At 41.9% G+C, this 252,016-nt stretch overlaps 2 protein-coding genes across 5 annotated transcripts in view; one reads left to right on the forward strand and one right to left on the reverse strand.

Annotated features, from left to right (window-relative positions):
* rwdd1 (RWD domain containing 1) overlaps positions 1–2,494 on the reverse strand; it is a 14,363-nt gene extending 11,869 nt beyond the window's left edge. The window contains exons 1-3 of the mRNA XM_047357416.1: positions 2,273–2,494; positions 1,776–1,841; positions 1,479–1,609 (exon numbers count right to left, since the gene is read on the reverse strand). Of these exons, the coding sequence (XP_047213372.1) occupies positions 1,479–1,609; positions 1,776–1,841; positions 2,273–2,345 (270 nt within the window). The 5' untranslated portion in view covers positions 2,346–2,494. The remainder of the gene's footprint in view (positions 1–1,478; positions 1,610–1,775; positions 1,842–2,272) is intronic.
* A 55,007-nt stretch (positions 2,495–57,501) lies between these two features.
* Positions 57,502–229,492, forward strand: adcy3a (adenylate cyclase 3a). 4 transcript variants are annotated; one of them, XM_047360985.1, is made up of 21 exons: positions 57,502–57,943; positions 58,175–59,266; positions 62,518–62,667; positions 70,352–70,482; positions 71,842–71,953; positions 87,256–87,383; positions 101,217–101,375; positions 105,724–105,889; positions 106,143–106,262; positions 106,753–106,895; positions 109,793–109,954; positions 110,093–110,180; positions 119,676–119,792; positions 120,031–120,308; positions 121,180–121,261; positions 122,023–122,181; positions 140,077–140,223; positions 140,760–140,873; positions 144,258–144,384; positions 174,153–174,277; positions 228,729–229,492. In XM_047360985.1, exons 2-21 carry the CDS (start codon positions 58,592–58,594, stop codon positions 228,906–228,908), a joined length of 3,363 nt encoding a protein of 1,120 aa, XP_047216941.1. In that variant the 5' UTR covers positions 57,502–57,943; positions 58,175–58,591; the 3' UTR covers positions 228,909–229,492. The 4 variants fall into 4 exon arrangements, with proteins under 4 accessions (XP_047216941.1, XP_047216939.1, XP_047216942.1 ...); XM_047360983.1 differs by having other exon boundaries at positions 57,502–57,832; XM_047360986.1 differs by having other exon boundaries at positions 57,502–57,832; positions 71,893–71,953.
* Positions 229,493–252,016: the final 22,524 nt, after the last annotated feature.

The following is a 252,016-nucleotide window of genomic DNA, read 5'->3' on the forward strand; positions in this document are numbered from 1 at the left end:
TCTGCCTTCCTCCCTCCCTTCACAAGCAAACCTTCTTGCCACACCTCACATTGATGTGCCATCCTGGATGAGCTGCACTACCTGAGCCACTTGTGTGGGTTGTAGAGTCCGTCTCATGCTACCACAAGTGTGAAAGCACCACCAACATTCAAAAGTGACCAAAACATCAGCCAGAAAGCATAGGTACTGAGAAGTGGTCTATGGTCCTCACTTGCAGCACGACTCCTTTATTGAGTGTCTTGCTAATCACCAAAGATTTCCCCCTGTTGTCTATTCCAGTTGTACAACAGCATGTGACATTGATTGTCAATCAGCGTTGCTTCCTAAGTGGACAGTTTGATTTCACAGAAGTTTGATTTACTTGGAGTTATATTGTGTTGTTTAAGTGTTCCTTTTATTTTTTTGAGCAGTGTATTATAAATACAGGCAGAATTGACATAGCAACGTGGCCCCACAGTACGAAAAAGTAACATGTTGTCATTTGTAGTGACATAAACAAAAGCAACTTTGACTTCTGCTCAGTCTAAAGCTGTTATCAGACTCAGAGTAACAGAAGATAGCCAAAGACGGCTGCGGGTAGCAAGACAAAGCACTCTGGATGGGGACAGGAGAGAGAAGGGAGCCCTGGAGCGGTATCAAACTGAATGATACAAGGTAGAGGACGCACGAGGGTAAGCTATCGCTGCCTAATGCTAGCTTGCTATAGTGATCATACAGACAAGCCCAGTGTACAACGGTTTAATAGTTGAAAGTATCTGTTATTATAATGTGTATGCTGTGACTAGTGATGCCCCCCTCTACCCAATCAGTGACCAACAGTCTTCTGACGTCGCTTTTTCAGCGCCACTCAGAATGGTTGGAAGCGCAAGCAAACAGGTACTAAAAACAGTAACGGTTTCACCATCCCATTACTAATGGAAAAGCCTAAAAAGTAAAGTAGAGCCGTGCCAAACCTAAGGGGCATAAGAATCAGATGTACGCATGTACCCTGTGCAGCATCTACTGAATTCAGCCTTAACACATGTCTAGCTGGTTGTTCTGTTTCTCATGTCCCCGATGTCCTTGCCTCTCTTCTCACATCCTGAGATTCGGCCATTGTTGACAAACCAAATCAATACATTAAAATGGCGCCTAAAAATACACCCAATGAGTCACATGACCACCGATCTCTGTCTCTATATCTATAGATTGAAGCCTCTGCACAACATCAAAAATAGTTCTACAGGCATTGGCGTTTGGGTGAATATATATAACACTGATAAAAAGCTCAGGAACTCACAGGGCAGACAAAAGAGCTGCAGGGATACTGATAAAAGTCCACATTGGGACTGCAGGTGCGCTCTCTCAAGAGTCACAGAAGAACAATCTATCTGGTTAATAAAGTGAAACACCCAACACTCCCCCCACAAAAAAGGTCACAAATAAAGAGCAAAGCAAAATGACTAAAATAAATACTATTCTCATTTGATTTAACAGACCTGCTGGTTCAACAGGGTGAGAATGTCTTCCATGTCGCCATCTTCCAGATTTTCTTGGGAGTAGATTTCCCACAGTGGGGGCTCATCAGGGTATTTTGCTACATATGTAAACTTTAAAGTTGCTTCTACAGCTGTAATGAGAAAAAAAAGTATGTATTTTACAGAACCTGTCCTTCTGTAACATCAGACCATAATATAACACAAACAAATCATTGTTATCACTATAGGCATAAAAGAAAGTTTCAAAAAGAAGGAATGTCTTGGAATGATGCATTTAATAAATGAATATGTTCTCACTGTCCCCATTTTCAGCTGCGTCTGACATAACAGTGATGGTGAAACTGGTGGGGTCTTCTGACAGCACTGCAAGCCGACATGAATAAGAAAATCATTATTACCATGATCAATACTGCAGTATTGTCTAAATCTTATAAGATGACTGACACTGATCGGTGCAGTAGCCTTTATAAACTGCTTTAAACTGTTTTCCTGGTTTTCATGCTTTTACGTTGAACAACGCTCGATATACTATGAGCAACGTTTACGCACCCAAACCCTTGTAAGTCTATATACATTCCCGAATCTAAAATGAAGCTAACGGACATTACCAAATGCCACAGCACTGTCTCATTAGCTGTCATTGACAATAAGTCATAACTATTGGCAATTAAAAGAAAAACCAAATCTCGTCCTTTAAACAGTTCCAATCCAATCAACATATACCACTAGTTAGATAAATACCGCTCACTACAATGCTAGCTAGAAGCTATTTACTATTTTTAATCAACTCAAACCTGTAAAGGAGTCGGGATAGATTGATTCTATGGCTTCAAGTTCATTCCTTTGCTCCTCGACGTAATCTGTCATTTTTAATATCAGGTGGTTATCTGGAGTTTGATAAAATCATTCCAACACTTAAACTGCTGGCAAGCTAGTGTCCGGCGTGTTCTATCGGTCCCATTCACTCAAAGCAACAATCGATGATGTCGGGGATTGGAATTTCTGTCTTACTCAGACTTCTTCTTTTTGGGATTTTTTTTGGGGGTGGCATCTAACGTTAAGATGCATTATCGCCATCTACTGTGCTGGAGTGTGGACCAGAGTATCTATTTATATTCTTATATATAATCACATTTCCTTTAAATATCCAATAACTGCTTTATTTATCTTTTCAGGTTTAACCAATATTTTGCTCATCCTTAATGTCTCCATGTCTTGAGCTTTGCTAATATCTGGGGTCGTTCAACCATCTAAAATTATAGCATTTGCTTTTCTACTCTGTTCCCAGCTATATTTCTCCTGCTCCGATAAATTATCCGAACTATGGGTCTTGCAGCTGTTTTTGCCATTATTTCTACCTTCTCCCAGTTTGTTACATTGGTTTCTTGTTCATAATTTTAAAGTTAGGTATGTCCTCTCCCGTATAGTCCCTCTCATTTTCTTGATCATTTTCTTTACAGTGGCTATAGGAGTTGTTCTGCCTGTTGTGTAATCAAACTTGCTCCACTTTTTTTTCTTTCCCTTCTTAATAATTTGCCTGACTTCTGGCTGAGCCCTTTTAAACTCAATAAAAAAATTTAAATTATGTGTTCTTTTCAGTATTCTGGAAGCTTGATTTCCTTCCCTCATTGCTTCACTATACTCTTGTGTCCACCATGGTACCTCTCTTTTTCCCTCTTACCGTTACTAACATTCTGTAATGCAATCTGCTGTAATTCAAACTTTTTAACAAATTTTAACAATAAACTAAATCTCACTGCACTGTTTGATATTTAGAAATTATTGGAATGTATGTACAGGACTTGGAATCTGTATGACTGGACTGAATTCACCTTTTAAAGTGCTTTGAGAAGACATATGTTGTGAAATGGCTCTATATAAATAAAACTGAATTGAACTAAATTACATGGATTGCTAGTTTTGCTGCCTTCAATATAACATCCTTAATTTTTTCCTCTAAATCTTCTATATCCAAATTTAAATGAACTTCCTCGTTGTGCCTTTTACTCACATATTTACACATATCCACTTAGCGTTGCCAAATATCCATCTTTGCTACCTTTCCTCCACCTTATGCAAAGTTCAAAATGCAGGCTTTTGTGGATAGAATGGATATGTGTTTACGGCTATCTGTTTAACAGGCTACTAAATCCATTTCAGATTTAATTTTCAGATGTAATAATTATTTTTAAAGCTGTATTGACAAAATTGTACAACATAAGTCAGAGTCCCGATAACTAACCAAATTAGACTTTTCAATTCAATTCAGTTTTATTTATATAGCGCTAATTCACAACACATGTTGTCTCAAGGCACTTCACAACAGTCAGGTACATACGTTCCAATTAATCCTAGCCATTGAACAGTGCAGTCAAAGTTAGTTATTTATTGAAATTGGATAAAAAGTTTTTCTGTCTAAGGAAACCCAGCAGATTGCATCCAGCCAGTGACTTGCAGCATTCACTCCTCCCGGATGAGCATGTAGAGACAGTGGACAGTCACTGGCGTTGACTTTGCAGCAATCCCTCATACTGAACATGCATGTAGCGACAGCAGAGAGGAAAAACTCCCTTTTAACGGGAAGAAACCTCCAGCAAAACCAGGCTCAGTGTGAGCCTGGCCATCTGCCACGACCGACTGGGGGTTAGAGAGAACAGAGCAGAGACACAAAGGGACCAAAGAAGCACTGATCTAGGAGTACTTTCTATGGGAAGGAAAAGTAAATGTTAATGGATTTAGCTCCTTTAGTCATTTCACCTAGAAAGAAAGAACAGATAAACTCTGAGCCAGTTTTCAAGGTTAGTGTCTGAAAGAGAGGACATAGTTAATTACAGTTAAGCTCAGTCAATCGCCATGTCTAGGAGAGAGAAAGGGTTAAACACTAAAAGACTGGGCCATGTGGACCATCGGTAGAGGGTGAGCATTAAGTTGTTGCCAGCAGAAGCTCGGACGATTCCTCTCTCCAGAAATTTCATGGTAAAGTGTACTTTTTGTAGTGAAGCCTGTCAAATGCTGTTTTGATGTGAATGTTACAAAGTGTAAATTGAACTCTGATAGCCATATTTATCTCTGATCAACAGAGGGGAAATATTTATATTCATAACCAAAAGGAAAGAAAGATAGAACCCTACAACAACATCAACGAAGCTACAGGAACATCTGGCAAGTACTGGATTTGAACACATCCTTCTCGGTGGTGTTGTGCTTTTGTGTGTGCGTGCAGAACAGAGGGGAGGAAAATGAGTCTGAGTTGATCCATCAGCCTCCAGGCTCTGCTAACAGGCTCCATCCATCAACATCTAGGCTCTGCTACCAGTTTCGAGCCATCAGCCACCGCACCCTGCTAACAGGCTCCAACCATCAGCCTCCAGGCTCTGCTACCAGGCTCAGCCTTCAAGCCTAGCCATCAGGACAAGCTAGATGGCTTCACTGTTAGCCACCAAGTCAATCAATAAACTATTAGACCTGCAGTCAGGTTCGGACTAGGAATCATCATTATACACAATGCAACCAAAGAAAAATGTTGTAAATGAGGATGACCTGGAAGATATAAAGAAGTCAATTAACTTCTTGTCTGAAGAAGTGACCAACATCTCAAAAAAAACAAAAATCATTTTGGACTTATTGGGAGAGACAAAAGACCGTAAAAGCCAAATTGAGGAAAAGGATAACAGGATTACTGTTTTGGAAAGCTGAGTTTGTGATTTGGAACAATATTTCAGACTAAATGATGTGATAATTAGCGGATTGGAAACTAATCATCGATCATTTGCAAATGTTACTGCTGCAGATAACCGGGAACCTCTGGAACATGAAGTACTGTCATTAGAACAACAGGTTATGGCCATTTTTGAAAACAAGGGTATTCAGTTAGAGAGCAAATGGATTGAGGCTCGTCACTTTCTCCCAAGAAAAAACAAAAACGAAAAACCTGCAATTATTATTCTCTTTATTAATGGAAAACAAAGAAATAACAACTCAAACAGGGCAGAAAGTTGAAAGGAACCAACGTTTATGTAAATGAACATCTAATAAAGAAAAGTGCAGATATTGGAAGACAGGCAAGATTATTGAGAAAGCAGAAAACAAATATAGACAACCTGAACATCTGACTGCCCAAGGCATTCCCAGGTCAGCCGAGAGACATAGTCCTTCCAGTGTGTCCTTGGCTGTGTCCTGGGCCTCCTCCCGGTGGGACATGCCTGGAACACCACGCGAGGAAGGCATCCAGGAGGCATCCGGTATAGATGCCCGAGCCATTCCAACTGGCTCCTCTCGATGTGGAGGAGCAACGGCTCTACTCCGAGCCCCTCCTGGATGGCCAAGCTCCTCACCCTATCTCTAAGGGAGTGCCCGGCCACTCTACGGAGGAAGCTCATTTCAGCCGCTTGTATCCGGGATCTTGTTCTTTTGGTCATGATAGGTGAGGGTAGAAACGTAGACCGACCGGTAAATTGAGAGCTTTGCTTTTCCGCTGAGCTCTCTCTTCACCACAACGGACCAGCACAGTGCCCCCATTACTGCGGCAGCCACACCGATCCATCTGTCGATCTCCTGCTTCTTCCCTCACTTGTGAACAAGACCACACTGCTCCTCCTGAAGCCAAGGTTTCACTATCGGCCGGACTCTCCACTCCAATACCCTGGCGTAGGCCTTACCAGAGAGGCTGAGGAAAGTTATCCCCTATAGTTGGAACACACCCTCCGGTCAACCTTCTTATGAAGGGGGACCACCACCCCAGTCTGCCAGTCCAGGGGCACTGTCCCTGACCGCCACGCAATGTTGAAGAGCCGTGTCAACCATGACAGCTCCACCACATCCAGAGACTTGAGGTACTCAGGGTGGATCTCATCCACCCCCGAAGCCCTGCCACCGCAGAGCTTTTTAACCACCTCGGTGACTTCAGCCAGGGTGATGAAAGAGTCTAACCCCGAGCCCCCCGAGCCCCCCGAGCTTCTGCTTCCACCAGGGAATGCGTGATGGCAGGATTGAAGAGATCCTCAAAGTACTCCTTCCACTGCCCGATAATGTCCCAGTTGAGGTCAGCAGCTTCCCATCCCCACTGTAAACAGTGCTGGCGAAGCACTGCTTCTCCCTCTTGAGGCGACAGACAGTTTGCCAGAAATGCTTCAAGACCAACCGGTAGTCCTTCTCCATGGCCTCAACGAACTCCTCCCAGGCCCGAGTTTTTGCCTCCGCCACAGCCTGGGCCGCGGCACGCTTGGCCTCACGGTACTCGACAGCCGCCACAGGAGTTCCACAAGCCAACCACAGCCGATAGGACTCCTTCTTCAGCTTGACAACGTCCGTTACTGCCGGTGTCCACCACCGGGTTTGGGGATTGCCGCAACAGGCACAGCAGACATTACGGCTGCAGCTACAGACAACAGCATCAACAATAGATGCGGAAAACATGGTTCACTTGGACTCTTTGTCTCCAACATCTCCTGGAATCTGGTCAAAGCTCTCCCGGAGGTGGGAGTTGAATACATCTCTGGCCAAGGGCTCTGCCAGATGTGCCTGGCAGACCTTCAGTATGCGCTTGGGCCTGCCAAGTCTGTCCAGCTTTCTCCTCTTCCAGCAGATCCAACTCACCACCAGGTGGTGATCAGCAGACAGTTCAGCCCCTCTCTTCACCTGAGTGTCTGACGACACAACAACAAAGTCGATCATTGGCCTCCTGCCTAGGTTGTCCTGGTGCCAAGTGCACTGACGAACACCCTTATGCTTGAACATGGTGTTCATTATGGACAATCCGTGACTAGCACAGAAGTCCAATAATGAAACACCACTCGGATTCAGATCGGGGAGGCCATTCTTCCTGATCACGCCTCTCCAGGTGTCACTGTCGTTTCCCACGTGGGCGTTGAAGACCCCCAGCAGAATAATGGAGTCCCCAGGAGGGGCACTATCCACTATCCCCTGTCAGGGACGCCGAGAAGTCCAGGTACTCCGCACTACTGCTCGGCCTGTAGGCTGGAACGACAGTCAGAGACCTGTCCCCAACCCGAAGGCGCAGGGATGCGACTTTCTCATCCACTGGGGTAAACCCCAAAACAAAACGGCTGAGCTGGGGGGCAACAAGCAAACGCACCCCAGCCTGCCGCCTCTCCACGTGGGCAACTCCAGAGTAGTAGAGAGTCCCTCTCTCCAGACACCTCCTCCAGCTCCTCTTTATGCATAGCATAAGTGGAACCCATGCTATGCATAAAGACTGACAACAGCGGCACGAGGTTGTATGCAGCCCAGGCTAATAGAGGCAGTGATGAGGAGGAGGACAGCCTGAGCAATGCGGTGGCTGCCCAAATGCAACCATCATTCTGGGGACGGCGGCAACAAAGAAGGTTGGAGTGCTACCGGTGTGGAGAACTGGGTCATCTGGCCCGTGACTGCCCAGTGACAGCCCCACCTAAACAAGACTTGCCACCCTCTTTATACTGATTGGGGGTGGTAATGAAGGGGACCTACCACCACCAGAAGACACCCCTGTTACAAGAAATGCATTGCGGTTGGGCCAATTGGGTGGACCGCATGGACTATACATGAACATTATACTTGATGGTGTTCCCTTTTTGGCTTAATAGACACTGGGGCCACGGTCTCCTTGGTTCGACCAGGCACACCGCCTGACACAAAAACACCAAGCCTCCAAGGGTGGGCTCTAACCAAGTGATACGTCACCACTGCTACTGGTGAGCGCTTTAGGATGAAAGGTTGGTGAGAGCAACCAACATTTGTTCGCGCTGGCAGACATTCAAGACCCCTGCATCATTGGATTGGACTTGTTGACGACATGGGGGGACGTAATAGATGTTACGGCAGCCGCACTCCTATTGGGTCACAAAACCATTCAAATCTACCCCCAACATCAGGAAGGGGTGCGACAAGCCAGTACACCAACACTTACAGATTATGACAGGGACCTGCCAAAACCACCTGATGACTGCATGGGGGTGGGGAGGACACCTGTAGGGCTGCCGTCTAAGGAGACCAGAAAAGCTGTACATGAGCTGTGCCTGCGGAGCTGTGAAGGACTGAGCCAGGGGCAGAGTGAACAGTTACGAGACCTGCTGGAGGCCTACGTTGACATTCCTTCACCCACGGAAGTGCCACCTGTTTCGTAGAGAGACCACCTTTCTGGGCCATGTCATCAGTGCGGCTGAAGTGTCTACAGACCTAAACAAGGTCAGCACAGTGAGGGATTCGCCAGAGCCACGGAATGCCAGTGAGGTGCGCAGCTTCTTGGGGCTAGCCTCTTACGGGAAGAGGTTTGTGAGGGACTTTGCCACCATTGCTGGTCCTTTACATCGACTAACCCAGAAGAGCCAAAGATTTCACTGGGATGAGGACTGTGCCACTGACTTTTCTGCACTCAGGACAGCACTAGTTAAGGTCCCAGTATTGCAGTACCCTGACCCAAACCAGCTCTTTGTTGCTGACACTGATGCCAGTGATAGAGGCATCGGGGAGGTCCTCTCTCAGGGAGGGAAGGATGGAGAATGGGTTGTTACTCTCAGCTGACTTGAAAGGAACTATTGTGTCACTTGGCGAGAGTTGTTGGCTGTGGTTCACTGGGTGCGACACTTTCGCCACTACCTCTATGGGACGAAGTTCCTCCTCCGCACAGATGACGCATCCCTGACCTGGATGCTGAACTTCAAAGAGCCTGAGGGCCAACTAGCTCAGTGGTTGGAGGTGCTACAAGACTACGATTTCCAGATTGTCCACCAGGCTGGCAATCTCCATGGTAATTCTGATGCCGTGTCCCACCGGCTGCGCACAATAAGAGCTGACTGTCAGCAGTGCCAATGGGTGGGAGATTGCAGCCCAGTGGATCTCCGGGCAGTGGCCATACAAGCTGTCAGCAGCAACCCACTGCATCCTAAATGCTCTCAGGTGGGGGGAGAAACTATAGACAGTGTGGAGGCTATGGGGCCTGAGCAGTTGGTTATTCCCTGAGTCTAGCTTTTCCCTATGTCCTCTGGTTTAGTTCTTCCTAGAGTTTATTTCTATTTTCTAGCTTCTAGGTTTATTACCCTCAGGTTTGTTTTCATTTGTAGGTTATACAATACAATACAATACAATACAAAGACCATGTCTAGTTCAGTTTCTCCCATGCCTCAGTCTCACATTAGTTACCATAACAACCTATTTCCTCAGGTCCCTTCACCTGGCCTGCGCACCTGTTACCACTTCCATCTGATTGCCTGCCTTCCTCCCTCATTGGTCCATACTCCAACTCCCTCTGTTTATTAACTGGTTTGTTTGCTACATTCCTCGCTGGTTCCTTATGTTTCTCACCTGTTGTCTTGCTGATGTCTCCTGGCTCCTTCTTGACGTTTGACAATTTTTGTTAGTCCTTCGATTATAATTATTAAATTGCGGTGACTGTGGCTCAGTAGGAAGAGTAGTTGCCTTGCAATCAGAAGGTTGTGGGTTCAATTCCAGCTTCCTCCTGCCATATGTAACCTCAAGTTGCCAACCGATCTGTGTATTGGTGTATGAATGTGTGAGTGTTAGTGAGTGCGATTGGGTGAATGTGGCTCTAGTGTAAAGCGCTTTGAGTGGTCTGTATGACTGGAAAAGCGCTATATAAGTTCAGTCCATTTACCATTTAAAGAAGAGAGACGGTTAAATTGCACCATGTGGCTCCCAAGTGCTTGCTTGCATTTTGGTCCAAACCAGTCTCGAACCTAGACATGCATGTCTGAACATGCAGGACTGAAACTACGGTTTCCGGTCTGCAGAGACATACAGGTCCTTCTCAAAATATTAGCATATTGTGATAAAGTTCATTATTTTCCATAATGTCATGATGAAAATTTAACATTCATATATTTTAGATTTATTGCACACTAACTGAAATATTTCAGGTCTTTTATTGTCTTAATACGGATGATTTTGGCATACAGCTCATGAAAACCCCAAATTCCTATCTCACAAAATTAGCATATCATTAAAAGGGTCTCTAAACGAGCTATGAACCTAATCATCTGAATCAACGAGTTAACTCTAAACACCTGCAAAAGATTCCTGAGGCCTTTAAAACTCCCAGCCTGGTTCATCACTCAAAACCCCAATCATGGGTAAGACTGCCGACCTGACTGCTGTCCAGAAGGCCACTATTGACACCCTCAAGCAAGATGGTAAGACACAGAAAGAAATTTCTGAACAAATAGGCTGTTCCCAGAGTGCTGTATCAAGGCACCTCAGTGGGAAGTCTGTGGGAAGGAAAAAGTGTGGCAGAAAACGCTGCACAACGAGAAGAGGTGACCGGACCCTGAAGAAGATTGTGGAGAAGGGCCGATTCCAGACCTTGGGGGACCTGCGGAAACAGTGGACTGAGTCTGGAGTAGAAACATCCAGAGCCACCGTGCACAGGCGTGTGCAGGAAATGGGCTACAGGTGCCACATTCCCCAGGTCAAGCCACTTTTGAACCAGAAACAGCGGCAGAAGCGCCTGACCTGGGCTACAGAGAAGCAGCACTGGACTGTTGCTCAGTGGTCCAAAGTACTTTTTTTGGATGAAAGCAAATTCTGCATGTCATTCGGAAATCAAGGTGCCAGAGTCTGGAGGAAGACTGGGGAGAAGGAAATGCTGCTGGTGTTGGTCCACTGTGTTTTATCAAGGGCAGGGTCAATGCAGCTAGCTATCAGGAGATTTTGGAGCACTTCATGCTTCCATCTGCTGAAAAGCTTTATGGAGATGAAGATTTCATTTTTCAGCACGACCTGGCACCTTCTCACAGTGCCAAAACCACTGGTAAATGGTTTACTGACCATGGTATCACTGTGCCCAATTGGCCTGCCAACTCTCCTGACCTGAATCCCATAGAGAATCTGTGGGATATTGTGAAGAGAACGTTGAGAGACTCAAGACCCAACACTGGATGAGCTAAAGGCCGCTATCGAAGCATCCTGGGCCTCCATAAGACCTCAGCAGTGCCACAGGCTGATTGCCTCCATGCCACGCCGCATTGAAGCAGTCATTTCTGGAAAAGGATTCCCGACCAAGTATTGAGTGCATAACTGTACATGATTATTTGAAGGTTGACGTTTTTTATATTAAAAACACTTTTCTTTTATTGGTCGGATGAAATATGCTAATTTTGTGAGATAGGAATTTTGGGTTTTCATGAGCTGTATGCCAAAGTCATCCGTATTAAGACAATAAATGACCTGAAATATTTCAGTTAGTGTGCAATGAATCTAAAATATATGAATGTTAAATTTTCATCATGACATTATGGAAAATAATTAATTTTATCACAATATGCTAATATTTTACAGAGGAAGACCGGCTACAAAGGGGCTGGTGACCCATAGGGCTCAGCATCTCAAACTGGTGGAGAAAACAACTGACCTGTGCCCAATTTAGCATGGCTTTTTGTAACGTGTGGACAGGACTGAGCTTAATCCTGGTAGCAGGGCTCTTTCTCTGTTTAAGGCAGGATCCACAGGATGCAACATTACATGAGAAGAGATGGACAAGATGGACACTGGACCCAAAAAGCAGATGACTATGATGCCATGTTGTAAATGAATATATCTCCAATGCCTGAGTGTATTCATACTTGTACTTCATAAAATGACCTTATGGCAGAAAATTGAAAGAAGTTGCTGTTTAAGTGAAATGAGAAAAAGTGCAATGATTATATGAACAAGGCTTGTTTTAATTATTTTTTATTTTTTAATTACATTTTGTTTTCTTTGTTTTATTATATTGTTTCACACTGCCATGATTGGTGGTTGCCTAGGGCGGAGGAACCGTGTGAGAGTTTCCCACAATATAATCTGCTTTCCGTCCTGTGGGTTTGTGTTCACACAGAGTGTTTTCTTTTAGTTGTATTTACTCATGACTTATTCGTGATAAAACAGGGGGGACTGTTAGGGTTTTAAAACTTTTGTATTGTTTATCACTCATGTCTGCTCTAAGTGCTTTTCCCTCCTTACATGTTACAGGAAGGGAGATGGGGACAAGAATGAGTTATGCTTTTATGCTTTTATTCTTTCATGCTTTTATTAGCAGCATCTGGGGGCTATTCACCAGGTCCCCAATTCCCACTTCGTCTGTTTGTTTATAATCAAGACAAATGAACCCTAACCTTTCTGACCCCACACACACCCACCCACACACACACCCACCCTGAATGTTGTTTGAACTGTGTGTGACCAAGCATGTATAAATAAAGAGAAAGGGGTGCTAATACTTCGTAGTTTGTATTGCACAGCTACCCTTGCCGCAAGTAAAACTGACTCTGTGTCGTTCCTTACCTCTGAGTTGATTAAATAATACCTAACACCCATATAAACTCATGGTCCTGCCTGAAGCGCATTGGGTGGACACGTCGAGATTGGCACACAAATACACATTATACCCCAAACAGGCAGTCGGATTCTTCCCACACTTCATGACATCACACAGGTCAAACCGAAAAGTGGTAGTTGCTCCTAACGTATAATTTAACTCTAATCCCCCATAACGCTTAAGGCATACGTCCTTGGATGGAATTACCCTAGACCTTTTGGACACCTTCCCGGAGTGGTTTTCAGAACATGTCTGGAATGGAAGTTCACAAAAATACCATAAGATAAACGTAACAATGAATACTGACAGTAACACTCCACCTATGATGAAACTCCTAGAGAGTCTAGTTCCCTTACTTTGGGCACTCATTTTTTTTTTTTTACTTATGAAACTTAAAACATAAACATATACAGTTAAATCATAACCTGAAAAAAAATACAAAAAATCAAAATGTAATATAAAATATAAAATGTTCGCCGAACAGTGTCTTCTGGAGTGGGAGAGAAACTCTACCACTCCTAGTGAGAGGGAAACTCAATCACTTCTGCCTCTTCTTCCGTCTGCAGCTCTCAGGGCAGACTGACCCTGGGCTAATTTCTCTCACCCGGGGATTATTCTGCCCCTTCCTGGGTGAGAGAAGTGAGATTATCTTCTCCTGTGTTTTTGCTCAGATCTTCCTGGACCTGAGAAAGGGATCGTTGAGGTGGTTCTGCTATTGCACACTGGCTCCAGTGATACCAAGTAGCGCCTTTGCCCTTCAGCCTGACTGCATGGGTCGTCCTCTCTGTGACCTGAAATGGACTGGTTCTGACCACTTTCTTTTGATGACTTTCAGGAGGACCCACTCGGCTTCCGATGTGGTGGTCCCAACCCTGGTCTCTTGTTCTGCTGGGATCTGTTTGGAGAAAGCTGTAACAAGACTGTGGAGAGATCTGTAATAATCACGATGAGACAGATTGTTCACACTCAGTGAGAAACGGTAACCTTGTTTGTGGGCCTGGAAATGGCCTCCCTGTTTGCAGCTCATGTGGAGTTAAACCATGTTTCTGATTTATAGAACTCCGTACAGACATCAGAGCTAATGGCAAGGCAGTAACCCAATTCATTTTGGACTGTGCACAGATCTTAGCCAATTTGGTTTTAAGGGTTTGATTCATTCTTTCAACCTTCCCCTGTGACTGTGGATGGTACACAGTGCCAAATGAGTGTTTCAGTCCCAGAAATTGTTCCACTTCCTTGAGTTCCTCATTTTTGAAATGTGTTCCGTTGTCAGACCTTATTTTAGCTGGAAAACCGTGTCTAGGGATATAATGATTTATCAAACACTTCACCACAGATTTGCAGATATGCTGTCTTCCTTTTTTGTAGGCCACGCCACCGGCCATCCAGTAAATGCATTCACACACACCAACAGATATTTGAACCCATTTACTCTTGCAGTCATGTCTGTATAATCAATTATAACCTCTTTTCCTGCTATTGGGTCTACTGGGAACTTTCCAGGTGCTGGCTTCAAGGTTGGTTTAACATTGAACTGCCTGCGCATCTCACATGAATTAATCCAATGCACTGCCATTGGTTTCAAAAAAGGGTGCCACCAGTGTTCAAGATTTTTCAACATTTGCATTGTTCCCACATGTCCTACTCCGTGTGCTTCTTCTAGGGCTACTTTGGTAAGACCTGGTGGCAAAACGGGACGTCCGTCTGGGCTTCTCCAGAGACCATTCTGACCCTGTGAGCCTCCTCGGGCCTTCCAAACTGATTTTTCCTCAGGAGAGGCCCCCTTTTGTAGTTTCAGTACTTCTTCCAGGGTGGGTTCTGGTGTCCACCCTGCTTCTGAACACAGCATTATGTGCCTGGGCTGATATCCTGCACACTGTTTAGCAGCCTGGTAGGCTGCCTGATTTCCTTGTGCTACTCTGGTGTTACTGCTGTCATGTCCTCTGCATTTAATGACGGCTACTTCTTGAGGGAGCAACAAAGCTTCAGCCAACTTTCTCATTTCCTGTACATGTTTAATGGGTTTCTGTCCTGCAGTCCTGAAGATCTGTTCTGATTTTTTCATTAAACTCCACTTTTTCTGCACAGACGTGGTGTACCGGTAGTTATTCTATCTGCCATGTTTATTCTTTCATGTGTGTATGTGATGTTTGGGGCCTCCAGCACCTTACTCAGCCTCTGTTGTCTCAGTGGTGAGAGTGTGAAAGCCTGAGAGTTCACAAAGGCCACCACACCATGTGATGTCAATATGTTAAGAGGATGTCCCATCACTACATGAGCTGTTTTTTGGATTATTTTAGCCATCCCTGCTGCATGTCGGGTGCACTCATGATGTCTTTGTTCCATGTTGTCCAGCATTACACTTATGTACATGAGGACTGTCCTAACCCCCCCTTTTTTCTGGAACAGCACACCATTTGCTGTGTGTGCTGTTACAGAAACATCCAGCTGAAATGGCAACGTGTAATCTGGGTGTGCCAAATGTGCAGCTTGCGAGTGGCTGTTTTTTAAGTTAATGAACGCTTCTTCAGCTTCTCTGGTCCATTCAAGCGGGGCAGTGAGGTTTCTCATGCCCTGTTTTTTGACAAGATCTCTAAGAGGTGCAGTGAGGTCGGTGTAGCCGGGCACAAAAGATCTGCTATACCCTGTGAGCCCTAGGAAAGACAACATGTCCTTAACCAGGAGTGGTTTTGGGTGGGACAAAACTGCAGATTGGTGAGCTGGGGACATCCCCGTGCCAGGTTGGGCAACAACTCTGCCCAGAAAGTCAACCTGGCGTCTGCAGATCTGGAGTTTGGCTTTGCTAACCTTTTAGCCTTGTTTAGCCAAATGTGACAGGACAATTGGTGTTGCCTCTAAGCATTCATCCACAGTGGGTGTCGCGAGGAGAATGTCATCCACGTACTGAATCTGAGTGGTGTTTGGTGGTAATAGGCAATCCGGGAGACAGTCTATTAGAACCTGATTGAAGATTCCTGGAGAAAGTGCGAATCCCTGCTACAAACGAGTGTATCTACAGGTCCTTCTCAAAATATTAGCATATTGTGATAAAGTTCATTATTTTCCATAATGTAATGATGAAAATTTAACATTCATATATTTTAGATTCATTGCACACTAACTGAAATATTTCAGGTCTTTTATTGTCTTAATACGGATGATTTTGGCATACAGCTCATGAAAACCCAAAATTCCTATCTCACAAAATTAGTATTTCATCCGACCAATAAAAGAAAAGTGTTTTTAATACAAAAAACGTCAACCTTCAAATAATCATGTACAGTTATGCACTCAATACTTGGTCGAGAATCCTTTTGCAGAAATGACTGCTTCAATGTGGCGTGGCATGGAGGCAATCAGCCTGTGGCACTGCTGAGGTCTTATGGAGGCCCAGGATGCTTCGATAGCGGCCTTTAGCTCATCCAGAGTGTTGGGTCTTGAGTCTCTCAACGTTCTCTTCACAAAATCCCACAGATTCTCTATGGGGTTCAGGTCAGGAGAGTTGGCAGGCCAATTGAGCACAGTGATACCATGGTCAGTAAACCATTTACCAGTGGTTTTGGCACTGTGAGCAGGTGCCAGGTCGTGCTGAAAAATGAAATCTTCATCTCCATAAAGCTTTTCAGCAGATGGAAGCATGAAGTGCTCCAAAATCCCCTGATAGCTAGCTGCATTGACCCTGCCCTTGATAAAACACAGTGGACCAACACCAGCAGCTGACACGGCACCCCAGACCATCACTGACTGTGGGTACTTGACACTGGACTTCTGGCATTTTGGCATTTCCTTCTCCCCAGTCTTCTTCCAGACTCTGGCACCTTGATTTCCGAATGACATGCAGAATTTGCGAGAAAAGTACTTTGGACCACTGAGCAACAGTCCAGTGCTGCTTCTCTGTACCCCAGGTCAGGCGCTTCTGCCGCTGTTTCTGGTTCAAATGTGGCTTGACCTGGGGAATGCGGCACCTGTATCCCATTTCCTGCACACGCCTGTGCACGGTGGCTCTGGATGTTTCTACTCCAGACTCAGTCCACTGCTTCCGCAGGTCCCCCAAGGTCTGGAATTGGCCCTTCTCCACAATCGTCCTCAGGGTCCGGTCACCTCTTCTCGTTGTGCAGCGTTTTCTGCCACACTTTTTCCTTCCCACAGACTTCCCACTGAGGTGCCTTGATACAGCACTCTGGGAACAGCCTATTCGTTCAGAAATTTCTTTCTGTGTCTTACCCTCTTGCTTGAGGGTGTCAATAGTGGCCTTCTGGACAGCAGTCAGGTCGGCAGTCTTACCCATGTTTGGGGTTTTGAGTGATGAACCAGGCTGGGAGTTTTAAAGGCCTCAGGAATCTTTTGCAGGTGTTTAGAGTTAACTCGTTGATTCAGATGATTAGATTCATAGCTCGTTTAGAGACCCTTTTAATTATATGCTAATTTTGTGAGATAGGAATTTTGGGTTTTCATGAGCTGTATGCCACAATCATCTGTATTAAGACAATAAAAGACCTGAAATATTTCAGTTAGTGTGCAATGAATCTAAAATATATGAATGTTAAATTTTCATCATTACATTATGGAAAATAATGAACTTTATCACAATAGATGTGAGTGTATTGGGGCTTCCATATTGGTTGGTCGGTGGTTAACTGAAAGGTAATAGGGGAACATTTAATCAGGCCTACATCTGTGGGCCCCTCTGCCCAGAGGGTGGAAGGCATTTTTTCCACAACAGCAGCTGCCAGCGGATGGTCTGTTTTTTCCCTACAATGGTGTGTGTCTAACTGAACATGCTCCAGTGTGCCCACATCCGTGGAGTGGTTGAATATGTGATAAGTGTTCCCTGAGGGCGAATAAAAAAGGCTGGGGGTTGCCAAAGGCTGCCAATCCTGTAGGTTCAGGGAGCGTTTTAACACACCTCCAAGTTCACGTGCTTCATGACCTGGGTGCAGAGCCAAAGAGACATGAGGCACGCCATCAGACCACATCCTAAACCACACTTCCTGCTCTTCAGTCAAGTGAACCTCGGCCACCACTCCTTCTGGTGCTACATAAATATCTGTGGTGGCAATGTCCCATTGTGTACCCTCTAACTCGTCAGCAAAGCTTTCCTGGTAGCATTCACAATTATTTCTATCATAAAACAAGGTGACATGCGGGGGGTCAGGAGGAGGTACCTAGGGCACCAGAGTGGACACCCGGGTTTTCCACCGATGGAAAGCCGAGAGAATGCCTCTGTGCGCGGTGGTTTCAGGTTGCAGCAAAACCCAGTATATGTCAGCCATTGAGTCCTGCAGTAGCTGGAGGAGGTACTTTCCATGTGAAAAAGAAGTGTTATTGCCACAAAATAACTGGATGCCATTGGGCAAGTAAACCTGCAGTCCATCAGTCCTGCATAAAATGGTTGCTCCCAGTTTTATTAACATGTCTCTACCCATTAAATTTACTGGTGTGTCAGTGGAGACTAGATAACTGTGATTCAGTGTCTGTCCACCAATTTCAGTCTTTAAAGGCTTGGTATATGACAGGATATGTTTTGCCCCCGAGAACCCCATGACAGTTGTAGTCCTGGTAGAGAGTGTGTTTAGAGGAGCCTGTTTGATGGTTGAACATGTGGCCCCAGTGTCCACCAGAAAAGGAAGGCTATTTCCAGACACAGTCACAGACAGCACGGGGTCCACAGTCCCACTGTCTTCTGGGGTCAGTGGGGACCTTCAGTGGTGCTCAGGCCAGAGGCTAGGCTCGTCCCAGGCCGGTAATTGGAGTTGTAGTCCGTGTGCACCGCGTGCTGGGCCACCTCTGTCTCTGTATGGACGGGCCATACCCTCCGGGTGGACCATTCTCATGGGGACCATTCTCATGGGGGCAATCTCGGGCCCAATGTCCAGGCTCATTGCAGTAATAACACACATCAGCATTACACAGCCTCCTCTGTGGTCCTCTCTGGAATCCCCTTGCTCTTGTCCCTGCCCGTCCCCCAAAACGACCAGCAGGTCCCTGATATGGGACCGGGGCCTGATGCCACTGTCCTGCTGTTTCTCTATTACCCTCCTTTTTCTTTTCCCCGACCTTCTGTTTAGCTTCTGCTAATTGCATTTTTAGGAGCCGAGTTTGTAACGTTTTTAATTCACTCTCCTCATCTTGTTTTGCCTCTTTGAGTTTAGATAAATGATGCATCAAATGGTGATCCCATACTCCAGTCTCTGATCCAGGGAGGTCGGGATTATCCTCCATATTAGTTTTAACCTGCAAGGGTGACCCTCTTAAAATAGCATCCCGGAACCAGTCCCTTTGGGGACCTTCTCCGTCTGGATTAGTTCCTGTCTGTGGTTGCCACATGGATTTGCACTGATCTATATATTCTCTAGGATTTGTGTTTGTGTTCCACTCAAATTTTGGAATGGTATGTCCTCTGGTTACTGGATACATGTGTCTAAGAGCTATGCCTATAAGAGTGGAATATAAAGTAAATGGGACCCCATTTCGTGCTGCTGTTGTACCCGCAAGAAGCTCTATGTCCCTACAGGTGTGTGGCTTCATGCATCGTCCAGCAATGGCCCTGTAATCACCTAGAGCTGACGTGGTGCCTGCTGTCAGGGAGTCTAGTGTATGTAACCATATAGAGGCACCTTCTGAGATCGGGGGCAATTTATCACACAAAGTGGTAAGATCTCCCAGTGTGAATGGCTTGTATCTGTTTTCCCCAAATGGTTGTTGGAACAGTGGGCCCATATAAGAAGGTTTGGGCAGGGTTCGGGGTCTCATGTTATAGTCATGTCCAGCAGGGGGAGGAGTAGCCTCAGGTACTAGTGGCATTGGGTTTGAGGGAGATGACATAACTTCCTCATTTTCAATTGGTAACTGATTCTGTACTGTAATGGGTGGTGCCTGCATAGCAGCGTCACAATAAGTTACTGCAGTCAGTGGTTCTTCTTTTATCCATTGTCCTGACACTGTCATATTAACTGAGCCCTCAGTTACATCTGGTTTCAGAGGTGTGACCAATTCCATATCGCTAGGTGAATGGGAAATATATGGGGTGTAACACTTTATTGGGCCAGAAACTGGCTGCAATTTGTCCCATAATACCCGGTCAGCAAATGGGTCAGTTAGTGGAGCCTGTGAAATTAAGGAACCTCCGGATGAGAGTACAGACGCAGCACTGGAATGTGAGCAGACAGAGGAGGGGGCCAAGGGGGAAGGGTCAGGCGGTGATGGGCCATGAGGGGGCCGGGCAGTTACTGGCGGTAAATCACACACGCTCACTTTTCCCCCAGTAACTTGCAGCGTGGGATATAAACCAGTAAGAGGAGAAGTGGGGGCTATACTGGGCTGATATGCAAAACGTTTATATTGTGGTGGCATTTCAACTGCACTGTTATCTTTAATCTGTCTGCTTTTCCTGTCAGTCATCGCATGATCGCTACTTTGCCATAACAAACCCATTTGTGACCAAAATTTCTCATCACTTTCTGTTTTTTGTGCAAGTTGCTTGCATTTCCCTCTGACCAACCATCTGCTGTCTCTACAGTGTTTGTCAGCCAAGTCTCTCTCCTGTTTTAATTTATTCACCTTCAACCAAAACCACTTGCCAAGATTCTCTCTATCTGTCTTGCTCTTTCCATCTTTTGACAATTCTTCATTTATTTTAGAGTCCATCCGTTTAACCAATTTTTGTCCTTCTCTGCATTCAAGTGATTTTTTAATAGCAGTCTTCATTATTAACAGCTGATTCTCTATAGTCTTCCATGAATCATTCTGTTTCTCTCCACTATTATCAAATTCAACTTCCTTTGTTATGACAACTACTATCCTTTTTTCTAAAAGATATATTTTTAATGCGTTATCTCAGTCACTCACTCATTCAGTTCTGACCAACCTTCAAGACACCAGAACACATTCAACCCCCAGAAGCCTGTTTTTAGTGGCCAGTGTGTGTGTGTCTCACAGCTCATGGATTTAAACTATAAATCTTGTCTAACTTCTGCTGCTGTGTTTGTGTCCAGCTCATTCATTCTATCAATGTCTGTTGTTGGTTATTTATCTCCAACTTCACAGCTCATTCATTTTGAACCCTAACAATGTCTGATGTCGTTGGTTATTTGTCCAACTCTCAGCTCATTAATTTTTATATCTTATGGTGTTATCTCCGTCGCTTATATTGTTCCTTCTGTGTTTATGCAGACGTCTGTAATCAGAGTTTTCACAAAGAAATATTTCCGTTACTCATCAAAAGCAGCAATCAGCAGTCTGTCTTTCTGTTATCACCGTTCGGTTTCCTGGACAGAAAACTGCATTCAGTCACCTGCTATAAGAGTCGCTCTGCACAGCGCTGCTCTCCAGTCACACAAATTTTCATTCACTCTGCCTAATAATGTCTGTAACACAGATTATTTCCTCTGCGCACAGCTCATGAGTTTTTTACCAAAAGGCCTGGTCTTGCTGAATTCCTGTATTTCAGCTCACAGTTCATTTATTTTATCACAAACCTGGTCTTGTTGGATTATGTCTCCAACTCACAGTTTATCACTTCACAGGACTTATTCTCAGACTATGTGCTTGTGCTTTTATTACGTCTGTAATCCGGTTTTACTGAGGCAGAACTTTTCACAGAGAAATGTCTCCTTTACTCATCAGCATTCACACACAATGTATTTTGCCTAGTCTTGTTCTAATTTATATGTAGAATTTGAGGTTTCTCAATCCCCTCGGGCCTCTAACCCAGCTAACAGTAGTCCTCCGTTGAGGACTACTCTGAACTGCCACGTTCGAGAAATTACTATATTTTTCCACACAACACCACCACTAAATCTTGTAATTCTCTTAAAACAACATCCTGTTCACCAGTTTAAATCCTAGTCGACATTTATGACACTCTTTTTCTTACGTTTTGGTGGACTTCAGACTTACTAAGACATCGGACACAATATTAATTTAGCCTATCGAAAATCCGAAAGCAGAGTTTGATAAAACAGGTTCTGCTTACCTTTTCTGTAGTTTTTGGCTAGCCTGTGTCTGATGTCTGTTGGTCCTTGTCAGTGATCCCAATTTTTTCACCTGTTCTTCCAAATTCCGGACGACGCCCCCAAGTTGTCGAAGCCGTCTCTGCTTCCCGTCCGTTGATTTGGGCACAGGTTTCAAAAGAGTGAAATAAACACAAGTACAATCAGCTTATGTTCGCCTCTGCGCAGAGTGAGAGAAAAATGCCCCAGCCCAACACCAGCGAGCAACAACTCTGGTCTCTCTCCGCTTCCAGCTCGTTTTATTCAGTCTCAAGGGCGTGTTCAACATATACATATATCATGTCACTCATGTATAGCATAACAGTTCCTAAATAAGGAGTGCTTCTGGTTATTTTCTTCTAGCAAGCTTGTCCTCCCCTATCTTCTTCACCCCCATCCGGTAATCCCCTGTCCTTCACCAATTTATGACTTCTCCCTATGCTTCACTCCCCTCTCTTCTATCTGCACATTCCAGTTACACACATAGATAGTTTATATTCTACAGGACACGGACAGCAGCGTTCTGGATCAACTGCAGCTGTCTGATTGACTTTTTAGGCAGACCTGTGAAGACACTGTCGCAGTAATCAATTCTACTAAAGATGAAAGCATGAATTAGTTTTTCAAGGTCCTGCTGAGACATTAGTCCTTTAATCCTGGAGATGTTCTTTAGGTGATAGTAGGCTGTACTGTTACTGTACTTATGTGCCTCTGAAGGTTCAGGTCTGAATTCATCACTACACCTAGATTTCGAGCCTGACTGGTGGTTTCTAGCTGTATTAACTGAAGCTGTGTGCTAACTTTTAAACGCTCTTCCTTTGGTCCAAAGATTATTACTTCAGTTTTGTTTTGATTCAGCTGAAGAAAAGTTTGGCACATCCAAGCATTGATTTTTTATCGGAGCCGAATACTTGATAATCACCTGAAGTGGTAAACATTTTATGTAGTCTTGATATGATTGTATAAAAGGGTCATGTAAATTTGACAAAGACGCCATAAACACCTTGACCAGTGCATGTACGAGCCAAAGTAATACCAGTCCCACAACCCAATACCGTCCTACTGATGAAGAGATTTTTTAATTATTTCCACGTGGCAGACGGAGTTCAGCGAACATTACAGGTCCGCTTATTTCTTCTATGGACCGTAACACACTGTTCACTTCACAAGAACGCCTTCGATAGCCCCCGTATATAATCTTTGCCCATTCACTCCAAAAGGATCAAGACTTAAAAGGTAAGACAATAGCACGGAAAATGCTCACTTTTAATTCCGCTGGTCAGTGCACACCTTGCATCAAAATATGTCATTCAATGTGCTGTAGTCGGTGCTTTGTTTTTATTTGTGTTATGGGTGTTAAGGAACAAATGGAAGGAAGAGAAACAATGTTAAAAAAAACTTTAATTTGTGTTCCTGCAATCAAAATAAACAAAAGTTAAGGTTTGTCTGTTAGGGATGTTTGCATCATTGGCGGATGCTGGTCTTTCTAGCAGGGGAAGCTCAATTTCAAGATCGCTGATTCGCTGATTTGCTCATTTCGCTGTTAATCAAAAAGGGATTCAGCCTCAGACAGATCATCCAATCATCATGCAGAAGCTGAGCGTCCGGGCCAGCCGAGGCCAGCCCACTGCCCCATAGACCCCCAGAGACGCTGAGCGTCCGATGGGCGGGACAAAGCCCGGCATTTATTCAATGACTCGTCTCGTTTCGCTAAAGCCGAGGCTGCCCCATAGACTCACAGATACACTGAGCGTCCAATGGGCGGGACAAAGTCCAGAATTTTTGTTTTGCTATTGAACTCACTGTTTAAAGCACTGTGAAGCTACGGGAATGAGTGAGAAGAAAGCAGCGTTGTTACCAGTGATAGAAGAAGCTGATTCTGAACAAAAGTTGAGCACGTTGTAGCGCATATTTAGTCAATGACATGTACACACAACAGTATATATTTGATCACTTATTTTTTGACATTTTAGGCAATCTTAGAGCAATCGCCACTGGTCCAGGGGTGGAAGGAGGAGCCCGGACCCTTCTTCGGTTGGCGAGGCAGCGGTTTGTCTCCGCAAAGTGGTGATGCTCTGCAGTGGTTAGCTGCCAAAGATGCTTGCAGCATCTTATATAATGTTGGACGGAGGTGACCGAGGCCTCCATCTCATCCGTAGAGAATGGGGGGCTGATATCCCAGAGAGGCCTCGAAAGGGGAAAATCCAGTGGCCACTGACACGTGCATTATGGGCATACTCGATCGAGGGGAGATGGGTGCTCCAATCCAAGGGGGCCGAGGAGGTTACACAACTCAGAGCGGCTTCCAACTCCTGGTTCATTCTCTCCGTTTGGCCGTTGGACTGTGGGTGGAACCCTGAGGAGAGACTGATAGTTGCATTCAAGGCTGAGCAAAACTGTTTCCATACCTGGGTGGTGAATTGTGGTCCACGGTCAGAAACAATGTCCCGAGGGATGCAGTGGAAGCGGAAAACATGTTTAACTAGGATCTGGGCGGTCTGGAGTGCAGTGGGCAGCTTCCTGAGGGTGACGAGATGGCAAACTTTGGAGAAACAGTCAATAATCGTGACAATGGTGGTCATACATTTGACTTGGGCTGGCCTGTCACGAAATCTACGTGGGAATTTAGGGCGTACTCAACCCAGGGCAGGTAAGCACACCAATCTGCAGGATTTGTGGAGGTAAGGCAACGTAATGTGGATTCCAGTTGTTGATTTAGTCTCTCGGTTTGGCCATTGGACTGTGGATGAAAACCTGAAGTTAGTGAGACTTTGGCTCCTAGAGCCGAACAAAACTGTTTCCAAACCTGACAGATGAACTGTGGTCCACGATCCGAAAGAATATCCTGAGGGATCCCATGAAGTCGAAAAACATGTTTAGTGAGAAGTTTTGCGGTTGGAGCGCTGATGGGAGTTTCCTGAGGGGGATGAGATGACAAGCTTTAGAGAAGCGATCAACAATCATGAGTACTGTAGTCATACCTGAAGATAAAGGCAGTCCAGTAACGAAATCCAAAGCAATGTGGGACCAAGGGCGATTTGGGATGCTGAGTGGTTGGAGTAGGTGGCAGGCCTACTCCAACCACTCAGCATCCCAAATCGCCCTTGGTCCCACATTGCTTTGGGACCAACCCAAGTGGTTGATTGCTGGGCTTATTTCTGGTACAAGTAGCACATGCCTGAACAAATTCCTTTACATCCTTGTGTAAGCTGGGCCACCAAAACCTTCTTTGTACTAATGCAATAGTTCTGCAAACACCAGGATGAAGCCAATCTATAAGTCGATGACGTACTCGAGACGGAACATAGATGTGGTTAGGTGTTCCAGTGCCAGGGTCAGGTTCCTGCTGTTGTGCCCTCAGGCTCATGTCCTCTATCTCCCATCTGAGTGCTCCTATAGTCCAACTGGGCGGTATGATGGGTGCAGGTTTCTCCACAGAATCGTCTGTGTCGAACTGCCGAGAGAGAGCGTCAGGCTTGGTGTTCTTATGTCCGGGTCTGAAAGAGATGCATAATTTGAAACGAGAGAAAAATAACAACCACCGAGACTGCCGTGGGTTAAGCCTTTTGGCTGACTGAAGATAGGCCAAGTTCTTATGGTCTGTCCAAACTTGAATAGGGTGTTTAGCCCCTTCTAACCAGTGGCACCTCTCCTCAAGGGCTAGTTTAATGCCCAGTAGTTCACGGTCCACCACGTCATAATTCCTCTCGGTGTTCCTAAACCTACGGGAAAAGAAAGCACGAGGATGAAGCCTACCATCCTCTGAGTTTTGTGACAACACAGCTCCAACCCCAATGTCTGAAGCGTCGACCTCCAGAATGAACTGCTTAGTAGGTTCTGGATAAACCAAGATGGGGGCTTGGGAGAACTGTGTCTTTAATTCTTGAAAAGCTATCTTAGCTTCAGACGACCAGGTGAATGGGACCTTGGAGGAAGTCAAGGCAGTGAGGGGTGCAGCAACAAGACTGTAATCTTTAATAAAGCGTCTATAAACATTTGCAAAACCAAGAAATCGCTGTAAAGATTTGCGTGAGTCTGGCTCAAGGCAAAACTGCCTTGATCTTTTCGGGATCCGAACGTATCTGTCCACCCTCGAGAATGTAGCCCAAGAAAGTTATAGAGGTTTGGTGAAACTCATACATCTCACCCTTGATGAACAGGCGGCTCTCCAGAAGATCTTGTTGAAAGAATTTCGGCTGCCTGGACCCTCGACTGAGGGGGTGTAGATAGAGACTTTGGTCTCTCTCTTTTTCACTCTTCTCACAGTCTCCACGGTTTCCTGCATACAGGAAGACTGCCAAAAAACAAAGTTGGAATTGGCTAAAGGCAGTCTTAAAAAGAGTAGTGCGCACCCCCGGCTTGGTCGTGGTGCCAAGGCAAGGTGTAGACCTTTTTATATAGTACTTGGTGAAATACTGGATTCTCTCCGAGAATTAAGCCCTCTTGAGCAGAGACAGCTATATAATATATATTTTAAAAAAACTTGTTAGAAAAGGTACGCAAGAGACCTTGAGATAAAAATAGCCGGTGGATTTAAGTTGAAGTAAGAGAGTGCCTGGAGGGCAAAAAAGCACTGGAAAAGGCCACAGCTGTTGAAATTTCACATGTACACGATTTGGAGGTTACAATGTTGATTGCAGTGTTTTCTTTTTTTCGTTTGAGATCTCTATGGTGAGCAGTGGTGATCTGTGTTCTGCAGAAGTAGTAATGTGATCTTGTTAAAAAGACTAAAGTGAGTTAAGCAAACAATTAACGCTTGAGCTTACACAAAGTAAGAGAATTGATGAATTGGGACATCAACAATATTATAAATTAGGTTTGAACTCCCCGGGGAAGAACATCAGGTGTGAGTATGAGAGTGTGAAGAACATATGAAGTTGTAGTGGTTTATGAATGGCTTTGATCAGCACTGACTGAGTGAAAGGCAGGGTGTCGACTGGTATTTTGTGTGTGATGCATGAAAAGCGTATGAAAATGTGCATGTGTTGGCCATACTGAATGTGTGCATTGCTTTCAGGGTTCCATTGTTCTGTTCAGAATGATAACTGTGAATGTCTAAATTGAGTGTGTTTTCCTTTTCTTTTTTTTTTCTCGCTCTGTTTGTTGATTTTTAGATGCTTCAGGTGCCAAATGTCCTATGTTGAATTTATGAGTCAACATCAGCCACCAAGTTTAAGTTTAAGAGATACTGAGCTAAGGCCTTTACAATTACTTCATAGAACGCAGATGAGATTTTTATATGTTTAGGTAAATCAAGAGATGATAAAATAAAAGTATAAAATTCCTTTACAGCAAGTCAGACGTTTTTATTGCCCACATTTGGTAAAAAGGTGGTGCAAACGTTTTTATCAAATAATTCACTCAATGATAAAAAGCACCTTGAGTAAAACATACTTGCATTTACTTTACGTTACTAAATTTCTTTTACATTAAAAGAGCATACCATACAATTAAAATAAATAAAAAACACGCAGCAACCAGTTGCTTATTAAGTTTAATATTATTAAAATAAGAATCTGGACTGCATAAGGCTTGATTAGGATACAAAGACTAAAATCAAGACTCATTTGATTTGGATAAGATAATATTAAATAGTTACTAAACCTAACAACAATAAGAGGAAAAATAAATATATTTAAAGAACAATACAAACAATCTTTCTAAGAGAACAAAAATGAGCAATCTACTGGGTGTAAGAAGCAAGATTATGCTCCAAAGATCCCAAAGATTTCTAAAACAAAATGGGAGAAAAGGACACGTGGATTGCCTTCACCATGGCCTGAAAATGGAAGCTTTGACCTGTCACTATGTGAACAAATGGCGACTCGAATTCTGGATTATAAGGCAAAAGGCAAAAGTAAGAAAAGAGTGGCAAAAAGACAACATGAGTTGAACATTTTAAAGTTATTCAAAGAGGAAGGTCAGAAATACAGACAGAACTTGAAACAGCAGTTGACAGACTTGAAAAAAACAACATGATGGAAATAAAAACAATAATCTGAAGCCAGCAGGAATATACCCTTCCCTGGCTGGAACACTTAATATCATGGGAAAATTTGATTACAAAGGAGAAGAAACAGAACAGGGAGAAGCTCAAATATTACACGGTGACTTATTGCAGGACATCAGTGATGAAGTAATGAGAACTAGAGAATGGCCACTTAGTCCACAGGGTGTGTCTCCTTTAAGTGACGGACCTCAAATGCAGAGTGCACCTGCGGGAAGCGAACAAACTCCATCTGCAACGCAGAGAGCACTACCAATAAATACAGATTTGCCAGTTGCAATTCAGGGCATACATCCTCAGCATTGTAGTACAACAAGGAGACAGCCTTCCAGAAGTGTACAGTTGTCCCAGCAGGGGACATCAACAAATTCAACAACGCAGCAGCCATGCAGGACAAGAATAAATTATTGTTGTGCGGAACACACTGGAAGACCAGGGGGTGATTTGTACTGGATCAACTTGGATCATACTGGGCTTGATTTAACATGTGAAATAGATAGAACTATCATTCAAGAAATAGAACAACAACTGGACAATCACTATTATAACCTAAATGAACCAGAAGTATTAACTGAAGAACAAACAGAGGCTGCAAATGTGGTAGTGCAGCTTGCTGAAGGGTCACAAAGAAACAGAACAAAATGACAGGCGGTACGATTTGCGCTATTGGCCTAATATTCATCCACCTGATAGATACACAGATGGAAGACAGATGCCAATTCTGGTCAAAGGAAATACAACCCAATATGTTCCTTGGCCTTCTGTGGACCTGGTCGGATTGGTCTTGCGGTTGCCGGATGTACACGAAGGTGCAAATAAGTGGATTACAAAATTTGAAGAAGAAACAGTAGGGAAACTGCTGGCTTTGGGAGACATTAAAGCAATTTGGGCGCAGTGTCCTGGGACTTGTCGTGGAATTTTCTTATCAAAGTAGGAGAGAGATTAACTCATTAAAAGAGAAAGACCGGACTTTGTCTTTATAAATTTATTCAAAGGCATTGCAGCGTTTGAAGACCCTGTCACTGAGCTTAGTCAGCGAAACAAAGCCCAGAACAAGAGTTTACAGACAGTATTTAAACAGTATGTGGGTGTTAGAGTTCAGAAATATGGTCCTCTAGACCCCACCTCAGGTCAGAGGTAACAAAGTTATTTATGAGGGCACCCATCTACCATCCCTTGAGATACTTCAGGGAGTGTTTAACCATAAACTCCTGATAATGAATTTACAGACCAACTCCTCTAGGGTAACAGAACACAGAGGTCAGAGGGGAGAGAGGTGAAGGGAAGTTCAGAGCATTTAAAATAATTTTCCACAACACTCCTTTCTTCTGATTACAAGGCTGTAAGATTAAGAGTTAACACAAAAGGCTCTGGGACCAAAGATCCTGAAATGGTATAAGCAGCAGCTCTGATAGTGTCATAATGTTTTTAACAGAGTTGACCCACATGCAGAAAGCAATTCAGGAGACAGTTTTACGGTGAAGTGTTTATTTACAGAGCTGTGTAGTGAACAGGGAAACCGGGATACCAACTGTAAAAATAAACAGGATGGTAAGCAGGGAAAACTCGGGGTCAAAACTAATGAACAATAATTCTGCCTTACTGGGTTGATGGAATGATCCGCCAGAGGGTGGAGAGCAGAGAGACTAAATGGTTGTTTACTCGTGAGACAGATGGATAACAGTGTGCCAGGATGATAAGTTGGACCAGGGGTTTCAGATGTAGGTGCAGTGGAAGGAGGAGGGTGGACAGGGTTCTTGAATGGAGATCCAAGGAGCGAAGAATTCAGGAGGCTGCCAACCTGTGTGGTCCAACGAGGTAACGAGAGGCTTGAGTCTTTGTTCATGGAGCTGGATCGCTTCTTTCCAGAAGTGGTTAATCAAGGCAGAGTTCCACGCGGAAGGCAAGTGAGTGGCTTCTGCGCTTCAAGCTGCCCTGTTACCACGCTGGTACAGGTGAGCAGTCGTAGGAAGCTCCTCTAGGTAGGAGGTTCAGAACCAGGATGTTGTTCAGGTGGTGTTCCCATGAACACCTTCCAGTGTAGCATAGACCCAGGTAACATGCTCTGCTACCTTGACAACGGTGTAGGATCTGATATGGGCCCTTCCAGCATCTGGACTTCAAGTGTGTTCTCCTGGAACCAAGGAGTGGAGTTTGGAAGTGGCTGTTTCCAGCAATGCAGCCTGTGTCCTGGGCCGTCCCCTGGGCCTCCTCCCTGTGGGATGTGCCTGGACCGTCATGAACCGTCATGTTGGTGTGCCCGCTGAGACTCGCAAACTCACGACACTCAACACGCAGCTGCTCTGTTCTGCATATTTCTGCCGTTTTTTAAGGAGAAATATTATTGTGAGAGCCAAGAGCAGGTCATTCTGCACATATTTTGCGGACTTCTATTTATATTTTTGGAATGGCGTTGACAAATGCGTGCTACAAGCAAAAAACGGCGTTCTCTCCCACAACGTCCTGCTAAGCAACGCTCAGCTAAACAGGTATGATTTTATAACTTTATGTACCTTTGGACAATGGCTTGTTAAGTTCGAAGAGACGTTTTGTTCTGTTTAAAGCGGACCAAAAGTAGCAGGAGTGAATACACTGCATCTTTATGAACATACCTTTGCGGCACTCTTTGTTGTCCCAACCATGACAGCCCCACAACATAAAGAGACTTGAGGTACTCAGGGCGGATCTCATCCACCCCCAAAGCCCTGCCACCACGAAGCTTTTTAACCAACTCGGTGACTTCAGCCTTGGTGAAGAAAGATTCTAACCCCGAGTCCCCGGCCTCTGTTTCCACCAGGGAATGCGTGATGGCAGGATTGAGGAGATCCTCAAAGTACTCCTTCCACCACCCGATAAAGTCCCCAGTCGAGGTCATCAGCCTCCCACCCCCACTGTAAACAGTGTTGGCGAAGCACTGCTTCCCCCTCCTGAGGTGCCGGACAGTTTGTCAGAATCGCTTCGAGGCCAACCGGTAGTCCTTCTCCATGGCCTCAATGAACTCCTCCCAGACCCGGGTTTTTGCCTCCGCCACAGCCCGGGCCGCGGCAAGCTTGGCCTCACGGTACCCATCAGCCGCCTCAGGAGTCCCACAAGCAAACCACAGCCGATAGGACTCCTTCTTTAGCTTGACAGCGTCCCTTACTGCCGGTGTCCACCACCGGGTTTGGGGATTGCTGCCGCGACAGGCACCGCAGACCTTACGGCCGCAGCTACGGGCAGCAGCATCGACAACAGATGCGGAGAACATGGTCCACTCTGTCAGAGTTAGACATAATGATAAACTCAGAGAAGGTATGCAGACACACACACACTTCACAAAGTACTTCAAAGATAAATGTAAAAATTGTTCAAACCACTTCTATCAAAACTCAATACATGAAAATATCTTTTTATGGTAAATCATAAGGATAAAGAATCTTTTGAAACTAAGCAATGATAATTCATGTACAAATCTTCCAACAACTCGGACTCTATGTCTCCAACATCCCCCGGAATCAGGTCAATGCTCTCCCGGAGGTGGGAGTTGAACATCCCCGACCAAGGGCTCCGCCAGACATTCCCAGCAAACCCTCACTATACGCTTGGGCTGCCGAGTCTGTCCGGCTTTCTCCTCCTTCAGCGGATCCAACTCACCACCAGGTGATGATCAGTGGACAGCTCAGCCCCTCTCTTCACCCGAGTGTCCAAAACATGCGGCCGAAGGTCTGATGATACGACAACAAAGTCGATCATTGACCTCCTGCCTAGGGTGTCCTGGTGCCAAGTGCAACATGGTGTTCATTATGGACAATCCGTGACCAGCACAGAAGTCCAATAACAAAACACCACTCGGATTCAGATCGGGAAGGCCATTCCTCCCGATCACGCCTCTCCAGGTATCACTGTTGTTTCCCACGTGGGCGTTAAAGTCCCCAAGCAGAATAATGGAGTCCCCGGGAGGGGCACTCTCCAGCACCCCCGATAGGGACGCCAAGAAGGCTGGGTACTCCGCACTACCACTCGGCCAGTAGGCCAAAACGACAGTCGGAGACCTGTCCACAACCCGAAGGCGCAGGGATGCGACCCTCTCATCCACTGGGGTAAACCCCATCACGAGACGGCTGAGCTGGGGGGCAACAAGCAAACCCACCCCAGCCCGCTGCCTCTCCCCGTGGGCCACCCCAAAGTAGAAGAGAGTCCAGCCCCTCTCGAGGAGATGGGTTCCACAGCCCACGCTGTGCGTGGAGGCGAGCCCGACTATTTCTAGTCGATATCTCTTGACCTCCCGCACAAGCTCAGGTTCCTTCCCCCCTAGCGAGGCACATTCCACGTCCCTAGAGAAAGCCTGAGCATCAGGGGATTGGGCCGCCAAGGTCTCCACCTTCGTCCGCTGCCTAATCCTCTTTGCACCTGTCCCTTACAGTTCCCCCTGCAGGTGGTGGGCCCACTGGCGGATGGCCTCGCGTCTCTTGTTCAGGCTTGGCCTGGCCGGCTCCCGCAACCCGGCCACCAGGCGCTCTCCGACAAGTCCTGACCCCAGGCCTGGCTCCAGGGTGGGTTACGTGCCTCGATTTAGTAGTCCTCATGAAGGTGCCTCGAACCGCTCTTTGTCTGACCCGTCACCTAGAGCCTGTTTGCCATGGGAGACCCTACCAGGGGCATTTAAGCCCCAGACAACATAGCACTCAAACCACTCCATCACGTTAAGGTGGTGGTTCAAGGAGGGGCAAAAATTACATCTATTTCTATAAAAAAAGAATTCGCACCCTTGAAAGGATTATGGTTTTATTGCTGTAATAAATCACAATCAAAACTTAACCTAAGGTGATTATGTTATGTGGAAATGTCCTAATTCCCTGTGGTGTAAAATGAATTTCTGACATCTTGGGGAAAAGAAGAGGCCTAGATGTCAGGAGAGGCCACACCATTGCATCTTTCAGTCCTCCGTACCAACATTGAATACAATAAAATAAAAATGTCACTACCTGTGCTTGGGTTGCTATTTATTATAGCAGTTCCCTGCTTTCTTGAAATACTTTCTTTCATTTTGCGAACACCAGATTCACACCCATCTAGCTGTCTTGGTTGTAGAGTGTCACTTGATGAAAATGAAGAAAAAGAAAGTAAAAGCAAAGCACCAACGCATCCTCCTGTGATGTACGGTCCTGCAACAGAAGCACAGTTTAAATATCAAACGTAGCAGCAACCCTGCTTCTTACAATTATAAAGTAAGGGATGAACTTCAGGGAAGCTCTCTGAAAGTTCCACACGCATATGCGAACAAAACATGAGCTTCAGTCTTTAGCTGTTGACTGCAGAAACATTATGGGGCTAAATAAGCTGCTTTTATTAAACAAATGTTATTCTATAATAATACTTTATTATATTACAGCACAGAATTTAATCTAGAGATCTGACTGTGCTTCGTACCCATTGCTGTCATTTCTGTTGTGCAACAGAGAAAAAAATGCAATCAGTGCCTGTTTGATTATTATCAAAATGCATAAATTGAAGAGGAAACAGTTGTGCTTTTGGAGTTTAAACAAATATCACAAATTTAATAGGACCTAGTTTATGTTTTGCACTTATCAGAATTGCTGAGGGTGGAGCATGCGGGATTGTACCCTGCAGTCCAGCCAGCACACCTGCCACTACACACCGTTCAAGTTCCTCCGCTTGCAGCGAGACCGCCATGGGGGTGTGGCCACGAGTTGAGATGTTGAAGGGGCGTGGTTAATTAGCATATCATCTAAAGATTTAAGTTCGATATTTAGATTTAGATTTAACATTTAGATTTAACATTAAATTTAGATTTAAGATATATATTTAGATATAGATTTCAGATTTAGATTTCAGATTTAGATTTAAGATTTAGATTTAAGATATATTTCTAGATATAGATTTAAGATTTAGATATAGATTTAAGATTTATATTTAGCATTTCCCAATAAATGCAAAAAAAATTCACTAAATGTAAAGCAATCGCACTAAATTACAGAAATGTGCCACTGAATTTTTTTTTTGCTGAATTTTTACATTCGGCACCCCATATTGAATCATAACTAATATTGTTCAATGTATAGTGAATTATTACTCAATGAGAAGCCAAGAAACATACACTTGGAAAAAAAGATGACTACAAAAAATGTTCAGGTTTTGTTTCATTTCAACCTGGAAAGACTCACAAAATGGAGAAACATCAAGATGACGGTTAGAGAGTTTATTAATGAAAGATTATTTCTTTGGCGCTTGGACCTCGGAGGAAGACATAAATGCTGAGGATGAAGTGGGTTTGAATAAACATCTTAGGATTATGATTACGTACGTCTTCCCCACTGGGACCCGATCCTGGTGTTGGCGTAGGCCTTGGTATATTTGGAAGGCGTTGGGAGCCTATGGTGGAGAAGGGGTGGAGGAGGGTCGAAGCTCAGCAGAAAAGCAGTGTCTTCCATGCAGAAGGTCTTTAAAAGTGATGCCCTGGGAGATAATTGGCCCAGGAGAAGTGCGGGCCTGCTGTTGATTGGAGCAGCCAGTGAGGCGTGATTGGACGCGGCGGGGTTGGTGAGTCTTCCATGTTGAATTTTCGTTTAAACTCCATTGCAATATTACTATTAAAATTAACAGTAGTTCAAATACAGTGATTACCAGATTAATGAGAAGAAGCAGAAGTCAGACCATATGAATTCTGGAAATTTTGCTGAGCTTCAATTGGCTTTTCTAACAAAGCTTAATTACAAATTGGAGAGGTTTATATAGTTCAGAGGACACTGTTATTGTTGTTCATCATAAATGTATTTTATTTGTATTATTGTCAATTATTGTTTCAGTGACTTAAAGATACCCGTACAAAGAATAGTGGAGCAGATTGATTCCCACATAAATGATGACAGCATTGTACGCTTCAACATCATAAAAAGAAATGTGTGGGATGGAGCATCTAGAGCCATGAGCAGACCAACAATGTGCCTGAGAGGAAAGTTGATGTTAAATTGACTGGATTATCTGAGGGTGCTGTGGACCCTGGCATCTTTGAGGGTCCACCTAATGCCAAGGTCCTGACAAGCAAGTCCAAAGGTATTCATGAATAAATGTAGCTGTATTTGTATAAACGGCTCTTATTTGTTTGTAGTTATTTAATCCTTTGTTGATGAATTATGTGTGTGGAAATGTAAGAATTTTGGGAAACTAATTTTGATACATTTCACAGAAGGATCTTATACAGTAACTGACATCTGAGCTTTAATTTCATTTCATAACAGCAATGAAAGACAATGGATAGTACTATGCTGGCTAGATCATAGCAATGTCGATTGGCCATGGGGGGTAGAGTCTATGCTTCCTATCTATACTCTTATATGAGTGTCTTCCAAAGAGTCCAGACAATGTTATGGTCACAGCAGAAGACATTCCTGATGAAGACACAAAATCAAAGGTAATGTGTGTGTGTACGTTGATATAACATAAGACATAAGGAAAAAAGTATTGTACAGTTTTAAAAATAGCATACTTTAAAGAATATGTACAACTGTTTACACGACAGCATTTTCACAAGAAAACTGAAGTTTAGTTGTGTTTCTACTGTTTGTCTATACGACAACGGTGCACGTTTTCTCTGAAAATGGCACAATTTGAAAACGGGTTTCAGAGTTTAATGGTTTGAAAACGTCCTGGTTTCCGTTGTCTTGTAGATGGGAAAAATTAACTCTGTTTTATGGGGAGACCCTGGCCCATGCGAAGTATGACTGAAATCAGTAGAAATTATTGCGCACAATATAACGACTGCCAATCAGTTTAAAACCCACAGAAGATGAAGACGTCAACAATAACAATGGCGGATTGCAGAGTACTTACTTGTGCTGCTGACTCTTGACTAACGATGGTTCTCCAACAAAGTCCCCGTTTTCTCCCCTGTTCTGTAAGCAGGAAGTGTTTGCACATGTTGTTGAGTTTCAAAGTACACACTGCCTACTAGTGACTTGGTGGGGGAAATACATCATTTTCACTTTTACTGTTCCCGTGTTAATGGAGATTGTAATAAAATCCTTGTCATGTAGATGTGATAACAGAAAAAAATAAAAATTTTAATGGATTGTGAGATGGATAACTCAAACAATGTACAATATGTGGATGTATATTGTGCAGAAAAAACTGCCTATTTATTGGAAAATATGTGCAAATAATAGGGATGTAAATAACTAAGTTTGATTTCGTTGGGAGCTGTGATGTTTATAAAGTCGAACAGTTGCTGGGAGAAAGGATCCACATTATTATGACACATGAGGAATCATAATTGCTTCAAAGCAAGACACAAGAAACAAATTGCTTGAGAAGCTCATTCCAGAAGCTTATATACTGTAGCTGCCTTTAAGCGTCGGTCACATCTGGGGCACCAGGAGGAAAATATTACTAAGAGTAAAACAGAAAGTCTATTGATATGAAATTTATGTCTTGCCAATGCAAGCTTTGGATGCTTAACGAAACATGGTATTCAAAAGATTATTTACCCCATTGCCTTCATTAAGCCTAGGCATTCAAAGCTGTTGTCTCCAAGGTTTTTTGGATTTCCATATTCCGCTGTTGTCTCTTACAGTAGTTTAATGGAAATCAACTAACTACAACTGAAGGGGACAACAAGTGAAACAAATCAGGGCAGAGTCAGGTAATCACAAATTATGGAAAACTGGGCAGGGAGGAAGGTAATATGAAACAATTGAAGGGAGATAGCAAAATATAATAGAAACATGTATAAGAAATACAAACTGGATGACACCTTTGATCCTAAACTAGAAAAAATTAACTGGATTAAAGAAGTGTTAACTCAGAGGAGCTGAACTGAACCTCCCATTAACATTGCAGTATCCTTGGATTTTACAGGCTGAGACTGAATCAACTACAATATCCAGTTACATAGGCAGCCAACTTGATCAGTCTTGCTGGTCACAATGTGCGCATTACACTGGCAAACAAACAAGAGACAGCTTTTGACTTGGCTCACTGGTGGGTCCTTCAGCAAACCTGTGCTCCTTTTGATATTTGATGTTTAAGCACACACTACACTTGTTGGGACCCACAGCCATGGATTTCAACATTAAAACTCCTGTACAAACTTTTCTGGAACTTTCAAAATAAATTGCATTTAACCGACTTCCAGCACAATTTCAAAAGGGGAATGGGGATAACAGCGGACTTCCTATGATGCCACTGCCACTTCCCAATGGTCCGATCTCTTCCACACTGGTGATCATCGGGACAGGGGAGGCACAGCGTGCTAATGTCTCTTTGCTGGCAAACAGACATAAACTCTTCTAACTGGATGCAACGGTGTCATACGATCATCGGTCATGCACTGAGTTAAGTACGGATGAATCACTGTTTGTGTACCCAGTATTAATTCATAAAAAGTTAAATTTAAGGTATAAGCATTTTGCCTGACTTTCTATCTCAGGCCTGCAGAAGCAAACTGTGTTCCAGAGAAGTCCCCAGTAGAGACGCTGTCTCTACGAAGCCGAGTGGAGCGGTTTTCCCAGTCTGAGAGGAGGACAACAGGAGCCGCATCACCATGGTAATGTGCAGTTTGGTCGGCCGACAGAGCGGCCCTCCAGTCACTGCTCTGGAGGCTAGCTGAAGATAACCCTTTGTTCACAGACCTTTCTTCAAACATCGTTGTCGCCCGGACAACTCCTCCTCAACACGTTTCAAACGAGGTTAGGGTTTGGGCAGAGAAAGATTTAGGTTGAAGTGATCTGAACGTTTTTCATTTTATTAGGCCCGATTCTTTTTCTTTCTTTCTCTTTCTTTCTTTCTTTCTTTCTTTCTTTCTTTCTTTCTTTCTCCTTTTTTTCCGTTGCCTCTTTGCGGGGCAATTTGGGGACTTTTCCAAGCCCCTAGATGTACACGATTTTACCCAAAATTGTCCCCGGCGTGAAATTTTTGTTCTTTAATGTCGTCGTCAATGGGCGTGGCCAAACCTCTTAGCCACGGCCCCAAACGTGAGATAGGCCAAACCGTATGTTGTAGAGATCTGAAATTTGGCACACAGGTAGAGCTCCTCAAACCAAGAAAAAAAGTCTCTTGGGGGTATGCCCTACAATCCACAGGAAGTCAGCCATTTTGGGTCAAAGGCCAATTTTTGGCCATTTTTCACTTTTACGCACCTCGAACTTTAACAAATTCCTCCTAGGGATTTTGAGCTATTGGCTTCATATTTGGTCAATATGCAGTTTAGGCATGGGGAATTAAAAATGATCAAAATCGTGACTTTTCGGCCATGTTTAGGGGTCGTGGCCGGGTACCAACTTGGCGTTCGCTCCAAAAGTGAAAAAATGCAATAACTTTCACAAAGAAACGCCAAATCACACCAAAGTTGGCATGATGGAGGACCTTCGGGTTACTGACGAACCTATGGGGTCATATGCTGACATCATCAAAGCCATGCCCCCTGACAACAGGAAGTCACTTTTTTTACTTGGAAAGGTCGCTATCTGCCTGTCTACATTCAATCCGCTTCAAACTGTGTCAGGTGACTGATAACTAGTGGGTCTAACGTCGTTTGAAGCACAGTGACTTTTCATAAAAGGGCGTGGCCATGGCGGCACGGCAAAGTTGTACGTCACGACATGGCCATACGTTTGTCTTCAATTTCCACATACATCATCTGATCTGCACCAAATTCAAAGTGATTGAACCTAGTCCAGTCCCCAACAGAGATCTGATGACATATTTGGTGGGCGTGGCCTAATTCTTCCACAGCGCCCCCTAGACAAAAAAAAAAAATCATCCCCAGCCATGCTTTGACCAAGGAATCTGAATCTGAGCGAACTCCTACAGCTTTTGACTTAGAGATTTGAAAATCACTCAGTATACTCTTAAGGCACTGGGGATCAAAAGTTATCAAAAGCTTTTTGATACATGAAAGCGTGAGACCTGAAACCTTCTGAGATTGATCTTCCTCTGGCCCTGAACAATATTCACTGATCAGATGCTGACATCATCGAAGCCCCGCCCCCTGAGAACAGGAAGCGTCACGTTTTCCTTTAGAGTCAATTTTTGATGTTCTTCACCTAATCAATGTGAAACTGTCCCAAGTAACAGATAACGTGATGGTCTAAGACAGTCTCCAGTACTGACTAGTTTAGCTGGAGGGTGTGGCTGTGGCAGCGTGGCGAATTATGATGTCACGCCACAGCCATACATTTGGCCCTAAATTACACATGCATGGTCCAATTCACTCCAAAATAAATATGGTTGATCTTTGTGAGCCCCTAAACACCTCTATTGGATTACATTGGAATTTGGATCAACAGTGCCCCCTAGGACATTTCAAGTGCTCTATCTCCCTCATACATCATCGGATCCACTTCAAATGTAGTATACATCATCAAGGATCAATACTGAACATGTTGCCACAGTTTATGACATAATTTCAGCCCCACCCACTAATAAACAAGTGAGTGCAGCTTCCATCTGGAAGGTCCGATTTACTCCAAATTTTGAATCATTCTCGCCAGACCAAAACTCTGAATGACCGAAGATCATATGACATGTTGCTCACAGTGCCACCTAGTGGCGACGTGTTGCAGCGAAGCAGTATCATCGTCGGTGGCGTGTAGGAGGCGATGCCAGGTTCCCCCGGTCGCTCCACAGGCCGAGTTGTGCTGAGGTGCAAGGGCCTTCAATGCTGCTTGCAGCTTTAATGAAGTTTGGTTTTGTTTGTGTTAAACTCAGCTATCTTGGTGCTAGCAGGCTATCTGCAGCACACATTCTCAGTTTGTGTGTTTTTAAAGTTAAGACAAACTTTACATGAAGGGTGATTTTAAACACAGAAGATTGATCATAACGCGCTGTCCGCGCTTATGCATTTTAACCCTTTTATTGATAGTATTTTTAAAGGTGTGTGTTTGATTCTGGTGCGAAGCTATCAGCTTCTTTTGTTAGCTTTAACTGCTAACAGGTAAGGACACATGCTTGTTGCTAAAGAATATTTACCCAGATCGGTTGTCAGTTTTCAATCCAGTAAATAATATTTCCCTAACATTATTTTACTAAATTTGATAACTAAGTAAACACCATTAAGCTCTTTGGCTCTTTTCCAAAATATTCCCTTAAATATTTTACCATTTCCTTAATAATATTTATTTAAATATTATTTTAATAAACAAAGGCAGCTAAGGAGACACCGTTGAGAATTAGTCAACCAGAAGGTTGGTTTTATTCAGCAGATCAATCTTTAAAACATTATTTTATTAAAATAATATTTTATCTGATTTTGCCTTGTGAATGGTTGTCTAAAGGTATGCTGATTACTGCCTAAGTTGGTTCCAAGATTAATTTAACTTCACTTCCAGATTCCTCAAGATAATCTTTGGTTCTCAAACATAAACATTGCATGGTCATGTTGCATCACTCTTTTGGTCATGATTTTCAATCATCTTTAATCAACTTGTTTATATTGTACATAGCCCATTAGTCTTCGTTATTCTTTAATTCTGCTTGGTAGTTTAGTTGGATTGTTTTAGCATAGTAAAGAGTTTGTTGATTAAAATATGTTTGACTTTGAGTTGACTTATTTTTGTTAATAAATTCTTGTATTTTAAGAAATTGTGTGAGTTCATTCCATGTGTGTGCAGAGTTTTGCTGTTCAATAATGTCAGAGCTTGGCTCACCCTTTTGATTTTGTCCTATTACCACTGCCTTACTGGGCTGGTATTCACAGGACAACCCTTAACAGACCAAAATATTATTTGATAAAATATCAAAATATTAATATTAAATATTAATAATATATTCAGATTCATAGTCCCAACACACTGTTATTTTAGCTTGAAATAAAACACAAGGCTTGTGATAAAAGGAGATAAAGCTGAAAACACTTTTTTAAGTTGCTACCAAGCAATATGTGGTGTAGGAAAATCATGGGTTTACAAGTCATAAGTGTAACTAAAAAAATATGGAGGAAAATTGACATATTGTCTATCAGTCTTTAGCAAAATCATACTAAAACCGCTCCAGATTTAAATGAAACCTGCAGGTGGTGTATTACAGCACCTAGCTAAAAGTATCCTCACTGCTTGAACCTTTCTAATTTGTCACATCTCAACCACAAATTTTAAAGACATTTGGATAGACCCTTGCAAAGTAGTTTATTAGTTCTCCAAACCTCTGACAACCCAGGGTTCAGACCAGGAACCAGGGTTGTAGTTTAACAATTCTCTCTGCAGCTTCTGTACTGCTACCCACTCATTACCCTATTAAGACAGTGTCTCACCCACGGCCAAAATTGAATAGATTAAAAAATAATCTTCGTTCGTTCGTTCGTCGTCTTCCGCTTATCCAGGACCGGGTCGCGGGGGCAGCAGACTCAGCAGAGACGCCCAGACGTCCCTCTCTCCAGACACCTCCTCCAGCTCCTCCAGGGGGAGCCCAAGGCGTTCCCAGGCCAGCCGAGAGACATAGTCCCTCCAGCGTGTCCTGGGCCGTCCCCTGGGCCTCCTCCCGGTGGGACGTGCCTGGAACACCTCCCGAGGAAGGCGTCCAGGAGGCATCCGGTATAGATGCCCGAGCCACCTCAACTGGCTCCTCTCAATGTGGAGGAGCAGCGGCTCTACTCCGAGCTCCTCCCGGATGGCCGAGCTCCTCACCCTATCTCTAAGGGAGTGCCCGGCCACCCTACGGAGGAAGCTCATTTCAGCCGCTTGTATCCGTGATCTCGTTCTTTCGGTCATGACCCAAAGTTCATGGCCATAGGTGAGGGTAGGAACGTAGACCGACCAGTAAATTGAGAGCTTTGCTTTTCGGCTCAGCTCTCTCTTCACCACAATGGACCGGCACAGCGCCCCCATTACTGTGGCAGCTGCACCGATCCGTCTGTCGATCTCCCGCTCCATTCTTCCCTCACTCGTGAACAAGACCCCGAGATACTTAAACTCCTCCACTTGAGGCAGGAACTCCCCTCCAACCTGAATAGGACAAGCCACCCTTTTCCGGTCGAGTACCATGGCCTCGGACTTGGAGGAGCTGATCCTCATCCCAGCCGCTTCACACTCGGCTGCGAACCGCCACAGCGCATGCTGTAGGTCTTGGCTAGAGGGGGCCAGCAGGACCACGTTATCCGCAAAAAGAAGAGACGAAATCCACTGGTCCCCAAACAAGACCCCCTCCAGCCCTTGGCTGCGTCTAGAAATCCTGTCCATAAAAGTTATGAACAGGTCCGGCGACAAAGGGCCGGACCTATTCCGGAGTCCAACATGCACTGGGAATAGGTCCGACTTAGTGCCGGCAATGCGGACCAAACTCCTGCTCCGCTCGTACAGGGACCGGATGGCCCCTAATAAAGGGCCCCCATTCCATACTCCTGGAGCACCCCCCACAGGGCATCACGAGGGACACAGTCGAATGCCTTCTCCAGGTCCACAAAACACATGTGAACCGGTTGGGCAAACTCCAATGAACCCTCGAGCACACTGTAGAGGGTATAGAGCTGGTCCAGTGTTCCACGGCTGGGACGAAAACCACACTGTTCCTCCTGAAGCCGAGGTTCGACTATCGGTCGGACTCTCCTCTCCAATACCCTGGCGTAGGCCTTACCAGGGAGGCTGAGGAGTGTGATCCCCCTGTAGTTGGAACACACCCTCCGGTCCCCCTTCTTATAAAGGGGACCACCACCCCAGTCTGCCAGTCCAGAGGCACTGTCCCCGACCGCCACGCAATGTTGAATTGGCGTGTCAACCATGACAGCCCTACAACATCCAGACACTTGAGGTACTCAGGGCGGATCTCATCCACCCCCGAAGCCTTGCCACCGCGGAGCTTTTTAACCACCTCGGTGACTTCAGCCTGGGTGATGAAAGAATCCAACCCCGAGTCCCCAGCCTCTGTTTCCACCACGGAATACGTGATGGCAGGATTGAGGAGATCCTCGAAGTACTCCTTCCACCGCCCGATAATGTCCTCAGTCGAGGTCAGCAGTCTCCCGCCCCCACTATAAACAGTGTTGGCAAAGCACTGCTTTCCCCTCCTGAGGCGCCGGATGGTTTGCCAGAATCGCTTCGAGGCCAACCCGTAGTCCTTCTCCATGGCCTCACCGAACTCTTCCCAGGCCCGAGTTTTTGCCTCTGCCACAGCCCGGGCCGCAGCATGCTTGGCCTCACGGTACCTGTTCAAGGAGGGGTAAAAAATAATCTAAAATGAGGAAATCATAAAAATCTAATAAAAATAAACACAACTCAGACTCCCCTCCTTGAACCGTCACCTTAACGTGGTGGAGGGGTTTGAGTGCTCAAATGATCCTAGAGGCTATGTTGTCTGGGGCCTAAATGCCCCTGGTAGGGTCTCCCATGGCAAACAGGTTCTAGGTGATTGGTCAGACAAAGAATGGTTCAAGAACCCCTCATGAAGAACACAATATCGAGGCACGTGACGTCGCCCGGTACGGCGGAGCCGGGGTCCCACCCTGGAGCCAGGCCTGGGGTCGGGACTCGTCGGAGAGCGCCTGGTGGCCGGGTTGCTCCTCGCGGGACCCGGCCGGGCCAAGCCCGAACGAGAGACGCGAGGCCATCCCCCAGTGGGCCCACCACCTGCAGGGGGAACCGTGAGGGACCGGTGCAAAGAGGATTGGGTGGCGGACAAAGGTGGAGACCTCAACGGCCCGATCCCCGGATACTTAGGCTGGCTCTAGGGACGTGGAATGTCACCTCGCTGGGGGGGAAGGAGTCTGAGCTTGTGCGGGAGGTCGAGAGATATCGACTAGAAATAGTCGGGCTCGCCTCCACGCACAGCGTGGGCTCTGGAACCCATCTCCTTGAGAGGGGTTGGACTCTCTTCTACTCTGGAGTGGCCCACGGGGAGAGGCGGCGGGCTGGTGTGGGTTTGCTTGTTGCCCCCCAGCTCAGCCGTCTCGTGTTGGGGTTCATAGCTGCGGCCGTAAGGTCTGCGGTGCCTGTCGTGGCGGCAATCCCAGAACCCGGTGGTGGACACCGGCAGTAAGGGATGATGTTAAGCTGAAGAAGGAGTCCTATCGGCTGTGGTTGGCTTGTGGGACTCCTGAGGCGGCTGACGGGTACCGTGAGGCCAAGCGTGCTGCGGCCCGGGCTGTGGCAGAGGCAAAAACTCGGGCCTGGGAAGACTTCGGTGAGGCCATGGAGAAGGACTACCGGTTGGCCTCGAAGCGATTCTGCCAAACCGTCCGGCACCTCAGGAGGGGGAAGCAGTGCTTTGCCAACACTGTTTATAGTGGGGGCGGGAGACTGCTGACCTCGACTGAGGACATTATTGGGCGGTGGAAGGAGTACTTCGAGGATCTCCTCAATCCTGCCATCACCCATTCCGTGGTGGAAACAGAGGCTGGGGACTCGGGGTTGGACTCTTTCATCACCCAGGCTGAAGTCACCGAGGTGGCAAGGCTTCGGGGGTGGATGAGATCCGCCCTGAGTACCTCAAGTCTCTGGATGTTGTAGGGCTGTCATGGTTGACACGCCTCTTCAACATTGCGTGGCGGTCGGGGACAGTGCCTCTGGACTGGCAGACTGGGGTGGTGGTCCCCCTTTATAAGAAGGGGGACCGGAGGGTGTGTTCCAACTACAGGGGGATCACACTCCTCAGCCTCCCTGGTAAGGCCTACGCCAGGGTATTGGAGAGGAGAGTCCGACCGATAGTCGAACCTCGGCTTCAGGAGGAACAGTGTGGTTTTCGTCCCAGCCGTGGAACACTGGACCAGCTCTATAGCCTCTACAGGGTGCTCGAGGGTTCATGGGAGTTTGCCCAACCGGTTCACATGTGATTTGTGGACCTGGAGAAGGCATTCGACTGTGTCCCTCGTGATGCCCTGTGGGGGGTGCTCCAGGAGTATGGAATCGGGGGCCCTTTATTAGGGGCCATCCGGTCCCTGTACGAGCGGAGCAGGAGTTTGGTCCGCATTGCCGGCACTAAGTCGGACCTGTTCCCAGTGCATGTTGGACTCCGGCAGGGCTGCCCTTTGTCGCCGGACCTGTTCATAACTTTTATGGACAGGATTTCTAGACGCAGCCAAGGGCCGGAGGGGGTCTGGTTTGGGGACCAGTGGATTTCGTCTCTTCTTTTTGCGGATGACGTGGTCCTGCTGGCCCCCTCTAGCCAAGACCTACAGCATGCGCTGTGGCGGTTCGCAGCCGAGTGTGAAGCGGCTGTGATGAGGATCAGCTCCTCCAAGTCCGAGGCCATGGTACTCGACCGGAAAAGGGTGGCTTGTCCTCTTCAGGTTGGAGGGTTGTTCCTGCCTCAAGTGGAGGAGTTTAAGTATCTCGGGGTCTTGTTCACGAGTGAGGGAAGAATGGAGCGGGAGATCGACAGACGGATCGGTGCAGCTGCCACAGTAATGGGGGCGCTGTGCCGGTCCATTGTGGTGAAGAGAGAGCTGAGCCGAAAAGCAAAGCTCTCAATTTACTGGTCGGTCTACGTTCCTACCCTCACCTATGGCCATGAACTTTGGGTCATGACCGAAAGAACGAGATCACGGATACAAGCGGGTGAAATGAGCTTCCTCCGTAGGGTGGCCGGGCACTCCCTTAGAGATAGGGTGAGGACCTCGGCCATCCGGGAGGAGCTCGGAGTAGAGCCGCTGCTCCTCCACATTGAGAGGAGCCAGTTGAGGTGGCTCGGGCATCTATAACGGATGCCTCCTGGACGCCTTCCTCGGGAGGTGTTCCAGGCACGTCCCACCGGGAGGAGGCCCAGGGGACGGCCCAGGACACGCTGGAGGGACTATGTCTCTCGGCTGGCCTGGGAACGCCTTGGGCTCCCCCTGGAGGAGCTGGAGGAGGTGTCTGGAGAGAGGGACGTCTGGGCGTCTCTGCTGAGTCTGCTGCCCCCGCGACCCGGTCCTGGATAAGCGGAAGACGACGAACGAACGAACAACTCAGACTAAAAAGAAAAATAAAACAATTAAATGTGGCTTACTGAACATAAGATCTCTCTCTTCAAAGACTTTGGTAGTTAGTGACCTGATTTGTGACCATCAGATTAATTTATTTTGCCACACAGAAACCTGGCTGCAGAAAGAGGATTATGTTACTATAAATGAGTCAACTCCTACTAATTATTAAAATTTTCACATTCCTCGAAATACCGGGCGAGGAGGAGTAGCAACTATCTTTCAGTCCGATTTATTGACTAGTCCCAGACCAATCAATAACTACAACTCTTTTGAATATTTAATCCTTAGTTTTCCTCATCCAAGTTGCAAAGCACTAAAACCACTTCTGTTTGTTGTTTTGTACCATCCACCAGGCACTTACTCTGAATTTTAAAATCAGTTTTCAGACCTTTTATCTGATTTAGTGTTAAGTACAGGTAAGGTTATTATAGTGGGGGATTTTAACATTCATGTTAACACTGAAAGTTATAGCTTAAATATAGCCTTTAATGTTATCTTAGACTCAATTGGCTTTGCTCAAAACATTACAAACTTACCCACCTCTGTCTTCATTCTCTGGACCATGTGCTGACATATGGCAATGAGTGTAAAGACATAACAATATTTTCTCATAACTCTGTCCTGTCTGACCATTTTTAATAACCTTTGAGTTTGATTTAACCGAGTACTCCACACCTGAAAGAAAATTTCATTATATTAGATCATTATCAGGCAATGCTGTAACAACCTTTAAAGAATCTGTTCCACTTTTGATTTCCTCATTATCACAGAAAAACACAGTGGAGGGCAATAATTTTGTTTCTGCCCCTTCACAAATTGATTCTCTTGTTCATAGTGTTACTTCATCATTGCGTGGTGCATTAGACAATGCAGCCCCCTTGAAAAAGAAGGTAATTATTCATCGGAGGCTAGCTCCCTGGTTTAATTCATAGCTACGTACTTTAAAGCACAATGTCTGAAAATTGGAGAGAAAATGGCGTTTTACACACCTAGAGGATTCCTACTTAATCTGGAAAAATAGCCTACTGTTGTATAAAAAGACACTTCCCCAAGCTAGAACAGCTTATTTCTCATCATTAATAGAAGAGAACAAGAATAAGCCTAGGTTTCTCTTTAGTACAGTTGCTTAACTTACACAGAGTCATAGCTCTGTTGAGCCATCCATTGCCTTAGCTCTCAGCAGTCACGACTTTATGGGATTCTTCCAAAATAAAATTGATTCTATTAAAAAGAAAATCTTTGACATACTCCTAAAGATGATTACTTCATCCTCAGCAAGTGAGACAACATTGGAAGTAACTGTAGAACCTGATCTGTGTTTGGACTGCTTTGATCCTGTGGAGCTTCCTGAGTTATCAGAAATATTAGCTTCATCTAAACCTTCAACTTTTATGTTAGACCCAATCCCAACCAAATTATTTAAGAAAGTGTTCCCTCTGATTACCAGCCCCATTTTGGGTATGATTAACCTATCCTTAGTAACTGGATATGTACCACAAGCAATTAAGGTAGCTGTAATTAAACCTTTGCTTAAGAAACCTTCGCTTATTCGAGATGACTTAATAAATTACAGACCTATATCCAATCTTCTATTCTTATCTAAAATGTTTGAGAAAATAGTTGGTAATAAAATGTGTGGGGTGCCCACAAGGGGGTGCCACCCACACGGTTCAGTACTTGGTCCCCTCTTATTCATTACCTATAGAAATGATCTTGGTCTGAACATGTCAGATGCCAATTTGCATCTTTATGAAAATAGTTGCTAATCAAATGTGTGAGCATTTACACAGCAATGACCTGTTTGAAGAGTTTCAGTCAAGCTTTAGAGCTCATCATAGCACTGAAACAGCTCTGCTGAAAGTCACTAATGATATTCTTATGGCCTCAGATAATGGTCTTGTGTCTGTCTGGTCCTGTTAGATCTCAGTGCGGCATTTGATACAGTCGATCACAATATTCTCTTAGAAAGGCTGTAATATGCTGTAGGGATCAGGGGAACAGCACTAGGCTGGTTTAAATCTTATTTGTCTGACAGATTCCAGTTTGTTCATGTAAAAGATAAATCATCTTTAAACTCCAGGGTTAATTGTGGGGTAACACAATTAGTACTTGGGCCAATTCTCTTTACTATATATATATGCTTCCAATAGGTAAAATTATCAAGCAGCATAGAATAAATTTTCACTGTTACACTCAGCTTTACTTATCCATGAATCCTGATGAACCCAACCAGTTAGATAGACTACAAGCATGTTTTGAAGACATAAAGACTTGGATGACTTTAAAATGTCTGCTTCTAAATTCAGACAAGACAGAAGTTGTCGCCTTTGGACCAGAGTGTTATGATTTGGGGTTGTTTGGTTTTTTGGTTTCTGGTTTTTTCTTATGTTTTTCACAGTTAAGGTTTTGACTCGTTCTTTTGTTTATTATTATTATTCTTCTAAGATTTTGAATCATGCTTCTGTTATTTTCCTGGTCATGCTTTAACATTGAAACATTTTTCATGCTCAAGTCTTGTTTTCAATTCAAGCTCATGTCCTCCTGTTCATGTCAAGCCTGTCTTGCCAGCCTGCCCATGTCAGTTTTGCCTGTGCGTTTATTGTTTTGGTTTCTGCCTCCTAGTGAGAGAGTTTTTTGTTATTAAATCTTTTGCACTTGCCGTCATGCTGCCTTCTGGTCTGCATTCTGGGGTCCTATATCTCGCAAACCATAACAGAATGTTTCCGCCAACCATGGACCCCACGGACACGCTGAAGGCAGATGCCTTAGATCGCTGGGTTGAATGGCAGAAGGAGGAGGCGATGAGGAATCTGCCGACCAACCTGGAGGTTCTACCCTCTCCACTGCTGCTGGAGCAGATGGAGCATGAGGCGGTTCAGCGCTGTTCTCCGCCTGCTCCCCTGGCTGCGCACTCTGGTCCGGCAGTGAAGTCTTCGGCCTCCTCCCGCCGTAAGAGACGTCGGCGCGGAGCGCCTTCCTGTGGTTCGGCTGCCGAGGAGGTGGTTTCCCTGCCAGCCGACGTGAGGGCTGCGGCAAGTAAGCCCGCATCTTCGTCTGCCACAGCACTGTCTCCCAGGCTCACTGCACCTCTGCCCGTGCCGTCTGCGCTTGCTCCAGCCCGGTGTTCTGAGGCAACACCTGTCGAGCTGGAGCAGCGCTTGAGGTTCTGTAGAGCAGCCCACGCCAGGACTCCAGGGAGCTGCTGCTGCTGCAGAGCAGCCCATGCCAGGACCACAGCCTGACTCCAGGCCAGATACACCACAGCCTGACTCCAGGCCAGACACACCACAGCCTGACACACCACAGCCTGACTTCAGGACAGACACACCACAGCCAGACACACCACAGCCTGACACACCACAGCCAGACACACCACTGCCTGACACACCACTGCCTGACACACCACTGCCTGACACACCACAGCCAGACACACCACTGCCTGACACACCACTGCCTGACACACCACTGCCTGACACACCACAGCCTGACTCCAGGCCAGACACACAACAGCCTGGGATGACGCCTGACCCTAAGTCAGCCTCAACCCCCTCCACACGGCGCAGAGGACGTCGCAAGAGGGACACCCCGGCTCAAGTCATCGGGGGCCCTGGTGACGCCTCTGCTCACGCCACTGAAGGTATCGGCGACGCCTCAGCCTCTGCTCACACCACTGAGGGTCTTGGCGACGCCTCAGCCTCTGCTCACACCACTGAGGGTCTCGGCGATGCCTCAGCCACTGCTCACGCCACTGAGGGTCTCGGCGACGCCTCAGGTCCTCCCCGCGCCACTGAGGGTCTCGGCGACGCCTCAGCTCCTGCTCATGCCACTGAGGGTCTCGGTGACGCCTCAGCTCCTGCTCACGTCACTGAGGGTGTCTGCAACGCCTCAGCTCCTGCTCACGTCACTGAGGGTGTCTGCGATGCCTCAGCTCCTGTTCCTAGTCTGCATTGGTTCAGTGAGGAACTGGTCCTTGTTCTGGCTTCTGAACCCTGCGACGAGGGGTTCGAGGAGGAAGTGCTGCCGGACCCTGTTCCGGAAGGGTTCAAGGAGCAACTAGTCCTCATTCTAGCTTCTGAACCCTGGACGAGGGGTTCGAGGAGGAAGCACCGCTGAACCCTGTTCCTGAGGAGTTTAAAGAACGTTTTGTCCTCGTTCTGGCCTTTGAACCCAGAGCTGAGGGTTCGCCAGGCTCTGCTTCAGCCTCTGAGGGTTCGCCAGGCTCTGCTTCAGCCTCCGAGGGTTCGCCAGGCTCTGCTTCAGCCTCCGAGGGTTAGCCAGGCTCTGCTTCAGCCTCCGAGGGTTCGGCATGCTCCACGCCTCCAGAGTTCCACAGAGTTTCTGGGGGGTCCTCTACTCTGCTTGGTCGCCCGCCGGAACTCTGTGCCTGCTGGGGACGACCTCCTGGTCGCCCGCCAGAACTCTGTGCCTGTTGGGGATGACCTCCTGCTCGCCCACCGGAACTTTGTTTTTGTTTCTGGCCCTCCTACCGAGGCCCAAACCGCCCGCCCTGGTCGGGTTGCCTTTTGTTTGGACTCTTGTGGGCGTCTGCTATCCGCCCTTAAGGGTGGGGGTTCTGTTATGATTTGGGGTTATTTGGTTTTTTGGTTTCTGGTTTTTTCTTATGTTTTTCACAGTTAAGGTTTTGACTCATTCTTTTGTTTATTATTATTATTCATAGATTTTGAATCATGCTTCTGTTATTTTCCTGGTCATGCTTTAGTTTTGTCGTCTTGTTCATGTTTTGTCAAGTTTGGTTTTTGGATCTGGTTATGCTTTTGCTTCATGTTTTTTCTAGTTTCTGTTAGTTTGTGTTCAAGAGTCTCTGTTTTTGCTGCAGCCACATTTTGTTCTGTCTGTCAATTAAGTTTATTCGGTTCACCTGCCCAAACTAATCTGTCTCCTAGCTCCACCTGGTTTTCACTCCATATATATACACACCTGTTCTGTTATTGATTTGAAACATTGAAACATTTTTCATGCTCAAGTCTTGTTTTCAATTCAAGCTCATGTCCTCCTGTTCATGTCAAGCCTGTCTTGCCAGCCTGCCCATGTCAGTTTTGCCTGTGCGTTTATTGTTTTGGTTTCTGCCTCCTAGTGAGTGAGTTTTTTGTTATTAAATCTTTTGCACTTACCGTCATGCTGCCTTCTGGTCTGCATTCTGGGGTCCTATATCTCGCAAACCATAACAGGAGTCTTTAAAAAAAAAAAACTGCTTAGTCAATCACTTAACCTGAATGGCATTAAATTGACCTCTGATAATAAAGTAAAAAACCTTGGTGTTATTTTTGACCAGGACAGGTCATTTAAATCCCATATGAAACAGGTTTCTAGGATTTCTTTCTTTCATCTCCGGAGCATTGCCAAAATTAGAAATATCCTATCCAGGACTGACGCTGAAAAACTAGTCCATGCATTTGTTACTTCAATATATATATATATATCGTTCACGTTTCTGCTGGCAACAACTTAATGCTCACCCTCTACCGATGATCCACATGGCCCTGTCTTTCAGTGTATAACCCTTTCTCTCTCCTAGATATAGCAATTGACTGAGCTTTTACTGTAACTAACTATGTGCTCTCTTTCAGACTCTAACCTTGAAAACTGGCACAGAGTTTATCTGTTCTTCCTTTCTAGGTGAAATGACTAAAGGAGCTACATCCATTAACATTTACTTTTCCTTCCCATAGAAAGTACTCCTGGATCAGTGCTTCTTTGTTCTCCTTGTGTCTCTGCTCTGTTCTCTCAAACCCCTAGTCGGTCGTGGCAGATGGCCGCTCACACTGAGCCTGGTTCTGCTGGAAGTTTCTTCCTGTTAAAAGGGAGTTTTTCCTCTCCACTGTCGCTACATGCATGCTCAGTATGAGGGATTGCTGCAAAGTCAACGCCAGTGACTGTCCACTGTCTCTACATGCTCATCCAGGAGGAGGGAATGCTGCAAGTCACTGACTGGATGCAATCTGCTGGGTTTCCTTAGATAGAAAAACTTTTTATCCTATTTGAATAAATAACTGAATCTGACTGCACTGTTCAATGATTAGGATTAAGTGTAATGTATGTACCTGACTTTTGTGAAGTGCCTTGAGACGACATGTGTTATGAATTGGCGCTATATAAATAAACTGAATTGAATTGAAAGTACGAGACAATTGTGTGGAAATAATACATGATTATCTAAATTTTTTTACAACCTTTAAAACCTTTCCTCTTTTACTAATAAATAACATTCAGTTCCACCTATTAGAGAAGTTCTGTGATTATTAAATAGAGTCCACCAGTGTGTAATTTCAGTATAAACCCATATATTCTGTGAAGGCCTGAGAGGTTTGTTAGAGAACATTAGAGAATAAGCAGCACACAGGTCAGGGAGAAAGTTGTGGAGACGCTTTAGCAGGGTTCGATTCTAAAGCTATATCCCAAGTTTTGAACATTTTACATAGCACATAATCAATCTATTATCTAAACTGGTACAGTATGGCACAACTGAAATGTGAAGCTGGTCAGTTTTTTGGGAAGATGGATAGAGCGTAATACTGTTGAAAACTGTTAAGAGGTTGCAAAAGACCATTCTTGTGCACAGGTGCACAGGTAAGCAGAAACTAGTTACATTAGGTGAGTTACATTTACTTGGATGACTTTTAAACAAAAATGTACTTCTAGGAGTAGTTTTACTGCACCATACTTTTTACTTCTACTTGAGTAATATTTTGAAGTAACGCTGCTCTTACTTGAGTACAATTTCTGGTTACTTTAGCAACTCTAGTTCTTTCACTGAATGAAAACCAAGGATGTTTTAACCAAAGGTGCATCATACACACACATAGAGTTTACGTTAAAGCAACATTTCTTTTTCATATACAAGTTTCGTTGTTTTAAGGTTATCTTCCATCTGTTGAGCCCACAGTGAGTTAAACGATAGATTTTATCACTGGTACTTCCAGACTCTTAATCAGCTTTATTGCCAGGTTCGTACATACAAACAAGGAATTTGACTCCGGTACACTTTGCTCTCTGGTTTTTGTTTTTGCATTACAGAATATACATATATACAATATACAAATATACACATACAGGTCCTTCTCAAAATATTAGCATATTTTGATAAAGTTCATTATTTTCCATAATGTCATGATGAAAATTTAACATTCATATATTTTAGATTCATTGCACACTAACTGAAATATTTCAGGTCTTTTATTGTCTTAATACGGATGATTTTGGCATCCAGCTCATGAAAACCCAAAATTCCTATCTCACAAAATTAGCATATCATTAAAAGGGTCTCTAAACGAGCTATGAACCTAATCATCTGAATCAACGAGTTAACTCTAAACACCTGCAAAAGATTCCTGAGGCCTTTAAAACTCCCAGCCTGGTTCATCACTCAAAACCCCAATCATGGGTAAGACTGCCGACCTGACTGCTGTCCAGAAGGCCACTATTGACACCCTCAAGCAAGAGGGTAAGACACAGAAAGACATTTCTGAACGAATAGGCTGTTCCCAGAGTGCTGTATCAAGGCACCTCAGTGGGAAGTCTGTGGGAAGGAAAAAGTGTGGCAGAAAACGCTGCACAACGAGAAGAGGTGACCGGACCCTGAGGAAAATTGTGGAGAAGGGCCGATTCCAGACCTTGGGGGACCTGCGGAAGCAGTGGACTGAGTCTGGAGTAGAAACATCCAGAGCCACCGTGCACAGGCGTGTGCAGGAAATGGGCTACAGGTGCCGCATTCCCCAGGTCAAGCCACTTTTGAACCAGAAACAGCGGCAGATAAGCCTGACCTGGGCTACAGAGAAGCAGCACTGGACTGCATGTCATTCGGAAATCACGGTGCCAGAGTCTGGAGGAAGACTGGGGAGAAGGAAATGCCAAAATGCCAGAAGTCCAGTGTCAAGTACCCACAGTCAGTGATGGTCTGGGGTGCCGTGTCAGCTGCTGGTGTTGGTCCACTGTGTTTTATCAAGGGCAGGGTCAATGCAGCTAGCTATCAGGAGATTTTGGAGCACTTCATGCTTCCATCTGCTGAAAAGCTTTATGGAGATGAAGATTTCATTTTTCAGCACGACCTGGCACCTGCTCACAGTGCCAAAACCACTGGTAAATGGTTTACTGACCATGGTATCACTGTGCTCAATTGGCCTGCCAACTCTCCTGACCTGAACCCCATAGAGAATCTGTGGGATATTGTGAAGAGAACGTTGAGAGACTCAAGACCCAACACTCTTGACGAGCTAAAGGCCGCTATCAAAGCTTCCTGGGCCTCCATAAGACCTCAGCAGTGCCACAGGCTGATTGCCTCCATGCCACGCCACATTGAAGCAGTCATTTCTGCCAAAGGATTCCCGACCAAGTATTGAGTGCATAACTGTACATGATTATTTGAAGGTTGACGTTTTTTGTATTAAAAACACTTTTATTTTATTGGTCGGATGAAATATGCTAATTTTGTGAGATAGGAATTTTGGGTTTTCATGAGCTGTATGCCAAAATCATCCGTATTAAGACAATAAAAGATCTGAAATATTTCAGTTAGTGTGCAATGAATCTAAAATATATGAATGCTAAATTTTCATCATTACATTATGGAAAATAATTAACTTTATCACAATATGCTAATATTTTGAGAAGGACCTGTATATAAATAAAAATGTGCAACATCTGTATGCTGTTGTTTGGTACTCTATTAAATGTTCAACAGAGAAACAGCCTGGGGGAAGAAACTGTCTCTGTGGCGGCTGGTTTTAGTAAACAGTGCTCTGTAGCGACGGCCTGAAGGTAAAACTCTAAACAGTTTATGTGCAGGGTGTGTGGGGTCTGCAGAGATTTTTGCAGCTCTTTTTCTGACCCTTGACCTGTATAAGTTCTGGATGGAGGGAAGGTCAGCCCTGATTATTCTCTCTGCAGACCTGATTATTCGTTGCAGTCTGGACCTGTCCTGTTTTATGGATGAGCCAAACCACACTGAGATGGATGAAGAAAGGACAGACTGAATGATGGCAGTGTAGAAGATGACCAGCAGCTCCTGTGGAAGGTTGTACTTCTTGAGTTGCCTCAGGAAGTGTAGTCTCTGCTGGGCCTTCTTTCGAACAGTGTCTATGTGTGAAGACCATCTCAGGTCCTCAGAGATGGTGGTTCCTAGGAACCTGAAGTGGTCCACAGCTGCCACAGTGTTGTTGAGGATGGTGAGGGGGGTGTATGGGGGTGGTGTTCTCCGAAGGTCCACCACCATTTCCACAGTCTTGAGTAGGTTGAGTTACAGGTAGTTCTGACAACACCAGTGTACCAGCCGATCCACCTCCTGTCTGTATGCAGACTCATCACCGTCCTGGATCAGACCAATGACAGTAGTTTCATCTGCAAACTTCAGGAGTTTCACGGACTAGTCCGATGTGGTGCAGTCATTCCAGTGTACTAACATATATATATTACCTACTGTAAGCATTGGTTTTAAAAGTTTCATGTTGAAAAGTTGCTTTGGACAAGTGTAGTCCTGCCTTTTTTTTTTATATTGTAACTACGTTATTTATTTGTATGACTTTTTTCATTTTATGATCAAAACACCAACATTTGCACATAACTATGTTTTGTCCTCTTGATTACATAATTTTGTACAAATAAAATCAGATGTTATAATCAGTTACTCGGTACTTGAGTAGCCTTTTTACCAAATACTTTTTTACTCTTGTTTGATAAATTTTTGGATGGCTACTTTTTACTATCACTTTCGTAAAAATGTGTTTAAGTAGTGCTACTCTTACTGGATTACAATTTTTGGCTATACTGATCACCTCTGTTCATGTGTTTGAAATGCCTGGATATAGATCCATCCATTGTCCTTACCTGCTTTTTCTTGCAGAGTTGTGGGGAGGCTGGTGCCTATCTCCAGCGGTCTTTGGGTGAGAGGTGGGGTACACACTGGACAGGTCACCAGTCCATCACAGGGCAACACGGAGACACACAGGACAAGAAACATATACACACACTCACTCCTACAGGCAATAAGAGTAACAAATTAACTTAACAGTCATGTTTTTTGGACTGTAGGTGGAAGACGGAGTACATGGAGAGAAGACACAGAGATCAGAGACAAACCTAGATCTAATTTAGAATTTTTGTAGGACAATAAAAATGCCTATCTCTAAGGGAGTGCCCGGCCACCCTACGGAGGAAGCTCATTTTAGCCGCTTGTATCCGGGATCTCGTTCTTTCGGTCATGACCCAAAGTTCATGGCCATAGGTGAGGGTAGGAACGTAGACCGACCAGTAAATCAAACAAAAAACTAATCTCAATCAAAAAAAAGGTTATCTCAATCAAAAAAATTCATTGTGGTCAAAAGTTTTGGAATATTCAATAAAAAAAAAACTAATCTCAATCAAAAAATATTAAGTCGTGATCAAAACTTTCAGTTATAAGGATTTTTTTTTTTTATGGAATATTTTATTTTGGGGAGAAAAGAAAATTGTTTGAAAAACTTTTTTTTTATTAAAATGACTCATTTTTTCTCACAAAGAGAAAAAAGTTATTTGCAAAACATAAACCTTTATTTGCGCATGTCAAAAATCTTTGGTTACAACTCTCGCTCTTTTGGTTTTGACGCTCTCTGTTTTTGGTTGAACTCAAAGAATTTTGAGTACTGGAAGCATGAACATCCTGGGCGGGGCCTAAAGACGAACGCTGTAAGACGTTTCCCTATTGGTTAGCGCTGACTAAAGCGGCATTTTCTGATCCCCCACCTCTGAACTTATGGTCAAACTGCAGGGCTTGCATTCCATTACCGTAGTGCACCTTGTATGCGCGACGCTAATCTTTAAGAGAGAGCTAGTGTGGGCTGTGTGACCGCGTATTTCTGACTGTTGGCTCACTTGACCGCAGTTTTCTTCTGTACAGTTGATGTCTCCTCACTGAAGCGACAAGGCAAGCCCTGCAGTTTGAGCAGAAGTTCAGAGGTGGGGGGGCAATCAGAGTCTGACGCTTAAGTCAGCGCTAACCAATAGGGAAACGTCTTACAGCGTTCGTCTTTAGGCCCCGCCCAGGATGTTCATGTTTCCAGCACTCAAAATTCTTTGAGTTCAACCAAAAACAGAGAGCATCAAAACCAAAAGAGCGAGAGTCGTAACCAAAGATTTTTGACATGCGCAAATAAAAGTTTATGTTTTGCAAATAACTTTTTTCTCTTTGTGAGAAAAAATTTGTCATTTTAATCAAAAATTGTTTTTTCAAACAATTTCTTTTCTCCCCAAAATAAGATATTCCATTAAAAAAGAAAATCGTTACAACTCTGAAAGTTTTGATCACAATTTAATATTTTTTGATTGAGATAACTTTTTTTGATTGAATATTCCAAAGGTTTTGACCACAATTTATTTTTTTGATTGAGATAACTTTTTTTTGATTGAGATTAGTTTTTTGTTTGATTGAATAATATTGAGACAAACTTACCTCCATAATGCAGTGACTGAAGCCATCAACTCCACCGTGAAACACAAATCCCCTTGTGTTCTAAATTCAGACAAGACAGAAGTTTTCTTCTTTGGACCGGAGTCTTTAGAAAAGAAACTGCTTAACCAATCACTTAACCTGGAGGGCATTAAATTGACCTCCGGTAATAAAGTGAAAAACCTTGGTGTTATTTCTGACCAGATCATGTCATTTAAATCCCATATTAAACAGGTTTCTAGGATTTCCTCCTTTCACCTCCGGAACATTGCCAAAATTAGAAATATCCTATCCTATATATATATATATATGTAAAAATATACGAAAATGTATGTGTGCGTGTAGTTATGTATGTACGTGCATAATATGCTTAAGGAGGCGTTTAACCGTACCAAGATGGCGATGGCGTTGCCGCATCGTTCCAATCATCATTAGTCAAGGCGACATGGCGTGTATATCTTAGGATGCTTCTAATGCTGCGTTTTTGCAGCGAACACAGACAAAAAAGACGTCTGACGCAGGACAATGATAATATGTCGCGATGACTTGCTGTTTGCCGTTTGTTTTTTTTCTTCGGGACTTAATCATTTTATGTAAAAAAAAAAAAAAAAAATCTCCTTATGGGCTACGGTAAGGTGCGGCGTTTCAAGTGGATTGCTAAAAGCCTCATTATTATAACAGTAATGATATTTAGGACAAAATTTAGACGCAATTTGGCGAAATTGAAGGTAAGTGAAAGCAGCAGTAGATGTACATAATTTTCTCAGCATCTGGAAAATCGTATAGGAATAAACCTGCGCCCAGCATTGTCGGTAAATGGAAGATAGCGATTGTATAAGGTAAATGACGAGCTAAAGGAGAAATCCCAGTTAGAGGAGTTTGTGTAATATATACACGTTTTAATTAAAAAAGGTTGTAGCAACAGACGATGGGCTTGCCTGTTGATTGAACGTTGTATGTATATGTGTGTGTGTGTATATAGATATAGCTATATATATATATATATATTCATGCCTATACATAAAACAAAATAATCTGTCTACTAAACATTCTGTCCTTTTTATTTAAAGCATGTAAGGTGAAACCATGGAAAGATGAAGAGGGAAAGACTGTCCAATTCAAAGGAATGATGAAGAAAGAAATTCTGCAACCACATAATCGTTGATAAACTGTGCAGTACCTAATCAATATTGATCCATCGCTATGATAAACAATAGGACTGTTCAGTCTCTGCCTGTGACAGAGCATTGATTGACTGTATTGGACTTAAAGAACACAGATCCTGTGACGCAAGAACATATCTCTCCAGTGCTGTTGTAAATACAGACACAATTGTGAGTTCTCAGAGGAAGAAACAAGGTAACTCTGCAAAGAAAGAAAGTGATCAATTTGAACTTTATTTTTATATTTAATCCACTGCTGCAGGACAACATGCTTTATATTATTTGATAAAAAAAGACAGAAGATTTTGGCTCTAAGTTTTCACCATGCCTCGCAATCAAGCTTTTTCTGAACCAGAGTACTCTATGGAGTATTCAGCAGACTGCTCTGTTACATTGCCCTCTGACCCTGGGCAGGCTGTTGGGCGATCACACGAGGTTACAGTTCGAAATTCTGGATCCTGCCTCTGCCTGCCACGGTTTATGCGCCTCACATTTGCACCTGAGTCGTTGGAGAATCTCTACCAGACGTACTTCAGAAGGCAGAGACATGAAACGCTGTTGGTGCTGGTTGTGTTTGCTGCTCTTTTTGATAGTTACATTCTTATCATGTGTGCAGTGGTTTATACCTCTGAAAAGCTTGCGTCTGTTTCTGTGGCATCTGTGGGTTTGGCAGGAGATATTATTCTTTACCTGCTGTGCCGCTTTGGGTTGTTACCAGACCGGATCTCAAGGCGTTTTGTGCCCTATTCCCTCTGGGTACTCATAGCATCGCAGATATTTTGCCACTTGGGGTTAAACTATGCTCGTTTCCACCAAGCCAGTGACACAGTGGGCTGGCAGGCCTTCTTCAGCTTTTCTTTTTTCCTTACGCTGCCTTTGAGACTGACACCCATTGTGCTCATCACTACTGTATCCTGTGGTGTCCACACCCTGGTTCTTGGAGTCACCATTGCTCAGCAGCAGCAGGAGAACATCCAGGGGTCAACACTTGCCAGACAGGTAAAAGTTGAAGTTTTAACTAAAGCAGGCTAATATATGTCCCTCAATTATTCTGCTGCTTGTACAAATCCTGGAATTTTCTTATCCTGGAAATAATTTAATAGTTTTACTTTTATGACTAAGGTTGAATAGAAATATTTTGTTGGAAACAAAAACCCTCTTCAGAACTAAGAGGAAGGCTGACACAACAAATAGTTTAAGGGGCAGTTACAGTGCAGTTTAATTTAAATAGAAACTTAAAATGTCTTACACAAACATAAAAAAAATATTAAAATGGATACAAGTTTAACATTTAAGTGATAACACTTTTAAACATTATAAATGCCATTATATGTATCTTAGAAACAAAAACATACAGTTAAACCCAAAATATTCCCATCACTGGCAAGTGATGATTTGATTTGATTTGATTTGATTTACAATAATCTTAACTTGACTGACATGTTTTTTCTGAATGAAAATAATATGGATGCGTGTCAAAATTTGATACTACAATGTTCCATAGGTTTCAGGTAAAAGGTGTTTTTATTTATTTAACTCATATCCATTGCAAATTGTGAGTATGTGGGAAAATTAAGGGTTCTACAAAAGTCCAAGTATGCCACACTCTTCAAATGCACCCTAATTACCAAATTCGCAGAGTTTGTATTTGCCGTTTCTCGTGCTTTTCCTTCTGTTTTCAATTCAATTCAGTTCAATTCAAAAATACGTTATTAATCCCAAAGATAAATTAATTGTTGTAGCTCATATTATACAGGTTTCTTCAAAGAGCTTTTGTAGATGCTGATGGCTGTGGCCAGGAAGGATTTCCTGTAGCGGTCTGTCTTACAGCAGATCTGAAGAAACCTCTGACTGAAGATACTCTGTTGTTGTAAAAGTCTCATGAAGAGGATGCTCAGGATTCTCCATAATATTCCTCATTTTATGAAGCATCCTTCTTTGCATAATGATCTCCAGAGGTTCCAGAGGAGTCCCCAGAAGAGAGCCAGCCTTGTTTATTAGCTTGTTGAGCTTTTTCAAGTCTCTAGCTCTGATGTTGCTTCCCCAGCAGATGATGACAGAAGAGATCACACTCTCAACAACAGACTTATAGAAGATATGCAGCATCTTGCTGCAAACAACAAAGGACCTAAGCTTCCTCAAGAAGTACAGTCTGCTCTGTCCCTTCTTGTAGATGGCTTCACAGTTGCATCTCCACTCTAGTCTGTTGTCCAGGTGAACACCGAGGTTTTATACTCCTCCACCACCCCCACTTCTTCTCCCATGATAGAAATAGTTTTTGTCTTATTCCTGTTTCTCTTAAAATCTACAATCATCTCCTTTGTTTTAGTCACGTTCAAAAAGAGATGACTGTTTCCACACCATGTCAAAAAGCGGTCCACCACCTTCCTGTACTCAGCTTCTTGTCCATCTCTGATCCACCCCACGACTGCAGAATCATCCGAGTATTTCTGCAGATGACAGGATTCTGTCTTGTACTGTAAGTCTGAGGTGTACAGAGTGAAAAGGAATGGTGAGAGTACAGTCCCCTGTGGTGCTCCTGTGCTGCTGACTACCTGGTTAGACTCACAACCCTTCAGTCTCACAAACTGTGGTCTGTTTGTCAGGTAGTCTTTGATCCAGGAGATTGTTGAGGCCTCCACCTGAGTTTCTGACAAAGCAAATCAGGTTGGATTGTATTAAATGCACTGGAGAAATCAAAGAACATGATCCTCACAGTGCTGCTGGCATTGTCCAGATGATAGTGGGTTTGTTGAAGCAGGTGTATGATGGCATCTTCGACTCCAACTCCACAGCGATAAGCAAACTGAAGGGGGTCCTGGTGGTTTACTGTCAGGTCCCCTTCAATGAAGGATGTAAGCTTCCTCGCGAAGTCTGCTCTGTCCCATCTTGTAGACAGCTTCACTGTTGCATCTCCACTCTAGTCTTGTCCAGGTAAGCACTGAGGTATTTATACTCCTCCCACTGAAGGAGGGTGGGATGTCTTTTTGGCTGAGGGCAGAAGAGAAAGATGCTGACAAATTCTCTGTCCAGACATCCATCGTTCCGATCTTTCTGCTTGAAGCCTGTGATCTTCTTCATCCCTGACCACACATCTCTGATTTTGTTTTGCTGGAGCTTGTTCTCCAGCTTCTTCTTGTACACCTCTTTGCTGTCTCTTATCTTGAATTTAAGTTGCTTCTGTATACTCCTCAACAATTCTGTCTCCTACGGTGGCCCAGCGGTGTCAGGTCAAATACAAAAGCCGCAACACAAATACAAGAGCCGCAACACAAATACAAAAGTCGCAACACAAATACAAGAGCCACAACGGAAGTCACGCAACCTGCAACAGAAGTAACAGTGCCTGTTCAATCAAACAACAGGAAGAGAAGCTTTGCTTGCTAACAGCAGACAAATTTTGCCTGTTTGATAAGTGAACCTGACACTGCATGCCGGCAAGTCCATCATCCCTCACCGCAAGACTCAATTATGTGTGGTTTTGCATATTTTAGAAAGATAGGGGCTGAGTTTCAAGGCACTGGCGTAAAACCCACTGGGGACTCCTCACTCCTTCCAGCCCCACCATGACAGCGGCAACCGTGGCAAGGGATTTTTTGGCAAACACTGCTCAATGGCTTCAAAAGGTGTAAGCATAAAAGGTGCTTTATTTGTTGGGCCTTTTGCATATATAATTATAGTGGCCTGTGTATATAATTTTGACCATGCTTGTGGTATAGACAACTTTTGCAGCTGCAGTGTTTTTAAAAAATATTCAACTCTGGTAAAAATGAAAACAAACTGAAACAAAAAATCGTATCAAGCCAATATTAATTATATTCATGGTCATGATGACCACATGTAAAGTTCTGCCATTTGTCCCTACCATTTTTGGAAAAATTGATTTATTGGTGTAATTTGTCCTCCAGTAGACAAATTATGGAACAGATAATTGTATTTTATAGATGACACAGATTATAGGCTGTTTTGAGTATCTGTCCTATAACTGAGCAATTATAAGACATATTATTAAAAAATCCTGACCTTCCCCAACCAGACTCAGTTGCTTATTCTTTGGAAATAAAAGTTTCTATATTTTTATTTAAATGTACTGATCACCTTGAGAATGAAATGACTACTTTCTATTAATGCCATTCCTGTCACACTTAAGACATCAAGCCTTGCAATATGCTCAAATACTTCATAGTTACACCTTTATTCATCCATGCTCAGTTCTAACTTTGACTCTGTTTTTTTTGTTTGATTTCAAGCTGCTGGCCAACATTGTGATCTATATTTGTGCCATCACTGTGGGTATTACCTCGTACTACATGGCTGACCGGAAGCATCGGAAGGCATTTCTGGAGGCAAGACAGTCACTGGAGGTTAAACTTAACCTGGAAGAGCAAAGCCAGCAACAGGTCAGAGGGCCTACAGTATATAACATTAAATGATATATATATATATGTACACACTGCTCAAAAAAATAAAGGGAACACTTAAACAACACAATATAACTCCCAAGTAAATCAAACATCTGTGAAATCAAACTGTCCACTTAGGAAGCTACACTGAATGACAATCAATTTCACAGCTGTTGTACAAATGGAATAGACAACAGGGGGAAATCTTTGGCGATTAGCAAGAAACACTCAATAAAGGAGTGGTTCTGCAGGTGGGGACCACAGACCACTTCGCAGTACCTATGCTTTCTGGCTGATGTTTTGGTCACTTTTGAATGTTGGTGGTGCTTTCACACTCGTGGTAGCATGAGACGGACTTTACAACCCACACAAGTGGCTCAGGTAGTGCAGCTCATCCAGGATGGCACATCAATGCGAGCTGTGGCAAGGTTTGCTGTGTCTGTCAGCATAGTGTCCAGAGCCTGGAGGCGCTACCAGGTGACAGGCCAGTACACCAGGAGACGTGGAGGAGGCCGTAGGAGGGCAACAACCCAGCAGCAGGACCGCTACCTCCGACTTTGTGCAAGTAGGAACAGGAGGAGCACTGCCAGAGCCCTGCAAAATGACCTTCAGCAGGCCACAAATGTGCATGTGTCTGCACAAACGGTTAGAAACCGACTCCATGAGGATGGTATGAGGGCCCGACGTCCACAAATGGGGGTTGTGCTCACAGCCCAACACCGTGCAGGACGCTTGGCATTTACTAGAGAACACCAGGATTGGCAAATTCGCCACCGGCGGCCTGTGTTCTTCACAGATGAACGCAGGTTCACACTGAGCACATGTGACAGACGTGACAGTGTCTGGAGACACCGTGGAGAGCGATCTGCTGCCTGCAATATCCTTCAGCATGACCGGTTTGGCAGTGGGTCAGTAATGGTGGGGGGTGGCATTTCTTTGGAGGGCCGCATGGCCCTCCATGTGCTCGCCAGAGGTACCCTGACTGCCATTAGGTACCGAGATGAGAACCTCAGACCCCTTGTGAGACCATATGCTGGTGCGGTTGGTCCTGGGTTCCTCCTAATGCAGGACAATGCTAGACCTCATGTGGTTGGAGTGTGTCAGCAGTTCCTGCAAGATGGAGACATTGAAGCTATGGACTGGCCCGGCCGTTCCCCAAACCTGAATCCGATTGAGCACATCTGGGACGTCATGTCTCACATCATCCACCACAGACTGTCCAGGAGTTGGCAGATGCTTTAGTCCAGGTCTGGGAGGAGATCCCTCAGGGGACGATCTGCGGTCTCATCAGGAGCATGCCCAGGCCTTGTAGGGAGGTTATACAGGCACGTGGAGGCCACACACAATACTGAACCTCATTTTGATTTGTTTTAAGGACATTACATCAAAGTTGGATCAGCCTGTAGTGTGTTTTTCAACTTTAATTTTGTGTGTGACTCCAAGTCCAGGCCTCCATTGGTTAATAAATTTGATTTCCATTGATGAGTTTTGTGTGATTTTGTTGTCAGCACATTCAACTTTGTACAGAACAAAGTATTCAATAAGAATATTTCATTCACTCAGATCTAGGATGTGTTATTTGAGTGTTCCCTTTATTTGTTTTGAGCAGTGTGTGTGTGTGTGTGTGTGTATATATATATATTATATATATATATAGCTTTACCTTCACCTAAGCATTGTTCATGTTCTTACAAATGTTTTGTGCAATTGCACCTTGCAACATACAACAAAATGCATTGTTGCTTTTTTTTATTTAAAAACTTTATAATTTAAATGCCATTTTCTATACATTTTATAATTTTTTTTTAACCTTTTTATCCTTTTACAATGCTTTTAAAGTGGGCAACAAATGTTTAATTTTAAGTTCAACAAGAGACATCAATGCAACTCCTGTAAGTTTGCCCCAGGGCAGCTGTGGCTACTATGTAGCTTACCACTATCGGTGGGTGAATGTGTAAATGAATGCGTGGATGACTGAATGTAGTGGACAGCTCTTTGGGGACTTGATAACAACGGCTTGTTAATGCAAATTTCTAATCAGCCAATCACATGGCAGCACCTCAATGCATTTAGGCATGTAGACATGGACAAGACGATCTGGTGCAGTTCAAACCGAGCATCAGAATGGGGAAGAAAGAGGATTTAAGTGATTTTGAACATTGCCTAGTGTGATTAGTCTCGATTTCTGCTGCGACATTCGGATGGTAGGGTCAGAATTTAGTAACAACAACATCAAAGCATGGATCCATCCTGCCTTGTATCAACGGTTCAGGCTGCTGGTGGTGTAATGGTGCGGGGGATATTTTTTTGGCACACTTTGGGCCCCTTAGCACCAATTGAGCATTGTGTCAATGCTACAGCCTACCCGAGTATTGTTGCTGTCCATGTCCATCTCTTTATGACCACAGTGTACCCATCTTCTGATGTTTACTTCCAGCAGGATAATGTGCCATGTCATAAAGCACAAATCATCTCAGACTGGTTTCTTGAACATGACAATGAATTCACTGTACTCAAATGGCGTCCACAGTCACCAGATCTCAATCCAATAGAGCACATTTGGGATGTGGTGGAAGAGGAGATTCACATCATGGATGTGCAGCCGATAAATCTGCAGCATCTGAGTGATGCTATCATGTCAATATGGACCAAACTCTCTGAGGAATGTTTCCAGTACCTTGTTGAATCTATGCCATGAAGGTTTAAGGCAGTTGAAGGCAAAAGGGGGTCCAACTCGGTACTAGCAAGGTGTACCTAATAAAGTGGCCTGTGAGTGTATGTATAGATATATTTACACTACCGGTCAAAGGTTTTAGAACACCTTTCTCATTTAATAGTTTTCTTTATGTTTATGACTATTTTTAATTTAAATAGTCATGAACATAAAGAGACCCATTAAGCGAGAAAGCGTATCTCAAACCTTTGACGGTTAGGATAGATAGATGGATAGATGGATAGATGTATTGTTATATCTATACTCAAAGGGGAATATGTATGTCCTGGACAAATCATTAGTCCATCACAGGTCAACACAAAGACAAATAGGACAAATAACCATAGTTGTACGCACTTGTACCTAAGGGGAATTTGGAGAAATCAATAAACCAAACATGAATGTTGTATAGACAGGGAGTACATGCGAACCTAACGCAGAAATGCACTGGCAAGGATTCTGACAGAGGACCTTAATGTTGCAAGGCAACAGTGCTAAAACATGTACATTTTTTATCCATGCAGTAACTCTAAATAAAGTTCTTTATTGTTTTTATTACTTTTAAAGTTACATTTGCATAATGTGCATTGTTTACACCACAATATTGCAAGCTTGATCTTTGTGTCTGCTAGGACTTTATAATTACTATATGTTATAATGGTACACAAAAATCATGGTTTGGAGTTCTTCTGTTTGCTTCAATCAAAAGAAACATAAACATCAGCCACTGTAAAACCAGCCAAGTGCACTGGTGTGAAATTGAAAAGTAACTTTGGCAAACTTCATAAAAGTTCCTCAGTGATCACCTTTCAGTGGCCTCACCCAGTTATAAGCTACCTAGTATAAGTTTCCTAGTCTTTGTGGTAGCTGCATTTTCTTTTCTGTGTGAATTTTCCATTATACTCTATGTAGCCTACTGATGTAAGCTATACAAGAAAATCCTTTTCTTGCTTTGTTTCATTTTACTAGCATCGTGGCACACAGCTTGGTCATGAAGTGGGATACTGCTGCATATTTCGATTGACATCTGATGCTCTGTGATGATGACTGCTGTTCTGCTTTCTTTTCAGAAAAGCTCCAGTCCAAAAATTTTTTGACTTATCAGAATTTGACCCGGTCGTATGCGGGACATTGTGTCTATAGTCAATGAGGACTGATAGGTGAGTTTTCTTTGGTACCGGAACGAGACAGGAAGTCTTCCTCCACAACACTGGAACATATTTTGGGCCAAGCTAAGGTTGAAGAAGTGCTGCAGAATCCTACAGAGCTGCTCTGCACATGCCTTCAGGGCTGACACGATCTGGACCTGCAGCCTTATTCGGGTTCAGCCTTGCCAGTTGCCTCTTTACCTGTCTTCTTGAGACACATAGGTGGAACAGGGTAGTCCAAAGGGAGCAACTGCATCTTCTGCTTTGGTTGAAGAGAAACATGTAGCGTCCATGGCTGAGGTGGACGATAAAACATTTGAGGTGTGACTAGGAAGCTGTCGGTCAAAGGAGGGTGGAATGTCTGTTTGGCTGAGGGCAGAAGAGAAGAATGCTGAGCTTGCTTCTGAACTGAACCTATTGAAGAATGTGTTCAGGTCATTGGCTCTATTCAGACATCCATTGGTCCGATCGTCCTTCTGCTTGAAGTCGTTCTTCATCCCTGACCACACATCTCTGGTATTGTTTTGCTGAAGCTTGTTCTCAAGCTTCTTCCTATGTCTTAGCAACAACTGAGCTGATGACATCACATGCTTTCTGCTAACAGTTTAACATCTAGGCTGCAGAGACGACACTTCACAGTAACGTCTCCCAACATCAGATATCATACATCATCTGTTGCTCACAACCACTGCCAATCCACCCCTTGCATTTGCCATTCTTCTTTAAATCTCTGTCTGCTTGTATGGTCAGAAACCCTGGCAGAGAGACACTGGAATCAGGGATATGATCCTGCCGCCATGTAAAAGTGAAACACATAATACTAAATTCCCAATACTAAGGCTTGGTCCTTGTCAGGGGTTGGAGTTCATCCTTTTTGTTTCCCATTGATCTCACATTGCCCATAATAATCAATGAAAGAGATGGTTTGAACTTCCTCCTTTTCTTCCTTGTCTTTGCATTTGCTCTGCAACCATGGGACCTCCTTTTCAACTCATAGAGGATTTGAGACTGTATTTGAGGGATTATTTAAGCTTTTGAGATGTTAATCAGCTGCTCCCGGTTGTAAAAAAAAAACACCTTGTTGCTATGGTAATGCACCATAACAAATGTCCAAAAGTAAAAAAAAAAAAAAAAAAAAGAATATATATATATATATATATAAAACACCCTTCCAGCTGCACAGCTTCCAATACAAGAGGTGAGAATTGTTCAGAAAAGCTAGGGAGGAATTAGAGTTTTTAAGAAGAATATATCAGAAAGAAAATAACAGAGCTACTGTATCATGTTGCCACCTTGAGCAATGCAATTCCAGAGGTAGCCACATTAGCCTTCAATGCCTTTACAACTTAACAGTGGAGTAATGAAGGTAGGGTGCACTCTTGGTTTCATTGCTTCACTGTTAAGTTGCCAACTAAGCAGTCAGCTGATTTATATTTTCCTCCGTGAATTTCTACTGCAGCAGGACCAGTAGTATTGTTGTGTGGTTTGGAATTTTGCATCTGGAAAGTGCATCTCGACCGGGGAGCTAAGACTGCCAGAACACCATGTTTGGACTGTCTGTGAAGCCAATATTTAATTAGAATATTTAATTTGCTCACTTTTAGAGCACCTTTCTCATTTAATGGTTTTCTTTATGTTCATGACTATTTACATTGTATGTTGAGCAGCCTCAGCATGATAGGCCCACCTGTGAGGATGAAGGACAGAAAATTGAAAAGGTGAAACTTCCACAGACAAATACAGAGCAAGTTGATTTGAAAATACAGAACGAAAATTACATGGTGATTGATGTTATCTGTACCCAGTCTGCGTTGCTCAGTGCAGTTAAAAAAAATTAATTGACATAATTAAAGTGAAATAATGATTAGTTGTTAAAACATCTCCACCATAGTTATAAAATGCATGAATATAAAAACTAATATATATATATATATATATATATATATATATATATATATATATATATATATACAGGTCCTTCTCAAAATATTAGCATATTGTGATAAAGTTCATTATTTTCCATAATGTAATGATGAAAATTTAACATTCATATATTTTAGATTCATTGCACACTAACTGAAATATTTCAGGTCTTTTATTGTCTTAATACGGATGATTTTGGCATACAGCTCATGAAAACCCAAAATTCCTATCTCACAAAATTAGCATATCATAAAAAGGGTCTCTAAACGAGCTATGAACCTAATCATCTGAATCAACGAGTTAACTCTAAACACCTGCAAAAGATTCCTGAGGCCATTAAAACTCCCAGCCTGGTTCATCACTCAAAACCCCAATCATGGGTAAGACTGCCGACCTGACTGCTGTCCAGAAGGCCACTATTGACACCCTCAAGCAAGATGGTAAGACACAGAAAGAAATTTCTGAACGAATAGGCTGTTCCCAGAGTGCTGTATCAAGGCACCTCAGTGGGAAGTCTGTGGGAAGGAAAAAGTGTGGCAGAAAACGCTGCACAACGAGAAGAGGTGACCGGACCCTGAGGAAGATTGTGGAGAAGGTCCGATTCCAGACCTTGGGGGACCTGCGGAAGCAGTGGACTGAGTCTGGAGTAGAAACATCCAGAGCCACCGTGCACAGGCGTGTGCAGGAAATGGGCTACAGGTGCAGCATTCCCCAGACCTGGGCTACAGAGAAGCAGCACTGGACTGTTGCTCAGTGGTCCAAAGTACTTTTTTCGGATGAAAGCTAATTCTGCATGTCATTCGGAAATCAAGGTGCCAGAGTCTGGAGGAAGACTGGGGAGAAGGAAATGCCAAAATGCCAGAAGTCCAGTGTCAAGTACCCACAGTCAGTGATGGTCTGGGGTGCCGTGTCAGCTGCTGGTGTTGGTCCACTGTGTTTTATCAAGGGCAGGGTCAATGCAGCTAGCTATCAGGAGATTTTGGAGCACTTCATGCTTCCATTTGCTGAAAAGCTTTATGGAGATGAAGATTTCATTTTTCAGCACGACCTGGCACCTGCTCACAGTGCCAAAACCACTGGTAAATGGTTTACTGACCATGGTATCACTGTGCTCAATTGGCCTGCCAACTCTCCTGACCTGAACCCCATAGAGAATCTGTGGGATATTGTGAAGAGAACGTGGAGAGACTCAAGACCCAACACTCTGGATGAGCTAAAGGCTGCTATCGAAGCATCCTGGGCCTCCATAAGACCTCAGCAGTGCCACAGGCTGATTGCCTCCATGCCACGCCGCATTGAAGCAGTCATTTCTGCAAAAGGATTCCCGACCAAGTATTGAGTGCATAACTGTACATGATTATTTGAAGGTTGATGTTTTTTGTATTAAAAACACTTTTCTTTTATCGGTCGGATGAAATATGCTAATTTTGTGAGATAGGAATTTTGGGTTTTCATGAGCTGTATGCCAAAATCATCCGTATTAAGACAATAAAAGACCTGAAATATTTCAGTTAGTGTGCAATGAATCTAAAATATATGAATGTTAAATTTTCATCATTACATTATAGAAAATAATGAACTTTATCACAATATGCTAATTTTTTGAGAAGGACCTGTATATATATATATATATATATATATATATAACAGATAAAACAGATTAACCAAATATGGAGCAGTTAAATGGCTTTAGGATGTTATTGCGTTCGTCACACAGTAGAGAGTAGACTATATAAATACATTTTAAAGCGTATACAAAATAGAGAGAAAATACACGAATAAACTTAACTGAATAAAAAACACACTGAAAAGTCAATGTAAATCACAATAAGTGCTCTGTTATAAGTATGGTTCGTGTGATTTATTATCATGTCTTTTGTGTATGTAATCATCATAGGAACGTCTCCTGCTCTCCATTCTTCCGAAGCATATTGCAGATGAGATGCTTCAGGATATGAAGAAGGAGCCCAGTCAAAAAGAAATGCAACAGTTCAACACCATGTACATGTACAGGCATGAAAATGTCAGGTAACTTGGATGTATGTTGCGGTAAGTCTGTCTAAAAGGAGTTGGCTTGTAGCCACATTTAATCATAATTAAATGATAGTCAGTAGCATTGCTTTTGCAAATTGAAGCCCAAAGAAAATAGGTGGTAAACCTTTCCCTCATTAATTACTTCATGAATATATAATTAATTCAAGTCAGTTTTATTTCGTCTTCCTAGCCAGTCTTGCCCTTCATGTCTCAGGAATGAAAGGTATTGTCTTTTTCTTATGTACCATACACCCACAACAGCTTGACGTCATGAGTATCTGCACCACCCTTGGTCTTTCTCTGGGTGGAAAAAAAGCCTCACTTGCTGTATTAGTGTACAGCATGAAACTGATAGCAATTCTGAGAAGTCTTTGCGTGCATCAATACACTGTTAAAAAATCTAATTTTACTCCTTAAGAAAAAGGAAAAACTCAGTTGGCAGAGAGCTATTTGCAGCATCAGTTAATGGCACCTGCTGATCATATTTTGACTAACAGTAATTCTAGCATCTTGTGACGTACACTTTTAGAGTTTATTGTCTAAAATCCCAGGCAGTTGATAAAGTAATTTAATGTAAACATTCTGTCCACCTTTTTAGAGCATTTACTCATTACTAAATATGTTTCCAGCAATACAGAATAGTCAGTGTATGTTAATATTTTTAAAAACTAGTGCAGTGTCCATGTGAGGATATCTCAAAAATGCAAGAGGTCTGCTATGCATACTAACTTGTGTCACAACAATAGTTGAACCTTTAATTCAAGTACACAAGCCAGGAATTGTTCTCATATTTGAGTGATTAGTTTCAGTTGTTGCTAATTAACAGAAATTCCAAGAGTAAATTGTTTAGATTGATGGGACACTCTTCTGTTGAGAAACATGATCTTTACATAGTGAGATCTTTACCATAACATATCTGTGTCTGCAATAAGTAATGATAGATGTGGTATTTGACAAGCTCCAATCCAGATTTTGAAGCAGTGATTGCTAAATAGATGAGAAAGATCCATTCAGGAATATATATAATAAGACACTACAATTTGAGTCTGAATCTACACCCCTTAATAGCGTACAAGAATTTCATAGATAAAATTCTTACAGTTTCAATAATACATCACTCGAATTTTGTATGATATAACATATAATGTTGACTATTTTACTGTTATACACTGTAATAAATTAGAAAAGCTAGGAGAAGGATGGTTTAGTTAGAAACATTGATTCATTTAAAAAGTAAACCTACAAGTAAGGAATAAATGTAGTGTAATAATGTCATAAATGTTATAATTTCAAAAGAGTGGAAATGTGCATGCTGTAGTAATGTACTGTCTTGTGTCTCTTGTCGTCATGTAGTATTTTGTTTGCAGACATTGTGGGTTTCACCCAGCTGTCGTCATCTTGCAGTGCCCAGGAGCTGGTGAAACTGCTCAATGAGCTCTTTGCTCGCTTTGACAAGTTGGCTGCAGTAAGTTTCATGGCTTAGTATAACTATTGGCAATTTATTTTGTATAATTTATCAAAAATGTTTATCTTAAAAGCAGAATTCCTTTTTACATTAAGGTATTGCTCTCAAAACTGTGTCCCACAATGAAAAAAATACAGCATGCCTGTTTTTTTTTTTTTTTAATTGTTGTGCTTTTTCCCCTCACTATGTTCTGTTTACAGATTTAATATCTCTAGTGCCCTGCTCCTCTTTAACTGGTTTGTAAAGCATGTGCAAATTACAGGTGCAGATGAAGTGCTAGAGTGTAACATTTCATTGTTTTTTATGCTTTCCCAATACTTGCTAATCTTGATTGAGTTGTGGAAATTCAGTACTGTCAAAATTCCAGCCAATTACACTGATGATCTTGGATTGTAATGTCACTGTCATAGTAGTAATAGTAATAGTGCTTGTTTCATTGGCATTTGAAATAAAAATGTTTTGACTGCCAAATTTACTTTACACTATACAATATTGTTCATGTTAATCTGCTTTAATACATCTATATCCACAGTAGCCAAGCCATCCTTATTATTAGAGCACCTTACATACAACAAGCTCTATGTAAGCAGACAAATTAACAGTATATATATATATATATATATATATATATAAATACACAGCAAATGTATATATATTTATAAACACAGCAAATGTATATATATTTACACTCACCAGCCACTTTATTAGGTACACCTTGCTAGTACTGGGTTGGACCACTTTTGCCTTCAGAACTGCTTTAATCCTTCGGGGCATAGATTCAACAAGGTACTGGAAACATTCCGCAGAGGATTAGGTCCATATTGACATGATGGCATCACACAGATACTGCAGATTTGGTGGCTGCACATCCATGATGCGAATCACCCGTTCCACCACATCCCAAAAGTGCTCTATTGGATTTGAGATCTGGTGACTGTGGAAGCCATTTGAGTCCAGTGAACTCATTGTCATGGTCAAGAAACCAGTCTGAGATGATTCGTGCTTCATGACATGGCACGTTATCCTGCTGGAAGTAAACATCAGAAGGTGGGTACACTGTGGTCATAAAGAGATGGACATGGACAGCAACAATACTCGGGTAGGCTGTAGCATTGACACGATGCTCAATTGGTACTAAGGGACCCAAAGTGTTCCAAAAAATATCCTCTACACCATTACACCACCACCACCAGCCTGAACCGTTGATACAAGGCAGGATGGATCCATGCTTCTATTGTCCAATTTTGGTGAGCTTGTGCAAATTGTACCCTCAGTGTCCTGTTCTTAGCTGACAGGAGTGGAACCCGGTGTGGTCTTCTGCTGCTGTAGCCCATCTGCCTCAAGGTTTGACATGTTGTGTGTTCAGAGATGCTCTTCTGCAAGCCTTGGTTGTAACGAGTGGTTATTTGAGTTACTGTTGCCTTTCTATCAACTCGAACCAGTCTTGTCATTCTCCTCTGTTGTCTGGCATCGACAAGGCATTTGCGCCCACAGAATTGCCGCTCACTGGATATTTTGTCTTGTTTGGACCATTCTCTGTAAACCCTAGAGATGGTAGTGTGTGAAAATCCCAGTGATCAGCAGTTTTTGAAATAGCCCTTCTGGCACCAACAGCCATGCCACGTTCAAAGTCACTTAAATCACCTTTCTTCCCCATTCTGATGCTTGGTTTGAACTGCAGCAGATCGTCTTGACCATATCTACATGTGATTGGCTGATTAGAAATTTGCGTTAACAAACAGTTGTCAAGGTGTACCTAATAAAGTGGCCAATACGAAACAAATGCCTGTGTATATACATCATATCTTTATCTAATGGGAGTTGAGATGGAATCATTGAGTAAGGGCTGATGTTTACCACCTAACTACTATCTTTAAATCAGAAATGTCATTCATATATCCATAACTGCTGACCTGGAGGTTGTATTGTGCTCCCACTTTTTGGCAAGGTAGAAGGATGTATTTTATAAAACAAAAATTATAATTATACCTTATTTAAAAGAACTGACAATTCTCAAGGAAATTGCTGTTCTTAATTACCAAAAAAGGTAAGTAAAGTCAGAAAATTTTCAACTAAAAGAACAGCCATTATAAATACAATAAAAATAAATACACACAGTTATGTGAAGTGTTTAATAACATGTAAACACTAACTGAAATCGTGTCATCAATTTACAGGACATAGGCAAACTTCTTGAGTTATAAATAAGCTAGCAATCACCATTTGTAAATTTTGAAAAATAAACTTTTGACACAACCGACAGTCCCACTCTTTGTGGTTCGTGTCAGCACTTTAGCTGGATCTGTCATAAGTGCGGTATTTTGTGGTGGACCAGAGGCAGACAAGCACGGAGGAAGCAGAGTGGGATCAAAACTCCAACTTTAATAAAACGAGTTCACTCACATGAATGCGTGGTGCAGGGTGACAAAATAATGCAGTAGACACGGTATTTGAAAACAGAACTTAACAAAATCCAGAGCAAGGACAAAAATCCAAAAGAGACATCTCACGAGGACATGGAAGAGACATAACGACACCGCGTGGAACAAAGGACGAAGGCAAACTTAAATACAGACAAAGGTGGACAAGAAACAATAGGGCAGGTAATCAGAGGAACAGGGAATAGGTGACACAAGGAGGCTGGGAGGCAGAAGGAACAGGTGAACCTAATGCAAGTAATAAACAAGACACCGAACAGACCTAAACAAAACTATACACAAAGAATAAATAAAACATAAGAATCAAGAATAACATGAACTAAAGGAAACTGAGAAACTGGAGGGAACACAACAACCTAAGCTCTAGCAAACAGAAACCATAAGGAAACCCAGACTACAAAAGTAAAGAAACCTTAGTAAACAATAACTAGAGCTAACCTATAAAGGAGAGGATGGAAACCATTCTAAGAAAATAAACAGGAAAGCAACATAGGAGAGCAAACTGGGGGGCAGAATATAACCCAAAACAAAAACCACAACTAACATTAATACAAAACACAAGTAAGAACATCTAATTAAAAAAGGTAAACAAAACCACAAAACAGAGTCCAAAACATCACATCCTGACAGTACCTCCCCCTCAATAGTCGGGACCAGGAGGTCATCCCCACCAGGCACAGAGTTCCGGCGGGCGACCAGGAGGTTGTCCCCAGCAGGCACAGAGTTCCGGCGGGCGACCAGGAGGTTGTCCCCAGCAGGCACAGAGTTCCGGCGGGCGACCAGGAGGTCGTCCCCAGCAGGCACAGAGTTCCGGCGGGCGACCAGGAGGTCGTCCCCAGCAGGCACAGAGTTCCGGCGGGCGACCAGGAGGTCCTCCCCAGCAGGCACAGAGTTCAGGCGGGCGACCAGACCTGCACCAAAGAGTTCTGGGCGGTCGGCGGCGAAGCCGTGGCGGCCTGTGACAAGAACCTGCAGTTAGGTCAGGAGGCCGACAGAGGAGAGTAGAGGCCCCCCCAAAAACTCTGTGGAACTCCGGAGGCGTGGAGCCTGGCGAACCCTCAGAGGCTGAAGCAGAGCCTGGCGAACCCTCAGAGGCTGAAGCAGAGCCTGGCGAACCCTCAGAGGCTGAAGCAGAGCCTGGCGAACCCTCAGAGGCTGAAGCAGAGCCTGGCGAACCCTCAGAGGCTGAAGCAGAGCCTGGCGAACCCTCAGAGGCTGAAGCAGAGCCTGGCGAACCCACAGAGGCTGAAGCAGAGGTGTCGCCGAGACCCTCAGTGGCGTGAGCAGAGGCGTCGCCGAGACCCTCAGTGGCGTGAGCAGAGGCGTCGCCGAGACCCTCAGTGGCGTGAGCAGGAGCTGAGGCGTCGGCCGAGACCCTCAGTGGCGTGAGCAGGAGCTGAGGCGTCGGCCGGACCCTCAGTGACGTGAGCAGGAGCTGAGGCGTCGGCCGGACCCTCAGTGACATGAGCAGGAGCTGACTTAGGGTCAGGCTGTGTGTCTGGCTGCAAAGCCAGGAGCACCCCCCAAAGAAAAACCAAAAGGTGTTCCAGACCTGGTTGTGGAGGCAGCCCGCCCACAGGCTCCTCCCGGATCAGGCGAGGAAGTGGAGGCAGCCCGCCCACGGGCTCCTCCGAGACACAATGAGGTTCTGAAGACCCGGCGGCGGCCGGCTGTGGTTCTGTAGACCCGGCGGCTGCCGGCTGTGGATCTGTAGACCCGGCGGCGGCCGGCTGTGGCTCTGTAGACCCGGCGGCGGCCGGCTGTGGCTCTGTAGACCCGGCGGCGGCCGGCTGAGGCTCTGTAGACCCGGCGGCGGCAGCCGGCTGAGGCTCTGGTGATCCAGCGGCAGCCACAGCCTCAAGAAGGGGAGTGAAGCGGCCTCCAGCTGAGAGTGGTGCTGGAGCGTCGAGCCACCCCTCCTTGAGAAACTCCGCCTGCAGTATGGAGTACACATCAAGCAGGTCTTGAGGGTAAGCCATCAGATGGGGAACACACTCCATACAACGTTCCCTCATGCACTCCCTGTAAACGAACTGCAGTCCGGCCAGGACCCATTCCAGGGTTTGAGGTCGCACTCAGGACAGGTGACCTCCAGAGGGCGCTGGGCAACCGCCCACCAACTCCGGTGACGACGTCGTCCTGGGCAGGTTGACAATCCAGCCGGAAACACGGCTGCGGCTGGTGGAGGTGAGGATGGTTCTGTTGGAAGCGTTGCGGATGTGGGTGGCTCTGCTGAAGCCCCTGCGGACATGAATGGCTCCGCTGAAGCCACTGCTGCTGGAGGCTGGCGACGGCAGCGCCGTCGATGTGAGCTCACAGGAGCAGATGGGGAGGCAGAAGTGCGGTTCTGGCCCGGTACCCAACACGGAGAAGCTTGCGCCCACTGGGAACCGCCAAACATCTCCATCTCCTGCAGCAGTAGGGGAGAAGGTAGGATCTCAACCTCCTCCCCATACATCTCTCTCAGTTCCTCCTCTTGCTGCTGTATCCACCCGAGGAGGTCGGAAGCTCTGTCCGCTTGGTCCACTCTGTGGCGGTGTCGTACTGTCATAATTGCGGTATTTTGTGGTGGACCAGAGGCAGACAAGCACGGAGGAAGCAGAGTGGGATCAAAACTCCAACTTTAATAAAACGAGTTCACTCACATGAAGGCGTGGTGCAGGGTGACAAAATAATCCAGTAGACAGGGTATTTGAAAACAGAACTTAACAGAATCCAGAGCAAGGACAAAAATCCAAAAGGGACATCTCACGAGGACATGGAAGAGACATAACGACACTGCGTGGAACAAAGGACGAAGGCAAACTTAAATACAGACAAAGGTGGACAAGAAACAATAGGACAGGTAATCAGAGGAACAGGGAACAGGTGACACAAGGAGGCTGGGAGGCAGAGGGAACAGGTGAACCTAATGCAAGTAATTAACAAGACACCGAACAGACCTAAACAAAACTATAAACAAAGAATAAATAAAACATAAGAATCAAGAATAACATGAACTAAAGGAAACTGAGAAACTGGAGGGAACACAACAACCTAAGCACTAGCAAGCAGAAACCATAAGGAAACCCAGACTACAAAAGTAAAGAAACCATAGTAAACAATAACTAGAGCTAACTTATAAAAGAGAGGATGGAAACCATTCTAAGAAAATAAACAGGAAAGCAACGCCAAGGGAAATAGGAGAGCAAACTGCGGGGCAAAACAAAAACCACAACTAACATAAATACAAAACACAAGTAAGAACATCTAATTAAAAGGTAAACAAAAACACAAAACCACAAAACAGAGTCCAAAACATCACATCCTGACAGGATCCATCTGCCAGTACCACTGGTTGCCGATGTCACATTGAATCTATAAACATTCCTCACAAAAGTAACACTGTCAGTCAAAAATGTCAGTAGGATTGCTTTGTATCAATCAAGTGTATTTCTTTTTTGGGAATTGGGCCTCTAGCCCAAAGAGTTGCTGGAGATGGGAACTAGCCATCCTGCAAAACTGCATAGGTGGTATAAAAAATGGATGGATAGGATTAAATGTTATACAGTTATACAGGAGAGGAAATCAGTGCTCTGGCAATACTGTTTACAGTGGGGGTGGGGAGCTGCTGAACTTGACGGGGGACATTATCAGGTGGTGGAAGGAGTACTTCGAGGTTCTCCTCAATGTTGCCGTCACGCCCTCCCTGATGGAAGCAGAGACTGGGGACTCGGACTTGTTCATCACCCAGGCTGAAGTCACCGAGGTGGTTCAAAAGCTCCATGGTGGCAGGGCGTCGGGGGTGAATGAGATCCGCCCTGAGTGCTTCAAGTCTCTGGATGTTGTGGGGCTGTCATTGTTGACATCCGCTCTCTGCACAAGCAGAGCAGGAGTTTGGTCCGCATCGCTGGCACTAAGTCAGACCTGTTCCAGGTGCGTGGTAGACTCCGACGGGGTTGCCCTCTGTCACCAGTCCTATTCATAACTTTTATGGACAGGATTTCTAGGTGCAGCCAAGGGCCAGAGGTGGTCTGGTTTGGGGTCCAGTGGATTTCGTCTCTTCTTTTTGCAGATGACGTGGACCTGCTGGCCCCCTCTAGCCAAGACCTACAGCATGCGCTGTAGTGTAAAGCGGCTGGGATGAAGATCAGCTCCTCCAAGACCGTGCCCATGGTTCTCGACCGGAAAAGGGTGGCTTGTCCTCTTCAGGTTGGAGGGGAGTTCCTGCCTCAAGTGGAGTTCAAGTATCTTGGAGTCTTGTTCACGAGTGTGGGGAGAATGGGGTGGGAGATCGACAGACAGATCAGTGCGGCTGCTTAACCACGCACATTAGTTGTATTTTCACAAAGTATCGGTATCGGATCGGTATTGCTAATACCAGCCTGAATTTTACTCAGTATCAGATCGAAAAGAAAATTCATTGTATTGAACATCACAAGTCAGAGGTCAAGATATCTTACAGACGAAGGAGAATGTTGAAACCAGATGTTATAGACACTATTCAGTGCATCTGATGTGAAAGAAAAGGTTGTTGCTTGCGATTGCTAAATGGGTCAAGGATCAGCAGGTAAGAATACTTCCTTTTGCAAAAGTATATTTAGATATCAGCAGTTATTGTTGATAATTAAAAACCTGATATTATTATTAAAATAAGATCAATTACACACACATAAGATATATTAAAATAAATGTTTCTCTAAAGTGGGCATACTTATTCCGCAAGTTACGAGCCGCATGCAGCTCGCTGTGCTTTATTTGGTGGCTCTCTTAACAGGTTACAACAACAAGCCAACACAGGCAATACGTTTTAAAGATGTGCTACAGATACATATAAATGCAGTCTACTTTACAAAAACAGAATTGCTTGCACTATAGTTCTCAATTAAAGTAGGTTCCAAACGGGGGATACTGTCAAAAATGGCACACTGATTCTGCCACACTGATAGCAGTGCAAGCTAAACGGCAACAGTTATTCCACAAGCTACTGCGACATTAACAGCTCACAAAATAGAGCTATTTATAATCATACAAAAACAAAAAACAGCCATGAGAAATAGTCAGCATAATACTTATTTTTTCCTTTATTTGTTTGAGTGACTTGATATATTGTGGCTCTTCCCTTGACTTTGTTCTGCTAATGTGGCTTTTTTTTTTTTTTTTTAATAGCAAGAATCACTGCTCCAAATATTCTAATGTAACGTTTTAAAAAATTACAGAAAAGGTAGTGTCTTTAAATCTTGAAACATCCGTTGTGTCTGCTGCTACTGCTTCATGCTGATCAGCTTCCTCTGGTTCAGCCAGTCAGTCATTTTCTATACTGCTTCATCCATAGTGGGTTGTGGGGAGCTGGTGCCTATCTCCAGCAGTCTATGGGCGGGAGGCGGGGTACACCCTGGACAGGCTGCCAGTCCATCGCAGGGCAACACACAATCAACCAAGCACACACTCATTCACACACCTAAGGGCAATTTAGAGAGACCAATTAACCTAACCGGCATGTCTTTGGACTGTGGGAGGAAGCCGGAGTACCCGGAGAGAACCCACGCATGCAAGGGGAGAACATGCAAACTCCATGCAGAAAACCCCCGGCCGGGAATCAAACCCAGAACCTTCTTGCTGCAAGGCAACAACGCTACCCACTCGTGTAGCCCGCTTCCTCTGGTTGTATAACAGATAGGAGCTGCGCCCAAAACTTGTCCTCTGCCATATGATGACAGCTGACTTTGTTCTTCTGACTCTGCCTTTCTTTCTGATAGTGACTAAAATATATCTAAAGAAGAGAAGAGATTCTTCACATCTGTGTTGCTAGCTATTGTAGCACCGGTTAGTTTATGTGCCAGGGTTCCTCTTTCACGTCATAAAAAAGGAACAAAATCACAAAAGAGAAGTCTACAAGTACCTTTTTAGTGGAACCTATGGCCATATATCTCAAAAACTGTTCATTTCAGCAGCATGACTTTACTTTTTAAAATATTTTATCAATGTTTCCTTAAATTAGATCTATCCTAAACATTTGATGTCGCAAGAACTTTAAGACACAAAAGGCCATCACTAAAGAAGCTGTTTGTTCAAGCATGTGCTGCATACAAGCATAAATATAAAAGGTTGAGTGGAAAGAAAAAGTGGGGTAGAAAACTGTTGTTGGTGCACCAGTAACGGGGATAGCCACAACCTTGAGAGTACTGTCAGGCTAAATCCATTCACAAATTTGAGGGATCTTCACAAGAAATGGACTGAGGATGGAGTCAGTGAATCAGGAGCCACTACACACAGTTGAATCCTACACGTGTGCTATAAATGTTGCATTCCTTGTTTCTGCCTAACCTGAGACTGAACTGTTGCTCAGGGGTCCAAAGTCCTCATTTCAGATCGAATTAAAGTTTGCATTATTTGGAAATTGAGGTTCCACAGTCTGAAGGAAGAGTAGAGAGGCACAGAATCCAAGTTGTTCGAAGTCCAGTGGGAAGTTTCCACAGTGAGTGATGGTTTGGGGTGCCATGTCATCTGCTGGTGTTGGTCCACTGTGTTTTCGTAAGTCCACAGTCAATGCAACCATCTACCAGTACATTTAGAGCACCTCATGCTTCCTTCTGCTGACAAAATTTGTGGACATGCTGATTTCATTTTCCAGCAGGACTTGGAACCTGCCCACGCTGCCAAAATGAGTGACAAAAAATATTGATATTTTGATGTTCAGATCTTTTGAAATGTACCTGTATATGCTAGATTTGTCAAAATACATTTTCTCCATCTCATTCAAATCCGGACTGTTTGGTGGGATGTTCCTGAATTTGTATTTTAATTTTAGTCTGGAGAAACATGTTGGTAAAATTAAAAGATTACTTTAAATCTAAACCTGCCATAGATATTAATGGTTTGGGCTTAACCTTAACTGAAGTTGGTGAACTCTCCATTTGTTGAAAGAAAGATGTGTAAAAACAAAAGATGGGCAGGGATTTTAAATCTTGCTGAGCAAAAAACAGACTTCCATGTTAAAAACTGTTTCCCCTTCAGTTACACCCAGTGAAGGTTTTGAATGACCTCATATGGACTGAGAACACAAATGACACACTGACTCTCCAAGAGTGCATAATACTATAATGGCTTCAAAACCATGAACTGATATTTGAAGATGTTTAAAGAAAATAGAGAAAACATCTTTCTTTACAAGGAAACATTCAGACATTTACATCACCTCTGAAAGATGGAAGTAATGGAAAACCAAAGATGAGGAAAAAGTGTTTGTGTTATTTCATCTGGCTCTATCTCCAAAAATCTGCAGTAAAACAATGAAATATTTATTCTGGATATAGTATAACTATGTGATAGTAATAAGTATGTCATGAACTAACGTTAAGTTTTAAAGATTATGCTTCTCCTATTCTCATCATTTCAAAATTTTTTCGCTTTTAAAATAATATTACCTGTATGAGCTGCAACAGCATTTAATTTCCTTTCTGGAATAATAAAGTATTTTTGAATTGAATTGAATTAAATTAATGCACCATGTATGCGCAAAGCACTTAACACAGTACTAACATCGGCTGGCTAGTCTGTGCATCTCCCAAAACTCGACGACAGTTGAACCGAAGTCCCATTCCCAAAGTTTATCTTCATTTAATTATGGTATGGTCTCTTCAATTCACAGCCTATTTCTTGGTCTGCTCTGCAGTGATAACTGAATCGAGAGTTTGTGTGACATTTGTTTAAAACAGGGAAGGTCTGGGTAGTCTGTTTGGGTGTCATTGTGTTGTGAGCTATATTAGAAAATAAATGTCAGTAATGGCTGTGTAGTTGAGTTATCAGTTTACCACAGAAGTGGTTAACTAGGTAAAATTAAGGCTATTACTTTAGTTGGAACCTAATTAGTCCAGATGTTAAGACGTTCATTATCTTAATGAACATCTTTGCACTTATGACTGAAGGTGGAAACTAACATTCCACCATAACAGTGCCTGAGTTGTTAAGAAGGGACAGTTTATCTAAGAATTGCCAAACCAACAAAGAAATGGCTCAACAGAAAAAATCAACCTTTCATGGCCATCTGCTTCCTCAGACCTATAACCTGCTTTGATAGAACTGAAGAGAAGAGTGCATAAGACTGAACAAACTGAAGAGATTATGCAAAAATATAATTCAATTCATTTTTTTATGTAGTGCCAATTCGCAACAAATATTGTCTCAAGGCACATTTCAAACCCTAACCCTAATTCAAACAAACATCAGTTCAGTATAATCATGCAGGTTCGAATTCAATTACGTGCATTCCAAGTTGATGCTATCTATCAAACAATGCAGTCAAGTTCCGTTTATTATAAAAATTGGAAAAAAAGGTTTTCTAAAAAAACGCAGCTGTTTGCATTAAGTCACTGATTTGTAGCATTCACTCCTGACTGATGATGTAGCTATAGTGGTAAGGAAAAGCTAAACTTTAAAGATTTAATATCCATTGCACCCCTCCTGCCTGCTCTAACTACTCCATTGGCCGCCCCCATCCACGGGCTGTGGAAACTGTCAGCTTTCATTCTGTGAAAAGCAGATTTTTGGAATCAAGGGATATGACATGCTTGATCCTACGCAAACCAAGATTGGCCTGTAATAACACGTTTATTTAATTAAAAATAAAAGGGCTTCGTTTGGAGCCTGTGAAGGAACACTGAGGGAGAAAAATAAATAAAAATCCTATGTTGGACAGAAGATACAAGTGTGCACTTTCAGGAGCACCCAGAACAGTTTCTTTATTGGTTTTTCCTTCATTGTCCCTTTTTCTGGTCTCTGGTGGATGTTGATGTTTAGAGTTGTTTGTTTATAAACATGCCACAATATTTAGGTTCAGTCATGGTGTTTTTCGTTTTGGTTTCATTGCATAAAGATTGTCAGGTGAAAACATGCAGCAGACAACTATAATTTGTGCCATCTTCTGTGCTGTATAGAAGTCAATTCACATATAACGGTATTGTCCCATAAAGTGATGGTGCACACGGTGCAGCTCCAAAATGGCATTGATGATCAGATAAAAACTCTACAATTTGTATTTCTGACAGTAAAAACATTTTGACTTGCACACAGAAGGTCTCTCGCGTTCCAAAACTGCACCCACAATCAGTTTCAGGTTTGATAATTTGCCTTGAGGGTGGTAAAGAATTACATCAGCATATCCTCCTCCCATAAGTTTGCACGTTCTGGTTTTGCAAATTCGTGAAGGCAAACACGCTTAAAAGTTTACGCCCACTGTTCGGCTCATTTTGCACACGTAATTTGATTGGCACTTGGTTTGTAGATGAGCTTTGCACAGCCAATCCAGATTGTACATGTTTCTGTACTCGCAACCGTTTGAAGATCAGGCTCTTCATGTTGCAACTTAAAAAGTTAACATTGTAGCCAGTGGACTCAGCCTCCTTATTGACACTGGCCATAAAGCATTTTTAATCAGTTTTTTTATCTTTGCAAGCAAAAAATGCCTAGTCACAGAAACTCCTTACTGTCACTATTGGAAGTTGTGGTGAGTCGGACTGGATACATTGTTCTGTACTGGACATCTCCTTACATCTTCATATGCAGAGCAAGCTTTGACGATACTCGTGGTGTAGTTGGGGAAGATGGCCACAGGATTCTCTTTGTATTGTATAGTGCCCTGTCCCCTTTGCACGTGGTGCATCAGCACAATCTTAGTAGTAGTAAAGTCTGATGATAACCCGGGGGGTTTCCGTTGTGTCTTCTTGGTGCAAAGCCTCTTTTTGAGCAGTCTACCAGTATTTCTTTTTTCAGCTGTAGAACTTCTTTCAGTGGGTTTGAAACTGGGTAAAGATCTTCTTCTATTTCAACAATGCAAATTTTACATCTCAGCATCCTTTGCCTCCAAATCTGCATTCTTTTCTTTTAAGCTAGCTATTCCTCTTCAACTGTGATCTGATAAATGCGGAGATGTCTGCTTGAGGGACCCGTATACTTGCAGTATATCTTTGGAGTTTAGATGCCATTAGGGGTGCAACCAGTGGTCTGTTTTGTTCTGTCAGTCTTAGCACATGTCTTACTCGATTGTCAGCTCAATACTGCCACCACTTTGAATATTTTGCTATGAACCCACAACATGCAGTCAGCTTTCTATGCAAGTAAAACAGGCCTTCCTACTAGAAATATTATCAGAGGCAAAATCTCTCATTTGGTAAATTCTAAGAAATCGGTAAACACACCAAAGTACATAAAAAAAGATGGTGCATTTGTGAAACTACATTCTTTTGACAAATGAAACTGGTAAGAAATAAGTGGGGAAAAGGTTTAGAACAACTCATGATTTAAACCATACCATACCATCTGTATAACATGGCACAGGTAATGTGATGTATTGGACATACATGACTGCCAGTGTCACTGGTGTATATTGATGATATTACAGGGGAAAGATGTAGCTGGATGAATACTGTACTATTCGCTGATGTTGCACCAAATTGTAATAAATAGGTAATATTTTAATCATACAAACAGAAGTTTTAAGATGATAATTTCACTAATTAGGGAAACGAATAACCTAACCCTTTATTAAAATATAATTGCTCCCTATTGCGTAACATAAATTTAATTAAGCTCACATTTCTGTTAAAAATAGTTGTTCTGTCAGTCTGATGTATATTCTAATCTTAAATGTCTTTTTAATAGCTGTAAGTGGAAAACCATTAAATCACAGAAATAAAGGCTTGAAAGCAGTCTCTGTGTAATTAATCTATATAATGTGTTTCACTTAGTGAATTGAGTTAATGAAAGAATGAAGTTTTTAATAATGTTCACATTTTGAATATATATATATATATATATATATATATATATAATGTATAGGGCTGTATATAATGTGTATAGGGCTGCACGGTGGCACAGTTGGTAGCACTGTTGCCTTGCAGCAAGAAGGTCCTGGGTTCAATTCCTGGCCAGGGGTCTTTCTGCATGGAGTTTGCATGTTCTCCCTGTGCATGTGTGGGTTCTCACCAGGTACTCCGGCTTCCTCCCACAGTCCAAAGACATGCCTGTTAGGTTAACCGGTCACTCTAAATTGCCCTTAGGGGTATGAATGAGTGTGTGTATGGTTGTATGTTGCCCTGCGATGGACTGGCGACCTGTCCAGGGTGTACCCCGCCTCTCGCCCATAGACTGCTGGAGATAGGCACCAGCTCCCCCGTGACCCACTATGGAATAAGCGGTAGAAAATGACTGACTATATATAATGTATATATATATATATATATATATATATAAACTATGAATTAACACATGTGGAATTATATACTGAATAAAAAAGTGAGAAACAACTGAAAATATGTCTTATATTCTAGGTTCTTCAAAGTAGCCACCTTTTGCTTTGATTACTGCTCTGCACACTCTTGGCATTCTGCTGATGAGCTTCAAGTGGTAGTCACCTGAAATGGTTTTCACTTCACAGGTGTGTCCTGTCAAGTTTAACAAGTGGGATTTCAAGCCTTATAAATGGGGTTGGGACCATCAGTTGTGTTGTGCAGGAGGTGGATACAGTACACAGCTGATAGTCCTACTGAATAGACTGTTAGAATTTGTATTGTGGCAAGAAAAAAGCAGCTAAGTAAAGAAAAACAAATGGCCATCATTACTTTAAGAAATAAAGGTTAGTCAGTCCGAACAATTGGGAAAACTTTGAAAGTGTCCCCAAGTGCAGTCGCAAAAACCATCAAGCGCTACAAAGAAACTGGCTCACATGAGGACCGCCCCAAGAAAGGAAGACCAAGAGTCACCTCTGCTGTGGACGATAAGTTAATCCGAGTCACCAGCCTCAAAAATCGCAGGTTAACAGCAGCTCGTATTAGAGAACAGGTCAATGCCACACAGAGTTCTAGCAGCAGACACATCTCTAGAACAACTGTTAAGAGGAGACTGAATCAGGCCTTCATGGTAGAATAGCTGCTAGGAAACCACTGCTGAGAACAGGCAACAAGCAGAAGAGACTTCTTTGGGCTAAAGAACACAAGGAATGGACATTAGACCAGTGGAAATCTGTGCTTTGGTCTGATGAGTCCAAGTTTGAGATCTTTGGCTCCAACCACCGTGTCTTTGTGCGGCGCAGAAGAGGTGAACGGATGGACTCTACATGCCTGGTTCCCACCGTGAAGCATGGAGGAGTAGGTGTGATGGTGTGGGGGTGCTTTGCTGGTGACACTGTTGGGGATTTATTCAAAATTGAAAGCATACTGAACCAGCATGGCTACAGCATCGTGCAGCGGCATGCTATTACTTCCGGTTTGCATTTAGTTGGACCATCATTTATTTTTCAATGACCCCAAACACACCTCCAGGCTGTGTAAGGGCTATTTGAACAAGAAGGAGAGTGATGGGGTGCTGCGCCAGATGACCTGGCCTCCACAGTCAACAGACCTGAACCCAATTGAGATGGTTTGGGTGAGCTGGACCGCAGAGTGAAGGCAAAAGTGCCAACAAGTGCTAAGCATCTCTGGGAACTCCTTCAAGACTGTTGGAAAACCATTTCAGGTGACTACCACTTGAAGCTCATCAACAGAATGCCAAGAGTGTGCGTAGCAGTAATCAAAGCAAAAGGTGGCTACTTTGAAGAACCTAGAATATAAGACATATTTTCTGTTTCACACTTTTTTGTTCAGTATATAATTCCACATATGTTAATTCGTAGTTTTGATGCCTTCAGTGTGAAGCTACAATATTTAGTCATGAAAATAAAGAAAAATCTTTGAATGAGAAGATGTGTCCGAACTTTTGGTCTGTACTGTATATGTATATGTATACATTATATATATCTATATAATGTATATATGCATGTGTGCGTATTTATGTAAGTATTTATATTTTTGTGTTGAAAGCTAAATGAAACGAAATTTATATTTCTGCCAGAAATATCATCAACTGCGAATCAAGATCCTGGGAGACTGCTATTACTGCATCTGTGGACTTCCAGAATACAGGGAGGACCATGCTGCTAGTTCCATCAGGATGGGCCTGGCTATGGTGGATGCTATCTCGTGAGTCCAAAAACAGATTTATTCTAGCTTAATTTACATTGTTTTGCTAGTACACAAACCTTGGTAAAATTCATTCATTTAAATTTAACATTAGTGCCCTTTTATTTTTCAATTTTCTGTAAGTAGATTGACAGGAAATAGGGTGAAGAAAGTGAGGGAAGGGAATGCAGTAAACATTGACAGGCCAGTATTCGATCCCACGACAGCCTGCCTCAAACACTAAGGCTGCTATACATGAGTCGGGTGCTTTTCCCCCTGCACCACGCCCCAGAAGTGCTTTGAATTTGGACTGATGAAATAATTCTGATTTAAACATCAGCAATAATTGTTTTCTTTTACGTTTAATTCTTAAGTACCTTTGGGTTTTCCACCACCTGTAGATGCTTAGGTGAATGGGCCATGATGGTACATTCAAGCACCATTTATGAACTACATAATCCATACTAAATTGGCTATACCAGTTTAATCTCTTATTTTTATCAGAAAATATCATTACAGTCTTTCTAAACATCTACTACATGTAATCATTTGTGATTAATAGCGTCCTTGACCAGTTTCCGTCATCCTTTTGTATCAGACATGATCATTTTGATCTTTTATAACCTGTAGGCAAACTGTGGCCTTTACAAAAAGATGCAAATGGGCAAATACTTAAAAAAATCTTTCTTGGAAACCTGAATTTTATTTACAGTTAATTACAATCACAACAAGATGGCGCCGCAGATGGTCGCCTCGGCGTGTTGGTGCGCATTGTTTTGTTTTGTTTTTTGCTTTAAAACGGTCTTCTGTGATGGTACCCGGAGCTCTCTCACCAGAGAAGAACTCATGAACATCAGGGCTACTACACCAGAGGAGTTATTTCCCACTTTTCTGCCTACTGCTCTGGAATTTTTGGACATTCTGGTCAAAGGTGCGCTCACCTTTGTTCACGCGGTGAAACGCCGGAAGAGAGGGAAACGGGCTGGGGTGCTGGTACGTCTTCGCCAGCGTGGACTACGAACACCGTTACCTGGAATATTTCTCTCTAATGTGCGCTCACTTCCCAACAAAATGGAGGAACTACAACTGTTGTTGGGGAAAAACAGGGACTTTTATTCATCGGCAGTTTTGTGCTTCACGGAGACGTGGCTGTGTGGATTAATACCGGACTCTGCGCTGCAGCTGGCAGGATTCCAGCTCTACAGAGCGGACAGAGACACGGAACTCTCCGGCAAAGCGAAAGGTGGAGGAATCTGTTTTTACCTCAACAGTGGTTGGTGCAACGACGTGACAGTGATTCAGCAGCACTGTTCTCCAGACCTGGAATCCTTCATCTTAAACTGTAAGCCTTTCTATTCCCCCCGTGAGTTCGCTTCATTCATCCTGGTCGGTGTTTACATCCCGCCGCAAGCTAACGTGCAGGTCGCACAGCGCATGCTCGCCGACCAGATACTAAGTGTGGAGCGGACCAACCCGGACTCCTTAGTTATCGTCGTTGGCGACTTTAACAAAGGTAATCTCACCCACGAACTCCCCAAATACAGACAGTTTATAAAATGTCCGACCAGAGAGGACAACATTCTGGATCACTGTTACACTACCATCAGAGACGCTTATCACGCCGTCCCACGTGCTGCACTGGGCCAATCCGACCACATCATGGTCCACCTGATTCCTGCATACAGGCAGAAACTAAAGCTCTGCAAACCTGTTGTGAGGACGACAAGGAAGTGGAGCAGTGAGGCTGTGGAGAATCTCCAGGCGTGTTTAGGCTGTACAGACTGGGATGTGTTCAGGACTACTACCAACAGTCTGGACGAGTACACAGAGGCTGTGACTTCTTACATCAGCTTCTGTGAGGACAGCTGTGTACCATCATACACCAGGGTGAGTTACAACAACGACAAACCCTGGTTCACAGCTAAACTCAGAAGGTTAAGACTGGATAAGGAAAAGGCCTTCAGGAGTGGGGACAAAGACATATACAGAGAGGCAAAGTACAAGTTTGGCAAGGCAGTGAAAGAGGCCAAACGACTGTACTCTGAGAAGCTCCAAAACCAGTTCTCAGCCAACGACTCTGCGTCTGTCTGGAAAGGGCTCAAGCAAATCACCAACTACAAGCCGAAAGCCCCCCACTCCATCAACGACCGACGCCTCGCCAACGACCTGAACGAGTTCTACTGCCGCTTTGAAAGACAAAGGGACAGTCCTGCAACCATCTCCCACGACGCCCCCCAACAGCTGCAGCCACAATCCACCACCCCCATCTCTCCAACCTCAAGAGGGGCCTTGGCACCTCCAACCCCCACCCTGAAGTTCCCCCCCACCAGCCCCCTACCCACGCCGAGGACGGCTCTTTCCATCCAGGAGAGGGACGTCAACAAACTCTTCAGGAGACAGAACCCCCGGAAAGCTGCTGGTCCGGATTCTGTCTCACCAGCCAGCCTGAAGCACTGCGCTGATCAGCTGTCTCCAGTCTTCACAGACATTTTTAACACCTCACTGGAGACATGTCATGTGCCAGCCTGCTTCAAGTCCTCCACCATCGTCCCTGTTCCCAAGAAGCCAAGGACCACAGGGCTTAATGACTTCAGACCCGTCGCCCTGACCTCTGTGGTGATGAAGTCCTTTGAGCGCCTTGTGCTCTCACACCTAAAAGACATCACCGACCCCCTCCTGGACCCCCTGCAGTTTGCCTGCAGAGCCAACAGGTCTGTAGATGATGCAGTCAACCTAGCCCTTCACTTCATCCTCCGGCACCTGGACTCCACAGGAACCTACGCCAGGATCCTGTTTGTGGATTTCAGCTCTGCCTTCAACACCATCGTCCCAGTTCTGCTACAGGAGAAGCTCTCCCAGCTGAGTGTGCCCGACTCCACCTGCAGGTGGATCACTGACTTCCTGTCTGACAGGAAGCAGCGCGTGAGGCTGGGGAAGCACGTCTCTGACTCCCTGACCATCAGCACCGTTTCCCCCCAAGGCTGTGTTCTCTCTCCTCTGCTCTTCTCCCTGTACACCAACAGCTGCACCTCCAGTCACCAGTCTGTCAAGCTTCTGAAGTTTGCGGACGACACCACCCTGATCGGACTCATCTCGGATGGTGATGAGTCTGCGTACAGATGGGAGGTGGACCATCTGTTGGACTGGTGCAGCCAGAACAACCTTGAGCTCAACGCTCTAAAGACAGTGGAGATGGTTGTGAACTTCAGGCAGAACCCAGCCCCACCTGCCCCCATCACCCTCTGTGACTCCACAATTGACACTGTGGAATCTTTCCGCTTCCTGGGAACCATCATCTCCCAGGATCTCAAGTGGGAGCCAAACATCAGCTCCCTCATCAAGAAAGCCCAGCAGAGGATGTTCTTCCTGCGGCAGCTGAAGAAATTCAACCTGCCAAAGACTATGATGGTGCACTTCTACACAGCCATCATTGAGTCCATCCTCACCTCCTCCATCACCATCTGGTACGCCGCTGCTACAGCCAAGGATAAGGGCAGGCTGCAGCGTGTCATTCGGTCTGCTGAGAAGGTGATTGGCTGCAGTCTACTGTCGCTCCAGGAACTGTACACCTCCAGGACCCTGAAGCGGGCAGGGAAGATTCTGGCTGATCCCTCCCACCCCGGTCACAGACTCTTTGAGACTCTCCCCTCTGGCAGGAGGCTGCGGTCCATCCGGACCAAAACCTCACGCCACAAGAACAGTTTTTTCCCATCTGCCACCAGCCTGGTTAACAAAGCCCGGAAACCACTCTGACACTGTCCCTTTCCCCCACACCCCCCTTTTTTTGCTGACAGGACACTTGTAACTTGTAACTCTATGTGTTACATTAACGCTCAGCTTGGACTCCTGCTTTACTTGCACTGCTTTACTTGCACAATGATCACCTGCACTGTTATATTGCTCTTGCATCTTATACTGCTCTATATTTACTCTCACTCACTTAAAACTGTGCACATATATTTATATTATATTGTAGATATGTTTATACTGTTTAATTTGTACTGTATTGCACCGACTACGCCAAAACAAATTCCTTGTATGTCCAAAAACGTACTTGGCAATAAAGCTTTTCTGATTCTGATTCTGATTCTGATTCTGATTAGCTTTACTAAATTGATGAAAAGCATGTACCCAAGACGACCGAAGACTTGAAATGAATCAAAAGGTGGTTCAATAAAATACTAGTTTCAGGGCTTTATCTCTGTGCACCTCTTCCAATATTTTGTTTATTTTTCAACAGAGAATACCATTTTAACACTAGATAAGTGGTTAATCCACTGGTTTTGAAGAAAAATTAATACAGAAGGGAAACAGAAGCTGAAATCTTGTGTAAGGATGCCAGCAGGGGGCAGAGTAATGGGACAAAGAACTCGGCTGTTCCTATAGCAGCTTATGCCTCTTTTCCATTGATGGTTCGAGCTCCTCACTTCTCTTCTCCACTCCGTAATAATGTATATGCAAGAATGTCTTGTATGTTTTTTTCATATATAAAATAATCCACAGGGATAATTATCTAGAAAATAGGCCAGCCCAAGCTTATAAAATAAGGCACAGGGTTTTGACATGAGGGTGTGGCAGGAGGAGCAGCGAGGAGAGGTGCTGCTGTCTGGTCTGGTAAAGCTTCAAGGTTTGCCTGAAGAAGTTACAATTTTGGGCTTTATGAGAAAGATTTTTGTCTTGGCAATGGTGTTATTCATTGCTATGTCATCAGCAGAGAAGGTTGCAGGAGGATTAATTTCAGAGTACAGTTTGTGGAAAGGGGGATTAGTGGCTCTCTGCTCGAAAGTAAGCAATTAGGCAACCTACAGCCAGGATAGCTCAAGGATTTTTTTCCAGACACACACCAGGAGTGACTAGGAGGAGGCTGTTGCTGGACATGAAGAGGAGTATGAGCAACAAAACCTGGAAGATTGATCAGTTTCCTGATGATCCAGATTGGTATATGTAGTAGGAGTATGTTATGCTGGGAATTTTGGTATCAATCCAATGCATTGTAAATACAGGGCTAGTATCGCCTAATCTTTAGGTAGTTAATAATGATAAAACACAGGACAAAGATTTTGAGGCACATACATTTTTTTAATTTACTAACTACATCAATTTAATAGAATGTCATATAATTCCCTTAGCCATGGCTCTCTGTGCATTATCTTGGTGAAATAAGGACATATTCAGACAACTACGTCTGTAACTGTAATCAACATATTGCCAAAATACACCTTTTCTTTCAAAAGTTAACCCACAAATGGGTTTTTTAGCCATATTCATATTTCTGGTTTGAGGTATATATTTTTACATAAATGTATATTTTTGAAATAGAGTTAGGGTTAAAATAATAATAAATAATTGAGATATTTTTGAACTGGATGAATATATGATAAAAGTTTAGTCATTCTGCTAAAATTAAAATTAAAAATAGCATTTAATGCTATCTTAGACTCAATTGGCTTTGCTCAAAACATTAACCTACTCACCTTTGTCATCATTCTCTGGACCTTGTGCGGACATATGGCATTGAGTGTAAAGACATAACAATATTCTCTCATAACCCTATTCTGTCTGACCATTTCTTAATAACCTTTGAGTTTAATTTAACCGAGTACTCCACACCTGAAAGAAAATTTCATTATAGTAGATCATTATCAGGCGATGCTGTAACAACCTTTAAATAATCTATTCCACTTTTAATTTCCTCATCACTGAAAAGCACAATGGAGGGCAATAATTCTGTTTCTGCCCCTTCACAAATTGATTCTTTTGTTCATAGTGTTTCTTCATCATTGCGTGATGCATTAGACAAAGCAGCCCCCTTCAAAAAGAAACTAATCATTAATAGGAGGCTAGCTCCTTGGTTTAATTCAGAGCTGCGTACTTTAAAGCACAATGTTAGAAAATTGGAGAGAAAATGGCGCTCTACACACCTAGAGGATTCCTACTTAATCTGGAAAAATAGCCTACTGTTGTATAAAAAGACACTTCGCCAAGCTAAAACAGCTTATTTCTCATCATTAATAGAAGAGAACAAGAATAATCCTAGGTTTCTCTTTAGTACAGTTGCTAAACTTACACAGAGTCATAGCTCTGTTGAGCCATCCATTCCCTTAGCTCTTAGCAGCCATGACTTCTTAAATAAAATTGATTCTATTAAAAAGAAAATCTTTGACATACTCCCGAAGATGATTACTTCATCCTCAGCAAGTGAGACAACATTGGAAATAACTGCAGAACCTGATTTGTGTTTGGACTGTTTTGATCCTGTGAAGCTTCCTGAGTTATCAGAAATATTAGCTTCATCTAAACCTTCAACTTGTATGTTAGACCGAATCCCAACCAAATTATTTAAAGAAGTGTTCCCTCTGATTACCAGCCCCATTTTAGATATGATTAATCTATCTTTAGTAAATGGATATGTACCACAGGCTTTTAAGTTAGCTGTAATTAAACCTTTACTTAAGAAACTTTCGCTTGATCGAGATGACTTGAAAAATTACAGACCTATATCCAATCTTCCATTCTTATCTTAAATTCTTGAGAAAATTGTTGCTAATCAAATGTGTGAGCATTTACACAGCAATAACCTGTTTGAAGAGTTTCAGTCAGGTTTCAGAGCTCATCATAACACTGAAACAGCTCTGCTGAAAGTCACTAATGATATTCTTATGGCCTCAGATAATGGACTTGTGTCTGTTCTGGTTCTGTTAGATCTCAGTGCTGCATTTGATACAGTCGACCATAATATTCTCTTAAAAAGGCTGGAATTTGCTGTAGGGATCATGGGAACAGCACTAGGCTGGTTTAAATCTTATCTGTCTGACAGATTCCAGTTTGTTCATGTAAATGATAAATCATCTTTAAACTCCAGGGTTAATTGTGTAGTACCACAGGGTTCAGTACTTGGGCCAATTCTCTTTACTATATATATGCTTCCAATAGGTCAAATTATCAGGCAGAAATGGGATACATTTTCACTGTTACGCTGATGATACTCAGCTTTACTTATCCATAAATCCTGATGAGCCCAACCAGTTAGATAGACTACAAGCATGTCTGGAAGATATACAAACTTGGATGACTTTAAATGTTTTGCTTCTAAATTCAGACAAGACAGAAGTTGTCATCTTTGGACCGGAGTCTTTAAAAAAGAAACTGCTTAGTCAATCACTTAACCTGGATGGCATTAAATTGACCTCCAGTAATAAAGTAAAAAACCTCGGTGTTATTTTTGACCAGGACATGTCATTTAAATCCTATATTAAACAGGTTTCTAGAATTTCCTTCTTTCACCTCCGGAACATTGCCAAAATTAGAAATATCCTATCCAGGAGTGATGCTGAAAAACTAGTCCATGCATTTGTTACTTCAAGGCTGGACTATTGTAATTCTTTACTATCAGGATGTCCACAAAATGCAGTTAAAAGCCTTCAGCTGATTCAAAATGCTGCAGCAAGAGTTCTGATGAAAATTAAAAAGAGAGATCATATTTCTCCTATTTTAGCTTCCCTTCATTGGCTCCCTGTTAAATCCAGAATAGAATTTAAAATTCTCCTCACATATAAAGCCCTTAATGATCTAGCTCCATCATACATCAGAGATCTGATGGTTCCATATGTTCCTAACAGAGCACTTCGTTCTCAGACTGCAGGTTTACTGGTGGCTCCTAGAGTCTCAAGAAGTAGAATGGGAGGCAGATCCTTTAGTTATCAGGCTCCTCTAATGTGGAACCAGCTCCCAGCTTTAGTCCGTGAAGCAGACACCCTGTCTACTTTTAAGGCTAGGGTTAAAACTTTCCGTTTTGATAAAGCTTATAGTTAGAGTGGCTTAGTTTATCAGGGAGGGAGCCTTCCTCACTCCCTGTTGGTTGGAGTAAGGGGGAGTCAGGTTTAGCCTAAACCGGCTCAGTTATGGTTGAGGTGCAAACACACCCTCCATTTCTGCTACCTGTGTGACCCCTTCTCTTTTCCGATGGTTGTGATCAGTCTGACAGAGAGAGGTATCCCAATCCTTGTGGTTTTTAGTATAACAATGACCATCAGTGGGACCCTTTGTCGGGTGCCTTGAGACAACATTGTTGTAAATAAGCGCCGTTTAACTAAATAATTTGAACTGAAACTATCTGTGTAGTTATGCTGCTATAGGCTTAGGCTGCTGGAGGACATAACGACCACTTTCACCCTCTTCGCTACATTCTCACACTACTCTCCAATTTTGCATTATTTGCTGTTATTTCAGCTTTTAACCTTGTTCTCTCTATTCTCTTCCTAGAAGCTGCACCTGGCCTGGCTCTGTGTCTACCAGTGACACCTTTCTGGAGAGGGGAATCGTCCGAGCTTCTGCTGGCAACAGCTTAATGCTCACCCTCTACCAATGATCCACATAGCCCTGTCTTTTAGTGTTTAACCATTTCTCTCTCCTAGACATGGCGATTGACTGAGCTTAACTGTAACAAACTCTATGTGCTCTCTTTCAGACTCTAACCTTGAAAACTTGCTCAGAGTTGATCTGTTCTTTCTTTCTAGGTGAAACGACTAAAGGAGCTACATCCATTAACATTTACTTTTCCTTCCCATAGAAAGTACTCCTGGATCAGTGCTTCTGTGTTCTTTTTGTGTCTCAGCTCTGTTCTCTCAAACCCCCAGTCGGTCGTGGCAGATCATACTGAGTCTGGTTCTGCTGGAGGTTTCTTCCTATTAAAAGGGAGTTTTTCCTCTCCGCTGTCGCTACATGCATGCTTAGTATGAGGGATTGCTGCAAAGTCAACGCCAGTGACTGTCCAATGTCTCTACATGCTCATCTGGGAGGAGGGAATGCTGAAAGTCACTGACTGGATGCAATCTGCTGGGTTTCCTTAGATAGAAAAACATTTTATCCAATTTGAATAAAAAGCTAAGTTCGGTTGTTAGTATTAATTGGAATGTATGTACCTGACTTTTGTGAAGTGCCTTGAGACAACATGTGTTGTGAATTGGCGCTATATAAATAAACTGAATTGAATTGAATTAAAATTGTATCTCCTATCACCAACGTACACTATGAAAAACAATACCTGGAGACTACCTGGTTATTCTGGATTCTCCAGCTAAAAAGCCTCTGCCAAAGACCTCTGTCTCTGTCATCTGGTTTGGGGATCTCCCTCCTCCTCCTTCCTCAACCTTTTTTGCAGTTCAGAGTTCTCTTTAGGGTGAACAGTTTTTTTTTTTGTAAATTGGTGGTGTTTCACAGTGACGGATGACTTTCCTGCAGACATCAGCGGCATGTAGCAGTGTCCTTTTCAGTTGAGTAAATAACGATCACACAGCATTTCTCTTTCTCTCCATCATTAGGGCTGCTCTGACTCTTCGCTCTCATGCTACTGTTAGCCCACATGCTAATGTTAGCATTTAAGCTAACGTTAACATTTAGGCTTATTTTCACTTGTAGGGCTAAATGAACATATTGAATGGAGTAAGTTAATTATAGCCAACATGCTTGTGTTAGCCAACATGCTAATGTTAGCATTTAAGCTAACATTAGCATTTAGGCTTATTTTCACTTATAGGGCTAAATAAACATATTGATTGGAGTAAGTTAATGTTACCCAACATGCTAGTGTTAGCCCACATGCTAATGTTAGCATTTAAGCTAACTTTAATGTTAAAAAGCCAGGCGTGGATGAGACAGTGTGGTGGTGTGTGAGTGAGAAACAGCAGGTGTCAAGTTACACTGTTCTATTTATATCTCTGTGTCTCTCCTACAGTATATGTCTGTCTGTTATTGTCTTTCTTTCTGTCTGCCTCTATTTTCTCCCTGTCTCACACTTGGGCACAGAAACAAACACACACACATTCACGGATTACCTAAACCTATGCCTAACCCTTTGACGATCTTCATAAGCGGTAACATAATGGCGGTCATAATGGGGGCACTTAAACAACTTGTATTGCTGTTCCAACACCTAGACAACAGTAATTAATCTTAAAAGCCAATTTCATAGAGTTTTACATAAGCATTGTAGATGAACTAAGTTAACGTTAGCCAACATGCTAGAGATAGCCAACATGCTAATGTTAACATTTATGATATCTTAAATGCATTTAGGCTAGTTTTTAATTACATGGCTAAATAAATATATTAAATGGAGTAGGTTAATGTTAGCCAACATGCTAGTGTTAGCCCACATAATACTGTTAGCATTTTAGCTAGCATTTAGCTAGCATAATTTTAGCTTATACACTGCTGTTATAATATTCTGTTTCAACAAGTAGTTTTGAGGTAACTTTAGCTTGTTAGGCTGTTTTTTAAATGATTGTCTTCCCATTTAAACAGATCAGATGACCATTTTTCTTTGCTTATTTCTGGTATTTCCGCTAATTTATTATTTATTTATTTTCTTTATACTAACTCCCAGTAGAGCAATTGCATCTTTCTCTTATCTGCTAATTCACTGAATTTTAGCTGACATTCTGCTGTCAACCTTAGCCTCTTTCTGCCAGCTTTCAGCAGAGGAGTTTAGCATTTCTGTTTTGTGCTAATTCATTACATTTCAGCAGATTTTCTCAAGGAAATGCAATTTTTCTTGTAAATATTTGTGGAGCATCTGTGAAATAAAACCCTGACTTGACACGGAGGGTTGCTGCTTTGGTGTCAAGAGACTTGACACATACTGGTCCGTTCGTTTATATTCACACAATTGTTTAACCTTCACACAAAACTCGGCAGGACGTTTTTGGATATCTTAAATTAGACCTCTATTAATCACTTCTGTCAGTCTGCCCCAGGGCAACATAGCTTTACCACTTTCAGTGTGTGAATGTGTGTATGAATTGATGGATGACTGATTGTAGTGTAAAGCACTTTGGAGTCATTTACCATTTAATGATATGCCCCCCTTACATGGATCAGGCAAACTATTCTAAGTGTGCCATGTTAAACAGTCAAGGCTAAACCATAGTTTGATTACCCATTCCCTGATTATATTAGCATAAGAAGGAATTTTAGGTAAATATAAATGAAATTATTAATGGAGATATTAATAATTAACTCACAAACAAAATATCCAAAATACATGATTTTTAAAAATAAATAGGGATTTATTTACAAATCTTTACAAATACTACTGCAATCGAATATGTTATGTAATGATTTCCGAAAGGTTTATAGTGAGATTATAATAAATAAAATGGATGATCATGAAATCAGGAATAAAGGTTTATAACAGCATGGAGGAAAAGAATGCACAGGAGAAAAAAATATATATCAGGGAACCTATGTACTATATATTTAAGCTTCAAATAGATTGAAGTCTATTGATAACCTGATGAAGATCTAGGGCTAAGAGTGTTGGCCTAATGGTTAGAGCAGACTGCTTGTTTTCTATAAGTCTGTTGTGGAGAGTGTGATTTCTTCTGCCATCATCTGCTGGGGCAGCAGCACCAGAGCCAAGGACTTCAAAAAGCTCAACAAGCTAATAAAAAAGGCTGGCTCTGTTCTCGGGAGTCATCTGGAACCTCTTTAGATCATTGTGCAAAGAACAACTCCTCATAAAATGAAGAACATTATGGAGAACCCTGAGCATCCTCTTCATGAGACTGTCATACAACAACAGTGTCTTCAGTCAGAGCCTTCTTCAGATCTGCTGTAAGACACATCGCTACAGGAGATCCCAGCCAAAGCATCTGGCTGGCCTTTAGCAGAGATAAGAGATAAAGGATTGTCTCAGGTGTGCGAAAGAGGCTGCTGGCTGTACTGAGGCAGGAGATGGAGGAGACAAAAAGGAGCAGTTCTGTGGCAATAGCACCAGCCGAGAACCTTCAAAAGTCTCCTCTATTTCTTTCAGCAACATGGGAGAGGGCAATATCTCAATGTCCTCCCCATATCTGGCTCTCATTTCTCCTTTCTGCTGCTGGATCTGGTGGCACAGCTTTGAACCTCTGTCTGCTAGGCCCATTTCTTGACTGGTTCCTTCTGTCATGATGGGTGTTGATGTAGGACCCAGATGCAGAGTGTAGTGGATATGATGAGAAGGATTTAATGAACAACGAACTTACAGCTTGACCAGGTACAGGAGCTCAGGCAGGTGAATGACATAAAAAGAACATGACAGGAGCATAGACTCAGGTAGCAGTCAGAATAACCAACAGAGTGACAACAAGGTAACAAACAAGAGGAACCAGTAGCAAACAATGAAAACCAGAGAGCTTAAATGCTGAGGGAAGTGGAGTATGGACCAATGAACTAGGAAAGGAGCTAATCAGAAAAACATGGAACAGCTGGTGACAAGGGCTGCAGGAAGACTGAGAGAGAGTGTCTAATTAACCTGAATAAACAGAAAAGCAACTGGCTGAGCAGAAGTAAACAACGCAAAAGCCTAACAAAGACAGATCCTGGCAAAATTCATTCAGTTATCAGGTAACAACTGAGGTCAGATGCAGATGGGTAAAAATAGAATTTAAAATTTTTTTGTTTTTAAACGCTTCCTTCCAATAAATCTGATTTGTATTTAGAAAGTGAACAGATTGGAATAATTGCATGATATACTGAAGAAATCATTCATTCATTCTTTTTCTATACCGCTTATTCCATAGTGGGTCATGGGGGAGCTGGTGTCTATCTCCAGCAGTATACGGGCAAGAGGCAGGGTACACCCTGGACAGGTTGCCAATCCATCGCAGGGCAACACAAAGACATACAGGAAAAACAACCATGCACACACTCATTCACATGTAAGGGCAATTTAGAGAGACACGCATGCACGGGGAGAACATGCAAACTCCATGCAGAAAGAGCCCTGGCCAGGAGTCGCACTCAGAACTCAGTGGTTCGGAGCCCGTTCCGATTCTCGAATGTGATTTCAAACTGATGATGTATGTTTCCACCAACGAAAAGAGGTTCCAAAGTGTGAACTCTGGTTCAACTCAGGCACCGCAGAATACTTGGTTCTTCTGCGCAAACCATAACGTCACCTGTGGGTGGGTCGAAGCTGCAGACAACAGAAGCACCAAGTACTGCGGCGAAGATGTACAACGTACCTTATAAACTTTATTTGTGTTTGTAATAGCACACTAAACATGTAGTGTATAACTACTAATTTCTGCTACACTCGGGGATGCTTAACATATCCAAATGAAAACCTATATACAATTGTTCTTGAACGTCAGCCTAATGGATCTTTGGTTTTTGCTTGGTACAATTTTATGCCAAGTTAACTACAAAATCTTTGTTGTTTTTTGTTTATTTGTAGAAACATTTAAATAACTATTTAAATGAACATTTTGCATTAATCCACTCCAGTTAGGATGCACTGTGATATAATGGAGTTTGTTAGTGACATTGCCCACAGTGTTTTATTGATCACTCTGATGGAAAGTTATTGGCTCTTTCCAGGCTTCAAAAATAATCAAATCATTAGGCAAATTGATTGTGATGCAACATTTTGGTCAGGCTAACACTCTTTCGGTGATTTAAGACCTCTATTTCCCTAATATTCTAGTGACTGTGGCATGATGTAGCATTTACTATGGAGGCTGTCTGGTCATGGCCACTGTAAGTTGCTTTATTGGAACATGAAACATATTTTCTTTTTCTATTATATCTGGTTTGACACAACTTGCACAAAAATATTACATGTTATATGGAGTAATAGAATATTTATATATGTGTTAAAATATTTGTGGTGTGTATATTTTTAAACACTGCTTAGATTAGTTGTATAGTTGAAAAATGGTCCGCCTTTCATCCATCGTTGGTTTACATTGTTTTCTAGCAGTTTTCAGTATTTTAATTTATATGGAAGAAAGAAACTTGTGTTCATGAGCTTTCTTTTTATTTTACTTTGCATTGCTTTTTATTTAGCGTACTTGATTTGTGAAACAACCCTAGGTATGTCCGAGAGAAAACCCATACCAATGTTGACATGAGGGTTGGAGTGCACAGTGGCACAGTACTTGGTGGAGTGCTGGGACAGAAGCGCTGGCAGTATGATGTTTGGTCAACAGACGTCACAGTAGCCAACAAAATGGAAGCTGGAGGCATTCCAGGGTAAGAGCAAGTTATGCTAATCTAAAGTAACATTTTGCATTTACATTTAAATTTATGTATTGCCTAAATATAAACTACTCCCAAAAAGTTAGGGATATTTGGTTTTGGGTGAAATTTATGGAAAACGTAAAAAGTGTAGACTACAGTCATTATAGAATGAAAGTAGGGAAATTTAGTAAAAGCATGCAATAGTGGTTTCCTCTTCTCAAACAGTTTATTGAAACAAAAGCCAGCAACAGTTGTGGGTATATCACAACAAACCTCTCATTGGCTTTAATGTGTCATGTGTCCTTGAGCATTAATTACAGCTTGATGACGTCTCATGCTGTTCTGTCAAGTCGATTTCTTATTGTCTGCTGAGGCATGGAATCCCACTCTTCTTGAAGGCCGGCCCTCACGTCATTGAGTTATGAGCCTCTAGACGGCTACTCAACTAATCCCATATGTTTTCTATGGGATTTAGGTCTGGAGACAGTGCAGACCACTCCATTCTCTAGTGGTTCAATCTCGGTGAGCTGGAGCATTCCATGAAGATGAAATTACCCTGTCTTGTTCAGGCAGTGGCGCAATAACTGGATTAATAGTAATTGTTATTTAGGTAGTATGGGCCCACACTGTAACACCACCACCACCAAAAGCTCGTCTGTTGACAACAATGGTGGATGCATAACACCCTCCTTGATGTCTCCAATATTGATGATGTCCATTTCTGCTCAACATAAATCAACTTTCATCAGCAAATAGCACTCTAGTCCCCTTGTCCAACATAAATGCTCTCTCGCCCATGTAAGACGATGATGCTAGTGCAAGATGGTGAGGTCAGGCACCCTTGCAGGTCATCTAGCACGCTTATATAAATGGTTTCGAATGCTCGGACGTGAAACTTGGGTGCCTCTGACCTCCTTTTATTGGACCTGGAGTTGATTGGCATTCATCATCGAGTTCCTCAGGGCACTGTTCACAATGAAGCGGTCATAAGTGTGGCATGTGGCCAGAGGATGTCCATTTCTATGCCTTTCTGTGACTCCTCTCTGCATCCTTGTTGAAACCTGTTAGAGAACAGCAAGTTGTGCAAAAAGTACTGAAACATTGAACAGTTGGACATGTGCGTTCAAAAGTTTAGAAAATGTCACATTAGGTTTATCTTTAAAGGTTATAGTGCATTTCATCCTGAAATTTCACCCAAATATCAAATATCCCTAACATTTTGTGAGTAGAGTATTTAACCATAACAGACCATGAAGCCCTTGTTTTGTAAATGTTTATCAGAACTGCGTTAAGTGGGATTTCTTATGCATTTTTAGTTCATCGTTTAAGTTCAAGTACAGTTCAAGACCTCAAGAACATAGCAGTATTTTTAGTGAAATTTTAGAAGTTTCACAAACTAATAAATCAGTTCCGTCAGAATTGTACTGAAACACAAAAGTGGAAATTTTCTGTCACACCAAACCCCAAAAAACACCTTCTCTCTAAACTTTACTATTATCCAAACACAATAAATGATATATCTACAAAAAAACAAATAACCTTAACATTTTTAGCTAGAGGGTAATGTACTTTCTACTCAGTGTGTCATGGTAAAAAAAAGTAATTAGTTAAGGAAACGGAAAACTTAGAAAAGTTAACTGTGTGGACACGTTTTATTTTTTTAAATGTTTGAGACTTGCCTTCCTACCTGCAGTACAATTGTCAACAGGCAATTTTGTGCTAGAATCTTAAAAATGACAAACAAACTAGAAACAAACAAAAAGAACCACTTGGATTACGAATCAATAATCCCAACACAATTATCATTAAGGATCAGATTAAAAGTCTATCCTTTCTTTTTTAGGCATTTATTACATAAAAAGTGAATAGTTTCTAGCAAAGCACATCATCATCATTTTTTAGCAAAATGCTAGATGTGGCACCTTTTTGTTAGTACTGTTTATTATTTTACTGATTCATTCATCTTCTATATTCCATAGTGGGTCATGGGGGAGCTGCTGCCTATCTCCAGCAGTCTACGGGCGAGAAGCAGGGTACACCCTGGACAGGTCTCCAATCTATTGCAGGACAACACAGAGACATATATACAGGACAAACAACCTTGCACACACTCATTCACACCTAAGGGAAATTTAAGAGACCAATTAACCTAACAGACATATTTTTGGACTGTGGGAGGAAGCCAGAGTACCTGATGAGAACCCATGCATGCACAGAGAGAACATGCAACTCCATGCAGAAAGACCCCCAGCCAGGGTCAAACCCAGGACCTTCTTGCTGCAAGGCAACAGTGCTACCAACTGCGCCACCATGCAGCCTATTTTACAGATTGTTAAGAATACCTACAATATATTGGCAAACATATTCGTTCACCTGCCTTGACTTGCGTATGAACTTAAATGACTTACCATTCTTAATCCATAGGGTTCAATATGACATTGGTCCACCTTTTTCAGCCATACAGCTACAGTTCTTCTGGGAAGGCTGTCCATCAGGTTTAGGAGTTTGCTTGTGTGAATTTTTGACTATTCCTCCAGAAGTGCATCTGTAAGATCTGTAAGGAAGAGAACACCTGGCTCTCAGTCTCCACTCCAATTCATCCCAAAGGTGTTCTATCAGGGTAATGACAGGATTCTGTGGAAGCAAGTCAAGCTCATCTAGACTACACTCTTCCATGTCTTTATTGACCCTGCTTTGTGCACTGGTGCACAGTCATGTTGAAAGAGTAAGGGGCCATCTCCAAACTGTTCCCACAAAGTTGGGAGCATGGAATTGTCCAAAAAGGATTCAGAGCTCAAATAGAGAAGCGTGATTTGTCACTCCAGAGAAAGTGCCTCCACTACTCTAGAGTCAAGGGGTGGCGTGATTTACACCGTTGCATCCAGCGCTGTGCATTGCACTTGGTGCTGCATCCAAGCTGCATCTGAGCCATGAACACCCATTCCATGAAGCTCTCCATGAAGCTCTCTACACACTGCTGTTGAACTAATCTGAAGGGCTAATAAAGCTTTGAGGTGTGTAACATCTAACTCTGCAGAAATGCTGCTCATAATTTGTGTCAGCATCCGCTGCCCCATCAGTTAACATGGCCTACCACTTCCAGTCATTTCCACTTTAGGTGATGCACAGGTGGCATCCTATCACAGTACCACACTGTAATTCACTGAGGTCCTGGGACAACTCATTCTTTCACAAATGTTTATAAAAACAGTCTGCAAGACTAGGTGCCTGGTTTATTACACCTGTGGCCATGGAAGTGATTGGAACATCTGATTTCAATTATTTGGATGGGTGAGGGCATACTTTTGGCAGTATACTGTACATAATTTTCAGTTTAATCAGTTAATTTATATTTTACTTAAAGTGGAACTAAACCCAATGTAAAAGCATAGCCCCATCCCCAGACAATTTTGAAAAATGCCACCAAAGTGGGCAGTTCTAAGAAACACTGGGGGGCACAGCCAAGTGGGGATTAGTGGAGGGGGTTGAGTGGGGATCTGGTCAGGAGGATGAGGGGAACATGGCAGCTAGCTTAATTTGACATTGTGAGACATAGAGACTGAGCAGAGGAACGTTGACAGTTTCACCACAGATAGGTCTTGTGAGGGGGAAGATTTTTCACCCCCGTTGTGAAGTTAAGGGAGGCTTTATGGAGCCCAGCGGGCCTGAGCCTTATCAGTATGAGCCGCTGGTTCAAGGCGCTTCGGGCAGCGGAGGACAGAATGAGTCCAGTTTCTGGGTGGTAAAGTTATGTTAGGAGCATCATTGCTAACATGGGCTGATGTTCAAAGCAATTACCTCAAATAGCATATGATCAAGGTAAAAAGCATAAAACCCTATGATCGATGTTCAGAATTCCATCTCCTGACGGGCTACAGGGGCGTGTGTCTGAGTGAGATGGTTTTATACCCAAACGTGGAGCTGTGACATAAACATGTACCAAGCTGTACTGTTTAAACCAAGTGCAGTAGCCACCGTTCAACCCAAAGAGTGCAGCACTAAGACGCAAGTTTTAGGATAGATATTGTGGAATTAAACAAGTTTACATGAAAATGTAAACAATTGCACAGTAACATCAAAATAGCACCGTTAAGGCCCAATTTATACAGTTTTTCTGCAGAAAAAGTTGATTTGGGGTTTAGTTCCACTTTAAGCCATTAATTTAGTACAGTTCTGTTACACTGCTCTTTCAAATACTTATATGCAGCCACATGGTAGTTGTGGGAAATATATTGCACTAGATTAGTAGTTTTGAGTAGTTGGTGGTACCTAGTAATGCAATTATGTTGCTATTGCCTAATCTGAAGAACTGATAGAGCAAGTCTCTATCTAATGTTTCCCTCTTGTGTTTGTGGATCAGTCGTGTTCACATCTCACAAAGTACTATGGAGTGTCTTCATGGAGAGTTTGATGTGGAGCCAGGAAATGGAGGTGATCGCTGTGACTACTTAAGGGAGAGAGGTATTGAGACCTACCTCGTGGCTGTTCCTAAAGGTCCTCTGGGAAAAAATGGAATCAGTCCTGTGGTTAGTTAAACATTCAAACACACTCGCAGATATTATTTTAATATTTAAAAGTGTGTCCTTGTTTATAATTAGTATGTATGGCAAATATGATGAAAGATTTAATTTTTAAAATGTTTAAAATGTTTTTGTTGAAAGGTGTGAAATAAGGTTTTGGATTTATTTTTAAATAAACCACTAAAAATTCTAATGATCACATACATTTAGTTAGTTTCACTCATAATCACAGAAGACCTACCTTTTGCTTGTTTCTCAGAAACTTTCAGTGACCTCTTCTAATGGAAATTCCCCACTATTAGTCAACACAACAGAGTGTAACGGGAGTGTGGAGGCAGACGGCAACACACCTGAGGAACCAGAAGAGTTGGACACAAAGGTAACCAAGTCGGGTCAAATATATTAGATTTGATCTTTTGATAAGTTTTGAACTTTCTTGCTTTTGTGTGTTGATTTTTTTGTAACAGAGCACATGAATTGTACTGATGATGGTCCTGAGTATGGCATAACTAATATTCAATTACTTTTAGTAGTTCCAGGATACTGTCAAATAAAATTTGAGTCATAGCAACTCTAGAAAAAACAACAATACTCTTTCACAATGTTTTGCAATGTTTTATGCATGTCAAAACTCTCAGGTGCTGAATGTTCACTAATCAAAAATGAATTGGAGCAGAATCACTCATTAAATTGGAAATATAATCTTTATCGAGTATCATATGTCCTACTACTGGTTCCATTCAGATAGAATTTCTTGACATGGTTGTATGTATAACATGAATAAACCAGCAAAGAAATATTAATAATAACAATGACATACATTAATGCGTGACATACAAATGTGCTTATTTATTCCTGTTGGACTGAAGGTAGTAAATCCATCTTTCCCAAATCCACGGAGAAGGCTACGATTGCGAGATCTGGCTGAAAGGGTTATTGATGCTCAAGAGAATGAGCAAGAGCTTAACAAACTACTTAATGAGGCTTTGCTGGAGAGAGAGACAGTTCAAGCGTAAGTGTACATTTTCTCCTTTTGAAAAAGAAATCATCACAGTGATATTGAATTTCCTTTATGGTCAGGATAGTGATTGCCCAAAATTATTTTGTGATTGTCAAATGAATATATCTTCTATATTTTGCCACTATTTCACAACATATTTTACCTGTATCTATACTAGTAGTAGTTTCAATAAAACCGGTCTGCTAAAGTTTGTGTGAAACTGAGGTGGCCTGTTGGTGTCATTATCAAAAAAACTGTTAAAGATGCCAAAGAAAGCTCTTCTCTGAAATTATTCTGTCAAACTGTCACAATCCACGTGTTGTATTTATGACTATTGATGTCTTAAATAGAACATGTGGCACATTGTTCACGAGTTGACTGCATTGAGCCCTCCCCTGGGCCTGTGAAGACTTTCTGCCCTTTTTCTTTCCGAAGGTCTCCTCAGCGAGAACTCAAATCTCTCCTATTTCTCACAACCCCTCAGTTTTTGTTCCTCTGTTACTCTACTGTCTTTGACCTCACTATGAGTCATTGTTGGTCATTTGAAGTCGACAGGTTCTCCAAATGATGCTGTCCCTAGTCAACTATTTAAAGAGGTTTTATGCACAATTGGACGTCTGGTTTTTAAACTGTGAAATCACAGTTTGATGTCAGTTGTGATCCTAGGGATATGAAACATGCAGTATTACAACCTCTTATTAAAAAAACAACCCTTAATCACACAGTTCTTGCTAACTACATGCCTATCTCTAAACTACCTTTTCTTTGCAAGGTCCTGGAAAAAATAGTAAACAGTGAACTAATGGTCTTTCTGTTTTTGTGATATTTCAGTCTGGTTTTAATTCTTTACACAGCACTGAATCAGCCCTTTTAAAAATATTCATTGACATATTTGTAACTACTAATCGTGGCGACTTTGTTTTTTTTGTGCTTTTAGATTTGACAGCTGTATTTTAACAGTGGATCACATCATTTTACTCTCTTATTTGGAGCCGTGGGTGGGCATCATGACATAGTACTGAAGTGGTTCAAGTCTTATTTTGTGAAGCAAACTTTTTGATTCAGTCTTGGCGACCGCAATTTCAGACTGTAATCCTTGCATTTGTTGCCACTCGGTTGGATCAACGTAATGCACTTTATGTACGGCTCAGTGCTTTGTCCATCACTTGTCTCCAGACGTTGCAAAATGCTGTAGTCGTCTTTTAACCGGTCCTCGGATGTTTGAGCACATTTCCCCTTTTTAGCTTACCTTCACTGGCTGCCCATTCTATTTAGGATTAATTTTAAAATTATTTTATTTGCTTCCAAAGCCCATCAATGGCTTTACCCCGTCCTTTCTCTGTGAACTATTGTAGCCTTATACACCTACTCGCTCTCCGAGGTCAGTTGATCAGCTGCTCCTCATTGTCCCTAGGACTGAGCGTAAACTTAGAAGAGATTGTGCTTTTGCTGTACAGGTCCCAAATTGTGGAATCATCTGGCCCTTGAAAAATAGACTGATGACTTCTCTGTTTTTAAATCTCTTCTGAAAACCTATGTTTTTAGCCTGGCATTTGACACCCAGTAAGATTTTGGTTTTAGTTCTTTTTTATATTAGTTGATTTTTATGCTTTTTTATATTGTTTTAATATACGGCTGTTTACTTGTGTGTCATGCGTTTTAATGTTTGTTTTTTTTTTGCTTTTAACCTATTTAAGTGTACAACACTGGTCTTGTGCTGGTAATGTGCTTTATAAATAAAGTTGGTTTGGATTAAAGGACCATTGCAACAAATGTTGAAATTCCTAGGTAATCATGTGAAAGGCACATGTAAAGATACTTAAAGTTCAAATTACATTCAAGTTCTAAATAAGACTGTTTTTGTAAAAGTATATTTCCAAATTTTTAGTGAAGTCCAGTTTGTGTTTGTAAATGTGGTGAAAACCTAAGATGGCCTCCATACCATAATGTACTTTTTTAAGAAGACAAAACAACCACAAACCTACACACCAATGCACTGACACACAATCTAAATACTGCTCTATATTTACTCTCACTCACTTAAAACTGTGCACATATATTTATATTATATTGTAGATATGTTTATACTGTTTAATTTGTACTGTATTGCACCGACTACGCCAAAACAAATTCCTTGTATGTCCAAAAACGTACTTGGCAATAAAGCTTTTCTGATTCTGATTCTAAATGAGTGAAGATCATACAAGAACAGGTTACTGTTACATCAATGTGGCATGCCTACTAGATCCAGTCTTGATTTAATAAAGTCAATGATGCAATTAGGATTCCATCTTGGGATATCCTTTTTGTAGACCAAAACTGCCCTGCTACATGTAGGAAACCAACTTTGCTATAGGGTGAGCTTGAAATGCCATGACAGGACATGTAAAAATAAAAGTGTTTGATGTCTCATTACGTGTGGTGCTGACAAAATGGAGATGAAACCTTCTTAAACACCGCAACCAGTTAACTTTAAAACTGTGTAGTCTTGAATGTCAACTTGCTCCTTGAATTGGCATTATCTTTATAAAGCAAATTCATAACAAAAAATAATCCTGAGAAACCTAACAAAGCAAATCAAAGAGTCTTAATCCATGTCTAATACCAAACAATCTGTGTCAAGCATTTGTTTGTCAGGCATTTGCCCTTCTAAAAGAAATCTAGATTAAGAAAATCTTTTAAGTCACAACACAAATGTTTTGTAGTGTTCATTTATAGACCTCTATGCATTGTGATTAAAAGGATGTAGCAAACATAAAAAAACACAGAAGCACTGGTCTGGGAGTACTTTCTTTGGGATAGAAAACATATTACACTACAAATGTGGAAGCCTTTGAATATATATATCAGAGGACCAAAAATATTAAAATGTTTTTGTTGAAACTACTAAACTTTTAATGTCTTGACAGTCTAAAGGGAAAACACACCAACAAGCTTTCCTTGAGGTTTGTGGATCCTGACCTAGAGGTTCGTTTCTCTATTGAGAAGGAAAAACAGAGTGGTGCTGCCTTTTGTTGCTCCTGTGTAGTTCTTCTCTTTACTACAGTGATGGAGACACTTATTGACCCCAGGTCAGTTTTACAACACAATAATTTCCTTGACACTTTATTATAAAGATTTACAATGAGCAATTTGTTAAAAATTGTCAAGAATGTTTTTGACTAACTGCTCTTGGTTTCAATGTTATTTGGTATGTTTGTTTTAAACAGGCTCATTATAAACTACATCACCTTTGCAGTGGGCGAGATTTTGCTGCTTATCCTGACAATCTGCTCTCTTGCTGCCATCTTTCCTGGAGTGAGTTACAAAGCTATTTTTGGGCCATTATACACTTTTTAATCACCATTATTTAGTTTTAAAAGGGTAGTTTTGCATACTACATAACCATTGGAATGTTTTTTGTTTTATGTAATAATGATTGATTTTGTCCAGTTGTGTAAATATAATTACCTGACATCCAGCAGGCAGGTCAATATTGACAGCTGCTTGCACGGACTCATCTTAGGTCAGCAAGCTACACAGGGTAATTCAGTCAATCCCATGAGCACAGAAAATATAGACTTACTCTAAATAGTGCTTGAGGCTTTTCAATACTATCAATACTGCATTAAATATTTCAATTTCACAAGCCTGTAGTGATCATACCATGGACACAACAGTGAAGAGGTACTCATATCGGCATGTCCCAGTTTTACTCTAGCTACATAATTTTTTTAAACAAATATCTACAGAGGTTTTCTGTTTATACTTTATTATACAAGTAAACATTCTAACAAAATAGAAAAAACACTAATAAAATTCATTTTAGAAATTACAGATGCAGAGCTTTGTTTAAGGTACTGAGAAATTAAGATATTTTGTTTTCCATTTTTTGTTTTTTTCTTCTTCCTTTCAACTGATCTACTTAGCTCTCCCCATCCTACACTATCATTTTCAAATCTGTTGGGTCAGCCGAAATACATTTATCTCGCCGTTCATTAATGCACCACCTCTGTTGACTTCCTCTGTTCTTAGATTAATTTATTTGATTCTTTTTTGTACCAAGTTCACCGTCTCCCTGGAAACTGACAATGTACTCCAGAGAACTTTAAACAAGATCTGAGTGGAAAAGTCACATCAGAATGGGTTTCAGATCTAAAATTGATGTTGTAAACGACATTGGAAAAATCCAACCCTGAAACTGATTTATTGTGAGATTTAAAAAAAACATTTGATGGAGGTAAAGATATCTCAAATATTTTAAATATTACATGCAAATATAATAATTAGCTAGCTACTGCCCAATATCACGTATAAACGCAGTTTTTAAAGTAATGGCCAGGATTTTGCCATAAGGCTTGAAAAGATAACCCATCATATTAAACATCCTGACTTAGCTGGATTCATTAAAAATCTAAATGCTATATATTATACAAAAAGACTAATTCATCAAAGTAAAAATCTTGATGAAATTTAAACAGCTAATAGAATTTATAAAATGTTTTTATATGATGATGATGTGTTACTCTTTCTAGAAAATTAAAACTCCTGTCTTACAAATGCTATAACCCTAATGAATAAGTTAACAATTTCAGACTACTCTATCAATTAGAACAAATCAAAGGCCCTTCCTATCCCCTATACTATCTAACTCTCTACAACTATTCCTTTACAAATTGAAAACTTCAGGCATCTGAGCAAATGCTCTTAGAACTTTGTGTCTCAGGCTCTGTGGTCTTTTTGCCTTTGGTGTGCTTTGTTGTGGGTTTTCTTGTGGGACTTCTTCCGGCTGGTTTATGGGTGTCTGGCGTGTGTTCTTGGGTGTGGATGTTGTGGGTCTTCTTTTCATGGAGGCTTTGTTGTCTCGGGAGGCTGGTTGGGGCGCATTTGTGCAGTGTGGGACTTGTTCATGGCTTTTGTTTTGGGTGCTTTTTGCTGCGTTCTGGCCTCTGCTATTTAGCGTTCTGTGGTGGTGGGATGGTGGTACTGAGTGTAGCTGCTCTGGCCATTGTATTCGGATGTGGCAGGGAGGGGCGTCACTGGGCTCTGTGGTTGCATAGGGCTTCGCTGCCTTGTACTTGGGTGGGGTTGGCTTGTCTGCTGGGCAGTTCCTGGTGGGTGCTTGGGGTTGGCTCTGTCATTGTTGCCTGGCTGGCCTGGTTGTTTGTGGTTCCGCTTCTGGGAGTGAGTGTGGCCTTTTCCAGTGCGGGCTGTGGCCTATTGGCGGTGTTCTTCAGTTTGCTTGGCTGGCTTCATTCCTTTTGGCACAGTTGGTGGACAGGGTGGCACATTGCGAGGTCAGCCAGCCTGGCGGTTTCATTTCTGGCCTCTCCCTGGTAGAGCATTTCGGCCCCAGTCCTGACCTCCCCACTCCCAGACACCTACCTCTACCTGTTTGATCACCTTACCACTCATGTAGGACTTTAGGGTGCGGGTGCATCATTGGAGTAGGGGGAGGGTTTATTTATTGTACAATTTAGACACTCTCACTTGTAACATTTTCATGACATGCACATGTAGGGCAGTGGGGGTGGGCACATTTAACCCTTGAGGCACCTTTTTTCGTAGTGAGTTTTTCTCAGACTCTGAGTTTACACAACCACGAGGACCAAGACAGCGTTTTGACAGTTTATTAAGTTTTACAGGTCTAGATCGGACAGGAACCAGGACTGGATCAGCGGGTAGAATCGATATCACACTGAGGAAGGAGAGGAAAGGCTTAGAGAAATCCAGAATGTGAACAGAGAAATAATCAGAATGTCTCTCAGGGTTTGACTTACTGAAGAAGAGTTCGTAATGAGGCTGGGGAGGGATCAGTCTTTACCCACAGTGGCTGAGGCTGACAGGAAGAGTGCGGCTAAGGCAGAATTCTTTCCCTGCTTCTATGATTCTGTGTTTCTCTTTTCTGGTATTCTCCACTGCGATTGGGAAAAGCCGTGGGATGGTGGACAGGCAGGTGGATGATCCTCAGAGGCTTGATGAAGGGGTCACCTAGGAGCCTGGGTTCAGAGTTGGAGTCAGAGGGAGGCTCAAGGCAGAGGCGTCGAGGCTTTAGTTTCCCCAATCCTCTGAACATGACACGAGTGGAGACAGGAGACAGAAAAATATCCACGTTGGCTTCTGGCAAAACCAGATCTGTAGGCAGAGGAGAAAAAAACAAGATGATGAGGAGATCGCTTATGAGCAAGACAATGGACTGGACAGGACTGGTTTTATCTAAGAAACGTGAAAAGTGGGATGAACTCTGTAATGAGCAGGTAGTCTGAGGCGAACGGTGGAGGGACTGATCTCAGATTCGATCTTAAATGGGCCTAGAAAACATGGTGCAAGCTTCTTAGAGACGGCTTTGAGGGGAAAATTTTGGGAGGACATCCATACCTCTTGACCAGGAACATAAACTGGTGTGGGTATTCTCCTTTTGTCAGCGTAACGCTTGTTCTGAGCGGAAGTACGCTGAAATGCGGACTTAGTTTGGTCCCACAGCCTTTTGCAGTGGCAAAGATGGGATCTGATGGAAGGAAGAATCTGGTCCGGAAAAGAGGTAGGTATGTGTTTGGGTAGCCACATGAGGCCTCAAAAGGAGATAGACCGGTGGCTGCAGAGACATGGCTATCATGGGCGTATTCCACCCAGGCCAGATGTTTCCTCCAGGATGTGGGGTTTTGGTTGCATAGGCATCGAAGGGTGTTTTCTACCTCTTGATTTAATCTTTCACACTGGCCATTGGTTTGTGGGTTAAAACCTGATGACAGATTTAGCTCCCAATGCCGTACAGAAGTCACGCCAGACCTGAGAAATGAACTGGAGGCCTCGATCAGAGATAATCTCAGTGGGAACCCCGTGGAAGCGGAAAACGTGCTTAATGACAAGCCTAGTTGTCTCAGCAGCTGATTCGAGTTTGGTCAACGCCAGGAGGTGGCAGGCCTTGGAAAAACGGTCGATAATTGACGTGATTACTGTCTTATTTTTAGATGGGGGAAGACAAGTGACAAAATCTAGGGCGATGTGCGACTAGGGACGACTTGGTACAGTTAAAGGTTGAAGTAAACCCGCAGAAGGCTTGTAGGATGATTTATTGCAGGCACAGATAGTACATGCAGAAATGAAACTAATAACATCCCTGTTTAGAGTAGACCACTAGAAGTATCTGCGAATGAGAGCTATGGTACGGCTAGAACCAGGGTGACCAGATAACCTGGATGAATGTCCCCACTGGATGACTTTAGATCTTAAATCTGAGGGAACATAAAGACGGCCGGGTGGACCTCCACCTGGATCAGGTTCTGTGTGTTGGGCCTGTCTGATCTGACCCTCCAAATCCCAGTTTAAAGCTCCAACCACACAGGAAAGGCCGACAATGGGATCGGGGTCAGAATCATCTTTAGTGGTAGAAAACTCTCTGGACAGGGCATCGGGCTTGATGTTTTTAGAGCCAGGACGATAAGTGATGGTGAAGTTGAAATGGGAGAAAAACATTGACCAACAGGACTCAATCGTTTAGCCTGTCTGATATATTCCAAATTTGTATGGTCAGTCGAAACAACAATGGGTTGAGGTGTGCCTTCAAGTCAGTACCTCCACTCCTCGAAAGCCATTTTGATGGCCAGAAGTTCTCGATCTACCACGTTGTAATTTCTTTCTGCGGCAGAGAAACGTTTTGAAAAAAATGCCCTTTAAAACCAGTTTTCCCTGTATTTTGAAGGTTGACATTTTGATTGTTTTGGTGCTCATGGGTAAGGTATTGTAAAATGCAAGGATTATAGTGCATCAAAAATATGTGGTTATAATGGGAGTCAATGGGACCAAATCGGGATCGAAGGTAAAGAGTGTATGCAAAATGTGTAGCTCTTGAAACGATAAAAAATTAATAACTAAACAGAGAATAAAAACATAAATAAACTAAATGCCAATAATGTTTGTATTATTGGATATGCGGGAATGTGTTTTATATGTTTTTGTATGTATAAAATGATCCACTGGGATAATTATCTGGACCACAGCCCAGTCAGAACTTTTAAAATATGGTTCAGGGGTTCTGATGTGAGGGGGGTGTTGCAGTAGAAGCATGGAGGAGAGACGCTGCTTCCTGGACTGCTGAAACTCCAAAGTTTGCCTGAAGAAGTTACAATGTTGGGCTTTATGAGGATATTTTTGTCTAATCAATGGCAATAATAGTGCAAAACTGCTGACTTATGGCCACGGTGAAGTTAGTTTTTGGTTGAATACTGGATATTGATGCTCCGTGGATTCAGTGGGCTATTCTTCCAGTTTGATGCAATTTAAGCAGTCTGATTACAGTCAGCTGCTCTCTGCCTGCTACCTCCTCCTACAGATGCTGGTTCATTAAGGACCCTCAATAGATTTCCGTATCAAACACGTTGTTTCATGGTGGTATTGTTTGTGTGTTTTGGGGGAAATGTATGTGTTTCCGAACAGCTGATTTTATGTTTGATCAGCTGATTTAGGATGTTACTAAATACAGCATACTTGTAAGAGGCAAAGTTTGTTTTGTTTATTTGTTATGGTGGCACAGGTATTCAGATTTTTTCTACACTTCAGGTGATTGCTAGGAGGTGTGGTCTCAGTTATTTAGCTCATATGGGCGTTCCCAACAGGTAGCTGGGTGAAAGGTTTTTTGTTGAGCGTCATCTCACCACCGTCATTCTAGATCATTATTATGAACGTTATTTCACAATTCTGATCATAAGCGATGAACTTGTCTGATCAAACCAAAGTTTATTGTCATACATTTTAAAATAAATACATAGAGCGCAAATGGAGCTTGTCATGGCACCGTGCAAAACCCTACTCAGCCAGCAGCGACTATGGTTCTGGACTGAAGTCGCTACAATGCTGTCTGCGTGTTATTCAGAAAGCTGATGTGTCCTTTATTTTTTCTTTCAGCCATCAGGAATGGTCTATAATTTGTAAATAGTAAAATTAGATTTTGATTTGCCCCGCTCTGGTCATTGTGGTCCTTAAAATTATTGTAGTCACGCTTGAGTTTTCTTAACTTTTTCCTGCACTACCTCGGCGACAATCTTCTCATTTCTCCTAGTCCAATGGCCAATCAGTGAACAGCAGTCTGTTCATGTCACGTGTAGTCTCAGCCCCGGTTGGACCTGCTCAGTAGGACGGACCAAAAAATTAGGTATCAGTACAGAAAAAAACTGTAATAGAAATGAATGGAGTCGAGTAGGGCCAAATCGAGCCAGTGGAAAAGGGGCATAAGATGCCCCAAGAGTTAATGCCATCCAGAGAGGGATCTATTTTTTAGCCTCAACTCTGGTGCCTGCTCCCACCTCTAAATGTTAAGTTGCAGTTAGACATTGGGGGTCTCCCACCCCCCAAACACACACACACACACACACACACCACATTTGAGTGGGCTGGAAGTCGTATCTTGGGGGTGGATTGGTGCCGTGGCTGGCGTTTTTGTTCTCTCAGAATCATTTGGATTTTTTTTGGCCGCTGTGTGGTGGCAATTGGGGGTATGGCTTCGCTTTGGTGGAGGGGGTGGCTGGCAGGCTCGGGGCTTCGTTTACCAGGGAGGATACCATGGGGGGGTACACGGCTGGCAGGCCAGGGTGTCCCTGGGTTTGTGGTGTTGGATTGGTGGGGTGCCGGGTATTTGTCGTGCTGTGGTGTGGTGGCATATAATATTATACATATTAGCAACACATCTCAGCATATTATGCTCCTTTAACATTTGTTACAGGTGTGGCTACCAATTTACTTAATAAGCTTTAGCATAGCTATTCCCATGATGAGCAGTGAACTGAGCATGAAATAAACATTACATTACACTAAAATGCACTCATTTGTACTCACCAGGCATTTTGAATAAAATCTACCAAATATGGAAGACTCACAGTAGAACCATGAAACTACATCCATGCATTTTCAATATCTTGCTCTGGGACAAGTGATTAATACGTGACTGCATTTTAATACCTGTTTCCCCTTAAATAAACCGATAAAATTCTAAAATGCTTATTAACAGCCTAAGATTAAGTATTTTAAACCAAGAGAAGTGTAAGTTGGTTTGTGGTCTCCCACCAATGTCGGACATCTTTAGGACTATATTTGACACAGTCTTCGTTTAACAGTATTTTATTTCAATTAATTCCAAATCAAAATTACAGATTGGTGCACACGTCTTGGAAGAAGCCCAATACAGAATTCTGCCCATCCAATGCTCAGTCACTTTTTACAAACCCTTCAAACAATGCATTCACCTCCTACATCTGGTTCTCATTATCATTCAAGAGACAGCTTTCACGTTGGAATGGCTCCTAACCAGAATCTTTCCTAGGATAACAGACCAGCACATAGTTCATGTCAGGTGGTTTCTCTAAACTGCTTTAAGTAGTAAATATTTTTGTTCTCTCACTCTCTATCAATGTTTCCCATGCGATATAATGACAACAAGCCTTTATATTATTACATGGTCATTGGTGCCCACAGACGCCGAGGAAGCCATACTGTCCTACTCCCGCCGGCCGCTGCTGAAGCAGTCCGGCCGATCTTCTGCTTTACTTTGAGAGCATGAGAAATGTCCAATGTGGACTGAAAATGCTGCGCAAATTTGTCAAAATCATAATTTTGCAAATGATATTTGTGTTGTGTGCTCAAATAAACAGCTGGGATCAGTGAAGCATATTATTTTTCAAAACCAATCACATAAACATAGAATAGCAACGATGTTTTGAAGACATTTCAAGTTATCACGGTTCCTGAATCCAATACCTTGGAATATTTCCTTTAGGCGCCAAAGCTGTCAGTCATCATTCCACACCCCATGTCATCTATGTCCCGACCCACACCAAGGGAGCAGCAGTTTGAAACTGAAAAAAAATGAAAATGAAAAACAACTTGAATCTGAAAATTTGTTTTAAACAATTCTGTTCAGTTTAAAATATTGTTTTCAGTTTCAAACATATTTTTCAGTTTCAAATCTTTTTTTTCAGTTGCAAAATTACTTTTCAGTTTCAAATCCTTCTTTTTCAGTTTTAAAGAAATGTTTACGGACAAACTATGGCCCCAATTTAGTTCTATACCTACACATTAATTGATTGACTAAGCAGTTTCTTTTTCAAAGACTCCTGTCCAAAGACGACAACTTCTGTTTTGTCTGAATTTAGTTATTATTAAGTTTTATTCAATTAACCAAGTTTTTATGTCTTCCACATATGCTTGTAGTCTATCTAACTGGTTGGATTCATCAGGATTTATGGATAAATAAAGCTGAGTATCATCAGCATACCAGTGTAAATGTATTTCATGCTGCCTGATAACTTTACCTGTTGGATAGGAAAGGTATGTGGCTAATGGTAAATGGCCTGTACTTGTGTAGTGCTTTATCAAGTCTCCGGAGATCCCAAAACCCTTTACACTACAATCAGTCCCAATCAGTCATCCATCCATTCATACACTGACAGTGGTAAGCGGCATTGTAACCACAGCTGCCCTGGGGCTTACTAACAGACAAACATCAGCAGGCAAGGCAGGTGAAGTGTCTTGGGCAAGACTGACACTGACTGAGATGGGGGTTCGAACCGGCACCCCACCGGTTACAGGGTGAACCTGTACCATTATCACCACCGTTGACCCTATAGTAAAGAGAAGTGGCCCAAGCACTGAACCCTGTGGTACTCCACAAGTAATCCTGGAGTTTGTAAATGATTTATCATTACATGAACAAACTGGAATCTTTCAGAAAAATAAGATCTAAACCAGACTAGTGCTGTTCCCCTGATTCGGAAGATTGAAAATAGGTCTGTAATTTATTAAGTCATCTTGATCAAGCAAAGGTTTCCTAAGTAAATGTTTAATTACAGTTATCTTAAAAGCCTGTGGGTCATATCCATTTACTAAGGATAGATTAATCATATTTAAAATGGGGGTGGTAATCAAAGGGAACCCTCCCTAAATAATTTGGTGTGGTTTGGGTCTAACATACAAGTTGAAGGTTTAGATGAAACTAACATTTTTGATAACTTGGGAAGCTCCACAGGATCAAAACAGTCCAAACACAGATCAGTTTCTACACTTATCTCCAATGCTGTTTCACTTACTGGGGATGAAGTAATCATGGTCAGGAGTATGTCAATTATTTTATTTTCAATAGAATACATTTTATCTAAAATAATCTCATACAGTCATTACAACTGAAAGCTAAGGGAATGGATGGCTCAACAAAGTTATGACTTTATGTTAGTTTAGCAACCACACTAAAAACAAACCTTGGATTGATGAGAAGTAAGCTGTTCTAGATTGGCGAAGTGTCTTTTGATGCAACAATAAGCTATTTTTCCAGATTAAGTAGGAGTCCTCTAGGTATACAGAGCACCATTTTCTCTCCGACTTTTAAACATTGTGCTTTAAATTACACAGTTCTGAATTACATCAGGGAGCCGGCCTCATATGAATAATTGCCCTTTTTTCAAGGGAGCTACATTGTCTCAAGTAAGATTATGAACAAGAGAATCAATTTGTGAACTGAAATGGAACAGATTCTTTAAAGGTTGTAACAGCATTGTCTAATAATGATCTACTGTGAAGAAATTGTCGTTCAGGTGTAGCGTACTCGGTTAAATTAAACTCAAAGGTTGTTAAAAAATGGCCGGACAGGACAGGGTTATGAGGAAATAATGTTATTTCTTTACACTCAGTGGCATATGTCAGCGGTTAAAAACTAATAAAATAAATGAGTTTCAATGTGCCATCATTCTCTATTGTTTGTCATAGTGAGAAAAATATTTTGTTTTACAAATGATAGATTTAACTTTTTAATTGTATTTTTCATTTAAGGTCTTTCCCAAAAAGTTGGTGTCTTTCTCGACCTGGATTGATCACACCCGTTGGGCTCGAAACACCTGGGCTATGGCAGCTATTTTCATCTTAACCATGGCAGACCTTCTGGATATGGTAAGCTGCTTTTACCTATTTCTCCGAGCACAAGAGCTTTTTCAAATTGCAAAAGATAATCTAGCTTATAATGAAAGTTACTGTGCCTCTAGAATAACAGTTATTTAGAAAATCATAAGAAAATACTCATCTGAAAAACATTACATAGTTGTTCATGCCTGAAGACCAAGAATAATGGCTGGTAAAATAAATGTTTAGAAATAACAAGGGATTTATCTTTATGTCTTTTACTTTCCAGCTCAGTTGTATACCTCGAGTCCCAGATTCAGGCAGCACCACAGTGGCTCTTTCTTCCTCATCTTCGCAGTCCAGGCTTGGAGGGTGCCTGAACAATCCTAAATATTACAGCTTTATTGCTGTACTTGCACTAATAGCCACTACTATGCTAGTTCAAGTCAGTCACATGGTCAAGCTGACACTGATGCTACTCATAACAGCGACAACTGGCATTGTTAACATCTACAGTTGGAAAGACATCTTTGAGCGGTACGATATGGTTCGCTTCCAAGAATACAGGTAAAACACCAATACACTTTCTCTGAGAGTAAAAGCCAATATGCCCTCCACAAGAACACACTATAACTTATTTTACTTGAACTGGTAGGAACAAGAGCAAGGACATTTCATACTTTACAATAATTCAAGTGCCAAATTCTTTGGAAATCCTCAGAGGTCCCTTCTACTGTAGCATTTATATATAATAAACTTTTTTGCCAAACGTAAGCTATTCTTTAAACATCTTCCACAAGGTTTAGGAGTGTGTTTATAGTTAGATGAACAAACCAGAATAGCAGCCTCTGCTATAAATTATCTCAAAGGGTTTTAAGAAGGTTGAGGTCAGGAATCTGTGCAGGCCAGTCAAATGTCTCCACACCAAACTTTATACACCTGCAGCCATGGACGTGATTGTAACACCGAAATTCATTGATTTGGTGGTGTGACCTAATACTTTAGGCAATATAGTGTAGTTTTCAGAAACCAAATAAGAAAAAAGGTCTGCTTGAATGATTTGTCAAGAACAAGCTGTAAGAAAAGCAGAATGAAAAACAGACAAAATGTGTTCTTGAATCTCTGTGAAAGAAAACAAATCTCTCTGTCCTTAAGGAGTATGTATATATTATAGGATAATAACGTATTAGAAATTGTACCGTTTGGTACACTGTGAACACTTTGACACTAGATTGTGTAGATGTTACACAAATCTTGTATTCCCCAGTTCTATTGTAGAAACCAAAAATGACCTGTCATGCAAAATTCCTGCTTAACTTGAAATAGAACAGAATAGGATATGGTGTATTCAGTTCATCCTTTAATTTGCACTGGAAGCATCCTTGATACAGCATTGTATTCAGCATGATATTTTAGAATGACATTTTTCTTTTTCCAGCTCAGACATGGTTCCTTCCAAGTTCACAATGACGGTTATGATCTTCATTATGATGGTCAGCTTATATTACTTCTCCAGACATGTAAGTTCAAAACCATGCCAAAGTCATAGACAGGTAACCTGCTTTACACAGTAAGGCAGTTGCTGTTGTCCAGATAAACTGTTCTATGCAATAAAGCTCAACCATTACATCATGACCCCAGATTTTATATCACACATAAACAAGGAAGGTATCCATAGTTAAACAAATATTGTAAATTTGAATTTTGTTTTAGAGTGAGAGGCATGTAAGTCTTACATTTTTCAAGTTGTCAAAGGGCATACATAAGAACAACTGCAAATAAGTGCATCAAAATTAAGTAAAATTGCAATATGTATTTTATGTCAGTTCTTGTCATTAAGTTTAAACTAAGACTAGAATAATACATCTGGTAACATTTAGATGTTTTAATAAAAATCATATGAGTTTCATTGACATGTATATTTTTAAATTAAGTATCCCTTTACAAAGTCTTTAAAAACCTTAATTTTTAAATGCATTAAACTCTTTTCAGGTCTGATTTCCTTTGTGAGGTCCTAAGCAAGAATTGTTAAGGCACAAGCTATTTTTAATTTTACATAACATTTTAAATGTATTTTAACATTTTAATGCTACATTATCAGTCCTGTTTACATTTTGTTATTAACATTACTAAGTTCAACAAGATTACTTTGACATTTGTATATTATTATTATTATTATTATATATTATTATATTATGTCAAGATGTTAAGGCTTGCCCTTATGAACCTTTAAATTTAAATACATGTCTGATGCTAATGTCATTAACTGTCACGGCTGAAGGTGGAGAAGCTTGCTCGCACTCTTTTCTTATGGAAGATAGAAGTCCATGAACAGAAGGAAAAAGTATATGAAATGAGGCGCTGGAATGAGGCACTGGTAACAAACATGTTACCTGAACACGTGGCTCGTCACTTCCTCGGTTCCAAAAAAAGGGATGAGGTAAGACCTTCAAAGCTTTAAATGCTTTTACTACATTTACCATTCTAAACCTAAGTTTAGAGCGCATCCCTGAGATTGATATAAGCCCAGTTTATCACTTGTAAGGCTACGGTCACACTGCAGGTCTTGATGCTCAATTCTGATATTTTACTCAAATATGATATTTTGGTGTGGTTTGTTCAAATTACTAATTAAATGTGACCACTATAAGACTTCAGTCTGAATAGTTCATGACCACAAAGCGACCCGCATGCACAGGAGAATATTGCAGATGTCACACAGTAGCACACTGTTTATGGAAGTATTAACAGACCTGTGTATTATTATTAAGTTGATGAGCAATGGGAACCGACAATAATATGACCACATCATATCAAGACAAAGAAAGGTAAGAAAAAAAGAGAGCACAACTAATTATTTTGTGGAGGAGTGACTGATACGTCTGTAGAGAATTTTGTGTGGATGTGTAGTCGGAGCCACGACAATGACATAAAAGTCAGATGAAATGTGACATGAGCATTCTGAATGCGAATGCTTTAAAAAACGGATACGTATCTGAGTTAGTAACACACATGTTAGTGGAACAATTTTTTTAGGTGAATAGGCTAGAATTGGGCCATTCTGAGTTACACGAAAAAGTCGGATATGGGTCACATATGGACAAAAAAGTCGGATCTGGGCTGCATTTGCCTGCAGTGTGAACATAACCTAAATGGTCTAAATGGTCTAAGCAAACCCTGGTTTTCCAGGAACAGAAATTTTGTATTGACTTTTTGGTTTGCCAGTCATCGATTAAGAAAATGACATTAAATATTTAAGTTTTTATGGCTTGTGTGGCATATGATTTTAAAAAAAAAAGTGAAAACTTGGGCTTTATGTTACTTACCTGAGATTGAGCAAGTCTTTTTAATTGTCAACAGGGTAAAAAACATCCGGTCATAATCTATTTTTACCTGTCACTTTATTTTCTAAAATGACAATATTAAAAATTCAATAGCATTTATTTTCATTCATTTTAATTATTATTCAGTCCGAACAAGCTGAACAGAGAATCCACATCAACCAGATGAATACATGTAACGTTTTCTCTGCAGTGACAAAAAGCACTAACTGTGGTCTCAGTAACTACATATAAACAATTAAATTAAACGTAAAATAAGAACAAATCACGTGCTGTGGCCTGAATGCACAGTCCCACAACTTCCTCTTGGTCCCTTATGGACCTGAACTGTGCACCCACACTTGTTTTTTCTTCATCTTTCATTTGAGCAGTCCCTCTTTTTTCACCTGTTTTATCAACACCATCGTTTTTATTGAGCTTTTTGATAATCCTTCAGACACTCAGCTGTCGAGAGAAGCCAATGAGGCCATACGTTAAGTAACAAAACAGTTAATTAATTTGCTAACTTGCCACCAAGTGATCAGGGGTGGGAATTGCAATCTGTCAAATGACAGATGGCCTTCAGATGTATTTATGCAAAGTCATATCATCGCTGTGTATGTGAAAATTCCGACCAATCGACTCTCATCTTGTTACTTTGGTAAACGTTTCTGGCACTATGAACTTTAATGTCAAGGTGATCTAGAAAGCTGCAGGATGTAATACTTTTTTCACAACTGGACTGTTTCTGAACAGGCCTACGTGCCCGTTTCAAATAAATTCATTAATCTTTCCTCACACCAAGAACTTCTCTTTATCTATACTTATTCTTGAACCGGCCTTGCATGCTGCTTTAAAATTACTTTTTCCTTATTCCCCAGAACAATTTATACCAAATTCCCTTTTGCATATGGTAAAAACTACTCATTTTACTCTTATTATCCACCATACTAACAAGCCTCATTAACATGATTATAAAATAGCAGAACAGTTATTCTACAGACTTTAAAATAGATACAGGTTGGCTCTATTTAGTAATTGAGTAACTTCTATTGGTAACTGTAGTTTGTTTTAAGGGTTTGAGAACATAGAGTGAAAAATATAAGCACACAAACCTTTTCTGATTTTTGAAAAACATGTTTTTTTTTTATATATTTTTTTATATTCCACAACTTTATCCCTAATCTGCCTTCTGCCTTTATTTATTTCTGCCTTTATTTGAGTATGAGATTAAAGAGTAATGAATACACAAGCATCCCACACTTTTCAGATTTTTTTAAGCATTCTTCTGCTCCACAATTAGTCAACTTATCTGTTTGTCCTGTTGTCCATCTTTTTTCTTGTCCAACTACAAAGTATTTTACGGATCATTTATGAAAAGCGCTACAGATTTGATTTTCTTCCTCAGCTGTTTGTTTGGGGGTTTTTTTACTTGGAAGAAATGTTTGAAGACCTCCTTATTTATTAACTCTAATTGGCATGTACTTTAGTCATCTACATGATTGTTATGCTTTTTACTTTACATGGTAGTTATCTACAAAAGTTTGGGTAACCAGTCAAACTTTACTTTAATAAGATATGAATCTTTAAACAATCTCATATTATGACTGTAACAGTTACAATGATCCCCTAGCGGTTTAAAACATCTTGAACACAGTTCTTTTAGTTATTGTTTTTTTGTGTTTGATATGTAATTGTAGTAAAGTCAGGCAAAAATTCTGCATTAAGCAAAATGTTTTTACTAATAAACCACAATTTATGTACTCTCTAATTAATGTTTATCATTCCTAAACTTTTAGCTGATTACGTATGTGCTAAATCCTACAAGCAAAATTGGGCAGAAAGTGGCAGCTCAGCATTTCAGTCAGAAATAATAGACAACACAGTGTCAAAAAACCTGCAACTGTATTTCCTACATTTGGTTCGGTAAACTTTTCATTTAAAATGCAAATATTTAGGATTCCACAGAGAAAATGTTGCATTCTTCCACTTGATGTAGCAGTAAACATAGGATTCAAGGATTTAATGTTTGTGACTAGTGAGAAACCTATGTTCCATACATAAACTGAGGTGACCCAAGTGAATGATGAAATCAAATAATTTTCTAAGTTCCTTTCGTAAATTTGAGAAGTGCTTTAGGCTAAGGAGGTTTTCTCCTTCCTTGACTTTTCTTCATGGTGCTTAACGTAGAGCAGCAACAGGATTTCATTCAAGCCTCACCAAAGACCATTGTAGGTTCAGTTGCTGCTAAGGTAAAAAACATTGCCAAACGTGCAAAACACTTGTGTTAAAACATTTTACTATTGCTGGTTCTGCTGGAAGTTTCTTCATGTTAAAAGGGAGTTTTCCTCTCCACTGTCGCTACATGCATGTTCAGTATGAGGAATTATTGCAAAGTAAATGCAAGCGACTGTCGACTGTCGCTATATGCTCATCCAGGAGGACTGAATGATGCAAGTCACTGACAGGATGCAATCTGCTGGGTTTCCTTAGATAGAAAACGTTTTAACCAATTTGAATAATAAACTGAATTTGACTGCACTGTTTGATAGTTAGGATTAATTGAAATGTACGAACCTGACTTGAAATCTGTGTGATTCGATCAAATTGATTTTGTAAAGTACCTTGAGACAACATGTCGTGTTGTGAATTGGCGTTATATAAATACAACTAAATTGAGTTTGGTTAAAAAGAGGCTTAGGAATATATGGGTTGATGCATACATGAGGAAAATCTTGTAAAACCCCCTTTTCTTAGTTGGATTAAAAACAACCACCTCTGTCAAGGAATCTGCAGCACATTTATTGTATGATGATTTTTTTGTGTGGAGAAGACATGGCATTCCTCTAAACTGTCTCATCTTTTGTGAATTAGGATATGTGTTGTACCACTGTGAGGTATTGACCACACCTACCTTCACAGAGGTCAGTCTTGTCAGGACTTATCCCTATTTGATGTCCAGTTAGCTGGAACTGATTGGGGGTGCAACGTGTTGAGAAGGGTGAATCTGCAGACTATAAGTGGGGGGAAAAAGAGGGAGGTTTAAGGCATTGATTGCTTTGTTCAGCTGGCCCTGTTTTCCCTCTGTACTTGTATAGTGCTTTATCAAGTCCCCAGAGACCCCAAGGCGCTTCACATTACATTCAGTCATCCACCCATTCGTACATACATTCACACACTGACAGTGGTAACCTACATTGTAGCCACAGCTCCCCTGGGGCACACTGACAGTTAAAAGATACAATAGTAAAGATTTCCAGAAATCCAGAAACAACCTTGTAATAAACAAATTTAAAATTTATCTCAAACTGAAAGACACTGGAACACTAGTGATACTAATCTGCAGTCCTTATGCCTAGTTGCGATTTCTTTCTCAACAATGCAAGCATTGTCATAATCAGTGATGCTGGTAACGCGTTACTTAGTAGCGCGTTACTGTTCTGTGGCCACTTTTGTCAATACCAATTAATCTAACGTGTTACTATTTCCAAACTAGTCATAAGATTAAAGTTACTTATCTAAGTCACTGCGCATTACTATAGGCGTAGGAACCCCCGTCCCAAAAAAATTATACCGCAGAGGAGAAAAATAATAGATTTTGAAATCTTTACCTCACATGCTTTTATTTTGAAAGCGCAACGCAGCGTGATGTCACTGGCTCGCCCCTCCCTTAGCTGTTCTAAGGGTTTGACATGCGGGGCAGACGCAGGAGACAGTGTTGCCAAGTCCGCTTATTATAAGCGACTTTGGGCTTATTTTTTTCTAAAGTCGCTTGCAAATTCCGTGAGTCACGGGTTGTGGGTTTTTGGGCTTGTTTTTGAATGTGAAGTTGCTTATTTGGGCTTGGCTTTCTTTTCAAGTAAAACCCCATGATTATCTCCCAGCTCCCCACAACAAAGCAAAACACGTGTTTGTCCTTTCCATGCCCCACGCAATACTTTTGCGTTTGCTCGCAAAAGTTGTTAATCACCTTGCATTTTAGAACAGCAGAAAATACGACAAACTGCTCACAAAACAAACAGCACTGATATGGCATTGGTATGGTTTATTTGTCATATGCAGGTTAACACGCAGTCAACAATGCAATTAAATGCTTAGGATAAGAAGAACCGTTCAAATCACTATAAAAACAAAAGCACACACCATGCAGCAGCAATAAGCAAACAAAGTGTCACAGATGTAGTTTCATGCAGTATTATTGTCCAAATTTCAGTAATCTGGCAGGTTGTGGATAATAACTGTCTTTAAGTCTGATTGAATATCCTTTTATTTAAGGCCGATTTCAAAACAAAACTCAATAAATCTCAAAAACAGGTGTAGTGTTTGTTCCATTTTTGCAGTTATCTGGTTTGGAAACTTTCCCACAAAGTATTGCGAGATAACGCAAAGACTATTGCGTGAGAACGCAAAAAGTATTGTGTGGGAATGCAAAAGTATTGCGTGGGGACACAAAAAGTATTGTGTGGGAACGCAAAAGTATTGCGTGGGGATGCAAAAGAAAAAAACATTTTTATGGTAAGGTGGAGGGTGGGATGTTGTCATCAGCTGCTAAATGTACCTAACCTCTTAAGCCCTGGGGTCTATTTTCGAAAAAATGCATACTCATATTTTATAAGGCATTGCTCAACTTGTACAATGCCTAAACTGCTAATCTTTATATCAACTAACAAAAAGGTCCTGGAGGATGATGTGGATTTGAAAATTTAAGAGTAAATTATTCTGGGCCTAAGTAAATGAGGTTTAAATGTCCAAAAAGATCAATTCGGCCTAAAAAAAACAAATGTTTACATACAAAACTTCTTACCCTTGCTGTAAAGAAGGAAATAAACACAATAAATTGTAACTACAACATCTGAGTGACATCTGTAGCCAGTGTGGTGTCCACACAACAAATATTAAAAAGTTATACATAATATGTATAACTGATAAAATCAGGATCCTTTGGCTGCTGGCTCTTTCTCCTCAAGCAGGGTCTTGCAACATTCTCATCAAAGTTTCTGATGATGTCAGTCAACATGGCTTTACAAATTCTGAGCAAGTGAAACAAAGGAAATATTCAGATTATGGTTTACATCGAAACCAATGATATGCCCCAATTTGAGATAGACAGAAGCCCCAGCGAATCACAGGCGAGAGTAACAGAAGTCTCAGTGAATGACGCACAGGCACTGTTTCCGTTTATCATCTTCCTGTGGCTCCAAATGAGTGTGAGGAGGAATATTTTTTTCATGGATTACATGCTATCGCTTGGATATATTCAAGAAACAGACTTTTTTTTCGAAAAAAAACATTTTCTGATGAAAAAATCAGCAAAGGTAGGACCGATTTTATATGCTTTGCTTGGTTTTGCTTATGTGTTTGGAGGAATTTGTTGAGTGCCCAGCTGAAAAGTTTGAGATTTATGCAAATTAGTTTGATTTCGATATATTCAGTGTTTTGTTGGCTTTCATTAGCAATGCATCCTTTGGCGCTGGTCTGTGTGTTGTGGAACCCAGGCCCACGGAAACAGAAACTTGGTCATAAGTTGCATTTTGGATAGCTGCACGCTTTTTTGCATGGTGTTTGAGCTGTGGTCAGTGAATACAAGAATGAAGTAGATACTTTTGTAGAGGAGTCTCAGATGAAGATCTGGATATAAGATAAGTGTGTGTCAGTCTCAGAGTTAGTCAGCTATGAGCGTGTTATTGTGGCTAAAGAAGCCAAGTCCCCTTGTAAGGGGACCCTCAAGCTTAAGAATGCTAATAAAGTTACTTATAATCTAACTTAGTTCTAGATTCTAGAATTGCGCCGCTCAAGGTGGCAGCAGGTTGGAGTGGCTCTGTTACTTTTGATTCTGATTGATTCTTTTTTGGGAACTCTTCCTCTTGTGGTGGATACAGTTGACTTTTTTTGGACGACTGTCCTCTCCGGTGTCGGATGCTGTGCAGCTTGGAGGATTTTTCCTAATATTTTTCTACTTTTGGACATTTGTTATGATGCATTGCCATGGCAACTGGGTTGTTTCTTACAACCGGGAGCAGATGATTAATATCTCAAAAACTCAAATAGAAGAAGGTTCTGGTGTTGTGGAAGACTTCTTGTCTTGTCCCGGTACCAAAGAAAACTCACCCATCAGTCCTCAATGACTATAGACCTGTTGCCCTGACATCCCAGATCTATTTTAATAGGTAATCAGTCTACCTTTAATTAAGTATTATAATTTTATGGACCCAAAATCTATGGCTTACGGGGTTCAGGAGTCCAGGAACCACAGATTGAGTACTGCTGCATTGAACAATGATGTTAACTCTCTGCAGAGATTGAAGGATTGGCTAAATATCCCCAGACCTGTTGGTGTATTATTTCTGCTTGGACAATAATCAGATTTAAAAATCACTAGTTCACAGCTCCTAATTTACCTCAGATCATATTTGCTCCTAACCCACTTCATAAGAAGCTTCAGACAAACATTATGCTAAAAAGCCAAAAACAAAATAAAAACACAGATCTGTTTTAAAATAAAGAAAAAGCATGCTTAAAAAATTTGGTACTGCGGTGGGAAATAATTCCACAGTTCTGAAGGCCTTTTCTATACAGAGTATTTTAGAGAACATGAGATTAGTTTTAATTTTTGTGTGGTACCATTATCCAATCAGAATCTTTCTTACCTTCAAAAATAACCCAATTTTTTTCCATTCTCATTTTAAAGGTTTGTTTTGCCAAGGAAAATGTGTTTAACAAAACCAATTACTCTCAAAGGTTTTAAAAGTTTTAGCTGGTGATATCTTAGAAAACAACAAGTGTTTTAATATTCTTGTGCAACATAGAACCGATTAGGTTTCCTTTCCTTCCCCAAAGGGAGAAAAAAAGAAGCTGCAGAACCAAGCCTTTTATAGTTTTTGTCAGGACCTGATATAAGGTACAGTGTAAATAAACATGCTGCATGAATCAGAAGAGGGAAGAAAAAAAACCTAATATAACCTCTTCCTGCAGCTGCTGTGAAAAACAATAAATTTGTACCTTCCATAACTGTAAGTTAGCACTTGCGGACAAATACTGCACCCCACTGTAAGTACTGTGTCAGAGACTGTATGAAGACCATCTGCAGTAAAACTACACCTGTTTTAATGAGGTCTCTACCCATTAGATTTATAGGATACAAACTCTGACAACAGAAAACAATGGCTGAAAGAGACCCCATCAGGTGTTACGCATGCAATGGGTTTTGAAAATGCTCCTTCATGAGATCTGTCCTGAGAATGACATAGAAACACATGGTTACTGCTGAGTTTTGGAAATGTAACTTTCTCTGCATTTTAATAACTTTAATAACTAGAATAATTGACCCTAAATATTCCACGACGAAAGAGAACTTGCTTCTCTAAAAGAATTAACTGGAAAGTATCAAATGAGCTAAGTTATCACCCTTTTGAAGATGCTTTTCTAACCCTAAAATAATATTTTAACCCGCTATGTCTGTCAACATCAAACAAGCGTGTCACATGAGCTGCAGTTAATAAGCGTTCTTCATTGCAGAAAATAGGAAATGATTTATGCAAATGTGTGTGTGTGTTTGTACGTTACCCCCATCAGTTTCTAAATTGCTCCAGATTCAGACTGTCATGGCACACAGTCCTCTATCAGTCCAAAAAACAACCCAGGCCCTTCCCAGGTGTGTTGGTGGGACATTCACTCCTTCCTTGTCCACTTTAACTTCTCCAGGAGGGAGAAAGAACTTTGCTCCGGCCTGTTTCTCTTCTGCCCGCATAAAATGTGCTTTCAATATAAATCCAGTGTATCGCTCTTCTGGCTCTGGCAAACAGCATGGATCATTGTCCATCTCAGTGGGTTTGAGCCAGACTTCTTCTGAGTTTCGTTCTGGTGGAAACTCACACTGTGATTTGCAGCAGGGAGGCAGACAGGCAGACCCTCTCTCTTTCAGGCCATGTTGGAGAAGCGTCTCTGGCGGAGTAGCCATGGGAAGGGCAGGTTTCAAAAGTCTAGACTCAAAAACGCAGATGTTGCACTCAAATTCCATATATGTGTGTGTGTTTGTGTGAGAGAGGCAGAAAAAAGTTTAGTATAGGTTCAGATTTTGCACACAGAAATATTATCAGTCAGTCAGTCAGTTGTCCACCTGCCTGTCACTTCCTTCCATAACATGCACTATACTCCTTTCTTTTCCGACTGATCGCAATATTTAAGACAAACAAAACTTCCTGCAGGAAAGTTTTAACTCTTTAACACCTTAATTGATGCTTTTTAATCTTTTGAAACTATTGAAACTATTTAACTTATTTGGACTCAAACTTCCACTCTGTGAAAAACCAAACTTATCTTCCCAAATTAAAGCACATTTAACACAATCATCCCCAACTTTTCCTTTCATTTTTTAGGAGATGATGGTTAATGTGTAATAAAAAAAAAAAAATAATATACATTATATCATACAGAGCAACTTCTCACCCAGATATATTTGTAGACAAATAGTTCGGATCCAATCGGCCAGAAGCCGCAGGCAGGCACTAGGACTCCCATCCGTAAAATGGAGGTGGACTGAGGACAACGTCTCCAGGCTTGCCAGGCGTCCGTGTCCCCTCCTGCGGTTTCCTCTGGCACGCTAAATTGTTGTGGAATTTTGTTATCAAAGTAGGAGAGAAATTAACTCATTAAAAGAGCACCGGACTTTGTCTTTATAAGTTTTATTCAAAGGCATTCAGCGTTTGAAGACCCTGTCACTGAGCTTAGTCAGTGAAGCGGAGCCCCGATCAACATGTAATTTAATTCCCTTCCTGTGGAATGCTACCAACCAAATTATCCAGTTCCCTTGCGGCGGACCTACCTAGTCGTTTCTGATCCCCTTACGGCGGGATCCTACCTAATTTATCGCTATTCCTTTTCGGCGGAATAGTACCTATCCAATTGCTGTCTCCTTACGGCGAGACACTACCAACGACTTGTCGCTTGCGATCCCCTTCCGGCGGGATCCTACTTAATTTATCTCTATCCCTTTTCGGTGGGACAATACCTTTCCAGTTGCTGTCTCCTTTTGGCGAGACACTACCAGCGACTTCCAACTTTCTTTAATATTAAACAAAACGTCTCACCTCTGAGCTGACTTCTAGGTGACTCTCCGGACCCCTAGAGTCGCCCGGCGTCGAGCGAAGCAGTTGACCTACCGGCCTGATGTGAATTTACACACCGGGGCTTTCAGCCACCAAGCCTAGGTACGGCTGTGCGGTAGCGCTTCCTCGGCGTCGGCGGTCCCCAGGGTCCTTCAGTCACTGCAAAAAAACAAGATTAGGTTAGTTAAAAAAATTCTCCAACGTCGAAGGACCAACTTAATGTTAGGTATTAATTAGTCAAACTCAGAGAAAAGAAGTATGACACAGGGTCTCTGTTTTTCTTGCGCAAGAGGTAGCTCACACTTTGCAGCGCAAATCTACAAAGTGTTGGCACCTCTTTATTTATACATGCTGGTTCACACACACAGTTCAACAGACAGTTCAGGCATTTAGGGTGTGTGTGTGTGTGTGTTCCTGTCTTGGCATCACAGTGAGAACCATTTTCCCGATTTCACCATCAAATTGAGGACCATTTGTACCAAAGTGAGGACATTTTGCTGGTCCTCACGACCTATTTTGCTAACGGTTAGGTTTAGGACTAAGGTGTGAATTGACTTTAGGTTAAGGTTAGGGTTATGCATGCACTGGTAATGGTTAGGTTTAGGGTTATTGTCAGGGTTAGGGCATAGAAAGGGTTGAAAATGACTGAAAATCAATGGAAGTCAATGGGAGTCAACACATGGTCCTCACTACATATAGCAAAACAAGAGTGAGTGTGTGTGTGTGTGTGTGTGTGTGTGTGTGTGTGTGTGTGTGTGGAGTCAGAAGGGTTAGGGTGCATGTGTTTTGCTTTTAAACAGAGAGGGAGTGGGGACTGGTACAAGCAGCCCCCAGATGTTGCTGATAGTAGCATAACTCACTCCTCTCCCCCATCTCCCTTTCTGTGGCATGTGGGAGGGAAAAGCACTTTGCCCAGACATGAGTGATAAACAATACAAAGGTTTTCAAACCCTAACAAGATGCAACTGTGAAGCCATCTACAACAAGGGACAGAGCAGACTGTACTTCTTGAGGAAGTTTAGGTCCTTTGGTGTTTGCAGCAAGATGCTGCATATCGTCTATAAGTCTGTTGTGGAAAGTGTGATCTCTCCTGCCATCATCTGCTGAGGAAGCAGCATCAGAGACAGGGACTTAAAGAAACCTGCATAAGATGAACTACAAGAACATTTATTTTCCCTTTGGGATTAATAAAGTGTTTTTGATTTGAATTAGTTACTTTTAAATTTAGGTAAATCAGTATAGTAACTTAGTTACTTTAGAAAGGAGTAATCCGTAATCAGATTACTTTTCCAAGGTAACTCTGGCAACACTGGTCATAAGACACAATTATCATCAAATACTATGGCTAAATGTCAAAATAACACATACAAAATTACAAGACATAAAAATCTTAAAATTAATATAGGTTAAGTTTGTGCAGCGGAAAATGAAAATATTTTAACATGTGTTTAGCATGTTTGTCAGTTTTTTTACCTTAGCAACTAAACCCAGAAAGGTCATTGGCGAGGCTCAAATTAGATGTCGTTGCTGCTCTTGTTTTTAAATACCATGAGAAAAAGTCAAGGAAGGAGAAAACCTCCTTAACCTAAAGCAGTTCTCACAATTATGAAAGGAACTCAGAGTATTATTTAATTTCATCATTCACTTGGGTCACTTTCTCTGTGGAATCCTAAATATTTGGAATAAAAAAAAAGTTTAACGAACCCAACCTAGGAAAAGTTAAAGTTCAAATCAAGATTGGCAAACATATCTTACAGGTTTTGATTGTAAGTTGTTGTCAGTATTTCTGACTGGAGATCTCAGATAAGATTTTCTGCCCATTTTTGCTTGCAGGATTTAGCACAGATGTTAACCAGCTGAAAGTTTAGGAATGATAAAGCGGCATGCAGCATTGGGTGGGCCTTGCAGCTTAGCAACGTTCAGCCTGTGTCGTTACCGTGGGAGTCTCGCATCGCTGACTCCATGCCACCAGCCCGCCTCTAGAGTAATTTGGACCATGCGTGTGTAATTTAAAGGCAAATGCATTTTTGTTGTCCGATGAGCTAACCCCTCCCTCCTACTTCCCTATTTCTAAGGGGATTGCTCAATCCAGCTCTCCATCCAACGGGTCCGGACTTCCCTAAACCTGAAAGATCTTACTAAGCAGGTTTACTGAAAGTTCTGTTTAAGCTGGTGTCGGGAAATGACACGCCTCACCTCTCACAGACTGCATCCAGAAGTCTCGCCCTTCTTCAACTGGGGGTCAGGACGACCGAGTAGCCCAAGGCAGTCATCCACTCCTCGACAGTCACTTCTGTTAACGGCTGCTCATTCCCTAATATCAACACTGGCTCTTGGTATATGGGTTAGGTTAATTTTAGTGACTTGGCATGAGCCCCAAGGGCGCTGTTTTAACAAGCTTGGCTAAGGCAACCTATAAAAACCTCCTAAAATCTCTTTGAACCAGGCAACAAGACTTTTTACCATCAATGAAAAACCAACAATAAGGTGACTCAAATAATTGGATTTCCATGATTTATCTAAAATTTTATATGCTTACTTTAATTAGTAACGCTTTTGCAGGGGCCAGTAACAGCTTAAATTTAGCAACACATAATAATTCCAATAATAGAAATGAGTCAATCAACTCAAACTGTCTTTCCCTGATGCTGAAACTAGTGAGTTTGGAGAGGCTTTGAAGACGGAGGCTCATCCATGCACCTGATGGAGATGTTTCTTCTGGTAACAACGAGTGATTTCTTGAAGGAAATACGATTTCATCTTCAGCTTTCTTCCTCTAAGTGGACAGGCACTAATGCTCATGGTTTTGATGGTTAAACAGGAACTTTGTTGTCATATGTCTCAGAAGACAGTAGCCTCCTGAGGCTGAAGAGTTGAAGGAAACCCCGGAGATATAATTTGATTCAGGACTTCCAGAAGCCTGAAACTTAGATCAGTCAGTTGTTCACCGATCAAGTTCACTTCTGTTGTCTGGATAATGAGATCAGTCCAAGTATGCATGGTGTTGTTCTGGAACTCTGACTGTCAAGCGTTCATCAGAGCAACAGCCTGGTGGAAGAAACTGTATCTGCAGCAGCTGGTTTTAGCAGACAGCGCTCTGTAGCGCCACCTGAAGGTAACAGCCTAAACAGTTTATGTGCAGGGTGTGTTGGTGGGCAGAGATTTTAGCACCCCTTTTCATGACCATAGACCTGTATAAGTTCTGGATAGAGGGAAGGTCAGCCCTGATGATTCTCTCTGCAGATCTGATTGTTCGATGCAGTCTGGACCTGTCCTGTTTTTTGAATGAGCCAAACCACACTGAGATAGACGAAGACAGGACAAACGGAATTAAGGCAGTTTAGAAGCACCTCCTGTGGAAGGTTGTATTTCTTGAGTTGCCTCAGGAAGTACAGTCTCTGCTGGGCCTTCTTCAGAACATTGTCTATGAGTGAGGACCATCTCAGGTTTTGGGAAATGGTGGTTCCTAGGAACTGGAAGTGGTCCACAGTAGTTACAGTGTTATTGAGGATGGTAAATGGGGCGATCCACCTCCTGTCTGTATGCAGACTGGCTCGGGCAGTCTGTCTGTCAGCACCCCGAAATGAAGGGGACCACCTCTTGGGTCCAGGAGCTGTTTACACAGAGCCAGGCCAGATGTAGCTTCTAAGAACAGAAAAAACAGAGAGTGAACATAAAGTCAAAAGCTAAAATTACAGCAAATAATGCAAAATTAGAGAGTAGTATGAGAATGTAGCAGAGAGAGTAAAAGTGGTCATTATGTTCTCCAGCAGCCTAAGCCGATAGCAGCATAACTACACAGATATCTCAGAATAACCTAAGCCACTCTAACTATAAGCTTTTTCAAAAAGGAAAGTTAAAAGTAGACAGGATGTCTGCCTCACGGACTAAAATTGGGAGCTGGATCCACAGGAGAGGAGTCTGATAACTAAAGGATCTGCCTCCCATTCTACTTTTGGAGACTCTAGGAAACCTGCGGTCTGGAACAAAGTGCTCTGTCAGAAAAATATAGGCAACAATCAGATCTCTGATATATGGTGGAGTTTGACCATTAAGGGTTCTAAATGTGAGAAGGATAATTTTAAATTCTATTTTGGATTTAAAATAGACCAAGGTTTTTTACTTTATTATTGGAGGTCAATTTATTGCCGTCCACGAATTGATTGACAAAGCAGTGTTTCTCAAAGACTCCAGTCCGAAAAAGACAACTTCTGTCTTGTCTGAATTTAGAAGCAGAAAATGTACTGTCATCCAAGTTTTTATTTCTTGAAGACATGCCTGTAGTCTGGTTAGGCTCAACTGGATTTATGGATTTAAAAAAAAGCTGAATATCATCAGCATAACACTGGAAATTTATCACATGCTGCCTGGTAATTTTACCTATTGGAAGTATATATATTTAAGAGAATTGGCCCAAGCACTGGACCCCGTGGTATTCCACAAACAACCCTGGAGTTTGAACATGATTAGTGATTCATTAGTGACTTTTATCAGTGCTGTTTCAGTGTTATGATGACTTCTGAAATGTGTCTGGAACTCTTCAAACAGATCATTACTGTGTAAATGCTCACACACTTGATTAGCAACTATTTTCTCAAGAATTGGAGATAAGGAACAGAAGATTGAATATAGGTTTGTAATTTATTAAGTCATCTTGATCAAGATGATTTGCCCCTAACCACTTCTTAAGTAAAGGTTTAATTACAGCTTCCTTAAAAGCCTGTGGTACATATCTATTTACTAATGATAAATTAATCATATCTAAAATGGGGCTGGTAATCAAAAGGATCACTAATTTAAATAATTTGTCCAGGTTTGGGTCTAACATACAAGTTGAAGGTTTAGATGAAGGTAATAGTTTTGATAACTCAGGAAGCTCCACTAGAACAAAACAGCCAAAACACAGATCAGTTTCTACGGTTACTTTCAATGCTGTGTCACTTACTGATAATGAAGTAATCATGTCCGGAAGTATGCCAATGATTTTATTTTTAATAGAATCAATTTTACTAAAAAAGAATCTCATAAAGTCATTAATGCTGAGAGCTGGGGGAATGGATGGCTCAACATAGCTATGACTCTGTGTTACTTTTGCAACTGTACTAAAAGAAAACCCTGTTATTATTCTGATTCTCTTCTAATAATGATGAGAAATAAGTTGTTCTAGCTTGGTGAAGTGTCTTTTTATACAAAAGTAGACTATTTTTCCAAATTAAGTAGGAGTCCTATAAGTGTGTAGAATGCAATTTTCTCTCCAACTTTCTCACATTTAAATTACACAGCTCTGAATTAAACCAGGGAGCCAACCTCAAAAGATCAATTACCCTATGAGCAAGGGAATCCATTTGTGAAGGGGAAGAAACAAAATCACGCTGGTGCCTGAACCTGAGCGACGCTGGCCCGAAACCCTCCCCAACCCCAGTCCCCAACGACCCCCATCCTCATCCGGAGAGGGGGTCATGTACAAAAGAGGGGTCTACATGGTCCAAACCAGCCCGCTAACCAGAGCCGCCACAGGATGAAACAGTCCCAACCCCCCAATGAATTCCGATCCTAACCCCACGAGCCCCCCTCCCCCAATGAACCCCAACATGAATTTCCCCACAGGGCCTCCCCCATCCAGGACACAGATATCGAACACATGCCCCCGAAACCAATTGCCATGAATCCCCTCCCCACAGCACAGGGGAACACCCCCACAGGTGAGCTCCATCCCCAAAAAGCAGAGGAAGCCACACCCACACAGCTCAAGCTCCACACACAACCCTGCTCCAATCACCCCCGGCGCATCCTGCAGGATGACCTTTGGGGCTTTGTTGGTGCTGCAGGGAAGACCATGGGAGGGAAGATGTTGGTGTGATGTGAGGGCTTGGGCCTTGTCATAGTGTGGTAGCTGTTGGTCCAGAGCTCTCTGTGATGTGTCTTGCCGTCTACTGACTACGGAGGCTGAGCTGGGTTATGACAGGAATCCCTTCATCTCAGCCTCTCCTCAGCCTCTCTGTGGCTAATTTTACCAGATGGGATGGCACTGGGCCTTAATAGTGCCATCTCATTATTTTATGTAAAATATTAATTGAATTTTCTAAATCTCTTTATTTATATATATGGGCTGCATGGTGGCGCAGTTGGTAGCACTGTTGCCTTGCAGCAAGAAGGTCCTGGGTTCAATTCCCGACCTGGGGTCTTTCTGCATGGAGTTTGCATGTTCTCCCCATGCATGTGTGGGTTCTCACCGGGTACTCTGGCTTCCTCCCACAGTCCAAAGATATGCCTGTTAGGTTAATTGGTAACTCTAAATTGCCCTTAGGTGTATGAATGTGTGTGGTTGTTTGTATGTTGCCCTGTGATGGACTGGCGACCTGTCCAGGGTGTACCCTGCCTCTCGCCCATAGACTGCTGGAGATAGGCACCAGCTTCCCTGTGACCCACTATGGAATAAGCGGTAGAAAATGACTGACTGACTCTTTATTTTAACTTATTAAAATGTAATGTTTAATAGGTGCTGATTACACACTTGCAACACTCAAGGGAAAAGCCTCAAGTTTTATTCTGATTCTAGTTTAGGTATAAGGTAAAAAAAAAAAAAGGGACATAAAAAATGGGTTAAGTTTAGTTGTCAGAACACCTAGCCTCTTCCACATTTACTGCAGCCAAACATCTTACAGACGCCTACATCAGGTTAATTGCTCAAACACAATATCTCGAGCAGACAGGGAGTCGAAGAAACCAGTCAATTTCTGTGTCTCAGCTCTTTAAATTGGCCTCAGGGACTTAGGATTAGGGTCACAGTATCAGAAAATGTAACTAGAGCTAGGCTTCTGAAAAAGTATTAATATGATTATTAACCAAATAAAGTAATTCATTTACAGAGGAGTTTTTCTGACCAGAGAGATCATGTAAATGTACATACATTTACATGAACTAATTTGTGTTATCAAAAAGAGTTAGCTAAGGGGAATGCCACATGGCATAGCAGTAGAGCACGCAACCCATGTACAGAGGCCTCGGTCCTTGACACAGGTCCCAACCCCTGAGACCTATGAGACCTATGCTGCATGTCTTTTGCCTATCTCCACCCCATTTCGTATCTGCCTCCTCTGGAAAAATAACAACAACAAAAAAAATACCACTAGTGCTGCAAAAAAACAAAAACAAAAAAAGCCTGTGAGCTAAGGTGGGTATCTAATGTCTAAAACTAATGTTCTTTACTAAAAAAAAATTGTATACTGTGAGAACCACTGACTATCATTTTAGGCAATTAATAAATATAATGAGTCTTATAACATTATGTACTCAGTGGATAGCAAATCCAAATAAAAGAATGTGTATCTTAGAAGAATAATATCATTATGTATGTGAATAATTAAAAAAAAATTAACGAAGAGCGTGTAAAAAAAACTAACCGAATGCCAATCTGGGAAAATGGACTGGAAGTCAAAATTATTCAGAGAAGAACATTAACTGAGGTGATCAGTGGGACAAGAAACAGGTGGAAGATAGGTGAGAGACTAATTAATACAGTAAGAAACCAGAGAACATCGACAGAGGGACTATAACTGAATGAAGCCAGAATAAAAGACTGAACACACAGAGACCAGAAACAAAAAAATCACAACACCAAACAAACAAAACACAAAAACCAACAGGAAACAGGTAGACTCAGAAACAGGAGTGAAAGAAAACAGGTAGTAAAGACTACAACTTTAAAAGAATAGAACTTAATCACATAACAGAATAAACGCATATAATAACACAAGTTATAAGACAGTTTAATGTGTAGATTACATGGTTTTCAACATACCAAAATATGAACTGAAAAATTAGTTGTACAATTGCATCTGAAAACACAGGAGAAATAATTTATTTAAATCTTACTTTTTGTTATTTACACATTTATAATCTTTTTTTCAGGAGTTGTACAGTCAGTCGTACGATGAGATCGGTGTCATGTTTGCCTCAATTCCCAACTTCTCTGACTTTTACACAGAGGAGAGCATCAATAATGGTGGCATTGAATGTTTGCGGTTTCTCAACGAGATCATCTCAGACTTTGATAGTGTAAGTATTGTGTTTTGTTTTAGAACAGTCAGTTTGATAGTCAGGTGACATCGACTTTGGAACGTCTGACAATGTTTGTGCACAGTAAACATTTTGATTTCTCTTTGTAATGCGAAGTGGCATGCACAACTTGTAAAAGAGGCAATGAGTCTGTAGAAACCTTCCTGTATAAATAAACAACAAAAACCAAACTTGTAAACAAAAGTGTACATTTTTGGTATTGAAGAAATTCTTAATGTCTTCTACTTATTTTGTAATACATTCGTAACTCATGAACAGCATCCAGGAACAAAGGTTTTCTATGTTTGCTTAGTGTGTGGACCTTTTAAGTACACACATATACAGTATGCACGTAAACAAGTAAGTGGAGGTAACAGCAATAAGTCGCAGTCACCGCATACTTAATTGAAATTTTTCTTCTCAACCACATCCCAACTGTCTGCTGATCCCCCTTCTATAGCAGCTCTTTCCTAAAGACTATGGAATTGGGAGTTTTCTTATACCATCTACTAACTTTTCATCTTTATCAATGCCAGCTGCTGGATGAGCCCAAATTCCGCTACATCACAAAGATCAAGACCATTGGGAGCACCTACATGGCAGCATCGGGTGTCACCTCTGATGTCAACGATGGTTACATCTGCATGAAGGTAAGCAGGTCATCGGATTTCTCTTGGGTAAGGTTTTGCTGGCTAGTGAGAGGTCATACTTTCTTAGCATTTTTCCCTCTAACTTATAATAGGGTAAGATGCCGCCCCCCATCAAAATTGCAGAAAAAAAATAAAGACGCAGTAAACATAAATGATGAAAAAAGAAGTAATTATCACATCTATTCACTCATAAAATGTGTCTGACTTTTAATTTTTCAGCAGTCCAATTCCATTTTTAGGTTTATTTGTTGTTTTTTTGTGTAGGCCTAAGTACATACGATTTATTGGCAAGGGATGATGGTTAAATGAATCTGTAGTCAAATGTTCCTAAACTTTTGGCTTGGGATGAAGATCAGCTCTTCCAAGTCTGAGGCCATGGTTCTCGACTGGAAAAGGGGGGCTTGTCCTCTTCAGGTTGGAGGAGAGTTCCTGCCTCAAGTGGAGGAGTTCAAGTATCTTGGAGTCTTGTTCACGAGTGTGGGGAGAATGGGGTGGGAGATCGACAGACGGATCGGTGCGGCTGCCGCAGTAATGGGGGCACTGTGCTGGTCCGTTGTGGTGAAGAGAGAGCTGAGCCGAAAAGTGAAGCTCTCCTTTTACCGGTCGATCTACGTTCCTACCCTCACCTATGGCCATGAACTCTGGGTCATGACCGAAAGAACAAGATCCCGGATACAAGCGGCTGAAATGAGCTTCCTCCGTAGGGTTGCCGGGCACTCCCTTAGAGATAGGGTGAGGAGCTCGATCATCGGGGAGAGGCTCGGAGTAGAGCCGCTGCTCCTCCACATCGAGAGGAGCCAGTTGAGGTGGCTTGGGCATCTATACTGGATGCCTCCTGGACGCCTTCCTCGGGAGGTGTTCCCAGCACGTCCCACTATGTCTCTCTGCTGGCCTGGGAACGCCTTGGGCTACCCCGGAGGAGCTGGAGGAGGTGTCTGGGGAGAGGGACGTTTGGGCGTTTCTGCTGAGTCAGCTGCCCCCGCGACCTGGTCCCGGATGATTAATTTATGATACCTGTCACAGTCACATCCCTGGCAGCTTACACGAGTGGTCGCAAATGTCACTCAAAAACCGATGCAAACGGAATAGTCAGACAATGACAACAAGAAGACAGGAGAGGATGGCACCAGTGAAAGAGAATTCAGTCATTTATTTACAAAAATTATTTCACAAGGCTTCGCTGGAGCAAAAGGTGGATAAAAGATGTGGACTGGCCTGACAAGACTGGAAAAATCCAGAAGCAGGCAAGTGACCAAGGATGGACTTATGTTCAAATAAAGTTTATTGTTAGGTTTTAATCCCTTACATCTTGTGCATGCTCCCAACATTTTTTTTTCGCCAGCAGCCACAGTCCTGTACATGTCAATATTTTGTGTTGGTGCTAACCCAGAGCCAGGGATTATGATTTCAGGAGCAAAGAAATAAAGATTTTAATAACACACCTTAAGAACAAACAGGTCTGAAGACAAATGCAGACTGCTGATAATAACAGAGAATCTGACAATGAGAATGAGAACCAAGGGCTATTTATGGGCTTGAATTGGAGTCCAGTTAAATGGTAAATAGCCTGCACTTGTGTGCCGATTTATAGTAGCGTTGTAGCGCTTTACACTACAATCAGTCATCCACCCATTAATTCAATTCAGTTTGTTTATATAGCGCCAATTCACAACACATGTTGGCTCAAGGCACTTCACAACAGTCAGGTACATACATTGCAATTAATCCTAACAATTGAACAGTGCAGTTGGAGTTAGCTTTTTATTCAAATTGGATAAAAGGTTTTTCTATCTAAGGAAACCCAGCAGATTGCATCCAATCAGTGACTTGCAGCATTCCCTCCTCCTGGATGAGCATGTAGAGACAGTGGACAGTCACTGGCGTTGACTTTGCAGCAATCCCTCATACTGAGCATGCATGTATCGACAGTGGAGAGGAAAAACTCCCTTTTAACACAAAGAAACCTCCAGCAGAACCAGGCTCAGTGTGAGCGGCCATCTGCCACGACCGACTGGGGGTTTGAGAGAACAGAGCAGAGACACAAAAAGAACACAGAAGCATTGATCCAGGTGTCCTTTCTATGGGAAGGAAAAGTAAATGTTAATGGATGTAGCTCCTTTAGTCATTTCACCTAGAAAGAAAGAACAGATAAACTCTGAGCCAGTTTTCAAGGTTAGAGTCTGAAAGAGAGCACATAGAGTTTGTTACAGTTAAGCTCAGTCAATCGCCATGTCTAGGAGAGAGAAATGGTTAAACAATAAAAGACAAGGCTATGTGGATCATCGGTAGAGGGTGAGCATTAAGTTGTTGCCAGCAGAAGCTCGGACGATTCCCCTCTCCAGAAAGGTGTCACAGGTAGACACAGAGCCAGGCCAGGTGTAGCTTCTAGGAAGAGAATAGAGAGAACAAGGTTAAAAGCTGAAATAACAGCAAATAATGCAGAATTGGAGAGTAGTGTGAGAATGTAGCGAAGAGGGTGAAAGTGGTCGTTATGTCCTCCAGCAGCCTAAGCCTATAGCAGCATAACTACACAGATAGTTTCAGTTCAGATTATTTAGTTAAAGGGTGCTTATTTACAACAATGTCATCTCAAGGAACCCCACAAAGGGTCCCACTGATGGTCATTGTGGTTCTTGGTATAACAATAGCCACCAGTTACACCAGCTACATGGACAAACTTCATGAGTTTTTTACTTAGTACCCCTACACAGCCCATTCTAAAATGGCCAAACTCTAACACTCAGTAGTTTAATCTAACCTCCCCAACGACCCTACACCATACCAAACCCCTTGTGAAGTGCCTTGGGACGACATGTCATGAATTGGCGCGATATAAATAAAACTGAATTGAATTTTTTAAAGGGCTGCACGGTGGCGCAGTTGGTAGCACTGTTGCCTTGCAGCAAGAAGGTATTGGGTTTGATTCCCGGCTGGGGGTCTTTCTGCATGGAGTTTGCATGTTCTCCCCATGCATGCGTGAGTTCTCACCGGGTACTCCGGCTTCCTCCCACAGTCCAAAGACATGCCTGTTAGGTTAATTGGTCACTCTAAATTGCCCTTAGGTGTATGAATGAATGTGTGCATGGTTGTTTGTGTGTTGCTCTGCGATGGACTGGCGACCTGTCCAGGGTGTACCCTGCCTCTCGCCCATAGACTGCTGGAGATAGGCACCAGCTCCCCCGTGACCCACTCTGGAATAAGCAGTAGAAAATGACTGACTGACTGACTGAATTTTATATATATATGTGTGTGTGTGTATAGAGAGAGAGAGATATAAATTATTTCGAAGTCATAGTGCACTGTCATTGGTATTTCACATATGATAATACTCTTTGTGCTAAAATGCAGAATTAGAGACCTGTTGTTTGTATTTCTATCTTACAGATGGAAGAGCAGTCTGACAGAGAGCGCTGGCAGCACCTGGCAGATTTGGCTGACTTTGCTCTGGCCATGAAGGTTACACTGATGAACATCAACTACCAGTCGTTCAACAACTTCATGCTACGCATCGGTATGGCTTTTTCCTTCTCCTAGGAATTGGTAGTGGTTATATTGTTGATATTACCAATTAAAGTATAGGCCAAAATTTTGGAAGCATGATCAGATTTGTGAAAAACATTTCATTCAGACCTGCATAATATATTGAACTGCAATCATAATCTCATAAATGTGTACAATATCTCAAAGAAATTGTTGGGTCATTTGATATGCTATTTTGTTTTGTGTGCCCTGCATTTATACTCTGGGTGATATGGACTTCACTTTTTTTCAAGGTAATTTTGGTCAGTTGTTGGCACAGTTCCGCTAATCTGTTAACAGATAATAAATGAAACAGAATTTTCGTTTAGCGTATTTACATTTTTTGCTGACTTTGGAAACCATAAGCAGACCGTCTAGATTCCAATAAATTAGGTTTTGCCAACGTTAAGTCCACTAACTAATTCACATATTTGTTCTTTTCTGTTGTGGGCATGTCACGAAGAGTCTGTTAGGCACACTAGGTGTACAGTGAATGAGTGACAGTCGTCTTAGCGGGTAAGCAGTTAGCGTTACTTTTTGCAAAATCTTTTATCTGCTTAGCGGTTCAGTGTAAGTGAAACTAACTTTTTGGATAGCTGTGCCCATCACTAGTTTTAGTACATGTTGCAATACTTTAAATCTACCACTGCACAAAAAATAATATTTAACCATTATCAAATACTTAACCACACCAGTCATATTAGGTAGTGCAGCTGTATTAATGAGCAGTGCATAACTGAGTTCAGTTACATTTTTAAACATAAATGCTGCATTCCCTTGTGCTCTTTTCAAAGGTTGGAAAATATTTAGAACAGCAAAGGTCACATGCATTCCTCAGTTATGACTTTGACAAATTTTTTCACACAAACTGTCTTCAAATCCTAGTATCATCAGCATAACAGTCTAAATTTGTCCCATGCTGCCTGATAATTTTACCTTTTGGAAGCATATATAGTAATAAGAACTGGCCCAAGCACTGAAACCTGTGGTACACCACAAGTAACCCTGGAATTTGACGGTACAGATGACATAGAAATTTACAGTTATATACAATAAACACTCTACAAAGTGCATAAATAGATTGGAGGACTTAATTTTGTCACTTCTTTATAATTTGACTCCATTGCTGGGTTTGCAACTGAAGGGGCTTTTCTGCAGTTGTACAGAATACAAGTAAATGTCATGGAATACCATGAAACGAGACCCACTTAGGGCTATCAATTGTCTAGTATTCTCTTCATCCTTCTTTCTCTCTATACTTTTCTCCTTCTCTCCCATTTTCCTTTTAGACTCTCTTCTCTCTCTTTCTTGCTTCTTTTTTTAACTTTTCGTTTCTGTCTTTCTGTCCATAGCAATTGAAATAATACCAAAGCAAGTTTCCAATAATGTTTTTTTTATATATACCAAAGGAGCATTATAGCATTAGCAATAATGCTCCACTTGTAAATCTGTAAAAAAAAAAAAAAGTTAATCTGTTGGGCTTCTTCTTGGGACTCAGACATTAATTCTGAGTGCTATTGTGCTGGACAGGACACATTAAAAAAAGCAAAAAAAATGTTTTATAGTAAAAAGTATTTATTAAAAGAAATGTTTTATACAATTCAATTCAGTTTTATTTATATAGCAGAGATTAAATGTACATCCTTCAATCAAATGAGGTGTGAACATTTTGACAGGTGGGCGGGACTTCCGGTGACGGGACATCCTAGGGCGGGACTTCCGGTTGCGTAACCGGATATCGTCATTAACCGGATATCGTCATTAACCGGATGTTGTCATCAGGAAGGAAGCGAATCTTTCTAATTGTATGTTTTTAGATCAAAAAATAAAAAAACACGTAGTTTCTCCACTTTAAAGGTCACTCATGTTAATGTAGGTATGTCACACAAAATTCTGATAAAATTAAAGGTCACTCAGGTTAATGCAGGCATGTCACACAAAATTCTGATAAAAAGAGAGAACCTGACAGAATTGTAAATTCATTTTGTTTTAACGCAGGGGTTATTTAGATGGATGATTTTACATCTAAAAAACAAGAAAGACAAAAAGTAGATACAGAACCTTTCTTCCTCTGCTCAAATGTTTGAGTAATCTAATCTTCACCAGCAACTTGTGGAGATGACCTAAACACAGAACACACAGAAACTGAAAAAATAAAAAATAAAAGTTTTAAAGTCCTCAGACATGTCACTGTTTATTGAATTAAGGCAGACATCCGTAGCTGTTTCTTGTGTATTGTCTCAGACAATGTCTTCACACTGACTGTAGTCAAAGTAATTAAGACGACCGTGCTCCTAGCAGAAAACGCAGCAATTTACCTGAAGCATTTGCTGGAAAAGAACACTCGTTGAACAATGGTTAGAGTTAAGAGAGTTTTTCATCAAACCGGGGAGAAAAGAAAGGTGTGCCTAGATGAGGAGCAACCATCTACATCATCTATTTCCTCATCTGAGATACCTGTCGGAATTCCTATTGTAACATACTCTGCAGATGATGATCCAACTTCAACAACAATGGATGAAAAACAGGCCTCAGGTCAGCTAAGACGTACGACTTTTCTGTGTGAAACCCCAGTAACCGTCTACAGGCATACGCGCCGTGAATTGGATGCCCGAATAAATCAACATATTATTATGCAAGGTACAAAGGCCTCTGTTCGACACTCTGCAAGAAGAGTGGTCTTTGGAACCATATGGCCTGAGTGGTAGCTGGGGGTATATTTTCATGTAAGAAATAGGAGAGCTCTGCCTGTATCAATTGGATCAAGACGAGGTATTTAATGGATCATTGGCTCTGTGTACTCTCACCCACAACAACTGGGCTGTTACGGCTGACAATCCCACACCTTAACGATAACTCTGAGTCATTCTCAGTATACGAGAGGGAGGATGAAGATGAAAGCTCTCCTCGACCAGCAAAAAGGATGAGAATGTGTCCTTCCGATGTTGAAATAGCTGCAAGAGAACCTCTCTTTAGTGCAGTGTGGGGGTCAAAAACCACAGCAAATGGCCGCTGGTCTTTTCAGGCAAGCAAACGCAAGAACAACCAGACGACCCCCTCAGATCTGTTTGTGTTGGAGGCATTCAATCAGAACTGCGGTGTATTCAAGACAGTGCTGGCTCTACCATATAATGCTTGGGTTGAGAAGATGAATGAAATTGGACAGCATCTTTCCAACCTTTTCCAAAACTCACGCTGCTGGATTGATGTTATGTCAGTGAAAAGATTGCTGACATTCCCTGTTGTGGATCTAAAGACCACCCTCTTTTGAGGACCCACCCTCTTTTGAGGACCCACCCCTCTTCTTGAGGACTGTGGTGGACCAGACATAAGCAAGGACAAAAGGTGTTCAAAAATTGGAAAAACTTAAATTTAATACTATCAAAAATAGTTAACAAAAGGTAAACTTCAATACAAAAATAACTTAGATAATAAATGACATGAGTTTGGGCCCAATTCAGCTGAGGTCAACTGAACAGCAACAAAACTCAAACAAAACTGACCTCCAGACCAAAAAACGAAAACTACTTAAATAGGGGTGGAATAACCTAGACTCAAATGGGGAAGGCAATCTCCCCATTGCAATGTTTGAATTGGTCTTTATTATCTGACTGTCTTTTTTTCTGTTTCTCTATTAAATACGGGTAAAAATAAAAAAAGAAGTATAAATATACCCTCAGGTGTTTTTTTTTCATTATTTAGCAAATAGTTGTCAGAGTGAGCATAAGACTGGGATGTCTGAAAGAAGGATCATGAAAAATGTATATTACAACCCATCAAATCCGGGAAGTTTAGGGGGTATAGAAAGGTTCAGGAGGGTTTTGCAAAATGAAACGGGGAAGAAGGTAGCGGTTGAAAAAGTTAAAGATTTTTTATTGGGAGAAGATATCTATACTCTACATAAACCTGTAAGAATAAAGTTCCCGAGAAACAGAGTTTTTGTCACAAGACCATTGAGACAGTCCCAAGCCGATCTCTGTGACATGCAAGCTCTGGCCAAGGAAAATGACGGTTACAATTATTTATTAACAGTCATTGACATCTTTTCAAAGAGGGCGGCAGTACACCCGGCGGTACATTGATGTCCTGCAAAATTTAGCTAGAAGCTACTACTATAGCTACCATACCAGCATTAAGATGAGCCCAATGGAAGTGACCTCAGAAAATGCCTTTCAAGTGTTTCAGAATCTGTACGGTGTTACCTCCAACAGATATTGCAGGGCCTCAGTGACAATGTTTAAACAGGGGGATCTTGTCAGAATATCCAAGGTACGTGGAGTGTTTGACAAAAAACACAGAGTTTTACGGATGAAGTGTTTACAGTGTATGAGCGGATACCTCGATCTCCTCCTGTATACAAACTCAAAGATTTGGATGGAGAACCTATTGAGGGTTCTTCTTACGCTGAGGAACTTAAAAAAAAAAAATATTTAAGGACAAGATGTATCAAGTGGAGAAAATATTAAATCGACACACCGTTAAGGGTGTCAAACCCTGCCTGAGGGTGTCAAACCCTGCCTGAGAAATTCAACAGTTGGATCAGGTTTGATGAACTACGAAACGTATAAAATAGGTGTGTGCTAAAACCTTACGATTCATATAGCATCATGGACAGCAAGGCAGAGGATGGCGGGTTTTACATTACCCTTCCCTCTAACGCTAGCAAGGAAGTGTTTAAAAATAAAACCAGTTCAAGTTTCCGTGTAAATTTAGCTCAACATATTGATTTAGACGGCCAATGGTTGGTTGCATTAGCAGAGATTTCATATCCCCATACATGGTATAATTTACCGAATAATGTAGCCTACTTTGAATGGAGGAAGGTTGGTGATGTGGAGATCCATACGCAAAGGATCAGAGGTGGCTACTATAACAGCATTATTCAACTCGAGACAGAGATGGAAATGTTTTTCAAAAAAATGAACTCGGGTATCCGCATTAAATTCAGCAAAGTTCAAAAGAGATTTGCATTTCAAGCAAGCAGTCAGTATGAAATACGCTTCTTTAGTAGTCTAGCTTATATGCTGGGTGTGAAACTAGGGGAATGGATTCATGTAGCTGAACCAACACTGGCTCCGTTTCCGGCGGATATAAACGCTGGTTTCTATCACCTATACTGCTACAGCGACGTGGTCAGCCCGCAAATAGTAAGCAACTCTTTTGCACCTTTACTGAGGACCATCAAAGTACAAGGCAAATTCAGTTATATGGTTACTCTGACTACCTTCCAGTTTCTAGAAGACATATTGAAAATATCCATATAGAAATTAAATCGGACCAAAATGTTCCTGTAAATTTTGACTATGGAAAGACCATCGTAAGACTACACTTCAAACCGGTGATATCACAACGTAGCCTGAGATTAATTTTATTTGTATAAACAGAGATATATATAACCTCTAAGACTGATTGGTTTTCATTCATATTCCCCTGGTCCTTCAACACTGCACCAAGCAAGCAAGAGAGAACATGACACAGCTAAGTCTGAGACGTGATCCAAATTGCTTTGTAAATTACTATGTAAGTCAATCAGGCGGTAATCTGCCAGGGTTTTATGGGGCCCCGGTCATGTACGGATGCGGAATTGGATCATTATTTTCAAAATTATTCCGCTTCGTATCCCCTCTGGTTAAAAAAGGATATGCTATTGCAAAACCCAATCTTAAAACGGCTGCATCAAATATCGCTTCGGATGTCATAGGTAGGGCCGTGAGTAAAATGAGTGGTTCTACACATACCGACGGTCAAGAAGGTTCAGGAATTATGGTTTTATCCAAAAGACCCAGAAGAAGACCCCTGGCAATCGTTTAAAGGACGGTTAAAAAACGACAAACACGAAAAAGGAGATCAGTTGGAGATGACAAACGAAGAGGAAGGAAGTCTTCCGCAAGTTTTGATATATTTAAATAATGGCACTTTTACATAACAAATCATCAGAGTGCACACTGGCAGAGTTGGACTTATTTTCTGCCCCAATGACGCAGCTATCGATTGAAGATAAAATTTACACCGAGATCCAGCCTTTATCAGCAATCACCGATGGAGGCCCGATCGAGTTTTTCATTCCGGGAGACGGAGAAAAGTATCTAGATCTCAATGATACGCTGTTGCATCTCAGAGTGAAAATTACAAACGAGGATGGAACAAACCTGCCGAATGATGCACCTGTAGGGCTCATCAACTACCCGTTAAACACCATCTTCAGTCAGTGTGATGTCACTCTCGGAGATCGATAGATTTCACAATCCAGCGCTACACATCCATATAGAGCCATGATTGAGACATTGTTAAACTTTTCTGAGGATTCTTTAAAAAGCCAGTTTAGCTCTGGTCTTTTTTTCAAAGACACTGCAGGGGCTCTGAACTCTATTGTTACAACTAACGGCCCTAACCAAGGTCTTAACAGCAGAGCAGGCTTTACGGCAAATTCCAGGGAGGTACATCTTCTAGGACCCTTGCATGCAGACATATGTTTCTGCGAGAGACTTCTTTTAAACTCTGTTGACCTCAAAATTAAATTTACAAGAGCCAACGATTCTTTTTGTCTCATGGCCGCAAGAGACTCCACTTTCAAACTCAGGATATTAGGAGCATCTCTTTTCATCAAAAAAGTTACCATCTCTCCAGCTGTACGACTGGGTCACACTACAGCTTTAATGAAAGCAAATGCTCTGTATCCACTTTCACGCGTGAATGTAAAAACATATTCCATCCCTGAAAATTCAAGGGTAGGCAACCAAGAGAATCTTTTCTTAGGTATTTTTCCCAAGTATGCGGTGATTGCTTTACTGGATCATGACGCTTTTACAGGAACACGCGATCTCAATCCGTTTGACTTTAATCATTTTGATATGGAATATTTAGCCTTATGCAAGGATGGTAGACAAATTCCTGCTAAGGCCTTCCAACCCAATTTTAACCAAGGCATTTCAGTGAGAGAGTATTACAACTTGTTAATGGCTACAGGACGACATCTAAAAGATCTTCTGCTGAGTATAACACATCAAGAATTTAATCAAGGATACTCTCTATTCGCATTTAATCTTAACCCGGGTGAGGACACAGATGCTCTATCTCTACTTTCCAGTGGGAATTTAAGATTGGAGATGCGATTTAGGCAACCATTGCCTCATACAACCACACTGATCATCTATGCTTGTTATGACTATTTTAGAGATTGATTCAAAGAGGCGTGTGCTGGTGGATTATTCTTAATCTAATCAGACATGAATAATCATGAAATTGAGGATCTACTGCATTATCTGCTGGAAGATTTGTTTTACGGTATATGGGCGTGCGACCAGCTGCCGCTGCTCGCTGACACATTCACAGGGCCCGTATACTTTATAGCGAACACACATTCTTCACACATGCCGGGGGAACACTGGTTGGCTCTGACTTTGGAAGAGAATGGTAAAGCCAGCTTCTTTGACTCTTATGGATTCCCTCCGGATTTTTATTTCTACCCGTCAAGCATCGTAACATTTTTAAAAGACAGATCATCAAAAATATTGTATCACAATAACCAGCTTCTAAACACTCTGTCCACATCATTGTATTTATTACGTCTGTCATAGAGCATGCGGTCTATCACTGCAGCAAGTGTTGTCTAAATACACCGGAGATGTGTTTAAGAATGATTTAATGGTATCTAACTTTGTAAAAAAATACCAGAAATGTGTCATTTATCAAAGTTCTACATTTTTCACTCATGCTCCTTGGAGATGTTTCAGGATTGTTATGGAATTTAAATTGTCTAATTTGTTTCTGATTTTAATTTCTGCTTAAATTCTAATTAAAATATATATCAGTGTGTGTGTGTTTGTGTGTGTACTTGTACTTGTTGCTGAGTGAGAACCAATTTTCATATTTTTATCGCAAAGTGAGGACATTTTGACAAAGTGAGGACATTTTCCTGGTCCTCACTTTTTCAAATTCCGTTCTTGGGACAGAGGTTAGGTTTAGGACTAGGGTATGAATTGAGTTATTGTTAGGGTTAGGGTTAGGTATTAACTGGTTAGTGTTAGGGTCAGGGTTAGGCACTAAAAATCAAGAAAAATGAATGGAAGTCAATGGAAGTAACTGAAAAGTCCTCATAAAGATAGTAAAACACGGATGTGTGTGTGTGTGTGTTCCTGTCTTGGCATCACAGTGAGAACCATTTTCCCGATTTCACCATCTAATTGAGGACCGTTTGTACCAAAGTGAGGACATTTTGCTGGTCCTCACAACCTATTTTGCTAACGGTTAGGTTTAGGACTAAGGTGTGAATTGACTTTAGGTTAAGGTTAGGGTTAGGCATGCACTGGTAATAGTTAGGTTTAGGGTTATTGTCAGGGTTAGGGCATAGAAAGGGTTGAAAATGACTGAAAATCAATGGAAGTCAATGGGAGTCAACACATGGTCCTCACTACATATAGCAAAACAAGAGTGTGTGTGTGTGTGTGAGTGTGTGTGAAGTAGAGCATGATGCTAGACATGAAAATATAATTAATAAAGACTTTATTGAATGAAAGAACTAAGTTACACATCTCATTTTCTTATAACGGTTTATGATGAAAATGTGATCCATCGGGGAGGTAGTATTGTTTTACGAAGAGACTTTTTTGGCTTCATGGTAGTATTTTTAGGGTCTTCCTGCTCAGATCTCGACCAATGGGGAGAAAAGGTTATCTACTTTTGTCTTCTCTGCTTAATGCGAGGGAATGCTTCAACACTTTCAATAAATGATGCCTCTCCGTCTGTTTTGAGCCGTCTATATTTATCACGAGCATAAGGGTTATTGACTGAAGATATGGGGATGTTTACCTCTGACAAAGTATGCAGAAAGTCTGACCATCCTTGGGGTAGCGGTCCTCCAGATTTTTTAAACGGTAGCATGAGATTTTTCAACAAGTCAATCATATGGGACCCCTTTACAACATTTCCTTTGAATACAAATTCTCCTCGCGAAGTCCAACCCCCGCTTCTTTCGGATAATTTCTTCATTTTAACGGTTATGCTTTGGCAGGCTTTTCAGTACATCCATAACAATCTGATCCGAAGCAACCTGGTCATGCCCCGGGACCTGTTTTTCTTCATGCTGCTCATGGTCTGGAGTCTTGCTCGATGTGTCACGCTGAAGCGTCAAACTCACCCGTGGTTCTTCTTTCACACCCTGTTTGAGTAGAGTGAGATACCTCTGCAAAAGTACATCATAGTTTTTTTATTTTTTCATAATAAGTCAAAACAGGGTCATTCAATATCACTCTCATTTCAGCATCCAAATTCTCCTCCGCTGTCTGTCTGATGGATGTTTCTGGCTGGGTCAGACGCCTGAACTGATGAGGGGAAATGAGAAACATCTTCTGCGACGTTCTGAGAGACATTATCTCCTGATGATTCCACCCACTAGATCACTGATCAAGGGAGCAAGAGCCGTTAAGATGGGGAGAATAAAACCACCTCCTTGACTTTTGAGAGCCAGTTGTTTACATTTGATACCAGTTCTTTTATCAGCCAACAACCTGATGATTTTTCTTTGCTTCTTCAATTTCCGGTGTTGAGAGGGTGATAGTTTAATGTTACTTTTTAAAATATTCAGAGCAATCTCACACAGAGCCTGAAGAAAGTCAGGAGAGCAGTGTGCAAGAATATCTTTACGTTTCTGTGGACTGGCTTGGTACAGAGCTCTGAATAATGGGACATTCCTTTTTATACGTGCAGACATGATGACTTACTTTGTTTTCGGTATGTACACAGCAGGCCACTGGTGAGGAAGTATGCCTGTTCTCAGTCTGAAATGTTCTGGGCAGGTAGGCGTGAAATCGATGATTAAATATCCATGAGCTTCTCTCGTTGCATTTTCAAAACTCTCCAGGAAGACAACCTTTTACGATGGAAAAATTTGGCGGGCTAGTATATTCAACTGTAGTTTATCTCTCGGGTTCTTAAACACCATATAATTACTGTTCAAACTAATAGTGCGACTGAACTTTCCCTGATGAAAAACATTCTGAGTCAACATCATGACATCATATTACGATGGTGACGAAACTGGGTAAAGACCGTCATCACGTTTTCATCATCTGAGGCTTGAGCAATAACATCGTCTAGAATGATCAGATGATTCTGATCAGGAGGAAACAGGTTTTCATCTTCAAAAGAATGAGGCAATCCTTCCACAAATTTAATATTTTTATCTATATTCTGCAATTCAGCATACATCGGCTGAAAAGATGTGTAAATCCACACAATATTTTCTGGAACAACATCCATGACATGGTTACAATTTTGCAAAACACTTTTTACAAAAAAGGTTTTCCCGCAACTGCTGGGTCCTATTATCATACATGAGAAAGGCGCTCTAAATTGGAAGAATGCAAAATTTTTTAATTTTAAATTTTTATTTTATCTTTCTTCATCTTCTTCTTCTTATGCTCTAATAACCAAAAGGCAGAGTTGTCCCGTCAGAAAAAAGGCATCTCTTGTCATACACCAACCGAAACCTTTTAACAAATGCAGCATTTCTTAAGAGGAATCTCTTTTTATCCCTCCTGATCGTGTGCTGAGGAATTTCAATGACACCCTCACTTGACCCCTCTAAGTAGCCCTCAACCAGCCCTTTGATGCTGTCCAAATTGACCCTCTCGCTGCATTCATGCATCTGAGTGATGCCTTTAGCACGTATCACTAGCTTTTTCTGGGTTTTGGTTTGATATGCATAACTCTTGGGTCCTGTTGATGCAAACTCCGAAATGCTGTCTCCCGCGAGTGCGTCAGTAAGATCACCCAGATAATTTCCAAGCTCCAAAGGAGTTTCAACACTTTTTGTCACATAAATCAAACTGTCCGTGTCAATATAAATCAATCTGTCCTGCAATTGTTCCATGCTGCTGAGTAATTTTAAACGTGCATAAGCGGTGGTGAATGCAGCAATAAACACATTGTTTACCTTGCCTGGGGGAGAGAAGACACATGTGCTGTAGTTCCACTGCACTACACACATTTCAGGGTTGAAGAAATGGAAGTAGTTAACCCTATATTTACTCAAGAACATGAAGCTGAAAAACACATCAGGGTTAGTGATGACTGTGGTCTGAGACAGATCACTTCGCTGCGCAAACCTTCCCCAAAAGCTGTTTAAGCACAGTTTTGCTACCTGTCTTTTGGCAGGGTTCACCTCGATTTTGCCTGCGTCTAATTGGATACCCTGGTGGATTGTGTAGTCTGCTACATACTTTGACTTGCTCTCCTCATCCACCGTTTCAGAAAGGCAGCCTGAAGCCTCCTGCTTACCCTTTAAAAAGCAATGAATGTAACTTTTAAAGATTGTGTCACTGGTCTTCTCAAAATGCCAAACTTCAGTGATTTTGGCAAGGCTTTACAAAACTCTACACTCACCCACACACCTGTCAGAGCTCTGTCCTCATCATTATGCCTGCAGGGACCTGACTGGTTATTTATTTCAGCACATGTGCGGCAGAGAGCAAACACAAGTTTACCTTGGGATGTTCTGTAAGGCAAAATGGGGAAAAAGAGACCTCGTGGGGGGTAGACCACAGCTTTGACGTGGCCAAAGTAGCTGCTGGGGTCATCAAAATCTTTGTAAATGATGGTGGGGTGCCCGAGGGGAAAGACGCAGTTAGCATTTACATAAGGGTACAGAGATGTGTAATCCACATAGTGTACAGTTTCACCTGGCCCCGCTGTGTACCTCAACCTCATAGGGCAGGTGCATCCACCATACAGAGCATCTCGGGGTGATAGCGGTTCGGGTGCATTAACTTTCTCAAGAAAGTTGATCACCCCCGGGTCTGATTTTTTCATTTCAGTCCACTCATGCTCCCAGATGACCTCGATACGAAGGCCGTACACAGTTTGGAGTACCTTGCTTCTCTCAACAGTGGCTGCATAAAACTGTTCAAATGCTACCCTTCTCAAAGGACACTTGTCATGAGGCATGTAACACTTTTTACAGCCATGGAAAAAAACAGCTGTAAAATTCAAACACAACTTTGACACCGTTAATCTCTGCATACCCATCCACAGAATATGGACCAATTTTCTTTTCCCCCTTGTTTATACATGTTCAATGTCTATTTTTCTGCTGTCTGAAATCCAGCCAAGCCATTGAATGGACGCGCTGGAAAACGTCTTACTACTACGCCTGTAATCCAGAGGTGAGGGGATAGCCAAGGTTTTAGGAGGAAGGAAATTGGTTACAAAAACCTTCATGCAGGCTGAGGCTATTGTGACGCATTTAAGCGGATCCACACTTGTTTCCTTAAAGAACTCATCCCTGAATTTAACACAACCTTGAAATAGAATGTCCACATCATTTTTACAATAACGAAAAGCTTCCTTCTCAAAGTCAGAGATCCCTTTGCTCGCTTCTCTGTACCAGCTGCTAAACACCTGTTGTTCCTGAAGGCTCATGCGTTCTACAGCGTAGGAGGATGGAGGAGGAAAAGACCCCACATACTGGAGATGCTGTTCAGAAGAGAATAGGTGGGGGAAAAAAACCTTTGGTCTGATCACTAAAACCTAATGCTTTCGGCATCGCGCTAAGCTTCATACACATGAAGGACAGGCTATCAATGAATTTTAACCTGTAATCAGGGTCGGTTAAACAGAGAACTTTACTTCCCTGCATGATGAGATGAGGTCTAATGCCTAACTGCAGCATAACTGTGAGAATCATGTAGCTGTCATACCCACGTGTGTTGTGTGCTATTAAGGTAAAGCCTCTGTACATCGGTCTCCTGAAATGGAGAAGACATTTTTGGGTGCAATCCATAAGCATGCCATTCCTCACCTTTCAGCGTTTTAACACAGACCAGATAGGGGATGTGCACACCGTTCTCGTCGATGAAGCATTCAAAATCATAAAAAAACAATTTATCATCTAACTGATTACAGGCTTGGGCGGTTTGAATGTAACACAGATCAGCATCGCACGTCACATCTAAATCAGGAGGTATATTCTCACCGCAAATATGGCATTTACATTACACAGGTGTAGTTTATCCTGCCTGCTGATTGGAATAACGTATATCCTTTTGCACACCTTGCACAGTTTTACCAACTCAGTCACTCATAGGCCTGTCAGCACTAGGTTTGTTGCGGGGTTCCCTATGTCTGCTGAAACATGAAGAATTACGACAGATTCTGTGACAACCTGCACAGGCGACAGGTTCGTTAATTTAACGCATACACTGGTATGAGTGACACACCGGACAATAGCCTTCACAATGGTCTGTGTCTGGCTTTTCATAGCTCCCGTAACAATATGCACAGATGTATCTCGATCCTATAAAACCCTTGAGATTTTTTATCCCATAGCAGTGACCTTGAAATTACAGCAGAAAGAGAGGGTTTGATCGATCAGGGAAACTGGTCTCAAATTTACACAGAGCTGCAGTGCCTGTAACACAAACACTACAATTATTCTCTTTAGAATGTTTTCAAATGTACCAATGTCGCTGAAAGTTACTGCTGTTTGATCATCTAAACCAGCCCTGTGTTGCCACTCCCTCCCCAGCTCTAAAGCCTGATTATCAGTAAGGTTAGAGTCAGAGACGTGTGCAAGACTTATGGCAAACCATAACTGATTACCGGAATTATCTACAATATGCAGGTGACGTTTTTTCTTATTAATCAGTTCACAGTCTAGCGTTCCTTTAACCTTACTTTTCGAGCCTCCTGCAGGGTCATTAACTACCTGTAGAACAAATTCCAGTTCATTATCTGCAGGCATTTCAGCGTTGGACTGTACTAACTCATCTAAAAAATCCTCAAAAGCAGGTAGAATCATATTCCCATCATCGTTAACGGTAAACGTGACGTTACGGTTCAGATTTTCCCTGACTAATTCTAGCTGCACAACATCGTTACGTCTGGCTAAAGATCTTGCAGTATCGGCTAATTCAGTGAGAATATACATGATGTTTATATAGACTGCAGCGAGATCAGGGACATTACCAGGACAGGGAGGTGGGATGGTGAAAGGTCTCCTTATTTCAATGTTATTAAAATGTTCACGTTCAACAGTCACAGGAGGATCTCCCTCAATCTGATCAGGGTTGACTGCAACCTCCGGATTGAAATTACCGCCATGCTGCCCAGTATGATCAGCGGCGTGTGACGTTGAAGGAATTTGTAAGTCAGCTGATTAATTTTTCTAAATGCTAGGTGGAGACGGTGTTCTATTTAAATCTTCAACAACCTGTTCTAATGAGCGTAAAAAGTCACCGTGCGGATTTTGATTTATTAAATTTTCACTGTTGTTAGCAGGAGATGCATTTAACCCGATGTTATCTGCTACTTCTGCATTAACAGGAATTTCACTGAGTTGAGCAACAACATTCCTTATCTCATTCAGCGCATGTGTGATCTGGCTATCCATATTAACATGAGTATCAGAAGAAGAAGAAGAATAAGACCCAAGGATCAGTTTAAATTACCTTGATATCAGCGCAATGTTTCAGTAACAGTGTCTGACATGCAGCCAGAAGCGTTAAACTTGATGCTTTATTACAACGGTCACGTAAGGATGTGAAAACTCTCTGTCTGCACTGTTGCTGTCCAGGTCTCGATGAAATCTGCTCCACCATCAACGTTGCCTCTGGAAAGATAAAGAAAAAATAAATTAATGAAATATACGAATTAATTCAGTAGGTAAATGAGTATAAGAAGAATTAAACTTACCATTCAATAAACCTCTAACAAGCTTCACCCTGGTATACAGAGCACAAAGTCTGTCCTCAATTTAAGATATTCTGTGAAACAAAATAAAGTTACGTTACAATGCAGGTCTTTTGAAAAAACAAATCTGGTTTCTGTGAAGATTTGGATAGAACAGAATTTGAAATACTATAACTTACTCCGTACACGGGGTATTTGAACGGTTCCGAGCGGTGCCAACTCTTCCTGCACTGAACTGGTAAAGTTCTGCTGAATGTTATCCAGGCTTGGGTTCTGGATTAAATCATTCGATATATCTGTAAAATATTTTATCAGGGGTTAAAACAAGTCTGCAATATCGCATAGACCTGTGAAAACATATGCTTCGACCTCTCTTTCATGGATATGTTTAGCTGGGATCGGATTGTCTTTTTTAAAGACAAGTTTCTGTCTCAACTTTGATTTTTTCGGAGGCAGATGGTTACAAATGCTGACCTCTCCAACGTTCAGGAATACGTCTCTTGTTAAATCTGTAAGTAGAATTTATTTCATTTATTTTTTAAATCACAAAATAGCATTCATCAGTTGACTAAACCAGATGTTGTTGCAGTTAATAATTACCATAGCCAGACTGTGTAAAAATGATACCATCCAGCTCGTCCCTTGTGGGTTCTAAAGAATATAACTTAAACATTATTATTATACAACGAGCATTCACAAGCACTTAAGGAATTCTTAAAGATGAATACTTACTACTGAAGATTGCGTTGTATTTCTCGATAGAAGCAGAATGTTCATCACCTTCTTCGTTTTCTGAAATATGTTCCGACATTTTTTGTTTCTCTTTACAAGTGTTCTAAAAATATTTCAGTGTAATTGGTTAAAAATAAACTTTTAGCTACCAGATTTGAACCCGATCTCCCAGTAAAGATTGTGTTGTATCTCTCGATAGAACCAGGATGACTGACTATGCCACCTTCTCTGTTTCCAATGACGAAATCCTATCAGCGCGCATAGTTACGCCCCTTGGCCACCCCCCGAGACACCTCAGCAACAGCGCAGACGGGGATGTGTTTTGACTGAGACAATGCTCGAGACTGGGCCAGGAAGGAGCACGGTCGTCTTAATTACTTTGACCACAGTCGGTGTGAAGACTTTGTCTAAGACAATACACAAGAAACAGCTGCGGATGTCTGCCTTAATTCAATAAACAGTGACATGTCTGAGGACTTCATAACCTTTATTTTCTTTTTTTTCAGTTTTACATAGACCACACCTACAGGATACAACCTCTGGCTCCCATGTGGGATGAGGATAAAACTGTTTTCTCTAAATCCTCAATAACTATTGCTCTAAGATGAAAAAAGAAAAGCTTAAGGTAACTAAAATTATCATCCATTTTACCAAATGGAGTCTCTAATGATTCCAAACAAAGTCTTTTAGCTGTAGAATCCATTTCTAATTTGGAAACAGCATACTGAGCACTCATAAAAGTTTAGATAATTCCATGTTTGGCTTACTTTTTAACTATTTGTTTCAGTTAATTTGTTTCTCTGTTTTTAGATAATCTCTACAAGTTGCTGGGGCAGATTATATTAGATTACTCAAACATTTGAGCAGAGGAAGAAAGGTTCTGTATCTACTTTTTTGTCTTTCTTGTTTGTTTTAGATGTAAAAACATCCATCTAAATAACCCCTGCGTTAAAACAAAATAAATTTACAATTCTGTCAGGTTCTCTCTTTTTACCAGAATTTTGTGTGACGTGCCTGCATTAACCTGAGTGACCTTTAAAGTTGATAAACTACATGTTTTGTGTTTAGAGGTAAAAAAAAAAATACAATTAGAAAGATTTGCTTCCTTGTGATGACAACCTCCGGTTAATGACAACATCCGGTTAATGACTATATCCATTTACGCCACCGGAAGTCCCGCCCTAGGATGTCCCACCACCAGAAGTCCCGCCCACCTGTCAAAATGTTCACACCTCGTTTGATTGAAGGATGTATATTTAGTCTCTCTTATAGCCCCAATTCAAAACACATGTCATCTCAAGGCACTTTACAAAGTCAAATAAGTCAATTCATACAAATTTCAAGTCAAATACATACATTCCAATTGATCCTAAATATCAAACAGTGCAGTTGGATTCAGTTTATTATTCAGATTAATTAAACATTTTTCTATCTAAGGGAAGCCCCCGGCCTGGAGCACTGTTGCCTCGCAGCAAGAAGGTCCTCAGTTCGACTCCTGGTTGGGGAGCTTTCTGCATGGAGTTTGCATGTTCTTCCCGTGCATGCATGGGTTCTCACCGGGTACTCCGGTTTCCTCCCACAGTCCAAAAACATGACTGTTAGGTAAATTGGTCTCTCTAAATTGCCCTTAGGTGTTAATGAGTGTGTGCATGATTGTTTGTCCTGTATGTCTCTGTGTTGCCCTGCGATGGATTGGCGACCTGTCCAGGGTGTACCCCGTAGAGTCTTGGAGATAGGCACCAACTCCCCCGTGACCCACTATAGAATAAGCGGTATTGAATAAATCAATAAAGGTTTTTCTAGCAGATTGCATTGAGTCAGTGACTTGCAGCATTCACTCCTCCTGAAAGAGCTTGTAGAAACAGTGGACAGTCACTTGCATTGACTTTGCAGCAATGCCTTATACTGAGCATCCAGGAAGCGACAGTGGAGAGGAAAAACTCCCTTTTAACAGGAAGAAACTTACAGCAGAACCAGGCTCAGTGTGAGCCTGCCACGACCGACTTGAGGTTTGAGAGAACAGAGCATAGACAAAAAAAAGAACACAGACGCACTAAGCCAGTAGTCCTTACTATAGGAAAGCAAAGTGAAACATTAATGGTTATAGGTCTTTCGCTCTAGAGTATGAAAGAGAGCACATCCTGTCAGTCACAGTAGAAGCTCAGGCAGTAGCTTTGTCTTGGAGAGACAGGGTTAAACAATGAAAGAAAGGGCAAAGTGTATCATCTGTATAAGGTGAGCATTAAGTTGTTGGCAGCAGCAGCTCAGCCGATGTCTCCATCCAGGAAGGTGCCACAGCTAAACACAGAGCCTGGTGAGATGTAGCTTCGAGAAAGAGAAAAAACAGAGAGAGAACATAGAGTTTAAAAGCTGAAATAACAGCAAATAACGCAAAATTGGAGAGTAGAATGAGAATGTAGCAGAGAGAGTGAAAGTGGTCATTATGTCCTCTAGCAGTCTAAGCCTATAGTAGCATAACTACAGAGATAGCTCAGGATAACCTAAGCCACTCTAACTATAAGCTTTATCGAAAAGGAATGTTTTAAGCCTACCCTTAAAAGTAGATAGGGTGTCTGCCTGACGGACTTAAACTGGCAGCTGGTTCCACAGGAGAGGGGCCTGATAACTAAAGGATCCGCCCCCCATTCTACTTCTAGAGACTCTAGGAACCACCAGTAAAAGTGCAGTCTGAGAACGAAGTACTCTGTTTGGAACATATGGAACAATCAGATCTCTAATGTATGATGGAGCTAGATCATTAAAGGCTTTATATGTGAGAAGGAGATTTTTTAATTCTATTCTGGATTTAATGGAGCCAATGAAGGGAAGCTAAAATCGGAGAAATATAATCTCTCTTTTTAATTTTCATCAGAACTCTTGCTGCAGCATTTTGAATCAGCTGAAGGCTTTTAACTGCATTTTGTAGACATCCTGATAGTAAAGAATTACAATAGTCCAGCCTTGAGGTAACAAATGCATGGACTAGATTTTCAGCATCACTCCTGGACAGAATATTTCAAATTCTGGCAATGTTCTAGAGGTGAAAGAAGGATATCCTAGAAACTTTTTCAATATGGGATTTAAATGACATGTCCTGATCAAAAATAACACCAAGGGTTTTTACTTTATTACCAGAGGTCAATTTAATGCAGTCCACATTAATTGATTGACTAAGCAGTTTCTTTTTCAAAGATTCTGATCCATAGATGACAACTTCTGTCTTGTCTGAATTTAGAAGCAAAAAATTTAGTCATCCAAGTTTTTATGTCTTCTAGACATACTTGCAGTCTATCTAACTGGTTGGACTCAACCAGATTCATGGATAAATAAAGCTGAGTATCATCAGCATAACAGTAAAAATGTATCCCATGTTGCCTGATAAGTTTACCTATTGGAAGCATATATACAGAAAAGAGGATTGGCCCAAGCACTGGACCCTGTGTTTCCTCTACAATTAACCCTGGAGTTTGAAGATTATTTATCCTTTGCATCTTTTTTTTTGATATCTCAAACTGTATCCTGCTAAGGATAAAGTGTGGAATATGATTTGTTTCCCTTCTCTTACCTAATGTGGTCTTTCTTCTTATCCTCTTTTTACCTAAATGTGGCTTCAAATAATTTTAGATTGCTTAGAGGAATTCATAGATTTTTAGATTTCTTAGAAGGATTGTATTACAACTATTTCATACCAGTGAAAGCCAAACATTATTAGTATTTGAAAGTTTGGACTAAAACTGATTTATACCAGCGACCCTGCACAACTATTTCATACTAGTAAAAGCCAAACATTATTAGTATTGGAAAGTTTGGACTAAAACTGTTTTATACCAGTGACCCAGCCTCTACTTAGACATCAGTGAGTGCCCATGACTGTTATAATTTAAAGGATGGAACCACAACTGCCTCATACAAGCGACCTCAAGGATTAATATTATCATCTTTCTTCTAGCACAGGATGAATTCCTTACCACAGAGGACTTAATGAGCTAATTACCTCTATTAGAAAGACTGGATTAGAACCAGCTCTGGATTAGAACCAGCTCTTACCAGTAAATCCCCATTTGATTATCATTAATGTCATTTGATTTGTTTCTGTGTTTGATTTTTTGTATCATTGTAATGTTTTTCCTCAAGTACAGCACTTTGAGTGCCTTGTTGCTGAAAAGCGCTATATAAATAAACTTGACTTGACATGAACAAACTGGAATCTGTCAGACAAATTAGATTTAAACCAGCCTAGTGCTGTTCCCCTGATAACTACAGAATGTTCCAGCCTTTCTAAGAGAACATTGTGATCAACAGTATCAAATGCAGCACTGAGATCTAACAGAACAAGTCAGACACAAGTCCATTATCTGAGGCCATAAGAATATCATTATTGACTTTTCACTTTTAGATAAAAACGAATGATTGGATATAGGTCTGTAATTAAGTAAATCATCTGATCAAGCAAAGGTTTCTAAAGTAAAGGTTTAATTACAGCTACCTTACAAGCTTGTGGAACACATCCATTTACTAAAGATAGATTAATCAAATCTAGAATGGGGCTGGTAATCAAATGGAACACTTCCTTAAATAATTTGGTTGGGATTGGGTCTAACATACAAGTTGAAGGTTTATATGAAGCTAATGTTTTTGATAACTCAGGAAGCTCCACTGGATCAAAGCAGTCCAAACACAGATCAGGTTCTACACTGCTGTCTCAAATTAAATTAAATTCAAAGATACTTTATTGATCCCCGAGGGGAAATTAGAATTCCAGTACAACCCATCCAAACATACATCTTGACACAACACAAGGGGGGATGGGTCACCGAGGCGTTTGCTGCCCACTCACAGGCGCTGACTTGCTAGATGAGAAAAGAGGCCACATTAGGTAAGTAGAGGAAAAACAATCTTATTTCACACTTTATCCTTAGCATAAAATTCAGTTTGAGATTGCAAAAAACCACAGCACAAAGAAGCAACAAGTTTACAAAACAACATCATGCCAGTAACGGTGAAGGTGGTGTGAGGGGATGCATATGTTTACCTTGAACATGTGTGTGTGTCCAAGTGAGTGTGTGCAAGTAAGTCCATGAAGCACTGTCCCAGAGGCCATTGTCCTTGATGGTACATTGGAATGTTCATCAATCGGCCACAAAGTTCTGAGCAGGTCCACAGATGTCCTCAGGGAAGGGAGGGGGCAGAGGGAGCAGAGCGTCATGTTTACATAACTTCCAGGAGAGGTTGAAGATAGCCAGCTATCAAGGCCGTGCAGGGCTGCCAGATTAGGAAAAACCATAATTATTTGGGTTAGGATGACTCTTAATTTTCCGTCAGCCTTGAAAGTCTTGCTGGTGCTTCTCAAAGGTGAATCCAAACAGCCAAATTCCTGGTCTTTCGCCAGATCCGAGCGAACAACTTTCTCCAAGATTTATCCCATTTCACCCCTGAGTCCAGGAACCGCAACCTGCCTGCGATCCTCTGTAAGGATCGCATCCAGTCTGCGATTCAACTCACGTAACATCTCAGTCTGAGTACTGATCGCCCTGAAGATCCCATCACACATGCCAGGCAGCCTCACAATTGTCAGAACAGCTGCTGACATTCTCCGAATTTCTCGATATGCCAGGGAACCGCTGACTCCAAAAAGCAGAAATCCTGATATCAAACATCCAATTATATACACATCTTCCACATTCTCGACTGACATTATTGACAAACACACAATCCTCCACGTCTGCCAGGAGTCCATTGTGTATCCAGAGAAAAACGTCACTCCGGACAAGCGGGCTCTCCTCCAACCTGTCTTCTCGTCGAGAAAATTTGATCAGTTGCATTGAGAGACCAGCTGACCAAATCCATAACTCAGAATTTGGAAGATAAGCAAAAAGAGGCTCCAAAAAGAAGACAAGACACAGAGCTGAAGCAGGACAGATATGGGAGGGTGCGGGAGACAGAGAAAAAGTGTCCTCCTCCACCGAGAGCAGAAAAAAAGTCTCACTGACTAAGGATGAAGTAATCATGTTCGGGAGTATGCCATTGATTTTTTTTTTAATAAAATCAATTTTATTTAAAAAGAATTTCATAAAGTCATTACTGCTGAGATCTAAGGGAATGGATGGCTCAACAGAGCTATGACTCTGCGTAAGTTTAGCAACTGTACTAAAGTGAAACCTAGGAATATTCTTATTCTCTTCTATAAATGATAAGTAAGCTGTTCTAGCCTGGCGATGTGTCTTTTTATACTGTGAAAATCCAGTGTGAATGCTATAAGCTGAATTTTTTAGCTGAAAGCTGGCAGAAACAAGCTGAAATTGACTAAAGATAATCTGCTGAAATGTAATGAATTAGAAGAAAACAGAACTGCTAAACTCTTGTTGAAACCTGGCAGAAAGTGGCTAAGGTTGACAGCAGAATATTAGCTGAAAAACCTTCAAAGCAAAGAAACAGCTAAGAAAAACTGTCATCTGATCTGTTTAAGCAGGAAGACTATTACCTGTAAAACAGCGTAACAAGGTGATGTTACCTCAAAACTACTTGTTGAAATAGTTGTTGAAATGCAAAAACTGACAAAAACCTTAATAAAACAGGAAAGAGCTGCCCATAGATGAGCTGAAAAGGCATAGACTGAAGCAAAAATATAGACTAAGAAGTTGAATTCCCTGCTAAAATATATGAAAAAATGGCAGAAAATTCTGAAAAGAGTGAACTAACAACAAATACCTGAAGAAACACAAAAACAAACAGGTAATGTCCTAAAAAAGGCAATGTGTTCATCAGCTAAGAGAGAAGAGAGGAGAAAGAGAAGCTAAGATGCTAACAAAGTGAAATTACTCCATCTACTATGCAAAAACAATGTATAAGCTAAAATTAGCTAAAATGCTAATGCTTACTACGGCCTATATTCCAAAGTCTATGAAATTGCCCTTTAAAATTATTCACTCTTGTTCAGGTGTTGGAACAGCAGTAGAAGCTGTTTAAGTAGCTGACATCAAATGGTCACTGTTTTGATTCTCCACTGGGACCTATGAAGATAGTCTTATCATCATAAGTCACCAAGTAGTGGTTTCATTCTGGTTCTGAAGGCGATTTTGGACCTGGTTCTGGTGGAGAGTCCCTAACTGGTTCTGATGGAGATTTCCTCTTGGTTCTGATGGAGGTTGGGTGTGGTTCTTATGGAGATTCATTCCAGGTTTGGATGGATGTTGGTCCGGGTTCTGATGGAGGTTTCTTTAATGTTCTGATAGAGTTTGGACCTGGTTCTAATAGTGGGTTCCTAACTAGTCTTGATGTGGAATTCCTCTTGGTTCTGATGGAGTTTGGGTCTGGTTCTGATGAATGTTGGACCTGGTTCTGATAGAAGGGTCCTCCTGACTCTGAAGGAGATTTGGACCTGGTTTTGGTGGAGTTTTCTTACTGGTTCTGATAGGTTTGACCTGGTTCTGATAGACTTTTACCTGGTTCAGATGGAGTTTTGTACATGGTTCTGATGAAGATTTGTACCAGGTTCTGATGGAGTTTGGACCTGGTTCTAGTGGAGGGTCCCTAACTGGTTCTGATGGAGATTGCCTCTTGGTTCTGATGGAGTTTGGGTCCGGTTCTGATGTAGATATTTTCCTGGTTCTGATGGAGTTTGGGTATGGTTCTGATGGAGGGTTCCTAACTGGTTCTGATGGAGTTTCGGTCCAGTTCTGGTGGAGATTTGTTCCAGGTTCTGATGCTTCTTGTAACTGGTTCTGATAGCGGTTTCTTTCTGGTTCTGATTGAGTTTGGACCTGGTTCTGATACAAATTTGTACCTGGTTCTGATACATGTTTGTACCTGGTTCTGATGGAGATTTTTTCCTGGTTCTGGTGGAGGGTCCCCAACTGGTTTTGATGGAGATTTCCTCTTGGTTCTGATGGAGTTTCAGTCCGGTTCTGATGGAGATTTTCTCCAGGTTCTGATGGATTTCTGAACTGGTTCTGATAGGTTTCTTTCTGGTGCTGATTGAGTTTGGACCTGGTTCTGATAGTGGGTGCCTAACTGGTCCTGATGGAGAATTCCTCCTGGTTCTAATGGAGCTTGGGTCTGGTTCTGATGAATGTTGGACCTGGTTCTGATAGAAGGGACGTCCAGATTCTGAAGGAAATTTGAACCTGGCTCTGGTGGAGTTTTCTTCCTGGTTCTGATAGGTTTGACCTGGTTCTGATAGACCCTGGACTTGGTTGAGATGGAGGTTTGTACATGGTTCTGATGAAGATTTGTACCAGGTTCTGATAGTTTCCATCTGATTCTGATGGATTTTGGACAAGGTTCTGATGGAGTTTGGGTCTGGTTCTGATGGAGATTTGTTCCAGGTTCTGATGCGCTAACAGCCTATATACAAAAGTCTATGAAATTGCCTTTTAAATTTAATCACTGTTGTCCAGCTGTTAGAACAGCAGTACATGCTATTTAAGTACTCAACACAAAATGGCCGCCAGTAGTTGCCTCCTATTAAGATGGTCAAAGGGTTAGTGGTAGGGTCAGGTTTAGGCCATAGAAATGTAGACAATGAAGGGAAGTCAATGGAAAGTCCTCACAATGATAGTAATCCATGAATGTGTGTGTGTGTGTGGGTGTCTATGTTTGAGTGTGTGTGTCTCCCACTTCCCTGGGCTTTTAATATGGAGGCGCATGCTCCTGAACTACCGCCCATAAGTCGGAAACCATAAGGGCTATTGACGTCATTCTTGGATCGTTTTTCTCAGAACGGACAGGGAACGAGAATATTAACACTTTTCTGCTGAAAATATAATATTAAAGGGACAACATGCTTTCGAGCAACGTCTTATAACGCGGAAACTATAAGGGCTATCGATTTTATTCATGCACCGAATGAATCAGCAGGCCTTGCTGAATAATCATAGAGCTTCTCAAGTTTCTACAAAAATCTGTCTGCGAGTTGTGAAAAAGTGGATCATTTTGACGATTTTTAACCTGAGTGAAGGTGAATTTTTCACTCTCAAACAAACCTACCTCACGAGAAAACGATAAAAGGTATCCAAATATTCTTTAGACTGTAGGTATCAGCAGGGATCGGTGAACAATCCTGGAGAGTTTCGTGTGTCTACATAAATCTGTGTAGGAGATGTGACTGTGTAGAAAAGTGGATAATTTTGAGATTTTTCAATTTTAAGACATTTTTGGGAAGGACTGATTTGGTACTCCTAAACAAACCTATTTTATGACAAAACGATAAAAGATATCAAACAAATTCCTTCACTGTGAGTGCCAGCAAGGTTTGAAGATGAATTGGTGCAAAGCTCATGTCTCTAACATGAACGGTTTATGAGAGACGGCGATTTGAAAATGTGTGAGTTTAAGGATTTTTTGCTCTGGTCAAGCTCTCATTGAAATACAGGTCCTTCTCAAAATATTAGCATATTGTGATAAAGTTCATTATTTTCCATAATGTCATGATGAAAATTTAACATTCATATATTTTAGATTCATTGCACACTAACTGACATATTTCAGGTCTTTTATTGTCTTAATACAGATGATTGTGGCATACAGCTCATGAAAACCCAAAATTCCTATCTCACAAAATTTGCATATTTCATCCGACCAAAAAAAGAAAAGTGTTTTTAATACAAAAAATGTCAACCTTCAAATAATCATGTACAGTTATGCACTCAATACTTGGTCGGGAATCCTTTTGCAGAAATGACTGCTTCAATGCGGCGTGGCATGGAGGCAATCAGCCTGTGGCACTGCTGAGGTCTTATGGAGGCCCAGGATGCTTCGATAGCGGCCTTTAGCTCATCCAGAGTGTTGGGTCTTGAGTCTCTCAATGTTCTCTTCACAATATCCCACAGATTCTCTATGGGGTTCAGGTCAGGAGAGTTGGCAGGCCAATTGAGCACAGTGATACCATGGTCAGTAAACCATTTACCAGTGGTTTTGGCACTGTGAGCAGGTGCCAGGTCGTGTTGAAAAATGAAATCTTCATCTCCATAAAGCTTTTCAGCAGATGGAAGCATGAAGTGCTCCAAAATCTCCTGATAGCTAGCTGCATTGACCCTGCCCTTGATAAAACACAGTGGACCAACACCAGCAGCTGACACGGCACCCCAGACCATCACTGACTTTGGGTACTTGACACTGGACTTCTGGCATTTTGGCATTTCCTTCTCCCCAGTCTTCCTCCAGACTCTGGCACCTTGATTTCCGAATGACATGCATAATTAGCTTTCATCCGAAAAAAAGTACTTTGGACCACTGAGCAACAGTCCAGTGCTGCTTCTCTGTAGCCCAGGTCAGGCGCTTCTGCTGCTGTTTCTGGTTCAAAAGTGGCTTGACCTGGGGAATGCGGCACCTGTAGCCCATTTCCTGCACACGCCTGTGCACGGTGGCTCTGGATGTTTCTACTCCAGACTCAGTCCACTGCTTCCGCAGGTCCCCCAAGGTCTGGAATCGGCCCTTCTCCACAATCTTCCTCAGTGTCCGGTCACCTCTTCTCGTTGTGCAGCGTTTTCTGCCACACTTTTTCCTTCCCACAGACTTCCCACTGAAGTGCCTTGGTACAGCACTCTGGGAACAGCCTATTCGTTCAGAAATTTCTTTCTTTGTCTTACCCTCTTGCTTGAGGGTGTCAATAGTGGCCTTCTGGACAGCAGTCAGGTCGGCAGTCTTACCCATGATTGGGGATTTGAGTGATGAACCAGGCTGGGAGTTTTAAAGGCCTCAGGAATCTTTTGCAGGTGTTTAGAGTTAACTCGTTGATTCAGATGATTAGGTTCATAGCTCGTTTAGAGACCCTTTTAATGATATGCTAATTTTGTGAGATAGGAATTTTGGGTTTTCATGAGCTGTATGCCAAAATCATCCGTATTAAGACAATAAAAGACCTGAAATATTTCAGTTAGTGTGCAATGAATCTAAAACATATGAATTTTAAATTTTCATCATTACATTATGAAAAATAATTAACTTTATCACAATATGCTAATATTTTGAGAAGGACCTGTACATGGGAGAAAGCCTACACAATTCATCTCACTCTTGGCGATCGAGCGGTTTGACAGAAAACCGTGAGACCTAGAACAATTTTAAAGATATTGTGTGAAAGCAGAGGCCCGGCCCTACAAACTGACCGAAAATGGTGACTTGAGAGCGAAATCTGTGGCCGTGACGGCGAGTTAAAAATAATTTGTCCTGAAAAAAATCCTCTGTTTCTACACTAGTTAACTGCCATCTCCACTCTAGGGGTGGGATTTTCTGGCAAACCTTGTGTCGCTTGGAGTCTAATTGTAGAGAAACCGTAGCAGTTATCAACAAACCGTTTTCACTTCTGAAAAGCCGGCGGATTTCTCTACAAACTGAAAGTTAAACTGTGTTTCTAGGTGAAAGTATGGTGATACAGCGAAGCCTCAAAAACAGTGAATTTGGAGGATTTCTTCATTCCCTGACTCCATTCATTCCTATGGGATTGTTTTGGGGAGGGGGGGGGGGGGGGGGGGGGGTTCGTTAATTACGTCGCCATGGTAACTCCAAACACCAAGAAAAGTAATAGCACACCTCCCGGGACCGAGGCGGACGTTTTAATATATATATTGTGGGGGTGCGCGCTGCAGTTCGGGCCACATTAAAGTGGATAGGTTTTGACCAGGTGAATAACAATAGGTGCCTGCCATGCATTGGAGGCAGTGCATTATTTGCTTTATTTGTGTGAATGCTGAAGGCATTCACACAAATAAAGAAAAACAGAACAACAATAAGTGAGAATGCATTAATGCATTCTCACTGATAAGAAGAAAGAAATGCCTACTGCATTCACACTAAATATGCATAAGAGTTGTAGCTATAAATTAGTCTAGGACTAATCAGTAAATCGGACTGAAAGATGGTTGCTACTCCTCCTCGCCCAGTATTTCGAGGTATGTGGAAATTTCAATAATTAGGAGTTGACTCGTTTATAGTAAAATAATCCTCTTGCTGCCACCAGGTTTCTGAGAGATAAAATAAATCAATCTGATTGTCACAAATCAAGTCACTAACTAACAAAGTCTTTGAAGAGAGAGATCTAAGGCACATTTAATTTTCTTGTTTTTCTTTTCTGTCTGAGTTTTATTTAATTTTATGAGATTTTAATGATTTCCTCCTTTGGATTTTGTTTTTTAAAGATTTGATTTTGGCCATGGGCAAGACATTGTCTTAATAGGGTAACGGGTGGGTAGCACTACAGAAGCTGCAGAGAGGAGTGTTAAACTATGCACCCTGCTTCCTGCTCTGAACCCTGGGTTGTCAGAGTTTTGGAGAACTAATAAATTCGGGCAGGTTACTAGAAAGAAGAATGCTCCAGCCAAAGTGGGATGGAATCCGTCTCTCTGGATAAGACCAGGATTTCACCAAAATGTTCGCCAATTATCAATGTAGCCCACATCGTTTTCTGGACACCACCTAGACAGCCAGTGGTTGAATGACAATATGCGGCTAAACATGTCATCACTGGTCAGATCAGGGAGGGGACTAGAGAACATTACGGAGTCCAACATTGTTTTGGCAAACTTATACACCCCGAAGCAAGACTAACTTTGGTGACCTCCGATTGGTGTAACCGGGTGTCATTACCGCCAGCGTGTATTTACGCTTATCCTTAGCCAGCAGTTTCTGGTAGGATTTGATGTCGCCCGTTCTGGCCCCTGGCAAGCATTTGACTACGGTCGCTGGTGTCTCTGGTGCCACGTTTCTGACTATGGAGCTGCCAATTACCAGAGTCGGATTCTCAGCAGTTGTGTAGCTTAATGGGGAAAATCTGTTAGCAACACAGACTATGTTTCTACGTACCGTCACCAAGCCGGCCTCAGGTCCCGGCTGTGCAGGATCTGCTGAAGCACTGCTATGGGGATCTACCCATGGTGGCTCTGTGCTGGCCAAGGGGCCTCGGCTATCTGCTGCTAACAGCGTGGAGCCGGGCCTCCAATTCCGACACCCTCGCCTCAAAAGCTACAAAAATGCTACATTTATTACATGTACCATTATCACTAAAGGAGACAGAGGAGTAACTGAACATCTGACACAGAGAGCAGGAAAGAGGAGGAGACTCAGAGAGAGGAGGAGAAACAAGATGGGTGGCCATGGTGGAGCTAACACTAAGCTAGCGACCCTTTACCACTACAAGAAAAACCGTGTAAAACATGGAGGGTCTCCAAACGTTAAGTGCAGCCATAGAAAATATGTGTTTTAATGTGCCTGTGTGTTAGATACGTCAGAGATGTGACAGTAAAGAGAAATCAGATCAAATCAAGAGAGCCTTCACACACCAAACAATCCACCAAGTGACGTAATACGCCTCACCACAGTCCACCTATAATTACCTGTAATATATATCTATACCTATAATTTTTCATTGTATAAAGATTTTTATGTATCAGGAATAATTTTGCCCTTATTAAAAATTTTAAGTTTCCATCTGCATTAATCCCCTGTACTGGCAATTTAAATCTGGATTAGTTTTGGATTGCAGTCAGGGGTCGCAAACAAATCAGATCAGTGGGCTGCACTTTGGACACCCCTGATGATGTTAAACAATTTTTTTGTAAAACTAGAATCTCAGGTATTTTGATTTCTAATTAATATTACAAGCATTCATTTGCTACTGTGGTGAATTAAGTGAGATTAAATCATACTATATAATGTCACAATCCCAGCCTGATCAACATAAAACAAAGAAAAGATCTGAGAATCCACATCAACTATGTCAGTCTGTCATTTTCTATATCACTTCTTCCATAGTGGGTCGTGGGGAAGCTGGTGCCTATCTCCAGCAGTCTATGGGGGGGAGGCAGGGTACACCCTGGACAGGTCGCCAGTCCATCGCAGGGCAACACAAACAACCATGCACACACTCATTCACACACACCTAAGGTCAATTTAGAGAGACCAATTAACCTAACAGGCATGTCTTTGGACTCTTTTGGGAGGAAAGAGTCCAAAGACATGACACTAAAACGTGTCATGTAAACTTCCCGATCGGAATATTCTGTTAGCATCTAGCCAGAGGGACTAGCCACTCAAGGCGGAAATACGACACATTGATGCGGGGTGCACATGCACACACAGGCCAGTCAGCCTAATTCAGAATAACTTGATCCTGTCAAGCGTTTAAGTGCGTGCCGATACGATTGTCAATTGGCATATACCACAACTGTCAATTGGATTACAATTTCATTCCGATCCTGCCAAATCCGATCAGAATATTCCGACATGTTTACATGTCACATTTTTAGTCCGATAGGCTGTTTATTTCAATTATGTCCATGTAAACGTAGCTACTGTCACATGACTTCACGGTTTTGATCTTTCATTTAACATGTAAACTGTCTCCCACAGGCTTGAACAAAGGTGGAGTGCTAGCTGGAGTCATTGGTGCCCGGAAACCCCACTATGACATCTGGGGAAATACTGTGAATGTGGCGAGTCGTATGGAGTCTACAGGGGTTATGGGAAACATCCAGGTACAGTTCTGAGCTTTCTGAAAACAACTTGACTATTAAGTTCATTCTAAGTTTACTGGTAACTATTGAATGTAGGTTAAGGAACACTTCAATTTGACATATGTAGAGTTAGAATCCTACATATTACAAATCGTATAAGATTAAATGTATTTAATGGGACTATCACTTTACCTGTGTATGTACATCTACCGACCAAAATAAGGAAGTAAGCATCACAGATTTTTGAAAAGAAAAAAGTAAGGGTTAAAAGCTCAAAATCAAACTGAAAACTTGCTCAAGGAAGCCCTCCACAGAGTGTCTACTCTCTGCATTACCAAATGTGGTCCAATTATAGTTAGCAAATTCGTAACCATAGAAAACTACATTGTGTTTAAATTTCAAAACTATTTTACAAGAATCAATATCCAACAAAAATGAATATATTATGATGGAAAAAACACATTTTAATCAAGTAACGAGGAATGACAAAGTTGTGAAAGACATTTTATAACTTTACATTGGCAACATCACACAGCTGTCTGCATGACCAGTCCATCATTGTTTTTCTCTTTGGCCTCATTTCAATGCAAAATGTTTTAATCAAACCTGTGTCAATTAGTTTTTGGATAGTCTTCTCCTCTGCAAAGCTCAGAGTAAATATAAGTGGTTCTCATTAGGTGAGTATCGAGTCATTTTCTGTTTGGTCCTGCTTTTTCACATTTTGAGTCTGTGGTTGGCTGCCGTCTGTGAGGTTGTTGACGATCACTTTAGTTTTATGGGACTTGTTAAGTCACAGCTCATATCAGACATATCAGAGTAGCAGAAAGAGAATAAGTAGCAATATTCTCCCCAAGAGCTTGGTCAACAGATGATGTGGTCCTGCTGGCCCCCTGTAGCCAAGACCTACAGCATGCACTGGGGCGGTTCGCAGCCGAGCGTGAAGCGGCTGGGATGAAGATCAGCTCCTCCAAGTCAGAGGCCATGGTTCTCGACTGGAAAAGGGTGGCTTGTCCTCTTCAGGTTGGAGGGGAGTTCCTGCCTCAAGTGGAGGAGTTCAAGTATCTTGGGGTCTTGTTCACGAGTGAAGGGAGAATGGAGCGGGAGATTGAACAGACGGATCGGTGCACCTGCCACAGTAATAGGGACGCTGTACCAGTCCATTGTGGTGAAGAGAGAGCTGAGCCGAAAAGCGAAGATCTCGATTTACCGGTCGATCTACGTTCCTACCCTCACCTATGGCCATGAACTTTGGGTCATGACTGAAAGAACGAGATCCTGGATACAAGCGGCTGAAATGAGCTTCCTTTGTAGGATGGCCGGGCACTCCCTTAGAGATATAGGGTGAGGAGCTTGGCCATCCGGGAGGGGCTCGGAGTAGAGCCGCTGCTTCTCCACGTCGAGAGGAGCCAGTTGAGGTGGCTCGGATATCTTGGGCAGCGAGTTCTGGGATTTCCCAGTACACCGCTGGAGGGACTATTGCCCCTTTACCACTGGCTCGATTTGGCCCGACTCAGCTCCACTCGGCTCGCTTCGCGAGCATTTCCATTACTGTTATTTCATTACTGGTACCTACTTTTTTGGTACCTCCTTCTTAGCAGGGCTAAGCGAGGCCGAGTCGGTACTGTACATGACGTGAACATACGGCTGTTTACTGATTGGCCGTGGGTGCGGCCAGCTGTAAGAGTCGACCAGCATGACAAAAAAACAACCAGCATTTTCAAATGTGCATTCAAGCGAGTGAGAGAAACATGTGATGTAGTTCGCACAGTTATCTGGAAAAATTACCCCTTGGAGCAACGACGAGGTGCAAGCTTTTCTGGCGATCAGAGGAGACTGCAATATTCAGCGGTAGCTGAATAAATATATAGGCAACAACTATTAGAAATAAAATGAGACCTAATTCAAATCTTTCCAAGTCTCTTAAAGGGAAAGTGAAATCTTTAATAATAATAATAAAACAGATGTCAAAATCCTACTCATCAAATCTGATTGTCAATGCAGTCAGCAGATTTAATCCCCAGCCAATAGACGTGTTACTTCTTGTTTTTGTAACGCGTTTCAGTCTTTTCTTCTTTACATTGGGGATTGGGTGTTTCATTTGCGGTTATGCAGCACGACACATGATGCTTTAAAGCCGCGCCTCCAGGAGGTGTTCCCTTCAGCAGAGCAAAAGCAGGTCTATGGAAATGCAACACACAACATGCAGAGCCGTGCAGAGTTGTGTGAAGGCGTGCGGTGCTGTTACGGGCTGGCCAAAACGAGCCAGTGGAAAAGGAGCATTTGTATTTTGGCTGGCCTGGGAACGCCTTGAGCTCGCCCCGGAGGAGCTGGAGGTGGTGTCTGGGGAGAGGGACGTCTGGGTGTCTCTACAGAGTCTGCTGCCCCTGCGACCCAGTCCCGGATGAAGTGGAAGATGACGAGTACGACAACGAAACGAGCCTCGACCATCTAAAATGGCGCTGGGGGAAGCTTTTACATCTTTTAACAGTGTAAACATATATAATGCCCTTTATATTTTCATTACAAACAAAGTGACAAAATATAAATATAACAGAATGTATTTTATTGTCATTGTCACATTTACAACAAAATTGAAAAAAATGTATCTGGTCAATGCATAGCAAAATAAATAGTTTATGTCAAATAGAAAAATAAAAGCAGTTTGTTAAAAACATAAATTGAGAACACACAGACTGAATTGTTAATCAGACTGAATTGTTAAGAGAGCTAAGCTGCAAGCTGGATACGGTTCTTGAACAGAATCGTAGCCTGGACGCGGCTTTTGGACTCAGAGGTGAAATGATTTAATCATGGAGAAGGTTGTTCGCTCTAGCACTCCGGAAAGTCCCAGAAATTTTGATATTTGGATTCGCTATTGAGAGATGACAGTAAAACCTCTTAAAGTTGTTGGAAATCCACACAACTGCTTGAACCACTTTTATTTATTTATTGTTTTTCTAAATCTGGTGCCCCAACGTGGTCTTGGCAACTTCTGCTAAGTGGCTATCGACAAAATATCTCCTGGATGTTATGTAAACATGGTGCTCTTTCCCAGCACCCCCGAACAGCTGTGACCCAGATAAGACTTTGCAGAGAAAACTTCCATCTCTCTTCTCAAGGACAATGGCGTTCTATCTGTGTTGACAGTCTAATTCTTGCACACACACTCACAGTTATATATTCGCACCCCCAGGATTCCACTGCACTCTTGCAAAATCTTTTTCTTCTTGTGTGTTGCTTAGACCTGCACCTAATTGCGTGTTTTCATTACTTTTTCATAGATTTTTAGCATAGATTTTTAGTTTTATCAGAAGGATTACCAGCGAAAACCAGACATTATTAGTAATAGTAAACCCGGAAGGATTATTAATTATTATTACTCCCAAGGATTATTAGAGTCATTTGCTTTGTTTTTCTGTTTGATTTTCTGTATCATTGTCCTCATGTACAGCGCTTTGAGTGCCTTGTTGCTGAAAAGCGCTATATAAATAAACTTGACTTGACTTGACAAACAATTCAATTCAAATTCAATTCAAAAATGCTTCATTAACGCCAAAGGGAAATTAAATGTTGTTGGAGCTCATTATGCACGTTTCTTCAAAGAGCCGTTGTAGGTGCTGATGGCTGTGGGCTGGAAGGATCTCCTGTAGCGCTCTGTCTTACAGCACATCTGAAGAAGCCTCTGACTGAAGACACTCTGTTGTTGTACAACAGTCTCATGAAGAGGATGCTCAGGGTTCTCCATAATGTCTTTCATTTTATGAAGAATCTGTCTTTGCACAAGGATCTCCAGAGGTTCCAGAGGAGTCCCCAGAACAGAGCCAGCCTTCTTTATCAACTTGTTGAGCTTTTTTAAGTCCCTGGCTCTGATGCTGCTACCCCAGCAGATGATGGTAGAAGAGATCACACTCTTCACAACAGACTTATAGAAGATATGTAGCATCTTGCTGCAAACACCAAAGGACCTAAGCTTCCTCAAAAAGTATAGTTTGCTCTGTCCCTTCTTGAAGACTACTTTACAGTTGCATCTCCACTCCAGTCTGTTGTCCAGGTGAACATCGAGGTATTTATACTCATCCACCACCTCCACCTCTTTTGTCATGATGGAAATAGTGTTTGACCTATTCCTGTTTCTTTTCAAATCTACAATCATCTCCTGTGTTTTATTCACGTTCAGGATGAGATGATTGTTTCCAAACCATGCCACAAAGCGGTCCACCCCACAACTGCAGAATCATCTGAATATTTCTGTAGGTGACATGAGTCTGTCTTATACTGGAAGTCTGAGGTGTACAGAGTGAAGAGGAATGGTGATACAGTCCCCTGTGGTCCTCCTGTGCTGCTGACTACCTGGTTAGACACACAACACTTCAGTCTCACAAACTGTGGTCTGTTGGTCAGATAGTGATACATTCCCCTGTGGTGCTCCTGTGCTGCTGACTACCTGGTTAGACACACAACCCTTCAGTCTCACAAACTGTGGTCTGTTGGTCAGATAGTCTTTGATCCAGGAGATTGTTGAGGCCTCCAGCGAAGTCTTCTGGAGTTTCTGACAGAGCAAATCAGTTTGGATTGTGTTAAATGCAAATGAGAAATCAAAGAAAATGATCCTCACAGTGCTACTCGCTTTGTCCAGATGATAGTGGGTTTGTTGAAGCAGGTGTATGATGGCAACTCCAACTCCACAGCAATAAGCAAACTGAAGGAGGTCCTGATAGTGTATTGTTTGCTTACTCAGGTGGGCCAACTGGAGTCTCTCTAGGACCTTCAGATATGGGATGTCAGGGCAATAGGTCTATAGTCATTGAGGACTGATGGGTGAGTTTTCTTTGGTACTGGAACAAGACAGGAGGTCTTCCACAACACTGGAACCTTCTTCTAAAGGAAACACACATTGATGCTGATTGCACCATTTTCATTATTGCATTTCAACAGAAATATTTAACCATCAGTATTTTTAGCAAAGCAACCTTTGTGAAAACTATACTTCTATTGTCATTTGTGAGGCCCTCATTTCACCTCATAACTTGTCAAAACAATTTTACTGTGTAATGTACATATATCAGCCAGGCATGTAATAAATAAATACTATGCATCCATAGGTTTGCAGTAACAAATTATAATCGTCTATAATTGGTAATTGGTCACTGGCTCGATGCAATCTGCAGGGTTTCTTTAGAAAGAAAAACTTTTTAACCAATTAGAATAAATAACTGAATCTGACTGCACTGTTCGATAGTTGGAAATAATTGGAATGTATGTACATGATTTGAAATCTGTATGATTCAATTGAATTGACCTAGCCCATTTTAAATGTACCCACCTTTCACACAATGCAACAGGAAACAACACTTGACCCATTATTTTTACCTCTGCCTTCCTTCCTCCCTGTTGGATGGAGTAAGGGGGAGTCAGGGGGAATCAGGTTTAGCCTGAACCGGCTCAGTTATGGTTGAGGTGCAAACACACCTTCCATTTCTGCTACCTGTGCTACCCCTTCTCTTTTCCAATGGTTATAATCAGTCTGACAGAGAGAGGTACCTCCAATCCTTGTGGTTTTTAGTATAACAATGGCCACCAGTGGGCTCTAGATGGACAAACTTTATCAGTTTATTATTTTACTTAGTACCCCTACACATAGCCCATTCTAAAATGGTCAAACTCTAACATTCAGCAGTTTATTTTAACCTCCCTAACAACCCCGCACCATTCCAAACCCTTTGTAAAGTGCCTTGAGACGACGTGTGTTGTGAATTGGCACTGTGTAAATAGAACTGAATTGAATTGAATTGAATCTTCAAAATCTTCTATTGAATTAAAATTATCCACAAAGTATTTTGAATGGTCCCCACACTTCCTTAAACATTGACAACATTCCCTTTCAGCATGTAATCCTTTCCAGGGGAAACACTGTGAGCATTTGTTTCATCCAGTGCACCAACTTGGGCCTATGATTTTTTTTGTGTTCTGTTAACTTGTAAAATACACATATTTATCATTATTTGCTCATCCTTTGTAAACTTGTATTTTTGATATATTCCTTATACAAAGAGCACAGGATTTTGTGGGATAATTTGAGATAATTGTCTCGGCAGCTCTCTACTTTATCCCAGAAAAGTCCCACTTCAGAACATTGCCACATTGGTACATTTTCAGAATCAGAATCAGAATCAGAAAAGCTTTATTGCCAAGTACGTTTTTGGACATACAAGGAATTTGTTTTGGCGTAGTCGGTGCAATACAGTACAAATTAAACAGTACAAACATATCTACAATATAATATAAATATAAGTGCACAATTTTGATTATATCTATGCAATTTTTCTGGTGTCACAAAAATTCTCATGAGCCACTTATACTGGACGAGCCTAAATCTAGTATTGACTAGTTTCTTATGTGTTTTTGAACATGCTAGTTTCCAATCCTCTCTTAAAATATTTTCTGATAGATTCTCATTCCACGCCCTCAACTTAAAATTAGAATTGTCAGTTGAGTTGGACAATAACAAGCCATACAATTCTGATATTCTTTTTTTCCCACTTCCGCCTCTCAGCTTGCTCAGACGATTTTTCCCCTCTCCCTGCTTGCATTCTTTTACTCTTAACTTTTTATCTCATTGCCAAAATTACGGAAAACTTGGACAAAACTACTGCATTCCAGTGACTCCCAAGGAGTAGTATTATTTTTATTTTTTCTAAAGGATTTCCCCATGTTCTTTTAATCGAAGCCAAAAGAAGGGCAAGTTGACATCAGCTAATCAGGACAAGATGCATTTCTTCACCACAGAGGACAACAAACTTTAACAGAAATTGACTGTTTTGGAGATGAAACTCCATCTACTAGCAGTGAATACTGAGGTAAATATGTGGTACAGCGATAATTCAACTCTGCCTGTGATCCCAATCAGTAACAGAACGCCAAACATAAACCAACCGGCAGCCCCCCTAGCATGTTTTAGAAACAAGGCTAAAAAATCAAGCAAGACAACTCACTGGAAGATCTCTGCAATTAAATAAATTAGAATGGCCAGAATTACAGAAATGCCCCCGTTTCCCCAGGAAAAAGGAAACTTTGAAAATGAGCTGTTGTCACAACTGATAGGAGTGAGCCAGCTGAAAGTCCCCTTCAAAACAGATGTGCCCCACTACAGAATGAAAAGCATAAAAAATTATCCATCTTCTGAGAACAATAAAAGTTATGAGAACAATCTATATTCTAAAGTCTTCTCCTAAGGTGCCACAGAAAGAGTGCCCCATCGGGCCTTGGCCCGATGGGGCTGTTTTTCTGCAACAAGAAAAACAGCGAAGGAGGATTTAATTCATCTACTGAATGCAAATAGATGCAGACTGACCCCCCTATTAAACCTCCCTCAACCCAGACCCCGACCCAGACCGCAGAGAAGTCTGCCTTCTCTCCACGAAGCCTAGTTCTTGCTTTTCGTGGTTTCACTGACAACATGAAAGATATTTTTAAGATTGGGACCCAAATTACTATTTTCCATTCAACCCCCCCTGTGGCCCAGGCCCTTCTACAATACCAATATCTTCCAAATGCCACAGGGCCCCACCACCTTCTAATTTATCTCCTTCAAATCAAGACCTTCAAATCTCTTCTCGGTGATACAGTCTGGGTCCCAGTGGTGACTCTAACATAAATGATAATTTCCCTGAAAAACTTGGGCCCCAGATGGGAGATACTTGTAAAATCTCTGTGCTTATACATGACAGAAAGAACAAAGCTAAAAGGTTAAGAGACAGCAATAAACAATCAAACTTAAAACCCATAAACCATCAGGGACAACCAGACACAGAGTTAATATCAGCCACAATGGTTACATGAATTTAATGAAGCACCCGTTCTGATAGAGTCGACGCCTCTGAACTACAATGTTCTTTGTGAGAGCAGACAGCAAGGACATGGTGGAGGGGTGGACACTTTGTTTAAAGATTCACTAAAGTGTAAAAAGGTATTTCTGGGCAAATTTGACTCTTTTAAATATTTGGCTCTCCAGGTAAAGGGCCCAGTCCGAACCATGTTCTTGAATATTTACAGGCCTCCTAAGTCCAAAACAAACTTTTTCAGTAATTTTAATGAGCTTTAAGCTGTGATATGTGTTGACTATGACAGTTTAATTATTGTGGGAGACATCAACATTCATATTGACAATCCTGAAGACAGAAGTGGAATAGAACTATGTGAAACTGTTATAAATTTTGGTTTGACTCAACATGTTAAACAGCAAACCCACAAACAGGGACTTATTTTGGACTTGATCATCACTAAGGGTCTAAACATTTCCAAGGTGTCTGTATGTTGCCCTATCTGACCACTTTTGTTATTTTTGAAATCATCATCTCCAATGACTCAGTTAGCTAAAGAGACATTATAAGAAAACACATATTTTTTTTTCTTTGTTGACATTATTTTCCAAACAAGTGTGCATCCAAACTTTTTTCCATTTTTTAGACATCCCCTTGACACCAACCCTGAGAAGCTGTACACACAATCCATATGTGTTTTGGACAAAACCAACTTTGCTATTTTCTATATAACACCACCTTTCCAAGCACTTTTCCAAACAACAATTAGATTTTCTTGTCCGTTCTTCTCCTCAAGGTCTTCTTACTGAGAATCACCTGCAAACAAACAATTTACATTCTGTAGCACTATAAGGGTACCCCCAAACCCAAAATTATTTTACAAAATCTGATCTCAATGGTGATATAAAACCCATCCAATTTTCCCAATACTTTTTAAATTTGCCAAATTCTAATCTGATGGAAAAGGTCAGCCTTTCCATCGTATATATATATTATGCATTACATCAACCCAATCTTCCCTTTTAGGAGCCTCTGCCTTCAGCCACTTCCTAGTAATGTTTTTTTTTTACTAGCAACCAACATGATTCTATACATATATTTATCAGCAGATCTTGTTAACCTATCCTCCCCTCTTCCCATGTAAAGAAACTCAAATGTGAATGGAGTACTCACCCTCAGCACTTTATCTATGCAATTCTTTAAATCCTGCAAATAGGGAACTATGTTGGAGCAATCCCAAGACACATGGAAGTGACTAGCTCTACCTTCACCACATTTCCTCCAACATCTTGTATCTTGGTATTTTCTTTGTGCTGGTGTAATGAAATATCTTACAATATTCTTCCAGCCAAACTCTCTCCACGAGAGGAAACAAGATGTTTTCCACTGTTTCCTACATATCTCCTCCAAATTCTCCTTTGAAAGCCTCCAGTTAGCTTCTTTTTCCCATTTCACCTATATGTTTATTGTGTTGCTTCCTTTTAAATTTTCCAAACCTGTGTACAATTTGGAAATCCCCCCCACACACACACACACACATTTGATTTATTTGCTAGCATAAACATCTTAATTATCCCAGATTCCAGCTCAACTAAATTAATCTTTATTTCCTCAGTATAGAGCCTTAATTGTAAGTACCTGAAGAAGTCTTTATTATTTAAACCATATTTGTTCTTCATTTCCTCAAAGCTTCGTAGAGTATTTTTCTTAACCACCTCCCCGAATATCCTCGGACCCTTTTCCCAATTATTAAATGTTTTGTCTAATACATTAGGTTTGAAATCTGATTCATGAGCAATCCAACTCAGTACTCTACTTTGCTCTGTCAACCCATATTTTGATATAATCTCGTTCCATATGTCAAGAGATAAGCCCAACCATGGATTCGTCTCATCCCCAAGGTGTATTCTCAAATTGTTATCATTTATTATGGCTTGTAGTGGTATCATGGGTGACATAGCACATTCTATGTCTTTCCATTTTGCTGAAAATGACAGATTGCATATGTTCAGGAGAGGTTTTAGCTGAGCTGCTAAATAATAGCTTTTCAAGCAGGGTAGGGCTAACCCCCCTCTATCCTTGGGTAACTGCAAGGTTCTAAATCTAATCCGCGGTCTCCTTCCTTGCCATATGTATCTTGAAATGATTTTATCCCATTCTGCAAATTCACTTATCTGTCACTTCAACAGGTAGAGTTGAGAATAAATACAGTAATCTTGGTAAGACATTAGTTTTATTCATTTTCACTCTTGATGTTAAATTTATAGAGGAGACTAAACTCCACCTTCCCATATCCGATGTTATTCTAGCCAATAAAGGGCCGTAGTTTATAGATTTTAATTCAGATATGGCTTGAGACAAAACTACTCCGAGGTAATTCAGAGATTTTGAATCCCATTCCCAATTATATATTTTTTTAATCATATAATCCGGTGGGTAATTAAAGGAGAGAACTTGGGTTTTCTTTGCATTTAATTTGTATCCCGACAGCAAACCAAACTCGTCCATTGTATTCATTAATGCTGGAAGTGACCTATCTGGTTGTGATAAGTAAATCAATACATCATCTGCAAATGATGCCATCTTCTGTTCTCCTCCCTCCATGTGTATTCCCTTTATATTTTCATTCTGTTTTTTGGCTGAGAGGTTCCAGATATATTACAAATAAAAGTGGGCTAATGGAGCAGCCTTGGTGGCAACCTCGTTGTAACGTAAAAGCCTTTGAAAGATTCCCATTAACTTTGATCCTAGTTGTGGGTTAATAATATAATGATTGTATAGTTTTTGATAAATGTTTTGTTAAAGCCAAATTGTTCTAACACCTTATATAAGAAGTTCCACCTGACAGAGTCGAAGGCTTTTTCTGCATCCAATCCCAATATTACAGTTTCTGTTCCTCTTTTAATAATATTATGCATTATGGCGCGGCGCTGATGGTGTAGGGGATAAGTGCGCAACCATGTACGGAGGCTACAGTCGTCGAGGCGGCTGTCCCGGGTTTGAGTCCCGGACCCGGCAACATTTACCGAATGTGTCCCCCTCTCTCTACCTCCTTTCCTGTCTACCTACTGTCAAAAATAAAGGCTAATAGTGCCAAAACAATATTTTAAAAATAAATAAATAAATAATACTAGAATATTTTGCATTTCCTGCGAAAATGCAGTGTGAATGTTGAAAGCTGAATTTTTTAGCTGAAAGCTGGCAGAAACAAGCTGACATTGACTGCAAACAATCTGCTAAAATTTAATGAATTAGAAGAAAACAGAAATGCTAAACTCATGTTGAAAGCTGGCAGAGAGTGGCTAAGGCTGAAAGCAGAATGTCAGCTGAAATCTGATAAATTAGTAGAAATAGCAGAAACAGCAAAGAAAAACTGTCATCTGATCTGTTTAAGCAGGAAGACTACCAGGTGTAAAACACCGTAACAAGGTGAAGTTACCTCAAAACAGCTTGAAATAGTTGTTGAAATACAAGAACTGACAAAAACATGAAAAAAGCAGGAAAGAGCTGCCCATAGATGAGCTGAAAAAGCATAGACTGAAGCAATAAAATAGCCTAAGAAGTTGAAGTCAGTGCTAAAATATATAAAAAATGGCAGAACATTTAGAAAAAGGAAGAACTAACAACAAATACGATGAAGAAACACAAAAACAAACAAATTTTAACTTCTGGTCCTTGTTACTAATATCATTGAAATGTTAGCAATTATTTTTTTTAAAATACTTTAAATTAGGGACATGATAAACAATGTATATTATTCCACATAGAGATATGGTTATATGAGAATATTAAAAGAATTTTATGAAATACCATGTATTTATAAATTCTTCAATTTGGCTAAGTACTGTGGAAATGAAGGTTAATAATGTTTGCTTAAAAAAGTAATTAATTCAGGCACTTGTGAAATTGCTCAAATTGTACCTTCTAACGTCACGGTCATCTCAGAATATTTTGGGAATTTTATTATGAAATATGGATTTTTAATATATTTCTTAATTCGGGTCATTATTTGCTTTTTCTCAATAAACAACTATTTATTTATTTTTTTGTTGAAAAGTCATGGCATGGACCTTCTAAACAATGCACATTATTATAGATATAGATGTGATTAATTGACAATATTTTGGTAATTTTATGACAAACTATGTATTTTAAGGATTTTGTTTTTATTGGTCAAGTACTATAGAAACATTAGTTAAGCGGTTTTGGCTGGATAAAGAACAAAATCCAGGGACTGGAATAAACACTCAAATTGTTGCTTCTACCATCAAGGTCATCTGAGAATATTTTGGCAATTTTATGATGAAATTTGAATTTTTAATGAATGTTTAAGCTTGTATTGTGTAAAAAATGATTAAAATGTTTTTTTGTTGAAAAACCATTACATCTAGGGACATTCTAAACAATGCATATTATTGTAGATATAGACCTGTGTTGGGACTCCACCCATGGGTTACAACATTAAAGGCCAGTAAGAACTTTTCTGGAACTTTCAAATAAATCGCATTAACCTACTTCCAGCACAGCCAGGAACAGGAATAACACTGGACTTCCTGTGACGTCAATTTTTGAATAAAAACCCCGTTTTGCAACACACTGACCTCTTCCATGCAGGTCCCCAGCGGAACTGGACGGAGGGACACAGCGAACTAATGTCTCTTTGCTGGCAAACAGACATAAACTCTTCAAACTGGATCCAAGAGTGTCATACGATCACATGATCGTATGCACTAAGTTAAGTAGGTATAAATTGCTGTTTGTGTATACGGTATTCATTCATTCATGAACGGGGTAATTAAGGTGCAAGCGTAGCTTGACTTTTCTCTCTGAGGTCTACAGAAGCAAACTGTGTTCCAGAGAGTTCCCAGCAGAGACCGAGTGGAGCAGTTTGTCCCTGTCTGAAGGAAAGACAACGGGACCACATCACCGTGGCTACAGCAGTAACGTGCAGTTCAACTGGCCCGGCAGAATGACCCGCCCCACCCCACAACTACGGAGGTTAGCTGCAAGTTAACCCTTTGTTCACTGTGGAGGCTTTCCTCAACATTGTCGTCCCGGACAACTTTTCCTCAGCACGGTTCACATAAGAGGTAGTCTTCTGGGCAGAGAGAGGTAGTTTAGAATGAAATAATCTAAACATTTTGCGTTTTATGATGTTTGATTTTGTCAATCCTTTTATTAGCGGTATTTTAAAGGTATGTGTTTGATTCTGATGATAAGCTTCTTTTGTTAGCCCCAACCGCTAATGGTTAAGAACACGTGAGTCAGATAAAGATCATTTACCCAAAAAGGTTGTTAGTTTTCAATCTAGGAAATAATATTTCCCTAAATATTATGTTACTATACTTGATAACTAAGTAAACACCATTAAGACCCATTTATCCAGAAAGATTTGGTTCTTATTCAAAATAATATTTTCTTAAATATTATTTTAATATTTCCTTAATAAAGATTCCATAAATATTCAATAAATAAAGGCAGATAATTAAACACCATTAAGCCCCATTTCTCCAGAAAGATTTGGTTCTTATTCAAAATAATATTTCCTTAAATATTATTTTACTATTTCCTTAATAATATTTGTTTAAATATTATTTTAATAAATAAAGGCAGCTAATTAAACACCGTTGAGAATTGTTCATCCAGACAGTTGGTTTTATTCAGCAAATCATTCTTTAATTTGGCTGTCATGGCGGATGTGACTGCAGCACGCTCTTCCGGATCTCCTGTTTCTTCTAGAGCTCGTGTTTTTTACACTTCCTCTCAATTAAACTAAAGACTCTAAGCCAGGATGAGATTGTTATGTTGGCTGTCAACATTTTGACTGAGATTGGATAGAAACGTCAAAAAAACACTGTATGAGCTTTGTTCCTCTACTCAGCGTAACATCTCGCATAAAGGAGCACAAAAAGACGTCAATAATGTGAAGGCCTGCCTTAAAGTGCTAAATGATGCGGGGACAATGTTCCCAGATTTGTGTCTCATTACTTAGATGAGTTGCCACCAGTGACTTTTACAAGCAAGGATGTCTGAGGCCTGCTAAGTAAAATGGAACAGCTCTATGGTACAGTTTCTGCCATGAAGTAGACACTTCAATGTCAGGCTAAGGTCAGTGAAGGCCTACACGATGTCACGATGGTGGACCTGCAAAGCCGGATGTCTGATGTCAGTTTGATACCAGCGAGGGAGAATGGCACTGCGGACATTGACCTGAACGCCGCCCGGGACATGGGACACTGTCTTCAGGGACCGGAGGAGCAACCGCTCTTGGCTTCGAAGGGAGATGCACCATTGATGTGTACCGGAGGAACTACGCTGTCACCCGGATCTCCAAAGTGAAGCCAGGTGGTGAAATGGCATCCTCCACAGCCAAAAGAGCCTGCAGTTGCTAAGTCGGCGCCTCACTCTGGATTCTCTCTGAAAGCAGAAACAAAAAAAAAGCAGGACAAACTATTGTTGGTACTGGACCCGCAGGGAACATTAAGATCGTGAAGACTAAGCTGGTGAGTGTTTTTGCCTCGAAATTCTCACCTGACTTAGAAGCGGAAACGCTTTGTGCTTACCTTAAAGCCAAACTTGGGCACGATGTTACACGGCACAGAATCAATACTGTTAACAGCAGGTATGCCTCATTTAAAGTGTCAGCTGAATGTAGTGATGTGGCTGTTATGTATAACCCCAAGCTTTGGCCTGAGGAAACTAATGTGAGGCAGTTTTTTGAGCCACGGAAAACCATTATTGGCGCAAGTGCTGTTCTCCCCTCCATGGATATATGTTTCCCTGTTGCTGGCATGAGTAAAAAGTAATACGGCTGCTATGGACATCGAAGTTATTTTTTACAACTCTCGTGGAATGCTTTTTAGGTCAGAGCGCAGATGATAAAGCTTGCGATTTTGTTGTTGATCAGTTGTTGCAGCACTGCGACATCTTGTGCTTAGAAGAAACCTTTTTAGCCAAGTAAGACTTAAAAGGATTAAACTCCATTAATGATAGTTTCCTTGGTTCTGGAGAGTCTTCTACCAACCTCAGTTTAGGAATTAAAAGAGGAAGGATACCAGGAGGTATCCCCTCCTTGAATCACCACCTTAACGTGGTGGAGGGGTTTGAGTGCTCAAATGATCCTAGAGGCTATGTTGTCTGGGGCCTAAATGCCCCTGGTAGGGTCTCCCATGGCAAACAGGCTCTAGGTGATGGGTCAGACAAAGAGTGGTTCAAGAATCCTCATGAAGAAAAAAAATATCGAGGCACGTAACGTCGCCCGGTACGGCGGAGCCGGGGTCCCACCCTGGAGCCAGGCCTGGGGTCGGGACTCGTCGGAGAGCGCCTGGTGGCCGGGTTGCTCCTCGCGGGACCCGGCCGGGCCAAGCCCGAACGAGAGACGCGAGGCCATCCCCCAGTGGGCCCACCACCTGCAGGGGTGTTAGGTATTATTTAGTCAACTCAGAGGTAAGAACGATACAGTCAGAGTTACTTGTGACAAGGGTAGCCCACTTTGCAGTGAAACTACAAAGTTTTGACACCCTATCTCTTTATTTATATACACAATTCAACAGACAGTTCAGACAGGGTGTATGTGTGTGAGACGGAAAGGAGGCTGGTTCACACAGAGATAACAATGATCTCACACACACAGGGAGGAAGGCATAGTGCAGGTGCCTTGCAACCCAAGGTTTTTACATGAGTGATAACAAGTTTTTGCACCCATCCAACAGTCCCTCCTTTTATCACAAGTAAAAACATTTAATATAAAAACGAGTAAGAAAAATACTTTGTATGAGCGAAAACCCACGGACGGTAAACAGATTATATTTTGTGGGAAATACTCATACGCCCTCGGCGACCATTAAAAGTTAAATGTTGATTAATACTTGAAATCATAAAAATAAAAGAATAATACTTGAAATCATAAAAATAAAAGAATAATACTTGAAATCATAAAAATAAAAGAATAATACTTGAAATCATAAAAATAAAAGAATAAGAATAATACTTGAAATCATAAAAATAAAAGAATAATACTTGAAATCATAAAAATAAAAGAATAATAATAATACTTGAAATCATAAAAATAAAAGAATAATACTTAATTAATGAAAACAGTGAAACATAATAAAGGAATTTCAAAATCTGCCCTGTTTATGTCATCATTGTACTTTTTCTCATTTCACTTAAGCAACAACTTCTTTCGATTTTCTGCTGTAAGGTCATTTTATGAAATACAATGTATGAGTACACTCAGGCTTTTGATGTGATTTATTTACAACATGTCATCATAATCGTCCCCTTCATTTTCATGTATTTCTACCTAGTTCAGTGTTGCATATGCCACCATGAACGATACCAGAAATTCTGTAGGAATGGATGTGCGTCATGTTCTTCCGTCAGTGTTCTGAGATGGGTCCCGTCTGATGTCCATCTCTTCTGGTTCGGTATCACCTCCTGTGGATCCTGCTTTAGATAGAGAAAGAGTCCTGCTACCAGAATTAAGCTCAGGCTTATCAGTCCTGTCCACATGTTACAGAGAGCCATTTTATAATTGGGCGCAGATCAGCTGTTTTCTTCACCGGTTTGAGACGCTGGGCCATATGGGTCCTCCAACCCCTTTGAATCCGGACTTCCTTCTGCTTACCCCGTCGGTTGGTTTGGCTCCTGTAAGGGCAAAACTGGCTTACAGTGGCTTTTATGGATCCAGGAAGGCCTCTCTGCTATTTTCAGAGCTGTGGGCGTTGTCAGGAGCACTTGAAACGGCCCTTTCCAGCAGGGGGTGCTCCAATCCTTCCTGTGGAGTGTCTTAATCAGGACCAGGTCTCCAGGCCTCAGGTCGTTCTGTGGGATAGGAGCAGAGGTTATCGGCAGACCACTGGACATTTGTGCTTCTTTTGTCTGCAACATTTTGTTCATCCACTCAGCTAATGAAGTTTCCTGTTGTGCTTTCTCTATTTCATTCAAATCAGAAGGCAGAGGAAACGGTCTGCCATGTACTATTTCAAATGGAGTGAGCCCAGATTGATTTGGAGTTATTCTCATCCATAGTTTGACCAGAGACAGACAGTCTGGCCACGGTCTGCCTGTCTCCTCAACTGTTTTTCTCAGTCTGTTTTTTATTGTCCCATTTGTTCGTTCAACCAGCCCAGCAGATTGTGGGTGGTAAGAACAATGATTTTTTAACTGAAACCCTAATGCTTTAGAGCACAGTTCTATTACATTATTTACAAAATGAGTCCCATTATCTGATCTTATGATTTTTGGGATACCATATGTAGGGAAGAAATGTGTCACTAAACTTTTTGCCACCGTGAGCGCATCACAGTGTTTCGCAGGATACATCTTAACCCACTTTGAAAATGCATCTATAACCACTAAACAATATTTCTTTCCCCCTGACCATGATAATTCTATGAAATCCATGTGTATCGTGTGAAAGGGATGAATTGCTGCTGGGAACTGGCCTCTTTTGGGTCTCATGTTCCCCTGTGGATTATGTTTGCAGCAGATAATACATGATCTACAAAAATTCTTTGCATAGTCAGAAAAATTTAAAGCATAGAATTGATGCTTCACCAGATGTGACATATTTCTCTGTGACACGTGGCATTTACCATGAGTCACCACCGCCGCCGTTTTATATAGATTTTTTGGTAAAACGGGTTTGTTTTCTATGTGGTATATATCATCTTTTTTCTCAGCCCCTCTTTTCAGCCAGGCCTTTATTTCAGTACTGGGTGCTGTCTGTTGCGCATCTTTCAGTACTGACATGTCTATAAATAGCAGGTCAGTCATTTTTAGTGTTAGGGGTTCTGTTGCAGCTTTCTTTGCAGTTATGTCAGCAAAAGTATTCCCCTTTGTTTCTGTGCTAGAATCTGTTTGGTGAGCCTTACATTTACAGAGTGCTATTTTACCAGGTAGCTGTATTGCTGATAATAATCTTTTCAAAAGATTAAAATGTGTTAACTCTGTTCCTGATGATGTTTTAAAACCTCTATTCTGCCAGATTTTAGCATGGTGGTGTACTGATCCAAAAACGTATTGGCTGTCTGTGTATATAGTAAGTATCTGTCCCTCATGTAGTTCACATGCTCTCACTACAGCATACAACTCTGCAGTCTGGGCTGAGCATGTTTTGGGCAAGGATTTAGCTTCTATTATGCTGTCAATGGTTGTCACTGCGTAACCAACTCTATTTTTCCCATATTCATCTTTTGATGCTGACCCATCTACAAACACAGTTTGTGAGTTAGGCAGTGGCGTTTGGGAAATGTCCTGTCTGGGTTTGGTGTCCTCTTCTACTTTTGCTTTACATGAATGTGGCAGTCCGTCCTCTGCCGTAGGTATTAAGGTACTTGGGTTTAACGGGCCACATCTTTGCAAGGTAATATTTGGTTGTGAGAGTAGTAGAGAAGTTAATGCAATATGCCTTGCATGTGTCAAAAAAGGAAGTGAGGTCTGTAGTAAAACAAGTGAAACAGAATGGGGAACTTTTAACGTCAGCGGGTGGCATAGAACTATTTCAGCTGTTTGCTTCACTGCTTCAGCTGCAGCTGAGCATGCTTGCAAACACGCAGGAAAACCCCCGGCCACCGCGTCAAGTTTCTTTGAGTAAAAGGCTAGGGGTCTATCTTTAGACCCAAAGGGTTGTGTCAGTACAGCTTTCATATAGCCCTGACATGAGTCCACGCACAGCGTGAATGGTTGGCTGTAGTCTGGTAAGGCTAATGTAACTGTGGTTTGCAGTAAGTTCTTTAAGTTAATAAATGCTTTTTCCCCCTCTTCTGTCCAAATAATTTTGTCCCTTAATGTCATGTTTGTTCCATAAATCATAGATTGTAATGGTTGCACTATGGCTGCATAGTCGGGCAGCCACTCTCTGCAGAAATTACAAAGTCCTAAAAAGGACATCATTTGCTGCTTTGTTATTGGTTTTGGGGCTTCCTGTATGGCTGTTTTTCTGCTATTCAGCAGGGAGCGTCCATTCTGTGACAGTGTGTGCCCTAAATAAACCACTTCATTTTTACAAAACTGCAGCTTATCTCTTGACGCCTTGTGGCCTGTTTGGTGTAGGTGCTTTAACACAGTAATTGTGGCCTCTTCACAGTGTTTTTCTGTGTCTGATGCTACTAAAATGTCATCCACATATAGCAGAACTTGACTGTGTTCTGGTATTATGCAGGTGCTCATTGAGTACCTTAATGCTTGTGTATATACATGTGGGCTTTCACTGAAACCTTGTGGAAGCCTAGTATAGGTGTATTTATTTCCTTTAAACTGAAAACCAAACAAATGCTGTGATTCTTCATGCAGTGGTACTGTGAAGAAAGCATTACTAAGATCTATTACTGAGAAATACTTTTTATCTGGGGTCAGTGAATGCAGCAATGTGTGTGGATTTGAAACATCTGGAGCTGCATGCTGTACAATATCATTTATTTGTCGGAGATCTTGAACCATTCTCCACTTTCCTGTGCTGGCTTTCTGCACTGGAAAAATAGGTGTGTTACACGTAGCTTCAGGGGCTTCTCTTAATATTCCTGATTTTAACATGTCCTGTATTACTGGCTTAATACCTTCCTCGGCTTCTGGCTTTAAGGGGTATTGACGGACTAATGGCCTTTTTTCAGATATTAGTTTAACCTTGTATGGGGGGAACCCCTTTATTAATCCTACATCAGTTGATGATTGGGACCACAGTTCAGGTGGGACAGCTTTCAAGGCAGAGTGTTTTAGATTTTGTTTTTCTTCAGCCAGACACTGTAGCTTTCAGTCAGCTTCATCCATATGCGTTTTTGGATGTACTCTGATCACCCACCCTAGAGTGAGTCTCCAGATCCCTGTATTATGATCTATTTTCCAGTCAGAGTCTGTTGATGCCTCATATCTCCCTCTCTCAGCTCTTTGTAGAAAATGTTCTGAATTCTTCCATTGACCCCCTACAGGTTTAGTCAGTGATAGATGAGGGGTGTGGTCTTTAAACAGTTGTAGTTGTTTTTCCGACAGTAGGACTGAGGCAGAGGATTTCCCTGTTTTGGGGTCAACATACAGATGCTGTATGGTAATGGTTTGATTATTCTCTCTATGAAAAACAGTGTCATATTGATAATCTGGCCCTGCAGTGTTTTTGTATCTCATAGTCACATGGAGTTCAGTATCTGGCATATACTGAGTTTGTTGAAAAATTTGTTTTTCTCTTGTTTTTCTTAGCAGCTCTCTAGCTGTTGGGGATGGTCCTAGATCTAGAGACCAGTAATAGTGTGGTTGTGAGGACCCGTGTACAACTAGGGCTCCCTCCTCAACAATAGCTTTCATGCCTGTTTCTGTAGACACGATGTTTATGTGTAACTTCTGCATAATGTCTCTCCCTAGCAGATTTACTGGACATTTCTGACTAATTAGAACGGGAGCCTGGCATGTGGATCCTGTTTCAGGCTCTTTTATGATCACCGGTGTGCTTAGATAATGGACCTCTGATGTACCGGCTGCAGATCTAACATGTACTGCAGTGTTAGAATATTTTACTCCAGGTGGGGGTTCAGTTAATACTGTCCTACATGCCCCCGTGTCACACAAGCAGTTGTACACTTTTTCATTTATTATTATGTTCTTGTAGGGTAGATCTTGTGATTTGCTTAACGCTATCAGTTCTAAGGCTGCTTGTATGTCAACTTCCTCCATATCAGAGTTATCTTCTTCCCCTGCAGAGGGCTGAGGCGGTAATTGTCAATTTTGGTTGGAGTTGGGGTTGTATACCGGTTTCTCCTGACAATCTCTTGCAAAATGTCCTTGCTTGTTGCAAAGCCAACAGTTCTCATCTCTTGCTCTGGAGCTTTGTAAGTTTACTTTGCATCCTCTGGCGTAATGCCCTGTTTTGCCACACCTCCGACACACAATGCTTTGTGTGTTTCTGAAATCTCCCCCTCCTCTGCTCCCCCCGCCTCTAAATCTTCCCCTCCCCCTTGACGAGTGTGCTGACACTTGTTGCAATGTTATTAAACCATCTTGCATTGTGAATGTGTCTGTTTTCCTGTGTTGTTGCGTTTTGTGTGCATGGTCTGCATATTCCAACGCCTGGGTGACAGTGCCTGTATTCTGGTGTACCCAATGTTTATCTATGTACCGTCTGAGCTCAGGTTTTAATCCTTGCAAAAACGCTCTCTTCAGCTGCTGTTGATATGCCCCGCCTTCTACCTCATTGTATGGTATAGTAGAGTTTGCTCTGAAAACACGTCTCATTCTATCCAAAAAATCTTGTGGGTCTTCCTCATCTTTCTGTTTACATTGTGAGATTTTGCCGTAATCTGCTGTCTGTGTGTATTCTGTTCTGATTCGGTCATAAAGGATGTGTAAGGCATCTCTTAAATCCGCTGAATTGTGCGCCATTGAATTTCCCTGGGCATTATTTCCAGTGAAATCTCCGGCTACTCTACACCAGCGATGGCCAAAGAGCTGAGAAAGACACTGGTGCATTTCTCTGCCATTAAGATGGAAACTTCCTCTGAGTTCTGTGATAGCTGCTAAAAATTCCGGTACACCTTCCTGCATGTTTGGGATACCTTTTAAAGCGGCAGTTCTGTCTTCCTGCGTCCATGGCCTATATACTAGAATGGTTGGCGGCTGTGGATTATCAGCGTTACCTATGTTTGGATTGGCCACTTCTACAAGAGGAAATGTGTCTTCCTCTATTATTTTTTAATTTTTTCCAGATGGATGAAATTTCTGTTCATGAGCCTTTAAGGCTTCATTTGGGTATAAGCCGGGGTCAGTAGTGGGTTTTTTTTACTCCTAGTTTGTACGCCTGTGCTCCCCCAGAAATTAGGAGACCAGGAGCTCTGTTCTTCTGTTTTAAGAGGGTTACTTGATTTATCTGGCTTTTGGTCGGGGGTTTGAGGAGGTGCTGCTGCTGCGCCTTCTTCCTCCTCCTCACGCTGTATCACTGCCTGTGTAGCAGGCAGCTGCGCTCCTGGAGGCTGCCGCCTTTGCTGTCTGAAAACAGCTGTAGTCTCCTCCTCTTGCCGCACCATAACTGCGGCTGTTAACTTTTCTTTTCGCTTCTCCCCCTTTTCCTGCCTCTGTATGTCTCTCAGCTTGCTCTGTTCCAACCATTTTTCTGACAGTTTATATTCAACCTTCCTTTGTCCTGTCTTTTGTCTCTTTTTAGTTTTCATTATTTCTAATTTTAGATCCCCTTGTAATTTTAAAACAGCCTTTGTTTCTAATTTGCCCAAAAACCCATGTTTTTTATTTTTTATTCCATCTATGACAGATCATACCTGCTCCTTTTACATAGTTCTCCATAAACTTTACCTCCCCTTCTAAGTCAATTAGTTTACTTTGTTTCTTCCCCATTATGTTTTATGTTAGTTTAATTATAGTATAAATGTCCCAGATAAAAGGTCACTGGCATGAGACTTATGGAGAGGACATTAACACGCCCTTCTACTGCGACTAATTCGCAGCGGTGTTAATTTTCTGGAATGAAATCCGACCTGAATCTCCAAAGTCACCAGTACGTAGTTTTAATCTGGGCAAAAGAAAACACAGGACTAGCAGAATCCTGCTGATTCTATTAAAATGCTTAGTCCTCCATATACACACAACACAGTCACACAGTTAGTTTCAGGTACCTTGTAATTTTTTCTAAGTTAACTTGGTGTTATTTTATGAGCTCAATTTACTCCGTTCTTTTTACTTTTATAGCGCTTATTCTATTCCCACGCAGGGGAATAACCCTTAGTCGTTTTATTTGGCCCCCTTCTTGGCGGGGCCCTACCTTAATTTGTCACTATTCCTTTCACGGTGGAATAAAACCATCCCAATGCAGCGTCCTTACCGGCGACGCACTACCAATGACTTTTAAGTACTTTTCTTCTTTTATTTATATAGCGCTTACTCTATTCCCTCTCAGGAGAATAATCCTCAGTCGTTTTCTTTAATCCCCTTCACGGCGGAATTGTACCAAATTTGTCACTATCCCTTTCACGGTGGTATAAAACCATCCTAATGCAGCGTCCTTACCGGCGACGCACTACCAACGACTGTTAAGTACTTTTCCTATGAACTGTATTTTAAAACTGTCTCACCTCGGAGTTGACTTCTTGGTGACTCTCTGGACCCTGTGAGAGTCACCCCGCGCAGAGGAAGGCAATAACCCACTGGCCAGGTGTGAATTCACACACACCGGGACTTTCAGCCACTCCGGCTAAAGGAGGCTGTGCAGCGGTGCTTCGCTCGACGTCAGGCTTCCCCCACGGATCCCAGAGTCACTGTTAAAGCAAAGAAAAATAAGGTTATTGAATTAATCCGGCTCGAAGGACCAATAAATGTTAGGTATTATTTAGTCAACTCAGAGGTAAGAACGATACAGTCAGAGTTACTTGTGACAAGGGTAGCCCACTTTGCAGTGAAACTACAAAGTTTTGACACCCTATCTCTTTATTTATATACACAATTCAACAGACAGTTCAGACAGGGTGTATGTGTGTGAGACGGAAAGGAGGCTGGTTCACACAGAGATAACAATGATCTCACACACACAGGGAGGAAGGCATAGTGCAGGTGCCTTGCAACCCAAGGTTTTTACATGAGTGATAACAAGTTTTTGCACCCATCCAACAAGGGGGAACCGTGAGGGACCGGTGCAAAGAGGATTGGGTGGCGGACGAAGGTGGAGACCTCAGCGGCCCGATCCCCGGATGCTTAGGCTGGCTCTAGGGACGTGGAATGTCACCTCGCTGGGGGGGAAGGAGTCTGAGCTTGTGCGGGAGGTCGAGAGATATCGACTAGAAATAGTCGGGCTTCCCTCCACGCACAGCATGGGCTCTGGAACCCATCTCCTTGAGAGGGGTTGGACTCTGTCCTACTCTGGAGTGGCCCACGGGGAGAGGCGGCGGGCTGGTGTGGGTTTGCTTGTTGCCCCCCAGCTCAGCCGTCTCGTGTTGGGGTTTACCCCAGTGGATGAGAGGGTCGTATCCCTGCGCCTTCGGGTTGGGGAGAGGTCTCTGACTATCATTTCAGCCTACGGGCCGAGTGGCAGTGCAGAGTACCCGGCCTTCTTGGCGTCCCTGTCGGGGGTGCTGGATAGTGGCCCTCCCGGGGACTCCATTATTCTGCTGGGGGACTTCAACGCCCACGTGGGGAACGACAGTGACACCTGGAGAGGCGTGATCGGGAGGAATGGCCTCCCTGATCTGAATCCGAGTGGTGTTTTGTTATTGGACTTCTGTGCTAGTGACGGATTGTCCATAACGAACACCATGTTCAAACATAAGGGTGTCCATCAGTGGACTTGGCACCAGGACACCCTAGGCAGGAGGTCGATGATCGACTTTGTTGTCGTATCATCAGATCGTCGGCCGCATGTTTTGGACACTCGGGTGAAGAGAGGGGCTGAGCTGTCCACTGATCATCACCTGGTGGTGAGTTGGATCCGCTGGAGGAGGAGAAAGCCAGTGAGACTTGGCAGGCCTAAGCGCATAGTGACGGTCTGCTGGGAATGTCTGGCGGAGCCCTCGGCCAGGGATGTATTCAACTCCCACCTCCGGGAGAGCTTCGACCAGATCCCGGGGGATGTTGGAGACATAGAGTCCGAGTGGACCATGTTCTCCACATCTATTGTCGATGCTGCTGCCCGTAGCTGTGGCCGTAAGGTCTGCGGTGCCTGTCGCGGCGGCAATCCCAGAACCCGGTGGTGGACACCGGCAGTAAGGGATGCTGTTAAGCTGAAGAAGGAGTCCTATCGGCTGTGGTTGGCTTGTGGGACTCCTGAGGCGTCTGACGGGTACCGTGAGGCCAAGCGTGCTGCGGCCCGGGCTGTGGCAGAGGCAAAAACACGGGCCTGGGAGGAGTTCGGTGAGGCCATGGAGAAGGACTACCGGTTGGCCTCAAAGCGATTCTGGCAAACCGTCCGTCGCCTCAGGAGGGGGAAGCAGTGCTTTGCCAACACTGTTTATAGTGGGGGCGGGAGACTGCTGACCTCGACTGAGGACATTATCGGGCAGTGGAAGGAGTACTTCGAGGATCTCCTCAATCCTGCCATCACGCATTCCGTGGTGGAAACAGAGGCTGGGGACTCGGGGTCGGACTCTTTCATCACCCAGGCTGAAGTCACCGAGGTGGTTAAAAAGCTCCGCGGTGGCAAGGCTTCGGGGGTGGATGAGATCCGCCCCGAGTACCTCAAGTCTCTGGATGTTGTAGGGCTGTCATGGTTGACACGCCTCTTCAACATTGCGTGGCGGTCGGGGACAGTGCCTCTGGACTGGCAGACTGGGGTGGTGTTCCCCCTTTATAAGAAAGGGGACTGGAGGGTGTGTTCCAACTACAGGGGGATCACACTCCTCAGCCTCCCTGGTAAGGCCTACGCCAGGGTATTGGAGAGGAGAGTCCGACCGATAGTCGAACCTCGGCTTCAGGAGGAGCAGTGTGGTTTTCGTCCCGGCCGTGGAACACTGGACCAGCTCTACACCCTCTACAGGGTGCTCGAGGGTTCATGGGAGTTTGCCCAACCGGTTCACATGTGTTTTGTGGACCTGGAGAAGGCATTCGACTGTGTCCCTCGTGATGCCCTGTGGGGGGTGCTCCAGGAGTATGGAATCGGGGGCCCTTTACTAGGGGCCATCCGGTCCCTGTACGAGCGGAGCAGGAGTTTGGTCCGCATTGCCGGCACTAAGTCGGACCTGTTCCCAGTGCATGTTGGACTCCGGCAGGGCTGCCCTTTGTCACCGGTCCTGTTCATAACTTTTATGGACAGGATTTCTAGACGCAGCCAAGGGCCGGAGGGGGTCGGGTTTGGGGACCAGTGGATTTCGTCTCTTCTTTTTGCAGATGACATGGTCCTGCTGGCCCCCTCTAGCCAAGACCTACAGCATGCGCTGTGGCGGTTTGCAGCCGAGTGTGAAGCGGCCGGGATGAGGATCAGCTCCTCCAAGTCCGAGGCCATGGTACTCGACCGGAAAAGGGTGGCTTGTCCTCTTCAGGTTGGAGGGGAGTTCCTGCCTCAAGTGGAGGAGTTTAAGTATCTCGGGGTCTTGTTCACGAGTGAGGGAAGAATGGAGCGGGAGATCGACAGACGGATTGGTGCGGCTGCCACAGTAATGGGGGCGCTGTGCTATGTCTTCATAATGAAGTAAGAGTATCTTAATAAGCTTGCTTTTATTAGTTTCTTTATGCAAACGGAGGGAGTATTCACACCAGGAAAGTCCTTTGGTCCGCTTGTTTTGTCCGGACCAAAAGCTAACTTTATTTTTTTCATTTGGTGCGGTTTGTTTTCACATTGTACTTTTTTCAAGTGAACTATTACTTGTAAACAAACCCATGCGGGTGACGATCATTGTTCCAATTGGACAGAAATGAAGGGGGCAGGACAGAGCACAGACCCGGAAATGTAGGAAAACATCTGTATGCGTGCAGCATCTCTGTTCCACATATTTATGCGATTATTACAGCTACAATATTATTGTGAGAGTGAAGAGCAGCTCATTCAACACAGACTTTGAGACGTTCCATTTATAATGTTGGAACCTTGTCGGAGAATGCGTGCTGAACGCCGACGTTCTCTACGTGCCTTGTCCCACAACAAGCGAGTAGCGTTGCTAATCAACACACAGCTTATCAGGTATGATTACCTTACAACACACACCTTTGCTACAGGCTACGGTGGCTTTTTATGTCCAAAGAGACGTACACCTTTTGTAGTTGGTTCGGATCGGGGCCGGTTTGTATACAGACCATAAGCGAACCGCACCAGAGTCCGTTTGGAAGCGAGACCACCTCAAAAAGTGGGTCTCGGTCCAATTGTTTGTTCCGGACCAGGGTTCGCTTGAGTGTATTCACACCTGCACGAAAGGTCCGGACCAAGTAGGGAAACGAACTCTGGTCCGTTTAAAGCAGACCAAAAGTGGCAAGTGTGAATACACCCTGAGAAATTGAATAGTATCTTTGTGATGGTGACATGAACGTGGACATCTCAGATAAAATATCAGTGTTTGCAAAACATCTTAATCATTTTTGCACAGATTCTAATTTAATATTATCAAGTAGAGAACTTTTGCCAGCAACAAGTTACACTTATATAGGTGAAGCTTGGCATACTACGTCCTGGTTGGACCATTGTATTAGTACAGCAGATGCTCATGCTGCTTTGGTTTACATTAATATTTTGTACAATGCGTCCATTGGTGATCAAATTCCTTTTGAGGTGTCAAGTAGATTTGATCACATACCTGCAACTGTAAATGTGTCTAGTACCCAAAATCAGACACACATAGACTGAACTTCTCTCTCTGTTGAAGAACTAGCTGGTTAATATGCCTACACTGATCAATTGTTATGTAACATTGCATTACCAAGAAAGCCAGTTACGTGCACGGACTGTAATTGCTCAAATATTCAGCATAAAACTGATAAATCCAGGTTATTTTAAGATATAACTAAAGCTTTTTTGGAAGCTAGCCTGCCTTATAATAAAAGTAATACCATGATCAAAATTAGGCCTGTTTGGAACACATATGTGTCTCAATATCATGCTGAAGCCTGCGAAGCTACTACTTCTTGGGCTCTAGCAGGTAAACCTTGACTGGGTCCTATGTTTGAACATAAAAAGTTGACGAATGCAAAATATAAATATGGTTTACGATTTATTAGAAAGAATGAGCAAACTATGAGGGTGGATTCCTTGGCAAAAAAGCTGGTAGGTAAGGATACAAAAGACTTTTAGAAAGAGGTAAAAACTATTAATACAAAACTTCTCTACCTTGCACAGTAGATGGTGTCTCTGGGGCGAATCTGATTGTAGATCATTCTCAACAGCATTATAGCAAGTGTTATACCTGTGTTCAGAGCAGTGGCGATTGCTCTAAGACTGCAAGGGAAGCTCAGCTTCCCCTAAAATGTCAAAAAATAAGTGATCAAATATATACTGTTGTGTGTACATGTCATTGACTAAATATGCGCTACAACGCGCTCAACGTTTGTTCAGAATCGGCTTCTTGTCACATTGATAATGACGCGGCTTTCCTCTCACTTATTCCTGCAGCTTCACAGTGCTTTAAACAGTGAGTTCAATAGCAAAGCAAAAATGCTGGGCTTTGTCCCGCCCATCGGACGCTCAGCGTCTTTGGGGGTCTATGGGGCAGCCTCAGCTGCAGCGAAACGAGACTAGTCATTGGATAAATGCTGGGCTTTGTCCCGCCCATCGGACGCTCAGCGTCTCTGGGGGTCTATGGGGCAGTGGGCTGGCTTCGGCTGGCCCGTACACTCAGCTTCTGCATGATGATTGGAGGATTTGTCTGAGGCTGAATCCCTTTTTGATTGACAGCGAAATGAGCGAATTAGTGATCTTGAAATTGAGCTTCCCCTCCTTGAAAGACCAGCATCTGCCACTGGTTCAGAGTGAACCCTACCAGGTTGACAATGTTAATTTTGTAGAAGCTATAAGAACATATGAGGTTTATCAAGCAATCAAAAGACTCTGCAAATAAATCTACAGGAATGGATCTTACTTCAGCTGAACATCTCAAATTTGCAAGTTCAAGGTTAGCTCTTCTTCTTGCCTTGTGCTTCACTGGTTTTATTGTGCATGGCTTTATTCCTGACTCTGATGAGGGTGCTCCCATCTCCTGTGATTAAAGACAAAGCAGGACAAGTTGGCAGCTCTGATAATTATAGACCCATTGCCCTTGCAAGTACACTGTCTAAAATGTTTTTGAAGTAATTATTTTGCCAATATTTGAAAATATAGTACTGTCTACAAATAATCAATTTGGGTTTAAGTCTAAATATGGCACTGATCTGTGCATATATGGTCTAAAGGAAATATCGAGCAATTATAATAGCAAGAACTCTACGATCTTTCTATGTTTCATACATGCCAAAAAGGCCTTTGACCAGGTAAACTATAGGAAACTATTTTTGAAATTGAGTCAAGCTGGTGTGCCTAGATATATAGTGAGATGTCTGTCTTATTGGTATGCCAATCAAATCATGCAGGTCAAATGGGACAACTGTGTGTCTGCACTCTTCCGGGTCAGTAATGGAGTCAGACAAGGAGGCATCATCTCCCCTGTATTGTTCAAATTTTATATTAATGACCTTTCTAAGCAGTTAAATCTCTGTAAAACTGGCTGTGTGGTTGGAGACACAGTTGTAAACCACTTGATGTATGCTGATGACTTAGTGGTTTTTAGTCCAAGTTCAGCTGGTCTTCAGAAGCTGCCTAATGTGTGTTTGGTATACGGTGAACTTCATGATGTTAAATTTAACCCAGCAAAAAGTGTAATTCTGATATGTCGACCTAAAGAAGACAAATATAGGGTTTGGCTGGGATGTTATTGAACATCTCAATTGAAGTAAAATATCTTGGTCATGTGCTGACAGACCATCTATCAGATGATAAGGACATTTACAAATCAGGTTCGAATGTCATATGCTCAAGCTAATGTTCTAGTTTGGAAATTTGGATATTGCTCTGATGAAGTTAAACTGAACTTGTTTAGATCATACTGTACATCAATGTATACAGCACACTTGTGGTGCAATTATAAAAAAAGCTAGCCTTCAGAGATTGAAGGTGGCTTATAATGATACATTAAGACTTTTGTTAAAGAAGCCCAGCTGGAGCAGTGCCAGTGAACTGTTTGTGCCTCCTAATGTCAGCTCTTTGATGGCTGTTTTAAGGAAGCTTATGTATAAATTTGTTTGCTGGCTAAATGAGTCTAATAATAGAATTATCCTACTGTTGACTAACATTAAATATAGTGCAGTAAGATCTACATTGGTATATTGGAAGAAACATTGGTATAATTGCCTCCTAAAAGATTACAAGTGGTTTTTTCTTGGGTTTCTTTTTTATGTACTTTTATTCTTTTTTCTTTTTTTTTTTATCATTGATTGTTTTTTATGTGATCTGGACTACAAGTTTGTTATAAATCTATCTTATCTTTAAAATTTTATTTTATTAAAATAATGTTTTATTTGATTTTGCATTGTGAATGGTTGTTTGAAGGTATACCAATTATTGCCTAAGTTGGTTCCAAGATTAATTTAACTTCATTCCCAGATTCTTCAACATAATCCTTAGTTCTCAAACATGGTAATGTTTGAGAACTAAGGATCACTCTTCCGGTTATGGTTTTCAACCATCTTTAATTCACCTGTTTATATTGTACATAGCCCATTAGTCTTTGTTATTCTTTAATTCTGCTTGGTAGTTTAGTTGGATTGGTTTAGCATAATAAAGAGTTTGTTGATTGAAATATGTTTGACTTTGAGTTGAGTTTTTTTTTTGTTAATAAATCCTTGTATTTTAAAAAATTGTGTTAATTCATTCTGTGTGTGTACACAGTTTTGCTGTTCAATGATGCCAGAGCTTGGCTCATCCCTTTCAATTTTGTCCTAATGCCACCGCCTTATTGGGCTGGTACTCACAGGACAGGACAACCCTTAACAGACCGAAATATAATTTAATGAAATATTAAAGTATATCATAAGTATTAATATTAAATAATATATATTATATTCATAATCACAACACCTGGTTAATTAAGAATATTTTGATAATTTTATCACAAATTATGTATTTTAAAAGGAATTTACTAATAATGGCCAAGTACTGTAGAAACGACAGATAAAGCACTAAATACAGGGACTGGTATACAGACTCATGTCGTTCCTTCTACGGTCATGGTCATCTGAGAATGTTTTGGGAATATTATGATGAAATATGGATTTTTAATGAATCGTTTTAATTCGGTCCCCCAGTGGGCCCACCACCTGCAGGGGGAACCGTGAGGGACCGGTGCAAAGAGGATTGGGTGGCGGACGAAGGTGGAGACCTCAGCGGCCCAATCCCCGGATGCTTAGGCTGGCTCTATGGAGGTGGAATGTCACCTCGCTGGGGGAGAAGGAGCCTGAGCTTGTGCGGGAGGTCGAGAGATATTGACTAGAAATAGTCGGGCTCGCCTCCACGCACATCGTGGGCTCTGGAACCCATCTCCTTCAGAGGGGTTGGACTCTCTTCTACTCTGGAGTGGCCCTGCCCTTGATAAAACACAGTGGACCAACACCAGCAGCTGACACGGCAACCCAGACCATCACTGACTGTGGGTACTTGACACTGTACTTCTGGCATTTTGGCATTTCCTTCTCCCCAGTCTTCCTCCAGACTCTGGCACCTTGATTTCCGAATGACATGCAGAATTTGCTTTCATCCGAAAAAAGTACTTTGGACCACTGAGCAACAGTCCAGTGCTGCTTCTCTGTAGCCCAGGTCAGGCGCTTCTGCCGCTGTTTCTGGTTCAAAAGTGGCTTGACCTGGGGAATGCGGCACCTGTAGCCCATTTCCTGCACACGCCTGTGCACGGTGGCTCTGGATGTTTCTAATCCAGACTCAGTCCACTGCTTCCGCAGGTCCCCCAAGGTCTGGAATCGGCCCTTCTCCACAATCTTCCTCAGGGTCCGGTCACCTCTTCTCGTTGGGCAGCGTTTTCTGCCACACTTTTTCCTTCCCACAGACTTCCCACTGAGGTGCCTTGATACAGCACTCTGGGAACAGCCTATTCGTTCAGAAATTTCTTTCTGTGTCTTACCCTCTTGCTTGAGGGTGTCAATAGTGGCCTTCTGGACAGCAGTCAGGTCGGCAGTCTTACCCATGATTGGGGTTTTGAGTGATGAACCAGGCTGGGAGTTTTAATGGCCTCAGGAATCTTTTGCAGGTGTTTAGAGTTAACTCGTTGATTCAGATGATTAGGTTCATAGCTCGTTTAGAGACCCTTTTAATGATATGCTAATTTTGTGAGATAGGAATTTTGGGTTTTCATGAGCTGTATGCCAAAATCATCCGTATTAAGACAATAAAAGACCTGAAATATTTCAGTTAGTGTGCAATGAATCTAAACATATGAATGTTAAATTTTCATCATAACATTATGGAAAATAATGAACTTTATCACAATATGCTAATATTTTGAGAAGGACCTGTATTGTCGATGCTGCTGCCCGTAGCTGTGGCCGTAAGGTCTGTGGTGCCTGTTGCGGCGGCAATCCCAGAACCCGGGGGTGGACACCAGCAATAAGGGATGCTGTTAAGCTGAAGAAGGAGTCCTATCGGCTGTGGTTGGCTTGTGGGACTCCTGAGGCGGCTGACGGGTACCGTGAGGGCAAGCGTGCTGCGGCCCGGGCTGTGGCAGAGGCAAAAACTCGGGCCTGGGAGGAGTTCGGTGAGGCCATGGAGAAGGACTACCGGTTGGCCTCGAAGCGATTCTGGCAAACCGTCCGGCGCCTCAGGAGGGGAAAGCAGTGCTTCGCCAACACTGTTTATAGTGGGGGCGGGAGACTGCTGACCTCAACTGAGGACATTATCGGGCGGTGGAAGGAGTACTTTGAGGACCTCCTCAATCCTGCCATCACGCATTCCGTGGTGGAAAAAGAGGCTGGGGACTCGGGGTTGGACTCTTTCATCACCCAGGCTGAAGTCATCGAGGTGTTTAAAAAGCTCTGCGGTGGCAAGGCTTCGGGGGTGGATGAGATCCGCCCTGAGTACCTCAAGTCTCTGGATGTTGTAGGGCTGTCATGGTTGACACGCCTCTTCAACATTGCGTGGCGGTCGGGGACAGTGCCTCTGGACTGGCAGACTGGGGTGGTGGTCCCCCTTTATAAGAAGGGGGACTGGAGGGTGTGTTCCAACTAAAAGGGGATGACACTCCTCAGCCTCCCTGGTAAGGCCTATGCCAGGGTATTGGAGAGGAAAGTCCGACCGATAGTCGAACCTCGGCTTCAGGAGGAGCAGTGTGGTTTTCGTCCCGGCCGTGGAACACTGGACCAGCGCTATACCCTCTACAGGGTGCTCGAGGGTTCATGGGAGTTTGCCCAACCGGTTCACATGTGTTTTGTGGACCTGGAGAAGGCATTCGACTGTGTCCCTCGTGATGCCCTGTGGGGGGTGCTCCAGGAGTATGGAATTGGGGGCCCTTTATTAGGGGCCATCCGGTCCCTGTACGAGCGGAGCAGGAGTTTGGTCCGCATTGCCGGCACTAAGTCGGACCTGTTCCCAGTGCATGCAGGGCTGCCCTTTGTCACCGGTCCTGTTCATAACTTTTATGGACAGGCTTTCTAGACGCAGCCAAGGGCCGGAGGGGGTCTGGTTTGGGGACCAGTGGATTTTGTCTCTTCTTTTTGCGGATGATGTGTTCCTGCTGGCCCCCTCTAGGCAAGACCTACAGCATGCGCTGGGGCGGTTCGCAGCCGAGTGTGAAGCGGCTGGGATGAGGATCAGCTCCTCCAAGTCTGAGGCCATGGTACTTAACCGGAAAAGGGTGGCTTTTCCTCTTCAGGTTGGAGGGGAGTTCCTGCCTCAAGTGGAGGAGTTTAAGTATCTCGGGGTCTTGTTCACAAGTGAGGGAAGAATGGAGCGGGAGATCGACACACGGATCGGTGCGGCTGCCACAGTAATGGGGGCACTGTGCCGTTCCATTGTGGTGAAGAGAGAGCTGAGCCGAAAAGCAAAGCTCTCAATTTACCGGTCGGTCTACGTTCCTACCCTCACCTATGGCCATGAACTTTGGGTCATGACCGAAAGAACGAGATCCCGGATACAAGCGGCTGAAATGAGCTTCCTCCGTAGGGTGGCCGGGCACTCCCTTAGAGATAGGGTGAGGAGCTCGGCCATCCGGGAGGGGCTCGGAGTAGAGCCGCTGCTCCTCCACATCGATAGGAGCCAGTTGAGGTGGCTCGGGTATCTATACCGGATGCCTCCTGGACGCCTTCCTCGGGAGGTGTTCCAGGCACGTCCCACCGGGAGGAGGCCCACTGGACGGCCCAGGACACGCTGGAGGGACTATGTCTCTCGGCTGACCTGGGAACGCCTTGGGCTCCCCCTGGAGGAACTGGAGGAGGTGTCTGGAGAGAGGGACGTCTGGGCGTCTCTGCTGAGTCTGCTGCCCCCGCGACCCGGTCCCGGATAAGCGGAAGACAACGAGTACGAGTACGTTTTAATTCGGGTCATTATAGGCTTGTATGATATAAACATTTTTCAGTTTTTTTGTTTTGTTAAAAAAAAAACATTACATCTAGGGGCATTCTAAACAATGCATGTTATTGCAGCCCTTCACATGTGGTCTGGTAGTGTAGTGGTTTAGAGCTTTGTCTCACACAAGTATTAGACTCAATACTGCATGTTATGTCTTAAGACCTTTCCAGCATTAATCGCACACTCTGACTCCACAAATAATACTTTGAGAGGATTTCTATATAACATTCTATCCCTAACCTTCCCATTGAATTCACATGACTTGAGTAGTCCAGTGGTTAAGTGTGTAACCTGCAGTAAAAAAGTTTGGTGGTTCAAATCTCATAATTGAACTTTTTTTATTTTGTGATTTTTATCAAACAATTACTGAGTTATAAGACTCTATATTGTGGATTACGTTTCAAAGGTTGCCTCTGCATTACGTAATATTAAAACTTATATCATTAACACCAAATATGGTATGTTGACATGCTGTCTTTTAAGCCAATCCTTTGCAGGCTTTCACAGGTGGTCTGGTAGTGTAGTTGTTTAGAGCTCAGATGCTGATTCTAGAGGATATGACTTCAACTTCTGGACAGCGTCCCTTGTGATCTACTTCCTCACAAACTGTGACATATCAGTGATATTGCACAATGCACATTATTGTAGACATAGATGTGTTTAATTGACAATGTTTTGGTACTTTTATGACCAACTATGTATTTTTAAAGAATTTTGTTTTAAATTGGCCAAGTACTGTAGAAACGAGGGTTAAGCATTTTTTGGAGGATAAAGCACAAACTCCAGGGACTGGAATAAACACTCAAACTGTTCCTTCCACAGTCACGGTCATCTGAGAATATTTTGGGAATTTTATGATGAAATATTGTTTTTTAACAATTATTTAAATTCTGGTCATTATAGGCTTGTATTGTATAAACAACATTTTTCAGTTTTTTGTAAAAAACCATTACATCTAGGGGCATTCTAAACAATGCATGTTATTGCAGATATAGACTTGGTATATTGAGAATATGTCGGTAATGTTTTGACAAACTATGTATTTTAAAGGATTTGTTCAAATTGGCAACGTACTGTAGAAACGATTGCTAACCGTTTTTGGTGGATAAAGCACTAAATCCAAGGACTTGAATAAACAATCATATTATCCCTTCTACAGCCAATCCTTTGCAGCCCCTGGTAGTGTAGTGGTTTAGCGCATAGACTCTGGTTCCACAGGTTGTGGGTTTAACTACTGGGTAGGCTATATGTGTAGGCTATGTGTGTTTTGTCTCATAAAAGTATCATTAACACTGAATGTGGTATGTTGACATGCTGTCTTTTAAGCCAATCCTTTGCAAGCTTTCCCAGGTGGTCTTGTAGTGCAGTTGTTTAGAGCTCAGACTCTGATTCCAGGGGATGTGGCTTCAACTTCTGGACAGGGTCCCTGAGAATCACCCATGGTACTTCCTGACAACCTGTGGCAGTTCAGTGATGTGGTTTATGATGAAATATGGATTGATAATGAATTTCTTAATTCAGATCATTATAGTCTTGTATTGTATAAACAACCCTTTTTCATTTTTTGTTGAAAAATCATAACATCCAGGGACATTATAAACAATGCATATTATTGCACATATAAACTTGGTTAAATGAGAATAGTTTTGTAATTTTATGACAAACTATGTATTCTTTCAAATTGGCCAAGTACTGTAGAAACCATGGTTAACCGGTTTTTGGAGGGGCGGGGCTGGGGGCGGACTTGCTGGGAAGGGCTTGGAACTCATAACTGCTTGCAGCTCTACTTCCTTTTGAAATTAAAACCTTTTTGCTTACCGCATCTCTACCTGTTGTCTGCATTCTGGGGTCCACTCCAAGAGCCACTCTAACTGGCAACATCCTCCTAAAGAGCTGTCTGCATAAAACCATGAAAAAGAGAATAATAGAGTTTACACTCCACTTAGGTTTACATGAAATACAACTCTTTATATTTGCCACAGACAGATAACAGGTGGGGTGCACAGTGGTGCAGTTGGTAGCACTGTTGCCTTGCAGCAAGAAGGTCCTGGGTTCAATTCCTGGCCTGGGGTCTTTCTGCATGGAGTTTGCATGTTCTCCCCATGCATGTGTGGGTTCTCACCAGGTACTCTGGCTTCCTTCCAAAGACATGCCTGTTAGGTTAATTGGTCACTCTAAATTGCCCTTAGGTGTATGAATGAGTATGTGTGTTGCCCTGCAATGGACTGGCGATCTGCCCATAGGCTGCTGGAGATAGGCACCAGGTCCCCCACGACCCACTATGGAATAAGCGGTAGAATATGACTGACTGACAGATAACAGGTAGTGGGAAACCCCAGAGTGCAGGCCAAGATCAGCCAGCGGTTAATGGTGAAGTCCCTGTCCAATCGCTTGGTTAACTTAACATGCCTCGAAAGAATATTTTAAAGTAAGCCGGATGTTGTGCCAGAATCACTTCATGGCCACCCAGTAGTCCTTCTCCATGGACTCACCGAGGCCTGAATTTTTGCCTCTGCTACCGCCCGGGCAGTGGCACGCTTGGCCTCACGGTACCCCCTCAGCTGCCTCAAGAGTCCCTCAAGCCAACCAGAACACTTACTGCCAGTGTCCACCACCAGGTTTGGGGATTGCTGATGTGAGAGGCACCTCAGACCTTACGGCAACATTGACAATAGAGGTGGAGAACATGGTCCACTCTGACTCTATGTCTCCAACTTCCTCCGCAATCTGGTGAAAGCTCTCCCAGAGGTGGAAGTTAAATACTTCCCTGGGCGAGGGCTCTACCAGACAATCCCAGAAGATCCTTACTATACACTTGGGCGTAGTCTGTCTGGCTTTCTCCTCCCTTCATTTTCGACAATCCGTGTCTGGCACAGAAATCCAATAATGAACCACCACTCTGTGGTTCATTATTGAAGGTGCAGAGATGCAATCCTCTCATCCATCTATCCTTAGCATTTATCCTGTTTCTACACTGTCACCCCTGTCACTTCTGGAAGAACCTGACTAGTGTTTTTTTTTTCTAAACATTTGTTAGCTCTGCATTTTTATATCCTAATTTCTAAGTCACTCTGGATTAAAGCACCTGCCAAAGGCATAAAAACTTTAGAATCAGACAGACACAGTGCCTTTATTTTTTTACTGAACATTTTTCTTAGACATTTCAAAGCGCTGTATCTGACAATATGAGGCTCAGTTGTCAGCTTTTTCTGCAGTTTTCTTTGTCTGTAGTGTCTGTAGGCCTCTTTTGTACATCAGATGGAGGTGCACAGTGTTGTAAATGTCGGGTAAAACTTTTCTGTTCTATAGGGAGGTCAGTTTTTTGTATTTCTAGCAAGCCTCCACTATGTCTGAGGAGTAGAAGATAAGTTTGAAGCCATTACTTGGCCAGTTGATTATATCCAAAATCTCTGGGTGGCTGATTCAAGGTGTTATTTTTTGGTGTTATTTTTTTCTCCCTCGTTTCTGGTAACAGGTCTACGTTGGCCGGGGGGTGCAAAACACTTTTACAAGTGCCGAAACAAATTTACATTTCAGAAAACAAAGTTACATTTCAGAAAACAAATTTACATTTCAGAAAACAAATTTACATTTCAGAAAACACTTTTACATTTCAGAAAACACTTTTACATTTCAGAAAATCAACCAGAAAGGGAAAGTACCAACGCCGAGGCTGACCCGGAAGTCAGCCTCAGGAGCTGCATCCTTCGAAGGCCGTATTTGTAGGCCGATTACGTTACAGCGTGGCGACGAAGGCTGTTCCAATTAATGAATCATGACTCCCTCAAATGCGTCCGACAAATGTGTCCTTATTTTGCCCGATTTGAAGGATGTGTCGTGAGTATCCTTCGCGGCCCATCATTTCCCATCATTCATTGCGGGTCGAAGCGGATTGGTCAAGCAGGGGAAGCCATGGTGGACCATAGCAACAAAAGCTGTGAGTAAATTGTGGAAAATTACACTTTCTGTGACACAAATTAACTTCTACAATGTTTTGAGTGCGGGAATATAACTATGTAGACGTGAAATATCTGCTTGATTTATCTAGACATCGCTTAATTTCAAACGTGCTCTGATGTGTTCGGAGTTTTCCATTCCCAGCGTAGTAACTGGCTCACCTCGCCAGCCCTACCGGCGGTGAGGCGAGCTAGCTACTGAAAATCGATTTAACATTTCAGGTGATATTAAGGTTAACCAGAATAGATGGACAGTTTTATGTAATCCAACAGTATCGCTGGACAGTGTGATTGAGAATAAATAAGCTTTTCAATATTAATTTTTAATGAAGAATTGTGCTACATGTTTTAAAAGTTTATTTATAATTCAGTTAGAATTATAATTTCTGATTCCAGGTAAACCCGACGAGGAATACACCTCCAAATGTCAGTGAATCTCAGTAAAGAAGTGAAAAGTTTGAAAGAGCTTGTTTTAAACATTTGCATAAAAATATTTTAATATTTTCTTCAAATTAAGACAAATGTGAAATTAAAAAAGGCTTTGTTCTTGCTCTGATATTAAGCAAGATGGGTTTTTTTTGTTGTTTTTTTTTGGTATTTTCATATTTGTTTTAGGTACAAAGCAGCAGACGGGCCAGTTTATTAAGCTCAGGGGTGAGAACCACCACCTTTTTAATGGAGCTAAAAACTCAGCCACCGTGGCTTGAAGGTACAATAACAACATTCTTTGCAGTCAGTTTCTGTCCAGTTTCAATAACTTCTATCTTTCTAACTTTCATAAATATCCATCCAGTGATTAACATACTTCTTTCGGTTCAGGACAATTCTGGAGAAGATGGACCAACAGGGGAAGGTCACCCCTCTTTGCAGGCAAAAACAACGTGGGACAATTTGAAAAAAAAAAAAAAGTATTTAGAGTATGTTCAGAAGTTCTCATGTCACACACAAATAAAAAAATATTTCTAAAAGTCTTGTTGGTTTCTCTGTTTAGTCAAATTGTTTTTATTATTTTATTCCATCTAACGTTAGGATTGTAAGTATCCAGGGTCAGGAGAGGGAGTCAGTGAAAAGCCCACTGCTGCTATTGGCCCTGGTTTGTCCTTATGGATGAGGTGTTGGGACAGAGGCCTTCCACAACACCTCCTGTCCTAATTGCCTCCATCCCTGAGGACACTCCAGGGCCAAGCGGAGCAGTGGGCAACCAGATGGAGAAGGAAGACAGTGAGCCAGCAGGAAGGGGTCAGAAAAGAAAGAGGGACAGAGATGATGAATTTGATCAGGGAGGACATGAGGGCACAGAGAATGGACAGACTGTTTTCCAAAGAATGGCACCAAAATAAGGTGCTACATAAGAAATATTAAGTTTTGTTCAGATTGTTTCTTAAAGTTTTAAGGTGTTCTAATAAATTTCAAAATTGTTTTTGTCACTAATGTTATTTACATTTGATCTAACAATAAATCAACTTCATTTAAAGTTATAAACAGAATTTATTATGAAAACTACAAACAGCACTTTAAACAGAGTGGGGGAAGAAAACATTCAAACAGATCAAGATTACAAGACAAAAGGCATAAAATAAAACTATGTACAAGTATGTACAATGGCGACAGCAGGATCAACCTGAGTGACTGGTTCCTGGATAAACCTCTTTAAGTCTGGTGGTGTGGCTAAATCTCTCACAAGGTCAGAGACTTGGATGGGATGCTGCAACTGAGACCTGTGGTTACTCTTTCTGGATGGTGAGCGAAGCATCACACATGTGGTCTGCAGATGTTTGTGATGCCTCTCTCCGCTGTCCACGTCATCATCCATCAAGTGGGTTTAAAAGGCTGGCTGAATTGACGGCTGCCACATCACTAAGAGGTAATCGGAAAAATGCAGAATTAGAAGATGGTGCTCACAAAATATTACAATTAGTTATACCCCTCGAAAATTAATCACATCTATAATATTATACTTGGCTGACACAGTAGTCATGTTCTGGTGGTACCTCCTCCAGGGCAGACACCTCAGCTGAAAGCTGGTCCCGCCAGAGAGCAACGCTGACTGCCTCAGTCCAAACTTCACCCTCATCCTCTTCTACAGCCTCCTCTGGGTCATCCTCTGGGGCCATGACATCCCCAGCACCAAGGCAGATGTTGTGGAGGATGGCGCATGCTGTTATGACATGAAAACAATTTAAAAGAGGGTGCATATATGCGTATGTGTATATATTATGTATAATGTATATATAAAATGGATCTAGGTCAAAACTTACGTGAGGTACAAAGGTGTCGTGCACTTCCATCGCTTGCAGGAAGATGGCCCTGAATCTGGTCTTCATCATTCCAAAAACACGCTCTATAATAGAGCGTGTTTTTGGAATGATGGCTGTTAAAGCGCTGGGCTCCCACACCTTGTCTTGTCCTCTTGTAGGGAGTGATGAGGGGGAGTGGATATTGGAGGCATGGGTACCCTCCATCAGCAAGGATAAAATGCCTTGGAGGAGGATAAACTGTCTGTACAGTGGGCTGTGGCGCAGCACCTGAAGCGGATATGGCAGCCGTCAATTGCACCCACAGCTTTAAGAAAAGCTCTGTGGCGTGCCAGCCTTGCAAACTCACGGGACACTGCCTTAAGTCCTCAGGGGTCTTTAGAAGGTAGATGACCTGGTGACGAATAGCCCCGATCTCCTCTGTAACTCTGTGGACGATGCGATGGACAGGAGAGCGAGGCATCCCAAACACTCTGCAGACCACTCTGTAGGATGTGCCACTTGCCAGCCAGAAAAGAAAAACCAAGGTCTCAATAGTAGCACCCCATCCATGTCGCCTATCCTGGTGCAAAAGATTAAGAAGCACTGCCAAAGACTCCCTGCTCAGCCAAAAATCAGGCCTGGTGTCCTCCTGGTTGAAGAAGCGTTTCAGGACTGGGACACTCAGGTTGATCCTGCAGTAAAGGGGTCTGGTCTAGAAAAGGGAAGAATGGAGATGGAAAAACAGGTTATTTTTAAGGCATGCTTCTGGATATTTTAAGTGATCAAAGCAAGTAGATACCAATACACCAAAAAGACTGCATTATTATATAATTATCTAAGAACAGCCAGAGGGGATCAAATACTTTATAATTCCCATCTATCTTAAAATTGAAAGTTGTTGTTTATATGTATATATATATATATATATATATATATATATATATATATAAAATATGTCGACATACAATAGCCATAAAGTTGCTATCTCTTTGTTTATTGGCTAGTAAAATCAAACATCTTTTTTTACCTGAACATGATTGTCTCTGGATTGTACCTGGAATTAGAAATTATAATGCAAACTGAAGTATAAATAAACTTTTAAAACATATAGCACATTTCTTCATTAAAAATTAATATTGAAAATCTTATTTATTCTCAATCACACTGTCCAGCGATACAGTTGGATTACATAAAACTGTCCATTTATTCTGGTTAACCTTAATATCACCTGAAATGTTAAATCGATTTTCAGTAATAATTAAAATAACATAAACTGTTAGAAATCACTTGTGTTAAACGTTTACTGTGATGACTGCCAGCGGGAACTTAGTGCCGATAGTCCAGTCAGATCTCTACCGGGCTAGCTCGCCTCACCGCCGGTAGGGCTGGCGAGGCGAGCCAGTTACTACGCCGGGAATGGAAACTCCGAACACGTCGGAGCACGTTTGAAATTAAGCGATGTCTAGATAAATCAAGCAGATATTTCACATCTACATAGTTATATTCCCGCACTCAAAACATTGTAGAAGTTAATTTGTGTCACAGAAAGTGTAATTTTCCACAATTTACTCACAGCTTTTGTTGCTATGGTCCACCATGGCTTCCCCTGCTTGACCAATCCGCTTCGACCCGCAATGAATGATGGGAAATGATGGGGCGCGAAGGATACTCACGACCCATCCTTCAAATCGGGCAAAATAAGGACACATTTGTCGGCCGCATTTGAGGGAGTCATGATTCATGAATTGGGACAGCCTTTGTCGCCGCGCTGTAACGTAACCGGCCTACAAATACAGCCTTCGAAGGATGCAGCCCCTGAGGCTGAATTCCGGGTCAGCCTCGGCGTTGGTACATTCCCTTTCCGGTTGATTTTCTGAAATGTAAAAGTGTTTTCTGAAATGTAAATTTGTTTTCTGAAATGTAAAGTTGTTTCGCATCTTGTTAAATTGTTTTCTGAAATGTAAATTTGTTTTCTGAAATGTAACTTTGTTTTCTGAAATGTAAATTTGTTTCGGTACTTGTAAAAGTGTTTTGCACCCCCCGGCCACCGTACAAGTCCCTGTTTTGGCTTTCTGCGAGACAGCTACAGTGTGAATTGTAGCATTTTTCATCTGGCTGTTGGGTGTGACAAGAACCATACTATAATTCCCACAGAATCCATTTACTTCCATTTACAGTCAACTTCTGCATTTGATATTCAAGTAGGGTGATCCAGGCACATCGTTAGACCTGGGTTTCCAGGGGCTAAAGCCCTGGGTGTTTTGTCAGTAGCCCCAGATCAAAGTGAGACTATTAAAAGGCAGAGGCAAATTGAATTAATCTTAGGTTGATAATCCATCCCAAGTGTACATACCATCAACCTCTGTTGATTTATTTATATTATTTTTATGTGCTTAATTTTGTATATTTATTTTTAATATTTATTTTCCTGTGCTGGCCGTGCGCAAATCTTCTCTCCATGAGAGTGTTGTGGTCTGGCTCTATGACCACAACAAATAAAGGGAAGCAATGCATGGAATAACTTAAAATTAGGTTTATTTAACAGAAAAAGTCAAGCAAAAGCCCTGGCTGCCTGGAAGACAAGGAGAAGAGGAGAGAGAGTTCCAGGAAGTCTTCTAGAGACACTGGCCAGCTGTCTCCACTTCCAATCATTGCCCTTTAGGAGCTCTGCAAAAACAAACATGTTAGAAACCCAGAGGACATGCCTTGGGCCGTAACACCCCCCTTTTCAAGACAGAGTCCCAACTGGAACCCTGATCAAAAAATATATGCAGAATATATGCAGAAACAGAGACCATCTTACAAGTCTCTGATTTGGGCAGCAAAAAGTGTTCAAAAAAGTCAAATGGTTATGATCACATAGACCTCATAGGCCATATAGACCTCAAAATGTTGCAATGACCAAATGAGAGCAAGGGTCTCTTTTTCAATGACTGAATAATTTTGCTGGTGCCTATTAAATTTCTTAGAAAAGAAACTCACAGGTCTTTCAATTCCAAATTCATCCTCTTGCAAAAGGACTCCCCCTGCACCGTGACTACCAACTTGAAGTTTAAAAAGCTTACTTATATCAGGAGCCAAATAGACAGGATAACTACACAGCATCTTCCTCACCTCTTCAAAAGCCTGCTGACAAAGAGTGGACCAAATGTATTTCACAGCCCTCCAAGCACCCAACAACCTTATTCATCAAACGCTGAAATGTTGCCGGTGCATTCCTTAAACCAAAAGGCATAACACGATATGAATACAAACCACTAGGTGTAACAAAGGCAGAGATATCAGAATCAGCTTTATTGCCAAGTTTGTACATACAAACAAGGAATTTGACTCCGGTACACTTGCTCTTTGGTTTTGATTTTACATTACAGAATATACATATTTACAATGTACAATATACACATATATAAATAAAAAGGTGCATTTGCAACATCTGTATGCTGTTGTTTGTACTCTATTAAACGTTCATCAGAGAAACAGCCTGGGGAAAGAAACTGTCTCTTTGGCGGCTGGTTTTAGTGAACAGTGCTCTGTAGCGCCACCTGAAGGTAAAACTCTAAACAGTTTATGTGCAGGGTGTGTGGGGTCTTAAGAGATTTCAGCAGCTCTTTTCCTGACCCTTGACCTGTATAAGTGCTGGATGGAGGGAAGGTCAGCCTTGATTATTCTCTCTGCAGTCCTGATTATTCATTGCAGTCTGGACCTGTCCTGTTTGGTGGATGAGCCATACCACACTGAGATGGATGAAGACAGGACAGACTGAATAATAGCAGTGTAGAAGATGACCAGCAGCTCCTGTGGAAGGTTGAACTTCTTGAGTTCCCTCAGAAAGTACAGTCTCTGCTGGGCCTTCTTTCGAACAGTGTCTATGTGTGAAGACCATCTCAGGTCCTCAGAGATGGTGGTTCCTAAGAACCTGAAGTGGTCCACGGCCGATACAGTGTTGTTGAGGATGGTGAGGGGGGTGTATGGGGGTGGTGTTCTCCGAAGGTCCACCAACATTTCCACGGTCTTGAGTGGATTGAGTTCAAGGTAGTTCTGACCGCACCGGTGGACCAGCCGATCCACCTGCTGTCTGTATGCAGACTCATCTCCGTCCTGGATCAGTCCAATCACAGTAGTGTCATCTGCAAACTTAAGGAGTTTCATGGGCAAGTCCGCTGAGGTGCAGTCATTTGTGTACAGGGAGAAGAGGAGTGGGGTTAGAACACACCCCTGGGGGGCACCACTACTTATTAATCTGGTGAGGGAGAGATGCTCCCCAGTCTCACCTGCTGCTGTCGGTCTGTCAGGAAGCTGTTGATCCACTGACAGGTGGAGGCTGGGACGTTGAGCTGGGTGAACTTCTGGTGGAGGATGTCTGGTATGATGGTGTTGAAGGCCGAGCTGAAGTCTACTAACAGGATCCTGGCGTACGTCTCTGGGTGGTCGAGGTGTGGCAGGATGAAGTGTATCATCTGCCGAGCTGTTTGCTCGGTAAGCAAACTGCAGGGGGTCCAGCAGGGGCCCTGTGATGTCTTTTAGGTGCTTCAACACCAGCCGCTCAAAGGATTTGCATGCCCTTTTAGACAAAGGAACCTGCCAATAGCCTTTCAGCAGATCTATCTTACTGATGACATTTGAATTACCAACTTGGTCAATACAGTCATCCATTTGAGGTAGAGGGTATGAGTCAGGTTTGGTTATGTTATTACCTTTTCTGAAATCTGAACAAAACCGAAATGTTTTGCCTGATGTTGCAATCAACAAACACTGCGAAGCCCAGCTTGAAGATGATGCCTGAGCAATACCATTCTTTAGCATATAGTCAATCTCAGCATCCAGATGCTTGCGTTTTTTTGGAGTAACCCTATAAAATCGTTGTTTTATAGGTTGTGCATCACCCACTTCAATATCATGTTTGATCAGTTGCGTGCAGGATGGAACATCTCCAAATAAGTTAGGGTAAGAACTTATCAATTGAATCAAGTCGAGACGTTGTGATTGTGGAAAATAACATAGCACAGCGTCAAAGTTTTCCAGTTCTTCAGAATTCTTGAGTCTCTCAGTTAACATTTCAGAATCTGAAACAGGCAACAGGGTGACCTCCATCCACCAATGCACTCTGAGCTACATGAGCATGATAAGGTTTACAACAGTTGACATGAATCAAACGCTGTTCCTCCTCCACTCCGGGGTAGCAATAAGATAATTTTGCTCTGACAGCTGTTTCACAACAGTATATGGACAAGAGAACTTGGCCTGAAATGGAGAACTAACAATAGGAAGTAAGGCCAGTACTTGATCACCTGGAACAAAGACACAATGTTCGGCTTTCTTGTCATACAGGCATTTCATCTTTTCCTGAGCAGATGATAACTTCTCTTTTGCCAACTGCATAGCAATAAAGAGTCTCTGCCTAAACCCATTAACATAATTCAACAGGTTTTGAGTTGGTTCATCTTCCCTCCACTCATCCCGCAAAGCAGTTAAGGACCACACACAGTATGACCAAACACTAATTCATTTGGGCTAAAGCCCGTACTCTCCTCTGTCACCTCTCTTGCTGCAAGTATCAACCAAGACAGTCCATCCTCCCAGTCAGCATTCATTTGAACACAGTAAGCACGGAGTAAAGATTTTAATGTTTGATGGAATCGCTCTAGTACACCTTGGCTCTGTGCATGATATGCTGTAGATTGATTGTGCCTAATGTGCAGCTGCTTCAAAACCTCTGCAAACAAATGTGAAGAGAAATTAGATCCTTGGTCACTCTGAATGACTTTTGGTATCCCAAAAATAGCAATAAACTGAGTGAGAGCTCGCACCACAGACTTTGCAGTAAGTTTGTGCAATGGACATGCTGCTGGATACCTGGTATTCTGACACATACTGTAACAGTCAAATGATACTTAACACCTGAACGCGATGGGGGAAGAGGACCCACACAATCAACAACCAAGTGTTCAAAAGGCTAACCAATAGCTGGAATAAGATACAGTGGCACTTGTTTTATAGTTTGATTGGTTTTACCAGTCAATTGACAGGTATGGCATGTTTTGATATAGGAAGCAACATCTTTTTTCATTCAAGGCCAAAACAAATTCCGCAAAATGCGGTCATAGGTTTTCCTGACTCCCATGTGTCCAGACTCATGAGACACCTGGTAAACCAACGCAAGCAATTTCAAAGGCACAACAACTTGAGAAACTGGCTCCCCAATAACACGGTCACCACACGGCACCCTCTTTCTTAACAACACCTCGTTTTCAACAAAGTATCCATGAACATAGTTCTGCATCTCCTCCGCACATACAGCAGACTAAAACATCTCCCGCAATGTAGGTTCAGATCTTTTCTCCTGCATCAGATCATTCTGTGAAACAGACAAAGGGACATTAGACCAACACAAAGACGACATGTCTTTATCTTCTCCCAAATGTTCATGATCCAAATTTATCTCATTGGTTATTTTCATTGCCCAAGTCACAGCACATGCTTGAAAAACTTCAGGGTGTCATTTTTCACTTTCATCAGGGCCACTGGTGATCAAAGGTACTGAAACAACAACCGGACGCTCTGGTTGATCAGGCCAGACTTTTCCTTCAGCTATATTATTACCCAGGATCACTGTAAAACCATTCACAGGTAGAGCAGGACCAACACCCATTTTTACTTCCCCGTCAAACAACTGTGAATGGAGCATGAGCTTATGTACCAGAACATGAAACACAGACATGCCCATACCCAACACAGGGATAGATAATTCAGTGTCAGATTAATCTGAAAAAGGCTAAACTGATGTCAGGATAAATGAATCGTATGCACTAGTCTCCCTCAAGATTGTGACTGGGACCTTAATGTCACTCCCCACTAAGGAAACCAATCCTCCCATAAGGAATGGCTTATAGCCACTTAAATTGGGTTTTCCTTCTGGTAATACTTCTGTGGTTTTAATTGGAGCACTTAAAGAAAATGATGCAGCAAATGCTGCTGGTTTAACCTGAGCTCCATTTTTGGTTCTTGATCTCAGTATAGCACAGTGTTGCTTCCAATGACCTTTTCTGTAACAATAATGACAAATTTTGTCCAGATCACGGTTACTGCACTCTGAAAAAGAATCACCTGAACGTGTGTAACACCACTTTGGAGCACTCATCCAAACGGTATGTGCTTCCCAATTGTCTTTGTGTGTCAAGACAAAGTCATCAGCCAATGCGGCAGCCTCTGATGCTGTTTTCACCTGTTCATTAAGATACACTGCAATGTGTTCAGAAACAGAGCTCTTAAATTGTTCTAGAGCCATTAAATTACAGAAATCATCAAATGTTTTCACCTGAGAGGCAGTACACCACCGATTAAAGTAATCTCTAAATCTCTTGCCAACTCTAAGTTTTGCCACCTTTTTTCCAGTTCCTAAACTTCTATCGGTATGTTTCAGGAACTCATTCAAATGCCTTCAGTATTGCAGCTTTAACCATGGCATAATCCTGACAGTCATTTAAACTTAACATGGAAAAAACTTCCTGAGCATGACCAACCAAAACACACTGAAGGAAATCTGTGCAGTCTGAATCAGACCAGCCCCTTGTCTCCGCAACCCTTCTCAAACAAAAATTAGGCTTTTTACTAAAGTTAGGCACCAGAGGTGACAGCAAGTAACTTAAAATATCAGATTTACACTTAGACTCCACAATACCAGATCCGTCAGCCAGTTTACCTTCTTTCATCAGATATAATTTCTCATATTCTAAGTTTAACCTTGCTAATTTAGTTTGCTGCCTCATTTTTTCCAAAGCTAGAGCCTTATCCAAATCTACTTGCTGTCACAAGGTCTCCAATGCCAACTCATTGTATCTTTCCAGCTGCATTCTTAATTTTAACATCTCCTTTTGTTGCTCAAAATCCAAAGAAACTTGCAAACTGAGAAACCAAATCATCAGGTTTAGGAGGCAATATCAAGACACCCATTCAGTTTATTTCAATTCAGTTTATTTATATAGCACCAGTTCACAAAACATGTCGTCTCAAGGCACTTCACAAAAGTCAGGTGCATACATTCCAATTAATCCTAATCATTAAACAGTGCAGTCAGATTCAGTTATTTATTCAAATTGGATAAAAAGTTTTTCTATCTAAGGAAACCCAGCAGATTACATCCAGTCAGTGACTTGCAGCATTCCCTCCTCCCGGATGAGCATGTAGAGACAGTGGATAGTCACTGGCGTTGACTTTGCAGCAATCCCTCATACTGAGCATGCATGTAGCGACAGCAGAGAGGAAAATCTCCCTTTTAACAGGAAGAAACCTCCAGCAGAACCAGGCTCAGTGTGAGCGGCCATCTGCCACGACCGACTGGGGGTTTGAGAGAAAGAACAGAGCAGAGACACGAAGAGAAAAAAGAAGCACTGATCCAGGAGTCCTTTCTATGGGAAGGAAAACTAAATGTTAATAGATGTAGCTCCTTTAGTCGTTTCACTTAAAAGAAAGAACAGATAAACTCTGAGCCAGTTTTCAAGGTTAGAGTCTGAAAGAGAACACATAGAGTTAGTCACAGTTAAGCTCAGTCAGTAGCTATGTCTAGGAGAGAGAAAGGGTTAAACACTAAAAGACAGGACTATGTGGATCATCGGTAGAGGGTGAGCATTAAGTTGTTGCCAGAAGCTTGGAGGGGGCATCCCCTCTCCAGAAAGATGTCACAGGTAGACACAGTCAGGCCAGGTGTAGCTTCTAGGAAGAGAAAAGAGGGAGAACAAAGTTAAAGGCTGAAATAACAGCAAATAATGCAAAATTGGAGAGTAGTGTGAGAATGTAGCGAATAGGGTGAAAGTGGTCATTATCTTACCCAGCAGCCTAAGCCTATAGCAGCATAACTACAGAGATAGGTCAGGATAACCTAAGCCAGTCTAACTATAAGCTTTATCAAAAAGAAAAGTTTTAAGCCTAGCCTTAAAAGTAGACAGTTTGTCCATCTAGAGCCCACTGATGGCCATTGTTATACTAAGAACCACAACGATTGGGATACCTCTCTCTGTCAGATTGACCATAGCCATTGGAAAAGAGAGGGGGTCATACAGGTAGCAGAAATGGAGGGTGTGTTTGCACCTCAACCATAACTGAGCCGATTTAGGCTAAACCTGGCTCCCCCTTACTCCTCCAACAGGGAGGGAAGAAGACGGAGGTAAAAAATAAGGAAGATAGCTCAGGATAATCTAAGCCACTCTAACTATAAGCTTTATCAAAAAGGAAAGTTTTAACCCTAGCCTTAAAAGTAGACAGGGTGTCTGCCTCACGGACTAAAACTGAGAGCTGGTTCCACAGGAGAGGATCCTGATAACTAAAAGATCCGCCGCCCATTTTACTTCTAGAGACTTTAGGAACCACCAGTAAACCTGCTGTCTGAAAACAAAGTGCTCTGTTAGGAACGTATGGAACAATCAGATATCTGATGTATGATGGAGCTAAATCATTAAGGGCTTTATATGTGAGGAGGATAATTTTAAATTCTATTCTGGATTTAACAGGGAGCCAATGAAGGGAAGCTAAAGTAGGAGAAATATGATCTCTCTTTTTAATTTTCATCAGAACTCTTGCTCCAGCATTTTGAATCAGCTGAAGGCTTTTAACTTTTTTTGTGGTCATCCTGATAGTAACAAATTACAATAGTCCAGCCTTGAAGTAACAAATGCATGGACTAGTTTTTCAGTGTCACTCTTGAGGATATTTCTAATTTTGGCAATGTTCCAGAGATGAAAGAAGGAAATCCTAGAAACCTGTTTAATATGGAATTTAAATGACATGTCCTGGTCAAAAATAACACCAAGGGTTTTTTACTTTATTATCGGAGGTCAATTTAATGCCATCCAGGTTAAGGGATTGACTAAGCAGTTTCTTTTTTAAAGACTCTGGTCCAAAGACGACAACTTCTGTCTTGTCTGAATTTAGAAGCAAAAAATTTAAAGTCATCCAAGTTTTTATGTCTTCAAGACATGCTTGTAGTCTATCTAACTGGTTGGGCTCATCAGGATTCATGGATAAGTAAAGCTTAGTGTCATCAGCATAACAGTGAAAATCTATTCTATGCTGCCTGATAATTTGACCTATTGGAAGCATATACAGGTCCTTCTCAAAATATTAGCATATTGTGATAAAGTTCATTATTTTCCATAATGTCATGATGAAAATTTACCATTCATATATTTTAGATTCATTGCACACTAACTGAAATATTTCAGGTCATTTATTGTCTTAATACGGATGACTTTGGCATACAGCTCATGAAAACCCAAAATTCCTATCTCACAAAAGTAGCATATTTCATCCGACCAATAAAAGAAAAGTGTTTTTAATACAAAAAACGTCAACCTTCAAATAATCATGTACAGTTATGCACTCAATACTTGGTCGGGAATCCTTTTGCAGAAATGACTGCTTCAATGCGGCGTGGCATGGAGGCAATCAGCCTGTGGCACTGCTGAGGTCTTATGGAGGCCCAGGATGCTTCGATAGCGGCCTTTAGCTCATCCAGAGTGTTGGGTCTTGAGTCTCTCAACGTTCTCTTCACAATATCCCACAGATTCTCTATGGGATTCAGGTCAGGAGAGTTGGCAGGCCAATTGAGCACAGTGATACCATGGTCAGTAAACCATTTACCAGTGGTTTTGGCACTGTGAGCAGGTGCCAGGTCGTGCTGAAAAATGAAATCTTCATCTCCATAAAGCTTTTCAGCAGATGGAAGCCTGAAGTGCTCCAAAATCTCCTGATAGCTAGCTGCATTGACCCTGCCCTTGATAAAACACAGTGGACCAACACCAGCAGCTGACACGGCACCCCAGACCATCACTGACTGTGGGTACTTAACACTGGACTTCTGGCATTTTGGCATTTCCTTCTCCCCAGTCTTCCTCCAGACTCTGGCACCTTGATTTCCGAATGACATGCAGAATTTGCTTTCATCTGAAAAAAGTACTTTGGACCACTGAGCAACAGTCCAGTGCTGCTTCTCTGTAGCCCAGGTCAGGCGCTTCTGCCGCTGTTTCTGGTTCAAAAGTGGCTCGACCTGGGGAATGCGGCACATGTAGCCCATTTCCTGCACACGCCTGTGCACGGTGGCTCTGGATGTTTCTACTCCAGACTCAGTCCACTGTTTCCGCAGGTCCCCCAAGGTCTGGAATCGGCCCTTCTCCACAATCTTCTTCAGGGTCCGGTCTCCTCTTCTCGTTGTGCAGCGTTTTCTGCCACACTTTTTCCTTCCCACAGACGTCCCACTGAGGTGCCTTGATACAGCACTCTGGGAACAGCCTATTCGTTCAGAAATTTCTTTCTGTGTCTTACCCTCTTGCTTGAGGGTGTCAATAGTGGCCTTCTGGACAGCAGTCAGGTCGGCAGTCTTACCCATGATTGGGGTTTTGAGTGATGAACCAGGCTGGGAGTTTTAAAGGCCTCAGGAATCTTTTGCAGGTGTTTAGAGTTAACTCGTTGATTCAGATGATTAGGTTCATAGCTCGTTTAGAGACCCTTTTAATGATATGCTAATTTTGTGAGATAGGAATTTTGCGTTTTCATGAGCTGTATGCCAAAATCATCCGTATTAAGACATTAAAAGACCTGAAATATTTCAGTTAGTGTGCAATGAATCTAAAATATATGAATGTTAAATTTTCATCATGACATTATGGAAAATAATGAACTTTATCACAATGTGCTAATATTTTGAGAAGGACCTGTATATAGTAAAGGGAATTGACCCAAGTACTGAACCCTGTGGTACTCCACAATTAACCCTGGAGTTTAAAGATGATTTATCATTTACATGAACAAACTTAGAGATAGGGTGAGGAGCTCGGCCATCCGGGAGGGGCTCGGAGTAGAGCAGCTGCTCCTCCACATTGAGAAGGGCCAGTTGAGGTGGCTCGGGCATCTATACCAGATGCCTGCTGGACACCTTCCTCAGAAGGTGTTCCAGGCACGTCCCACCGGGAGGATGCCCAGGGGACGGCCCAGGAGGGACTATGCCTCTCGGCTGGCGTGTGAACGCCTTGGGCTCCCCCCGGAGGAGCTGGAGGAGGTGTCTGGGGAGAGAGACGTCTGGGTGTCTCTGCTGAGTCTGCTGCCCCCGTGACCCGGTCCCGGATAAGCGGAAGACGACGAGTACGCGTACGAGATTAACAAACTGGAATCTGTCAGACAAATAATATTTAAACCAGCCTAGTGCTGTTCCCCTGATCCCTACAGCATATTCCAGCCTTTCTAAGAGAATATTGTGATCGACTGTATCAAATGCAGCACTGAGATCCAACAGGACAAGTACAGACACAAGTCCATTATCTGAAGTAAAACTGCTGATTACTCGTGCAACCTATAACAACTAAACTGAACTTCCCCTTTGACTGCCTACCACAACCGAACTAGCTCAATTCTAGTCTCCAGAATACATGGATGGTGGGTACTTATGCACTGGATACCAATTAAGTGGCAAAGCGACCAGAAAACTGGCAACCCCACCATCACTATAGCTGTGACCCGGAGACAACCACTCTAACCATATGATCTCACACTACTATCCTTGAGCCCATGAATCCCAAAGGGGAGACCTGCTGAAGCCCAAAGGGGAGTCAGTTTTAAATTACACTTAATTGCACAAATTAGGCAATAATCAACACTCACCACTGGATTCTCCATATAAAGTTGAGAGCAAACAACTAACCCCAAGCCAGAGAAAGAGGAAAAATCTTTCAAACAAAACTTAAAATTTCCACACTAGCTTCTCTAACTAACTAACTTAACAAAAAATGCTTACAAAAAGGGCTGCATGGTGGTGCAGTTGGTAGCACTGTTGCCTTGCAGCAAGAAGGTCCTGGGTTCAATTCCCAACCGGGGGTCTTTCTGCATGGAGTTTGCATGTTCTCCCCATGCATGTCCTGTACCCTGCCTCTTGCCCATAGACTGCTGGAGATAGGCACCAGCTCCCCCACAACCCACTATGGAATAAGTGGTAGAAAATGATTGACTGACTGCTTACAAAAATGATCACTTACTGAATAGAAAAAAAAAAAGTTGTGCAAAATTACTTTTTCAATTTGAACGAGCGCCCAATTTGTTATGGTCTGGCTCTATGACCACAACAAATAAAGGGAAGGAATGCCTGTTGATTTCTTATTATTATTCAGGCAATAAATAAATTGCCTTTTTCGCGGCTTTAACATTGTCAAAAACTCACCAACTTTGGCAGAGGTGTGAAATCGTGCGTGAAATTTAAATATTTTATAGGTTTCGCAAATGTCACAATAAAAATGGCTCAGAAGCCCCCCACCAAAATTTTCAAGAAAGCCTCCGCATTGACCTTTATCATACACTTATGAAATTTGGTACACTTATAGAACTCCCCAAAACCTACCTAAAACTCTCTTGCACCCACATCCTACACCAAACAGGAAGTTGGCCATCTTGGATTGAAGTTTCAATTTTGACCCAATTTTTGCTGTTTGTAGCCTCTGTATTTGATCGAACTCCTCCTAGAGACTTTGATCCATCAGCTTGAAATTTGGTCAGTTTGCTCAGAAGGGATGGGGGATTTAAAGTTATCAAAATTATGAGTTTTTGAGCATGTTGCCTCAGAAAGTACAGTCTCTGCTGGGCCTTCTTTCGAACAGTGTCTATGTGTGAAGACCATCTCAGGTCCTCAGAGATGGTGGTTCCTAAGAACCTGAAGTGGTCCACGGCCGATACAGTGTTGTTGAGGATGGTGAGGGGGGTGTATGGGGGTGGTTTTCTCCGAAGGTCCACCACCATTTCCACAGTCTTGAGTGGGTTGAGTTCAAGGTAGTTCTGACTGCACCAGTGTACCAGCCGATCCACTTGCTGTCTGTATGCAGACTCATCACCGTCCTGGATCAGTCAGCATCATCAGCATCATCTGCATGGAGTTTGCATGTTCACAATCCAAAAAGACTGAGTCAATGTCAATTAACCTAACACGACTGTTAGGTCAATTGGTCTCTCTACATTGCCCTTTGGTGTGAACGAGTGTATGCATGGTTGTGTGTCTGTGTTGTCCTGCGATGGACTGGCGATCTGTCCAGGGTGTACCTCGCCTCCTGCCCACAGACTGCTGGAGATATGCACCAGCTTCTCCACAACCTACTATGGAAGAAGCGGTATAGAAAATGACTGACTGACTGAAACTAAAATGTAGTTGCAGTTTTCCTTGGGTGGGAGGGTGAGTCTATCCTCAAAATCATGGTAATTACATTTGTAATTAGGTTGTAAATTGTTTATATGTACTTAATATATTCAGTTGTAGTGTAATATTTCTTTGGTGTGATGCAGTGGTCACCTTGAAATGAAGTTAGTCATTCCAAGTTGTTATGTTTTTCTATCTCCAAACACAAACAGTATTTAAAATTTTTGTTTTGAATATATGTTTCATGGCCTTATGTGATCATCTGTCTGATGGTATGTTTTTTCCCTCAGGTAGTGGAGGACTGCTACAATATTTTGAAGGAGTATGGCTTCCGCTTTGTGAGAAGAGGACCAATCTTTGTGAAGGGAAAAGGGGAACTGCTCACATATTTTCTTAAAGGAAGAGACAAACATGGCTCATTTGTTAATGGTTCATCTGTCACTCTGCCACATCAAGTGGTAGACAGTTAAAGTTCTGAGTTCTTCAAACAATCTACAGTGTTTTGAATGCTGCAACAAGCAAGGGAGAAACAATTTGACAACTAAAAATGTAGTAGAAAAGTCCATTTAATTATAGAAATTTCAGTCATGTTCATCAGTCTGCGATCCGTTATTAAAGTAGGTTGTTCACTTTGAAAAGATGAGAAGATGGATGCCCACATATTGTTTTTTCCATATTCATTCATATTCATAACAATATTAAATAGAAAATAGCAGTTGGTAATGCCATGCATAGTTTAAGCTATTTAAGACATTTATGCGCACTGTTTAAAAAACACATGACCTTTTTTATTATTGTTGGAATTTAATCAGACTAAACCTTTGTTTTAGGTCAGTTAGGATTACAGGAGTATTAACACTGCAGGTGTATATGGTATGCACAAAGAAAAGGCACCACTTTTCTTTTTCTTTTATTATTTTCCTGTGGCTGAACTGATAAATTGGCTAATCAGCAGAAAATAATGCAAATAATAACATGTTTAAAATAGTGCAACAACTTGTATTCAGTTCTTGTATTTAAAGTAAACATAAAGAATCCTGCACAAGTACTGAGACATAGAGCTTGGCTTTTTCTTATACATTGCTCAGGTCAGTATTGAGTTTTAAGCCACATCCCTTTGTATATATCATCCTTGCTACATTCTCTCAAAGCCCCATTGCGTCTTGATAACTGCGGATCTGCTTGTATGATGAGAAAGAACAAAGTGATCCCTAATGCAGTTTTTAATGGTTATGTGTTTATTGCAAAACTATGATCCAAAATAGGCCTATGTTATTTGTTATATGTATGTGGCCATAATAAAGTCCTAATTTCAATCTCAAAGAAAATGTATAGTTGCAGTGCTGAAAAGGGGTGTTTTAGGAAGACAGCCTGTCATTTACACCACTACTGTCAAGAGAAGTCAGCCAACACCCCAGCAAACTATTGTGCTGCCAACTTCACTTAAACATGATATGATAGTACCTGTCATATCTCCTGATGCCAAAGCAGCATCCTTTCACTTTCAATGCCAAATCCAGTTTTAACTGAAGTCTATCTTCAGTCTTATATTTCAGCTAATAAACGATTGCAGAAAATAAATATGTGGAAGAAGATGAGAAGGTTGTAGAGAAGAATAAACAATTTATTGTACACCTAGACAACTGACTGGACAGGAGCTATATACAAAAGGGAACAGACCGAACTATATATTGATAAAGCTTAGGTCCTTCATTGCAAAGATATTCACACGTTAGTTTTTTCAAGTCAAGTCTCAGTCTTTGAAGGGCAAGGCCATTCAAGTCTCATATTTTTTACTTGCAGTAAAGTCTCTAATGACTGAAACAAAAATTTTCTCATTAAGTTGATGACATCTAGTGCACCTCCAATACTGCATCATTGTAGGGTAGGAATCCAAACCCTTTACTGTTTATTGATGGAGCTGTTCCTTAAACTCCTGCGTGCTCGTTTGTTTTGGTAAAGCTAAGTCATGCTATACTGTTTTAGTAAAACTAAATAATAAAAGAAAGCATGAAGATTGCGCAGTTCAAATTGCCTGATCAGGGAGAAGTAATCACATCCACCTCGTCCGAACACTTCTGATCTTTTCTCCCCAGAACAGCAGTTTTTATTCAAAAGCAAGGCGTGTACATTGAAAAGAAAAAAACATACACTTCATCAGTTGTCAGTGAACTGTCTGATTCCATATCCGGAGTTGTTTTGCACCTGTGTTCAGCTGACCTTTCGACTTTTGCACAACATTTCCTGTTATTCTACTTTTGACTTTTTACCTACAGACATGTACAGAAATCTGCAGACACATACAGAAATATCTTCACTGTTGTAGGGCAGATTAAGTCAAACACACACATACACAGAGGCCTGTTAGGCAGGTCTCTAAGTTACACAATACATTTTATTTCACACATTATTAAACATAACTTGAGCATAGCAATGGACATCCTATTAAGTATTTTAAATGTTTCCAACATTATCCTTAAGCCTAAATTACCCTATGAACATTTAAAACCTATGTTTAAATTCTTTAATTTTCATAAACAATTATTTCTTAGTCTTTCAACATTTAGCATGCAAAAGGTTGCTTTTTATCATTTTAAAAATTGTTCAAGAGTAATGTCTTTAGAAAAATAAATGCGTTATTTTATAATTAGATGTTATGAAATCTAATCATAAATTAGAGCATTTATTTTAGAATCTAGGATAATAATAAAAAGAGATTAAGACCTGCTAATGTAGAATCTAATAAAAAGTATTTTTTTTTTTTTTGCCTTTGTGATGATTGAGTTAATATAGGTTTATCCCTACCTTTTTATTGGCCAGTCCACTATATATTGCACTAAATATTTGGAGAGTTTCATTTTCTTCCAATAATTTTGAAAACCTATTTTGGAATCCACATTTAAAACTTTCCAAAAAATTCTAAATAGCAAAGTTGTTCAAATGTCCAGTATCAATTAGTATATAATGAATGCAGCACAGTGCAGCATGTGATAAAAAGATTGCTGCACTTCTAAATGAAAAAACCCGAAGTGTTTGTATTTTTGATATTTCCAGCTAGACGTAATCCTTGTAATGACACCTGTAGCTTAATGGTGAGAGAATGCTGGTAAGTGTTGAAGAACCTCTTTAAAGAGGCCTTCTGCGCGTTCGTTTATTCACCATAACCTGGAGGAATTCACAACATATTTTAAATCAATCACACGGAGACAGCTGTATGTAATTAAAATACCTGGACCAGGGGAAGCTCTCATGTGATCAGGCCACACACCGAGACGACTTCAGAGCTGCTCATTGGGCACATTGTTTTTATTAAAACACACATGAAAATGGGCAGCGCCCCGTTTACAGTTTTTTTTCTCACATGTAGTCACGTACACACTTTTTCCGGCTTACCATATTTAGACATTCATTGTCTTGCACCTGCACCCCCGTATCTACTGATATAAGCAGGGAGTAAGGCAGTCTCTACTTTTCACATACTCCTTCAGCTCTCAGTATTTTTCTGCTTCATCACACTCAAGGCCAAGTTTGTGCAATAACAATTCTGCACGCCACAATGTCTTATACTAACACAGGTTATACATTTTATTTCCCACACTGGTTATGAACATAATAATAATGATGCACACAAATAATATATCTCCACATAAGTTACATTTATTTTGTTCTGAAATGATCCAGTCATTTAATACAACAATCTGATAAACCCTGGTTGTGTTCTGTGGACTGCTTTTAAATCTCTAGAGATGATTGTACAAAAAAGGATGCTTCATAAAATAAAGAACATCCAGTTAGAGGCTTCTTGAGATCCGCTGTAACACAGACCACTAGAGAAAATGCTTCCTGCCCACAGCTATCACCGTCCATAATGACTCTTTTAAGAATAAGGATAATTTGAGAATATAAATAAAATGAAATCATATTCCTTGTTTGTCTGTATAAACTTTCCAATAAAGCTGATTCTGATTTAAACTCCTTTGGAATTAATAAAGATTAAAGCTGTAAAAGCTTCTATGGGCCTCTCATTGCAGTTTCTTGTGTTGGTAAATTTAAATGAGCTGTCAAAATTATTATAAAGTCCTTTAATACATAAAACTTTCAACAAATGTCTCTACTTACACCTATGTGCAGCAATTCTAGCTAGCGGTTACTAGTTGGCTCATCTATCCTGGCATGGCTCAGTGCAGACATGTGAATCAGCTGCCACATTTAAGCACTCGTCTATAGTTGAGAACTACAGCTGTATAGAAATGTTGACTTGAATTTAGATACATCTTACAGGCTTCCTGGATGAGATTTTTTCCTGCCCATTCTAGCACAAGCTACTGACTTTAGGTGGCAAAGGTTTGTTTACCAGTGTACAGGTTGTTCTGCTGTTTAATGTTTAGTAGTCAATCTTTAACCCTCCCAAAGTTTACTTGGGAACAAGTGTAGGGCAAACTGTTTCCTTTGTTTTACCTTTTACTCTGTGTTGTATCTGGGGTTTGGTTAGCTGTTTTGAGAGGCCTACTGTGGGGATTTTCCCTTTATTCTTGCATTTCTTAGTTTGGCATCAGGTGTCAGCATTTTCTGTGGGAGCACCTTTAATTTGGCTTTATTGATTTTTACTCATCCTTAGTTTTCCCTACAGGAGGCCTGGTTACCATGTACTTTTCTGAAATGGCTTAGTTTCTTTTTCATTCCCTTTTCCAGAGCCAGCATAGTTCAAATATTTTACTGTTGTAAATTAAAATTAAAATTTTGCTGCCTCACACTCATCTGCAAACCACTCCTGTACATACTAAAGGTCACAACATCAAGATTCCAACAGAACCACATTACCCAAAAAAAGTAAACATAAGACCCAGACTTTCCAAATTCAGACACACTCCTTTCAATGACTACACCTTGAGACCATGTCCATGACCACCACAAACAGAATTGAGGACAAGTATTAACCATGGCGGATTCCAGATGGCACTGGGAACAAGTTCAACTTAGTGCTACAAACAGATAAAGCTTTTATTTGAGTCATATAAAGACCAGATAGCTCTTAAAAACTGTATATGCTGCATCTATAGCACCCCATACTCCTGCAGCATTCCACCCAAATTGCCTCAGAAGACACAATTTTGTGAATTTCCCACTGCTGCTCAACAGGATTTTTGTGATACTTTATCTGCTGTTCTGCATACCTCCTTTCCTGCCAGTGAAGTAGCAGGACTACTTGGAATCTGCATATGTAGTCCCCCACCCTCACCTGCCAACACTCCTGCAGATCTCAACTCTCTGTATCTGTGGTGGGCACACAGTTGATATCGTGTTGCCTTTTTGAGTTGTGCTCAACCAAGCCCAAATGTCAATGTTCCACCACCAAGCACTCGCTAGAAAGCACCTTACTTCAGGCCTGGCTTTATGAAGGAACCTAGTCTCCATTCTGGGCAAGGTTTCCCTATTAATCAGACAATATTACATGGTAACTCAAACCCATTCACCACCTTAAGGTGGCAAATCTAGAGGGGTTTAAAATTTTTATTCTATAGCAAGCACAGAAAACATGGAAAAGAAATGCATAGTTGATGTGATTAGGAATTAAATGTCAGCCAGTATGCAGGTATCTGGTTTCAACTGCAGACGTGTGCAATCTTGCTCACTGGGTAATGTTGCAAATTGACAGATCTTCACACAGAAGCTTGCCTGTGTCTGTTTGCAGCATATCTTAAAGTCAGTTTCAGCAGGTGTTTAGGTCAATTTGCTTTCTGTATCTTGTTTGGTTTCCTACAAGAAACATCCTTTAAAGATTAGCTGTAAACTTCCAGTGATATATTATTTGTCCATAAACAGTTTTTAGTACAAAATTGAAACAGAGTAGCTCATGAACACATGTTGAGTTTTTCAAGTTTGATATCAAACAAAGTATTTCTCAAATATGACAGGTTAGAGGAGGGGATATGTAGAGCCCTTTTTATAGTTGATTCCCTGCTACATTTGTTAAGGCTGGTCAGTTACAAAGAAATTAGGAATCTCTAGTTTAATAGTAAATTTGTTAAGGTTGGTCAATTTCAAAGAAATGAGCAATCTCTAGTTCAGTGGTAGTTTCAATTCTTAATAAAACAGTTGCTAATCAAATGTGTGAGCATTTACACAGCAATGACCTGTTTGAAGAGTTTTAGTCAAGTTTCAGAGCTCATAATTGAATTGAATTGAATAGCACTGAAACAGCTCTGCTGAAAGTCACTAATGATATTCTTATGGCCTCAGATAATGGTCTTGTGTCTGTACTGGTTCTGTTAGATCTCAGTGCTGCATTTGATACAGTCGACCATAATATTCTCTTAAAAAGGCTGGAATATGCTGTAGGGATCAGGGGAACAGCGCTAGGCTGGTTTAAATCTTATCTGTCTGACAGATTCCAGTTTGTTCATGTAAATGATAAATCGTCTTTAAACTCCAGGGTTAATTGTGGAGGGTTCAGTACTTGGGCCAATTCTCTTTACTATATATATGCTTCCAATAGGTCAAATTATCAGGCAGCATGGGATCAATTTTCACTGTTATGCTGATGATACTCAGCTTTACTTATCCATAAATCCTGATGAGCCAAACCAGTTATATAGACTACAAGCATGTCTTGAAGATATAAAAACTTGGATGACTTTAAATTTTTTGCTTCTAAATTCAGACAAAACAGAAGTTGTCGTCTTTGGACCAGAGTCTTTAAAAAAAAAACTGCTTGGTCAATCACTTAACCTGGATGGCATTAAAGTGACCTCCGGTAATAAAGTAAAAAACCTTCGTCTTATTTTTGACCAGGACATGTCATTTAAATCCTATATTAAACAAGTTTCTAGGATTTCCTTCTTTCACCTCCAGAACATTGCCAAAATTAGAAACATCCTATCCAGGAGTGACGCTGAAAAACTAGTCCATGCATTTGTTACTTCAAGGCTGGACTCTTGTAATTCTTTACTATCAGGATGTCCACAAAATGCAGTTAAAAGCTTTTAGCTGATTCAAAAGGCTGCAGCAAGAGTTCTGATGAAAATTAAAAAGAGAGATCATATTTCTCCTGTTTTAGCTTCCCTTCATTGGCTCCCTGTTAAATTTAGAATAGAATTTAAAATTTTCCTCCTCACATATAAAGCCCTTAATGATCTAGCTCCATCTTACATCAGAGATCAGATGGTTCCATATGTTCCTAACAGGGCACTTCGTTTTCAGACTGCAGGTTTACTGGTGGTTCCTAGAGTCTCTAGAAGTAGAATGGGAGGCAGATCCTTTAGTTATCAGGCTCCTCTCCTATGGAACCAGCTCCCAGCTTTAGTCCGTGAGGCAGACACCCTGTCTACTTTTAAGGCTAGGCTTAAAACTTTCCTTTTTGATAAAGCTTATAGTTAGTGGCTGAGTTTATCAGGGAGGGAGCCTTCCTCCCTCCCTGTTGGTTGGAGTAAGGGGGAGTCAGGTTTAGCCTAAACCGGCTCAGTTATGGTTGAGGTGCAAACACACCCTCCATTTCTGCTACCTGTGTGACCCCTTCTCTTTTCCAAAGGTTATAATCAGTCTGACAGAGAGAGGTATCCCAATCCTTGTGGTTTTTAGTATAACAATGACCATCAGTGGGACCCTTTGTGGGGTTCCTTGAGACATTTTTGTAAATAAGCGTCGTTTAACTAAATAATCTGAAAAGAAACTATCTGTGTAGTTATGCTGCTATAGGCTTAGGCTGCTGGAGGACATAACGACCACTTTCACCCTCTTCGCTACATTCTCACACTACTCTCCAATTTTGCATTATTTGCTGTTATTTCAGCTTTTAACCTTGTTCTCTCTATTCTCTTCCTAGAAGCTACACCTGGCCTCACTCTGTGTCTACCTGTGACACCTTTCTGGAGAGGGGAATCGTCCGAGCTTCTGCTGGCAACAACTTAATGCTCACCCTCTACCGATGATCCACATAGTCCTGTCTTTTAGTGTTTAACCCTTTCTCTCTCCTAGACATAGCTACTGACTGAGTTTAACTGTGACTAACTCTATGTGCTCTCTTTCAGACTCTAACCTTGAAAACTGGCTCAGAGTTTATCTGTTCTTTATTTCTAGGTGAAACGACTAAAGGAAATACATCCATAACATTTACTTTTCCTTCCCATAGAAAGTACTCCTGGAACAGTGCTTCTGTGTTCTTTTTGTGTCTCTGCTCTGTTCTCTCAAACCCCCAGTCGGTCGTGGCAGATGGGCGCTCACACTGAGCCAGGTTCTGTCGGAAGTTTCTTCCTGTTAAAATTGAATTTTTCCTCTCCGCTGTCGCTACATGCATGCTAAGTATGAGGGATTGCTGCAAAGTCAACGCCAGTGACTGTCCACTGTCTCTACATGCTCATCCGGGAGGAGGGAATGCTGCAAGTCACTGACTGGATGCAATCTGCTGGGTTTCCTTAGATAGAAAAACTTTTTATCCAATTTGAATAAATAACTAACTCTGACTGCACTGTTCAATGGTTAGGACTAATTGGAATGTATGTACCTGACTGTTGTGAAGTGCCTTGAGACAACGTGTTGTGAATTGTTGCTATATAAATAAAACTGAATTGAATTGAATTGCATCTCCATAGTATCAGTATAAAAACCCTTAAACATGCCACGTCGAATATAAGATGGAATCAGTTTGCATGTCACTGGAGAATGTTAGAACCAGGTACAGACTTCCATTAGAACCAGGTACAGATCTCCATCAAAACCAGGTCCAAAATCCATTAGAACCAGGAAAACATCTTCATCAGAACCAGGCACAAACTTATTTCAGAACCAGGTGCAAACTACTTCTACAAAGATTCATCAGAACCAGGAAGAAACGCCCATCAGAATCAGGTAAAGACTTCCATCAGAACCAGGAGGAACTCCACATCAGAACCAGATCCAAACACCCATCAGAAGCTGGAAAAAAGTCACCATGAGAACCAGATACAAACTCTATCAGAATGAGAAAGAAACTTCTATCAGAACCACGTCCAAACTCCATCATGACCTGGCAAAATGCTCCATCAGAACCAGGTGGAACCCTTTTCCAGAACCATGAAGAAACCTCTCTCAGGATCAGGTCCCAACTTCATCACAATCTAGCAAAAATCTGTATCAGAACCAGGAAAAAATGTGTGTGGAAAAAAATCATTTAATCTTGAACGTGAATAAAACACATGAGATGATTGTAGATTTTAAAAGAAAGAGGAACAGGACAAACACTATTTCCATCATGGGAGAAGAGGTGGAGGTGGTGGAGGAGTATAAATACCTCAGTGTTCACCTGGACAACAGACTGGAGTGGAGATGCAACCGTGAAGCTGTCTACAAGAAGGGACAGATCAGACTGTACTTCTTGAGGAAGCTTAGGTCTTTCGGTGTTTGAAGCAAGATGCTGCTTATCTTCTATAAGTCTGTTGTAGAGAGTATGATCTCTTCTACCATAATCTGCTGGGGTATCAGCAACAGACCCAGGGACTTAAAAAACTTAACAAGCTAAGAAAGAAGCCTGGCTCCTCTGGAACCTCTGGAGATCATTGTATAAAGGATTCTTCATAAAATGAAGAATATTATGGATAACTGTGGTACAACAACAGTGTCTTCGGTCAGAGGCTTCTTCAGATCTGCTGTAAGACAGACCACTACAGGAGATCCTTCCTGCCCACAGCCATCAGCATCTACAATGGCTCTTTGAAGAAGCCTGCATAATATGAGCTACAAAATTTAGTTTCCCTTTGGGATTAATAAGGTTTTTTCTAATTGAATTTGAATTGAATAAAATGAATAAATGCTTTAATTTATTTAAATTACCAAGTTCATAGTCTGCTCAACATACAGCCTTCTTCTGCTCTGATCAACACAACAGCATGCACCACACACTCGACCACGCGCACACATAAGGTGCATGCACACACAAACAAACACACAGGGAGAACAAAAGTTGCGCAAGTTAAAGGGAGAAAATTTAGTTGGTAAAAAAGTATTTTTGAATTGAATTGAATTGCTGTTTACCTGTACGACGCTCCGCCACCGGCAAAAAGAGAGAGAGAGAAGTAACAGCTGTTTCCACTCTGCCTCCAGATCTATAAAAGCTTTATCAATGACAAGCAATCTCAGGTGTCTCATTAAAGCTCAGTTAAAGGATGAAAACAAAGTAAAACTGATATAGTGAGCCTGAACTTTATTTTTGTTAGGTGTTTTGTTGCTGATTTGTAGGTTTAAATGTCTGTTTATTGTTTTGTTCCAAAGAGCTTCAGTTTTTGTTATAACAAAAGCAGGTTCATTATTTATGTTGATTTCCAATTTATTTAGATTACTTATTCTTATTATTAAGATTATACTTTCATGGCAACAGAGTTATGTTTATGCTTAATATGAGCTGAAAAAAATAAAGTGCCTAAGAATTAAATATTTACCAACACTTTGGCCAAGGGCAGCGTTTCCCCTACTATTATCCAAGGGGTTGCCCTGCCCCGCCAACAAGGTAGTAATAGTACGTTTGTACAGATGATGTCATTTATTTTATCAGATCGATTTCTATTTTGAGTGATTTCTGTCTCTGTGTCATTGGCCAAACATAACCAAAGCTGCATGAAAACACACTCCTCATGTTACCCACGCTGACCCGCTGAGTTACGCAGTTTTGCATGCAGGTGAACAAATGCTCCTGACAGCGGACAAAGAACGAACAGAGCCAAATTTTTCTCCCCCATTGAGCAGCAGGGCTAACTCTCCTACTCCTGGTATATATGGCAAAAAGTACACGGAATAGCCCTGTTTCATGCCCTGCCCCTGACACACAGCTATAGTCCAGTCAACACAGAATAAAAAGTTTTGACCTGGCTTGGAGGTGAAATAATCCCCCTGCCTTTTTAAGAGGTAGTTAGATAGATAGATAGATAGATAGATAGATAGATAGATAGATAGATAGATAGATAGATAGATAGATAGATAGATAGATAGATAGATAGATAGATAGATAGATAGATAGATAGATAGATAGATAGATAGATAGATAGATAGATAGATAGATAGATAGATAGATAGATAGATAGATAGATAGATAGATAGATAGATAGATAGATAGATAGATAGATAGATAGATAGTGTTGTGGAATTTTCTTATCAAAGTGGGTAGAAGTTGACTCATAACAAGAGAAAATCCAGACTTTGTCTTAATAAGTTTTATTCAAAGGCATTCAGCGTTTGAAGACCCTGACACTGAGGTTAGTCAGTGAAACAGAGCCCCGATCAACATTTACACACAGTATTTATACCAGAACATGACAGTGTTATCTCAACTGCAAAGAGTCTGTGTTTTACGACCCTAGACCCTTCTCGGGTTCAAAGGTGACAAGGTTACCTAGGAACAACCATCTACTCTCCCAAAGGCATCACCCTAAAAAATGCCCTTAACCATTAAACTTCTGATAATGGCTTTTACAGCTTCCTCCTCTAACACAGATGTTCAGGGGAGTGAGGTAAACCAAAGGTCATACACTGTGAAATGCTTACTGCAAGAATTTCCATCACAATAGATAGATAGATAGATAGATAGATAGATAGATAGATAGATAGATAGATAGATAGATAGATAGATAGATAGATAGATAGATAGATAGATAGATAGATAGATAGATAGATAGATAGATAGATAGATAGATAGATAGATAGATAGATAGATAGATAGATAGATAGATAGATAGATAGATAGATAGATAGATAGATAGATAGATAGATAGATAGATAGATAGATAGATAGATAGATAGATAGATAGATAGATAGATAGATAATGTAAGGATTATGATTGCTGATAAATGAATATGTATCAAAAATTATAATTAAAAATCATGATTCAGAAAAATAATTTTCTTCACCAAAAATCATTGCTACTCTCCAATTTTGCATTATTTGCTGTTATTTCAGCTTTTAACTTTGTTCTCTCTTTTCTCTTCCTAGAAGCTACACCTGTCCTGGCTCTGTGTGTACCTGTGACACCTTTCTAGTGGGGGGCATTGTCAGAGCTTCTGCTGGCAACAACTTAATGCTCACCCTCTACCGATGATCCAAATGGTCCTGTCTTTTAGTGTTTAACCCTTTCTCTCTCCTAGACATGGCGATTGACTGAGCTTTACTGTAACTAATCATATGTGCTCTCTTTCAGACTCTAAACTTGAAAGCTGGCTCAGAGTTTATCTGTTCTTTCTTTCTAGGTGAAACGACTAAAGGAGCTACATCCATTAACATTTACTTTTCCTTCCCATAGAAAAGACTCCTGAATCAGTGCTTCTTTGTTCTCTTTGTGTCTCTGCTCTGTTCTTTCTCTCAAACCCCCAGTCGGTCGTGGCAGATGGCCGCTCACACTGAGCCTGGTTCTGCTGGAGGTTTCTTCCTGTTAAAATGGAATTTTTCCTGTCCACTGTCGCTACATGCATGCTAAGTATGAGGGATTGCTGCAAAGTCAACGGCAGTCACTGTCCACTGTCTCTACATGCTCATCCGGGAGGAGGGAATGCTGCAAGTCACTGACTGGATGCAATCTGCTGGGTTTCCTTAGACAGAAAAACTTTTTATCCAATTTGAATAAATAACTAACTCTGACTGCACTGTTCAATGGTTAGGACTAATTGGAATGTATGTACCTGACTGTTGTGAAGTGCCTTGAGACAACATGTGTTGTGAATTGGCGCTATATAAATAAAACTGAATTGAATTGCTTACGAATAAAAATCAGAGATGTCCTCTGGTGTTGTGATTATGGGCTAAAAGCACTTAATAATTGCAATTAGTTAATAATCATTAATAATTGATAATTATTAACCAAAACCACACTAAATGTCTTAGGTTAATTATTTGCTCCACTGAACAGTGGGGGAACGTTGACCTTATTTTGACAGATGTATCACTCTTGCACAAAATAGACCCAAACGCTTCTCTTTATACACTGACAACTGCCAACAAAAAAAAGTCGCCACCTGGATTTAACTAAGTAAATAGATACGAGCCTCCCCTTGGATAACTACTGCATGGACGATTATGTTGGCAACAAGTTATTTAACCCCAACTGGTGCAATGAGTTGCTTCTCATTTCTTAACCATGTCGAAAGAAACATCCCTTGGTCGTGGAAAAGATGTCAGTCTGTTTCAGAAAGGTCAAATCATTGGCATGTATCAAGCAGAGAAAACATCTAAGGAGATTGCATAAACTACCAAAATTGGGATAAGAACTGTCCAACGCATTATTAAAAATTGGAAGGATAGTGGGGACCCATTGTCTTCAAGGAAGAAATGTGGCCGGAAAAAAATCCTGAATGATCATGACCAGCGATCACTTTGATTTGGTGAAATCAAATCGAAGAAAAACAACAGTAGAACCTCAGGGTATGTTTAATAGTGAAAATAAAAGCATTTCCACACCCACAATGATAAAGGAACTCAAGGGATTGGGACTGAACAGCTGTGTACCTTAAGAAAACCACTAGTCAGTGAGGCTAACTGGGAAAAAAAGGCTTCAATTTGCAAGGGAGCATAAAGATTGGACTCTGGAGCAATGGAATAAGGTCATATGGTTTTATGAGTGCAGATTTACCCGGTTCCAGAGTGATGGGTGCCTCAGGGGTAAGAAGAGAGGCAGGTGAAGTGATGCACCCATCATGCCTAGTGCCTACTCTGCAAGGCTGTGGGGACAGTGCTATGATCTGGGGTTGCTGCAGTTGGTCAAGTCTGGGTTCAGCAACAGTATGTGTTCAAAGAATGAGGTCAGCTGAATATACTGAATGACCAGGTTATTCCATCAATGGATTTTTGCTTCCCTGATGGCACGTGCATATTTCAACATGACAATGCCAGGATTCATCGGGCTCGAATTGTGACAGAGGGGTTCAGGGAGCATGAGACATCATTCTCACACATGGATTGGCCACCACAGAGTCTACACCTTAACCCCATTGAGAATCTTTGGGATGTGCTAGAGAAGGCTTTGCGCAGTGGTCAGACACTACCATCATCAACGCAAGATCTTGGTGAAAATGTAATGCAACTCTGGGTGGAAATAAATCTTGTGACATTGCAGAAGCTTATCGAAACAATGCCACAGTGAATGCGTGCCATAATCAAAGCAAAAGGCAGTCCAACGAAATATTAGTGTGTCACCTTTTTTTTTTGATGGCGACTTTATTTTTTGCCAGGCAGTGTGTGTGTGTGAACATTTATTGAAACCATATAGCCCTAATATAATTACTATTCTGGTCCAAAAGCATTCACCTAACTAACATGCACTATTCTACAAAAAGCGTAAAATGATTACCAAACTAATAAGAATATGAAACACATGCGCATTGAGTGTCTATGAAGGTCAAACCAGCAGTTTTATGGACAAAATGTGCAACTGAGGTTTACTTGGAAAGAAAGTGGTGGCTATCAGCTGGTAAAACGGTAGAGTTGGTAGAACAAAGGGTCATAAAACTCTGAGGCAGGAACTTGGTAAAATAAAAAACTCCAGTAATAAAACTGGGACAAAGGAGTGGTAAGGCCACCAGGCCCAGACTGCAGCTGCTTCAAATGAAAAACATTTTAAAAAGTTCTAACTCCTGGCTGATTTGGGATAAGACAGACAAAAACATACACTTGCACCTTCCTTCGCACTCCGTGATTCAGCAGTACTTGCACAGCAATTCAAAACAGCTCAGCATAAAACATTTCAATCAATATTGCATGCAATGGGTAGTGATTCTTAATCACCTTACCTATGCCTCACCCTGCCCATACCCAGATCTAGATAGGGAAAGGTAAAAAAAGAAAAAAAAAGAAAAAGATAAACAATGGAATTGCACTACTTAGGCTATAAGCCAGGTGTGTTTGTGGAGGTTGTAAGGTGTCTACTGTGGTGGACTTTAGTTGTCGTCTTCCAAATAAGCTTCAACTTTTCCCGTGCTGATGGGCAGTACAGGTCTAAAAGATAGCGTTCGACTTCCCTAATCAATGTTTGCCTTATTAAGCTCAAAACTCTCTTGGGCAAGAGACTCAAGTTGGCGTGTGCGCAATCCCCTCTCAGGGATTGGTGCTGGCACTTACAGTTCCTGAGATACACCAAAATGACTGAAAAAGGATCGGACGAAAAGGACATAAGTCCAGATAGGAATGTCATATCGAGCTGAAATTTGGTTTTCCGTGTTCAGGGGCCCCTGTTGTTAGACACCCTACATTCCATAGGTCAGAAACATTTTTAGGATCTGACATTTTTTGTCTAAGTATTTGTGCTTGAGTGAGTGGATGGGTCTAAATGTGGGTGCGTGTGTCAAAGTATCAGAGGTAAATGTCTAAGTGTGAGTGGGTGCTTCATACAGTGATTGGGCGTGTTTGGTGGCTTTCACCCCTCCCTTTCATATAGCTGCTATAGACTCCCATTCATTTTTGTTCTAAGTATAACTCTGGCTAGGAACATGCTATTGAGCTGGGAGTTAGTTCCCATGCTGAGAGGCTCCCCCTGAGTTCATAGACACCTTATACACTCACCGGCCACTTTTTTAGGTACACCTGTCCAACTGCTCGTTAACACAAATTTCTAATCAGCCAATCACATGGCAGCAACTCAATGCATTTAGGCTTGTTGACATGGTCAGGATGATCTGCTGCAGTTAAAACCGAGCATCAGAATGGGGAAGAAAGGTGATTTAAATGACTTTGAACATGGCATGGTTGTTGGTGCCAGATGGACTGGTCTGAGTATTTCAGAAACTGCTGATCTACTGGGATTTTCACATACTACCATCTCAAGGGTTTACAGGGAATGGTCTGAAAAAGAGAAAATATCCAGTGAGTGGCAGTTCTGTGGTCACAAATGCCTTGTTGATGGCAGAGGTCAGAGGAGAATTGTCAGACTGGTTCGAGCTGATAGAAAGGCAACAGTAACTCAAATAACCACTCGTTACAACCAAGGCATGCAGAAGAGCATCTCTGAACGCACAACACATCAAACCTTGAGGCGGGTGGGCTACAGCAGCAGAAGACCACACCGGGTGGCACTTTTGTCAGCTAAGAACAGGAAACTGAGGCTTCGCACAGGCTCACCAAAATTGGACAATAGAAGATTGGAAAAACATTGCCTGGTCTGATGAGTCTCGATTTCTGCTGTGACATTCAGATGGTAGGGTCAGAATTTGGCCACAACAACATCAAGGCATGGATCCATCCTGCCTTGTATCAACGGTTCAGCCTGGTGGTGTAATGGTGTGGGGGATATTTTCTTGGCACACTTTGGGCCCCTTTGTACCAATTAAGCATCGTGTCAACGCCACACCCTACCTGAGTATTGTTGCAGACTGTATTAATTAGTCAAACTCAGAGGAAAGAAGAAGCGACACAGAGTCTTTGTTTTCTTGCGCAAGTGGTAGCCTGCTCTCTGCAGTAAGAACTACAAAAAGTTGGCATGCTCTTCCTTTATTTATATACTGGTTCAAACACAGTTCAACAGACATTTAGGGTGTGCGTGTGTGTGTGTGTATGTGGGGGTGTGAAGAGTTATGGTGTGTGTCTGTTCTTCCAGAAAGAGGGAGTGGAGACTGGTACAGAGAGTCACCAGATATCGCTGATAGAAGCATAACTCACTTTTACCCCATCCCCCTTTCTGTGGCATGAAAGAAGAAAGAGCACTTCGTATACAGACATATGAGTGATAAACAATACAAAGGTTTTCAAACCCTAACAGTCCCTCCTTTTTTATCACAAATAAAGTCATGATTAGATACATGTAAAAGAAAACACTCTGTGTGAGCAAAAACGGAAAGCATCAACCATGGTGGAGTCCAATAATAATAAAACAATATAATAAATCAAAGAAAACAAAATATAATAAAAGTAAAAGAATTAAAACAAGCCTTGTTCATGTCGTCATTGGACTTTTTCTCCTTTCACTTAAATAGCAACTTCTTTCGATTTTCTGCTATAAGGTCATTTTATGAAGTAAAATTATAAGTACACTCTGGCGTCAAAGATATTTTCATTTACAACATGAGAGTAGTGGTCTTTATTTTGTAGCTCGGTAAAATAAACCTTTTCTGTGTCATCATAGTCATCTGTTTTTGGGTTCAGTGTGGTGTCAACTTGAATCAATGCTGCATATGCGACTGTGACTGATTGAGTTACTATCCTTTTTACCATGCATTTGCAGCATGGAATAATACATACTGACAAGGTGCACAGGATGATCAGGAATGCTGCTATGGCGAGTAAGAAAATCTTAACCCAATTCATCCATCCCCCTTGGAGCATCCAGTCTAGCCAAGAGGAGCTGGGAGTCGGGTGGTTGTGTGTCATAACGTTTTGCAGGTTACGCAGGTTATTCAGTGCTCCTGTTATATTTGTGGAATTTATATTATCTGGGATATATGTGCAACAGGTGTTGTTCAACAAAACGCAAACGCCCCCCGTTGATGCTGTTAGAATATCCAGAGCCATGTGGTTCTGAATTATCATGGCTCGCATAGCGCTCATTTCTGTGTTTTGGCCCTCTTCTACTATTATGGAGTTATTCAAAAACAGCCCTAATCGATAGCTTAAAGTTTCAACACGCAGCATTAGTTTGCCCACACCTAGCCAAGGAAGGAGAGATAGTGTCACTTTCTCATCTTTTGACCAAAGCTTAAATTCATCCGGGACATTAGTTCCCCAGACTGAGTCGTGCGGTTTAATTTCTATGTGTCTCTTTAGCCTTTTGGGGAAGGTGGGTATCATCGTTACCTTACTGAGTATTATAGTGTGGTCAGATGTGAAAACTGGAGCACACACTCCATACCAATTCAGGGGTAGTATGAAATAAGTGTTATTCCCGCATAACCAAGCTACCCCCTCGACCCAGTATGTTCTATTTTGGTTGTTATTACCATTGGGGACCCATATAGATAGAAGAATCATTTTCCTTTTCTCTACTCAAACAATCGTGGTGGAATGTGTTTCCGTTTGCATGTGCTTCGAATGGTGTGGCTCTTCCCTTATTACTGATGTGCAGAGGCTGCCATTTCTTGGGGTCACATGTGCAGTTACGTGGGTCACATGCATATGCAAGAGAATTGTTGTAATATGTATACGTTTTGTTGTCCTTACCAACCATTTGGATGCCTTCTCCTCTCGCCAGGTTCTGACCGGGAACAATAAAATATGTACGCTTCGCATACCCCCAGACTCCTATTGAAAAGGCACATGCTGCTTCTGTGAAATTCATTTTTCTCACATACACTGTAGAGCCCTGGGAATGAACTGGCATGATAGAACATACATAACAGTCTGTTTTATTTTGTGCTTTAGCTGTTTCATACACATAACGATACCAATAGTTCTGCAGAAACAGATGTCCTCCTCCTTTCTTTAGGGGTCTGAGATGAGAGCCGTCCGGTGTCCATCTCTTCTCGTGTGATGTCGTATCCTGTGGATCCTGCCTTAAACAGAGAAAGAGTCCTGGAACTATAATTAGGCTCAGGCTTATCAGTCCTGTCCACATGTTACAAAAAGCCACGCTAAGTTGGGCACAGGTCAGTTGTTTTCTTCACCGGTTTGAGATGCTGAGCCCTATGGGTCACCAGCCACTTTGTAGCTGGTCTTCCCCTGTTACCCCCTCTGTTGGTTTGGTTCCTGTAACGGTGATATTAGCTTACAGTGGCTCTTGTGGATCCAGGATGGTCTCTCTGCGATTTTCAGAGCGGTCGCTGTGGTCAGGAGAACACGATATGGTCCTTTCCAGCAGGGGGTACTCCAGTCCTTTCTGTGGAGTGTCTTAATCAGGACCAGGTATCCAGGCCTTAGGTTGTTCTGTGGAATAGGAGCAGAGTTTACTGGCAGACTACTGGACAAATGTGCTTCTTTTGTTTGTAACATTTTATTCATCCATTCAGCTAATGATGTTTCCTGCTGTGCTTTTCCTATGTCATCCATTTCTGATGGCAATGGAAAAGGTCTTCCATGTACTATTTCAAATGAGTGAGACCAGTTTGATTTGGAGTTATTCTCATCTATAGTTTAACCAGGGATAGGCATTCGGGCCATGGCCTCCCTGTTTCTTCCATTGTTTTTCTTAATCTATTTTTTATTGTTCCATTTGTTCGTTCAACCAGCCCAGCAGATTGTTGGTGGTAAGAACAATGGTTTTTTAACTAAAACCCTAATGCTTTAGAGCACAGTTCTATTACATTATTTACAAAATAAGTCCCATTATCTGATCTTATGATTTGTGGGATACCATATGTGGGGAAGAAATGTGTCACTAAACTCTTTGCCACCGTGAGTGTGTCACAGTGCTTTGCTGGGTATATTTCAACCCACTTTGAAAATGCATCTATGACCACTGAGCAATATTTCTTTCCCCCTGACCATGATAACTCTATGAAATCCATGTGTATCGCGTGAAAGGGATGAGTTGCTGCTGGGAACTGGCCTCTTTTGGGCCTCATGTTTCCCTGTGGATTATGTTTGCAGCAGATAATACATGATCTACAAAAGTTGTTTGCGTAATCAGAAAAATGTATCGTGTAGAAGTGATAGTTTACTAGGTATTTCATTCCCCCTCTCGACACATGGGAAACCCCGTGTGTTGCATGGGCTGCCGTCTTGTATAAATTCTTTGTTAATATTGGTTTATTTTCCAAATGATAAATGTCATCTTTTTTTATGGACCCTCTATTCAGCCAAAATTTTACTTCTGCAACTGGTGCAGATTGTTGTGAATCTTTCACCACATCTGTATCTATAAATAGGAGATCTGATATTTTCAGTTTGAGGGGTATCTTCGAAGCTATTTTTGCGGAAATGTCAGCAAATGTGTTTCCCTTTGTTCCCATGGTTTCATCAAATTGATGCGCTTTACATTTACAAAGCACTATCTTTGCTGGTAGCTGGATAGCTAACAGCAGTTGTTTTAACAGATCAAAATGTGTAAATTCTGTTCCAGATGATGTTTTGAATCCTCTATTTTCCCATATTTTGGCAAAATGGTGAACAGAACCGAATACATATTGGCTTTCTGTGTAGATGGTTAGGATTTTTCCTACATGTAATTCACAGGATCTGATGACAGCATATAGTCTGCGCTGAGCATGTATGGGGCAGGGCCTGTGATTCTATAATTTTAGTTTCAGTGGTTACTGCATAACCAACTGTTTTTTCCATATTCATCTTTTGATGCTGATCCGTCCACAAAAACTATTTGTAAGTTTTGCAGAGGGGTCTGAGAGATGTCTTGCCTGGGTTTTGTGTCTTCCTCAACCTTTGTTTTGCAAGAATGTGGTTTGGTTGTGAGAGTAGCAATGAGGTCAATGTGATATGCCTTGCATGTGTCAAGAAAGGAAGTGAGGTTTGTAGCAATACAAGTGACACTGAATGAGGAACTTTCAGTGTGAGTGGGTGGCACAGCACAATTTCAGCTGTCTGCTTCACAGCTTCTGCTGCTGCAGTGCAGGCCTGCAGGCAAACTGGGAATCCAGATGCCACTGGGTCCAGTTTTTTAGAATAAAATGCTAAAGGTCTGTCTTTGGAGCCAAATGGCCGGGTTAATACAGCTTTCATATAATTCTTACATGCATCTACACAAAGTGTGAAAGGCTGGCTATAATCCGGCAGAGCTAAGGTGACTGTTGTTTGAAGCAGATTTTTTAGCTCTGTGAATGCTGCTTCTCCATGTGATTTTCTCTTTTAATGTCATGTCTTTGCCATAGATCATAGATTGCAAGGGTTGTACAATGGCTGCATAGTCTGGTAGCCATTCTCTGCAAAAGTTAGACAGTCCCAGAAAAGACATCATTTGCTGTTTAGTTCGTGGTTTTGGGGCTTCCTGTATGGCTGTTTTTCTGCTGCTTAGGAGCGAGCGGCCATGTTGTGATAGCATATGTCCCAAATAAACCACTTTCTACTTACAAAACTGCAGTTTATCCCTAGAGGCTTTGTGCCCTGTCTGGTGGAGATGTTTTAGAATTGTTATGGTAGCTTCCTCACAGTGTTGTTGAGTGTCTGAAGCTATAAGAATATCATCTACATACAACAAGACTTGGCTATGTTCAGGCACCTCACAGGTGCTCATAGAGTATCTTAATGCTTGCGTACAGTGCCTTGTGAAAGTACTCGGCCCCCTTGAACTTTTCATCCTCTTGCCACATTTCAGGCTTCTAAAGATATAAAATTTAAATTTTTTGTGAAGAATCAGCAAGTGGGACACAGTCATGAAGTGGAATAAAATTTATTGGATGTGTCAAACTTTTTTAACAAATAAAAAACTGAAAAGTGGGGTGTGCAATATTATTCGGCCCCCTTTCGTTAATACTTTGTAGCGCCACCCTTTGCTGCGATATATATGTGTGGGCTTTCGCTGAAGCCTTGTGGTGGTCTGTTGTAGGTGTATTTTTTCCCTTTAAACTGAAAACCAAATAAATGCTGTGACTCTTCATGCAGTGGTACTGTAAAGAAAGCATTACTTAGATCTACCACTGAGAAATATTTATTATCTGGAGTCAATGAATGCAGTAATGTATGTGGATTTGGGACGTCAGGAGCAGCATGCTCCACTATTTCATTTATTGGTCTGAGGTCCTGGACCATTCTCCACTTTCCTATGCTGGCTTTCTGCACAGGAAAGATAGGTGTGTTGCATGTAGCGTCAGATGCCTCTCTTAATATTCCTGATTTCAGCATGTCCTGTATTAATGGCTTAATACCTTCTTCAGCTTCTGGCTTCAAGGGGTACTGGCAAACTAGTGGTCGTTTTTCGGATATTAATTTAACCTTATAAGTCCTACATCAGTCGATGATTGGGACCACAGTTCAGGTGGGACAGCAGCTAGGGCAGGGTGCCTGTTGCTCTCTTTGCTCTCAGCTAAGCCCTGTATTTGTCACTTTGCCTCATCTAAATGTGTCTTTGAATGGACTTTGATTGTCCACCCTAGAGTAAGTTTCCAGATTCCTGTGTTAGGATCTACTTTCCAGTCAGAGCTTGTTGATGCCTCATATCTCCCTCTTTCAGCACGCTGTATAAAGTTTTCTGATTCTTTCCACTGGCCCCCCACAGGTTTAGTTAATGATAGATGAGGTGTACTGCCTTTAAACTGTTGGAGCTGTTTTCCTGACAGTATGATTGAGGTGGAGGATTTCCCTGTTTTGGGGTCAACATACAGGTGCTGTATGGTAACAGTCTGATTATTTTCTCTGTGAAAAACAGTGTCATACTGACAATCTGGCCCTGGAGTATTTTTATATCTCATGGTTACATGGAGCTCAGTATCTGGTATGTACCGTGCCTCCTGGGAGGTTTGTTTTTCTCTGGTTCTCCTCAGCAGTTCTCGAGCTGTTGGTGTGGGGCCTAGATCGAGGGAGAGCGGCTGTGAGAGTTCATTTAGGACTAGGGCCCCTTCTTCCACCAGAGCCTTCATACCTGTTTCTGTTGATACTATACTTATATGCAACTTTTGCATAAGATCTCTTCCCAACTGGGCATTTTTGACTTATCAGAACGAGGGCCTGACAAGTAAGTTTTGTCTCAGGTTCTGTTATTGTTACTGGTGCACTTAGGTAATGTACCTCTGATGTGCCAGCTGCTGATCTAACATGCACTGCGGTGTTGGAATATTTTACTCCAGGTGGAGGTTCAGTTAGCACAGTTCTACATGCCCCTGTATCACACAAACAGCTATATCCTTTGCCATTTATTATTATATTTTTATATGGCAAATCTTGCGTCTTACTAAGTGCTATAAGTTCCAGTGCTGCTTGTATGTCAACTTCCTCCATTTCACTACTGTTTTTCTCTGCTAGTGGGGGAGGAGGTGGGGGCTGTGGATGTAGTTGTCAATTCTGGGTAGAGTTGGGGTTATACACCCGCTTTTCATTACATTATCTTGCAAAATGTCCTGGCGTATTGCAGAACCAGCAGTTCTCATCTCTTGCGCCAGGGTTTTGTATGTTTGTTCTACATTCTCTAGCATAATGCCCTATTTTGCCACACCTCAGGCATGCATTGCTCTGTGTGTGGGTGTGTCGTGGCCCTCCTCCTCCTCCTCTTCCTCCGCGACCTCTGAATCCTCCCCTTCCCCTTTGCCTGTTTGTCCCTGAGCGATGCAATGCTATCAAGCCGTCTTGCATTGCAAATGTATCTGTCTTCCTATTCAGCTGTGTTTTATGGGCATGCTGTGCATATTCTAAGGCTTGCGTAACATTTCCTGTATTTTGATGAACCCAGTATTTGTCTATATAACGTCTGAGTTTAGACTTAAGGCCTTGCAGAAAGAAGGCTCTCTTCAACTGTTGCTGATAGGCTCTAAAAACAGGTCTCATCCTATCCAAGAAATCTTGTGGGTCTTCTTCATCCTTCTGTTTGCATTGTGAGATTTTACCATAATCTGCTGTCTGTATATAAACTCCTCGAATTCTTTCAAAGAGTAAGCGTAAGGCGTCCCTTAAATCTGGTGAATCATGTACTCATGTGTCACCATTGTCATCGCATCCAGTGAAACCTCCTGCTACTCTGCACCAGCGATGACCAAACAGCTGGGTAAAACACTGGAGCATTTCTCTGCCATTAAGATGGAAGCTTCCTCTGAGTTCTGTAATAGC

The sequence above is a fragment of the Girardinichthys multiradiatus genome, chromosome 3 (genome assembly GCF_021462225.1).
Source record: "Girardinichthys multiradiatus isolate DD_20200921_A chromosome 3, DD_fGirMul_XY1, whole genome shotgun sequence".
Classification (NCBI taxonomy): Eukaryota; Metazoa; Chordata; class Actinopteri; order Cyprinodontiformes; family Goodeidae; genus Girardinichthys; species Girardinichthys multiradiatus.

What these genes read in the sequence shown, in the direction of transcription:
- adcy3a (XM_047360985.1), top strand. Translation starts at nt 58,592, where the DNA reads ATGCCTCGCAATCAAGCTTTTTCTGAACCAGAGTACTCTATGGAGTAT. An exon ending in CAGAAGAGTTGGACACAAAG is followed by an intron (nt 106,263 to 106,752) that starts GTAACCAAGTCG and finishes GTTGGACTGAAG; the next exon opens with GTAGTAAATCCATCTTTCCC. An exon ending in CAACTTCATGCTACGCATCG is followed by an intron (nt 144,385 to 174,152) that starts GTATGGCTTTTT and finishes TGTCTCCCACAG; the next exon opens with GCTTGAACAAAGGTGGAGTG.